The 264502-nt window shown below is 51.5% G+C and overlaps 8 protein-coding genes and 1 long non-coding RNA gene across 11 annotated transcripts in view; 3 read left to right on the forward strand and 6 right to left on the reverse strand.

Annotated features, from left to right (window-relative positions):
• Window positions 1–13622: 13622 nt before the first annotated feature.
• On the reverse strand, window positions 13623–44931 carry LOC119111572 (attractin-like protein 1). Its single transcript, XM_037235382.1, has 23 exons — window positions 44409–44931; window positions 39472–39672; window positions 38779–38907; window positions 37441–37640; window positions 36920–37093; window positions 26864–26943; window positions 26325–26574; window positions 26007–26190; window positions 25227–25653; window positions 24529–24687; window positions 23150–23291; window positions 22733–22744; window positions 21281–21410; window positions 19756–19850; window positions 18863–19036; window positions 18272–18412; window positions 17742–17891; window positions 17317–17481; window positions 16583–16790; window positions 15428–15506; window positions 14599–14718; window positions 14175–14289; window positions 13623–13741 (listed from the first exon to the last, which is right to left on the reverse strand). Exons 1-23 carry the CDS (start codon window positions 44642–44644, stop codon window positions 13623–13625), a joined length of 3690 nt encoding a protein of 1229 aa, XP_037091277.1. The 5' UTR covers window positions 44645–44931.
• A 13809-nt stretch (window positions 44932–58740) lies between these two features.
• On the forward strand, window positions 58741–84774 carry LOC119112776 (uncharacterized). 2 transcript variants are annotated; one of them, XR_005095778.1, is made up of 3 exons: window positions 58741–58768; window positions 59283–59411; window positions 84655–84774. It is a non-coding gene; the product is annotated as an uncharacterized LOC119112776 (long non-coding RNA). The 2 variants fall into 2 exon arrangements; XR_005095779.1 differs by having other exon boundaries at window positions 58762–58806.
• A 144-nt stretch (window positions 84775–84918) lies between these two features.
• Window positions 84919–91778, forward strand: LOC119111573 (leucine-rich repeat extensin-like protein 5). Its single transcript, XM_037235383.1, has 3 exons — window positions 84919–85541; window positions 90652–91529; window positions 91683–91778. The coding sequence occupies exons 1-3, from the start codon at window positions 85511–85513 to the stop codon at window positions 91776–91778; spliced, it is 1005 nt and encodes a 334-aa protein (XP_037091278.1). The 5' UTR covers window positions 84919–85510.
• Window positions 91779–93153: 1375 nt separating this feature from the next.
• Window positions 93154–102309, reverse strand: LOC119111574 (tetratricopeptide repeat protein 37). Its single transcript, XM_037235384.1, has 6 exons — window positions 102141–102309; window positions 100924–101922; window positions 98626–100674; window positions 98317–98481; window positions 97613–97732; window positions 93154–93276 (listed from the first exon to the last, which is right to left on the reverse strand). Exons 2-6 carry the CDS (start codon window positions 101884–101886, stop codon window positions 93154–93156), a joined length of 3420 nt encoding a protein of 1139 aa, XP_037091279.1. The 5' UTR covers window positions 101887–101922; window positions 102141–102309.
• An 8646-nt stretch (window positions 102310–110955) lies between these two features.
• LOC119112503 (chymotrypsin-like elastase family member 2A) lies at window positions 110956–137613 on the reverse strand. Of its 2 annotated transcripts, none has more exons than XM_037236702.1 (9): window positions 137372–137613; window positions 129230–129407; window positions 128834–128941; window positions 125098–125584; window positions 124168–124274; window positions 119512–119723; window positions 115633–115762; window positions 111971–112108; window positions 110956–111672 (listed from the first exon to the last, which is right to left on the reverse strand). In XM_037236702.1, the coding sequence occupies exons 3-9, from the start codon at window positions 128894–128896 to the stop codon at window positions 111493–111495; spliced, it is 1317 nt and encodes a 438-aa protein (XP_037092597.1). In that variant the 5' UTR covers window positions 128897–128941; window positions 129230–129407; window positions 137372–137613; the 3' UTR covers window positions 110956–111492. The 2 variants fall into 2 exon arrangements, with proteins under 2 accessions (XP_037092597.1, XP_037092598.1); XM_037236703.1 differs by having other exon boundaries at window positions 128834–128988.
• A 4890-nt stretch (window positions 137614–142503) lies between these two features.
• Window positions 142504–165030, reverse strand: LOC119111045 (protein Wnt-7b). Its single transcript, XM_037234870.1, has 6 exons — window positions 164956–165030; window positions 163595–163684; window positions 159868–160082; window positions 151264–151532; window positions 144579–144885; window positions 142504–143846 (listed from the first exon to the last, which is right to left on the reverse strand). The coding sequence occupies exons 1-6, from the start codon at window positions 165024–165026 to the stop codon at window positions 143704–143706; spliced, it is 1095 nt and encodes a 364-aa protein (XP_037090765.1). The 5' UTR covers window positions 165027–165030; the 3' UTR covers window positions 142504–143703.
• Window positions 165031–181632: 16602 nt separating this feature from the next.
• On the reverse strand, window positions 181633–186047 carry LOC119112622 (nanos homolog 1). The gene is made up of 3 exons (XM_037236841.1): window positions 185930–186047; window positions 182978–183183; window positions 181633–182690 (listed from the first exon to the last, which is right to left on the reverse strand). The coding sequence occupies exons 1-3, from the start codon at window positions 185973–185975 to the stop codon at window positions 182532–182534; spliced, it is 411 nt and encodes a 136-aa protein (XP_037092736.1). The 5' UTR covers window positions 185976–186047; the 3' UTR covers window positions 181633–182531.
• A 5972-nt stretch (window positions 186048–192019) lies between these two features.
• On the reverse strand, window positions 192020–196814 carry LOC119111128 (3-oxoacyl-[acyl-carrier-protein] synthase, mitochondrial). The gene is made up of 4 exons (XM_037234957.1): window positions 196746–196814; window positions 195936–196042; window positions 194758–194992; window positions 192020–194551 (listed from the first exon to the last, which is right to left on the reverse strand). Exons 1-4 carry the CDS (start codon window positions 196752–196754, stop codon window positions 193592–193594), a joined length of 1311 nt encoding a protein of 436 aa, XP_037090852.1. The 5' UTR covers window positions 196755–196814; the 3' UTR covers window positions 192020–193591.
• Window positions 196815–230573: 33759 nt separating this feature from the next.
• The window catches only part of LOC119111575 (growth hormone secretagogue receptor type 1), a 66251-nt gene continuing 32322 nt past the window's right edge, over window positions 230574–264502 (forward strand). Inside the window, exon 1 of the mRNA XM_037235385.1 lies at window positions 230574–230904. Within this exon, the coding sequence (XP_037091280.1) occupies window positions 230574–230904 (331 nt within the window). The remainder of the gene's footprint in view (window positions 230905–264502) is intronic.

Consider the following 264502-nt stretch of genomic DNA (forward strand, 5'->3'; position numbering starts at 1 on the left):
ACACAACAGGGCATCTGTGTAAGCAGTGCAACGAAAACAATAAATTCCAGGCCACGCAACGGGCTGCAACACAACGCATTTTAGTCGGTCACCGCATAATCTCATCGAAAACAAATGTTGCGGTATTACTTTCGGTGCGATAGAACGTATCCATTGGGCTTGGTCACCGGTGGACTTTCTCGAGGCTGGGAGTGGTTCTGCTCCGGCCTGACACCCCTCCCCCTCCCGCCCAGCCCCACACCCCCTGAACGTCCGGGCGGGCGTCATCGATGGGCGGCATTGTGCCGACGGCCGGCGGCGACGAGGCCGCGCCCAGCCCCGCTGGCGGCACGGCCGCCGTGTCCAGCGGCGCGCCTCTACGCCGGCCCGCCGCTGTGTAATGGTCACACGCTGCTGATGGCCGGCCACCCGGGATTGGCAAGCCGGTTCTCATCAGCACCCCCGCCGGCGGCGGAGCGGGTCCCGTCGCCAGCGACACCGTGGGTCCCCTGGCCGGGGTCAGGGGTCTGAATTCTGGTTGTGTGTCTGCGGAGTGTGAATGTTTTAAAATAGGACGAGGCGGCGCTGGTGGCGACGCTTTTGTGGATTTTTCATTCACATGCATGCATGTAAATTGTCGCCATAAGCCCAGATCGTGGACAGCTGCTGAATGAGGCGGGCTGGAAACTGAAGGGGCACACACGAATTGCCGATCCAGGATCGAACAATTCGATATCGCGCTAATTGCCCTACGCATGGCTGCGGTCGCATAGCCACCCGATGCCATTAATGTTACCAACATTGAGTATGCAATGATTATTGTGAGCTGGGAGGACGTCGTGTAGGGTATCAGTTTAACCGACTATCTTCTCATAAAACGGGTACTTAAATGTTTGCTAAACGTCATTGTCACGCTTAACGTCTAAACGTCCTAACGTTGCAAACTGTCAACATTAGATTACAAGGTATTTATAGCATATCAGAACTAGAACTTGTGATGGGTAAATACATACCGCATGTCGTGCCAGGATATGTGATCTATCAGAATTCCTGTTATGTCACGTGATGTGTCATGCTAGGTCAACTATTTGAAGACGACTGTTGCTTTGGCTAGTGCGGCTATTTAAAAAACTTAACACATTATTGTGTGGAGGACAAGGTTAGAAAGGACTTCACAAGTCGTCAGATAGATACTGTTAGGGTTTAAATGGCATGACCTGCAGATCGTCAAATATTGTAACAACTGTCAGAGTTTGACGTAGTTTGACATAGGATGGCACGGCCTTGCAAAAGTCACTAGAACGGTAGTTGTGTACTTCAGAGTGATATAAACAGAGTGGAGTCGAAAACTGTTTGGTGCGCGTTTCTTGCGACGATAAAGCGTAATTTGTTGCTTTGAGAAAATTGTGACCCATAAGACAGAAGAAATAGCCTTATTCCTCGGAGAAAAGCCTGGAAAATGGAGATATACATGCGTTGATATTTCAACAACATGCCTTTATCGAAACGAATAGCAGAAGCTCCTGCTATTCGTTTCGATAAAGGCATGTTGCCGAAGTATAAACGCATCTATATTTCCATTCTTGCGGTTTTCCGAGGAATAGGGACTTCACTACTGTCTTGTCTAAGCGCATAATATTCTTCGCAAATGCGCTTAACAACTTACGTAAAATGTAGCCAACATAACCTTCAGGAAGATATTGATCGTGATCTGTCGAGGTCAGAAACTCAAGATTTCCACATCATGTCTACAAATGTTGGAAAATTAGGCACCCAAAATTTTACTAGAATGTTTGAATCGTCCAGAAGTTATTCCGAAAAACTGCACGGGGCCTCGGAGACACTTCCGCGTGGTTCGTAGAGAGGGGGTTGTGAACCTCTGTAGCGTATCTGCACCTCTCGATGCATTCGACGAAACGGAGCAAACTGTGAGCTAAAGCTCGTCGGAAGTGAGCTCAGCAAAAAGGCCCACATGCATACGTGACATTAACTCCATGTAGCGGTAGGTGGACTGGTGAGTAGAACCTCAGTAGAACCAAAGGCCAGGTGGTTCACAATTACCGCCGTCATCGCAACCATGTCACCGCAATCATGTCATCGCTACATTATTCGCTGGTGGGACACTGGCGACCCTCACCATGCTTTTTGTCACGCTCATCAGCTCCCTATCGGCATTGGCAACAATCTTCTAATTATTATGCCCTAGTGTTTACCGAACGTAATGGTGCCTCCCACTTCATGGCATGTAACGGATTGCATGCTCTGCGTCCGCAGCATCGCACTAACGATACTTTATCACGCGATGTGTCTATGAACGTCGATAAACGCTATGCGCATGGCATTGTGATGGCAGGCGACCAAATGCGCATTTAGAATGCCTCCCGCTCCGTGCCGCTCCGTCCGCAGTCCCCGCAGGCGACACCTGGCGCCAGTGCGCCGGGTGTCGCCTCGCTTCTGCGCTCGCAGCTCGGCGACGAGGCTCTGTCTGCGCACGATCCGGCCGAGAGGTCAGGTCAGGCCGACGCCAGCTGGCAGGGTACGGGGTTAGTCTGTTGGAAGCTGCGGCTTTGCCCTTGGCGCGAAATGACAGGTGCTTGGTAACCGGCCGCGTGACGGGGGTTGCAGGGGATGAGTGCAAGTGGCCTTTTATTTGTCACATAAAGGGTAGAAAATTATGGTTAGCTAAACCAGATTTTCGACCTATGTAATATCAATTTATTTACTATCTATCGCAACGCTGCGGGCTAAAACATCGTCAGTCCTGAGAATATCACCGTCGCGCACTCGTTCACCATAGAGCCATTTGCAGAACACTACGTCAGCAGCGAGATCCAGAAAGATGAAGAGTTCCCAATGAAGCAGGATGATTTGAAACAACGTTGCTCGTATTGAACTCAGAGGCAACCTTTAAATGAGCCTACTGTCTTTAGATATGCTTATTATGCGAATGACATCAAGCTCTTCATTTGTCGGCGTGTCAATGAAAATTTCAAATTTCAGTCTACCTTCAAATGTCAATAAACGCCCATAAGTATAATTAGACAGACTGATGAACAGTAGACATGTACTGATGAACGATAGACATAACTTGGAAGGATCTACATGCATGCTAAAAGCTCGATTATCATCATTCTGTAGCTATAGATCTATGTGAGTGCATGGCGAAATCATCAGCATTGAAAGCGTCAGTCCCATGAGCCAGCCAAAAAGCAGACGTCCAGTGGGCGACACGGTTAGGTGATACAGCGGCAGAGCCGGGAGTGAGATAATACAGCGGCAGAACCGCCAGTTAGATAGTACAGCGGCAGAACCGGCAGTTAGATAATACAGCGGCAGGACCGGGAGTTGGGTAATACAGCGGCAGGACCGGGAGTTCGATAATACAGCGGCAGACCCGGCAGTTCGATAATACAGCGGCAGACCAGGGAGTTCGATAATACAGCGGCAGAAACGGGAGTTAGATAAAACAGAGGTATAACCGGGAGTTCGATGATACTGTGGCAGGACTGAAACTCTGTGTTCTCTCCGACCAAGGGAACTGCTGATGACTCTGTCCGCTAAGTATGGCAGCCTGTGCGGTCGGCATGACTCGACCACACGGAGTCTGGCCGGTCGGCATGACTCGACCACACGGAGTCTGGCCGGTCGGCATAACTCGACCATGCGGAGTCTGGCCGGTCGGCATGACTCAACCACACGGAGTCTGGCCGGTCGGCATGACTTGACCACACGGGGTCCGGCCGGTCGGCATGACTTGACCACACGGGGTCTGGCTGGTCGGCATGACTCGACCACGCGGAGTCAGGCCGGTCGGCATGACTCGACCACACTGAGTCTGTTCGGTCGGCAGGCCGCGTCGGACTTGGGTGACCTCGCCTGGTTTTTGGTGCGGTTACGAGGGAGCACCGTCGCGAGGTTAGATGCAAGATGATGGCAAGTGAAATTTTTGTTTTCCTTTCTGGTCAGTCAGGCCGTTCGCGGATTTGACAAATTCATTGATGAAACTGAAATGAATGGGAAAGGCTGCGAGAGCCACGGATTATAATTTGATCGGATTCAAGACCTGAAGGGCACGGATGGATTGAAAAGAAGGGAAAAACTATGCCAATTTAAAAGGCCGTAAACAAGCATACATTCTACATGTAACATTCAAATTACACCTTGATGAAGCAAGACACACTGAGCACAATCAAGGTAAGTCTGAAGCTCTTGCTTTTTGGCGTTATAGGCTTTTCTAATAATCAAATTGAATGCGCCAAGGAGCATTAGTTGCACGACGTCATGAAACGATCATTGGTATGTGTTATAGGAAAACTGGACGCTCAAAGCACCGGCCATGGAGTGCTAATGGAATTCATGAAATTCGAGAAGAACAGCAACATGAACTCGTGTTCATGGAGTTCATGAGCACTTCCTTCAACAACTGAGTTTTGCATGATGCATTCAGGTAACCGGTTGACTGCCTCGCTTAATCAGTGCCTGATATATCGAGGGTGGGTTATTTTCGGCATAACAACACATCATGACGATCGAATAATGCAGATTACGCTGGGAAACACAATTCCTATGGCTGATTACACTGGCTAGGATTTATAATTTCCAGCGAAGGCGGATTGGTCCGTGGAACGGATGTCGCGATGATAGATTGGATTGGACCGGATCTTGAAAATGTAACGCATGGGGAGCGCGATAGGCCAGCCTGTCCGTTGCGGACTCGGTTGTGATTTGCAGGCGTCGAGACTGAAGGCGCCATGTCGTGCTGGCGGCCGTCGGCTGCTGCCGTCTGGCGGGGCTCAGCTCACCTCCCCTGTTCGGCAGTGCCACGGTGGTGGGAGGGTGCCACTCGCTGGTGGCCAGTCGGCCGGATGACCTGAAGCGGTCCTTGCCGCAACAAGTCATCGGCTGGCGTGGACCAGACCGCCGCCGGTCTGCCAGAACACCACACAGCTAACCAGGCTGTAGCCAATCGGCCTCATCTGCCTCGGCTGCGGTGCATAGCAACGCAGCGGCGCAGCGTACTCGCGATCGTCCGGGTCTCTTTTGATCGTGATGAGCCCGTGCATCCACTACGGGTGGCGTGACTACCATGGCACAGGGTAGCCGTGATTTATCGGGTGAGCCGTAACGGTTCTGCGCGGCCGTGGCGCGGCGCAGGGCTGCATGGCACCGTTGGCCGCGGCGGCGTCCGCTGCAGAAGCCGTCCGGGCCCGCTCGGGCCGCGGCGGCGTCGGCTGCGGAGGCCCGTCCGGACCCACTCGGGCCGCGGCGGCGTCCGCTGCAGAAGCCCGTCCGAACCCACTCGGGCCGCGGCGGCGTCGGCTGCAGAAGCCAGTCCGGACCCACTCGGGCCGCGGCCGCGTCGGCTGCAGAAGCCCGTCCGGACCCACTCGGGCCGCGGCGGCGTCCGCTGCGGAGGCTTATTACTGCATGGCTTGCTGTGCGGGGTAGTTTATAATGCTTATTTCGAATTAATTGATAACAGGAACCACATTACACGTCTTTCATAGACTTCTTAAAAGTCAGAATAGGTTACTGATCTAAAATGACCCAGGTCATCATTTTGTGTTAAGAAAGTACAGTCTAGCGTAATCGTTGTCGCTTATTTGAATGCAAAACTCAAAGCAGTCTTGTATTATTTTGGTCACCGTGACCTTCCAAAGGTCAAACAAGGTCACTGACGTTAAATGAGCATTTGAACTTTTGCCTAAACAGGTGGCTAGGTTCTGGGACACTTTGCGCACCAACCTGTAGTTGACCTTGTTTAACATTATTTGATCCGAAGATAATGATCTAGGAACTCCAAACTGTGACCCAAGTGAGTTCACGTACAGCCTAAGATATCCTATGAATTTGGTACCTCTACTTAGCTCTCTAGTTTCTGAGATCTCAGATAGTCGAATTGACTCCCCAGCCGAGCGAAGGGTAGCCAACCGGCCATACGGACGCGTGTTAATAATGGTGCGACCAAAAAGAGCGTCAAATGACCATGCTCATGGGTCATATTCATATGTGTATGCTAAACTGGGTCCACATTACTTGCTTCGGCATTTCCAGGCAGGCGTCACCTTTCACTGGGCCGGCCGGTGGCAAAACAGTCGATGATCCTCCTCCCTTAGATAACCCCTGCCTAGGCACCCAGTGCGTCGCCTGCTAACCTCCCTCATTCTGCGCTCCTCGGCTCTCATTGGCGTTAGCTCATAATCACTCACTCATAGTGCTAGAACTATCGTGTTATGAGGGCTTTGGGGTTGATCCTCCTCCCCCCAAATTTCGCAAGACTTAATGCAAGACTTACGGCGGTACATGGGAGGGAGCGACACAAAGTGTATTTACCCCACTCCCCACCCACCAATCTTGCCTGTCAGTCTTTGAATAGAGCGAATGTAGCGGAGCTTCTGGCCAGCCTAAGCCAGGTGGACTGTCAAAATATCTGCCAAGAGGGACTCGCCTCGGACCTGAAGCAGCGCTTTCACAGAGTGCTGTGCCCTATCCTCAACTCCCATACACCAACTAAACGAATAGCAATCACAGTTCCAAGCCCTCCACATGCGTCAAGCGCTCCACATCATGTTCCGCACGACCTGATGTGTCGGTGGAGTGCGACCCTCGAAGCTGGTCGAGCCGGAGCTGGTCGACCCTCGGGGCTGGTCGAGCCGGAGCTGGTCGAACCTCGAAGCTGGTCGAGCCGGAGCTGGTCGACCCTCGAAGCTGGTCGAGCCGGAGCTGGTTGACCCTCGGAGCTGGTCAAGCCGGAGCTGGTCGACCCTCGGAGCTGGTCGAGCCGGTAATGTGCAACCCTCGGAGCTGGTCAAGCCGGCCGTGTGCGACCCTCGGAGCTGGTCGAGTCGTTGACATGCGACCCTCGGAGCTGGTGAAGTCAGCTGTGGGCGACCCTCGGAGCTACAAGCCAGCGGTGTGCGACCCTCGGAGCTGGTCGAGCCGGCCGTGTGCGACCCTCGGAGCTGGTCAAGCCAGCGGTGTGTGACCCCCGGACCTGGTCGAGTCGGCCGTGTGTCACCCTCAGAGCTGGTCAAGCCAGCGGTGTGTCATCGTCGGAGCTGGTCATGCCGGTGGCGCTGCCGACCCTGATGACGCGTGAGCCGTACCGTGGGATCCGCGGAGTATGTCGGGCGGCGCGTGGTTGAGCGCGGTTCCAGCTCTGTTTATCGGAATGTCCTCCAGGCTTTTGGCAGCAGCAGGGCAACACCAGCCAAACCTACTACCGATGACGATGAACTGAATGCACAGTTTGTCAGATTGGTACAGCGCGCTGGGCGCGAAACGCCCAAGCGGAGAAAAGTGCCCAATGATTAAAGCTGGTTGCCGGCTGCCCCGTATTGGCTCGTATGACCCTGCCAGTCCGGCCGTCTGCTACGCGACACTGATAAGTGCGCTCAGCGGCGCGGGGAACGCTTCAGCCTGCTGTGCTGATGCACTGCGAATATCTTCCTTCCGACTCAACTTTAAATCGTGTTTTAGTGCCACCAGCGTGCAGCTGCTGATCATCCCTAATGCCAGCCTTGGCAACACCAATTTTCAGACCCCTAGAGGCACTCGTCAACGTCAGACTCATCTCCGTAGTCCTCGGCATGGCAAAAATCCTAGAGCAGCTTGTTCGGTGTCAATTCTACGCATACCTCTACCAAGATTGGCCTACCTTCCCTGCTCAGCACGTTCTCAGGCCAATTTAATCGACTGATCACTGTATCTGACTATATTCTGTCCTCGATGCACGAAGGAGATCCCTTTCCCCTGTCTGATCGATTTAACCAAATATCTAAACGCATGTCATCACTCATAACTGCTGATCAAATTACATTTGCAGCGAGATGACGCTGGCTGGTTCCGCTGTCACCTCGCTGACCATACCCATTACCCATGTCTCAACGCAAGAGTTCCCATCGTGGATCCCTCCTCAGGGCGCCGGCACCCGTCTCGGCCGCTGCAGAACGGCATAAGTGTTGTTCAAGGCTCTGTCTTGGGGCCATCTCCGAACGGCGTGTTCACCAACGATTTGAGGCACTCTGCGTCAGAGGTCCATGCCATCCAATGCGCCGGTGACAGGAAGATTTTAGAGTTCAGCGCGGAAAAGATGACACGGAAGTCCTGACTGATAGCACGGAACATTCCTGTCCTCCCTGGACGTATGGCTTAGAGTTACCTATTTAGAAGTGAGTAGATAAAAGTAACCGCATCGAAAACTCAATCAATGCTGTTCGCCAGCCGGCAGAGCCCCCCGATTAACCCTCAAGGGATGTCAGTCGCCATGGAAAGACTTTCTACCCCAAAGCTACAGTGCCGAACCTGGGTGCAATTTTCAGTCCGTGCCTGTCGTGGGACGCTCATGTAACACCCATTGCGAAACATTGCGTCGGGCTTGTGACCGGACTCAGTCGCATTCAGCAATAGTTTCCTCAAGACGTGACCACCGGATGGTGCCCGGCTTGTTTAGATCATTCGTACAATGCAGCATTTCTGCATTTGGCAACTGATCGGGTAAACGCCACAAGCAGCTTCAAAAGGCAAACAGTTTATGCGCGCGAGTCGTGTATGAGACAAATATTCGATTACATCTTGGACATTGTGGGAGGACTAGGCTACCTTACCTCCGAGCAGCTATCCCTTTGTCGCTCCTTTGGACTTGCCCATAATTCCCGCACGTGGACTGAACCGCCGTCTTCGGTCTCCCTAACCGACCAAAATACCGACCTCTGCTCTAGGTGCACGGTTCACCCCACCTGCTCTTGGCGCAGGGGCAGGCAGAAATGCGATCGAATGCTATCGTTGGCGCCGAATCTGTGTTGCTGGTGAATCCACCGCTCCAGATTTACAGAGGGTCACTCTATGGGCAGTCAGAAGACGCACCTGCTCAGTGTTCTGGCACGTGTCCAGCGCGTGTCACTGGCTTCAGCCGTCTCCGCCATTGTTGAGCCATCAGTTCGGGTGTTCCTTGTGCATCGGAGAAGAACGGCCAGATGTGCAGTGAGCCTGGCTTTACAGCAGTTGGATGTACGATCTTCAGCTGCGATGGGACTGAATCCCTGGTTTTGGATCGTGCGCGATTGACAATTTTATCACGAAGCAAGCACGCACAGACAATGTTGGTGCAACACAACGTAAATAATGGTTCGATCAGGAGAAACGTGAGCTCAAGAGGGGTGTAATCTGGACAAACACGATCATAATTCGGCGCAGGCTCTGCTTCTCACTACAAAAAGGAAAACAGTAGCTGTCTGCTGGGACTTTATGCATACGCTCTGAGAACCATACTGGAGATGTTTAAACTTTTGATGCCTTCTTGAGCGTGGCGAGACTTGGCCGATACTTTTTACGCCTGGCTGCGTAAATAACCATTTGCTAACGGTTCACATCAGCACAAGACGGACTGTATCGTTTAGAATAGGAGTGTTGCATGGACATTGACATCGGTGACATAATCAGAGACTAAATGCCCTTGTATATCGTTGGTAGAGGTTTGAACAAAGGGACATTTACACAAAAGGTGCCGCGATGTTTCGGGGTGATTGCCACAACATGTATGTCTGTCGTTCTCTGCATTTCCTAAGAAGTGCAAAATGTGTTGGTCGTAAGAATTTTATTGATAACACGAAAGTGACAAAGGAGTCGCATAGGTTTCGTAACCGCCATAACTTTGAGATCATTGTCGTTGGCGCAGATGCCTCGCTACCACTTGGATTGTAAGCGTTCGTCAACCTTCAGATGGGTTTTCTTTGTTTCGAAAATGATGCTCTCATGCACTAACTGGAAACATTGTAGTGGTATACCACAAATTGACGTTAAATGACATGATTTAATAGTTGATGGAGGCATCGACTGTAATTTTACCTTGGCAAGGCTTTCCATTAAGTTATGCTGGTAAATAAAGAACATCGAAATGGCATATCCCTCTTCAGGTTTCGCAGGTGTCCGCAGGCTTCGTGTCTGAGTTAAATACGCCACCGATAAATCGAGGACCCTTGCTGTGCCAATTGTGTTTATCCGTAGTGCAAAATTTTCTAGATTAGGGAACCAGAGTGACTTGAATTTAGTCCAATGATGGCTTAGGAATGGCCGAAGGAATTTCATCCGCAAATAAACCTCATGTTTCCAAAATTCCATGCATCGTGAATCTCAGTTTATGCGCACCGCACGGAAATAATTAATAAATGTTCGGTAACTTAATTGCCTTTACCAACCGTGAGCAGACCTTATAGGCATGCAAGAGTCGTCGTAGCCACGACACTTTAAAGCCCATAATAAAAGTCTTTGCGTCAATTATTTTTAATCTACCGTTGATGTAGCTCTGAGTGAGACTTGAGGGTCTAATTCTGCTGCGCTTGTTATCCTATGCAGACTGAATTAGCAAATATCGAAGCTTTATGGTCAAACTATCTGATAAGATGGGATGGGAAGATTTGTGAATAGGTGGACCAGCACTGAAATGAAAAGGCACCAATTATTCTATGCAGCAGTGGCTATCGCTGATCTATTTTATAAGGCGGTCCTGGACCATTCCGTAGTGCTGATTCTGACTTTAATCTCAGTTTTTTTTTTGTGTATCAGGCTCAGTTTTTCATACGAAAACACACCATCTGTCTACAAAGCCCCATGAGGTACGCACCGCATAATGCACTTATACACTCCAGCTCGTGGTGCGGCAAACTCAATAACATCTAAAAGCTGCGATTTTAACTGGAGATGCTGTTCAAGTAAGATACGTTCGTTTCATGGTAGCAATCCCCTCTACAACAAAATCAGATGGAATCTCGGTGAGCCTCAGTGTCAGAGTACACTGCCAGACCCTGTATACCCGTGCAGTTGGCGGCAGGCGTATGTCGGGACGGTCGTAGCGATTCTGCGTGGTTGCCTAAGCGACCCTCACTTGTTTTGCTACACATGTAGTCGTTCTCCTCCAAAACGGCAGAGACGCAGCATAGCCGAACTTGTGAGACGTCATATTCACTATTTCAGCGTGTAAGTAGGCGACCAAGACGAGCGATGGCCGGCTCACATGTGTTATATGCTCGAATTGACTACCCAGTTTGTTTGCCGGGACGAGAGTAGGCGTGCTACTTGCATTTCCAATGGTGCGGACGGAGTCCGCGAGCCACGCTTTAAATGGCTTCTTTTGCATGACGAACGCGACGGTGTTCACGTCAAAAAGCAAGGGAAGCATAGTGTACCCAGATGTCCCGTCTACGGTCAGGCCCGTGGATCACTCCGAGCATCTGCCTGTTCCACCTCCACCAGCACGCAGATGTTCTTTCTGCCTTCAGATGATGACGAAAATGAACATGACACAGAAGAAACACAGAATACGAGTTCAGTCAGCTGAAGCTGAGGACCCACGCTTGGTGACCCAGAGGGATTTTAATCATCTCGCACGCGTCCTCGATCTGTCGCAAACACAATCCGAGTTGCTTGGTCCCCGGCTCCGTGAGTGGAATCTACTGCCCCCAGGTAGCAATGTGACGACGCCCAGAAGGCGGCAGAGACTCTGAAGCGTTTCCAATGTAGAGGATTCTATTTCCCACTGCAGGGACATTGAAGCGCCTCTTGGTGCGCAAGGAAAGGAGCATGACGCAGATAAGTCGACTCTTTATTGATGCCAGCAAATCAGCACTGAAGGCAGTTCTGCTCCGTAATGGAAATGACCTGCCAAGCTGATCTTCAGTTCTTGCCCCTGAATTATGTAAGTTTTTATGTGTATTTACGAGGAACATTTTTCACATAAACAAGCCAGTAGTAATGGCCTAATTCCTCGGAGAAAACGAGGAGAATGGGGATGAGATGCTTTGGTATTTCGGCAACGCGCCTTTATTGAAACGAATAGCAGAAGAGGTGGCCGGTGTTGTTACTTCGTCGTTGTCTTGCTCCTGTAATGAAAGAAACGTATAAATCCATGCAAAAGGCCATGAGCGAGACCCAATGCGACGAATTCCGGTGGAAGAGATGCTGCGATTTTAAGTTATTAGGCCTGTTTGTGGAGATATAACGTGGTTTCACTAACTACTGCTGTTTCGCCTGCCCGTGGGACAGCCGAGATGTGCGGCATCATTCCTTTCAGCGCGAGTAGCCAGCCCGTGACTGAGACTGGTGTAAAAAACGTTCACGATGTTCCACTAGGTAATCCAAGCATCGTTCTACCGCTGCCTCTGCGTAGCAAGGCAGGCCTCATGAAAAATTCGCTAAGATCATGAACAGGGATAAGCTTTCGGTTTTCAGCGAGGCCATGAACATGGCCATTCGATTAGCTTTCGGCTCGGGTTCTTTAGCATACACGTAACGTTGCCAATGTTTACGTCCGCTTCTATTCGGCGGCATCCTTCAGGCCGTTTGAGAACCCAATAAAAATCCGTGACCGGTGTTGTTATTTCGTCGTTGTCCCATGGGCTGGTAATCGTCTTCCAGCAATGATTGTTTTTTCAAGTTCAGAAAATATCTTAAGCTTTATTCTGACGCCATGACAAATGGCTCATGACACAACCATCAGGTCATCTGTATTAGCTTTACGAACTTCCGTGAGCCTAGTTTGCATATCAATTGAAGATTGTGTTTCGAATTCGGACTTGCTTTCGGTCCAGGCATCAGTTAACTGCTCTATTCTCTGAAATCTTGTTCTTCTGGAGTCACATCATCTTGCGCTATCTGAGTCATTGGTCGTCGTGCCAAAATCGTCAATAGTTCATAGAGCAAGGAATCTAAAAAAAAGGTCAGATAACAAAGTTGTCTAGAGTTACCACCAAAAAATTCGGCGTTAACAATCACCGCACAGTTCTTAACTATGTTAACTGCGGCAACAAAATTGTTATCACGAAACAGGGATGCATCAACATTTCCAGCATGACAGGATTTTGATCGTTAACAGTATCGAGCAATGAAGAGCGCATCTCCGCTTGTCCGCCTCGTACACACGCCGGCCGCCTGGCGCCGAGCTGGCCCAGTTTTCCACGTGCTCCAGCGCCGCCCTTCGTGTCAACCCTCGACTGTGTGCCCCGTCACGCGCCGTGCCCGCGGGGCCGACAACGGCAGACGAGCAGGGAGAGGTCGCGACCGTCCGGGGCAGAGCCGGACGAGGCCTGCTGACAGCGGCGCTTCAGTCGGTGCCGCCTGCCGCGACCTCGACCTCTGCCGTGCCGCCGGGGCTGCCCGGCCAGCCAACCCACACAGGCCAACACACACCACCGTGGATAGCTTTTATATTGAAAGATAGGCCTTTAATTCCATTACCATTAGTGAGCGGCCATGAATGAATCGCTAACAGGAATGGTAATAAATACGTGACGGTGTCCTGCCAGACGTGATGAGTGGATACAACAAAACAGCAGGCAAACACATTACAAAACGGCGCGCCTACACTAGACGGGAGCCCACCGTCGTCGCGGCCTCCTCGCGCGCGGTGGCTCGTGAGAAGACAGGTTATTGTCAGGCGTCTGGCCCTACCCGACAGTGATCAAAACAAACAAGGCCGCCGTTGTGACGACGGCAGAGAACCCACCTACCCACCCACCGACCGACTCTACAAAGTAGACAGGGTCTCTAATATATATAAAGCATTCATTATGTGTATTGACTACATTATCACAATCCGGGCGCCCGCCGTCAGCAGCCCGGGGAGCGCGAAGCACATGCACATCCAAGTCTCACATGGCGCCAGGCGGCACCGTCTTCTGGGTCTTCTTGCTGTCCGCCTTGGTGGAGCGGTCCACGCTATCTTTGCCGCTGGTTCCGTCCGCCACCAGCGCCGTGCCCACTATAATGCCTGCAACCAGAGCGGCCGGCGCTCAGCCACCGGTAGAGAGCACAGACAGTCGGTGCCGGCGAGGCGGCGGCGACCACGCGTCTCTAATAACTGACGATCCCACGGCAGCGGCGGGCAGCCGGCGCTCAGCCACCGGTAGAGAGCACAGTCGGTGCCGGCGAGGCGGCGGCGACCACGCGTCTCTAATAACTAACGATCCCACGGCAGCGGCGGGCAGCCGGCGCTCAGCCACCGGTAGACGGCACAGACAGTCGGTGCCGGCGAGGCGGCGGCGACCACGCGCCTCCAATGACTGACGACCCACAGCAGCGGCGGGCGGCCCAGGCCCGCTGCTGGCCATCGGACCAACCGGCCGCCGCGGCGGGCGCGGGCCGGCTGTGACGGCTGCGGCGCGCCGGCCGGCGGACCGGGGCCGGCTCCGGACTACACTCACCTGACACGCCGGCCGGCGAGTACTGCTGGCCGCCCGTGGGGCTCTCGATGACCACGGTGATGAGCGCCGCCCGGTTCCCGGAGCACTGCTCCAGCACGATCGGGCAGGGTACCGCCTGAGGTGACACGCGATCACGCGGGCCGTCAAACCGACAGCCGGCCGCAGCGAACAGTCGCCAGCCGCGCACAACGCTGGAACTGGACGGCACTGAACGGATCGTGCGGGCGTCTTAACATCGCTACGATGCACGTCAATGACTTCATGAGCTGCACGGGACTGCCGTTTTCTAGCATCTGTCCTGGAATGCACTGTGCGGGTATCATACATTTTTAGGTTCTGAATGAAACGACCTCCACACGGCGCCATATGACCCACCGAACGGTGCGTCCGCCGCCGGACGCCGGCGGGCGACACCGTTACGTACCCGGTGTCGTTTTCGGACGGCGACGGGCTGGGCGGGCGCGGCCGACCCGCGGCGCACCACCTCCAGCAGCGCCTGGGCGTATGGCCGGCTCGCCATCTGCTCCATCTCCACAAACAGCCGCTGCCGGGATGAAGGCGGTCAGATCAGCGGCTGTGTAATTCGCCCTGACTGATGGAGTTACCGGCGGCCATGGTACCGATGTTGCTTGTTCATCGGGGTTTTCGGCCGCGTCGACTGCAGCGGTCATTTGGTACCCACATGGGCACGGTGCCGACCAATGTTCCGTCGCCGGACGGGAACACACTTACAGCGTTTGCCAGCACACAGACTTAGGTCTGCGGTACACGCTATAATCCCCCTTTTATCCAACGTCGCAAACGACCGACATCCAGCCCGGGACCTAAGTGACTACTAAACTCGGGACACGCACTAAGCCCAAACTCTCGGTCGGCTTCATACACACAAAGGAGGCGACATACACACAACTGAGCGGGCGACAGCCAGTGCCCAGCACGCCTTCCGCGCAGTCGCGCCCAGTCCCACGGCATAGGTCAAAAGTCGCGCTGCGCTACCGTGGATCACCACATTGAGGCTCACACCCTACGGCGGCAGGACCTATTGCTGTGTGGGGTGATGGATCACTGGTAACACAGCACACTTGTGCGTCACCGCCCACCCACCACGGCAAGGGATCGCCGTCGCCACCGTGAGCCCGCGGCGCCCCGCGCGCCACCTGGAGACGGCCTGGCATCCGGCGCGCCCCGCCCCCCGAGGCTGCCGCTCCCCGTACAGCGGCTGGGGCCGGACGAAGGCCTTTGGAAATGCGTACCTGACGGCGGCGGTAGTTGTCGTACTTTTGCTTAATCTTCCACAGCAGTCCGGCGATGAGCAACAACAACAGGAAACAGCTGACGGCGCAACGCGTCAGGTCAGGTCAGGTCAGGGGACCAGCCACGGGCTGACACTGACCCGCCAGCCAGGAGGGTACCCACCGACGGGCACTCGCTGCGGGGCCGGCACCACCCACGGATCGGTGCGAAGGTAGGGCAGGCACCACCCACAAGCGGACACCCACATCTAGGTCCAGGGTGGTGACGAGTCGACACCCACTGACCGGTGACGGGGCACCGACGGGCAGACAGCTGCTTGAGAGGCCGGGGGCGTCCGGGGCCGCCCGACAGCATAGCGTGGAGGACGGACGGGGCCGACAGCTCAGAGGCGCTCACCGCTAACGGGAGGACGGACCGGTGCGCTGACGCGGCACGGCCAGACGCGTGACACACGTCACCCAGCCGTCCGCAAGGGCTCGCGCCAGACGCGGTGGCGCAGACAGCCAGACCGGCAGCAGTGATTCGGTTTGGGGTAGGGTCGGGAGGCTCACACCCGCGGTGATTCTGTTTGGGGTAAAATCGGACGGCTCACACCCGCGGTGATTCTGTTCAGGGGCAGAATCGGACGGCTCACACCCGCGGTGATTCTGTTCGGGGCAGAATCGGACGGCTCACATCCGCGGTGATTCTGTTCGGGGCAGAATCGGACGGCTCACACCCGCGGTGATTCCGTTCGGGGCAGAATTGGACGGCTCACACCCGCGGTGATTCTGTTTGGGGCAAAATCGGACGGCTCACGTCTCGCGGTGATGTTGTTTGGGGCAGGATCGGGCGGCTCACACTACAGCCAGTAGCCGGCCGGGCCGCTGTTGCAGTGTGTAACCCACCGGCACGCTGTCATTCGTCTCAAGGTGACAAGGATAAACATTCAATCATGCATGCAATTGCGCCAAAACATTGAGTCATTTCAAAAAGTTGGCCAAGATTTACTTGGTTCTAACCCAGAGTAACCTAGTCAATAGCGAAAAGCCCAAAAGTGTGAAACAAAGGCATACAAGGAGGCACGACCACTTGGCTGCCCGCGCGCCTTCCTCTGGCTCCGTCGAACCCACAACACAACCGGACAGCGGCATGGGGCATGCCGCGTCACTCACGTGGAGAAGGTGATGAAGAACTGGCGCAGGTTGAGTCGCGGGTGCTGCGAGAAGGCCACCTGCACGAACAGCGGCGGCCGCAGGTTGTACACGTACACGTAGAAGGTGGTGTTGTCGGGCGTACCGAAGTTGTACTCGGACTGGGTGAAGGTGCGCTCGTACTGAGTGCAGTTGTAGTCGGCCAGGATCACCCGCTCCGCCTCCAGCACTGCGGCACGGCCAGCAGCGATGTCGCGGTCACGGCAGCCGCGGCACGGGGCGACACAGCAGGGACGCATGGTAAGGGGTGGCGCGGTGAGGGACGGCGCAGTCAGGGACGGTACGGTGAGGAACGGCACGGACAGGGCCGACAAGGCTGGCTGCGGGGGGCAGACTGGCCAAGTCAGCAGGGGACTGGTCGCTGGAAACCAAACGTAAGTCGCTCTCCCTTGCGCTGCTCAAGGAGCAAGATGATATTTAGCTCGTTGAAAACGGACTGATGCTCCGCTTGGTTCTGTTTCAGAGTTCAGCGAAGAGGCGGTACATCCAGATGCTTGCAAGGCCGCGAGCAAGAACGGCATAACCGATGGACAAAAACGCACAGGACGCGGCCCACCGCTAGAACGAGGAGCGCTCCGACGCAGCTCATATCGACCAGCGACCCGAGAGCCGACACCCGTCATAACTAGCGCTGAGAAAACAGCCGAACCTCCCGGCAAGATACTGACAATTACTGCGCACGCGGCGGTGCTCACCCGTTTTCACCGTAATGTTCATCTTGGCGGCCTGCGAACACGTGATGTGGAAGTCCGTGTTGAGATCGCTCCGTATCGGGCGGTTCATGAAGTTGATGCGCTTGAAATGGAGATCCTCCGACTTTGTCATGTTGAACGTGAACTGGAAGTCCAGCGCCAAGTTGTCTGAAACATACCGACGCAAGGATGAATAGCCAATACCCTTCTCCCGCGCACGCACAGCAGTTGCTGTGATGCACAACGTATCACACCCTTGACATCGCTTTGAGCTGCGATGCATACACTTTAACCTGTACACCAGGCTGGTGCTGGTACACACGAAGCTGGTGCAAACCAGCACCCATGCCGCCGTCACTGGCGGCTGAACAAGACCGCCGGCCCGGTGCCGTCGTCCCGTCCCTCCACGACACAACAGGGTCACTCACAGAAGCAGTCGTCGCCGCTGGAAGGGTCGCCGAGGAACTTGTTCTGCGTGTCGCAGCGCTCGCAGTGGTCGCCGATGATGCCCTTGGTGTTGCAGTAGCACTTGCCCGTCTCGGAGTGGCAGTCGGTGCCGTGGTTGTTGCAGTCGCACGCTGCAACAGCGTGCGTGCCGGGATGACGACGAGTCGTTCGCGCCACATTCTGGCGTTCGGTGAAAGCGTCGCACGCACCCAGCCGTCAGGAGTCGGCACCACACGAGACACACGGCCGCCCTCCCGGCACGTCACCGCCCTCACCCCACCTGCCATCGGATCACACGCTCCGCACGCGCCCACCCCCCGCCACACGGATCACATCATAGCCAAGAGGCCAAGCCCCAAACCTGGAAACAGCGATCAAACCGAGCCCGATCCACTCACTCCGCCGCCCGCGGCCGCCGCTCGGCAGCCGTCTCACGGCCTGCGGCGCCGACCGGAGCGCCGGCGCCCGCCAGCGAGGCCCGCCGCCCCGTCCGTCCGCCGACACTACTTACGCTGACACTTGCCGCCGTTGACGGGATCGCCGAAGAAGCCCGGCTGACAGATGTGGCAGTGGTCGCCGTCGGTCAGGTCGCCGCACGGCTGACACGTGCTGTTGCCCGGGTAGCAGGTGCTGTGTCCGTTGCACTGGCAGGCTGCGGTGGGAGGGCACGTCGTGGTTGGCCGGGGGCGACGCGGTGGTGGCGATGGTGTGGGGGTCTGGCGGTGCGTGGCACCAGTCTGTGGCTGAGCACACGTCCAAACACCAGCGACCACGCGCCGAACGTCAGTCTGGTGTTCGAAATATCTGTGGCGGTTACTGTCCGCCCCATGTGAATGAGACCCACACCAGTCACACGTCGCCAGCTGTTAACGCTGGCGACCACCCCGCCGCCTGTGCAGCCACCCCGCTGTAGAGTTTCAACTGCCCTTCCTCTGCATCTGCCGCTCCCACTCTCAACCCTCAGCGTCTCACACACCGGCCACTCCCAAGATGCCACTCCGTACCAAGAGCGTCCCTCGCCAACCCCAACCCCGTCCACAGACTGCCGACCGTTCGTCCCTTCCCCCTCCCCCGCCGTCCGGCAGGGCAGCGCTGTACTCACGTGGGCAGCTGAGGAAGTTCCATAGCTTGTTGGGACACTGCTGGTCTAACGGGCCGCTGAAGCCGCCGGCCAGGCAGCTGCCGACCCCGGTGCCGGAGCCGTTGTCGCACCAGCCGCAGCCCGGGTCCTCCTGGCACCGCTCGCACGTCTGGTGCGCGTTACAGGACGAGCCGCCTGCCGGGACCGATGCCGGGTCAGCTGCTTGCTACGGCAGCACCCACACAACGGGCAGCAAGGCCGGGTGAGAGCCGCCTGCCGGGACCGGCGCCGGGTGAGCTGCTCGCTACGGCAGCACCCACACAACGGGCAGCAAGGCCGGGTGAGAGCCGCCTGCCGGGACCGGCGCCGGGTGAGCTGCTCGCCATAGCAGCACCCACACAACGGGCAGCAGGGCCGGGCGAGAGCCGCCTGCCGGGACCGGCGCCGGGTGAGCTGCTCGCTACGGCAGCACCCACACAACGGGCAGCAAGGCCGGGTGAGAGCCGCCTGCCGGGACCGGCGCCGGGTCAGCTGCTCGCCATAGCAGCACCCACACAACGGGCAGCAAGGCCGGGTGAGAGCCGCCTGCCGGGACCGGCGCTGGGTGAGCTGCTCGCTACGGCAGCACCCACACAACGGGCAGCAAGGCCGGGTGAGAGCCGCCTGCCGGGACCGGCGCCGGGTCAGCTGCTCGCCATAGCAGCACCCACACAACGGGCAGCAGGGCCGGGTGAGACACGCAGGAGCAGCGGTGGGCCGACGGCACGCTCGGAGTCCGCACCACCAGCGCCGCTCCGCCACCCCCAGTGTTCCTCTGTCACGGAGGAGGCCACCACTGGCACTGCCCCACCCGGCGGTCTCCGATGCATCAGAACAGTCGTCCGCGGAGGCGTCAGATGCATGACGTCACTCACCGGGCGGGATGACGTCACACTTGGCCTTCTGTGTGGTCCACTCCATGCACTGGCCGTACGGGAAGGACGCCACGTATGCGTTGTTCTCCACGCACCTGAGGCCGCAGATCCGTCGGTCATTGACCCCGTAAGCCGTCACGGACTTCGCACACCGTCGAAAGGCGGCGTCGGTGCCGAAGCCAACCATATGTGACAGTGTGAAGCACAGCCATACCGCGCCCGTGCCACAAAATGCAGGCGAAAATGCCGCCACGACTCCACCGTATACACGCACTGGCGGCAACAGGCATTATCATATAACAGATAGAAAACACATAACAACATAAACAACATAAACGCCACGTCTTTTCGATCAGGACTCCGAACATTAAGCTGACGCCTGGTCTCTCAGATGGGCCTCTACTCACCGACCGTGCACTGTTCCACCACGGGTCAACAAGGACTCGGAGGCCGGTGACAGCCGCTGTCATGTCCCCGCGGCTTGTACATTTGGGAGTTCCAGAACAACACTTAGGTGGAAAACTATGGGTGCTCAAGGCTTGTCTAGTTATCCGATTCGAGGTGAGTTCTGTAGTGTCATTATGACAATTCGTGTATGATTAAGAGGGCGTGCACAACAAAACTCATAGTTGGGTGGTTTTAAGCCATTTTCTCTCTGATGGGCCCAGCATGACGTTAGCAAAAAACATGAATAAACATCGACTTCAGTGCTTGAAACGAAGCCTTTCGCCCTCCGCGGTGTATTCATATCAACATTTGATACAGTCTGGATGCAACGTGAAGGTCTGTTTGGCACATATTATTTTACTTCACACAGCTTGGCACTTTTCTCTTCGTCGAGGCCAAAGAGCGAATGGAAAGGTCGAATAACAGGTCAGATTGGGTGAGAGGTCAAATGAGCTCGCATCGCATTTTTATACTTACCATTGAGCCACTTTCGTTCAAGCATTCGTTTGACATCAACTTTGACGTATTTGAATAAGCTTTCATTTTGAGCACTGCTAGCTCCTCCCACACACAAAATCACTCTCTCCTTCGATCAAGTGACCCACCTGCACAAGTCACAGCAAAACAATGTGGAATCGGCAAGGCGAGGAGAGAGGGCGAGGGCGAGGGCGAGGACGAGGACGAGGACGAGGGCGAGGGCGAGGGCGAGGGCGAGGGCGAGGACGAGGGCGAGGGCGAGGACGAGGACGAGGACGAGGACGAGGACGGGGACGGGGACGAGGACGGGGACGAGGACGGGGACGAGGGCGAGGACGAGGGCGAGGACGAGGGCGCGAGAAATAGAGAGGGAGAGGGAGAGGGATAAGGTTCTTTCAAGGTTCTCAAGGATAAGGTTCTCTTTGTTTCAAGCGTCCAAGTCGGTGTTAATTGTCGATTCTTATAACGGTCGGCCCCTGTACCGCTAGCCAGCAGTACAGGAGCCGGTTAAGCAGCGGGTGGCGTTGGGCTGGTGGTGTATGCGTGTATGCGTGCGTGTGTGTGTGTAGAGGCACGGCGAGGCACAGCCGGCCGGGCGTACCTCATCTTGTTGATGCACCACATGCAGCTGGCGGCCGTGCAGTTGTCGCAGGTGGTGCGCTCGCTGCAGGAAGGGCCGCACGGCGCCTGCTGGATCTTGCTCACCATCTCTCTCTCGGTCTTGTTGTTGGCTGCACGGACGGGGGCAGTCACGTCAGCTGCGCCTCGCGCGGGACCATCACTCCCACCGGGGTCAGCTGCGCCCGCGCAGGACCATCGCTCCCACCGGGGTCAGCTGCGCCCTGCGCGGGACCATCACCCCCACCGGGGTCAGCTGCGCCCCGCGCAGGACCATCACTCCCACCGGGGTCAGCTGCGCCCCGCGCGGGACCATCACCCCCACCGGGGTCAGCTGCGCCCCGCGCGGGACCATCACCCCCACCGGGGTCAGCTGCGCCTCGCGCGGGACCATCACCCCCACCGGGGTCAGCTGCGCCCCGCGCGGGACCATCACTCCCACCGGGGTCAGCTGCGCCCCGCGCGGGACCATCACCCCCACCGGGGTCAGCTGCGCCTCGCGCGGGACCATCACCCCCACCGGGGTCAGCTGCGCCCCGCGCGGGACCATCACTCCCACCGGGGTCAGCTGCGCCCCGCGCGGGACCATTGTTCCCACCGGGGTCAGCTGCGTCCGCGCAGGACCACCACCCCCATCGGGGCCAGCTGCGCCCGCGCGGGACCATTGTTCCCACCGGGGTCAGCTGCGCCCCGCGCGGGACCATTGTTCCCACCGGGGTCAGCTGCGTCCGCGCAGGACCACCACTCCCACCGGGGTCAGCTGCGCCCGCGCAGAACCATCGCTCCCACCGGGGTCAGCTGCGCCCCGCGCGGGACCATCACCCCCACCGGGGTCAGCTGCGCCCCGCGCGGGACCATCACCCCCACCGGGGTCAGCTGCGTCCGCGCAGGACCATCACTCCCACCGGGGTCAGCTGCGCCCGCGCAGGACCATCGCTCCCACCGGGGTCAGCTGCGCCCCGCGCAGGACCATCACTCCCACCGGGGACTTTGATGCCAGGGGTTCAGCGACAACACGCTTTCCCAGTGTAGATCCCCAATGCCCAGCCTATGCAGTAATCCGGACCTTGACACACAAGTATGAATGCACCACAGTAAGATAAAAATAACAAAGCCGAAAAAGACAGGAAGGTGATCATCTATGCTCACCTTACACCAATGCAACATCATTTAAACGCTGTATTTTTGACGAAGGAAGCAGCTTGTGCACTAAGATCAAGTTATGCAGAAATACGCAATGACGGCAAAAACAAGCTGAAGTGCGAAAGCAAAGAGTTCGCATTTCAAGCAACGTAAGACGGACGCAACAGGACAGATAACATTAACCCCGACTAAAATTTTTAAGCAGTTTTCGATCAGCTCTGGGTTTGGTTACCCGCTCAAAATCAACGCACAATCACACAAACATACGCGCCAGCGCGGTCTAGGTACTCACGAATGGGCGGTTCTGCCACAAGATCGCGGTAGTCCGAGAGCAGCGGGGGCAACCACGAGGTGGAAAATATAAGCCGTATGGATCATCACGAGGGACGGGCCGTGACGCCGCCCATCAAGACGTTATACCAAACGCGGCAGCGAACGTGACAGTAATGGACACAACTGTAAAAACACCCTTACCACATGTAAAACGCGAGAGACAGCTGAACAATCTGAGCGGCAGAAATGTCCCTGACCGTAAGCTACCCAGCATCAGAAAAGACGCGGCATCGCATCGCCCACTACGTTGCCAACAACATTCCCTTTGCCCGTGTGTAGCCCGTGCCAGCCCGGCCTGTCAGCGCTCCACCCCACTGCTGTGGAGCGGTCGGACTCAGGGAGGGGTGCGGTGCAGCCCGGGTCGTCCATGGCTGACCTTTGGTCTCGACGATGTAGGTGTAGCACTTGTGGTCGTGCTCCCACTTGCAGTACGGCTCGGTGTGGCACGCGTGACAGTTGTGCAGCAGGTTGCAGTTGGAGGCGTAGTTGGCCTGGCACTGGTCGGCCGACGTGATTGGCTGCGGGGAGACAGGCGGAGACTGCCGTCAGGCAGACACGCCCACACTCCGCACGTCGGCACCAACAGGGCAGCGGCCAATGACAGACGGCAGAGAAACGGGCACGAAGTGCGGGGATCGCTGGGCAGACAGCTGCAGCAACAGCACGAGCGCAAAAGGTGCATAAGTGGTGGTGAATAAATGTCTACTATTGCATTTCAGGGGCATTGGCGAGTTTGAATAAGAAGTCATCGCGAGATGTTTTCCGTGGAGCATTTTTAACTGTCTGAGCTTCATCGTGGCAGGGTATTCTGGGTGCATTCGGCCGGTAGATAATCTGAGAGAAGTATATGAAACGTTTGAAAATTTCCTGGATGGTTTTCGGCGCTGCCAACCCGGAAAATTGCCCCAGATAATTTTCCACGCAAAGGAAGAGCTTCGGAGAATTTTCCCAGAGTAGTCATGACGGAAAGCGTTTTTTTTTTGCCATGCCTATGCCCGATGACGCATGTGCGATGAAAATTCCCCAATCTGCCCAACGTAAATGAATAATATTTGTGGGCACTTACCGAAGAAAACAATATACGTCAAAGGACTTCTGACGGCCAGGCGCACCCTACATTAAACCAAAATACTTGAAATAGCGCACTGTAGTATGTGTTCTTTTAACTTGGACTTAACGCACCATGATTTTGAGCAACTTGGCAAAAACATGGAATCGTGTGACCGTCCTGAACATACGTCTGTGAATTGTGATCATTATGTTTCAGATTTTAATTTCATGACATTCAAGCATTTCGTTGATCCCACTGGAGTCCTGCCTAACGTCCCAGAGTGGCACTTCTGTTCTGTGGGTCTGTGTGAAAATTGACCGGCCTTGGAACGAGTGCAGTAAACTGTACTCTCAATAATGTTGAATAGTGTCTGCAGCGAGCAAGCCCCGCAAATTACGTCAGTAATGGTAGTCAATGGAATTCGAGACACTCCTGGCAAGTAACACGGTCACCCAACGAGCTCTGGTCTGACCCTGCTCGGTGTTCATCCATACACAGCCACCCGCCGCGCAGGCCGACACCAGGACTCTGCTCGGTGATCACCCACACACAGCCAGCCGCCGCGCAGGCTGACAACAGGACTCTGCTCGGTGTTCACCCACACAGCCAGCCGCCGCGGAGGCAGACACTACGACCCTGCCCGGTATTCACCCACACAAAGCCAGCCGCCGCACAGGCCGACACCAGAACTCCGCGGTTCTCACCTTGCTGATGCCTTTGCACTTTTGGTGGGCGCAGGTCTTGCCGCACCACACGCAGTCGTGCTTGGAGAAGATGCACGTGGGGCAGAAGGCGATGGCAGCGCACTCATCGGCCGCGCTCGGTCCGTCCCCCTCGTCGTCGGCATTACACAGCACGTGCGTCTGGCGGGCCGGCGGGCAGTGTCAGCCTCCCCATCGAGGCACGCGCAGGGGTTGCGTTCCCAGCTCCGCTCGGTACATCCCACTGGGACGGCACACGTGAGAGGAGCGGTACGTTTAGCACGAAGTCTGGCACTCGCTGGTTAATGGCGGGCCTGACAGGGCATGGTCATCTAACAAAAACGGGCCTGACAGGGCGTGGTCATCCAACAAAAACGTTGCAAGCCCTCCTCGCACGCTCCTCAATTCGATGGGAAGGCAGTCCTGGCTGAGCCATCCCGGCCGACGGCATCCAGCCCAGTCCGGAATCCATCCAGCACTTTGAACCGCGCGGAAAGCCGGCCTACCGTCCCCGCGTATGAGCACACCTGCTCCGTACAGCCATCACCGATCGATGCCACCACCCGCACAAACAGCCCGCGCGGCTGCACGCTCCCACCTATAGACACCCAGCACCCCACCGTTCCCCAACATCAAATCGCGCAGACCCCCGTCCGCGAGCGCAACTCTGAACACCTTCCTCCGCGTGGTGCGACACCCACCTTGGCGCCGGCGCTGGCGAACGGCTCGCAGGCGCGCGCCTTGACGTTCCAGGCGCACTTGGCGCCGATGGTGGCGCTGGCCAAGCAAGACTTGCTGCTGCCGTTGCCGTCGCAGCGGCCGGGCCGGAAGCGCAGCACGTCGTTGAACATGCGGCCGTTGTAGCCGCCCACCACGTACATGCTGCCCTCGAACACGACGGCGGCGTGGCCGTAGCGCGAGAGGTCGTGGTGGAAGTGGAGGGGCGACGTCAGCCGGTGCCAGCGGTCGCAGCTGGGGTCGTACGCCAGGAACGACTGGCTGTAGCAGCGCGCGCCCTGGCTGTACGATGTGTCGTTGTGCGTGTTGCCGCCAAACACCAGCATCAGGCCGTCCAGCATGACGGCCGAGTGCAGGAAGCGGGACGAGTCGACCGACGAGAGCCGCGTCCTGCAGAAAGCGGAGGCGGCACGCCGTCACGGCACGCGCAGGGGCACGGCCGGCACGCCGCTTGTACGTGTCCGCAACTGACGCAACGGTCATAGCTCATCTCACACTCGCCACCGTATCCCACTGCACGGGACGCGGCTCGAGCGTGAGGGTCGCCGCCGGGTTCAAGACACATCCGCTGTCGTATCAATAGAGAAAGCGAGCATTAAGGTGACCGATAACTGGATCCAGGCCATGTAGCCCGCCAGGAACTACTGCACAGTGTCGGGGCGGGACCTGCCCGCCCAGCATTCCACTGGACCCGGGTGGGCTCGGCTCACTCCGCGCAGCACCGGTCAGCGCTCCCCACTCACCACTCCATCGTGTCCGGGTTGAGGGCGTGCAGCAAGTTGGACATGAAGTAGGTGGCGATGTTGTCGGACAGGTGGCCGCCGTAGACGTATACGAGGCCGCTGTGTGCGTCCCACACGCTGCTGTGGCCGTAGCTGCCCTTCAGCAGAGCGCCCCGCGAGCCGTGAACGCTCCACTTGCCCGTCCCTGGAGCCAGCAGGTGCATCGCGGTCAGGCCCAGCCGGAGCAGTCAGCCCACGAACCATCCAGACACGCGGCGACCACAACCCACCCACCTCTCCCCGCCGGCGCCGCAGCAGCGGACGCGCGCCACCACTCACCGAAGTGGTACGCCTGTACGTAGTTGACGTATCCGTAGACGGGAGAGTGTCCGAATAGCACCAGCATGCGGTCGTCGCTGACAACGACGGCCGAGTGACCCACGACGGCCAGCGGGCCGCACACCTCGCGGTAGCACACGTCTGGCCGCACGTTCTTGGCCTCCCAACTCTGCGTGGTCGTGTCCAGTGCCCACAGCTCGCGCGTCGTCACGCCCTCGTTGGTCACGCCGCCGTACATGTAGATGTTATCCTGCGGGAGGGGAGCGTGGGACAGGGGCTCAGGCGGGTTCCGGTGGCGCCGGGCGCGCTGCCAACGAGAAGCCGACATCGCTGTGGGTAACTGGGGGAGGGGGGGGGGGGCTGAGGTGAGACACCGCGGCAGCACCGTGACGAGGTGACACCACACGGCCGTCAACTTCGCCCCGAAGTGGCATATCCGCGGCCCGGGGTCTACGCGCCATCTCGCTCATCCCATGAATGGCGCGGCACGGCGCTAGTGTCCGCCAGCGAGCGCAGACGACGGCATGCGTCCGACTTACCCCTCTGAGCACAGCCGAGTGTCCGTACCGAGGCTTCGGCACTTGGGGGCCGCGGGTATGGAACGGCTCCCACACGCCACCTGTTGACAGCCCGGCAAAGCGGTAGTTCAGTTTCAAAAGAATAAGACGGGCAGGTGCACACCGTAGCACATCGACGCCACCTGGGACAAATTGTGCAACTTCTCGAGTGTTCGAGTCGGCTTTAAGAATTTAAGTTGCATTCAAAGAATTTAGCATGCTCTATAATCATACTTAAATGTAACATCACGCTAAAGTCTGTTCACCGTAGTTCGGTGTCTGGAGCGTGCCTGCCTTGGCAGACTCATCTGCCGACTCATTTCCCGTGATTCTAATACGGCTCGAAATCCATGCCATGGCCGCCGCAGCGATAGCTCCCAGTTTTTCTCGGATGAGCGTGATAGTTGGCGTCTCCCGGGTGTGCCGTTGGAGCAGGTGGACTGAGCTCAGCAAATTGGCTAAGTGAAAGATGATAAATGAAGTTCGGAGATACAGTCAAAACACATGAAGATTGCCTGATGTTGAGCGGTCAACACGGAAGCATGACGAGACGGCGCTTCCACACGAGAACCACGCCACGAAACCATACGCGCAACTTTCGCCAGAAGTCTTCGAGCCGTCGGCGTAAAGATGACTCGAGTGTCTGTATTCAGTTGAGATTGGCTTGCCGGTCTCTCATCGTAATGTTTCCACATTAGTCCAACGCTTGGAGAAGTCGTCGGACAGAGTTCCCCGCCCGACCTTTCGGCTTGACGGCACTCCGCGGAACGAGGGTCCGCCCCTGACCCTCAGGGTCAAAATTTGAGTCACAGCCTCCGACAGGGCCGGCGATGTGCTGTTGAACCGGAATACACTGGTAGCCGATCGTGATTCTCTCGGGTAGTACCAGGGCAATACAACACCGGGTACTCCAAAGTTTTGACTAGTAGGTATCGATACATACTATAAGTATACCAGAATCGGAATTAACACCAGATTTAGGATGTTGTACCAAAAGTTGGCAGTGCTGTGCTACCGGCATCTTTGGCTTGTTTGTGGCGATTAAGTGTAATCACATTTCTCAGACGCAGGACACTTGAATTGTGGTGCGGCATTGGGGGTGGTGGTTGGAGGATCAGATTGTGTTCAAGTAATTTCAGATGCCTCTGGGCTAATCAGATGTATGTTGTTCTTTGCCAAGTCACATTATGTCTCAGTTTACATCTAATGACTCATTCAACATTCTGCAGCAAAACCGATAATGTAATGATTCATTACTGCACAACTTGTCAGTTATGAATGTCGTGGCTTAGGCTACCGGCTGTTGGATGCTTGTGGAATGCTGCATGCGAAGTGATTGGCCAAGGCTTGTCAGGTATATTTATGTTGGAGCTAAGGGTCTTGTTATTTTTTAATACATGATGATTGTGATTATTGTCTGGTTGACATTTGAATATTCCACATAAGCATTGACAGCCTTTGTCCAGTGGCATTACCACCCATGCAATGGGCCAACCAGTAATTATGTCAGTTTAGCACAGCTGTGTGATTGCATAAGATGTGTTTATTGAGACAGGAAAGGTACTACAATGTAACAGAAATGTTTGGTATGATGCAATGTGCACATACCTGATGACATGTCACCAAAGGAGTTATCTGCATGCACTGTTTAGAAAAGGGCAGCACGCTGTATTCATATAAAAATGTGTATAACTGGGGCATCGTTCAGGGTCTACTGATTTCAGTTCATCTATTTAATCTAAGGACCATTGATAGTTTGTATTGCCTTGAGCCAAAGCTGCACATGTTTCAGATACTGATGAACCTTCTAAATCTGTCTAAGCGGCCCATCTCACTTCAGCTGCTTCAGTATACCTTTCCTTCTCTGAGATCAGTGGATGAAAGTTAAAGTTATAAATTACAGAGCTTGATCAGGAATAGGAAAAAATAATGTCATATTGAAGTTCCAATTATTTATTTTGTGGGTTTTGTGTTGTGAGAGCAAGATTTTTCAGGTTCATTTATTCAGTGGAGCCAATGATAAAATGTTTCTATTCACCTTATGCCAAAAACCCTTCATGCAAATGGTTTGAGGGAGCATGGTTACTTCAGCCATAGGTCTTCCAGGTGCTTAAGCTCTTCAAGATCAATCAAAGAAGTTTTATCAACATTGTCATATCAGGGCCTTTGTGCAGTACAGCTTGCCATTATGGCACTTATCATTATAATGCTTACCATCCCACTTTTAAGCACAACTGCTTCCCAATCGGCGGTGCTTGCAATGTTACTATGCTATCGTTGCTGCGCTGGTCCTGAGGCGGCATTGCCGGCCCTTCACAGCAGTGGCCGCCAGCATCACAACTTAAGAACCTAGCACAGTGCCTGGTCCTATCTCTGGGCGCGTTGGACGGCCAGCTTTGGACCGCCACCGTCGCGATAGGTTCCATGCGTCAGGCACAATAACGCTATGCGCCCCAGCCATATGCTGTTGCACATAGCCCGATGGCTGCATAACGCCTGCCAGGTATATTTGATAGACACAAAAAGATCTTATGTGCATTCCTTGTAATAGCTCGCAGCACATTTCACAGCACAGCAGATACATCTTCAGGCTATACATAATATGCGTATATATGCATAGTACGTGTATATATATATATATATATATATATATATATATATGTTCATATAAAATCAGAATATTGCTGCACGCAATAGTTCTATCGCCAGTCAGTGGCCGTATTCACTCCGTGTTCCATCTCAACTTTGCTGGAAAGAGTTGGCGGCAGCGGGATTCGATCCCACGCCTAGACATCGTGGCGCGTGCATGGGTCTGCGCTTTGCCTGATAGCTCGAAAATGAGTGCCACGGCGCACACTTTTCATCCCGGAAATCGAAAGAGAATTGTTCAAGCTTCATTTCTATGCACTTTTCATGCATATATATATGTTCAAGATTTGGAAAGCCGTGGGCCTGAAGGTCATTTTAACATGGGAACCTTATGGCTAGTCGTGAAATGTGCGCCGTCGCTGCCATATTGTATACTAGACTTTGGACCCCGGGTAGTACAGCGCGATTAAATATCACGACCACGGCATCCGCGTCTGTGAGATGGCCGGTCTCCCGACAGCGGATGCGTCTCGCCGACACAACGCCATGCTTCACCAGCCCCTCCACGAGTTCCTCGTCTGTCATTCCCTTTAGGTTCCAGCGGGGGATGACCCCTCTGGTCGAGTTTTTGCTCGGGTGTGATTGCACTGTCACAGCCATGATCACTTATCCCTCTCCCCTTACCTTGTATGAAAGCTCCGTAGCGTTTAAAGGGAGTGTTCCATATTTGAAAATATTTAAGCATCAGATTTAATGTAACAAGCCAACTTATAAATATTGTGTTACCTTTTAAGCGGAAACGACTGCTCTAAACAGCACAATTACCTGATAAGTAAATATGCTCAGCACTGCGTCATGGTTTGATTACGTCATCGTATCTTTCAGAACATCGATTGGGAGCCAATCGACGACTGCTACATCTGGAAGTCGTGCTCACGAACCCCAGATATGAACGCCTCGACAATGATATTTTTTGGCCTTGATCGCCGCATAGCTTATGGAACGGCAGGATTTCAATAATGTTACTACGACGTGATGAATGCCACAGTGACTTTGAAACGCTTTCCCCGATATGCCTTTGCCCATTTGCGCGGGCGTTTGGCTCAGAAACTATAGAGGCGTTGGAAGGGCAGGATTGTGAACAGCACCGAAAAGGCTTCAAGATGGCTGTTTCAGTCCAAGACCCCATATCAATGTGGGCCAATCCTGTTAACAGCTTCCTAGCTTCCACGTACCTCGTAAGTTTGCCCTCGAGTCCGCCGCCGGCATACCGAAATACCTCTTTTGGAGTACCAAATACACAGAATGCCTGTTCGCGTTGAAAAGGGTTCATCTTCAGTCATGTAGATTATCCTTCCCCGTCAAGTTGGGCAGAACGAATAAGCAAGCATTGCAGCAGCGGCTCAGTATATGTCAGTGCAGTTGAAGTTTTGCTTGGTGGTCGTGTTTGCTTGCCATGATTTTGTTCTGTGGTTCGGTGCGCTGACTCCCCGTCCACCACGGAGCCCAGCAGGGGACGGGCCGCTTCAATGAGAGGCACCGCCAGGGATACCAGCGCGCTTTACACAGGCCGATGCACAGAGAGTTGCTGCGGGATCCGCCGGGTACGGGTTCGCCGGGTACGAGTTATCGGGGCTAGTGCCTCGACTCACAGAGGTAAACCAGGCACCCCGGCCGTGAGCCGGGACACGACCCAACCAAGGTGGAAGGGGCAAGCTCAGTGCTCGGCGGCTCACCCTTCAACGCCTGTCACACCACCTCCGTGACCCCTGGCCGGGGGTGGCGCATGGCTAAGCGATCTCTCCGCGCGGAGTCTCGCGGGGCACCCACAGCGACACAAATCCGGGCCAAAGGTATGTGTTGGTGACTGCCATGACTAAACCGCAAGGCAGCCCCCCCCCCCCCCCCCCCCCACTCCCCTTAACGCCCACGGTCCCTTCGTCGCTGTTCCAACGACAATGGGGTTGCTAATACCTACACCGACAAAAGTCGGTGCCCTTGCGGGAGCCGTTTTTAGTCTGGTTCCTCCCCTTTGGTCGGAAGGGGCGCTTTACCAACGTCCACAAACGACCGAAGGAAAATTGGGGCATTCAATCTTCCCTTCACGGAAGGGTGGCACCTCACGGGGGAGAGCGGCAAAAATCACCATTAGACATATACCCTTTGATACAGAGGGTTGACCTGTATCAGAGGGTATATGTCTCTGAAAGGGTTTATCTGCAACAGCGCGGAGAGTAGGGCTTATGCCGTACCTTGGCCTAGATCGGACCATGTGTGTGGTGCGGCGCGAGCAATTTGTCCAGCGGGTTGCCATTGGTGACAGCCGGGTTCACGATTACCCAACCTAACCTTGGTAGCAACTGGTCGTAACGGTGGTCGGGTAGCCGTGGCCGGGGCTGCGCCATTTGGAAGTCATCAGAACGGCGAGTAACCGCGAGAGCAGCGAAGATTGTCCGCTGCTATGCGCTAATCGATTACACAGTCGTCGGTCGCGAGGAGACGATAGAACGCACATCAAAATATAACGCTTAGGAGAACGTAACACACATTGGGTGACGGTTCCGGTGTGGATTTCCTACGCGACTGCATATCCAGCGTTGCATAGTTACAGCGTGCCGAATAGTGCACAACGAGCCGAGCATCGGCAGTCATCTCGCCAGCGTATGCGCACTTACATGGCGATAAAACAGCAAAACGGTTCGCCAACCAACTCCTGCACGATGGCAACGGCCTAATCCAGCGCCAAACCATCCAAAGCAAACGCCCCTCTGTTTGTCTGTCGAATCTGTGGGCCTCTTGGCCAAGGTCTTCCCCACCTGGACGAACGGTACTAACACACACCCTCACTCAGCAAGCAGATCATCCTGGCACTTAAAAACTTCCCTGCTGATTATGGACACCAAGCTTCTGGGAAAGCAGCGCGGAGAAAAAGGATCTGCAGATCAATGACCACCGTGCCGGATACAGAGGAGGCTATGATTAACCCATTGTAGCCTCAACAGACTGGAATCATTAGACCCGCCATCATACACGGCGTGGTGTTCAAGCAAGGCACGCTCGTCAGGGTCCTGCTAAACCCGGACCCCCAAGCCTTGCAATAGCGACCATTGTGATAGGCAAGGCCCAGGGAGCGAACGTCTTTAACCCAATCATTCGACTCAGCGTATCTGAGATGTCCTTCGCGTTATCGGGTCCAGTCTCCTCTCAAGCAGAACTATACCGCGACTATGAACAGGAGCCAAGGTCAGTCCATGAAGGCGATGGGCTTCAACCTGAGCCAGTGTTCTCCCACGTGGCTACTCCAGTGGGCTCAGGCATCCCAGGTCACGCAGGTGACCTGTTCATCCTGTAGCGGGAAGGCACGACCAAGAATGCGGTGTCCGGGGCAGCACTGGGCCCGTCTGATTCTTGCCACATGAATACAGCTGCGGCCAGACCACAAAGAACGACGCTTTCCGGCCTGTGCTTACCCATCGCAATGCTGCGTTGTGTATGGCATCGGCTATTCAGCGCCCGACCCGGCCGCTACAAGGGGAGCCCGGATAAGGTGGTCACAGTAAGATTTCTAAGGACGGGCGACGTATTTCAAAAAATTACCCTTACATCAGAAAATCTCGCGGATTAGTCCGAGACTGTTATGTATCTCGCACAGAGTGTACGCTATCGTTTGGCCTTGGCCTCTGAAGTTCAACGTCTGGTGGTGTGGTATTTCGTTTTTCAAGATTGTATTAACTGTATTGCTCCGGGGATTGATTTGCATCTGAAAATTTCGTTGGGCCCTTATTACGGACATTTTTATTTCAACCAAATACAGCCATTTCCAACCGTTACTTTTCAGTGCACCTTTCTTCATTACTGAAGCATCGCCGGGCATTCGAGCTAGCAGATACTATGAAGCCCCCTAATCATGGCATGCGAGGCGAAACCATTACACCTCACTACCACACGTGCCGTATCTATCCATCAGCGGAGGGATTGCGTAAGTCTAAGCAAACATGCAGCACTTCAGATCGCTTCGATCTCTCGGCTTGTCAAGCCATGTAGCCTTTTCCACTTGAACCTTGGCCGTGGACACGGACTAGCTACATATTTGTGTCGATGCTCGCTGGCCCTCTCCCCCAACCGCTACCTACCAAAGACCAGTAACAAACATTTTGACCACATTCCATTCAACGAGCACCCGGCAGAAGGCGAACCACCGGATCGCGCTGCCGCCAGCTCCAATGTTAGTCGCCGCGCGTCTATGCTATTCAGAGGGTTGTTTGTGCCATTGTGTCAGAGGGCCTTCAGGGCGTTCGCCGTGCTCAACGCAAACTGTCGCCTGTCCAACACTTTCAAGCGAGTAAACCTCCATTTACGTCCAAATGCTTGAGCAAGCGGCATTTACTCAGACAAGGGGGGCAGAGCCTTCCGCAACAGCCGGCTACACGAACGCCGGTCGCGTCCGCCTAACACCACACTTAAAATCCCGGGGCTTCAGCGCGCCCCCTCCGTGGTGCGATCACCACCCTAGCGGCGCTCAGAACCCAGGCAAATACATGGCCCGCCGCCCGAACAACGAGGAGGGCGGAGCTCTAGCTCCGGCTTCACCAACAGGCCTCGCCAAGGCAGTGGCTGTTTACGGCCACGGCGCGCCGGACGCCTTCGTCGGCCGCGGCTCAGTCTGGTGCGCAGAGAGCGGCGGTGACGGTGTGGACCGCCGGCCCAGCTCATCCGACATCGGTCACCGGTGGCCGCCAAGGCCGACCCCACACGGCTGGCACGGACACCACCTGGCCCCAGGAACCACGTAGGGGGGAGTCCAAGAACCCATCCGAAGCAGTCAGGACACAACTGGCAGTCACGAGGCCGTTCACGACCTCACGCAAACCAGTCTGGGCAGCAATTAACCCCTTCACACCAGCCGTCCGAACCGCTACAGGGCCCGGACACGGCCGATCCCGGAGGCCGGGGGACGGCCGCGATGAACGCGCTCATGCGTTTGGCAGCAGCCGGCCTGCTGACCTCAGCGGCGCTCTGCCTGCCGCAGCAGGCTAGGCTGCACCGCCAGCCGGCGGCTGGCCGGCCGCTAGCCCCGCTCGGCCCGGCCGTGCCGGCGCCGAGCCTGGCGCTGTGCGCCGCCCGCTGTGGCCGCCTGCCCACCTGCCAGGCGGTGACGCTCGAGGCCGACTGGTGCCGGGCGTTCACGGCGCCGGACAGGGCGCAGAGCGGTCAGCAGCCGGCCGCCGCCCAGCTGTACCGGCTCACCGCCCGCCGCGCCACCTACCGGCACGGCGGACAGCTGCGGCACGTGACAGCGCTGGCGGCGGTGACCGGCCGGCGCGCGGCCGCCGTCGCCGCCTGCGCCCAGCTGCCGGGCGGCGCGCGGCTGACGGTCGTGCACTCAGCTGACCATAACCGGCTGATCACCCAGCTGCTGCAGGCGGGCGCCGCCGACGGCTGGCTGGGCCTGCAGCTGGACGGCGCCGGCCGCTGGCGCTGGGACGACGGCTCGCCGCTCGACTTCGAGGCCTGGGACGACACCGTAAGCTACGACATGGAGCCGAACAACTACGCACTCGACGGCGCCCGACCGGTGACGGCCGCGGCGACCGACAGATGCGGCCTCTGGTACGACACGGCGCCCAGCTTCGAGTTGATGCCGCTCTGCGACCAGCCGCTGCACTGAGCGGCGCAGGCCGAGCATGGCGACCGGGGGAGAGGGAACGCCGGAGGGCGACCAGCGGGGCCCGTCAGAGGCCAACGCAATCACCGTACAGCTGTAGTCTCCGAAACCAACAGTACAGCCACACGCATTAGTTGTTCAAAGACGAACACAATCTGTCATCAACAGCAAGGGCTAGCTGGTCGACTGCACTTAGGACCGACCCCAGAGTGACCTTGGGATCAGCAAAAAATGATTTACAATGGAAAAACCAATGACCTTTTTTGACTTGCATACCATCCGCCCTTGTATTATCTTTCTCGCTTTATCCTGCATCTTCGCGACGTCCCACTTATCCGGGACAGGCTGCATGTTCCCCCCATGAGTGGACCTGAGTACCCAATGGTGGGGGCCTGGTCCGAGCGTCGAGCACACCGAAGAAAGGTCCCTGTGCGGGCTAAGTCTCGGTGGAGGGACCCCAGGCGCATGCGGTTCTGCCCGGCCGTTAGCAACTCTCCTCCATCCCATGGGCCTGAAATGGTCATGGCTGGCCGAGAGGGCTCTTATCCCAAATCCTTCACCAGTCACACGCATTGCTCAGCGGTAGCAGTAGTTGGAGCTTTCGGGCGCGAAGCACAGTGTACGGCTGATATCAGACAAGCAAGCACAGACGTGCTGTAGGTGAATACAGTATCCCATCCAGCCCCGAGACATCACCATAGGAGTGCCTCCCACTGGTGTAAACCACGTGCTGGTGTTCCGCAACTCCGTGACAAAATGGCCACGAAACGGAAAGTGTGAGCAGACGGACAGAACGTATCCGCTGATAGCGGCGGTACCGAGATGGTGTATCTCATGTGAATCTGTTCAGTAGCACCAGATCTGATGCTGTTCACTGTAAGAATGCATGACATTTTCGCTTCTGTGGAAAGTCTCCGCAGTCTCCGAGACCAACCGTACAGCCACCCACAGATTAAATGCTCAAAGATGAATACAACCTGTCATCAACAGCGAAGGTTAGCTGGTCGACTAAACTTGGGACCGACCCCAGAGTGACCTGAACATCATCAAAAAATGGCTTAAAATAGCAAAATCAATGGCCTTTTCCGATTTGCATACCATAAAGGTATGTGAGGGTGACCTGCCTTTTGCACATGAAGGATGAACAGGTCGCCTGTATGACTTCCGCTTTCTTCATGCCTCTACTAAGGCATGCTCCACCACCTGAGGTGAAGCTCGTCCGTCGATTGCCGGCTGGGTCAGTTGGCACCACCCGGTCACGCACCACCCGTGTTTGCGACACCATCCTCTCCTAATCGTCTGCATTCGGCGTTGCGTCTACTGGTTCGACGTTAGTTCAGGATAACGATGTAAAATCACGGCGAGTAATCACGTACCAGAGCATGGAACAGTGTCTACATGGCGATTGCGGTGTTAGTTTCTTTTTCCCCCTTTTGGGGGGGGGGGGGGGCATCATTAGCCATGACTTCAGACCTAAAGTATGGACACGCCATGCGTCTGAACGGCCAAATGTTATATACCTTATGGCCAGTATTTATTCGAATGTCGCACAAGAGATGCAGTGGTTAGCCAGTCGCATGAAGACGGCTCGGTTGTCCCCAGATATCGATCTGACGTGTAGTTGTTCTCAGATGAATACAGCCGGGAGGCAAGCGGCGTTTCCCATGTAACATACCTGTAAACTCCCAGCGATGTGCCCCAAAGACTCTAGAAACTGACGACTGTTTTGGAAGAAGGCTCAAGTGCACTACACAACAGATAAGTGGTTGACGAGAATCACTCACCGTTGACGTCATATTTGACGACGAAGTCGCTGGGCGCAAAGGACTCCCCTCCGAGCAGCCAGATGGAGTCGCCCTTGACGACGGAAGCGTGGGAGGCGCGGCCAGGTGGCACGTACTTGGAGGGTGGCAGCAACTCCCAGTAGCCCAGCTCCTCCCCCTGGCTACAGTCGGAGCCTGCAGGCCGCCGGCCGCACCCACGCGCCCGTCAGCAGGTCGGCACACGAGCGGTGGCGCAGGCTCAAGGCAACGGCGCACACTCGCCCAGTCAGCCAGATTACAGGCAACGATCGACGCAGCCAGCAGCGCGTGTTACAACAACTGAGCCCATGCCTCTCGCGTTCAAGATGGCTATACATCAAGGTAGATATACTAAATAATGAGTTACACAAAACCTATACATTTTAACAGAACAAAGAGGACTGCAGACAGACGCGGCGTTACCAAACGCTCCCTGCTGACTGCGGGTTAACCGCCGGCCGAGGCTGCGTGCTGGCCGGTCGGGAGGCGGCGGCCGCGCTCACCCGTGTAGCCGTCGTGGCAGCGGCAGCGGTGCTGCTGGGGGTCGCAGACGCCGCGGCCGCTGCAGTCGCGCGGGCAGTGCGGCTCGCTGCAGGCGCGCCCGCTCCAGCCGGCGTTGCACGTGCACTGGCCCGACTCCGGGTCGCAGGCGCCGTTGCCAGAGCAGTTCAGCCGACTGGAGACGCTCGGGCACGAGTGGTACCTGCCGGAGCCGCCGCCGCCGGTCACCGGCACCGAACGACAGTCTCGACACCATTGCTGTGCATCTGTAGCTGCCTCTGAGTGTTGCAGAAACGCGGCGCCCGGGCACGGACGGCACGTGCAACGTTCATCTGAGACTTAGTTCAAACTTGGTTTTGTGTGGTTCCTGTTCACTGCGAGATTGAGCCCCGATCTTTTCGCTCGTGTATGAAAAATATTTGAAATTGGATTATTTCTGACCTTTGATTGCAGAGATACGTCTGTGTTAGCGACAAGCCAATCGCCGGCTACGCATTATTTACGTCAAGGGCACGCTCAGGAGCCAAATTAGGCAAAACTGTGCTACTAAAAATAAAAATTAACACCAACCTTAGTCCGGGAATTTAAATAAATTAGAAAGCAAAAGTTCATATACATTTTCGCCCCACGCGCCTACTATGGCAGCATTGCAAAGGCCGAGACTAAGGTGCCGGCACTGTTTTGGGCCCTCTCGGTTTACATGCATTGCTTACATCACAACATGGAAACTCGGCAGACAACACGAACTCTGCAGTGTGAACAATAAAGCCTCCAAGTGGTACCCTGTCATTGGTAGCGCAACCATCAAAGGCTGCTCCGGAAGATGACAAAGAGGTGGACCCAAGCTGTTTGTCATTCCCATGATATTGATACGGAAGTAATAAGATATATAAGATAAGACATATAAATAGAATAAGAATAGACCGCCGATTTTGCGCTCCGAGTTATCAAGTAACGCTGTGTTTGCCAGCACAAGAAACACGACACGCCATACCTCAGAATGTCCTAGCGCCGATTCGTTCGGCCCACACTGTGACTGCCGTACAAGCACCTCGCGAACGTACACCGAGACAAGCGGAACACGTGACAATCCCGCCTAAATGACGAAGCTCTGCATGCGACTTGGGAGTAGATGTCGGCCTGTCAGCCGCTGTGATAGCTTGACGGGCACAGACGAACGCTAGCCCCGGCTACATGCGTCGGCGCGATATCCGACGGCACGCGCGTGCCGCAAACGGAGAGACACACACACTCAGCCTGACAGCACACATAGAGCACCTCCACCACGCCCCCGACCAGACCACCCCAGCAGTGGCTGACGTCGTCGGCTCAGTCGCTACCTGTAGGTGATCTTGAAGCCGGTCATGTTGTACGCCGCGTCCGAGTAGAAGTGGATGTAGGCGGCCCCCGACTTGGCCTCCAGCGACGTCAGGTTGTGGCTTGCGTACTTGTCCAACTGCACCATCCCGCTGCGGCCATGACCATGCGTCAGCACGGCCCGCTGTGGCACCGCTCTCGCTGCATGCACGGCATCGGCATGAAACTAGACAAGCGCGCTGGCAGAGTCGTGTGCAGATGATGCCCGAGACAGGGGTGTTTCGTGATTTTGATGGTGTCGGGCAGGGGCGACGGGGGTGACAGGGGTGTTCAGACAGGTGTGTCTGTTAGTTTTTTGTTCGGCCGGGGCTTCGGTCACCCACCTCACCTCTCGCCCAATCCCATCCCCTTTGAGAAGCAAGTGGCCAAGTCCGGGGAGAAGCCATTTGTTGGTTTATTTTGGGAACGGTTGAGTCATTTAACCACTGTTTGCCCTCTCCCTCCCCACCCTTCCAAACTGATTTTCCGAAACTACACCTATGGCCAGGGATGCACACTTCAGTGAGATAAAACACCGATATACATGGAATGTCTTCAATTAGATGCATGCGCCTGACATCCATTGAAATACCCCAGGCACATGTCTTCAGTGCAGCGACGCTGGCAATATACGACTGCCGTGGTACGCAGGCGACGCTGACATTCATGTCACTGACCTGTACACAGCTAGTAGATTGCTATAAACACTATCTCCGTCGAATATGTAGACATGATCCCAGCCACACTCTGTGGCAAAGCTGTCCATGTACAGCTGAATGGTTCGGTTATCCTTGGAGCCGTCGACCAGCCAGGTGCACTGCATGTCGATGGAATAGTTCCCTATGCCGTGCGTTATCACGCCCTCCGGCTCCGTCAACCTGCCGCAGGAGGGGTGAGGTGCAGTCTCAGCAGCACAGAGGATCGACCGCCCACCTCTGCGACCGCGCAGACTTTCGGGGTGTGGTGATGATGGTGTTTAGGCAGTGCTAAAGCAAGGTTATGCTCTGATTCGTAAGCAAGGTTATGTCAAGATTATGCTCCGTGCATTTCAAATTATGTATACCTCTGAATGTGCTTTTTTAAAACTTTTGTAAGATTTAGTCGGAGCCGTTTGCATCGCTGGATTTCTAGAATCGCAGCAAACAATAAGCAAAATTAGTTGTAAAGACCCGACCCCACCATCCGATCGTGAGATTTCAGGTCAACGCCAGACTTCGGCGGGGAACGTAAAACGTCACGCGTTGGTCGGCACGGCCCATCCTGCCCTCTGAAATCATAGGATTCTTAAAGCGGCCGCTGCCACCGGCCGCAGGCCATCCAAGTCCAGGGCATATAGCGAGCACCTAAGGCAACTCGAATCCACCCCACCACGGGTGGATGGATCAGACCACACGTGCTCTAACCAACTGAGCTGACGAGGCGGACAGAGATTACTTATTTGCATGTTATAGTGTACATCCATCTGAGCACAAGTGGTGTTTTTTACTATGCAGCAAAACGAAATCACGAAATCCCAGTGCTAATAAGAGCCCAGTTTAGCATGTCTTAGCACAGCCCATTTACAATGGAGAGTATACATGGGAGGCTGATTTGGTTGTCATTTATCAACACGGTACGATAAACATGCACCAGAAACATCACAGTAAAACTCACATTCATACAAAAAACCCACATTTATACCAAACACCACGATTGCCAGCTGGCACCGCATTCATAGTTTGGTAGGTAAAGGGAGTATTCCACATTTGCATGGGATTTTGAACTGAAATAGCCACCTTGAAGATCATTCAGTGCAGTTCACACCCCTCTCCGTCTTATGATTAAAACCCTCTTTTTTTGTAAACTATACTTCCATGAAGATGTGCACACTATTTCGTGCATACTATTTCAAGGTCAGCCAAGCATCCATAAAGCCATAATAACATGACGCAATGGGAAGCATATTTACTTAATGGAGAAATTACATTGTCTGATCAGTCTTCTCCAATTCAACATATTGTATAGTTTTAAGTTATATTGATAGTTGTGTTTAAACTTTTTAAGGCCAATAGCTTAAGGGACGCTTATTTTATCACATCTGATGTTTGCTTCAATATTTTCGAATGGAGCATTCCTTTAAAAAATCATAAATTAACAGCTTTCTCAAAGTCTAACAGCTATCAGAAAGGTTTCTAGATGTGTCTTTCTGTTCAGAATTCATTGTTTCCACAACAAACCGCGGTGGTAGTTGAATGCTTCTGAGGGATAAGCAGATAGCAGTATTTCGAATTTAGCCGCTGAATTTTGCACCTCCTCATATTACTGCGCCTATGCTGAAGTGTGCTCACCCTCATCCGTTGTATACCGCTATAAATGGTTGGAGTGAGCTACCGCTTGCCCGCATTTTTATTACTCCACATTCCTTGCCAAAATGCCTGCGTCACAGTTGCCACAGAAGTGGATGACGCGACGTACTTGCAGTAATCCCGCGCGCCACAAGGTGGCGTTGGTGGTCAATGCGTGGAAATTTTTCATGCAAGCGTGATGTGCGTGTCTTCACATTTTTCCGTGATGCTCTTGCATATTTTTCCGTCACGGCATGTTTTTAAGTTGTTTTTACCTTTTTGGTTACCACGACAGTTACAAGATGTTAAATTCTCAACCTCTTATTCAGAATAATTAGCGGTGGCCCAACTACTTGTTATTCATCACAAAATGGTGACTTTTATTATTGGGACACCTGTTACAGAATCACCGCAAACGCGAATACCTCAGTCACCATCTTATACTAGACCATGAGCGCAGTACAGCTAGCGAGGTGGCGATAATCGCCGGACGTTTCGATGACATTATGCAAGCTTGGAGGACTTTCAAATTGGCGGCGCGAAACAACCTGCAAAAGTTCGTGTGCATTAAGCTTAAAAACCAGATAAATTGAAGCCTGCAAAAGGACATATCTTGACAACCACGATTAGTGTTAAACACCCAACACAAAAGTGGAATCTCCCCTTAATATATCTGGAGCAAAAGGTCGGGGGAGGTAGCCGCAGGTGCTCAGTTTGTGGTTTTGTGCATTAACCCCAAGCAGAGATAGAACTGTGCCCTTGTTTGCAATTGGTGTAGATATTCAATGTGTATCATAATGGGAAAAATCTAGCTGTTTGTAGCCCTGATACAATGCATTTGGCACTGACAATGTGGTGGCATGTGGAAAGAACTCTTCATTTTATGACATCCCTGCCCCTATGCTGTACAAGAAAACAGCATTGGGAAAATATCCACAAACGGGCTTAGAAAACTTTTTAAAGGTTTCATCCAAACCCTTTGAATAGATGGACCCCTTGGATCAGAGCTCATGCTAAGCAGTGCTTGTTATGTGAGTTCTGGCCCTACCATCCAATTGTGCAATCCCATGTCAATGGTAGAATTTGGTAGCTTAAAATGCCGCAACCCCTGAATTGTTTGTCATGCCCACTGGTGTCATCTGACCTTTGGCACACCTGCTGACACCAGCTGCAGCCCATATCTGTCAAGGGCACACAGCAAGGGGCTTAAGCGACCCGGACCCATCCCACCACAGGTGTATGAATTGGAAGACAGACACTCCAACCAACTGAGCCATCAGTTGGTTGGAGTGTCATCACTACAAATAAATCTTGCTTGTGATAGTGAACATGAGTTGAATCATTGTTTTTTCAGTCAACTTTGTAGCACTGCACAATCTCCCAGAGATGCATGATGCATTGGTAGAATAATAATGGCCCATTAAAACTGGAGGACTGCAAAAGATGGCCTTTATTGTTGATTGATACACAAAGAGGCTAAATATGGCACTAAGATATAATAAATCATAATATAACAAATAATTTTTACTGGAATGTTTGCTGTGTGCTGTTTAACACTTTGTCATGTACCACACAAACCCAGGGTACAGATGCTGCAGGCACTGGGCAGAGTCTTCATTACAATAAGGCTTAATCTCAAGAAAACCAACATCATAGTATTCCAGTGTGAACACACCCCTGGCCGTGCACACGCCAGGGGTGTCTGCACATAAGGTTTAGACCCCTCCCCCCAAAAAACCCAACCCAGAAGGCACTCAAGCTACATGAGGTTAGATATTATTTCTTCACTGAGTTCTTCAAAGCACAGGTACTTTGGCCAAGTTCAAGTGCAGTCATTGCCCCACCTTACAAAATACTGCAAAATTGTTGTCAGTACATTTGTGGCACATTGCAAATGTCATTCTTTTGCAATTACTTCAACTATCTCTGGGTAGTGAGGATGGTTTAAGACCTGCAGCAATACTGTAAGCAAGTTTTCATGCAAATATGACATACGGGCATTCAATTTTGACTGTGGCAGTGTTTCAACATATAGCCCTCAGGTAACAGGGATGTCAACATGTTCACATGCCAGCAAACACCTAGCTAATGGTTTGCAGCCTGCTGCTCCTCCCCTCTAAAGATCGGTCAATAGCACCAAACCTTGCAATGGTTAACCATAGCATCTAGGTGCCTCCTGCTAGCAGATCAGACCAGCAGGTCACAGGTGTAGGTCTGTGGTCAAAGGGCAACATATAAGCAATCATATCTCTCTTCCCCAGGTATACATGGTATATATATATATATATATATATATATATATATATATATATATATATATATATGTGTGTGTGTGTGTGTGTGTGTGGTGTGTGTGTGTGTGTGTGTGTGTGTGTATGTGTGTGTATAGAATACAAGATATATTTGCAATACCCAATATTTGCAATGCACCAAAATCTGTGTGAGGTCACAGCAATGGCAAACATGATGCTCTTGGTGCTGAGAATGATAATGTGATGACAAATTTTGAGCACATCCCTCCCAGCAGAAATCACAAATAATATTGGGTTACTTAAATGATCTGGCCTGAGCTCTGGTCTATGTATGTTGTTGGTTAAACCTAGCAACACTTTGTTGGGATAAACCTATAGCTCAGTGCAGCCACCAACCCCCTTCTCCCATAGCATTTGCATTTTTGTATTTGTTATGTTGAGTTTCTTGAAAGTAACCCTGATGTATGGCTGTGGCCTCTAGCCCTCCCGAAAATCAGTGACCTGTGATTGATTGATTTGTGACTGAGAAGATTTGAATTACTCAAATTTAGACCAGACATGTCATGTCCATGCTCTTTATCATGGTTGAATTTTTCCTCAACTTATAAATGACATCCACATCTGATAACTTAACACCATGTTTCACTGCTTTGCCAACCAATTAAGTTAGCATCATGTTTTCCTTCTCCCTAACCTTAATGTGCCTGTACCTACAGGCCAATGCATAAACAATGTTGGTGTGGGCTGTAACTGTGATGCAATTTCTGGTCTAATAACATGCATGTCACATTTTGTATGTTCAAATAACAATTTTCCTGCTTCCTAAAGAGTATAGTCAAGAAGCCAAGCACCAGATGAGTGCTTATGATTTCACTGCTAAAATATGGGATTCAGTGAGATCAAACTGTTCCACATTTGTTTCTCTACCTAAACCCAAGCAGCCTATAATGTTGAAGAATATTTTGGCCAATGTATGAAACTGAGGCAGGCAACAAACATCATAGTGGCTTCATTCCCTATGTGTAACACAATGCATACCTGACTCTTCCTCCACACAGCTGGCAGCTTGGACCCTTCCATCCAGCATAGCAGGTGCAGTTTCCATCTATGCATTCTCCATTGATGCACAAGTTATCACCACACTTATTGTCCACATCTGAACTCTCAGTCTTGGTCTGCCCAGCCTGAATGTAAAACTGAATAATTACTACAAACAAGAGAGCCTTTTTCCGAAATTTTGATCCAAAGTACTGTAACTGCAACCCTGTCCTCATCTTGTCATTGGACGGCGAGGATGAACAGTGGATGAGTGGGTTCGGTCAGGTTGATTGATGGCTTCAGTGGGATATCTGGAGATGAGGCACGTCTTCCTCGATCTTAAGTCACATAATCTTTCACTTTCTAGAGTTCAATTCTTTGCAGTCCTCAAGCCCACCATCCTGACGACGTCCCCATTAACCGACGCTCCCAGTTGGGAGACTGGGCCTTGGTGGGGAGTACACTGACTCCACCAGTCTTTCTCTTCCGCGTTCAATGCCTCCAACGCGCTACGGTTTCGCTCCGTTGGCTGCGCTCGTTTATGCGCATCCCTTTCTTTTGCTGGCTATGGTCACTGCGCACTGTCCGCTCTGCGCCAGGTATGCCTAAATGATAGAGAAGGGAAGCATCAGGCGATCAAGTGTGGAATTTCTCTCTCTTGGCCGGCATATACAAGCAACAATGATCGTGTTATGTGAGAGGTTGCTTGCAAGGCTAGAAAACTGAATGGAAAAGTCCTTCGTGTTTGCCACATTGCTTGACACCCAAATGCATCCGAGGCTGGTGCCACTTTTCTTACAGGGAGTGTCCCACCTGTTTTGTACTTTTTACTTATTGCTAAATCAAACGTGTTCCATTTCATCATTAATGCCAGTTGTCTTGAAATCCCTCTGAATAACTCAACATTTTGCTTCGAAGTATCCGACTCCGCGAGAGAAATTTCATTTGACATCCTGTTCACCACTATGAAGGTAATGCTCTTCGTTTATCCTGTCCTTTTCCAGCGCATGTGTTTTGTAATGTTTACAACACACTAATGTGTCGAAAAGTTCGTGAAATAAATATTGCGAGAAGTTAAAACATGCTGTGAGCACAAAAATATATGCGTAGATGAAGCTTTTATTGCACAAATTCAGCGTACGCTTACTATGGGTTTGATTTCTCAGCTGAAGCGATGACCATAGTGGCTCTTTTCGAGGCGTATTTTGGCTTTGGGAATGGAAGTACCACAGTAGTACAGCAGTCAAAGGGGAGCACACAGAGCACTTGTCCCCCTCTCCTCCTTAGGTCACGAGGGGCTCGAAGGACCCCGGTGACCTACAATTAGGGGTGCGTTTTGAGGACAAAGACAAGGCCCAAAAGGCGAGGGCCGTCCGGAGGTTGTATTCCGGGCCACAGGGCCGAGCACTCCAATACAAGCCAGAGGGCCCCGCACGCTGATCAGTGGCCCCTGAGTTGGTAAGGATCTACATGTTTGTCAGAATCCACCAGTAATGCACAGTTGGCTGCGTGTCGGCATGGGCCTGAGAGCCCATTTCCCAAACACGGGAAAAGTCAGAGCCAGCAGATTATATTGATCAGGGCCGCATAGCGCCTAATGGGGCCCTGTGCTGGCAAGGGGCCCCAATTCCACCAGAGGCAATGTTCGAGGAGGCCCAAAGAGCCTGGAGGGCCCACCGGGTCCGACGATAATGTGCTCGATTGGAGGGTCTAAGGGCACAACGGGCTGGTCGGAGTCTTATTCATGGGCCTTGCCTGCAAGGACGGACCCTTAAATGCCAGCCAATAGGTTCTTTGCGCCGACCAGAGACACCCTAAGTCGAAGTGGTTCTTTATGTCGGTCAGGCACCACTGGTGTCGCACAGTCCGCTCTGTATCGTCATGGGCCTGAGGGCCTGCTTCACAATCAGATACGAAGCCGGAGCCAGTGATTTACACTAGTCGGGGCCCCTGTATCTGTCAGGGGCCACAACGCCCAACAGAGGATCCTACGCTCTCAAGGGGCCCCGAGCCGACCAAGTGTACTGTTTGATGAGGCCCAAAGAGGGGCCCGGACAGCCCAACGATCTGGCTGGACGACAATTACTCGGACCTGACTATCAAAGTCCCGGTTGGCGTGCACAAGAGCTGGAAGGATTGGCTGTAAGCCACATAAAGAATCCCGACTCGTAGGATTGTGACCTGAAATGTCAGTATAGGTCTTCTTGCGCTGTTTTAGGACCTCCTGAGACAATGCAAATGTATAAGTCGGCCAGAGACCTCCAGCACTTAACAGATAGCGTCCTGTCAGTCTGAATCCTGGAGGCCCATTCTCCAAGTGTGAGCAAGACCAGGGACCACGATCTGCATTGGTCTGTGTCCCAGAAACAGTGGTTAGGGCCCCTGTGTCGGTTGGGAGCCCACAGTGTATAATAGGGGGTCATGTCTCGGTTAGTGGCCCCTAGTCGGTCACGGACTTTGTTTAAGGATGTCTGGAGGGAGGCTGGAGGGCCGCTCGGTTCTAAAGATCAAGGACCCGATTGGACTCTGGCCCGGCCTCCGAACCGTGTTGTCGTGACATGAAATTCCACTTGGAGGGATTCTATAAGGGCCTTGTTATTAGGGCTCTCTATCCCTATTATATAGGGCCAAGACATGAGGCCAAGCAGTCGGCTCTATGCCCGTCTCAGTCCTTTATGTATATTTTCTACGCAGGAGCGAGGCCAGGGCCCGCGATTTGCAATGTTCGGGGTCCCTAACATAATGAGGGACTCCTTCGTCGGCCAGGGGCCACAGCGTCCATTAGGGGTCATGTGACAGAAAGCGGCCCGAGTCGGCCAGGGGCGGTGTTTGAGGGGGGGGGGGGGGCGAGGGCCTCTTGAGACCAAAGATTAAGGGCCCGGTTAGAGGACTGACCGGCCCGAAGGGCTGACTGCAGGTCACATTAAGACCCCGCCCGTTGGGCCGTGGGCTCAAATATCAGCTAGAAGGCCTCTTACGCCGATTGGAGACCCCTGAGACAGAGCATTCCTCCGCTTCGGTCGGAAGTCACCAGCATCGAACAGTCGGCTGTGTTTCGGCCTGAGCTTTGGGAGCCCATTTCCCCAAGCAGCAACACGGCCGTGTCCGTGATTCACATTGGTCGGGCCCCTTAATAAACAATGCGGGGCTTCTGTATCGTTCAAGGCTCGACAGTGCCTAACAGGGTATTATGTGTCCACAAGGGGCCAGTCGAGTCAGTCGTGGGAAGATTTGCTCAACAGGGACGGAGACGGGACCCCAAATGCTAGCGGGCGTCTTTCGTTGTCAAAACCCTCTGGCAATGAAAAGAAACCTGAAAGCTTATTTTGATTGTCCACATTGAGGCGACGGAAGGGTTTTGTGCCAGCCAGGGCCCCCAGTACTGAACGGTGGGCCCTATACCCTTACCCCAGCATGGGCCCGTCAAGCCGAACTGGAGCTTATGTGCCAATTATTGGACCACTTGCGGCGATCAGTGATGTTGTTGCGTCATTGAGGGTTCTTGCGTCGATCCGGGGTCAACTACTGTATGCGCAGTTTAGAAATTCTCCCTTGTCAGGATGGGGACGAATGTGATATAACGCATCACTCTAAGGGCTTTCGGATCGGCCAGGGGATCCCGCCGTGTCGTCAAAATGGCAGCCGAAAGACACCCAACGGTGGGATGGAATGGCCCTTCAGGCCTTGACCGGAAACAACAATGTGCCCGTAGTGTTATCCGGAGCGGGGTTCCTGTCCTGGAAAAGATAAGGGGTCTCATTAGTGTTGAAGAGAGTGCGTCGAAATGGGTTCGAAAAGAATGAAGCCATCCCATGCTTGCCTGAGCACATTTATCGTTTTGCAGAAACGACCAGGGAAATAAATTATCAAAGGATTTGAACCCGAGCGCCTGCAATCTCGAAAACGAGGACAATGATGGCCTGGGTTGAGTTTCAATAAAACCGAATGACTTTGGCTACTGCAGGTAAAGTCGGGCGGCGGGCGCCGTGCGCGCGAGAACAACCGCCGTGAAATAGTGCTTCCGCATGTCCTAAAAGATTAATTCACACCGTTCGAAGAATAGGCGTAGCGTATCTTTTTTACAGCTTTTAAGTTCTACACTGGACGGATTAACAGCTACAACAACACGAAAAATAGAGATTCAGCATTTACTCCTCCAGTTCTACCACCCTATCCCAGCACCACTTCGCGGTGCTACAAAGGCCAATCCGTTCAATTCATCAATCTAAAAGTTACACGGGTGAAATATACGCCAGACTCCCTTCTAAAAGTATTATTTCGTGTCCTAAAGTTTTCCAAGATACTTCTTTCAAATCCACTACAATTTTCGTCCACCTGTTGGCGACGACTTAAGGCTAGCAGCAGGGTCGTCGCTACGCGGCACACGGAGACTGCAACGCCCGGCATCGGGGATTATGTTGCTAAGATTTGCGAGCGCGGATGCTCAAAGCTACGTTACATAATCTGTATCGCTTATCGATTTTGACTGGATACTGAACATTTGTAAACAAACATGGCTTGGCCAGGTTATCACAAATTGCTGATCCATTTCGATCTGTATTCGCGGGGTAGTTGATATCTCTGTGCAGCCAAGATAAAGATTCTGACAACGCCTCGGAGTTTTATCGGCTTGGAAAGGGTCCACTGAACCATTGTTTAGTACAAAGTATTGGTAATTTATTCAAGGTAGTCGCTTAAGGCATGATTTCTTCAGTTGTTTGACTAAAAGACTCAAGCAGAATGGAGCTCGCGGTAGCTTTGGTTTGTCCTCCATTTATATCGGGCAAAAATGAAAAATAGCAGAGAAAAGCATGCCCTTCTTAAGAGCAGGGCCATACTCGGCGATTGTTTGGTGGGTGCGAAGCTTGTACACTCAGGTGCCGTTTGTCAACCCTGTTCCCTTCCCTTGCTAAGGCTCTGGCTGCGGCCTGCGCCCGGGCACTCTCAATCGATCAAGACCCCTCCGCGAATCCTTCATATACGCCCGAAAACCTCTATGCGCTTTGTCGGGGCCCCACATGCCGGAGCACACTCGGTTGCTCAGGGGTCTCTTATACTGGTATCGGGCTCGTTCCATTTGCTCGGATGTCCTTGTGTTGTTGCTGGAGCCCACAAAAGGCAACGCCAAGGTGTTACCTCATATGCTTGTGCTCAAGGGCCCCCCACATTAATGTAGGGCACTTTGTGCCTGAGCTCAGTTGCAGGGGACCTTTCATTCTTGTCAGGGCCTTCTTGAATGTCTACGATATTTGTTACTCCTTCATAAAGTCAAAGCAAAATTTGTGCATTACTCATCAACCGTCAGCTGATCGGATCGACTATCCAACTAGCCGTAAATAAGCTAGGAATCAAGTTTGTGCTTGATTTTGATGGTATTCAGAAACCATCTTAACTAAATTTTGTCATATTTTTCCAAAACATTTAGCCTCAAAATTACCAGATCCACCGTGATCCTGAGAAAAAACAAGTTTCATGTATTTGCATACGTAGTACGCCTAGTCCCGTACGAAAATAACATATATCGGAATCTTAATTTAATGCCAGGAATACGAGGATTCTGGAGGGAGAGGCCCCAAGCTCTAAAGGACCCATCACGCTGCGTGCTCCCACCCCTCACACACTTTGACGAAGTTCGGAATCTCCCCTGGGCATGTTTACTTCTCTTATAATTGTACTTTCTTCCGAGATCTTCGCATATTTTCTGATTTTCCTGACTGCTGCATGCTTTTGATTACACCATTATTTTATCTTGTTGATCCTGGTCAAGTTTGAGCCATTGTGTAAGTGTTTCAGACATTAGTTAGCGATGTTTCAAGTTCTACAGAGTGCAGCAAGATGCGTGATTTTTCTACGATGTCTAACCGGAAATGAAAACAACTCGGTCGGATATGAGCATCAAAAACGTTACCAAGTTATTAGCCGTTTAGGCTCGGAAGATCCACTGATGTGTGCCTCTGTCAGCCTTTACTTTGACATGATGCTTGATGGAACAGTGATGAAAACGTGGCGATCGAAACCAATCGACTAAGCGACAGCGGCAATCCTCTGACAATGGCCGCCAAAGTAATACTAACCGTGTCAAACATGCCTGATGGGAGTGCAATGTTCCTTCATGCACTGCGCCTTCCGACTACCCAACTGGGCAGGGACGCAGCCAGAGCCTTGGCAAGTGGGGGGCAGCATTGTAAAATGATCCCTGATGGTGCCAGGCCCCAAAAACGATGTGCATAATCCCCTTGTTGATGAGGGCCACGGCCGCCTTCGTTTCATTATCATTTTTAACTTCAATAAGTGGAACAGAAGCCAGAGGCTATCGCGATATCATTTGTGTATGGATTTTGAAGACCGATAAATTAGGCGGTAAACGCCTGCATGGAATAAATCGCCAGTGCTCTCTATTTCATAACGGTCCATTGGAGCCCTTCTAATCCGATATAATTCAGGAGCTTCACCCAAATTTTGATCTGGATTCTACGGAGGTATTGAGGATCCCGTGGGCAAAGATTGTAGATGAAATGGGAAAGCTTACCTTAACATGGCCTAACAAGGTTTGTCTAGAAATGTTTAACATTCGGTCAGAATGAATTGGTGAGAAAAATGATCTAACTTGGCTTGAACATGCACGATCCCCAATCTTATCAAACAAAACCTCTACGTCCGGCATTGCAAGCTCCATAGGCTCCACCTTGTCGGTCCCGCAGCTAGCACCAAGCGGTGGTAAACGGGTGGGCAGAAAATTGGAACGGGAAAAATTAAGGTAGAATGCCTATTTTCCGTGTAACATTAACTAACAATCCATCCAGAGGACGACTTGAAAAAGTTGTTAAAAAGAAGATATACCAGAACCTAATCTTTAAATGGTACGGATCTATTTTGAAAGACTTAAGAAAGCATTATTCTAAAACGGCCGATCTCGCATGCACTGCGCCCGTCGCCTTGTGTTTCTGCAGCAGCCAACACAACCCGATTTTACTGAAATGGCAATCGTGGCCAACGTTGTTCCTGCTGCTGAGATTGTCAGCCCATCGGGTCACAGCACTCACTTCGACCCACTCTTTTCAACACTAAAGAGACATCCTTCCTTTTCCGGCAAGGGGCCCCTTGAGTAAAACGCCAGGGGGCACATTTTCGTTCCCGGTCAAGTGCTGAAGGATCATTCAGTCCCAGCGTGGAGCGCCTTGCAGCTGCCATTCTGGCGGCACGGGATGGGATACTCTGGTTGATCCGGAGGCCCTTAGAGGGATACTTTATATTACAGCGCTCCCCTCCCTGACGCAAGAGGCTTTCTGACCCGCGTATTGGCCCCTGGCCGACGCAAAAACCCTCATCGCCGCAAAAAGACCCCTGATTGCCGCAGATGGTCCAATGATTGGCACATCGGCTCTAGTTCGGCTTAACTGGCTCCATCACTGAAATCGGGTTGGAGGGTCCACCGTTCTGCAGAGAGGCTCTGACTGACAAAGGACCCCGCCATTGCCTCAATGTGGGCTCTCGTCATATGTCATTAGGTTCCTGTTCATTTGTTAACTTGTTTATTATCTTTTATCGCCAACAGAGCAACGCTCCCTTGACAAGCAAATACGTTTAAATAAAATACAGTAAATACACAGCACATGATGGTATGAGCAAAACTGATGAATTACAGGTATCAAAGCTAAGTGAAAATGCTAGAGTCAAAATATACTTGATCGAACTCTGAAAATGCCACAGCTGCCCTGAAAGATTCCGCGTTAGTGCTGCCAGCTGAAAGAAGGTGTTCGCAATGCCTAGCAACCTGCAAAACAGACCGCTCCGTACTGTCCACATACTAGAGTGAGGTACAGCGAACAGAGTTCGGGCGCGGGTCGATCGAGGCTGCACAAACAGGGGGAAATAGCCTAGCCAGACTTTACACAGCCACATAGTTTACATTGGAAAATATTTGCCAGAAAGAATCAAGCGTGCTACACTCTTCGAGCTGCTGGGGATGATTTTTTTAAATGGAGCAGTCGGATGTTATAGCAGGTACAAGAGCAGGTATTTTCCCGGAGAGTGTGCCAGAAAGTAGCCAAATAAGAAACTTGTGCTGCACTCGGTCGACCCGCACATTGCGGGCATTGGTCGCCCCCATCCAGATCACGCTTCAGTATTACATAACCGATCGCATGTTCATTGCCAGAGGACCCCAATCAGCCCAAGAGGCCGTCTGATATTCGGGATCCCGTCCCCTTTCTGTCCAGCAAATGTTACCCTGTCGACTCGAGGCCCCGTACTGACACAAAGCACTTTGTTAGGAACGGCGGGCGCTCGGGCGATGCGGTCGCCCCGCACTGTATTAGGGTCGCCGACCGATGCAAATCGCTGGTCCGACCTTGTCCCTACTTAAGGAATGGGCCCTCGAAGCTCAGACCGACACGGAGCCAACTGCTCAGTGTTGGTGGCCTCAGGATTCGTCATGATCTGGTGAATATATATGAGCAGGGTGATATTACATAGAGAGAGAGAGAGAGAGAGAGAGAGAGGGGGAGAGAGAGAGAGAGAGAGAGAGAGAGAGAGAGAGAGAGATATATATATATATATATATATATATATATATATATATATATATATAAAAATATGTGTGTGGGTGTGGGTGGGTGGGTGGGTGTGGGTGGGTGGGTGGGTGTGGGTGTGGGTGGGTGAAATATCACCCTGGAAAGCATTTGCCACTGTACATATATGCTACTGTTACATCGTGAAATCCATTGGTCTAAATGATTATGTGCACTGAGCTGATGATAAGGTACGAACTTGCGGTAAGATTTGTCTGCCGGCATGTGACAACGAACGTCCTTCCACGTTGGGAGGTGAAAGGACATGAACTGAATTAAAATAAGCTATCGCAGAACAAGTCACCAAAATTGATCTTTTTGAGTTCCTACTCTAGTACAGTAGTGGAAAAAGACGGTGTGATGTCACTATCGTGTGAGGCACTGATCTACAGCATTTTCGAGGTGCGCAATGAACAGAAAAGATGCACAAAATTGCAGGGCCGTATCTAGTTGCGCCGAAGATCTGTTACAACAGCACGACGGTTGAAGCGATTACCCTTCATGTTTAATGATGACAGCGTACTAAAATAGCAGCCGTACCTAACAGATTAAGGATATCGCGTTGCAGCAGGTGTGGTACAGTTCGATGTCAGCTTTTATATTTCCCATACAAATATATAATGTCCATAGGCTGCAGGCACGTAATGCTCCAATGGCCTGCTAACCCAGCTTTAAACTCAATGCAGGGAAGACGCTGAATGTGTTCGGCCGGTGCAGAGAATTATTGCTAACCTTTTGCAATCCTTGGAGTATTCCACTTGCATTTGTACCGATGAAATTTTACCGATGTGACGTAAAGACGATTTTTCCTTGCGACCACCGGGTGGCCCAGACGACCAGCGTGTTGCAGTCTGGGCTGCACATCGCGGCCGTACGGCGTGATCATGCGGGCCCGGGGGACCAGCGCGACGCAGTCTGGACTGCTCATCGCGGCCGTACGGCGTGATCACGCCGGGCCGGGGGATTAGCGTGACGCAGTCTGGACTGCTCATCACGGCCGTACGGCGTGGTCACGCCTGCCCGGGGGACCAGCGTGACGCAGTCTGGGCTGCTCGTCGCGGCCGTGGTCACATCGGCCCGGGGGACCAGCGTGACGCGGGCTGGGCTGCTCATCTCGGCCGTACGGCGTGATCATGCGGGCCCGGAGGACCAGCGCGACGCAGTCTGGACTGCTCATCGTGGCCGTACGGCGTGATCATGCGGGCCCGGGGGACCAGCGTGACGCAGTCTGGGCTGCGCGTCGCGGCCGTGGTCACATCGGCCCGGAGGACCAGCGCGACGCAGTCTGGACTGCTCATCGTGGCCGTACGGCGTGATCATGCGGGCCCGGGGGACCAGCGTGACGCAGTCTGGACTGCTCATCACGGCCGTACGGCGTGGTCACGCATGCCCGGCGGACCAGCGTGACGCAGTCTGGGCTGCGCGTCGCGGCCGTGGTCACACCGGCCCGGGGAACCAGCGTGACGCGGGCTGGGCTGCTCATCTCGGCTGTGTGGCGTGGTCACGCCCTCCCGAGGGACCAGCGTGACGTGGGCCAGGCGGTAAACATCAATAATCACCGACGCGCGGTCAGCCGGAGCCGACCGCCATAAATCACCCACGGTCAAAATAGCTTCTCCTCCCCTTGTTCCGCTCCTCACCCAACCGTGCTATATCTGCATCCACCCACATTGACCAGAGGCCAGGTCGAACCAACTAAATGGGCGCCTCAGCCGACTCGGCACAGCTGACCCAGGATAACCCGGTGGACCCAGGATGATTCGGTGGACACTTGAATGAAACACAAAGAGATGCACCAGTTGTACAGTTACCGTCGTTCCGGCGAAAAAGAAAGGCATCCCAGATATAAATCATTCTCTGCACCCCGTTTGGCTATACACAGTGCTACGCGCATGCCACTTTAACGTTAAACATAGTAACGCCCACAAACTTCTCAAGAACGCAACATATGTGGCTCGACACTCACAGTGACTTAGCAGGCAGGTAGGGACCAAACACTGTCGGGCCCCGCGCGCAGGTACGAACCGAGCACGGCCGGCCCCGCAGACAGGTAAAGACTGAGCACGGTGGAATGTAGGTAGGTACGTACTGAGCACGGCCGGCCCCGCAGACATGTGAAGACTGAGCACGGTGGAATGTGGATAGGTACGGACCGAGCACGGCACATCTGGCGGGCATCGACGCACGAGGCGCAGCCAGAGCTTCAGAAACAGGGGTACAGAGTTGACAAATGGCCCCTGAATGTGAAAGAGTTCCCTTAAAAAAGCGCGGGACATGGCCTTTTTATTAATGAGGGCATGTTTTAAAGGTATTTTTACATATATATTGAGCATGCACGTGCATGCTCAATGCATAAATCTATCAATGTATATGCCTTTTTTGTTGCTAAGATATGCGAGCGTGCACGCCCGCATATCCTAGCAAAAAAAAAACAAAAAAAACTCGACACCAGGCGTCCCCTTACTCCGCGTAGCGTCGGCCCTGCGGCTAAGACAAAGCCGTGGCAAACAGCTGAACGAAAACGATAACACATTTGAGAGAAGTACCTCTGAACACTTTTGGACACCAAATCACACATGTAGAGATATTCCGGTTGTATAATTCACCTGTGCGGTTTTGAATTTGATGGCAATAATGTACTGTTCTTCATGCCACCGCGAAGTGGTGCTGGCATCTGATGCTGAAACTGGAAGAGTATAGGTAAAAACTTAATGTTCCGCGTTGCTGTTATTGTTAACCTGGCCACAGGACAGCCTCACAGTTGTGAAAAAGATCCACCCAGTGCAATCCTTGAAATGTACAAATTAATTTTGAACACGTGCAGAAACATTATTTTACGATGGTCCTTGTTGCGTACACGCCCCCCCCCCCCCCCCTCACCCCAGGCGTTACTTCCAGTGGCCACCGCCGTTCGGTTTTACGAAAACTGTAGCCCAGGCCATCGCTATCCTTGTTCCCCGAGACTACGAGCATGTCATTGTGGCTTTATGACGCACTCAGCTGCTGGGGCTACATGGCGTTGCCAGCCTCTCACCCCGATGGGAGCGCCGAGCACCGTCGGGAAGCGAGCTCCATACCGGTGGCTTTTCAGACGCAGAGTGGCTAACACAGGCGCATTAACCACTGCACTATCGGCATTCGGTGCGCAGGCTCAAACATTTTGATGTGATTTGCTTCACTAGTTGATTCTGCAAAATAATGAGCGCTCTCAGGGAAACATGACATGGCCTTGTGGATTTAGACTCATTTTGACCCACTCCATTTAACACTAGACTCCTTATTTCCTACCGGCGAAGGCGCATTTTTGAGTAAAACACTACTGGGCACATTGTTGGAGGTCATTAGAGGGGTACATCGTATCACATTGGTCCGCCTCCTGACGCGGGAGGCCTTCTGGACCGGATAGTTGACCCCAGATCGACGCATGTACCGTCATTAACACAACAACATCCCTGCTCGCCGCAGGTTGTCAAATAATTGACTCACAGACTCCATTTGGACTTATGTTTCCCTCAGCTGTCGGAGAGCCCCGACCAACGCGAGAGATCCTCTGTTATTCGGGTTCCCGTCCCCGTCCCTGTTAAGCAAATTTTCCCCTGACCGATTCTAGGCCCCTTGTTGACCCAGAATGGCCTGTTAGGCACTGCAAGCTCCTGAACGGTACAGACCCCCGACCAACGTAAATCACGGACCCGGCGTTGTCCCTGCTCTGGAAATGGGCCCCCAGAGCTCAGACCAACACGGAGCCGACTGTTCGTTGTTCATGACCTCTGGCCGAAATAGAGGAACGCTCTGTACCCGGGGTCCCTATCGGTGCAGGATATCATCTTACAGACATTTGAGATCACAGCCCTTTGGGCTGTGACCTGGGCTGTGTGTCCTTAATGTGACCTACAGTCAGCCCTTCGGGCCCTTCAGCTATCCCATTGAACCCCCTTGATATTTGGTCTCGAGAAACTATCCGGCCTCTCTTCCATCCCCTCAACCACCGCTCCGACCCGGGGCCATTTGCCGCCGCAGGACCCCTGTTAGGGACTGTAGCCTCTGACCGATATAGGAGCCCCTCATTGTGCCAGGAACCCCGAACATTGTAACTCTAGGACCCCAGCCTTGTTTCTGCTTTGGAAATAGGCCACGAGGGCTCAGACGGACATGATGCTGGCTGTTCGGTGTTCGTGATCTCTGACCTGCTTAGACACCTGCATTGCCTCAAGGATGCCTGAAATGGTGCAAAAGGACGTCTGACTGATATTTCATGTCCCTATCCCAACTGACCACGATTCTTTATGTGACCTATATCCAGTCCTTCGGGCCTTTATGTCCTCCAACCAGGCATTTCGTCGTCTGCTTCGGTGTGCCGGCCGGGCCCCTCTTCGAGCCTCTTCGAATACTTCCCTTGGTCGGTTCGGGGCCCGAGCGAGCACAGGGCCCTCTGTTAGGTGCCGTGGGCCCCTGAAAAATGCAAGGCCCCCGACCAGTGTAAATAACCGGCCCCGGCTTTATAGCTGACTGGGAAGTGGGCCTTCGGGCCCATACCCACTTCTAGCCGACTGTGCAATACTGGTGGTATCTGACCGACATATAGGCCTATATTGACCCAGGGGGTCCTTGATCGGCGCCCTCTGACCTTTATTTGAGGGTCCGTCTTCGCATACCGGGGCCGCTGAATAAAACTCCGACCAGCCCTTCATGCCCGTAGACCCTCCAAGCGCAACCTTGATCGTCTGACCCGATGGGCCCTCTGGGCCTTTCGGGTCTCTTCGAACACTGCCTGTGGCCGACTCGGGGCCCCTTGAGAACACAGGGCCCAAGCAATGTAAATCGCCGACTCCTGCTTTGTCCCTGCTGGAAAAATGGACTCTCAGATCCCTTTTGCCACGAAGCCGACTGTGCGTTACTGGTGGTGTCTGACCGAAATATAAGCCCACATGACTCAGTGGGTCCCTGGCTATCACACAGTGCCCTCTAACTGGTATTGGAGTGCCCAGCCCTACGGGCCGGGGCCCCCGAATGAAACCTCTGGCCGGTTTTTCGGGCCCTTCGAACGCCCAAACCGGTCCCTTAATCGTAGGTTCCGAGAGATCCGAAGGGCCCCTCGGAACATAAGAGGGGGGGGGGGGGGGGCACGTGCCTCCTCTGCCCCCTGCATGCGTTACTACTGGCGCATCTAGAGCAAAATAATCAACAGCAGCAGATAGCAGACTCGCCACGCTCGGCGCTCACTCGCACCACTGGTGGCGGCATTACCACGTGGTACAAGGCCGGCTGAGATCGAAATGCATTGTAATAGCTTGCCGCTTAAGGTTGCCACGTAAAAACACCCTCATGCTTGTCACTAATCTTTACGCATCCTCCTCGCTGGTCATATGAATCTGCTACTTGCAGATTGTTCCCGAATGAGGACATCCTGAAAATCCTGCCGCCCGATTGTCAATAAATATCGTGTTCATGCGTTCACTTTTTAGCCTATTTAGTCCATTTCATTTTAATGGCTTTTCGCAGAGGCTTGCAAAGCAAATCATCACCATGTTCGTCGTAAAATTTTACGCAATCGGCATACTGGTCGTATCATCTTCCGCTTACGATCTTTCTTTATCTGTACGAAAATTTAAGTGTTCCGGCTGTCCTCGGCATTGCGTCCGGCGCCAAGCGGCCCTCTGCGCGTTTACGTTTTGGCACCAGTGACGTACTAACGTAAAGCGAAAATGAAGCGACAGCCACAGGAGGACTCCTCCCTGTTTCGCCTCCCTTGAACGGCCTTGGTGGGGAGGCCCCAGGGGGCGCGAGATGGTACCGCAGACATGTGACAGTATTTAGGTGGACTTACGGTATAAACAACATGTTTTTCCGAAGTAGTAGCTTCGAATTTACGTATCGTCCAGTTTTCAAGAGAGGCGCGCGATTGAAACCCACTCTTTTGACTACTGAAAAGGAAGTGACCGTCTCCTTCGGGAGCATACCGTTATGATATAGATAGAGATATGATTTTACATATACCGTGATGGGGAGGGGCTAGTGCCCTTTAGATGAATAGAAAATCACACCCCTGCCCACAATCTCAGAAGCATGGTTACACCCATGCATGCAAGTTGACCAGTGGAGACAGGATCATTCATATAACATATGTTCTATTGAAAGGCTTATTTTGTAACAAAATATTCACAATTTTGCTCCAGCAAAATTTGCCTCAGGCCTTTCCTGACCCTTGAGCCTTTTTGCTTTGGTGTATTGCGTTTTCCTAGTGTTACATGCCCTGGGCAAGTCATAAACCATCTGAAAGTTATTGTTTGGTCATCTTTTGCAGGAAGCATGGACCTGCAGAATCCAGACCACCACAGTTGGTGTCTGGTGTGGAGATGCAGAAACTGCCAAGCAAATGTGGAGCTGAATAAACACTGGGCAGCATGATCAAGATTTCCACTCATCACCCAAGGTATGCTTATGCCCTATATGCTACAGCTTAAAGATTAATGCTACAGGGTGAAGGGTTTAAGGAACTTGAGCTGACAGTGCAGTGATGAACTTATTTTGTTTTGCTCCTTGGTGACTGGGAGGTATCTTTGAAATCACTGCTTGCAGGAAGACTAGGTTGTTGCAAATCATGTAAGTCAACTTAAGAAAACAATGGAATGCTTTGTAAGGCATAATCATAACACGCTGATCACCATGCTGTTGTTTTTATCATGGTGACTGTTTGTACATGCCTTGGTGTAAACAGAGGACAATAGAGAATGGGGCTGTAATTTGCATGCTGTGTTTTTAAAAGGAGACTGAAATATCTGAAGGCAAAAATTGAATATGGAAAGCACAGGCTTCTTGCACAGACTTTAATAGCTTAAAGGATCAGTGGGAAACAAATTAATTTCCTCTTCATGTCCTTAGAGGTTTGTGTACATTTTCATAGTGGTTGATTGGTTGGGTATATTCTTTACAGTGTGGAAACCAAAGGACTTGTTAATGTGTCATATTTTCTGGAGAAATGAGCACCAGAAAGCTGTTGACCAAATACATCCTATGTTTTGCATCATTGAGTGGGGATGATAAAACTTGCAGAGGTGATTCACTAACATGGATTTGTTGCCTTGGCCATCCCTCAGACAATGGTCAGAGACCATGTACCTAATGCTGTGGAGAGCCATTTGTCAGTACAGAGCAGCAACATTCTGTGCAGCCTGCCTAGCCTAGCCTATCTTCACAGTCTGATTTGTATCCATGCTACTCAGTGCATGATGCTGCTTCTAAATCTCAGTTCTATGTTGAGAAACAGTTGATAGAACAAAAATGAAACAAATATCACTGGCTCCCAAAATGGGCATCATTTTGCGATGAAGGAAGAATGGTGGGGGGGGGGGGAGGAGGGAGGGGCATGTTCCCCACCAGGTGCATGTGGACATTCCTCGTGAATGCGTCCGACGCCCGACGACGACATAAGGGAGTGGTGAGAGTGGCTGCAGTCACGACTCACAGCATTGCAAGTGCTTGAGTCTGGTCTGGTCGACGTCCTGCATCCATGCCAATGCAGCATTTTAAACTAAAGTAGATACTCTGCTGGATAATTGTCCACGTCCTTGTGGTGAAAGCCTGATCATCTTGGCGCTTCTGACCTGTTCGAGTCCTTATCGTCTGTGGTGTTTCAGTCTGGCGACGGAGCCGGAGCCCTTACTGTTTGTCTAGTGTTCCGGTCAGCCGAGATTTCCGGCGCCGACTGGCTTTCCCTGCTTTGTCGGGAACAGGGACAAATGTCAACTGGCAACAACAGGAACAGGGTTAGCCAGCATAACACTATGCTCAGGTGTGGTTGCAAATCATGCCAAGATGGTTTTGTGTGTTTTCAGACCTTAAAGCTATACACCATAGGCTTCTTTGTGATGAGCAACATATCGGTCTTTGTTACGCACCGCTAGCTCAACTGGGGCCAAACAGATGTTGCCAGATTGAGAGGCTACGCTCGAAGGGAATGTTCCACATTTAAAGGTATCGAAGCAGGCATCATATGTGTTGAAACAAGCCCACTTATAACTTTTGGTGTACTTTTAAGTGGAAAGTATCGCGCTACACGTTATTACTTGGTTACGTAATCGTACCTTGTACAACACCGATTAATCACCAATTGACGGCTGTTAGATCTGGAGACCGTGTTCACGAATGCCAGTTGTAAACGACGTAATAACATTTTTCTTGCCCCTGATCGCCGCATGGCCAATGAAATGACAGGATTTGAATGCCGTTGCTATGACGTCATGGAGGCCTGGGTGACCTTGAAATAGTTTCCCGAAATAGTCTGCACCAAGACCATAGGCCATATACACCAGGTGGAGCCGTGCCGACAACGCATTTCTCAGCGAAGATCCCTACGTGACTTAGGCGGGGGGGGGGGGGGGGGGTATACCTTTCACGCCGGGACAGCCGCACGCGTAGAAACGGATATGATAGATCGCATGTATTAGGACAAAACGCGTTTGGTGGTTGGAATGGTTTGTAAGACCAAATTGAATATCAATGAATGAAAAACTTACTACGTGTGCCTAATTTTGAAGGTAATGCAAGAACCGAGGAGATAATATAGGACCCCGTGAGCGAGCTATGCGAGGACGATTCGGCGCGTCTTAGCCAAAAGAAGCGCTTGATGTGGGTATTTATTGATAGCTTCGGCAGCACCAGATGGATTCAGAACTGCACCCCCGGGTTACCCCTTTATTTTGTGCATCATAACCTCCGCCCTCCGAGGCACCTAACCCAAGCGAATCCATGGAACATCTGGGCCCCAGTTGGCATTTGGATTGGGCCCAGGTGGGCAGATCATCCGGCGGCACAAAATGATCGCATTGCTGTAACTTAGAACGGTGTACCGGAGCTAGTGCGGACGTTTCTCCCACCTCCCTGGCTGAGATATATTTGAGGAGCTGTCTGGTATAGCAGCGCAAGAAGCGTGTAAGGCGCCCCAAGCTCCCTTCCGACCCGGACCTGGCCAGGCACATTCGCGCGGTTCCATCCAACGAGAACAGTCAAGTCGATGCACATTGGGGCCTGGTCATTCATCAGAGCTAGGCCCTGACGGCTGGTAGTTTCGTGATGCAAAGGGTGTCGCTGGTTTGCTCCACTTTTGCCCAGCAAATATTGAATGAGACTTGCCCGATCCTAAAACCAGATGTAGTCTAAGAGCGCGTCACAATCCATGTTCATAAGGTTTTGGCGATTCCTATTCAATGCAGCGGATAAATCAACAACAGTGCTCTTCGTTTGACAACCGGCGTTAGTTACACGACTGCCGACCATGCAGTGTCATCTTGTTAACACAGAAGCGGGATAAGATGCACTTCAGCGGGTCCATGGTCTCCCCGGCCGGCTTCAGCACCCGGAGTGCCGCATGGATGATGCTAGAACGAGCTGGGACTTGAAAGCCGCGCATTCACCTTGATAACGTGCTGTTTGAAGGCGGGGACGGTCATGACATGCTGGACGAATGCATAGGTTTTCCGGCTGATGGAGCATGGTGCGACATCATTGGCGACACTCAATTCCTCATCGACTCTTGATCAGTCGATGGCGGCTGAGTTGTTTATTTGAGTGACTGCTTTGCTGCTGGCTGAAGATGCCCTCGGTCTGAACATGCTGCAAGTCCCGAGTACTCTGCAGGAGCTGGTACACCTGACGCAGTGGGCGAGTGATAGCTGAGGCCAGCTCAAATAATATCGATGCTGGGCATGCGACTTCATCTGCTGGAAGCCAGACGGGCTGGCTCGCGTCCCAGTGATAATTTTAGGCCTGATGATGACAATGTCCCGCAGTGAAAAACTCACAGCGCGGATGCCTGGCTGTTAGAGACCCGAACAGTGGGTACCTTTTTCCATCCGCCATATTCATTAGTTGTTAAATACCCAGTACATGCTCCAGAGGAGTAGCCAAGCCCTCTGCCTTTCAATGCGGACTCATCTGGGCGCGCTATTTTTATTAGAACTGAACTGGCACAGATTGAGTGCTCGAACGGTAGTATGAACAATTTTAAATTGAGCTAGCAGAGTACTCCAATTCGTGGGGTGTCGCAATGAAGTTTGCGCTGTGCTGACACGTAACTCCCAGTAAAATTTAAAGAGCATCCAGGCCTACTGAGCTGAAAAATAAGGCTAAATGGAAGCTGAACATGTATTGTGTTGCTGCCTCAACCAACACAAAAGGCTGTCCGATATTTGGGTCGCGTCACTGTCCCCGTTCGGCAAATATTCCCCTCACCGACTCGGGTTCCCTTATCGACGCAGGAACCGCGGTTTGGAACTGCGGGCCCCCGGCAAACATCCTCACAATTTCAGGGACCCCAGTCAGTGCAAATCGTGAACTCGTCGACCCTTTCAACCTTCCAATCGGGTCCTTGGTCTTTGGCCCCAAGGGGCCCTTCGGCCCTCCTTCGGGCCTCTTCAAACAAAGTCCGTGACGGACTCGGGGCCACTTGCCGACACAGCTCCCTGTTAGGCACCGTGGACCTATGACCGACCCGTGAGCCCGATCATTGTTTCAGGGACCCGAGCCAATGTAAAGCGCGGGCTCCGCCTTGCCCTTGCGTGGGAAATGGTCCCGCAGGTTTCGGACTGACACGGAGCCAGTTGTTCCGTGTTGGTGGTCTCTGGCCATCATAGACGCCTGTAATGTCTGGGGAGTCTTCACTCGGCATAAGAGGCCCTCCGTCTGAAATTTCAGGTTACAGCCCAAAGGACCGTGATCCTTTGTGTGACCTACAGCCAGTCCTTCGTGCCCTTATATCCTCTAATCGGCTTCTTGATCGTCGGTTTCTGGGAGCCCCGGGTCCGTCTTCGGGCCTCATTGAACACTGCTCTTGGTCGACTCGGGACCCCCTGCCAATAAGGGACCCTCTGGTAGGCGGTGTGGGCTCCTGATATATGCCCGGGCCCCAACCATTGTAAATTGCTACCCCCAGCTTGGTTTCTGCTCTGAAAGTGAGTCATTAGCCCATGCCGAGATAGAGCCGGCTGTACGGTGCTGGTTGTGCCAGATCGTCATATAGGTCTCTATCGGCTCAGGGTTCCCCCGAACAGCGCAAATGACCCTCTGACTCTCACCCGAGGGCCCGTCCCCGCAGGCGGCGCCCATGACAAAGACTCTGTCCAGTCCTTTATGCCCTTGGGCCGTCTAATCGCGTCCCTGATTGTCATCCCGGAGAGCCCTGCGGGACCTTCGGGACTTAAAGAGGTTGGAAGGGGAGAGGGGACCGTGTACTGTGCTTTCCTCTCTTCTGCGTGCACTACGGGTGCTACAATTGGTTCAATTTAGATATGGCGTGATATTGAGGGCATATAAATGATGAAAATGCGATTTTTTCAAACGTTTACGTTCCTGTCTTCCCTAAATACAAACCGCCAACCGGGAGCCCGGACATCAGCGGTTCTTGCGGGCAGCGGATTAGAAGGGCAGCCTCCCCGCCCCCCCCCCCCCCCCGCTCCAATTTCGGGCAACATTAAACATTACCTTTATGGCTGTGCATGGAGAGGAACGAGGTACAAATCGTGGTACAAATCACAGGTACAAATCGAGTCAACCACTTCCATAAATGTTCCACCTCTGCTGCTTCTTTCCGAGACAAAGGTCGCACTTTACCTACAACTCACTGCATAATACATACCAGCCTTCGCCACGATGAAATTATTTACGATTGGGAACAGCATTCCCTGCGGTATTTTCAAATTTGTACTCCCTTTTCAGTTCTAAACCGTCCTCTGCCTGCCGTATAGCGCCACGCCGTTGTCATGACAACGGATAGCACTGTTGGCAAAAACTGCCTAAAAGTGCTGCAATTCGTCGCAGCGGTTGGCTTATTCGCTGCAAGATATGAATGGAGAAGTGTAGGTCTGACAGTGATAAAAAAGCACTGAATTTGGCAGAACTAGAATGAACATGCACAAACACCACAGAAAGCTTCACTTTTATCGAAACGGATATTTCAAAAGACCATGAAAGTGTACCCCCGGTGGTGTCAATCGGCTGAACCGTGCAAACACGTGTAGGGGCATTGGGGTGAGAACAGCCTGGTCTGCACGTCATCGCGGGCGTTTTGTTCAGAAACAAGAGGGGCTCAGGTCTTACGGGGAGTTTTGCACTTTTGTATGTGCTTCGAACTGGAATAACCGTCTTGAAGATCATTTGGTCCAGTGCACAGCCCTACCCTTATGAAGACGTAAGCCACTGTAGTTTTTTGGCTACGCTCCCTCGAAAATGTGCGGCCTATTTCGGGAAGGCTATTCCATTACTCATGCATCTATGACACTATGATAGCGCCATTAAAATCCTGTCATTCCACTAGCCATGCGGTGATTAAGGCCAAAACAAATGTCGTCGTCGAGTTGTTCATATTTGGCTCTCGTGAGCACGATTTCCAGATATGACGGCTGCCAATTGGCTTTTAATGTTGAGCAGGTTCACCATGACGTAATCAAAGAATTAGCATTGAGGAGCATATTTACTAAACTTTGACCATTCCAATGACCAAAGGCAGCTCCCAAGCGGGCTCACATCAACGGAGAAACTGATGCCGGAGTCCAGCCGAAATGTACGGTACGATGTGATGAAATAGGACAGTTGACATGTAACAGATAGTTTGTGCTGTTATGTTCAGGATTTAATGACAACGCTCCAAGACGTCATCTCATATGCGGAAATTTCGCGCCAGTCCTTTTTTTCCCAGGCGTAAGCGAGTGCCGCGTTAAGGGTGGTAATCGACATCCCCGAGCCGTTTCAGTATGTGAGTGTTGGGGACTTATTTGATGCTCGTGTTACGAAATAACTGTTTTGATACGTGATACGAACTCCGTGTTGCGTGTTGCGTATCACGAAATATTCGTTTTTAGGGCTTGGTCTATCCGGTTTTTCAGCGAAGTTTTCAGCATGCTGGCCTGGATGGGGCGGATCGGATCGGCATTGGAGCTTGCCATGGTTGGCCATGGATTGCCATGGTTGGCTTTCAGCTGGCAGGAAGTTTCTAACACTCAAGTCATTGCCAAGTGTTGGGATTTTATGTCCTCAGGTTCTTGTGTACGTCAGGTTGAAACGATGCATCTGACATGCTATTGCTATTCAGATTGCAGCCATCAGTCTCAAGTCACGATAACTTAATCCGTTGATGCTCTGCCATCGTTGCTATCAGATTTGATTCTGTATGTTTATGCAGATATGACATTTTCTGTGTCGCTCAGTCCTATGTTTTAAGAACCACAACAACTGCACGTGGGGTCTCAGGATTTTGTATCATGTATAGTTTTTAGGTTAAAAACAGAATAAAGCACCTAAGATGCACGAATGGTGGTCACAGTAAGGGGCCTCAATTCCATCCATATATGTCGCGGCATTTGGCAGGGTACAGGATAGGGTGAAGTTTAGGCCTCGACTCTTCTTGGGATCCTCTCAAATATAAGGTCAGATTGTAGGCATTAAATGCATCCTTTAATGCAAACATCCTCCATATCATGCACCAAAAACTGAAGCCATATGATTCCTGAATGTCAGCTGATGCTGATGGTACAAAACGATGTGTCTTTTTCACTGCTTGTTTGGAGACAGACAGGATGTAGAGAAACGGAATTGAAGGATGCAAAAAACGAAAGGGCGGCACTTTCGACCTTACAGCGCTGTAACATTGGTCTCGGTGTGCTATCCCGATTGCTAAAAGGAACATATGAGTAGACTGGGTCGCTGCATGTTATAAGATTGTCGACCGTTTCGTAATACCAGTCATGCCATGTAATACATGGAAATATTTACTTATACGTCGTAGCCAATCAGTGAGCTAATGCGATGCTGGGCCGGCATGTGCATGAAGTCAGGTTGTCATTGCCTGAAAAGTGAAATTCTTGCGGCACCGTTCAGAGATCGAGTGCATAAATACACCAGGAAAACTCCAACAAAAGAGCCCGCAGGCATGTGGAGATTCATGTGAAACTGAGTTTCAGAAGGCCAGCGGTCAGTGAAATGATCAGTGAATGATGTGTCCCAGGAACAGATGTGTAAAAAGCAAGCCGTCGGAGACATGCCGCAAAGCTCGACCCACGATGAATGTGGCGCCCCATGCGCAGGTCATTGCCAGTTGACAGAAGCACGCGAGCTTATACAAACTAATCATGGCACACCGTGCGTTACTGCTACGCGGATCAATTTTTGGCGTCTGCGGGCCGTTGTCTAGCTTCGTTGGGCTTCACGGGCGCAATCGGCGCGGGGTGTCAGCGCAGCGAGCAAGCAAGCGCGAACCTCAGCTGAATGACGCTTGTTCGAAGTCCCGAGCGCGTGGAACAACATTGCACGGGCAGTGCGCCTGGGTAAGTCACAAGTGTTAGGAGGCTTACAGCTTGTGTCTGCGTCGCGCCTCACATTGTTGAGGGACGAGTCAACGTGAGGTCACTGGTGGCGGCGCCGCTGACGCCAACGGCGTTGACCGCTGGACGCAGCGAAGCACGCGGGAACCACCTCTGAGGCAGGAATGGAGCTTCCTATTCATTGGGCGGGAGTCAGGTCCGTTCCGTCCCCGTCCCCACCCAACTGTGAAAAAGTGGCAGAAGTCCGGGAGGAAACCAGTTTGTAGTCTTTTTAGGGGTAGGCTGCGTCATGTTTTACTCTTCAGCCTCCAGCTGATTTACAAAACTACGCTCCTGTGCTGGGAGCTAGATTTGGTTTATATGTGAAAGCACAGCTTTGCGCACTTATATTGAAAATGACCCTATTCGGCTTCATGAACGTGCAGGAATTAAGTGCTAGATGTGATGTCTTCGTCCAGCGGTTCAGCTCAGCTCGGTCAGAGCGAGACGTGTAGCGACGCGACGATCTGTATTGGACCGAGTCCAGTGGCGTCCTGCCCCTGCTGTCCCAGGCAGGCACGACATAACATTTAGTTCGGGTGAACTGCCACTCGTAAGTCAGCTTACATACACGCACTTATCACGCGTCCCGTACAGTCCGCCACGCGACACGGCAGGGACGGCATGTTGTGCCGCTGGGCCGGCTAGGCGTGCTCACAACACTAGAAATATAGACACCATATAGCCTCAGCAGCTGGGTGCGTTGTAAAGCTCTGATGACAGTGGCGAGCTCAACTGTGCAATCTAACGGCATGCCCCGTGGAATGTTTATACCCTAAAAGACAGGTACTTTCTGTGTAAAGGATTTGAGGGTCTGTTACATGCAAAAAATGTACGTTGAGTGCGTTCGTTGCGCATTGTCCATGGTGTATGTACATTGTACATTTGACATGGTGTGTGTACATCGTGTTTGCACATTGCACACGAGTCACTTTTTGCTACGGTGTGGCATTGGCTGTGCCATTATGTGAAGGGGCCTCATGCCGAATTTCGTTGCGTTGGTTTATTGTCTCGTAGTCGCGTCGAACCAGTACATTGCAACAACTATCGCAGCTGAGCGCCGACACCCGGGTAAGGTGACTGGCGGTGGCGCGGTGCCGGAGTGGGGCAGGAATCTGGCCGGCCAGTTGCCAGCGGTCGCGGGGTACAGCCGGTCTCGTGCTACCGTCCCTCGCGCCGCCCAGACGTCCTTGAGACAGGGACAGTCGGTGTCATGCTTGACTTTGGATACTTGACGCCGCTGGGCTGTAACCGACGTTGCCGTCCCGACCGCTATCACTAACGCTAAAAGCGGTTTTAAGCGTCGTCACGTGACCAAGGAGCTTGAACTGAAGAACAAGCCTCTGTCTTGGCGCTTGATTCCAAGTGTCATGCCAGTAACAATTTGATACCTAAAAGGTTACCAAAGGAACGGTATTTCGCGATATTCACGTTTTGCATCGTCAGAGAAAAATAACGTTACGAAAAAAGAGGTTTTGATCTTCTGTTTTGTGCCTTCTTCTGACGTGTTTGTGTGTCATGGACCCCAAACACAGTTTTGTAAAAAGGAATCGTATTTGAGTCATTTGGTCGACTTATTTAGTGCACTGGCGCCCCCCGGCGACACCACCAAATTGCGCCTATGGTCAATTTAGCACATTAGCCCTGAAACCTGACAGTCCGTAATTTGTAATGTTAGAACTTCCAAGTCCCTGCTAGCTATCTATGATGGTTTAGTACACAGGGAACCAATTTGGCACGTAGTCAGCACTGCACGGAAATGGGGTAGACAGAAGCCGAACCTATTGTTTGTCGTCAATTCTATAAAACGCCATGAAGCCTCGAACCGGTTTGGTTTTTGTTTCGTCATGCACCTGTCCGTCATTTCGCGTTTCCAGTACTTTGACATTTGGCCCATGTGATGAAATTGGCACAAGCGGACCTAACAAGTGGAGACCAAATGATGAAATAGACGGTTCCGAAATGCAGAAAAAAGTGTCTATTTTGATAGGCCTGAGAATAAATCATCGCTGACAGCTGCAGCCAGTGGGAGCTCATGGGGTTTAAGCAGTGATTTTATCTGATTGCATCGCGTGGTCAAGTATCTGACGGCAAAGATAGGATTGACGATTGATCTCAAGGCCTTGTGGCCTGACCTGGAGCGACTTTATAGTAAGGTCTTTGACGCAAGCTATCATCGCCGTTAAGTTGAATGTTTTGAAAGCTTGGAGGGCCTTCTTCCTTGTCTTAGCAGTGGCTACAGAAGACAGATGTCTTCCTCCCGCCATCAGTGATTCGCAGCTTCAAGAAACAATTTACGATGACCTGTAGTTTGCGTCCGCGCGCATGCCCTGTGCTACCGACCCACTAGGAGCGTGGAAACGCTCTAAAACCTTGCGTGGCACAACCATTTTGAGAGTTCAATTTGTGCCGTGCCGCACCGTATGTTTGGCATTAATGCTTCGTATTTGTCTCGCTACTTGTTTTTCAACCTAAAAAGTATGTTGATAATACCCGCGGTGACTCCGCGCATGAATTCTGCAGCCAATGTCTGAAGGTCCGCCACTCCTCAGTAATGGAATCAGTATGCCTATACGGACCATACAGTTCACAGGTTTGTACGCAGTTTTTCATTGGCGGATGGGCACAATTTCATAATTGTTCATTACCCAGCCACGTTGTTTTTTAACCTCGCTTTAGTCTAGCCGAATTCTTGCGTGGGGCTGGGATCAAAGCACAAGCAACAGATATGGTAACGATGAAAGCCCCAACATTCGCTCGGCACCTACCCACCTTCCGGCCTTCCCCGACTTGGACGACTTGAATAAGGCAATAGAGGCCTGGAAATGAGCCTGTATTTGGCGGTTTTGGAGTCTTAAGTTGTCTTCAGGGCTTAGTAATTTTAACGCTAACAAAATGATGCTTCCGTTGCTGTCAGATTGACGGAAATATCGAGTTCCGCCCAAAAATGGGGAGCAAGATGACGTCAAAAAGGTTCACTCAAACCCATCTTAGGTTTTGCCCATTTGTAAACCATGGCTTGTGTTTGGCGTCACTGCTGTCGGAAGGTGTGGTATGTTGTCCTCATATGCCAGGCACTTTTGTCATTTTTCACGGTCGTGAAATGGCTCAAAAATGATATTATGGCCACGTTCCTTTCTTTTTCGTGCATGTCTTGCGAGAGTACCCGCAAAGTAAACCCACCTTCTCCAACTGGCACCGATACCACTTGTAATTTTGGAGTGTCTAGACTTTTAGTTATCGCCTAGGAATTAGATTTAAGGTTGCGAAATGCCTTCACAACATTTGTCATCCAAAATATTAGGTTGCTGTTCAAGGAGCAAGGATGATTGGCCCTCCTGTGGAACACTCCTTCGATTTCGGCATCCGTGTTTTGGCATCCGAATCTGCCGACGTCCAGCAGCTTCTGCGTCACAAATTTAAACTGTTACCAGCAGTGACTGTGATTGGTCCTGAAGGCAGTGTGGGGGCGGCTCAGTACTTATACATGTGTTTGAGCTCTGGTAATCCCGACCCATTGTCTGTTATTTGACGGGAAGCGCGTGAAGGTGACGCTTTGTGGGTGCCCAATGGACGTTTGCGTGGCTGTGCCCCTTGTCGCAACCGACATCTGTATGGCTGCAAAATTGAGAGGCCAAGCTGGAAGCCGGAAAGGTTTGTAATGTCATGGCTGAATGCTTTCGTATGTAGTAGTGAGGTTTTCGCTGCAGGGGGGGGGGGGGCTGAAGCTTCCCCCTCAACATGGACTTCAGTCCCCTAACTTTGGGAAGGAAGCAAGCGAAAGCTAGGGAGCAACCTGGTTATGGGCATATTTTGGGGTGGCTTGGATCATTCTTAATTATTCAGCCCCCTCAACTCGCTTTGTGAACTACGCCCTGGCCTTATGTACATGTTGATGCCAAACTAAGGATAGTCTTTCAGTAGATGTTGGATATCCGCTGCGACGATGGGTGATGCTTTTAAATGGTTTTGTGTGGTGTTAGGCATGGGCGTAACCACGTCTATACGACGATGAAGGGGGCTGGGGAAGAATCAGGTTTGGTGAGGTCAGCTGGAGTCTGAGCAGTACTGCCTGACAGAAAGAAGTAATTCCAGTGGGAAACTAAGAGATACCTTCATTCCCCTGGCTAGCAAAATGCATTTTCGTGAACTTGCGGACATATTTCCTTCAGTGGTCACACTTATGGTCCTGGATGAGTTTATCAACATGTATCTTTGCTTTCCTTGTAACGGGGTTTCGAAGAAATATGGGACGAGCGCAATTTATGTTAGTATACCTCATAATAATTAAATGCACCTAGGTCAACTAAAACATCAGATACCACCATCAATTTAAAGATTTGCTTGCAATCACGAGCCCTCTGATTGTTTCCTTCAGTTTGATATAATTACCAAACCATTCTGCCTGTTCATTGTAAAGGCTTTATGTTGAAATACCAATTTTTTTTTTTGGGGGGGGGGGGTGAACTAAGCCTCATTGTAGTATACAGAGCAGCACCGTTGATGCACTACCCCCCCCCCCCCCCCCTCCTCCCCTGGAAGTCACACCCAAGATCACCACGCGGCGTTCATCATACAGCTGTCCGAAGAATTCATGTCTGTGCTTGTTGTAATTGCTCGGCCTATCGCGTAGCATATTTAGTGAACTTTTTCATTTAATACGTTGACCCTCGCTCTTATAGGGGGAGGGGAAGCATGTGCCCTTCTCTCCTAATGTTTTTTGGAAGTACCTCTCCGGTATGCTGTGGAGTTCTTGTTCTGACGTTTTCTTTAGCCTCGTGGGCACCTATTGCACTTGTTTTGGCACCAAAAGCGTGTCCCTAGCGTCTCCGGTCTCTGAGCAGCGATGGTCTCTCAGGAACACTGCACGCAATCCCTGCCAGGGCTGGCGGCGGCCGGCACCCGGCGATTCCGCGGACTTGCGCGGCCTGCCGACGCTATCACATCGACGGAGCCCTGCATCATAAACATGGGCTTAAAGCACGTAAAAGTGTGCACCACTGTGCTCAGGATCAGACAGTGAATGCGCCTGTAGAAGTTCTGTGTCGCCGCATTGCATTGTCCTATACATATGAGGATGTAAAGCTGAAAACTTATCATTGATGGACAATTTTGGATTTGGCCTGGCCTGATGGCTCCAATTTTCAACCTAGCAACACAGGACTTCTACCAATCGCAAGATCTCGTGTAGAACAACTCACGGTAATTTTTCCGCGATGCTCCATCTCTTCGGTCTGTAAACGCCAGGGCGAGAGTTATTTGGTTTTCAGTTCCGTCCAGGTGTCGCCATCCGCCAATCAAGTACGGAGAGAACTTAGCGCAGAACGGTAGCGCAGTCCCACGAGCGCTCTGGGCCACACCAGATATTGGAATAGACCGCTGGCCTCTGACAAAAACCTGATGCTGATTGCTCGCGCAGTGCTTCGAAATGACTGCTTAATCTTTGATAGGGGTGAGCTTCCCAAAAATAATTAGTAGTATAATTACACGGGAGATTGTGGCACGTTTCCGATTAATTTGGCAGCCCCTTTTTTGCTTAGTTTTCCAAGAAGCATTAATCTGGCAGCTTTGATCTTAGCGTGGGGTCAGTGAGGAATGAGTATTGCATTGCGGTATATCTTTTGTGATTCATATCTAGCGTTCGTGAGCATGTTTCCAGTTATAACGGCTGCGAATTGGCTCTCGAGCAATGTTGTGTGAGGTGCGGTGACATGATAGAAAATGACGTATTGACGATGACTATGTGGTGACGACGACGACGACGACGACGACGACCGTATGTGCTAAACGGAGAAATGGTGTTGCCTATGGTGGCCTTTTCCACGTAAAAGTGTACCAATAGTTATAAGTGAGCGTATTTAAAAACATATCTGGCACTTGCTTCAGTGTCTTTAAATGTGGAACATTCCCTTACACTAACATAAGTAGTTGATAGGAGCTCACGTGTTCCCGGTGTCCCTCTGTCCTTGAGTATGTATACACGGTCGCACTGGTGGCCTGCGGTCGAGCGCCGTCCAGTGGCCGGGCCATAACGGCTAAGTGTGGTGGCCGTCGGCGGCGCTGGCTGCGGCCAACCGGCGGCGGCACGTGGCGGCAGTGCTGCCCCGCCGCCGCGCGCAGTCGGCCGGACGGGCCGTGGCGGCGCCACTGGAGCCGCCAGCCCGGCTCTCGTGAGGCGACGTCCCGGTCCGGTCTGCGCTGACGTCCCAGTCTGGCCTGACCTGACGTCCCGGTCCGGTCTGCGCTGACGTCCCGGTCTGGCCTGTGCTGACCTGACCATCGTAGCCACCGGCCTGCACGACGCCCACCGGCAGCCGTAAGCTGATGCTCATCGCGGATTTTATTTTATTTAGTGCGAGCATGGGCTGATCAGTTTACTGTCCTGAGGCGCTTAGGTCACGACGGTGTTTGCTATTGCGTTAAGCGAATGACCTCGTCACGTTTCGTTAGAAACTGTCGTTTGAGCTGTGATATATCAGTCTCGTAAAACGTGACCGTAACGGGTAGGTTTTGGTTTTGTAGTCGGGAGATCTCAGAAATATTTCATCCCTTCGTCAGCGTGTTTTGACTTATTTTTGTAGAAGTTTCAAGAGTGTGCTTAATTCATGTCTTGAAGTCGTTGTGACGAACAAAAGCTAGGTTCACAGGGAAAATGGAAAGTTCCTTACGCAACAAAAAGCAGCTCTCTTAAAGCTCCCGACAATAAATAATGCTGGACTTTCTGGAAAACGATCCACTGGATGGCCTTGTCAGCCCGGGTTCGCTGAATAGCAGTATGCACGGTATGGACTTACACTGAGAACAAGATGAATAGCTTCGGTTCAAGGCCTTATATCAGGCCTTAGGGTGCCGTTAGGTAGTGTAGTGGTTAGCGCGTCTGCGTTGGTTGCCGCGTGTCTGGGAAACCAGAGGTACGGGGTTCAATTCCCCGCGGTGCCCGCCCTTCCTGCCAGGTTGAGAGGCAGGCAACGCCATATAGCCTCAGTAGCTGGGTGCGTTGTAAAACCCCAATCACACACACACAGGGCCTTATATCACAGCATAAGCCATGTGCTGGAGAACACAGTGCGATGCGCTGAAGCTCTCATCACAAGATTTTGGCATTGCCTTATTAATTGGATCTTTATTTGGGTGTCACGGTATTAGGTTTGTCTGCTTGGTTGTTGCGGTTGTGGGTATCTTGTTATGTAATTATGTGTTGACTTACCGCTAGTATTTGTTAAAAGTCCTGCTGCCGTATAAGTCGATGCATGCAATGCAAAGCCTCGTTATCTGCTATGTAAGGGTGCTGGAACAGGGGAGTGAAACAGGGGGTGGGAGTTGGAGGTCCCCAACTTTGTGCAAAACACAGCATTACTCTTAAAGGCAATGGGCCTTTAGGCAATCTTCATTTGAAGACATTGGTGTAAGTAAGTCTCAGATATGATGAGATGTGCTTACTTTTAACTATTGTTATACTTTTATTGGCGGAAAAACTACTCTAGACAACGCAATTTCTCTTTTTAGTAAATATCCTGCTCAATGCATCAGTGTTTGATTGCATCATGGGCCGTTTGTATGCCGTTGAGGTGCTGCCAGACTAGCCGTGGAATTGTCAACCTAGCACTCACTTGTAACAATTAATTGCCCGAGAGGTGGCCATGACGGTGCTGGACTTGTGACGGAAGCGGTTCTGAACCGAATATGTTTATGGACTCGTGTTTTGGCCTCTTCTCGTAGCGTTCTTGTATATTTTTCCGAGGGTTTAACTGGTTTGTTTGTGTTCAGATGCTCGGTCATGGCACTATTCTTAAGTTATTCGACTGCAAGTCCTATTTCCGCAATACTTAGTGGGAATATCCAATTTCTTGTATTACGTAGCACAAAACGTGATTCGTGATTGAAATTTGCATAGTTCGCACAACATTGATTGAGAGGCAATTGACGACGGTTATGCCTGACAATCGTGCTCACGAATGTTGGATATGAGCGGTTCGACAATCATAACATTGTTGGCCTTGAACGATGTACGGCCAATGGTGTGGCAGGATTTGAATGACGTTTTTGAGCTGCCATACGTGCCTGAATGTGATTGAAATAATGTGCACGAAATAGTTTGCGCGTCTCCGCGGTTGTGTAGCCCAGAAACTAGAGGGTTTTAGGTCTTATGAACGGCAGAGCTGTAAACTTCACCGAATTGTCTTAAGAAAAGGCTATTTCGGCTCAGAACTCCGTGCATGTGTAGAACACTCCCTTTTTAGCTGAGGGGAGAACTAGCATCATCCGTATGGTGCTGCATGATGGCATTAAAACCCGTTCCGTCTTCCCCTCAAATTTCTCTCACACCATTTTCTTCTCTCCCATCATCAGCCAACATTGCCGATATCCCTGACATTTTGACGCTATCAAGAACTGCTTTCGATCCGAGTGCTCGAATCCAGAGCCTGATTCGCGCTTTTGAGAAAAAGTCAGTTGCAATCGCAAGAGAGTGTTTCCTTTACAAGCGCCTGACGTCCTCACGCGCGAGCGGAGGCGCCGATAGCAGTGCGGGTCTTGTGACGATCCACAAAATCCAGAACGGCAGGGATTAGCCATATCGATGCGTGGAATGCAGTTCACTGCAAGGTAAATTTCACTTATGTCACGTCCCTTCTACGTCGCGTGTTCGGTTTCGCTGGCGGTTGTGCTGCGATTCGAATATCAAGACATGACAGAGAAATGGCGATGACTGATAATGATTTTGTCTCGAGGGTGCGCCAACTGACCTGGTCGTACGGTCCGTCCGTCCGTCGGTATGGTCCGTCTGTCGGAACATATCCGAGCCATGCCAAGATTCTGTTTTGCCTTTACGCCAATCGCAAGCTGCTTGCATGCCATGCTCATCTGTTGTTGGAAAAATAAAAGATACACTTATACGTATGTGCGTTACACTTGGTGCCTGAGATCACCAGACACCTTCATTGTGCAGCAGCCGTTCACGCCGTTTACTTTCCTCATGGAAGGTGGGTTGCTTGCTGGGCGTAGCCGCCATGTCCTCACTGCGGCTACGCCCAGTCGTGTGGTCCTGAGTCAACGCGTTGGTTTAAGGGACCAGGGACCACCTTTTCGGCACGACATTATCACCTGTGACACAAAAGCTACCCGCCACAAACGACCAGTGCTAAAAGTCATCGTGAGCGACACTGAAAAGTGGGCCGCAGTCATCCCATAAGAAAATTGCATTACTTGAGGTATGTTTTAAGCCCGTCGAAGCTGTGGAAAGCACTACCCCTTCTAACCATCGTTACCACGAACAGTGGGCTGACCAGAAGCGAACTTATCAGCCAAAAGTATTTCGTAAAAATGACCAAAACCGGTAGGTAATTTATCTGGCGGCTAGGATTGCTATATAATATATTTTGACCAAATTTTGCTGGGGTAGCTTGGGGTCATGGTCCTTGCCAAACGCAGCTTGTTTACAGCCAACTCCGTCATGCCAGTAGAGGACTTGCAATTTGCTGGACACTTAAGCAGATTTAAACGTGCCGCGCATTGCTGGGCGCGGCCGCCCCCTGTCTGCCTGACCCATGGCCTTTGCATGGAGGGAACGGCTCGTTAAATTAAACAAGTTATAGTGGCGGATAGTTTGTCATCATCCGCATTGATGAACTGAAAGAGAATGCTCCACATCTGGATAAGGTTGAATCAAACATCAGATCAGATGTACAAAATAAGCTCACTTATAGTTATTGGTGCACCTTGAAGTGGAAAAGGCTGCTCAAAACAGTGCAGTTTCCCTCTTTTAAAGATGTGCTCCTCGATGCGTCATTGTTTGATTACGGCATTGTGCCTTGCACAACATTGATTAAGAGCCAATTGGCAGCCATCCTACCTGCAAATCGTGTTCGCGAACGCCAGATACGAACGACTCGATAATTCTGTTCTTGGCCTTGGTCGTTGCATGGCCAATAGAATGGCAGGGTTGGAATGGCGTTATTGTTTCGTCATGGACGCCTGGTTGACCTTGAAATAGTCTTCGAAACAGTCCTGCATATCTTCGCAGGTGTGTAGGGTCGTGAACTGTACTGAATCATTTTCAAGATGCATGTTTCAGTTCAAAGCGTCATACAAATGTGGAGCACTCCCTTAAAGGAGCAGTGCTTTCCATCCAGCAATCGATTCCACGCCTTCCAGTGAGACTAAAGCGCAAGTGTTATACGGGGCCTCAGGAGATGAGCATGGCATTGTCAGCGCCTGGCAAGCTTTACCATTATATCCTGTATAATTCTGCATGTCCGCCCTCCACCGCGTCTACTTGTGGAGATCCGGATGCTCCGCATCAAATTTCTGCCGTCATCAATGCAACATGCGCGCGGAGAACACGCCTGTTGATGCTTGGCGTGCAGTTCATTAGTTCTTGGAGCGTGTGTCGCTTACGCCGTATGGCGACGGATGGTCGATGCTAGCATTACCATCAGCCTGCAGCCAACCTACAATGGAATGACCGCACCGAAGTGGTCTCGACCCCCGCGTTTTGATTCCTGATTGCCACGGTCGCCAGGAACACAAAACACGCAACCTCGTTTTTGATGAAGCAGTGCTGATGTGTCACTGTGCACCCGCGGCAAATGAGTGGGTAAAGAACTCTGTTTCAACAAAGACAACGTGCCAGTGATTGCACAAGCAATTTCTTGCTGTGCACAAGCAATTTCTTGCTTCCCTCTTCACTGGGCCATGCTCACTCGGCTTCAACTCGCCTTTGCCATCCGGGTGGTTGCGGAGGTGTGAGTTTCTGGCAAATACGTCAGTTTGTCAAAAGTGCGACAGGCGCGTGCCATCAGGCCACTCAGTTGTTGACGACCTCACACTTTCTTGTCTGGTTCATGACATGTCACTTGTCAGCATAAGCAAAAATTCAGGTGCGGAATGATTTGTATGGCTAACACAACTAGCCTGTTCGTGATAACACCCCGGTGTAATATATTCCTAACCTAACCCCAAAGTGTTAAGAGTGCGGTATCAGATGAACCCGAATGTGATCAAAAGCGAAGATTGAAAATTGGAAATGAATTTGGATCTGATCACGATGTCGTGAAAATTTCTGAATGTGATAATGGATTGAAGTCAGGATTGTGCTGCTGAATGCCCAGCAAGCAATACATAAATACTCAAGACAATGTGTATTATGTGCATCTATCTATCTGTCAGTCTGTCTGTCTGTCCGTCTGTCTGTCTGTCTGTCTGTCTGTCTGTCTGTCTGTCTGTCTGTCTGTCTGTCTTTCTGTCTTTTTGTCTGTCTATGTCTGTCTGTCTGTCTCTATGTCTGCCTGTCTGTCTGTCTCTATGTCTGCCTGTCTGTCTGTCTCTATGTCTGCCTGTCTGTCTGTCTCTATGTCTGCCTGTCTGTCTGTCTCTATGTCTGTCTGTCTGTCTGTCTGTCTGTCTGTCTGTCTGTCTGTCTGTCTGTCTGTCTGTCTATCTATCTATCTATCCATCTAAAGCGTGTCGGTGAGGTTCAGTGTACTTCAACAGGTATCGGAGGGTTTCAACGGCTTGTAATGGATGAAACAATGCTAAGCCATCGCCATGCAGCTACATATAAGATTAAACGGGAACATGATGGCTTTCGCTTACTAATTTAAAATGTGTGTCCATATGTATCGGTCACGGAATATTTTACATAGTTTTAAGATATCGACCAGTCTGTCGTGATTTAGCAACCTTTCCTGCCTTCCAAGCTATTAAGTTGTAGGATCCGGACAACTCCAGCCTACCAGCCCAACTTCCCTGTATCCCCACCAAGTGAGAAGTGTGCCACAGATTTCGTGATACATTTAATGCTAAGGCATGTTGGCTGAGCAGCTTAGTAGTGGTAAACCAACCATGTTAACAACCCAGAGATTATGATTGAATCCATTCTGTGAGTCAGTGATTCTCAAAATGGAATCGATGTCATCCTAATGTTGTCATAAACCATGTGAACCTTTCAAAGTCCGATTCAGCTGAGCAGCCGATGGAACCGAATTCGAATCCGATTCAGGCCAATGCGTAGTGGGTCCAGAAATCGGATTCAATTCATCTGGGTTCAAGCACATGTCGGGAGACGACGCGTTGCGCTTTGTGCAGGCAGAAACACGGAGTGCGGTGAAGAAGAGCCACTGACGTTATGGCAGAGCATCTTCTGTCGCATGCTATTCTATCCGAATGATTCTGGTACGCTCACGCCAAGAGCGGAACAGAAAAACGGAAGTGTTCTTGACGTCATCTTGGAATCTGGTCAGTGACGTAGGACGATGTTAACTTGATCAGCTGCGAAGTTGCAACATAAAAATATAAATTATAGAAAAGGGTTCAGGTTGTCGTTGGCTTCAACGATGCCACGTGGGCTAAAGTTGACACGCCTTACCGAAAACTCGCTGTCAGTCGTTAACGGGCTACCGCGCTTGTTATCGTGGCGCAGTGAAGTGCTCCCTCGCTCCACAGTGAACAGACTTGCGCCACCCAGTTCTGCTGCATATCACTCTTGCTGCAGCCAGTACCGTCGTCTCTAATCCAGAAGCAGACCAATGCCGAGCGAAGTCCGACAATGGAGCGGGTGGGGGTGGGGTGGGGTGTGTCCCCCTGACCCACCTCGAATGGGATTATGGAACCTCCACTCTTTCAGATGACGAGTGACGGAGGCGTAACAGAGGCGTGACGTAACGGTGTCAGCTGGTGGGCTGAATGCCCCCATGGTTCGGACAGCGACTGATGGGTGCCGGACAAACCTGTATGTTTTGGTGGCGAAACTCTTTTGATGGTAATTTGTCCTTTGGGGTGTGTTTTGACGTATTTTGTGTGGCCAAAGACGTGCAGGTACCGTGTTGAGACTGGAGGAATCCCAGCGCGCATAAGCCGCGCTTTGCGGCAGGTCGTGTGTGTGGTCTCCAAGTCGTGTGCGTCTCCACGCAGCCTGTGCACGGTGGATAATCGACCATATGCCCAATTTGGAGAAACCCTGTGCCCTACTTGAAACTTGATTGCAGCAGCTGGCAAGTCACTGAGACAGTAAGTACTTGATGGACAGTGATCGTGCACTTGCCTCGCCCATGGAACGCTAGGTGCCGCTCGTCCCATTTGGAAAACGCGCTTGCCCAAGTAAAAAGGTCTCTGGTGAATGTTCGTAACTTGTTCCGGCGCGTGCCAGTTTTAACCGTCGCCGGGGCCTCGCTACTATGCAACCAACCCGTCCGTTGTCTACTGTCTGCTAACCTACTGTTTACCAGCAACGTTTTCCACCTGATGGCTTTGACCTTTACCAATTCTTTGTACTGTTCGATCCCGGCACTGGCGTGAATTACGGTATACCTGCATACGGCGGTACATGGTACATTCTTTGGCTTACTACAGTGTCGAGAGAGTTGAGCTCTAATCAGTCGTAGCGAGGACGCCATACGCCGCTGTTGTGTTCTGTATGGGACTGTTGGGACACATCGCCATAGCGCTTCCTTCCTAACGAGTGCCGCAGTGCTAAAAACTTCTATCCAAAGGGAACATGACCAACAAGTAATATGATGCTTAGGTAGCTTCAGCTTCGTAGTAACATGTTTCATACCTTGCCTTTCATACTCCATTGATATAGAGGGGCGCAGTGCCTCACCAAGATCTGCGCCCATTTCCAGTAACAAGGCACAAGTGTGATGATGCCACTGAACTTTGTGCACTTTACGTGATTATGACTGGGCGTACTCCCGATCGAGCCATGCTTTACACTTTGTCGCAGCGTGTCGCTCACAGCCGAGGGTGACCGATCTGATAAGATTATCTCATGGCGCGACCCTGGAGCAGAGCTAGTGCCGCATTAGAGATCGCCACGCACGGAGTTAGGTTAGAGGAGTTAAAGAACGATGAGACTTTTGGAACCAGTTGTTCTACTTTGGACGTATATTTTTATGGACTTTCATCCGTGGGGATCAGGTATCAGCGGTATCGGAATGTGTCGTGGGTCGCCCGACGGCTGGTCGCCCAACGGGCTAAAAAGCAACACAAAGGGTGCCGGTAGTGTAGTGGTTACGCGTTCGCGTCGGCCTCTGCGCGTCTGGGAAACCAGAGACACGCAGGTCGATTCCCCGCGTTGCCCGCCATTCCTGCCAGGGTGAGAGGCAGGCGACGCCACGTAGCCTCAGCAAATGGTTGCGCCGTAAAGCCCTAATGACGACGAGTAGTAAAACAATTATTTAATTAAATATAAAAGCTCCTTGGAGTTACTTTACAGTGCCGTCCGTTTTACGATGTATACGTGTTTGAAGCGATGTTTCATTTGAAAACCGGGATCATTCAGATTAACCAAGACTTGCTCTATTTGCACCGGCCCGAATGTCACACTGGTTTGTGCTGGAACTTCCGCGAATATAGGACTGGTGGCCGGGAACTTTTGCATTAAAGTTACCAACGAGCCATACATCGCCCAGGTCAGTGAGCGTACGGGGCGTGCTGATCGACCGACGCCAGAGCACGGGGCGTGTGGATCGACCGACGCCAGAGTACGGGGCGTGTGGATCGACCGACGCCAGAGTACGAGGCGTGGGGACTGACCGAAGCCAGATTACGGGGCGTGTGGATCGACCGACGCCGGAGTACGGGGCGTGTGGATCGACCGACGCCAGAGTACGGGGCGTGTGGATCGACCGACGCCAGAGTACGGGGCGTGTGGATCGACCGACGCCGGAGTACGGGGCGTGTGGATCGACCGACGCCAGAGTACGAGGCGTGTGGATCGACCGACGCCAGATTACGGGGCGTGTGGATCGACCGACGCCGGAGTACGGGGCGTGTGGATCGACCGACGCCGGAGTACGGGGCGTGTGGATCGACCGACGCCAGAGTACGGGGCGTGTGGATCGACCGACGCCAGAGTACGAGGCGTGGGGACTGACCGAAGCCAGATTACGGGGCGTGTGGATCGACCGACGCCAGAGTACGGGGCGTGTGGATCGACCGACGCCAGAGTACGGGGCGTGTGGATCGACCGACGCCGGAGTACGGGGCGTGTGGATCGACCGACGCCAGAGTACGAGGCGTGTGGATCGATGGACGCCAGAGTACGGGGCGTGTGGACTAACCAAAGCCAGAGCACGGGGCGTGTGGATCGACCGACGCCAGAGTACGAGGCGTGTGGACAGACCGAAGTCAGAGTACGGGGCGTGTGGATCGATCGACGCCAGACCTGGGATAGCACATCCACTGGCGCTCGGCATCCTTAAGCAGTCGTGGTGCCATGGCTCAGATTGTGACGTTATCTGGATCCGCACTCGCTGAAATACTCGCTCGTCCAGCAGCATGCCTTCTCCACATCCGCCAGCGCCTGTCCGTTTGGGGCGGGCGGCAGATTGCCACCTGAGCATAGTGGAGACGGTTACCTACAAAGCGACCCTGCTGGTGACAGGCGGCTGTCGAACTGCACAACAATCGTGCTGAACACATCAGGATGGTGCGGCTGGACCGCCATGGTACGGCAGCACGGCGGTTTAAGCGCTTGCGAAACGCTGCACGTCGACACCGCGCGCCGCGCCTCTCAGAGGACGCCGCGCGACATTCCAGCGCGGCAGCCGAGCTGCGGTACCGGTGCCGTGCTCCAGCGCCGCACCCGCCGCGCGGTCGAGCCGCGCGCCCCCGGTGTGTCCTCGGGCGTGATCTCTGCCACCATTATGCATAATTGGCTCCGTGACCGTACCAGGATGCGTGCCATGATGTGACGTGACGTGTTCCTTGTGTTGCTTGCGCAGACTGGATACCGAGTAGCCAGGTAATACAGGTATATATATATATATATATATATATATATATATATATATATATATATATATATATATATATATATATGGTTTTGAGTAACGATCACTTTATTTTCTTATGTTTGTCACGAGGTAATGCGTCATTAGAGACAGTCGCTTGTTGAACATAATGGACTGTGGCCAACTCGCGGGTTGAACTACGCCTGCATACGCTGCGTCCTTCGGTAACATGCCAAAGCCCTTGATTCTTGTATGCTGTGAGACCTGTACTGATCCCCGGTGGTGAATGTTGCCTGCTTATGGCAAACATGTGGACCCGACTCGTTTGTTTGTCGTTTGTTTTGCATGACCGGGCTGACTAATCTCCTGTGCAATGCCTATCTTCGCGCCACGTTTGGCTCGATGCCCTTCGCTATCGAGCGACAGCGAACTGGACAGGTTTGTCGTACGTAAGTGGTACGTATGAATAGCGGTGTGATGGCTATGTTTTGGTAGTTGTAACGAGCATGGAGTTTTAAGCAAAGTGTTGTGCTTGTAGAAGAAGTAACATGAGAATTTGTTGTGAAAATTGACAAGTTAACGGATGTTGGTGATCCTGATTACAGTTCTCGCAAGCAGAATTCATTGTTTTACTTGGCAACGGAAAGCGTGTTACTTCTCATACAGCTGTATTTTCTGTATGGGCGGGAGGTTTTCAACACCTAGTGAACAGTGAACCCCACCACCTATTCTGGTAATTTCACGTGTGAAATAAACGATAGAAAGAGAGAGCCTCGCGAAAAATTATTATCTACAATTAGCCGTGTAGAAACCGCACGTGTGGTGCCCTTAAAAATTATCACTGAGTACGAAGCTAGCTGCTACACTTTGCTGGACTGTCATTTCCCCGACTGTTATTTCCTGCCGACTGTTATTTCCTCAATTGTACGCAACTTCCTCGCCCTCTGCGTGCGCCACATTCACCGTTCTTGGCGTGCACTTTCCGTTGGTTTGATACCGTAAGTATCTGTGGCCCAATAAGCTATGTAAAGCAATACAACCATAGCATTACAATATTTTATTTTAACCTCAGTACAGGCAGCGAAGGTTCCAAACGATCAAAGGAAACGTGGATATTGGCCGAATAAACACGGTCTGTGGCGGATACGTTCTGATTGTAGAACACACGTTGGATTAGGACCTGTACGCGACGCCCTCGTCTTCGCTAGAAATTGCTCCGTTGGGATCCGTGCGTACTACTAGGGCACGAGTGTGGTGACAAGTGCCGACACTACTATGGCACGAGTGTGGGGACGTGATGACGCGGTGGACGCCAAAGTACGTTTTTGTCCTTTCCATTCAGTTCGTGTATCTCAGCTACCTACATTGCACTTCCTGTCATCGTAAGATGTTTTCGTCGCGTCCGTTGCAAAGCGTGCTTCCCAGTACGGAGTCGGCTTCCTCGGCGTGCTATCGTCGTACTCTTGGTCCCGTCGACCTGTGTTGCACGCGTTGCGTGGGCTGATCGGCAGAGCACGATCGACTTCCCGGATTACAGGCTGTTCTGAGGCCGGCCGTGACAAACCGTGACCTGACGAACCTTTTCTGTTTGCAGGCGATAATGGACGACACCCACAGCTTTCACATTCCGGAGCGTGTGCTGAAGGCGACGGCAGCGCCGAACAATGGCCGGGTGGTATACGACCTCCTGTGGAGCGCGCTGAACATGGGCCTACCGGGCGGCGGCCACCTGCCAGTGGCGGGCGGCCTGAGCCTGCCGTACCAGCCGGGCCAGCCGGCGCCACACCAGCCGCCGGGGCCGCCGCCGCACTACGCGGCCGGCATGTACGGGCCGCCGGGCCAGCCGCCGCCGGCCGGCGCCCCCGCCGCGCCCAGCTCGCTGCCGCCCTGTCACCAACAGATGTCGCCCCCGGTCGACTCCACCCACGCACCGCTCATTGGCCACTGCGCGATCGTCGCGCCGCCTGACGAGCCGCCGAAGAAGCAGCGCGGCCGCAAGAAGGGCCAGACGAAAAGCTCCGGCGCTTGGGTGGCGCGCAAGGTACTAGGTCGACCGGTTGGCACCACCCGCGCCAACGGGTACAATGTCGGCTTGCGCGGCGGCCGCAAGAAGGGCACCACCCGCGCCAATGGTTACAAGGTTAGCGGTGGCCGGCCCAAAGGCACGACGGCTGCCAACGGGTACAAGGTCAGCTCAGGCCGTCCCAAGGGCACCACCGCGGCTAATGGCTACAAGGTGGGCTTAGGCCGACCCAAGGGCACCACGGCGGCCAACGGGTACAGGGTGGGCCGCGGCGGGAGCCGACCCAGGGCTGAGCAGCACCACCAGCAGCAGCAGCAGCAGCAGGAGTCTTCCCCGGGCGGCCCCGGAGGATGTCGGGCAGCAGTACCCGACATCCGACGCGGCCGGCACGCAGCCGTTTCCGGAACATGAGTGCCCGGACGTGAAGATGGTGGATTTTCGGTACCCATTGCGCAGAGGTATGTATTGCTGCCTCATTGGCATGAGCTTAGTCGAGTTCGAGGCGTCGGCTTGGGTGGCGTGCAAGGTACCAGATCGGCCGAGCGGCATCACCCATAGCTGCATGACCATTCGCCGTCGACGTGTCCCAAAGGCCTTCCTCGGTGCATGTAGCACATTCTGTCCGCCGCGCCGCCGAGCCAGTCTCGACATCGGCGGCAGATTTTCCGTGTACACTGTATAGCAAAACTCGGCTTACTGTGTCTTTTTGCCTGGCGTTCAGTCACAAGACCCCCCACCACCACCACCGCCACGCTACCCAACCAGGATGTCGCTAGGTCCATCGGGGCAGAAAAGGTCAGGAATTTCCCTTCCTTACCCCTCCCCCCTCGCCCGATCATTTGGCTCGGGTGCCCGCTAATGGAGCGGCTCAGGTGAGTCGGCGACACCCTCCACCAGCCGTGGGCGAGTGTCGGCAGCCGCTTCCGCCTCCCCTGCCGCCTGCCCCGTGCCGAGCGAGCGCGTGCTGCCCGTCACGTGGGCACGTTTGATCGATCCGTCGGCGGTCTCGTGGCACCCCCGCTCCAGCGCGCCGGCGCTCGCGACCCCGCTACATTGTGCTTCGAATGCCGGAGAAAAACAAACACCGCCGGCGGCACGTGTGCCGTGTGCCGTTCTCGTGCTGGCGCGGCACGAGGCGAGGTCTTCAAAGGAGTCGCGCCGCAGAGCGTTGTTGGAGTGCATCCTTGCGAGCTCGTTAGTTTGCCTCGGGCTCGGGTTCGAGCGCAGCGTTATGTAAGTAACTAAGAGCTGTTTTAACATTCAGGCACACGGCAGGAATATGTTCAGCCGTTTAACCTGGCCGCCTTGCACGACAGAATTCCATCATTAATGTCCTGCAGCCCGTGAACTTTGGAGAACTCCATACCATACTTTCTCTCTCTCTCTCTCTCTCTCTCTCTCTCTCTCTCTCTCTCTCTCTCTCTCTCTCTCTCTCTCTCTCTCTCTCTGCCTCTCTCTCTCTCTCTCACTCTCTCTCTTCTCCTCTCTCTCTCTCTCTCTCTCCTCTCTCTCTCTCTCTCGCTCTCGCTCCTCGCTCTCGCTCTCGATCCGCTCTCGCTCTCGCTCTCGCTCTCGCTCTCGCTCTCGCTCTCGCTCTCGCTCTCCGCTCTCGCTCTCGCTCTCTCGACTCTCGCTCTCGCTCTCGCTCTCGCTCTCTCCTCGCTCTCTCTCTCTCGCTCTCGCCTCCTCTCGCTCTCGCTCTCTCTCTCGCTCCTCTCGCTCTCGCTCTCTCTCTCGTCCTCTCGCTTTCCTCTCTCTCCTCTCTCTCTCTTCTTCCTCTCCCTCTCTCGTCTCCTCCTCTCCCCTCTCCCTCTTCGCCCTTTCTCTCGTCCTGCTCTCTCTCTCTCTCTCTCTCATCTGTCTCTGTCTCTGTCTCTCTGTCTCTGTCTCTGTCTCTGTCTCGTCTCTGCTCTCTGTCTCTGTCTCGTCTCTGTCTCTGTCCTCTGTCTCTGTCTCTGTCTCTGTCTGTCTGTCCTCTGTTCTGTCTCGTCTCTGTCTCTGTCTCTGGCTTTCTGTCTCTGTCTCTGTCTCTGTCCTGTCTCTGTCTCTGTCTCTGTCCTGTCTCTGTCTCTTCTCTGTCTCTGTCTCTGTCTCTGTCCTTGTCTCTTTCTGTCTCTGTCTCTGTCTCTGTCTCTGTCTCGGTCTCGTCTCTGTCTCTGTCTCTGGCTCTGTCTCTCCTCTGTCTCTGGTCTCTGTCTCTGTCTCTGTCTCTGTCTCTGTCTCTGCTCTGCTCTGGCTCTGGCTCTGGCTCTGGCTCTGGCTCTGGCTCTGGCTCTGGCTCTGGCTCTGTCTCTGGCTCTGGCTCTGCCTCTGGCTCTGGCTCTGCTGCTCTGGCTCTGGCCTCTGGCTTGGCTCTGCCTGGCTCTGCTCTCGCTCTCGCTCCTCCCCTTGTCGTGGAAGTACCTCACGTTTCAGTGAACGCCAAACCAAGGGTGTAGTTTTGAATTCAGTCAGGGACCCCATCCACCACTGATCTGTGATGGAAGGTGTGTCACGTTTCGGGGCAAACGTCTCATTTCATACATCATGGAGCGGGTTTGGCTGTTTTCCCCTGAGTTACCAACTTATTTTGCAATACAATGACAGAATGTCATACGTTTTTTCAGTAGAACAATTTTCGCGTAGGACTATTATCGTGGATCAGACGGTCGCAATATTTCCAGCAGCAATAATGTTCCAAAGCCTGGACTGGAAAGGTGCGGTCTGATTTTGCCCAGCCCAGTGCTCCCATATGTTCGTTCCCTCCAGGATTTTAGTGAAGCTAAGCTATAGTTTGGAGTACTGGCGTTAAGGGTGTGTATAGTATGGCCCGTGTCATATCGCCAAAAATCGCGTACGTTGGCCGAAGAAGTTAAATCGCTGACACGTAAGACTATTTTACAGCAGAAAAATGACGGGCATAGGCTTTTTCAAGGTAAGTTCGGTATCACTTTAAGTTGTATTCTGTGGCACCAACGCCACATATAGTTCCTTGCAGTAGAAACAATGTCGCGAATAAGCTAAGTTTTTAAAAGTTACAACACACGTAATGCGGTGCTTATGTTGTGTCGTAGCACTCCTGTCTGTGGGCGTTTTTGCCGCAGCACTAATTTCGTGTCGTTCGGTCTGGGTGCCGGGACCAGCCGCGTGTGCGCGTGTGTTTGCGAGAGAGAGTGGCATGGCGACAATCGATCCCGGAGTCAGGGTCTGCACACGCTCCGCGCACCTCCGCGTTGGCGGCGACGGCCGCGTTCTACAGGCGACAGATCCGAACGAGCTCGGATATGCCGTTTCCGCGGAGTCGCAGTGTCACGGCACGGCTGGGCTCCAATCGGAGGTGTCACATCACGGCTGGACTCCGATCGGAGGTGTCACATCACGGCTGGACTCCAATCGGAGGTGTCACGCCATGGCTTGACTCTGATCGGAGCCTTTATTGGAGGAAAGTGTCGTGGCTATTGCAGTGCGTGCGCGCAGACTGTAGTGGCCCTGTCCCTTTCAACTAGTTGCTAGTTTTTTTACACTGCCCTGCACAAGTTTCTTACCGAACCGGCTGACAGTGAGGGCTTATGCGACTTTTGCAGTTTTTAGACGCAAGTCAGCTGGTGCTTTGGTGCAGTGCCTGTTGAGAAATGGCGAAAAGAGGGGGGGGGGGGGGGGGGGGGGCATGCGTGATACTTACCTCATTTTTCCATATACCGCTACAGGATTTATGGTAAATTTGGCCAAAATTGGGGGCAACTGTCCCCCTGTCTCGTGGTCAGTTTGGTCCCTGTTTTGCCCGAGATGTTTTGCAATGGATCCTCAAACCAGGGGGTCGTTTTATTACGGCAGCACAGCGCTAGGTCGGACGTTCACATCACTATAAAAGGAATCCAGTAGAGCGGGTGGCGCATAGATGGTCGTTATATCCACTTCCGTCAACGTGCAAAAACATACTCAAAATCAAAGTTCAAGGTCACGAAAATGGAATACCCTGGCATTTCCTTGTTTCTGAAGCGTTTGTTACGATATGGGCATGTCGTCGGCAGTCGTGATATCTACTTTCGTCACATTTGAAAGAAAATAACTGCAGGTTAACGGTGAAGGTCCCGCAAATAGGGCACCCTGTCCTTTTTTTAAGCGATTGCAACAAAATGGGTTTCATGTTGGTGCTCATGATATGCGCTTCCGTCGCACCTCAACTGCATATCTCGCGAGGTGCAATGTCAGGGTCACGAAAGCTGAGTGCCATGACCTTTCTCTGTTTATGAACAATTGAGACAAAATGGGTATGGTGTTAACGCTCGTGATGTTCGCTTTCATCATAACTGTAAACAGAATAACCCGTCACCAGCAATGTCAAGGGTCAAAGTCGCGTTAAACAAGGTACCTTATTATTTCTTCGTATTTTAAGCGATTACGCCAAATGGATAGATATTGATGCTCGTGACATCCCTTGCCCTCAAACGTAAAAAAAGCAACGAAAGGCAACTGTCAAGGTCACGAAACACGTCGTATGAATCAATTGTAACCAAATGGGGAATATTTTGGTGTCATGTCCACTTTCGACACACCTGAAAAAAATGAACTCATTGTCACAAACCATAGTCACGGAAACTGAGGTGCCCTGGCATTCATTCTCTCCTTCCTTCCATGCATTTCAACAATGTATGGATATTCCCGGAATGAATTGAGAGCCAGTGGCAGGTGGATAATTGGTAAAAGAGTGTTACCTTGTTATTTCTCTGTGAGTGATATTGCATGCGGGAACAGTGCGTGAGTGAACAGACGAGTTGGGGAGAGTTTGCCCGGGCTAGCACGGAATGATCTGCTGGCTGCTGGCCGAAGAAGTTTGGCGTGGTGCCGGACAGACATGTAGCGTTGTACGCCGCGGAGATCTCTAGCTGCCCTAGCCGGCCGCCAAAACCGGCGAACCGGACGGATGCGACTTGGTTAGTTCGAGACTCAAGTTTAAGGTCTTCTGCAGAAGTACGTTAACTCTAAAGGGATATGCACAACATATTTAGATTAATGCCTAGGCGCACTAAGACAAGGGCAAATGTCTGCCTATCACGCCACCGGCTTGATAACCAGCCCAGGCAGTTAAGTGGAAACCGAAACTGCAGTGCAAAAAGCATTTCATTGGATGTAAGATGAAACCTGGTTCTTGTACTGTGAGCTCGTGAACATAAACTAACGCTGTCCAACTCATGGGCCGTGGTGGGTCTTACGGTATGCGGTCTTGTATAGGTATACGCATGCGGTCTATAAGTATACGGTCTTGGACGTATTGAAACGAACCTCAATTTAACATCATTAAGTCGATCGGCTGTGTCTTGGATGTTTGATCAGATACATATTGATGCGATGTGATATTTTAGAGTATGAACATGTGTTATATTTAGTACATTTTATTCATCAAAAATCCACGCTCAGGTGCACTGCTCAACTTTCAAGCGTTCTCAAATAGCCCGTTTCTCACACCCATTCTCTAAACGTTCAGAAGGTCTTCACGTCCAATAATGACGGAGCTGGCTAGTCGATCCTGTGTGACGCGTGTGATTTGACTCGTTGACTTTCCGGCACGTGACTATTGTTTGGTTGCAGTGGTGCCGAACATGGTCCGAATGGAGGTGACTCCGGAGATAATCGAAGACTCTCCCGCCTCGGCGCACCACCAGAGCTCTCCGCCGTCCTCCCCGTGCCAGGCCGTCTCGTACTACAAGCCGCCGCCGCTGGTGGGGCTCGGCGAGTCGGCACCGTCGCCTTCCGTACTCGCTCCTGCCGCCTACCTGCCGCCCGCCGCCGCCGTCGCCTCGGGCTACGCGTCACCGCCGGTGGCGCCCCCGCGGAGCGTCACGCCGGTGTCAGGGGCATCCCCTGGCGGACACCTGCCGGGCGCAGCGCCGGCGGCGGAGCTCTGTCCGTACCCGGCCCCCAGTCCGGCGGCGTACGAGCCGGCGCCGGCCGACAGGACCCCGACATACGGCTTCCCCCCAGCCCACCCCACCGGCTCGCCCGCCGGCATCAAAAGTGAGTTCCCCGACACTGATCCTGGCTATGCTCTATACAGCCCGACACAGCCGCCGGTCATGATGTCAGCCCACGGAGCTGGGCATGGCGTCACGTCAGCCGACTGCGAACCGCCGTCTGCGCTCTCGACGTCCGCCTGCCAGTCACCGCCCGCCGACGGGTCCGCGGGGTACGCGGGTGTTTCGAAGCATGAGCGCCCCGAGTTCGCGCCCTCTGCGACTGACCTGGCACCCAGGCACCTGGGGCTGTTTGCCATGCCCTGCCCCGCCTACCCTCCCTGCCCCCCGGCTAAGCTGCTCGGCTACTCGCCGTGCCCTGGCGCCGTGCCCCCGGGCTATCCGCCGTCGCCGGCTGTCCCGCCGGCCGAGCATCAGCCCGTCCCCGACGGCAAGTCCGTCTGGTACTCGCCGCTACCTGTTCACGCGGCTCAGACCCTGCTGCCGGCGCCGTTCGCCGGCACCGCCGGCCTGGCGCCGCCGCCGCCGGCGGTGCCGCCTGGCCGAGCGGCGGCCGGGTCCCTGTACACTCACCTGTCCTCCTCCGGCGGCGGCGCGGTGTACGTGGCCGGCACCCCGGCCGCTGCGCTGCGGCGCCTGCCGACACAGACGGCCACCTGTCACTGGGGAGCGCCGCTGGCCAGCCCGCCCGTGTCGCAGGCCGGCGCGTGCGATGTCGCCTTCTGCAGCCCGGCCAGCCGCTAGCCGGCGGCCCCGGCGCCGCCGCTTGGGCTGGCGGGGAGCCCAGCAGGTCGGGTTTCGGCGCGGCCGCACCACACGTGTCGGCCCCCGGGCGACGGGCACGGCGTGACCGGCGTCAGTCGGTGTTCGAAGAGCGCGCATGTTACCGACAGGCGTTTCCGAACCACCGACTGGGCTGGGCGCACCCATGCAGCCGTGCTGTGCAGGGCGGGGCGGCCATAGCCGGAGGGAGGGGGGTGGGGGCAGGTTTGGTGGACGCTCCTACCATCACTAGCGACTGGCACACGATCCTCCTGGTGCATGTTACACGGGACCTAGACTACTGACACCGAATACACGGTGTGAGAAGTGATCGTTGCAGCGATCGTGTGTCGGCCACAGCGGTGCAGAAACGACCATCGGGGATTTTGTCTGCACGACACAATCAAAATGTATTTTGCCCCCCATGGGTTTCCTCGGCCCGCGGTCGTGCTCAACGCGCGCTTGCATCTATGTTAAATGTGCTCTATATTTGCGATGTAATGAGCATGTACTGTAATGCGTTCAGTTTTCCAGCTCATTAAGTGTGCTCAGTGGAGAACGCTGGCGCATGCGGGGCGCGCTCGCGTCAGCTGTATCGTCCCACGAGCTCATCCGTGTTCAATGTCTTGATCGGAATAGTTGGGTACTGATCATTAAATATGTGTATTTGGTAGTGTTTCGTATTCGACGCGCACTCATCACCCACAGCGCAGCAGCAATGCATTCTTGAGTACGTGTAAATGCCACGTGGCTTCGGGGAAATCGAATATTCCACGGGACGTGTGCAATCGTCATCCGTGTATCTTTGTGGCGCGTATAGATCTACGTGTACCTGCTCCTGTACCTCCTGCGCTTGCACTGTTACATAATACGGAAGGCCAGAAAAGGTAAAGTTGACGGAGTTAAGCAGGTAAGGTCCATCAAGCGAGATGTGCACGGGCCAATGTAAGCATATTTGAGATATTGTTACGTTATAAAGCGACAGTACAAGTAGCCGGAGCAGCGTGTAGCTCGGCCTGGCCGGCGTCATTTTACCATTGTTTTAAAACGTGCCTCAAAAATCGTAACGTCTGCTGCTCAAGCTATGCCAGGCAGGACATTGGAGGGTGGTGTGACAAAAAAGTTGCCGAAATAGCTTATTGTGAGGATTAAAAAAGCGCGTTTCTCAAGCGTTAAGTTGCGTTCGGCGACCTCGGTGCACCACCTGTATATGAGATGATTGTAGAAGCTGAATCCCCGTGACCCGTTCTGCGTTGGCTGAACCGGGGAAAGCTGTAACGTCACACACTTCAGGAAGCTCAGAATCGCTGCCGAGCCCCCAGAAGAGTACAGCTACCCGGGGTAATAGGCCCAGCGCTCAAGCCCATGTGATACGCTGGAATCTGGGCACGTACGGCGATGTGACGCGATCGCGCGCTGTTGTTGGGCTGTTAAGCTGGTTGCGGTGGTTGCGCCGTAGCGCGTCGCTGCTGACGGAGCACTGCCACGAGCGCCGCGTGTCGTGACCGTGTGCGGCCCGCTGAGCTGGGCCGGTCGCCCCTCGGGCTGCAGATGCCGCACCCTTACGCTGGTTGTCCTCGGGTACCTGTCTGGCGTGGTATTGCTGTGCATGGTTGTTCGCGTCAGTTAGGTTAATATTTGTGGGAAGAACTGTGTGTCGGCGCGCTGGCCTGGTGGTGTGCCGGCTGCTGTAGCCCTACGCGTAATTGTGCTGTGATGTTACGGTATGTCTACGGAATAGCTGTTTAACTTTGGATGTGACAAAAGGCATCTGTGGCAAGTGCAATCGTTGGTGTTTTTTGGATCGTTGGCAATGCTGCTCACTGTAAATCAAAGAATATGGATGCGATAAGATCGATAATTGGCCGGATGCTGGGATTTCCGTGATGGCTGTGGCATTGTACGTGTCATGCTGTAAGGATTCACTGAGTCAGTCTTGCGGGTCTGCAGAGGACGTTATGGGCGGGTGTATCCCATAATGTAATGCTTAGCTTGCTCGAATAAACTGGTGGATTGTTCCCGTGATGCTGTTCCCGTTTTTGGATGACGTCATCGTTTCAGAACCGTTCGTTCACAAATGTAGCTTGTTTTCATGGCGTTATGACAGGCCACAAAGGTGAGGCAATTTGTAATGCAACGTGAGATTAAGATACGGCAGTGTGATGAAGCATTTTCGTAGATATTTGGAAAGGTGGGAGGAGGTGGGCTGGTGGTCACGCCCTCCCCCCCCCCCCCCCCCAGGTAGCGAGCCTATTCATGAGTGATGAGGGCGCAGTTCTACGTAGTGACCGAGGCGGGGTATTAATGTAACGAATCTCACCTGTATGCAGGGGCGGCGCCACGATTTTTGAGTGGGGGGGGGGGGGGCAGGATCCTTCATGCGGCCTGGAGTATAAGTATACTTATTGTTATAAGTGAGCTTGTTTCAACATATCGGATGCTTGCTTCAAGATCTCCAAATGTGAAGCATCACCTTTAAGGCCGATGTACACGTCGGTTTTGCACGGTTCAGCCCGTTCATAAAAAGTCACTGAACCGCTTTGCTACCAGATTGCCTACTCCTTTTGATGTTACAAACCACCTTATCGTTATTTGACAACTGTTGTGCTGTTAGAGACGCAACTTTAGCCGGTGCCCACAGCTACGGTGTCTGAAACGGAGCTCTATAGTTTCCCATACGCCCGCTAAGTTGGCGACACATTTGCATTCGAATTCAGCGTCGAGTGTAGACCTGTCCTGGCCGTGGGCCCTCTCCTGCCGCATGGAGCGGACCTCCATTTGTAGCTCCCTGATGGTGGCAGTCAGGCTAGCTACAGTGGCCAACAGCTCAGTCACTGGGGCTGGTGCGGGTGGTGTGAGCAGTGCTGGCTGCTGGATGGCAGACAGGCTGGCTGGCTGGTACACCGGCCTTAATGCTTCCATGAAGCGGTCTGCCGCACGGGCTAGGTCCCCCAGTGGCATCGTTTCGTCCAGCGTGGAGGGGGCGGCAGCGGCTGCGTGAGGCAGGCGCTGGAGGAAAAGTGTCCTCAGCAGGCCCTGGTCCGCTGGGGCATCGCCGGCTGCTGACAGCTCGCCATGCATCCGTCTCAGGAGCTGGGACGGGCGCTGGTTTCCCAGCTGCTGATTCCGCAGTAGCGCCTCCAGGCGGGACGTCCTGGAGTGCGCCAAGCGTTGGCGCAGTGCAGATGTCAGTAGCGCGTATGTGGGTGCTGGGCTGGTGATTACACCTCGCACTTGGGCCGCCACGTCCGTAGGCAGCGACGACGCCAGCACCTGGTAGCGGGCTAGGTCGTCGCCACCCCCGCGACGCCGAGGGCACACTCCACTTGGACCAACCAGAGCTCCGCGTCTTCGGCGGAGAATGGCGGCAGGCGGAGCGCGGCCGCCTGCCGGGCTGCGGGGGTCTGGGGCCCGCCGGCGGCGTTGAGGCCGGCTGAAGTTGGTGTCGGTTCAAATGTTTCGGTGCCACGCACCATGCGTCACATGCACACGCGCTAGCAAGATGGATTTGAAGTTTACGTCCATCAAGTGTGGCACTACATCTCGGCACTTAAGGCACGACGCGATTCGGTTGTGGCATGCGTCAATAGTAAATTGGACGGGCGATTAGGTGGCATCAAGTTTTGGGTTCCACGGACCACGTGTCGCGGTCACACGAGCGGGTAGTGTGGGTTTTCTGTCTTCAACGACGCCCATATTTCCTGCCACGTTTTCGGGATCCGTGGCTTAGCGCGACGCGGGAATCGCATGCTTTGATAAGGAATGTAACGGACGATATGACAATCATCGGTCGCAGGTGTCACAGCGCACATTGATTTTGCAATTTTCAACAGATTTGCACGTATTTGCGATACGTGCTCGCTTTGTCCTTTCGATTCCCATCTATGCACCCAGGGCACGAAGCGACTCGGCGGTAGCATGCTTGGATAGACAATCTAACGTGCAATCACGTGGTGTGAAACGTGATATCGCACGTGCCATGCTTCACGCGCACACCAACTGTGAAGATGCACTTTGCTGATTCCGTCAGTGTTTACGTTCCACGCCACGATTCCGTGTTCAGGGCAAGGAGCGACACCGGACTGTCCAGCTGCGGTAAGGAATTTTGCAGCCAGTTGTGTTTTCATGAGCGTGCATACGCGCGGGTTACGTGTCGCACCCACACTCTTCAGACATACTGAATTTGCTGTTTTTGACAGGTTTACCATTTTTGCGCCACATCTCGGTACCCAGGGCACTTACCAACTAAAGGGTAGTATGCATAGATGGGAACCGAAAGGACAATCGCGTGGTATACTTTGACATGTCACACGTGCTGCGTGTCACGCGTGCACGGGCCAGCTCGATAAATTCGGCCATTTCCGATCGTGTTTCAAGTTTTCCACTATTAGTTGGCAGCCAGGGCACTTAGAATCGTGTATGAAACTGCAGAAAACAGATCATTCAAAATACCTTCCCATCTTAGGGCAGTGAGGCGAGTGTGCAAACGCATGTACTTCTATAATGAAATACGTTGGACATCGTTATCTCGCTCCGATGGAGTCGTAGAAAAATGTTCTGCTTGTCTGGCAAAGATTCCAAGTGACGCCACATAGCATCGGGTTGCGGCGAATACTGACCGGCGCAGAATCTTTGGGGTACGACGTCAAGAGTGACGTCGGCGGCATAGGGTGTATTCGCGGCGACCCGGACGACGAAAAATATATGCCGTCGGCGTCATGCCTCAGATTCTGCGCCTTTTGGTGTTCACAGCGACCCGGACGAAACAGATTCATTCTACTTTAAGTAGCGTATAATCTCTCGCGGACGCGCGGAATCTTTTCCCGCTACTTGATCGAAGTGACAGTAATGGCGGAACAAGTTCGATTACAATCAATTTAATTTGCGCGCCCAGGACCTACCGCGGATCATGAAGAGCTGTGTTATATGTTGCAAACGGTATGCAGTTTCCATTGTTGGAAACAGGCTCGGTACATGCGAGCGTAAATGCTATTATTTCGCATGCGCCGTTATTGACACGTTGCGAAGATGTGAGCAGAAAACACGCAGGGTGGCTGATACGTCCGACAACGAGTCTACGTGAAGTTCCATCAAATAGAACATTCTCTGTGCGCTGCGAATACACCTACATTTTTTCGTCCGGGTCGCGACAAATACCCCCCTCCCCCTCACTTTGCAAGGTCAATCGACGGTTGCATTCTTGGTCGGATTTATTTCGCGTAAGCGGGGTTAACAGCATACGGCAAGCGCCAACACACCGTTTATACATATCAGCGCAGAAAACACTCGGCATGCCTCGACACTAAGGCACCGCTCAAACAGACGCCGGATGGCACCGAATGGCCTGCTGACGTGCTACGCGCTCCAATCCCAATCGTGATCACATCAGGAAAGTGCTCCGAAATGTACCTTACGTCCTGATTCAAGCCTTCGCGGAACTTTGACAGAACAAGCCACAAAAGACGGGATGACAGTCGTCACAACAGCCAGCAGCAGTGAAAGCAAAAACTGAAAACGCCGTCGCGCTGGACGTCTCTAGCACGCCCCCACGTCCGGATCGTCTCACCGCTCTGCACACGGCTTAGCCCAGGTAAAGAGCACAGCCCGCCGGCGCCAGCGGCGCGCGTCACTGCGCCGGGCCGTCGCTAGGCCTGGCCGATGAGTAGCTCCACGCGCCGGTCGGTCGTGCTGAGCCAGGCAGCCAGCGGCCGCGCCAGCCGCGCGCCGCGCCGCAGCCGAGCGACGGCGGCGCGCAGCCAGCCGAGCGCGGCCCGGCGCCGGTCCGGCTCGGCGTCCAGCCGGCCCAGCCGCGCCGCCACCAGGTCGCACCAGGCGGCGGCGCTGTCTGGCCGGCGCAGCACGGCGCGCTGGGCGGCGCGCAGGGCCGCCGCGCCCTCGCCGGCGCGCAGCTGGCTCTGGCACACCAGGTCCGTTACCTGCCGACACACACGGCCAGTCAGCCGTCAGCGCACGCGCTTAAATCGCAGCAGTCCCTGAAGGGAATAATGGGGTGGGCGTCCAGGTGTCAGTGTACCTCGGCCTGGCAGATCGGGTCCGCCGGGTGTGCAGCAGTCAGGCGGCAGCTTGAATCATCGGCTACGACGGGCAGCACAGACGAGAGTGAAGAAGGCAGGAGATCGGGTGGGTATCACAGACTTTATCCTGGTCTTCCGCGTACCGATGAACACACCCGAAGGGCCGTCACCGACCAATAGGATCACTGGTGACAAGCATCGCCTACAACCATACACCGTTTCATCTTTCCAATCTTTCTGGCTTTTCGGGTATTCCCACAAAGCCTGGCCGTCTAAGCTGTCCACGACAGGCGCAGATGGACATGTACGTACACAGCGGGAGACGGGCTTGGGACAGACAGGAGGGACATCGCATTAAGGCACACACGGAGTGCCGTCACCCCCAGCGGCACGGGACGGGCGCGACTTGACCAGCGCTGGGTCAGCGGCGCGCCACGATCTCCGGCCGGGCCGGACCACGCGTTCGGTGGAGAGATGATGCTCACCTCGTCGGCGTCCTGGTCAGCGGACGCGTCCAGGCGCTGTGCGGCGGCGGCGGTGGTGACGGCAGCCGCTGTCAGCTCAGGCCGCAACTGTAGCAGTCCGGCACACAGCAGTCGCCAGAGACGGGACTGTTGCGGGTGCCGGTGCACGGCCGCCTGCAGCGCGCGCACCGCGCCAGCGCCGTCACCGCGCGCCAGCCGCAGGCACGCCTCCAGCAGAGCCCGGTCGGCAGCCAGGCCCGCCTGTAGCCGCCGCTGCGCCAGCTCGCCCTCGCAGGCCAGCGCCAGCGACGCGTCGTCGCGTCGCAGCGCCAGCGCCGTCAGCGCCAGCAGGCCCCGCTCCGACGCCGGCTCCAGCTGAAAGCTCTTCAGCAGCTGTGTGCGCGCGTTCTCAGCGTCGCCGAACTGGTACAGCATGGTGGCCACGGCCACGAGCGTGTGCGACCGATTAGCATCATCAGGCGTAAGCCAGTGGAGCGCCCCCTCGTACGCCTCGTACGCCTGCTCGTAGCGCTCGGCGCGGTGCAGCGCCAGCGCCAGGCCGCACTGCGAGTGGAAGCTGGCCTCCGACAGCCGGCCGTACTCGGCGATCGCCTCCGGGCAGCGACCGGTCGCCGTCAGCAGGCGGGCGCAGTTGACGCGCACTGCGTCCACCGCCGCCGGCTCGACGTCCGTCGCGCCCTCCAGCAGCGCCAGCGCGCGCTGGCAGGCGTCCAGCGCACCGCGCCGGCGGCCCTGCCGTTCAGCCAGCAGCCCGGCCAGGTTCCAACCGGCCGCGTCATCGGGCGCGGCGTCCGTGTAGCAGGCCAGGGCGTCGCTCGCCACCGTCACCGCCTGCATGCGCTCGATGTTGAAGCGGTACCGAGCGGTGTTCCAGGCGGCCGGGTCGCGCAACTCACGGCTGACCCAGCGGCCGTAGCCGAGCGCCGCCAGCGGGTGCGGCGCCAGCGAGACGGCGTGCCGGAACAGATCCATGGCCTGATCGGGGTCCAGGCGCTCGGCTATCAGCGCCTGGCCCGTCCAGGCGCCGCAGTAGGCCGGCTCGACGCTCTGCGCCTTGGTGAGCGCCTCGTGCGCCAGCATCAGCTGGTCGCTCAGCATGTAAAGGCAGGCCAGGTTGGTCCACACCATGGCCGTCTCCATCAGGCGCAGCGACTTAATGAACGCGTGCTGCGCCAGCCGGCGGTCGTGCACGTGACGCCCACAGGCGATCACGCCCAGGGTGTTCCACACGGACGGGTCGGTCGGCAGGAGCCGCGTCGCCTGATGGGCGCACTGCAGCGCGCGCTGAGCCGCCCGCTCGGCCGCCTCTGCCTCGCTAGCGTCGCACATGGCCGCACGCAGCCGGTACGTCTGCGCCAGGTCGTGCCACAGACTGCCCCGGTCTTCGATGGCCACCGCCTGCGAGTAGCAGCGGATGGCCACGTCTGCCAGTTGGGCGGCCGCAAGCGTGCCCGTCTCGGCGGTCCGCTCGTCGGCGGCAGGCAGCAGTTGGTGCGGCACATCCAGCCGGCGGTAGCGGGGTGGCAGCGTAGCAGTCAGATACAGCACGTCGGCCAGCTCCTTCCAGAGGCAGCTCATGCCGGCCTGGTCAAGCACGGCCGCCGCCAGCGCGTCGGCCGCCAGCTGGCAGCTATCGTGCGCGCTGCCGGGCAGCTGGCGGCGCAACAGCTCGTGCGCGCGCCGCAGGTGCGTCTCGCCGAGACCCTTCAGCGCCGGCACGTAGCCGGGCCGAGCGCGCAGTGTGTCTAGATAGCCATCCTCGGCTTCCTGCAGTAGGCCGAGCCGCTGGCGAATTTCGGCCACCTGGAGGCGCGCGTACACCGCCGACTGGTCCAGCGCGGCGGCGCGACCGAACGCCTGCACGGCCGACGTGTACGCGCCGCGCAGCCGGTACGCATCACCCAGGCATTCCCAGGCGACGGCGTCCGCCGGCTCGGCGCGCACCACTGTCTGCAGGCAGCTGACGGCGCGCTGCGGCTCGCTCGCCTGCAGGTGGTGCAGTCCCAGCCGGAACCAGGCCCAGCGACTGGCCACCGCGTCTGGCCGGCTCTCCGTCACGGCCGTCAGCAGCGCCACGTTCAGCTCGTGCTCGCCGCGCTGCCGGTAGAGGTCGCTGAGCGCGGCGCTGGCGCGCGGCTCGCCCGGGCACAGCCGGCACGCCTTCTGGTAGCAGCGCAGGGCGCGGCTAGCGTCGCCGCCCACCTGTTCGTAGTACTGGCCCAGGTAGAAGAACGGCTCCGGATGGTGCGGGTCCTGCTTGGCCGCCTCCAGGAATCGGGCGGCTGCCTGCTCGCGGCTGCCAACGCTCCAGAGCGTCAGGCCGAGCGCGCGCAGCCTCTCGGCCGTGCCGGCTGGCTCGGCCTGCAGCACGCGCAGCGCCTCCTCCGACCGGCCGGCGGCGCGCAGCCATTCGGCGCGCACTTCGAGCGGCGCGGCGGCCGCCTCCGCCTCGCTGAGCCGGCCCAGCCGAAGCCGCGCCTCAGCCAGCAGCCAGCCGCGGCGCGCCGACTCGGGCAGCGTGGCCAGCAGCGCCTCGGCCTCGGCGGCGCGCGCGGCACCCTGGCGCACCAGCGCCTCGGCAAGCAGCAGCGACGCGTCGCCGCCGGCCGCGCGGCTCAGCGCGGCCTGCAGGCTGCGCTCGGCGCCAGCATAGCCATGCACTGCCAGCTGCGCACGGCCGCGCATCAAGTGCACGGCGGCGATGTCGCCGGCAGTGCCCAGCGCTCCAGGCTCCAGCTGTTGAAGCGTGCCGGCCCAGTCTGCCTTCAGGAAGAGTAGTTTGCCACGGCTTATTTGAGACCATATGTTGTCTGGCTCATTGGTGTCCATGAAAGCCAGGACTGTATCCAGCTGTGTAACGGTTTCAGCTGATTCCACATACACACGCAGGATCCATTCAGCTGCAACCACACTGTCCGGAAATGTTCTCCACATGAGCTGAGCTACAGCAAGCAACTGTGGCCACCTTGAGAGCTGTTGTAGTAGAATAGCTTGATGGGACAAAAACTCTTTATTTCTTGCAGTGTTCTCCTCTGAAATGACTTTGTTTAAAATGTTGAGAATTTCTTCAGCCTGTTCATCTGAGACCTTCTTGTCTTTCAAGACTGTAGTTATTTTAGAAGGGTCAAAGCTCTCTTTGCTACATATGCTCCACCTACACAATGTCTGGATGCATTCACCAAGCCTGTTTGCATGCACTAGCAGCCAGGATAACTTGGAACAAAGCTCAGCAGCTTTACCCTCATCATTGGAGAGGATACTCAGCAGCTTGGAGTAGACTTTTATCAAGCTGTCTTGATGCTTGGAAGATCCTGCTTTTTCATAGAATGAGCCCAGTCCTTGCCAAGCCAATGGCAACTCTGATGAAATTTCAATAGCCCTTTCAAACATCTCAACTGTCTTTTCTGCATCACCTAACTCTTGATAGCATGCTCCACTAAACACAAGGGCTGTGTAGTTTTTCTTGTCTGTTGATAGCACTTCCTTACATAATTCCAGAGCTGCTGCATGATCCTTTCCCTTAATGGCTTCTTTTGCAGACTTTAACAGGGACTTTGAGTGTTTGTCCATATTGTAACCTTCTAGTCTGACTCCTGTTGTTCTCCCCTGGAATCATTGGCAGTTCTCAATTACTTTTAAGGCTCTGCAAAAATCATTACAACCATACAATCTTCTTGAAAATGGGACCATGCAACATTTATGGGTTTAGTCAGCATTCAGATTAGTGCCTCACATTGTTCAAATTGTTCATAAACAGATCCTTTAAAGACGTCAAACACTATACACAATCATAAAACAGGAACATCCTACGGACATCAACTTACCTTTCAAAATAACAGTCGCTACGATAACGACGGCAAGTCAGTCATCTATCCGTCACACTGATGGCACCCAGTAACCGCGGATGGCACGACACTCGTATACAATGCCTTATAACAGCTCTTATATACAGCTGTAGGCCGTAGCCCCGTACACGACATGGGCCGTAAAAGACAGGGCTATCCGGAAGGATCCATCAGCTGTTGCACTTTTTCAAGGTGGAGTTTGTTCGTTCTGTCGATTGGTCAAGATGTGGGCTAAATATGACGTCAAAGCCTGGTACAAATTTGGCTGAAGCTTGCTTGGTTTTCAGGTGCATTTTAAGTCTACTTTAACATACACATCGACACCCGCTATACTGACATCTATTTGTATTCCTGTGGGTGGGCTGTTGGCCCCGAATTTTCAATTTGCCCCCACTCCAAAGTTGAGTTTGGTCCCCTGGTCTTCTGGAGCCAGAGTACACACAGGGCACTAAAAAATGGAAGATCAAAATTATTTAAATCATAAAGGAGGCCTTTAGCTTATTGTTTCACATGAACAAGGAACAAAAGAAATTAAAAAACCGATCTCATGTTTAGTTCAGTGTAGCTGACTGAGCTAATCACACCGTAAAAGCACCACGTGCTTACTTTATTTTCTGTGCTATTTTCTTGTATAATGCATGCTTTAACTGATACGATTAACATGTTTTACTGACTATGATGTAGTTTTGTGCTATTGTCTTCGTGTTTTGGCATCATTCAGGGATGGTTAAAGATCCACAGACTGCAATAAGTTGCGTTATTTTGCCACGATGCCATACGATGTTTTATCGGAAATTGAAAACAAGGCTGTCAAATGTTGGGGCCCAAAAAGGTGAAAAATTTTCGCCAGCAACGCTTTTACACCAGCCCACTTAACTGTTGACAGCAATTATCCGACAATGGCGATCGTGGCCGTCAAAACAGCACTAGCCGTGTCGAACATGCCTGACGCGAGTGCTGCGTTGCAACCTGTATCCAGCCTTACGGCTACCAGCTGGGGGTTTCCCTGGCAGTCACGCACATCTACTTAATGAAGTGATGTAGACTTTTTACTCTCTTCACTCTCAAAGCTATACACGTCCAACAACGTCTGAAGCCACACAACATCGACCCTGCGTCGATTGCTGAAACCTAGTTTTGGAGATCAACGCCAAACGAAATGGTCATGGTGCCCAACGACAACATCGTCTGCCGAGTTATAGCGAGGAAGCGCATTCGAGCAGTGCTGTAGTTTCCCACTTAACTTGATGGAAATCAAGCTCCATTGCGCTGAGAGGAAAGTGAGTTAAATCCGGGAAGAAACCTTTTGATTGGCGCATTTAAGGCTAGGGTTTCCCATCCAATCATCTAGCCTGTTTTGCGAAACAACACCACTGTGGTGGAGGCTTAACGACCGTGACACGTGGCGGGTTTGCCACCAGATCACTTCATCGTCAGGTGTGGGACTCAGGGCCCATTTCTCAAGCAGGGGCAAGGCCGGGGTCCTCGATTTACATTGTTCGGGCCCACTGAGACACTGAAGCGGCCCCTGTAACGCCGATCTGAGGACCACAGTGCATAACAAGGGTCTTGTATGGCAAGGAGCGAAGAATCGGCCCGGGAAAATGCTCGTGGGGGCCCAGGGGCCCGAAGGCCCCTCGGGACCGACGATCAAGTGCTTGATTGAAAAAGGAACATTGGACAAATGAAATAAAGCTTGTGCCTGAGTTGCTGGTGCAGTAGGTCCTTGATGCGTCGCTATCTGTATTACCATCCTCACATGTCATCATTTTCACTGTCAAATTGAATTCAGAATGAAGCCGTTCATTCCTCAATATCAAAAAAATTTTGGAAACCACCGAAAATTTGTCTTGTGTCAATTCTGATATCAGGGTCGCAAATCAGAGTTGCCAACAGCCGGAAGAAATCAGGATTCGAGGGCAGGCTAGGTCAACTATATTGGCCCATCCCAACCACCCACCCCCTACCCAACCTATTTTAAAAGCGACACCACTGCATCCATCCTTGCTCTGGAGCAACATGTGAAACAAATTGCACAAAAAAGCTTTGAGCATGCGTGCTGGCAATCCAAAAAGGAAGAACACCGATGGCCGACGTTGTAGTTTCCAAACCGAGCAGTGTTGGCGGGCCAGCACCGGGCGGCTGGCGCTTGACGCGCGAGAACAGCCGTCGTGAAATAGTGCCTCCGAAAGTCTTTGAAAATGAATTCGCACCGTTCATAAAAAGACTGGGGCATAAATTTCACCTGTAAAATTGGAGGATGTCCTCTGAACAGGTAAAAACGCCAGCGACAAGAAAAGAGAGGCCCTACGTTTACTTGTCTAGTTCCGCATCAGGCATCCGGCATTCGGCATAAATCCGGCATCCGGCATAAATTCGGCGTCGGTTCGCAGTGTTGTTAATGCTAATCCATTCCTTCAATGATTATCCATGTTTCGCAGGTGAAACATGTTCCCGGACCACCTTTTAAACGTACCAAGTGATATTCTAAAGCCTTCATAGGTACTTCTCTCAGAAACGTTGCCGTTTTCGTACGCTCACCGGTCACTGCGTCTCCTATCAGCAAGGGGCGACGCCGCGCGGCCCAGGAAGACTGCAACGTCGGGCATTGGGGTTTTTTATCTAGGGCTTGAGAGCTCGCATGGTTAAAGCTATGCTATGTAATTTTTCTCCTACTCGGTTCTGAACAAAGGCTTAGCCTCCCCAGACGAACTGAGACCACTGAGGAGCTAACTCAACTAGCAATGCTATTACAATTGACCTGCGTTGCGGGTGACATTGACATGATGGTCGTTTCATTTGCCGTAGATTCGAACGAAAGCGGACTAGGGTCGCTTTCCCCTTGGCGGCACAACAGCTTGGAGCAGTGTGTTCCAGAAATGCAGCTGGTTCGCAATGCGTAGTCGATGAAGTGAGCAGGGAAAGGTATTTCCAAGAGAAGGGTGCGTGCCCAAGCGTTTTCAGGGAAAGGTCGAGAACCATTTTCTGAAATGATGCGTGTAGATTTTGCTCTGTCTTACATTAACTGAAACGCACATGCTTTATCGGTGAAAATTTTGGTATGCCGAGAAGCTTCATGTGAATGGTATGTCAAGGCCACTATCTTACGTATCTATCACTAACGTGGGAAGAGAAGAGGGCAAAGGTGGTACGTGTCCCCCGTTAGGTCCCGAGAGGCCTTTTGAGCCTCTCGTGACCCACGATTAACGGCGTCATTTAAGAGCCCGAAGGATCCGAAAAGCCAGCCGGAGGTCGTATTCAGGGGCCCCGGCACTCAAACACCAGCCAGAGGGCCCTGTGCGTTGATTAGGGCCCCCTGAGTCGATAAGGGCCTATATGTCAGTCTATATGTAAGCCGGAGCCAGCGATTTACACTGGTCGGGGACTGCGTATATGTCAGGGGTCCACAGCGCCTAACAGAAGATCCTGTGTTCGCAAGGGGCCCGAAGCTGACCAAGGGCACTGTTCGATGAGGCCCGAAGAAGGGCCAGCGCGGTCCCACGGGAACCGATGATAAGGGCCCGGCTGAAGGGCATAAGAGCCTGAAAGGACTGGCTGTGGGTCACATAAAGAATCGCAACCTGTAGTGCCGTTATCTGCAATGTCAGTCAGAGGGCCTCTATCCTGCCCCTCTTATAAGCGTTCTCTCTCCTTATCACATAGGGCCTCGAGATGGGGCCAACCAGTCGACTCCAAGTCCGACTGAGCGTTTTGGCCCTATTTCCAAAGGAAGAGCGAGGCCGGCGCCCGCGATTTGCAATGTTTGGGGTCCCTGACGCAATGAGCGGCTCCTGTGTCGGTTAGAGGCCAAAGTGCCTAACAGGGGTCTTGTGGCGGCAAGTGGCTCCGAATCGGTCCGGGCCATTTTTACATTGGTCAGGGCCCCTGCAACAATGTGGTGCTCCTGTATCGATCAGGGGTCCAAAGAACATAGCAGGGCGTTCTGCGCCAATAAGCGGCTTCGAGTTGGTCAGGGAGACATTTGCTCAATGGTGACGAGGACGGGAATTCGGAAAGCAAAGGGCCGCTTGCTTTGGTCGGGCCTTCTAACAGTGCAATAAAACTTGAGCACTTATGGTTAGTGTTCATATTGAGATAATGGCAGGCTCCTGCGTCAGTCGGGACCCCCAGTACCGAACAGCGGGCCCTCAAACCTAATTCAAGCACTGGAGTTTAAGTGACAATTATTGAGCCTCCTGCGGCGATCAGGAATGTTGTTGCGTCAATAAGGGCTCCTGCATCGATCCAGGGCCAACTGCGCCGGTCGGGAGGCCTCCCGCGTCAGAGAGAGGAACAATGTCATGTGTATATTCCCTTTAAGGGCCTCCGGATCGACCTGGAGATCCCACCCCGTGCCAACAGAATGATAGCAGGGAGACACTTCATGGTGGAACGGAATGCCCATTCAGCCCTTTCCTGGGAACAGCAATATGCCTCTAGTGTTCTATTCAAGCGGGCCCCTTTCCCGGAGAGACCTAAGGGGTCTCATAAGTGTTGAATAAAGTGGGTCGAATGAATTAAAAATAATCAAGGCCGTCCTGTGCTTGCCTCAGAATGTTCACTCTTGTGCAGAATCGACTAGTGAAGCAAATTACATTAATGGTTTGAGCTTACGCACCTGCAATGCCGGGAGCACGTGCAGCGATGGCCTGAATGGCAGCTTCCGTAAACTCGGACGGCGATAGCCAGTGCAGTGGCACCGTGTGGCGCCGTGCGCGAACGATCGTCCTGAAATGATGGTTACGAATGTCTTCCTAACAGAAGATTAGGCTTAGCGTGCATATCTTGTTTTTACCATTTTGGGGCTGTCCTCTAACAGATTAACATATACAGCAACATGGAGAATAGCGTTTCTATCTTTACTCTTTCAGATTCACCGCCAGATTTCAGCACCGCTTCGCGGTGCTGTGAGTGCCAATCCGTTCCTATCATTAATTTAAGAATCACACAGGTGAAATATTCGCTCGGACCACATTCTAAATGTAATATTTTGTGTCTTAAGGCGTTCAAGGGTACTTTTTCAGAAGCGTCAAGGTTTTCGTTTTCCCATTGACCACGGCTCAATATTAGCCACGGGGCCAACGCTGCACGGGATAAGGACGCCGCGACGCCTGGCATCGAGGTTTTGTTGCCAAGATTTGCGAGCGCGCCTGCCCAACACTACGCTGAATAATTTGTATCACTAATCGATGCTGAGTGAATGTTGAGCATTTCCAGACAAACCCGGCTTGGCCATGTTACTGCAACTTGTTGACCGATTGCAATCTACAATCTATATTCGCGAGGTCCTTAAGATGTCTGTAGAGCCCAGATAAAATCCTGACAACGCTTCTGAGTCCGATCGGATTAGAGGTAGTTCACTGGACCATTGTAAAATAAAGAGCGCCGGTGATTTATTTCATGCAGTTGCTTAAAGCAGTTTATTAGTGTTTAAGCAGTTGTTCAGCATTTTGGCCATAAAATTCGGGCGGAATTGATGTCGCGGTAGCTTCTGCCTTGTACTCCCGTTATAGATGCCATACACCAGCGTGTGCTAGCGGCCCTCGAGCCAGGCCAGCCTGGCGGTCAATCTGTCCGATATCTCCGATCTGGACGTCCCGGCTGAGCTTGGCCGGGCCGCTTGTGATACACTTGTTGTGAACCGCAGTGGATGGCACGATATTTCCAAAGCAGACCTCAGGTGCAAGCCGACTCCCGCTTTAGCCTCAGCAGCCTCCATACAGAGCCCGGACTGCGCTTCCGAACTCGGCGCCTGTGGCCTCAGCACGCTCAATACACAGTTGGCTCGTGCGTTCCAAGGTGGCCACTGAGGCCTAGGCAAGCTCCATACAGTCTGGGCTGGACGTCCCGCTGTGACCTGAGCAGGCTTCACAAAGATCCCATGCCACGCCTTCAAAGGCGGCCGCTGTGACCCCAGCATACTCCTTACACAGTGCACCTAAAGTGTTTCAAAGCGGCAAAGAACTATAGCCCAAGCACACAGCCCGGTCAGCGTGTCTCAGAAAGGACGATGCCACCCCAGCGGTTTTACATACGTGGGTCATTTTCTGCTTCATAAAACGGCTGGAGGCCCGCCCCTCTGTTTTCTGTCTAGAGCTGTGTGAATGGAAGTCTCTACGTCTCGTTCCTCTTCAGTCCCAACACGATGTCATTCTCAAACAGCTCCATACCGACGTCGGGACACCCCAATGGACCAGCTAGACAGTGACCACTAGCCAGTCTCCAAGTCAGATATACCCAAGGGGGCGACACCGGAGCAGGTCCAGCACAGCCACAAACCACATGCGAGACAACCCACGTTTCCCTGCGAGCGACCGACGCCTTGCCACTCCTGTCACAAGAGAAATGTGCACAAACTCTCCAAAGTATCAGACACATCGTATCGCTTTGAAACGCTTAGGCACTGTACCAAATGGGATACTTTCACCGCGATGGGGCGATGGAGCCAGCGCCGCGGCGGCGGCGGAGCCGAAAGGCTATAGTGACGTCATCGCCCTGTACTAAGCCGCTTGGATCTCACCAATGGGAAATCCCATAATGACAATCCGTGGGCAATTCCATCAGTTGCCATGGGCTACTGAATCATTCTAAGCGAGACGCAAGGTCGAATGAGAGCTGAATAGTGAGCATAAATTGCATTTATTTTGAAGAATAGCTTACGCACAGTTTTCCAGCATCGTTCACATTCTTAATTTTTTCTACCTTAACTCTTAGGCCCCCATACTGGTCACCATCATGTTACGTGCGGCAAGCTGAAGTGAAAGCTATTGGCAAATACTATCAAGAAGCTGCTTCCCAGCAAGTCCCGACGACAACGTCAAGCTCACAATTCACCTACAAAAGTCCCGGAATATCAAACCTAATTATGAAAAACGACCTGTCAACAAATTACTCACAACACTGAAAATCACGGGTGTCGGACGTGCATTCTTTTGTTAGAGCCCTGCCCCCGCCCCCCAATGTTGAGTTCCCCCCCCCAATGTTGGCTTGGCCCCCCAATTTTTTTGGCTGGAATGCTACAAAAATGTGGGTGAAAGATGATCACAGCACAAAGACTATCTTCTTTGATCTTTCTGCGTAGTGGTGTCTCGTACCACTCTCAACAAAAAGTCATGGTTGCTTTCACCACAAGATACAAATAGAAACAGCTGAGCCGATAAGCGATGCTATAAACTTCACATACCCAGCGCCACAAGACATGCAATGGCTTGTGAGGCTGAAGTGTAAAGCTCTGGTATATGGGGATGACCGAAGTCTTTCATGGCTAGCCCCGTCCACGTCCCCCACAACCAAAATGGGTGACCGTCGTAGAAAAGCGCCATCGGCGCCCAAAGGTGGTTTCTAAAGAGGTGCCTTCACGTGCCGATCAGAAAAGACGCGTGCGTCCAGCGCCTGCCCCCTGGATCCAACCCTGCATGAGTTCTATGCTGCTTAAAGTAAGGATTTTTATGAATCATTTTAAGATTAAAAACATATAGTGCGTTTAATCAAAATAAAATGGGCTAAATCCGGTGAGAAAAAGTGTGTGTGTGTGGAGGGGGGGGATACATTGTAATAGGGGGTACATTGGGGGTACATTGTCGGGCCTTCGGTTCGGTCCCCTAATAATTTACAAAAATTGATTTCGTTGCTGAAAATAACTAACGTTGTTCACCAGTTCAAATGCCCCATCGGCGACTGCGCGCGTCGACCAAACTCGCACACCGATTATACTACGACCACACTATCAAGACGGATGACGATGCACCTTCAGGTCGGTGCGCCAAAGCAGCATGTGACATTAGTTCATGGAAGGACACTATCCCGATGCGAATAAGCAGAAAATGTCACCATACCGGCTAAGACCTCACAAAAGTGAGATTGAAAGTGCTGGAAGCTGTCAATATCACGGAAAAGATCTAGGAATCAACCGGCAGGTGAATATGTGGGCCCCACTGTGATTGTGGGATGACGGCCACTGGCACCTAGAAACAAGTTGTAAATTGGAGGGGGGGGGGGGGGGGCATGAAACTGGGTAAAGACTTACCGGTGTTCGTCATGGTACGAGGTGCCCATTAGTTCTGTGCATCATCGCGGTTCTTTCTTGAAACCAATCGACCTATTTTGAGCAAGAGACATGAGAAACGCAATTTTGAGCTGACGCAACCACGAACGTGCCGCATATTGCTGTTAAGTGTAATTGTGCCCCTGTTGTCTGATGATGTTCACGAGACCAATAAAACGTTACAAAGTATGACAAGTACCTTTTTTCAGATAGTGGGAAACGCTATCTGAAAAGCTTTGCGCTCATATGGCATGTAAAAAAACACACAACAGTTTTTCAGATAGTGGGAAACGCTCAGCTCGAAAAATTGAATTATTATCTTAAAAGAAGGCTAATGTCAGATAAGATTTCAATATCAACGCAACATCCCCGAAGAAAAGTTGCCTCCAAATTGTACTGTCATATATATATATATATATATATATATATATATATATATATATATATATATATATATGCGTGCATGCGTGCCTGTGTGTGAACACATAATCTCTCACTAAGCCATATCTCATGATGTGAGGGCAATGGTGGCATTTTGTGAAACGCCCCTTTTTGTATTTTGCACCCCTGACTTATAAACAGTATATGAAATTGGCAAGATAAGCATTCACCGATACAGTTATCCTTTAATGCGACAAATACCTGACCTTTAGCAAAAGGTATCGCATATTCATTGAAGAAGTACGCCACGTCTTGCCAGGTATTGTAACGAGAGCACTGCATATCACATGTATTACATGCAATGCAACATCTAAGAAATCCCGAACACGCAAATGGCTGTATGTTTGACGATATGACAGTTGCCTCATGGCGTTTTATTACAATGTGGACACTTAAGTGACTACTCCCTGTGATTTGGTTTTGAAAACACCCTGGAAATAGGCACAAGGAATTACAACGACTGTACCCTATGCAGTTCCTTGAGCCTAATCACACATTTTAGCAACACATATTCGAGGACCAAACTCGAAGCTTTGCGCTCATATGGCATGTAAAAAAAAACAACATTGGTACATATTTGCACAGTCTGCGTCTGGCCACCACTACCTGAGCACTGCAATAGCACTCAGAGTGACTAATGATTCTATGCATGTCCATATCGCAGGCCATACAAGCCAGGCCAGAGCAGACTCAATCGTCGGAGCACATAGCTCAACCGACGCGACTTAAGCCTGCAAGCCAGCCACAGCTGCGCCACCTGCCGCGACGACGTACGCGCCGCAGCACCACCTAACGTCTCGTTTGCTACGTCACTGCCAGCCCTCAGAGAGGACGCTAGCGCCGGCGTCACAGCATGGGCAGTGGGATTTTGGTGTGCTCCTGGATCCAGCTGAGGTAGGGGCCGACTCGGGTGTAGCCGGCCGGCGCCTCCGGGTTGCAGGCCTGGTTAGCGGCCGTGAAGCTGCTGATGCCGATCTGGGTCCAGCGGCCGCCGGTCAGCACCATCAGAGGGCCGCCGCTGTCGCCCTGGCGGCCGGCACACGCGCTGCTCAGTACGTGATGGCGGGACGGCAACATGTCCGGAGTTCAATTAGCCAGATTGAACTTCCACGCGTTTTGCTCCTGCTTTCCTCAGTGTTCATGCATTTCTGACTTAATACCAAAGTAGATTCTTGTCTTATAACGCTAGCGAGCAGAGGATTATTATGTCCAACATATTCAACCGCTGCCACGCGCGCAGCAGTCCAATATGTTTCAAACCTGCTCAGCAGCAATTTTCTGGCCCCTGGCAAATCACGCACACACTCAGACGGGGCGCACTTACGTAGCAGTGCGTCTGTTTACCCGATCCCGGCTTGCTGCAGATCTTAAGCGGTGTCACGTGGTATGGCCAGCTGGCGTAGCACTCGCAGTTGCTCAGGACCCGGACCTTGCCAGACTGCAGTATGAAGCTGCCACCATGCTGTAACAACGTGATCACGCCATCAACGCGCCCGGATCGCCGGTTGAATGCGACACAATGGAGGTCAGGGAGTTCGACCTGACCCCGTCCCCCGAGGTATAAAAAGACGGAGGTCGGGACGCCAAATGCACAGGGCAGGTGAAGGTACTAAGTGAGCTCCTTCGTGTTTAATATTGATGCTCCAAGGTCGTGACCTTCGGATCAAGAAAGACAAATAAAACAAGGTCAAGCTTCAGATGCCGTATGAAGACATCGACAGACATCGTCATGCAGAGGCTTAACCTAGATAATTTTCTAAGCCAAAGGGAAATCATGAGAAGGTCAACATGATCAAAATCGTTGGTACTTATTTTGAGATTTAAATATACTAGCGTTCAGCGCTGCCCTAGTCGGCATATTCCTCAAAGCAAACGGTTGATTGCGGTCATTTCAGGCCAGTGACGTTCCTTGGCGTTCACGAAGTCAACCTAAGGAATCTATTGACATGCTTGTGGTCGGGTAATTCTGAATGAACGTCATGTGTACCCCATAATGCAATTTTTTCAGCAAAGAGCAATTGGATTTAAAGGTTGGTCTAATCTATATGCCTGACCCAAGGTCAAAAGAATAAGTTGCATACAATTCCAATTGTCTCCTTGTGAAAGGCACGGTCTGAAAGTTATAGAGTATTGTCTTACACTCCCCTGTCACATCAGTTTGAACGATTCCCTGGGATTGCCTCCGCTGACACCCATGGTCTCACTTTGGCTTGCTACGAGTGTGCATAGATATGACGAATATCTATGGCTACATCAAGTTAGCTATTCAAATGATTACATCTCAACAAAGTTTGAGATGTCTACACCACACCATCCGGAAGTTACTTGAAAAACAATTCTTAAGGGCAGAATTGATCAGCACCGAAGCACGTGTTAATTTTTAAAAAATGGAATACTCAGTGTTTCAGCGCACATCAGCTATAAGATCCGAAGTAATTGGGTGTTCAATGCTAGTAGCATTTACAAGGGCAGGCACTTTGCTCTTTTCTCATAACATTTCTTAGAAGTTCTTATGCGCATGCTTGAAACGTAATGGCCGGGTGGCTAGCTCTTTCGGCTTACACATGGAGGGTAGGGGTTCGTATCATGGGGTTTGTGACAGTCACTAAGCGCTAATATGGTCGCTAAAGTCGCTGACGTATCAAAAAAGATAATCTATGACATGCGTTGTGAGCCATAAAAAGCACAAACCTCTCGATGGAAGTGTAAATGAGTCAAGTATATATTACGGTTATAAAAGTTATTAAGGGATATCGATAAGATTGTCACGGGTAACTGCTCAGACGTAACAAGTGAGCGAGCTAAGTAAGCAAGCGAACGCCTCATACAGGTGAGAGTGACTCCGATTCCGGTTTGCTTTCTCATGATTGCCAAAATGTATGGTATCAAGCACTGGCTCCACAGAATAGATGAGGTTGTGTCGCGCTCAGACATCTCTACAGCCCACGAAACTGATCAGTTAAGTTTATCCTCACAAAAACCACACATAAGACTAAGTCAAATGCTTAGGATGTTACGTCATCCAGCAAACGTACGGGAAAGACTGAAAAGCCGACGGCACTTGCTTACAACCTGTTAAGAGTCTGCGAGACTGGTCGATATGAGACCTTCCCCATTCGATAGGGGATGGTCGAAAGGATGGCCGATAACCCATCCTTTCCAGAAAATGGTGATCTTTAGGTCGGGCCAAAGATGGGTGAAAGGTAAAAAATAAAGAAAGGAAATTGCAGACAATGCCATGCTTCGAGCCAATGAGACACATTACCACAACACTTCCACCAGTCGATGCGCCATAGGCGATAGTCTATCCTTTCCCGAACATCGCGACCTTCGGGTGGGTCAAATGTCACCAAAAAGCCCGAATCTACCCAAGTGGCAACAGGCAACCACATGGTTCGAGCTATGGTACCGATAGAAAGGAAACCTTCACCACTCCATGCACTGCGGTTGACAACCCATCCTCTCCACGGCATGGCGGCCTTACATCAGGCCGAAAGTCACAAAAACCACCGAAAACCATCTGAAGTGTGTTTGTAGGCAACCCTATGCTCAGGATTAATGGGACTGATTGACACGAAATCTTCGTCATGTGCTGGATCATGGTCAATAACCTATTTTCTACAAAGCATGGTAGCCTAGGGTGAGAGGAAAAGTTACCAAAAAAGGCAAAAACCGGATAAATAAACTTGCAGATAACCCCATTCTCCGAACCATTCTAAATCCATTCATTCGAAAGGTTCGGATAAAATCTTTAAAAAAACGATAACTCCAATCGAAACAAAACCTTCACCAACCGATGCGCCATGGTCGATGAGACGTCTGGTAAGCGTTCGACACAGTTACAAAATACGTGAGCTGTTCCAGATTTAAACACTTGATGTGACGACTAAATTGCCAGGACTTGGCAATTCCAACATTAAGCATACCATGAGTGGGACCAACGCTAACTAGTACTCAGGGAACATCACCTGTAAATTCCTTGGGTTAAGCACCAGCGCACCTCCGCATATAAACTCCCAATAGTACTGTATTTCAACTAGCAGACTGCACAGGTTTGGCAAGCCCTTGTGTACCTATACTGGATGGGTAACGAAATGGATTGGGTATATACTTTGGAGAAATTACAGGGTACAAAGACGGAATTTTACAGATTTTATCCGAACCTTTTGAATGCGTGGATTTCTGGGAACAGAGCTCACGCCAAGCCGTGCTTGTTGTGTAAGCCCTGACCCCCCACCATCTGATCGTGCAATTCCATGGCAATGGCAACATTTCGTGGCAAAAGCTTGATGTACTGCAATGCTTGACCCGGTCCCTTCAGCCGTCTTATGTCAACTGCCATTTATCGCGACCGCTGCCAGCGGCCGCAGGCCATTCCTGTCACGGACAAATAGAGAGCTCCTAAAGCGATTCGAACCCAACCCTCCATGGAAGGCTGGATTGAAAGGCAGACTCTTACCAACTGGGCCACCGGGACGGATACACGGACGGTATTGGCAGGATGTCTACAAAATGGTGCATCAACACTTCAACAAATAACACACAACATTACTGCTCCTCTTTGAGTCATGATTAGCTCCGCTTACGTTGTTTTCGCAGTTCCCAACTGAAATAAAAATTAAATGAAAACGTTCACATTCCTCCGAAATTTAGAGTCATAGCGTTGAAAGAATGCAAACGGGTGGGCATGGATGGCTAGGGCTGATTTGCGGGTGTGAGTGGTCATCGGAAGCCGGTAGATTAGGCAAAAAATTGGCCCGTCAGGTGAAATCTCCGATCTCAATGCCCTGATACCGTCTATCTGTACAACCCCCAAAAGACATGCTCTGTTCGTTTACGTTTGGGCATTATTTGTGTGGTGGCAACAATCACGTTTGCTAGTTATCACTTGGCTCGTCTCACGCGAACCGGCCTCGTCTTGGCCCGTCAGTTCATCGTCAAGACCGCTTGCTGGTACAAGCGCTAAACGCTCCAGATCATAATTACCTGGTTTTTGTACGTTTTGCCCCATCCGGCTATGTAGGCCTCCTGGTTGTCGTACTGTTCCTCCAGTTCCAGGACAGACGGCAGACAGATGGGCTGAATGTAAGGGGTGTACTTGACCGGCTTCGACAACCTGCACAATGAGCAAACAACTCACAGTCGACAATACGAACATGAAGTTGGGTGACAACGTCGTCGGAGAAGTATTCAACACGAGGTAAATGCAATCGAAACAATGCACCGGATGGCCAGCGGCCGGTTATCTTCCTTGGGTCTGTGTGGACGCACGGTGTTTGTACATTCAAATGCTAGCAGCACCAGTGACTTTCATAAAGAAGCACTGTTGCCGGTTCTCAGTGCGCTGTCAACCCGGGCAGGGCGATGCCCGATCTCTGTTGTTGTTTTAATAAATTCAGAACGAGTTATGAGATGGTTTTTTGTACGATATGGATCGTATAGGTCCACTGCCACGAAACAGCTGATTTTTGCGAACATCTTTGCCATACGGGTTGACCATTGCTTGGGAGGGAAAAGGGATTGCTTTTGCTAGAACTACATCACCGTATGACTGATGACATAAAAGCAATAAATGAGCACATTTATTGCAGAGAAACTTGCTTCTCATTCACCATACGCCCCAGCTTATTAGTTTACCAACATGTTTAACTCAGCATTCAGACACAGGGAGAATGCGTTCTTAACTAATCCACACAGACTTCATGCGCTCGGCGCTGCACCATATTCTCTCCAAGCATACACATCCACTGGCGCCCATTTCAACCCACTCATTTTTGGCTCGCACACGGGCAGGACCCCCCCCCCCCCCTTCCCCTGTTCAGCGCCTTGACATTATAATTGTCACGTCTGCACGATTCCTCTTTTAGCCAGTTTAAATTGCATTTAATGTTTTTCAATCAGGCAGTGAGGCCATATATATGTCCTATTCAAAACGTATCAGGTCAATTCGTTATCAGCCTGGCACCGACGCAGCTACTGGGCCGGCGTCAGGTGTAACATAGCTGGACGACGACTCGTTCCCTGGCCCGGGTCTCCAGGGTGACGACTCCCTTTTTGGAAGGCCTTCCTGGGCGCCCCGCCCACGTTGGCAGGGCCCACCCCTCCTCTGGCCACCCCCGCCCCTCGCAGCTTGCTGAGGTGAGATTTGCGAGGCATTGCCCCACAGCGCGCCCTCGGAGGCCTGGGGCAGACTGCGCTTACGCCTCACGGTCTCAACGGCCGGTACACTCTGGAGACTCGGCCGGACCGGCCTGTCTGACGACTTAGTCCCTTGTCGCCCTCTGCATGAGCGTTGATAGTAGGATCTCCATTCGTTCCGAACATTCCGCCATCAAGCACCTGGTGTGCACCACGTCGGAAGACAGCGGGCTCTGTCCTGACCTCTCCCGAATCGCCATACACCAATGGATAGGCCCAGTCACTGCGGTGCATAACCCTGCATCCTGGACGTTCCGAACTGATCCTTGGTCATATCATAACCCTGCATCCTGGACGTTCCGAACTGACCCTTGGTCATATCATAACCCTGCATCCTAGACGTTCCGAACTGATCCTTGGTCATATCATAACCCTGCATCCTGGACGTTCCGAACTGATCCTTGGTCATATCATAACCCTGCATCCTGGACGTTCCGAACTGATCCTTGGTCATATCATAACCCTGCATCCTGGACGTTCCGAACTGATCCTTGGTCATATCATAACCCTGCATCCCGGACGTTCCGAACTGACCCTTGGTCATATCATAACCCTGCATCCTGGACGTTCCGAACTGACCCTTGGTCATATCATAACCCTGCATCCTGGACGTTCCGAACTGACCCTTGGTCATATCATAACCCTGCATCCTGGACGTTCCGAACTGATCCTTGGTCATATCATAACCCTCGCCTCGTCATGGCGTCACGCCTGAGGTCAAGTGAGCGACAAACAAACAAATCGACCGTCTCCTGGTGCAACAAAGTACGATATCGTGCCCTCGAGTCGCACCACCCAACAAACATTCATCTGTATAAGAGCAGGATTGCAGCCGTCTGGGTCCTTCTGTCCCGCGACGATAGCTGGGCCGTATTGCTCGGGTGTGTTCCGCACATACCACTGTTAATGGCTGTTATAGTCCCTACATGACTTAGCCCTCGTAAAAAGGAAATGTGACGCAAACCCACTTAGGCCTGCCCGTTCGGTTGAGGGTTTGCGCCCTGTGTTAAGCAAAAAATGAAATAAAGTGAGAAGATCCCTGATCGTAAGAAAATATGCACCCGCGCGCTGGACGGGGTTCCGTTGAGAGTTCAGACAAACCGACTAGCTGACAAGCAGAGCAACGCTTTAGCCCGAAAAAGTTTCCTGAATATGCGAACGCGTCTCGCACGCCGCGCCCGGCCGCGACACAGCAACGGTGAGAGCCATAATGAAACGACTTTAGAGTGCCTTGTCGCCTCCCAGTCATCCATCAATCACCTCTAGCTTCGCTTTAACGCTAAATGATTAAAACGCAGCCCATCACCTGTATCTGCAGTCATTTACACATAATCACATGTCAGCCTACTTGTCGGGCTTTCATTTGCCGTCCTGACTCGTCTACAGCCGCACACGGCTCCAGCGCCGAAACCGCGTGACCTGTCGCTCCCCATCCTTAATTACGGAATCGCAGGTGGTGCCAGGTGTGCGTTAGAAGTTATCGCATTAGAGGCCATGTCGCGTAGACGTAGCGTGTGGGAAGTTCCGTCGTTGCCAGCGCTTGAACCAGAGGGACGGTCGGTTCACACCTCCACACCGTGTCGTCGGCTGCGGACCGGTCCGAGCCGCCTCGCCGCGCTGGTGGCGGCCCGCCCGCGGCGCACGGTGCCACCGGGACCAGTGCGCTCTGTCGCCGGCCACCACCCCGGCCACCACGCGTCACCGAGCTCAGATTCGGACCACATGAACAGGGGCCGACCGCAACGGTCACTGACTGTCGCGGCCTGTTGGCGGCGTTAACAACAGTGTGTGTGCTGCTTCAGACAGCGTCTGGTGCGTGAAACACTGTCACTTGTTCGGGCGATTCCAGGGAGCCGTGCGCGAGAGCATGTGCCTTCAGGATGTGCCCTGGCTATTTTCCTTCGCACGTTGTTAGCTGCGAAATGATTCAACCATCTTCTCATCCGCCGCACAGAACATTCAACTCGTGCCGCGCTTCAAGCCAGACCTAATTCACCATCTGCTCTGAAATGATCAGCGGAACGAATTGCCAGTTACGGTTCTGGTTTGTTAATTGTGAATTGCTTAAATTGTTCGAATTGTGAGTTCGTTTTCCCACCTGAACTGTATACTGGACTGGACTGACTGAACTGGACTGGAAGTATACGATTTTGCGACCACAATCAAATGGGCTGAATTGTCAACGTCTTTCTTCTTTGTTTAAGTACAGCTGAGTTGTGCGCGGCGTCTGGGTCGGCTGGCATTGTTAGGTTATGGACGCTTAATCAGCAAATGTGCATGTAAGTGTTCCGAACTGATTTCTTCCTGGTTCTACGAAACTTGTCACTTCTGAATCTTGCAGCTTTTCCCCAGCTTGGCCCAAAAGCGCATCCTCACACGCATTCTTAAATACAGCTTTCACTGCTCATACTAATGCGACTCTCTACTTCTCCCCATTCCTCTCCAGTCTGACCTCAAACCTCCAGACGCCGTCACATCCTCACGTCGCGCCTTTCACCATAGCACGTATCCTATCCATCACGGTGGAGTCACAGCCGTCCCAGCCCCGCTCCGTCGTCGCAGCGTCCCGTCCCGTCCCGCTTCATCGTCCTAGCATCCCAGCTCTGCTCCATGGTGGCACCGTCCCGACCCGGCCCATCGTCCCAGCGTCCCGCCCTCTGTACTCACTCGATCAGACCGATGTCGTGCTCGCGGTTGAACTTCTGGATGCTCCACTGTGAGTGCTGCCGGAACCGGGTGGCGTTGGTGACGACCGACGAGCCCTCGGCCGCGGTGACGTCATGGGCACCCAGCGTCACGTGCGTCCAGACTGCGCCGTCCAGGCAATGCGCCGCCGTCAGGATGAACCGCTGGTCCAGCAGCGTGCCGGCGCAGTACACCTGGAACGCGGACCCGTGCGGCATCACGGTCCGCCGGTCCAGCGGACGGCCTGTGACAGCGACGGAATCTCGCAAAGACCGCGAACGGAATGGTGAGAAGGCGACAGCTGGTGCCTGGGTCGACATCCCAGCTGCGGGTGAATCAGGAGGGATGCGTGAGTGGGTCAGCAATGTATCCGACGCAGTGTCTTATGGAGTGACGACCCACTGCTGGTTTAGCAGAGATCGCAGAGAATGGTGAGCTGCCGGTGGACTCGTCTGAGAGGAGGGCTGGACCACGAGCTCGGCCAGACCGCTGGCCTCTCATTTGCTGACCTGTCCTGACACGCGTGCCGACCATCACTGTCGCAGACCGGCGGCGTGACGGCTAAGCGCGCACGCACGGACGGGCGCTGACGCAGGCAGCCGTCCGGGCTGAGACCGATTTGGCTGCCAGACGACATGTACATCACCACATGTGCGCGCGCATCATGCGACTCGTAGGCAAATGCGGTGTCTGGCAATATCCCTTTTCGCCACTTGTTCAAAACAAATCGTTTTGTGTCCCGTGAACAGCATTCTTCCACAGAGACTCCACCCCCAACGCGGTGGTGACCACAGCTCGGACAAATGGGCCGATCTCTGCGCGCCAGTGCAGAATGAGGCCGAAGCCGGCGGAGGCGCCTCCAATTATCGGCGTCGCCGGGAATGACTCAGCAGGCGTCGACGCCGCCGCGCTGTCCTGCTTCCAGTGATGAATGCGCGCTCCTGTCAAAAGACGGTAGGTGGCGGCCGTTACCGCCGCCGGGAAGCGCTCATCACGCGCTGGTGCTGAGCTGCTGACCGGCTGGACCAGTGAATGCCGGGGACGAGCGGCGAGCGGCGCCGGGGTGCCTCGGGGCACCTCGGGCTAGAGGCTTCCGCGCGAGTTCAACTTAACGTTCTGGTGTTCTTCGTGGGCTGCGATGCTCACGATCCACTGACAACGTGAACCGGTGTGTCAGCGCTGCTAGTGCTGTACTGGTTTTGCACTGCTGGCTAGGTGCCTGCAAAATTATCTCGCATATTTATGAACATGTGCGGGTGTTTGGTGTCTGGCGAAAGTCATGCCGTGGGAGCTCAGACCTGTTCAAATGCTGTCCAAAGACATGACCATTAATCATTATGAGCGTGGGTGGGAGCTGAGCTGGTCTCACCCGAACCATGAACAAAGTTCCACTTGAGCGGCCATGCCTGGCCGTCGCGCATTCTAAAAGCTAATACATCCCCACTGATCGTTCATAGCAGCTCGAAACGCTTTTCCGGTCGGTGCTAACGATGAAGGCGATTACGGCCCGCCGGCCGCTCGGGCCATTTCGAGACGGAACACCTTTATTAGGTACCACGTTGGATGCGGTAGTAGTGTGACAGGGTCCGAACCCAGGACTGACAGATCCGGAGCCGAGCGCTCTAACCACCCCGCCACTACCACCACCCATGTTTAGGTTAGAAAGAAGAGCAGCTAGTTATTAGTTATGCGGTTTAAATATGCAGTCATCTGCTTGCAAGCTATTCCATCGGGCGTGAAGAACAAAGTACAACCTTTCCGTTCGGCCAAGTCGGAAAACAAAATTTTTCAACACGGAAAAAACTGAAAAACACGGGTTGAAACGAAGTTTGGATTTTGAAGCCCAGCATTGCAACCACAAGAGACCAAATATTTAGGACGGAGTAGAGTGCGGACACTCGTATTGACAAATGTATGTCTTAAAATGTGCATGCGTTCATACGTCTCAGTGCGCAAACCATGGACCCTCCCATTCTGGGGTCAATTTTAATGATTGGTGCCAGATCTCGGCAACGAGAGCAAATAAAAGACGTGAAGCACTGTGCGGTGCAGCAGAATGCAACGTCCGCGATTCACCAGACGAGCTCAACGCTCTCCGTCCCTCTGGTGTGTCAAGAATCGACCGGAAGGCCACCAACGCCGCATTTTCTGAGAACAACTATTCGCATGCTGCACGCTGCAGCCTAACTGAGGAATATCGGAGGATGGCAGTCGCGCACGAAAATAGCCTCAAGATATTGTGATGCTCACCATGCCCAAAACAGACGTTTTTTTTAAAGTCTTGTTACTTGTTAACTCCCTCGCAAATGCCGACATCGGTGCACTTTTTCCTATAAAACCCATGGAGGATTTTCTTTCAATCGGAGGATTTTCTTTCAATTGCTTGCTTACCCAACGATGATGTGCTTTATTCTGCTTTAAAATGTGATTTATACTGTATTGTCTTTGTCCAAATGACGTCAGCAATGACGTCTGTAATTACCTCGCCCGTCCGACGACGTACAAGGTCGCACTGGCTGGTATGGTTCACCAGAAACATTTCCACGTTAGATTTGGTATTTCATCTCAAATACATGAAGCCTAGGAGTAGCAAGAAAGAAACCTACAGGATGTTTCCAAGTCTATCAAAATAGCTAGCAACATTTCTTTGGACATCTTTCCGTTTCGTCAACGTGTGTTTGCTCGTCATTCATGTTTGCGGTGCTTTGAAATTCGGCCCTCTGGGACCAAGTTCGGAAACGTGAAAAACGAATATCAACAAGATGAAAATACTAAATGGCTTCGTAGCAAAACGTGTTGGCTTCTTTAACAGACCTGCTGGCCAACGAAGGTTTTTTCTGTTCATCCTAGTCTTCGTGCATTTCAGATCTAAAGCAATTTTGATCCCTAGGTAATAGCACTAACGCGAAAAGACATTGTATATATATATATATATATATCCTAACCTGACTGTCAAAGGCATCCAAGCCCGGGTTGTTACTGTTGCATGGTGGCTTTGCTTACCAGTAATGATGTTTCTTACTAACAAGTGGCGGTGCTCAGTGTACCAAGTTTTGCACCATTTTGCTATACCATTTGTTGTGCCACTTGTTCGCAGCATATTGCAGCAAGTACTTGTAATAATCGAATGGTTCGCAAGACCAATCCTGACGTCATTTGGTTTTACCTGGTGCAGTAAGAGGCTGAGAGAAACCGAGGACCGGGCACCCTGATACTTATGCAGAGCATGCATGAATGCTAGGTGATCTGAATCCCAACGATGGTGACCATGATCCATGGCATGGTCTTCACAACGGAGAATTGCCACTCACTAGGTCACTGCCGACTTTCTCTGATTGAATATTCGTATCATTCGCGCGTGAATTTTGCTAAATAATGCCTGGGGAAACCGAAAACCTGCCGCAGGTCCCAAGTGTTGAGCATATAAGGCCGCTGGTCTTTAGCTGAGGGATAAATCCAGAGAACAAAGCTGACGGCTGTAATGTTTTAACAGATTGGAACTATCGACAAAATATTAGTGAGCTCAAGTTTAAGAGTGCATTGGATCAGAAATGAGAACACGAGATATAACTGGATCAGATCAGAAGATTGGCGGACTCAAACGGATGAAGCGAATGCAAATCGCCAATATCAGTCCAAGAACAAGCACAAGGTGTCCAAATAACAGCCTCGTTCTTTCTCAATGACTTGCTGTCCGGTGACTATTCATGAGCCAGTGAGTCGCCTCGCGCGGTGTGGGACGAGCAAGGCGATAGCAGCTGTCAGAGTTGTCATCCTCGGTTGTAGATGACGCCAAACAGAAAGTTTATTAGACCGGACACATTCGTCAACCGATGCCGAAGGCCTTGACCGATACGTTGAACAGTCTACCTCTCATGGGAATTTATCAGGGACTTTCGCTGGTTAACTTGTTCCGATAACTTATCTATAATTCTTATAACTTATTCTGTTAACCTATTCTGCGCGGTTTCTGCGTGACTTTCTGCATTTATCTTGATAGTTTGATAGACATCGGAATGCGGCGATTTTGACCCATAGGTAAACATTCTCGCCGACGACCAGATTCTGGTGACAAGACGTGCATGGGTAATATCGCCACAAGCCCGGGTCAAATCGGTTCGTCGTTCTTTTTTTCAGCCGAACGGTGTTGGTGGCGCGTTGCCGCGGCGTCCGGCCTCAAGATCCATGCCCCTTGCTTCGACCAGTGCCCAGGGCCGTGACCCGTCCTTCACAAAAACTTCACAGCTTGCACAATTGTTCGTTTCTCATGTTACACGATGTTAGCTTCTTTGCACGTGACACGTGCGTCACACCTGCATGCGCAGGCACGACAATTCGAGCACGAGTGATCGATGTACCGCCCCGGAACTTGTCACTGGTGTCAAATGATGACGCTACAGCAGCCGCTAGAAACGTTATACCGATGGCGACTCCGGAGAGGCGTGTCCCTGTAATTTGTGATGTAAGTTTGAGCTGACATATGATGGGTGGATACCGCTTATTAGAGCATTCGTAGCGGCAGTTGTGCGATCGTTGTTCATGGGAGAATGGAGGACACCCGGGGATTAGCGTTTCGGCGGTCCTCCGTTGGCTTCGATTTGTCACACCCGCTCCTTCCCCGACAAGCATGCTCCTCACCTTTCTGTCGTCGGAGGTGTGTGTGACCGTGTACACCAGAAACGGGTACTGTCCTGGCTTAGCATCCTTGCCGTCAATTATCCTCTTCACCCGCGGCCGACCGCAGTCTGCGAACGAATGACTGTCAGGCGAACGTACCGCACCGTCGGAGGATGCGTCGAGCGCGCGGCCACCACCGGTCTGCACACGGACAGCACTGCACGACCATGGCATGCACGCATCGGTCCGAGTTGTCCGGCGCGCGCAGGACAAAGCGGAACAGACCAGCGTTGATTATTTTGTCACACTCTTCTACTGCACATGGGGAGCGCGACCATAAATATTTCATGGGTGCTGTTGCAGCTGCTGGCATGCTACGATACTGCCCGCCCAGAAGTACCCTGTTAGTGAACGTCATGCAAATCACACGACCGTCATATCTAAAAGCATTAAGCACGGGCCAACATCTAGCACATACTGAAAGCAAATGTAGATAATAAAAAGTGCTGATTTGCCAAGCTGGAGCCGACCAAATACTGGCCTTGGGTTAGATATCGTAGGCATATCCTATCATTCCGCATGATATGATAGCATGTACGAATCCTCTTAGATGAAACAGTTAAGTAATAATATTGTAATGTGAACGTTATCCCGAAACCAGAATCACATTTATCAAGCATAAATACCAATCAGGAACCTACTGGTGAGCCGTGCTTAGAATTGTTTTAGCAGCTGTCAAGTGCTGGCGAATTTGACTGTTGTGCTACCTATGCATGCACGTTGCCCTGCACGCCGTGATAGCACGACCGAATCCAGGGATGCTGTAGAAAGCAGTGGAGAGAAATGATCGTCACATTCCGACGGAATCGCCGACGCCACCACGTCGCTTGCCGTGAGGTCTGAGCGTCCTCGCCGGGCCTCCACTGTCAGGTCCGAGTGACCCCGACTGACCTCTGTTCTCCTTGTGCCGGAGGGCACCCAGCTGGCGGCTGAGCAGGCTGTCCTCCTCTATGGCTCGCACCACGCAGTTGTACCCCCTCCTCTGCAGCAGGTAGTTGGCCGAGAACTCGAGCGGCAGTTCGTGGCCAGGCGCGCCGTCCACCCGCAGCGGCGCCGTCTCGCACTGTGTCCACTCGCGACCGTAGACCGTACCCCGGCCCGGGAAGGCCAGGAAGTCGCCCCACACGCGCCAGTTCAGCCACGGCACCACCAGCGAGTCGAGGTCGACGTCCGTGCAGACGGCCGAGAGCGAGGTGTTGGCGCGCGCCGGCCGGAACACGTGCCGCTGGCAGGCGCCGCGTGGGTACGTCAGCGGGTAGTTCTCCGAGCTGAGGTAGACGGCCTGACCGGGCTGTACCTCGGTCACCCGCGGCTGACACAAGCCCAGGCCGGTCAGCGGGAAGATAAACTGCGACGGGCGCGGCAGGTACCCCAGCAGCTGCCAACAGACACAGGCGGGCTAGGCGCAGCGAGCATGGAGGCAGCCGACCACAGGCAGCCAGCTTCAGCTGGGGCGCGGTTCTGGCTCTCTTCAGCTATGACAGCGGCTTGAGAGTATCGACTTAGTATTGACTGAAGTAAATATGTTGCATGCGCCGATGAGCAGGCGAACTGCTATAAACACAGCTAGGGCCCTGCTATACAAATAGCTCTCAAGCTCTCAAGTCGCTTCAATAATTTGATGCGCATGAAACCTCATCACAGTATCATCTTCATGCCAACTTCTTTAAAGCTCCCCTTCCCTGAAACCGAATCTGCGTTACAAAATGTTTCACGCAGAGAGCAAGTCATTCTGTGTTGTATCGGAAGCTGACCTAACCTTATCGTCTAGATCTCGAAACTAAAAGCACATTGCGTTACAGTCGTATTTTGCGTCAACAGTCAGTATCAAGTCAGTACAGTCGTATCAAGTCAAAATTATGACCGTGCAATAGTCTGCATGGTCGAGCTAAACCTCCAGGTATATGCTAAGGGAAAGACAGGCTAGGGAAGCCTGTCATCGACGTAGGCAGCAGCGTCGCCCAAAAACCACTTGAGATGGGAGTGAAAGCGGTGCTGGCAAGGTGGCCGATGGCGTGCGACAGAAGGCGCGGGAGGAGCGCAGGCAACACAATGGGGGCAGAGCCGAGCGAAACAATAGGCGACGCTCGGACAGATGCCACCTGTCCCAGACTCCTGGACAGCGGCGCGACGGTAGTCGCTGTAGGCACGGATGGGCGTGCGGACACTTTGGCCGACAGAACAATCCCCAGAACTTGAGTTCCCCGGCATCGAGCAGAATCCCCAGAACTTGAGTTCGCCACATCGACCACAATTCCCAGAACTCGGGTTTAGCAAACCCCAGGTTCCATTTGAAATTGTCAAAAATCAATTAAAAATAGCTGGAGTTGAGTCTGTGATATTCTAATTCAGTCTGAAGTCTTTCAACCTTAATTTGGGAAGACTTTAAGCTGATATAAGAATGAGAATAGGATGGTTTGTCATGCTCATCTATTTTCTCCGTATAATGCACACATATTTCAAGAACATACAGACAAAGGGCATTCGACACCTGCACGCCGAAAATATCCAAGCGAAGCATCCTTTAAACAAGATTATTCATCATGCTTTATGCACAATAAACCAAACAACTTCGCCTGCGACGAACCAGATGGCTGCGGTGCTATCAAGGCATTACGCGAGCATCCCATGTTAACCCAAGTACGTGAAAAAGAGGTGGCTGACAAGGAGTGGGTGTCATGCTGGGGTCCAAGCATGTATAAATATAAGTTTCAGTTAAGCAAATATTAATTACAATTGAAAAAATTTGAAGATTAATCATTTCTTTGTAATCATGTATCCTATATTTCTGAATGCGCCTTAAGCTACTTGTCTTCCAAAACAATGCGAAGTTCTTAAGTTACAGCATATTTATCTCGAGTTTTTGTTTCGCCACTGAGGAGGTTCATTGAGCATGGCTTGAGTCATTGAATGCGGCTGAAATTAACCAATCAACGATCTATCAGCCACGAGCTGTATTGATGTGACCATCTTAAGCTTCATGCTAGCCTTCATCACACTGAACACCTCTCTATAGAGTTGAAAAGTGCGCTGTTATGCCAAGTCGAAAAAGCTCCACTCCAGTAAACACGGGTTCGGTAAGACTTGTTTCAGGCCGAAGTTAACTGGGGATATTGTCACAAATAATGACTACTTGAACTTTCAGAATGATCCTCGGCACCTCCGTCAGTTCACGGGACTCGTTTGTGATATGCCAGCGATGATTTACACGTTCTTCCCCTTCGCTCTCAGCTCCTCCCGCTGCATCAGTAACGCATTCAAGACGAGGGGCCTCGAGGTCACGTTTCCAACCCCAAACCGAGAGGTTTACGTTAGATACTGGTCGATCCCGCGGGGCTCTGGCCTGAAGTTGCGGGACTTAGGAGAAATTTGATATTTGCCCCTCCCCCTTCCCAGGAGGAAAATGTTGGCACCGTGCCTGAGCTACTTTGAATGTCCGTCTTTTAACGACTGAATGAAGAGCGCGTAAACAGATTGCAGTCGGACTCATCGATGCAAACTGATTTTCCGGATCCACATGCCTTGGCTTTTAAATGTAATTTGTACCTTATGTTTCTTGCCTCGTGACCATGGCCCCAGCCTGAAACGTCGGGTCTTGTCAATATAGGATGGAATACCTTAATAGTGCTGTTTGTCAGTGCCTGCTGAAATATTTAATGCAATTAATTGTCAAAATAAGGTCTCTCAACCTTCAAGGGTTGTCCAGGACTATAAAACAGGCGGGATGCTCTTCGACTCGTCACAAGGATACTTTCAGTTTGTGCCGAGGGCGGTGGCGTTCTTTGCAGGTATGTTGACAGAATATGTGTGCATAATGCATGCACAACAGATGACCACAACAAACCACACTATATTCACTGAAGCTTTTCTGAAGAATAAGATAGAGCATTTTGCATGGATGAATTTCTGGGCACTAAGGTAAGCTGCCTGAGCCCTGACCCGCACCATTCTATCGTTAAATTTCAGGCCAACGGCATACTTTGGAGGCAAAACTGCGACGTGCCGCTATGATCGGTAAGGTCCGTTCTGCCCTCTGACGTCACCTGACCTTGAGTGCAGCCGCTGCCACCGGCCGCAAACCATCCCAGTCAGGGGCAAAGAATGAACGCCTACAGCGACTCGAACTCACCCCGCCACGGGTGGGTTGATCGGAAGGCAGGTGCTCTAGCCAAATGAGCTATCACAACGGACAAATTGAGCTTCTATCTATGGTCTAAAGTATGCGAATTGAGGCTTAGGTCAGGCCATAAAGGTCTAAAGTATGCGAATTGTGGCTCAAATATTTCAAATTGATCTAACATACGCTTCATCGACTTTCAGCTATTTTCAAATTGAAGTTAGCGCGTTTCTAAACGCGAGTTGACAAATTTCTAGCTAGGAGATTAAGTTTCTAATTTTTAACACTTGAAATTAAAACTCAAAGATTTTAATTAAGCTTCAGGTTTTACAAAACTGAACTTACATTGCCTTTTATTTGAAACCGCAGTTGTAAAAGGCGTGGTTGTAAAGCTGGGTCATTGATCATCACCCGGCCTCAAACGGAATGCACATCCATTTCTGGGGGAGAACCAGCATCTGTGCCCCGCAGGTCCAGGTGGTGAACCGCTGGCGATGTGGCGTCACTCACCAGACAGAGGGTGACCAGCTGAGAGCGCCGCTCCATTGGTCCCGCGCCGCTGGTAACGCCCATCCAGCGTCCAGCTGTCGTGCAGAGCTGGAAAGTCGGCCGCCTCTTCTGCCTGAGCAGGAGATCAGTTGGCCACCTGCCTCGGCGCAGCCGGTCTGCCGGCGCGGTAAATGGTAGAGGTGGGTTGTCGCGGGCTTTGTTTGTGTGATTAAGTATCCTTTTTGAATCTTCCGTGTTAAAGATTAAGGCCAGTTTTCACAATGAGGCTTAAGCTTCGCACCGCTCGCTTTATCCGCCTTCAAGTCATGAGAGTTCCTTTCTGACCCGTTGGCAATCACCAGCGTTGGCGGCTGTGCTACTGAGGTAGCCAGGGGCTCTGGCACCCGCGCTCTTCACCACGGATCGTCCTCGTTGCGCTTCGTCCCCTGGCGGCGTGAAGTGTCTCCAGCGACAAGTGTCTTTAGGGGCCAGTGTCTTCAGGGGCCAACGCAGTGAAATATAGGTCACTTCATCCCGCCAGAATTGTCCGCAGGTGCCACTTGTAACGGCTCAGAACTGACCCGCTCCACGGGCGCTGTAACAAGACGTAAAACTGGGTCGGCAACGACAGGTCAGTCAGCTGGTTCGAAAACGGTGGCTGGCCAGCCGGAACAACAACGGCAGTCGGATCAGCAACGGCAATCGAGCCAGTGGTGACAGCCGAGTGTGTCAACAACAGCAGCGAAGTTGGCTAGATCGATCACGCATGAGACAAAACCTCACAGCAGCCAACGACAACGACACGCGCAGCTGGGCCTCTCAGCGTGGCAGCTGAGTCAGCAGAGCCGAGCAGCAGGGGCATCTGGGGCTGCCTGTGTGTCTATATATGGAACTCTGCAGATATGAACCACAGCGTGATCTACTCTGCCGCGCTTACGATTCGCCTGGCGCGAACTGCGTCAGCGCATTCACTTCACGGCGACCTGCGCCGGTGGTGATAGCAATGGCAAGTGCTTCCAGACCTGCTTCGCCAAGCGACCTGGCGTCTTTGGACGACGTGTATTTGCATTGTTTCGGGACGTATTCAACACCACCCATGGTATTCCTTGGCCGACCCGAACTCTGGCTTCCGGGATGCGTGACGGGAACCTGGTGTGATGTGCTGACCACCAGGGATGTAGGTGGATGATGGGAAACACACTTAATCCGTGTGCCAGTTCTTCGTGCAGCAGCATCGGTTGAAATCTTTGCAGCCTTGACGGAGATCGGTGGGCAATAAATAGCCCATCGAACAGCCCTCAGGGGATGGCATTCACTCGAAGCTGCGATAAACGTTGTCATAGCGCTTGCCTGTTTTGCGCTGCCTAGTCATGCTACAAAGGTGATGAGACACAACAAAGCATTAACAATGAATGCTCCTTTAACATCATTTGAGGCATTCTTCTGCAATGAGTTCACGCCATACTTATCAACACAAAATCAGCGATTATCCTGCTTTCAAATCTTGCTCTCCTAATTTCCATTACTGTTCGAGCGTTGTTGTGCATTCCAACAGTTCAACAAAACCCCACTTGCTACCACCACAAATGACATATCTCACTGAGCTCGCCACCGTCAGTTCAACAAAACCACACTTGCTACCACCACAAATGACATATCTCACTGAGCTCGCCACCGTCACCTGTCAGTGCTGCTGCAATCTTTCTGTGTCGTCAGACTCTTCAGTGACTCCAAAACACGCCTCACGAGGCTCCGATTGCAGTACTGTTTTGCCGTAGGAGTGAGCTTCGCTGAGAAATTACTGCATTTCTGTGGGTCTGTTATCACACCCGTTACAAATTATGATTCACTCGATGTGAGTTTTCTCTGGCATTCCTCAAAGCAAGGAGTTCCGTTAATGCATTTGATCGCCACAATGCCTCACCTTTCTCACTGCATGGAATGAATGGGTGATCGAATGAATGACGTCTGCCAGACGACGGCAATATACGGGGGCGTACGTTCGATCGTGTTATTCAAAACACAGGCCGCCGGCGACTGGGCGGTCACCCGGCGGCGTTCTGGTGACCCGAAAATCTGGAGTTGCCGCCGTTTAAGTAAAGCTGATCTTTGGACGGAATGGTGCACAGAGTAACGAGTAAATGGGCGGTAAATAGAGGCAATGAATTGGTGCATGCGGCGTTATATTTGTCGCCGCGACTTTCGCTACAGTTTCAATGGTAACATATTGTACTCGGAATTGTTTTTCAAAACACCGACATGCCCGGCTTGTCCGACGAGTGCTGGCGCAACCGTGCGTCGCATAAACACGTGCTGTTCACTTGAATTGACGTCAGTACGTCGGTCGACACTTTAAATTGGATTCGTGCCTCCGCGTTCCCTAGCTGCCGAGATCCAGTATCCAACATGAAAACCGTAAAAAGCAGACAAGTCCATCTTGGCCGCTTCTGTGCACGTGACATGTGGTGCATGCGACCACACGTTTGGTCTCACGTGCTCCCCGTTCAATCATCTACCTATGCGTGTCTAAGTCTTGTCGCTTCGACCCCCGGTTCCCAAGATGTGGCCATAGTTTCGAACGACTACCTGTCGGCTTCGTCGTTCGTCAAGTTTTCGGACCGGCTACGAAGAACCAATGAGCCTAACTATAGCGACCCTTGCGCTACGTTCCGCGCCCGAACCCCGGATCGCCATGGCTCACGATCTCATGATCACCCGTGGAAAACCGTCTCACATGAGTGTAGCCCACCCCCATTGCTGGGCGGTGGGGGTGGGCTACATAGTTGAGATTGCTTTGATGTGTGCCAGCTGTTTTTTCGACACTTTCCAATCAGCATGTTCATTGTTACCAGCCAGCTGGTAGCAGTGTTGATTTAAGTAAATGTTATTGCCATCTGAGCCAGGTAGCACGACGAAGGAAACCCACCCTCGCATGTCAGTTTTTACTTGACTTAACCAAGTACTGATGTGAAGAGATACCATGACAACCCCCAAAATCGTTTTCCCTTTCGAGAAAAGCCTTTTCGTGCTGTGACGGATAACTCGTCCACCTTCAATGCCCGGCCGCCTGCGATTTGTTTCACAGCATCAGGAAGTTGAGTACCACATATTCGCTCAGCTCAGCCGATAAACCATCGAAAGCCACCCGTCCCCATGTCTGAGAAAGTTGCCGCTTTGACTGACATGAAGTTGCGATGCTGACCGCTCATCTCAACCGCTCATACCCTTGTAATTGGGACGAGTTAACACACTGACTAGGCAGATCATGCTAATAATCTTAAAAAGGCCAACGTAAACAGACGGATATAGCGCTAACTCAAACCGGAAATAAACGCTCGCATAATGTTAACAGGTGCCTTGCCATACCGTCACGCAAACAAGCCGATGAGCAACCAATCCGCAGCGGTACAGACGGACCGCATTGTTACCCGATGTGCAAGTCAATTCTACCGCGTGGCACGACGGAGAAGGTCCGTTACGGTTTCGACGAAAAGTCGGTAGTACCTGCTGGCATCCCTTCCCGGACCTTTGACATACGCATCAGCCGTAGACAGGTTATAACACACACTTAAGGAAGCCATGCTATGGTTTATTTTTTACACCATGAGCTGATAAGAACATTATTCAATAAAATCGTATCAACCACCCACATAGCGTGCATAAGTTGGGAGCACGCACATATTCTTGCGGCTGAGCCGATGCAACGCCAAAATTGCGCCGCGCACTTACGGGTAGTAAAGCGTTGAAAGTACCAAAACGTCGAAAAATGGTGTGAGGGAACAAACAGTGGTCGCTGACCACGCTTCCGCGTCGTTCATATCCGTGTCATTGAAGCAGGTCATTACACTGGGTACGGAGGCCTTGCCAATAGTTTTACAAAGTAACAGCTTGAAGTGGGGCTAACTGTAATTGAAACCTAGGTCAAAAGCTGGTGTGAAGTGCGCAGGTGCCTTAACCCATAATTTTGAGGCCAACTGATGAGACACCTATCCCAGCGGCACACACAGCCGTGACGCGTTGTCAAAGGTAAGGAATAGAGGTCAACAAATGGTCAGCTTCCAATTGCTGCTCTCCAAATGCCTGTTGCGCTTGGGCCTTGTTACGTATCCCAGACGCTTCAACAAAACCTTCTGACCGCTGATGACAGCTGCATTTCAGCTCCGACTTATTAACGCTGTTGCGTCCTGTTTCACTTTCGTGCTCAGCAGATATTCTTAAAGACAAGCCATAAATACACTGCTTATGTTAATTTCCCGTGGCAGCGTACTTCCCCAATAGCCAAGCCCAATCATTATCATGGCCGCAACCTTTGCGAGTTACTCGCATAACTTTTTCTTTGTAGATGCTTTTAAATATAAATATGTAAATAGAACGTGACATTGTCTTATAATGTCACGTGTCGTTACCTGTGAAATGACCTGCAAAAGGCTGCAAAGGTACATGCCGATGTTACCGTGGCTCACTTCTTCCACCCGCTTCCAATGGATGATCTGCAGATAAATGAAATGCCGATAATTGTCGGCAAACACAGCACATGCGCTTTCCCACGTTTACTCGAATTTCTCAGCGGCGGCGACGGTGCGATCGATCGGTGGCAATTTGACGTCGCAAACAAGAGGATCCGTAAACCTTGGGTAAATTTGATATTTGAACGGAAGAGTGCACAGAATGATTAAAAATGGGTGATTGATACAGCTATGAATCCGCGCATACGGCAATGCAAATTTTAGCAAGATACTGGTGAAGGTTCCGACGAAAGCATCCAAATCCCAACATTTTCCAAGTCCCAACATTTCCGGCTTGCGCGATGATTACTACCGCATCGGTGCGTCGCACAGTCTCTGGTTAGACGCATGCCGGCTCTGTTGCCGAGATGTGGCGAAAGAGGCGGTAAGACAAAACATGAAAAACGGTAAAAAAACCGGAAAAATCCGCTTTCACCGCTGCTTTGCACGTGCCACATGCCACGTGCAGCGTCCCATGTAACATCATGCTATGCGTCGTTCAATTCTCTATTCTTAAGGCAAAAATATACGATAAACCACAACCTACGACACTAAAAAGGCAACGATTGCTACCGCAACGGTGCGTCGCACAGTCTCGTGTTAGACGCATACCGGCTCTATTGCCGAGATGTGGTGACAGAGCGGCATAACAAAGCATGAAAAACTGTAAAAAGCGGAAAACAATCTGCTTTCACCGCTGCTTTGCACGTGCCACATGGCATGTACAGCGTCACATGTGACATCACGCTATGCGTCGTTCATTCTCTATTCCAAAAGCAAAAATTTGCGATTTACCACAACCTACGACACTAAAAAGATAAACGGCAAATTTAAAAACTGCAACAATTTACGCAAATCATCTTGCATGAGTTCCTTAAAGTAAAAGACAAAGCTTGTCTTATAACAGCTCACACGACAAAGCTTATCTTTGATAAAACGTCAGTGAATTTGGGAATGCAATCAACGTAGCGATGTGTTGTAGATAATGGTACTGACCTTAGGATTGTTATTTATTGAAAGATAAACTGCTAAAGTGGCAACCTAAGCGGTATGCCACAGCTACAAAAGACATAAAAGATATCCTCGTCACTCAGCTCGTCTACTTCCGAAAGAAACACGATATCGACCGGACTTTCGTTGTCACCACAAATGTGTCGTCGTGGATGAGGTCTAGAGCCTGTTCGACAGTTGCAGTCGACTGCCCACGGAGGTGAGATATCATCGCAATGTGGCAATGAGACACGGCGAACCACACAGAACCACCCAGCACAGCCAAGCGGGCACTGAAGAGAGTTGTCATGCCACGTGGGCACCGCTCCCCAGCGTCTCATCCCCTCCCGCCCTCCGCCATCACTTGATGTCACGTAAATTTGGCAGTTATTCTAGAAGTATTATTACGCGCTGCTGAAGTCTGAACTGCTCCGTGTCTTACTTAGAGCATTATCCTAAGAGCATATGTCATTCCACGATTCAAAACCGCTTACCGATTCGACTCCTATAATATTTATGAATTTTAAAGTGGATAAAAACGGTATGCATGCGTTCAGAGGAGAACTTTCCGATCTTCGGGGATCAACACATTCCTAACGTTTTGAGTTCCAAGTAAAGCAAGCGTTTCTGGCCATTATTGTTATCACAAGCCGTCCCAAAAGCGACGAACTTCAACCAGTGCTGGGGGACGTGTGCCATGTAAGAGATTCTTTCGGAGTAATCTAAGACTGGTGCGGAATTTCTGCAAATTGATTGTTCTCGAGTGCACTCGGTTTCTTTCAAGTTGAACACCCAGTGGTGTGACATTTTTATATTTGCATTCTATAAAATGATTTGTGGCTAGCAATTTCGTTGGAACGTGTCCACTATTCAATACAGGAATGAATACCAATACTCACAACACAAGTGAGATTAATTTCGATCATAATTCAAAGTACACCATTCTCAAGTCGTAGCTTCGCAGTGCAGTATACCTTTTTTCATCACACGGACATCAACGGGTGTCCCAGTTAGCCAATCGAATAAAAATGGAGTATTTGCGAAAATTGGGATTCCACGTCACCACACATTCATAACTTCTATTGTTACCATCGACTATTGTTCTAGGTCCCATTCACATGGGCATACACATGGGGCCTCTGAATGAATACCTCTTCGACAATTTCGCGTCGTATCCACTCATCTCGAACGCCGAGGCATGTTACTAGCGAATCTGACACAGGTACCACCGGAGTAATTTCCGGTGAATTAAAAACTCTGTTGAACGGCTTTCTCATCGGCGCATAGAAACCAACCACCACTTGATCGTCATGAAGGAGGTATGATGATCCTTGTGGTTAAAAAATGGCACCGACAATGTCTTAATTCGCAAAAAGCGTGGTCTACTTCGTAGCGGTATTGCTTATATTGCTATAAGCAGTGCATATTCAAAGGGTGTGTGTAAAAAGTTGCAAGCGTTGTCCAGCTGGGCATCCAGCTACATCGTTGTTCTTGCATAATCTGCATCAACCAACTGATGACCGCTATACATTTCATGGTGAGTTGGTTAAGAGAAATAAAGAACACCGTGTCACGAATACAGCAACACTAAGTACGTGGCAATATGAGGTTGAGAGCGCTTCGGAAAACGGAGGTATAACCGCGTGACTGCATGGGCTGTTACTGGTGTCTTAAGGTACGCGGAGTGCAGCTGTCATTCAGCGCCCATCTATGACCGCACGCATTCAAAATGACTGTCGGCGGAACAGAATGTTAGCGAATTTATAGCGATTTTGGCGTGTGATTACGCGACCGTAATGGCACCGGTGTACTCAAATGATCCATTGTATTCATTCATTTGTTAACAAAGCTTGCGAGTATGTCGAGGATGCACTGCTCCTGTTAGAGACGTACCGATGTGTGATTGTGCATTGGTGTGAACGGCATGCTAACGTCGCTTAGGCGTGTAACTCATGCGCACCTCCGATTTCGGATATGCGTATCTACAGCCCGCATCGGCTCCAGAAAGCACGCTATTGGCTATACATTGCGCCAAAATAAAGCCGAGTTATAGGTTAGGTATAGGTTAGTTATAGGCTAGGTTAGGTTCGGTTAGGTTAGGTGAGATAAGCAAACGGTGTGAATTGAGAACCTCCTCCCGGAATATAACCCTGTCTATATGACGACTGTATTAGACTTCTTCAGACCACCATATACCAACCAAAGTCGGAAAACAGCGGCAGTGTATCATCTTACCACTGAACGCACCATCTTATCATCATTAGCATGATAGCGATCTCATACTGGCGATGGCATCCGTAGTAGGCAACACCGTCAAAAGATGGCGCTGATCGATGATTGGTAGACCAGTGAGTTAAGCGGCCGACGAGTCAGCCGAGCATAGGACGAAGTCCCCGTTGCGGTAGCAAGAAAAATGCTAGGTTATGTTAGGTTAGGTTTGTTCGGGTCACCTGAGGCTACGTTGGACGTTGGGTTAAGTTTGGTTAGTGTAGGTAAAACCCGGGAAAATATCGGCGTTATTTGGTTAGACACATCATTTATCAGTGAGTTGCTTAGAAAAAACTCCTACGCTATCACTGTGCATTGTGCATGGCTTAGCTGGGACGGCGCCCTGTTAGTAATGTTAGTTAGTATGGAGCACTCCTAATACCGCCCTGCCGTAAGGATTATGTAGTTATTGCGGGAAGTGAGGCATCGTATGCTGAAGCAAGAGTGTACAAACGGTAAAAGAATATCGTAATATATTATCCTTCCAAAGTTTGCACGTAGGTATTTACTGCAATCACGAGCAAGCGATCTAAAAGCATCGATCTACAGGAGAATGTTGAACATGTCACCATGATGCTGGCACCAGGCAGCCTGCCGTTGCATACAATCCAACTGTTTTAACAATAAACCCACATTATTCTGCCAACCTTGCGCCGAGCGTGAGCTCCACACCTGGCAGCCAATACAAAACTTCTCCACAAACAACGGCAGTACACCCACAACGGTGGCGTACCGTGGAGCACTGGGCGCACCACGCACCCCTGCTTCTGTGGACTACATGCCGACGCGGACCTACCTTCCACGCTGTCCTATCCCCGCTGCTCCAGGGCTGTGTCGACGACCGAGGCACCCAGTAGCGTATCGTAGCCCCTGTCCTGAGGCACAGAGGCGGTCGGCGTCACACGGCGGTGGCCAGTGTCACACGGCGGTGGCTGGTGTCACACGGAGGTGGCTGGTGTCACACGGAGGTGGCTGGTGTCAGACAGCAGTGCGCCGTCGCCTCCGTGCCGAGCCTTGGTCGGGCCGGAACGCCGGAGCGGGTCTGGAGCCGGCCGCCGCTCACCCACTGAGCCGGCTTTAGAGCCCGGCCGTAGAAGAGAGCGCCCGAGCCGGCACTTGCCACCCTGCTGCCATCTGTGGGTGGGTCAGGGAGTTACACAGCCCGCGGGCTCGTGAGGTAGACCATGTCAAGGCCAGATCCAACTTCTACTGACCAAGTGTAAAATACAGACAATACGGGGTAATATTGCAGGCATGTTTAGCATAAAAGACATCAAAATTCACGCAGACGTTCTCGTTACTCAATAGCTTATCATCAAGTTTCTTCGACTGGATCAGTGGCCGGTTAAATAGGACGTGCTCGGGTGTTGGATAGATTTAACTACCCGAATATATCAACAAGTCACAGAGATAGAGACACAAATTTTAGGGATAGGTAGAACTCATTTGTGGGCATGTTAACTCATTTGAGCGGGATTTTACATCTCTACGTCGTGATCATGTTTGTTGTTGTATATTGGTGTTTTGGGTGCGCAGACTGCAGTGGTCATTTGGCGCCCAGTTGTGATCATGCACGCGAAAAAGATAAAGAGGCAGGCTCGAAATCAGCATTGAAAGTGCCTTCAGACGTTCTCACGCAATCAGCCCTCTGCACTCTTTCTAGGTTTACAGATATAGCGAGGCATAGCGGGCATGGCAAAATATTGGCATTTTCAGCTCAGCGACCATTATTGTGATTTGGAAAGCTGAAGTGACCAAAAAAGTCTTTGAAAATCGTTTGGGTATTTGCATTTTAAGCCAGCTTTAAGAACTAAAACATGCGGTAAGCTCCTCAAAACGAAATGTCAATGAAAGTCATTGTAGGTTGTTTACCTGATCACTTCCCTTGGTCCACACAAGTGAACATAAGACATCTGTTCACATGCTTGGGATAAAGTAGTTTCCAGTAAACGTAAAAAACTATGCCCTCAAAGCAAGCTTTCAACTCAACAGCTGCTTGGTGTTGATCATGATCTGACTTTTTTAATCATCCAAGAGCGATGGACCTAGTTGTAATCCAATTGGATTCTCTAACCGATCAAAAACCAAATGTTCCTTGTCGCTTTTGCTTTAAATTCACTTTAAGACTTGTTTCCGCTGCAACCATGTCCTGACTGTCACCCGTTCCACGCAGGGGCACCGGCTTTGGCGGTGTATGGGAGCAGCGCCCCTCTAGTCCCAGCTCCTGTAACAGGTGGACAGCGCAAGCTGTTCATTTCAGGGCCTAGTGACCCTGCCGGTTCGTGAACTCCTGCTCCTGCTACGCCACTCCCGCATCCTGCCCGCTCACCACTCCTCATCCTCGTTTTACTGGGGTCGACCCGCCCCCTGCCCGCATCCCCGGTTTGATCGGATCCTGATGGCTGGGGGGCGCGTCGCGCGGGTCAGGCTGGCACGTCTCAAACTCCACTTTGGCCAAGATATCTGTGAGCGTGGGGGACCATAAGTCCACACACTAGTCCAGCAGCTTGTCACCTGCCTTGCATGCCGGGTGCCTATCGCGGTTCTCCGCTTGGATGCCCGACTGCGCCCGGTGGACAAGCCAGCGGAAGTTGGCCGAGCCAGCAGCCACGCGGGAGCGGAGAGAGGAGTACTGCGGAACATGATCATACTGCGGAACATTACCATACTGCCCAACCATCGCTCGTAATCATAACGTATGCAGCTGTCCGGGGGTCTGTCTCAAAGACTAGGCTCGGCAGGACGCAGCGGCGCTGAACCGCGGTCAGGACGGGAAGAGTTCTCCCCGATTACACCTGGCCGTGTGGGAGACGTCGTTCGCCTGGTGTAGCACATCGATAATTCCGGCAGCAGCATCCCTGTTTGGGTGATTGGGCCGTCCCCCAGTCAAGCTTTGAGATGGGTGGAGAGCTGCGGTACCAAATGTTTCATACAAATCTCATGACAACATCAAGCCAAAAAGACTCCCGTCCCCTTTGCGGTAGGAGGAACAGCACAGTCCCGAGCGAAAGTGGCGCGGTGCCCAGCCTCCGGATCTTGATATTTCGCGGTGACCCCTGTCCTTCCTCTCGCCGTTGGTAGGAGGAACAGCATAGTCCCGAGAGAAAGTGGCGCGGTGCCTAGCCTCCGGGTCTTGATATTTCGCGGTGACCCCTGTCCTCCCTCTCGCCGTTGGTAAGAGGAACAACATAGTCCCGAGCGAAAATGGCGCGGCGCCCAGCCTCCGGATCTTGATATTTCGCGGTGACCCCTGTCCTCCCTCTCGCCGTTTCAGCGACGATACAGTTGCGACAAATTTGGTGATATTCTGAGGTGCGACGAACGTAGAGACGGTGCTATTGAGGTTGAGTTCAGAAGTGGTGGAGAAGCGAGGCGAGCAATAATTTTTGGCAGACTCGTGTGCAGTATTTGGACGTTGAAGGTAAGTGCCACACATCACTGGCTATTACCGTGGAATTTCACAAAGCCAAGACCTCATCCAAAGAAAACACTAACTGCTGTGACCTCAGGGACGTTAGTGGAGAGGAGATAGTTAACGGTCTCTCGAAGTCTGGTGTGACTGACGCACGTCACATTAAGTCGCGAAGGAGCAGTGTGCTGATCCCGACAAACAACATCATTCTAATCTTTAATAGAACTGACTTATCTTAAGTACGTGGAAGTACGCGTAAGGTATGCGAGGGCAAAGGGGCGCCTCTTCATTCCAAAACCCACGTGATGTTTTAGGTGTCAGAGGTTCGGACACACGAGGGACACATGTCGAAAGCATGGAGTGTGTGGGAAGTGCGCCTCCCCGGAGTACGCCTCTGAAAACTGCCCTGCAAAAAAGCCGTGATGCGCAAACTGTGGACACCACCAAACGCCCCACTCCATGTGCTATCGATCGCGTCTAGCCTTTGCCAAGGAAAGAACAATTGTGCCGCTGAAACCACCCAAAAAATATTTGTGTGAGGTGCGTGAATCACACAAAAATAGTCGCTCATAAGTTTCTATGCACCCAAAGCTTCTGTCACCGCCTCCCATCACATTCCAGAGCACTAAATGACGATAGCTCAGCTCGTTGATCTTCTGAAGACCTTCCGTCTCACAGTAGTGCCGTCGGCTCGAGCACCTGCCGCCCAGCCAGTGTCAGTGCTTCCCCGAACCCCATCTACACCGTTGCCCCGACAGAATGCACATGCTAGCGGGCAAGTATTGCTGAAAATTATTGGATATTTAGATAAGTGTCTTTCACACAATCAGTGTGGTCTGGGAGCTAGAGGTGCGGCCTCCGTCCACACGCTCGACGGCTGAAGACGCCATTTGCAAGACATCAGATGTGTGGCATTATAAAATTGCGAGAAGTCTGTTTGTGTTCAGAGGATCGCTGTGCTTCGCTAGACCGATGAGCAATGATTATCGCGAAAATGCCCAGACGTTGACATGCTTGTAAGGTAAAGACAGATGGCAGGAACTATTACACAACTTTACCACAGCTATATCTTAGTTGACATTTGAAGTGAGGCACCACGTACAGACATTGCAAGACATGCAGGACAATGACTGATCGGGTATTGCATGTGGCATCAATTATTTCAAATAACTTAACTATTTGGTGTTAACATCAAGTCCGTAAATCAGATTATCATCAGTACCATTTGTGTCCTCTACTTGTGTAATAGATTGTATATTCCAGGAAGGGCAAGGCTCACGCCTGCGCTACCGATCATTTCCATGGCTATCAGTGCGCTTCACCAATGACCGGGATTTTATAGCAAAACTCACAGTTCTATGCAAATGAGGTCAAAGTTCCTAGAAATGGGCCAATTTCATGGTCATTGGTCACATCACATCATAAGATCAATGGGTCATTTCAACATTGCAAAGAGCCCTGATATACACTTTTGGTAGGGTAGGCATGGAAAGCCACGGTCAAATGCGGCATAAGTTCGTGTAAATGTATATATTTTAGCAGACCAATATCAATGAGCAGGCGTGGGTCGAACGAGTAGAATCCTCCCCCGAACCCCCACCCCGTCCCTCGTAAACCAAAGTAATCCAAAGCTCGATGCCAACGATAAACAAACGCATCGTTTGCATAATAGCCGAAGACATATACTGCCAGCGCTGGCGAACTCCTTGATGAAAAGACTGTTGACTAACACCAGCGATACTTGCGCCATTTGAACAGCGCCCTTAGTTGTAAAACTTTTAGGGTTTTCTGAAAAAACATGATCTGTCGGAAATTTTTGGGGCATATGAAATATTAGGTCAACGAAACGGAACTGCAGAAACTGCTGATTCCATTCAAGGTAAATGTACATTTACTACAATCCTGCGCAGGTAGTTAGAATTACTAACTTGATTAGAAACAGAGTCTTTAACAAGTACTCTGGCTGACAGATCAGAAGTAAGTACAAGAGTTTCGTGAGTTTTGAAATAATTTTGTGACTTGTGACGTCATCAGTCAAGTGACATGTGTTAGCTAAACGGTTTCTTGGTAAAACTGACCATAGTTATCAATTCTCGCTTGATTTGTGGTCATTTGACTATTCAATTCTGATATACTCGGAGTCCACCCTTTTATGGGTCCACTGGTACAGACCTCAGGTGATCGAGGGGGCAAAACAAGCCGGGCGATGCCGGATCGCTCGACACCACAAACAGCTGTCATTAGCGATCGATCCAAGAGATAATGATTTATCAGTTATTTCCCCTGGTTATAACTTTCTCGGCAGCTTAACATAACGAATGAGGGCGAATCGCTTGAAACAGCGTAGTCAGGGACAGTTGTTGCGTATTAATGGGTTTCAGCTGTCACAAACAAGTAGACATGTCAAAACATATATCCTTTCTGGAGCTTGGTGAATGTGGCTCGGTGCTTCCGTAAAACGACCATCCACGCAATTGGTCTGGAACGAATCATAAAAACGCGCAGGGCTCGGGCGTCAGCTGAGCTGCTGGATGTATGTATGTATTTCACCTAGACTCCTTACATAACATGGCTCTTACAGATTTGTGACCACATGATTGCAAAACACTAGAGAAAAGTGTATTGCCCAATGCCTGTACACTACAAAACAAAGCCAGATACGCAATTACTTTAAATACACCGAGACACACGATTCGCGCGACGAAATGACACCAAAGCGACAGAAATAAAAAAACACGAAAAAAAACAAAAAAGACGTAAGAACATGAATATGCATCAAGAACAATTTCACTGCACCTCAAGTATCCGCCCAGCTATCCGTGTCACCCACGGCACGCTTCAAGGCAGGCAGTGAGCGGCCCCCAGCCACACCGACCGGCGGCCGGCTGCACAAGAGGGACGCTCGGTGGCGGAAACCCCTCAGCGAACACGCCACTCGGCACCCTGCCAGCTCTAGCCGGCCTGCTTCGGTGGAGTGAGTGGCACGGTGGTATACCGAGGACCTGGGAGTAAACATCTGTGCGGCGCAAGGAGCCTAATCCGATGGTTTAAAGCCTGGTAGACTTTGGTAATGTCCCGCACTTCGGCTATCCGTTTTACGGTGCCATCCAGAGCCTGGAGTGCTGGACCAATCCTGCCATGGCATCATTAATGTAATGCGTGAAGATCTCGGTCCGAACGCTCATAGGACGCACTACTGAACCGTGCTGAGTGTACATCTGAACCCATGTCATGAAAACCGAAAATAAAAAGCTACACTAAGACAGACCATTCAGACGGTGTAAAGCATCTCGGCAAATTATGATACTTCCTACGATATGGTCCAACATCACTAACAGCACTAGCTACACAGCGGGACAATGTGCTAAATCTTAATATCATCATAATACCGTACATTCCTCACTGCAGGATGGATATTGTATATCACGGATTAATAGCCTATTACATGGAACATACAAATTGGTGAGTCGAACCTCACCTCGCGTCGACATCATCGCAGTGACTCGAACATGGTCGTTGAAAGCATCAATGTTCACAACATCAAGACACAGTGCCAGCGCAGTCATTTCTGTCTCATCGCGGTCAGCGCCACCTATGATCAACCTGAGCGAAGCAAAGGATGTCGCAAAGCTCCGCCCCTGAGCGAGTTTTACAGGAATCAGAGGAAGCCCACACGCCAAAGCATGATCTGAATCACGCCGTGGATGTCGGAGCGTTTAGTTGCACGTCCTGACGCGGGTCTGGTGTCGACAGCGACTGGGCTTGGCCGAGTTCGTGTGGAAGTTGCAGCAGAAGACCTGGGGTACCACCCGCGAGCTGTGGCCTCGGTCACAACACAGGTCAGCGCAGCTGCCCGCCACTGCAACCAGATAGAGCACACAGCATCAGGCCGCCTGTCTGCAAAGTCACATAAACTGTCACGTGAACTACAGCTATGGCTGTAGAAAGACAGACTCGGAGTCGTATCTTGGGACATCTTTCGTCATTAGTGGTTCTTTCGTCATTCTCGGTTTATCCTGCATCCTTGCGACGCCCCGTTTGTCCGGGGTAAACTACATGCATTAGCCTGAAGTGCGTTTAAGTGCCCCCTGGTGGGAGCCCCGTCCGCACGCCGAGCACATACCCCGTATAGGGCTCCCTGCGCGGGCTAAGTCTCGACGGATGGACCCCAACGCGCATGTAGTTTTACTCCACCGTTATTCACTTTACATCATCCCATAGCTCTGAAATGCCCTGAAATGGTCATCACTGGCTGAAATTGCTCACATCCGAACAAAAAGCGAATTTTGGGATGGGCAGGATGAAAGCTTCAAGGAGCATGCTAATAAGCCAAAAGTCAAGCTTAAAAATTGAAGTGTTCTGTTTTCCCCACCGTGGTGGGCCATGCAACAGTGTACGCCGGGTAAAATCAAAATTCCGTGAATTCGCCGTTGTTAGATTTGGTGAGCTGTCAGTGCGAGCTTATGAAAACAATTCCGATAGAGCCCCGAGCTATCTGCTCGATGTTCTCAACACACACCTCTGAAACATTCCCCGCCAACAGAGGCCTCTCGCTCCGTGGGCGCCTCCTTCCCCGCCCCAGCCGACTGACCTGAGCTGTTTTTGCGGCAGGGCCGACCAGCCGTGCCCTGAAAGCCAGTGTCCGGGTCCGACTCGCAGTAGCTCGGGGACAGCTCCAGGTGCACCAGCCTGTTGGAGCTGGGCGGCGCCCCGGTGGCCGCCTTCAGGAGCGAGCCGGCCGGACTCAGCACCACCATCACCGACCTTTCGCGCTCGGCCGCCAGGGGCACGCCGATCGCCGAGAACGACCGGGGAGCCTCCTGCCAGCTGGTACTGAGCGCGCAACTGCCGGAGACGCCATGGCACAGCGACCTTCGCCGCGTCCGCCGCGTAACCATCTGAAACGGGTGACGGTTAACACGGAGTAAAGGGGGGGGGGGGGAGGGGAGGGTGACAGCGGGCGGGCAGACGGCCGCTGCGATTGTCTCATCGGGTATCCGGATTGCTCGCCACATAAACTTGCGGCCAAGCGGATGAGACCGTAAAATGCAGCGACACATCAGTACGGTACGAGAACATCAAAGGCTTACGAATGCAGATATCATGCTTCAGCTTTCAAAGGCTTTTCTCAAAATATCAATATGTTCATTGTGAATTGGCTTTTGTTGTGCGGTTCATACACTTCAAAGATTCGCTATATTTTAGCTGCTACTTATCAACGGTGCTGAAATGCCTCTGATGCCTTCTGTAGCAGTTCTAAAACACATCACACGAAGATACTGTAAGTGGTGAACCGACTTCTTCTCGTGGCTGTACTGCTCGATTGCAAACAACCTCAGTTTCTGGACCCATTTTCATAAGCCTTTGCAGCTTATTGCTCACCCAATTTGATGGATTTGCATTTCCTAATGGGCAATCATGTTTTCAAATTATTGAAAAATGACACTACATTAAATTAACACTATGAACGACGTATTTATATATTTTGACAGTTACTGTAGCTCCTTCTTCCACTCACAACGAATGCCTGACCGGAAGCTGAATAAAATGCCGGTGACTGTTACCGATTACAGCGCGTGTGCTTGCAGACGTTTTACTGAAAATACTCAGCAGTGGCGACTGGGTGATCGAACGGTGGCATCTAGACATCGCAAAACAGATCATTTTTAAACCTTCATAGTCGAGCTGTTATTCTTGTACTTACTTCATCAGACCTTGCAATGTCGATTACCGCAATCTTTTTCACGGAAATATGTTTTATGTAGCTAGAAAATTCAACTTAGCTTAGTTGTTACTGCTACAAATTTGAGCATTTCTCAGAACCCAAGATAGCGGCCGCCACCATCATCGTCTTGAATTTTTGTCCAGTTTCAAAGTTATCTTGAATTTTAGTCCAGTTTTTAAGTTAATTTTTCGAAGAATTGGAGGGTCGTCTGACACCGTCTTTGATAAGCTAGCTATGATGAGCTTTCTTCAGGGAGTCCATTTGTGCAAGTCATTTTTGTTATCATGGGCTCAAATTCAGGGTCAACATTGAGGGTCAAGGGCCGAAGGTGATCATAAACAAAGAAAATCATCTCTATTGATCGAAATATGCCGTTTGTTGTCTTCTTGCACTGATTATAATGCATAGTGTCACAATACGTTACACAAGGTTATATGAGGTCATCCAAGGTCAATGACCTGTGTTGCCAATAGCGGTGAGGCTAGATACACAAATGGTGTAACTACCTGTTTTCCGTGTGTGTGGAACTAACGACGTCTAATTTCTCATAACAACTTACCCGTTTTCAGTTTGTTACAAATGAATTGTCGAGCGTCGAAGGAACTATGTATAATGTAGACAACAATTATACGACCTTCAGTACCTGTGGATGTCAAATGCACTATTTCTGACCACAACAAGCATGATACTGGTCACAGAGACGCGGTTAGAATTTAATTTTCCATTCGGATGGGTTATGAATTTTACCTAACTTGACCTAAAAAGACCTCGTGGCTACACCGAAATGGTAATTTTGTGTTTGAAATACTTTTTCCTACAGCTTCACCCAATAAAATAAACCTAGTCGGAAGCACAATGTGAAGAAAATAATTATTGTTGTAGGCTTCTGGTAGATCAATTTTGAACGGGACCTGATATGACCTGACCCGTGTGGGGAACAGGAATATCCGAAATGGGCTCCCCACAGTCTTGACGTTTATTTCCGTGCCCTCAATATGCGTCTTGATGCATTTACACACGTTTTAGCTGCATTCATGAAAACGACCGTTTTTGACACTCCGTGGCCTCTGGTGACCTCACATTTGACCTAAGGCCAATAATTTGGGATGCATTCTTCATGATGTGACGAGACGTTCAAAACGGTACCTTTGAATTTTTTCGCACGACGTCTGACAACTGGAGATCCCAGGGGGAAGTCATCTTCTCACCCCGGCCGGGGGCGGTCGTGTCAGACCCCCGGCCGGGCGCGGGTTATTTGAAGCGAGACTGTCGGCTGTCTAGGGAACAGTGTAAGCTGAAAGGCAGCTAGGCTCACGCAGCTGGGTACAAGTCAAACCGCGTAAGACCGTGAATAAGCACAGTGAAATCACGTTCAAGCAACATTTTAAAAATCCCAAGGCCCAGGGCGATTGCGCTCATGCTCAGTGGGGTGAGGAATCTGCATCTCTCGCTCATGCTCAGTGGGGTGAGGAATCTGCATCTCTCGCTCATGCTCAGTGGGGTGAGGAATCTGCATCTCTCGCTCATGCTCAGTGGGGTGAGGAATCTGCATCTCTCGCTCATGCTCAGTGGGGTGAGGAATCTGCATCTCTCTGGCGATTAATAACATATTCCTTGTTACAATTGCCCAAGAACTGAGGGACCACCTGGAGCCTGCACTCATCACCCCGGTCGAGTACTCTCGGGCTGGCGCCCGGTGGTCCCTCAGCTCTTGGCATGACTTGTTAGCATTTGGAAAAAGACATGCAGCGCCAATGGGATAACGAGGCTGTCTGCCATTAAGGCCTTGTTCCTGCCCTGCTTGTGATGCCGCGACCAAACTCTGCGTTCATGGTTACGATCACAACAGATAACCCTCAGGAGTGTTCCTGCACAGCCCAGGACACGCATGGGAGTGTGCATCATGCCCGTGTGAAGTATGCCGTGCATCATGAGTGTGCATCATGCCCGCGCGAGTCAAGTATGAGGTTGATCCGGGACTTGGGTTCGTTGGATTAGACCAGGCAGGCAGTCTGATACAAGCGGAGACTGGCTGTGAGATGGGTGTGCAGCATCCTGAAAGCATTTAGAGTAATTTCGAAACACACAAGCCCATTTATGTTTTGAACAAGGTGTCTTTTAGAAAAGGGTGTCCGGCTGTTAGACGCCAAGCCAACCATCGGCCCGAACACCATCAGCGTCTTAACTTCAGGGCAGAGCCCGCCACCAGTCGGTCTTGCTGAGCATTGCAACCCGTCCACTCGGGCGGCTTTTCAGTCTCGTAGACTTCCGACAGTCATACCGCGTTTCACGGCTGACTGAACCCGACGGCGGTGGACTGAATCCGTGGCTCTTCAGCGGACGGAGCCCTGTCGGGAGCTGAGGGGCGTTCAGATTGGAGGGCCCCTTGTAACGTTGCAGCTGCAGCTCCGGGTGGGTGAGCAGCAGACGGAACATCTCGCGATCGCCCTTCTACCGCAGAGGCTGCACCAGACAGACCCCAAGACATACCAGGATCTGAGAGACCACCTGGAGACTGCCAAAGAGCGCGTGACCAAAAGCTGTGATTGAAACACCCCTTCAGGCCTACACTGTTGACGCTCACATTTGCGCCGAGGGAGGAACGGCAATTTCCTCCCTTAGGACTGTCTCAAGGCAATGTTGCCTCATTTCTTCCTGGAAGTCAATCAGACCCACTAACTGAGCCGAATGTGAGACAGACGAAGCACCTTTCCCAGCACGCCAGGGAGGAGCTAATGGCGGGCGCGCACGCCTGTTGACACTCGGACAAAGAGACCGTGGTGCCAGCAGATCAGATGTTGGTTGACCTCGGTTGGCCGCTGCACCGCGTCTGGCCAGTTTCTGGGACCGTGGAAGACAAGACTGAAAATTTGGAGACTCGGTTGCCCCCCCCCCCTCCCGCCCCCAAAGAAGGAAGCCAGAGATACTGCCAACTTCGGTTGGAGCGACGAAGTCTCCACCATCATACCGGCAGACTCAATAGCAGCAGTAACTCCAGAAGCGCTCCTAGATGTAGTGACCTGCAGCTGCACCGCTGAAAACAAAGCGTGGCACGTTGCACACTGCAGCTGCAACAGCCACAGAGCAGGCTTTTGGCGTACAGGCTATTGCAAGTGTTAGGGAGAAATTGCGTGCTATAGCTGTTACAGCGGCTATCGCACGCGCGACGTCGAAGAAAACGAAGAGAGGTCAAGTGTATAAAAAGATCATGATTATAAAAGGGAGTAGATAAATGTGACCGGTGCTGGCTGGCATAACTACGCTCAAGGTCTCTTTAGATGTCATGACACTGTACGTCAAAGGACTTCCCTGAGTTTTGATATTGTGCCTCCGATTTGGCGTCGAATGAGGCGTCGCGGCCCAAAAAGGACCAGAAATGGCTTTAGCACCCATGATAACCTTCATAAAAGGATATTACAAGCTCATCCATGTCATTCAGATAAAACTAAGACAATCGGATAGCATTCACGATGGTGACGGCCGTCACCTTAAATTTCTTAATAAATTACATTTCTGAATTATTTAAATTAATTAAATTTCTTAATTCTGGGAAATATTCATGATTACACAAAAAGCAATGAAGCTATGTTATATTTCCTTGTTATAAAATATATACTTATATGCATCTATATATATATATATATATATATATATATATATATATATCCGTGAAAAGGTTGGCCGTAGTTGACATTGCAGTGTCAACCTGTTGGCTACTTGACTATTAGGGAAAGTTAACACGCGCCCGGGTGGCCGGTTGGATCCCCTTCGCTCGGGTGGGGGCGGGTACATTTGACCCCCTGATATCTCAGGAGCGTGTTGATTTGCACGTGAGCGCACTTAGGTCAAAGTTTGAGGCTCCTAGGTCATGACTTTCGGGTCAAATAAAGTCAAGCAAGCTCAAATTCCAGGTTGGTCTCCATGGGGCCACTAGAATCTAGACAACTGCTCTAAGCAAAACATCACATGTTTGTTTAAGGTCAGTGACCTTGTTTGATCTTTTGAAGGTCATGGTGACCAAAATTATACAAGACTGCTTTAAGCTTCGCATTTGAAAAGCAACAAAGACTACGCTAGGCAGTATGCTCCTAAAAATAAAATGTTGACCAGGGTCAATTTAGGGCAGTGACATGTTCTGATCTTAAGAAACCCATGGAAGAAGCACAATGCGGTTCCTGATATCGATAAATTCGAAATGGGCGCGAGAAACTGCTCCATAGAGCAGGCCCTAGAGTAGTAAAACAGGTTGGTTTTTACCTTGGTCTGACCTTCATGCCTGACCCTAAGTCAATGTAAGTTGTTCGTTCGATGGTTGTGTTGCCCAAGAAAGGATCTCAGGGATGTATGGCTTTGGCTATCACCCCATCGTTGGATCAGATTGGACCACTCCCTACAAATTCCATGCGCTGAGACCATGGCCTAACTTTGACCTGCCAGCGTCAGCGACCTTAGAAGATAAATCTAAATTTTTGATGTCAGATGATTTTCTATTCATTGTCTACAGCCATGCAGGATTTAGTGCGGCTGAGCCGCGCCGTTCGGAAACCATTCCATAAAAACCTTCGGGAGGAGGGGTCAATTTGACCCCCACCCGAGAACATGTTAATGTTTAAACGAAAATTGCACAGAATGACTTTAAAATGGGAGGTAAACACAGCCAATGAATCCTCGCATGCGGTCAGATAGCTTTCTGCGTAACCTTGTCGATGGTTCCGACGATAGCGTGTTCCATTTGGCACCATTTTTCCGAATCCCGACATTCCCGGCTTGCACGATGTTTACTGGTGCAACAGTGGTTCGCACAGTCTTGCGCGGGACACATTACATGTAGACGCTAAATTTGTCGACACTTTGAAGCTGGATTTACACCTCCACCGGGTCTAGTCACCGAGATGTTGCATAAAGTGTGAAAAACGGTCAAAAACAGGAAAATCTGTATTGACAGCCGCTGTGTACGTGACACGTGATGGGTAAAACCAGTGGGCTAACAAAGTTCATGTGCCACGCGCCACGCGTTGGCCGCATCGGCACGACGTCCGTGTCCTGCACACGTGCACCGTACCAAATTTGCACTTTAAAGAAATCCGTCGACAAGCTGATTGACTGACTGGACCTGGACAGACCGTGTTCAAATAGCTAGCTTTACAGGCGTGTGCAAGATTGCACCGCTACGCTTTCTGTGAAATGTAGACGTTCGGCCGATGTTTTGCCGTTCAATGCCTGCCTTTAGCTGCTCTGGGTGCCGAGATATGGCACAAAACATGACAACAAGTCGAAAACAGCATCATCCGTCTTGCTAGGTCATGCGCGAGTGACACGATGCATCTGCAGTCGTACTGTTGACATCAGGCCATCGCTTGTTCAATTCTTTATCAATGCATGACACTCCAGAGTCGTTGTGTGCCTTGGGTGCCAAAATGTGGCACAAAACGTAAAAACGTCGAAAACGGCAAAATCCATCTAGTCAGATGGTTAGTTAGATACCGTAAGTAAGGTACGGAGGGCTGAACAGTTGCGGCATATCCACCAAACCGGGTCTCGTCAAACTTACCCTGATCCCTACTTTGTTGTTATGCACGTTCATCCTGCTCCTGGCGTCAAGCTCCACCTCCCTGGCGTTGACGAACTTCCTGGCCTTCCTGGCGCTGAAGCTGAGGCCGCTCAGGCAGCCGGTCCACTTCCACTGCTCTAGCGTGCGCCGGCGCTGGCTGGCCGCGCCGCACGAGCACGTGGCCAGCGTGCCCCGCTGGCAGGCCCTGTGCAGCGCGTGCGTGATGGCTGCACTGTGCAGGGCGTACTGCACGGCCGCCTCGCGCGTCCCTGCAACACAGCGACGGAGCGTGTCTGACCCGAGCGCCGGGAACGCGGCGGCTCGGCGAGAAACGGCGCAGCACCCACCGATCCGAACGGTAACACGCGCTGCGCGAAGTCTGGTCCAAATGTGGCCAAAACCCAATTCTTGAAACATAGGACCTGTCCGCTTTTGTTGTTTTCTACCGCCGAATTGGTCAGACCATGTGAAATCGCGTTCACAAGCCACTCGGGCACCTTGGTGCTGGATTTGCACGAGCATGAAGCTGGAAGCTTTCGTTATCACTTGATACATCTTGTCTGCCATAAATTGACAGGATGTTTGTCGTGTATTCATAGACGATAGATATTCCACGGCCAAACGTGTTGGCATGAAAAGGATCGCCAGAGTGTACGTTTTCCATTGCTGATATTGAATGTGGTCTAAATCTCGTTTAAAGTCATAAAAATATATGTTTTTTGAACGTTTGCGTGGTGGTTGAGATATCAATAGTACATAATAGTTGCGGAGAACAACGGGAAATGTTGCGCCAGTGCCTACTGCTGCAATGCTCACTGCTGATCCAAAACCACACCACAGACACGGACGAGTGAACAACAGTGCCTATTTACTCTCGGACGACTCAGACGTGACTGGCAGACTCGTGGCGAAGCCGCCCGGCCGTCTACAAAGGGTCAAGCTATTTGCTCCTGCGTGTCAATATGTGCGCTCCCTTCGCCGATGTGCCCGCAGCACGGGGCATGGCCGTATGAGCGTCACGTGCCTTCTCCCCGTGCGTGTTTCCCAACCAAATTACTGCCAATTTACGGCTGACTAGTGCTCGCTGTTCACACAAATGCCTTACACTGGCCACCTCGAACGAGCCGAGGACATGAAACAGCGGTGAGTGGAATCGGCTCGAATGAAATTCACAGGCGTCGCACGAGAAGGATGAGCAACAAACAATGCTGAAGCACACATGAAGCCAGCAAACGTACACTTAAGCTAACTATTTAAGACTGGGCCGAACGGGGGTTGGGCGAGGCAGTGCAAGCCTCCTCTGCTGTGGCGGAGGGCCGGAGGACACGGCGTTTGGAGAGGGGATGTCGTCTGACTGTCGGTCAGCTCATCCACAAGCGCAACCCTGTGTGGCGGGCAGGAAGGGATGGTTTAAGGTGTCAACGCAGCACGACGCGGCGGCTATGTGGCCGGCGTGGCGCACGCAGGCACCAGCTGGCGGAAGGAGTGTAGGGAGCGGCGGTTACACCAATAGGTGTGGCCTCTGGGAGCGTTACAAAACCGTCACGCGAGCGGCCTACACCCACGGTGGCGCCTCGCCTGACCCACAACCCAGTCGTCGGATCCTGAAGCGACACAAGAACCCCTGTAGCGGCTTGGACGCTCGATCATGGCGATCACGTGCGGCCTCGCGCTGCGAGTCGACGCGGGCATCACGGTCATCCGCGGTCCTCCGCCATTCATGTGCAAAAGCACGGTGATGGATGGAACTACCGGGCGTAGAGAGGACCATGCAGAGCTTCAGTGGGTGACCGGGGGTCCGCCCTCGGCGTGTCCCGTATCTCCAGCATTCCACGGACGAACGCATCGTCGTCGTTTGGGCCTAACGACGCACTCCGCTGCTGAGGCCACCCGGCGTCGCCTGCCTCTCAACCTGGCAGGGAGAGCGCATACCGCGGGAAATTGAACCCCGCGTCTCTGGTTTTCCCAGGTGCGCAGATACATCTTGTCTGCCATAAATTGACAGGATGTTTGTCGTGTATTCATAGACGATAGATATTCCACGGCCAAACGTGTTGGCATGAAAAGGATCGCCAGAGTGTACGTTTTCCATTGCTGATAACGCGTTGCATTGCGTAATTGCATTAACGAAAACGCGTTAACCACTGCACTATCAGCAATCTCGGACGAACGCAGCAGAGTCCAGTTCACACGACACAGTCACCTTTTGCACCAGCCTCTTGACCAGTTTCACGACTGCCTCGGTGTGGGCGTTTGACTGGGGCAGTGCGAGGTGGACGTGCGGTGCGTCACACCCCAACGTCGCAGGAAGTCACTGGTACGACAGACGGTGTACTGCGGGCCAACATCCCTCCGGAGCACGCAGGGAGCACCTGTCGCCGCGAAGATTTCCTGCCGGTGGCGGACCAGAGTCCGGGCCGTATCGTCACTTTTGCAGTGCACTACAGCGGGCCACCCGAACAGGCGGTCGACGTATACCAACTAGGACTGGCCTACATGGCCGAAGAAGTCCATGGAGACGAAAAAGTCCAACGAAAGCTCGGATCGGCTTGAGGTTGGACATGAGCGGCTCACGCTGCTGACTAGACTCACGACATGACAGGCAGGAGCCGACGTGGTCGGTGGCGTGGCGGTCGGTCCCAGGTCGGTACGCGGACTAGCAAGCACTACCCTGAGCATGCTCAATGCCTTGGTGCAAGTCGTGCAGACGTTGCAGCGTTTCTTTCCGGAGACTGTGAGAGATGATCGAACGGGGGCTGCATACCAGGATGCAAGAGGGATGCGATCACGCACACCCCCGCGCGGCTGCAGCGCGGAGGGCAGGTCAGACTGGCCACCGGGGAAACCGAGCAGCATGGCCTCAAACAGGGCCGTGTATTCGGCGTCGGCACGTGCGGCCTCGCGGACGCGAGTCAGAGTGGCGTCTTTGATGGGAGACACCTGTGCGACAGCTGGGTCACAGTGCTAACGGCGAGACTATGGAGCTGATGAGCAGAGTCCTCTTCAACGATTTTGTCGTCCGGAGGGGGGTCGTCTACGGGGAATCTAGAAAGAGCGTCTGGGATGCAGTAGTGTCTGCCAAGCAGTGGTGCAGTAGTGCCTGGGATGCAGTAGTGTCTTCCGGGCAGCTGGCGAAACTGCGCGCGAGCAGCATCATGCAGAGGAGGCGCCGCAGTCGTCGAGTCAATACCCGACAGGCAAATCTTGTTCAGGAATAGGCACTATTGGACGGTTGCCTGCGAGAACGTCGGAGGACGGGGGACCAGCGGAAAACGTCTAACACTTTTGGACGGCCCAAGCCGCGGCGAGCAGCTCCCGCACGGTAGAGGCGTAGCGGAATTCCGTGGCCGACATGAATCGGGAATTGCGCTGCTGCAACCACCATCACCCACCGTGACGTTTTAGGAAGGCGCCCTAGACGTACAGCCGAGAGGCGTCCGTCTGCAGGACGGTGGACTGTCGGCGGTCGAAGAACGCGAACACTGGTGGTGAGATGGGCGCCTCGTCCATGGCTCCGAAGGCCTGAGTGTCAGTCTCGGCCCATCTCCACGTTTTCTGAGGTCGAAGCAGGCCACGTAGGGGCTCAGCTGCCAGCGCAGTGCCTGGCGGGAAAGCACCCAGCCGATCCACCAGTCCGCTGAGGCTGCGCCAATCGGGGATTTTGGAACGCGTGGAAAACTCAGCGATAGCATTGGCCTTCCTCTGGTCGACTGCATAGACCGCCGTCGTTCACGAGGTAGCCACAGAAGCTGACGGACGGCTCGACGAAGACGACTTGCCGAGCTGCGGCGTGATGACTGCTGCGCCACACAGCGGCGCCCGGGCCTGCCGTGCAGGGGCAGCGGCGGCGGAGCCGGTCACGATGCTCACGATCTGGGCAGGAAACTCCGGCGACAGAATACGGACGGCGACGGAGTCATCATGCCACGAAAGCAGAGCGTTGTCATGGCGCTGCACGACAGACACGGTCACGGCAGCCGTGATTACGCTCAAGGTCAGATCGCATGTGATCGTTCCGTAACGCGTAAGCTCGTGTCCACCAGCTGCGTACAGACCGCTGCCGCGTGCAGCTTGCTTACGGCAGTGACACACTGTCGATGTCGATGTGCAAGGCTTTGGTCTGAGCAACGCTCATATACGATGTCTCCGCGCCGGCATTAGGTGTCCGGGGAACTGAGCCGATTCCGCCGACATGCCACAAACCCGGACATCGGCCCAGTGCGTGCGGGCCTGGTTCAAGCCTCGGTCGCGGTGTTGTGACCGGCGATGCTCGTGCGCCACAGCCCCATGCTGGCGACACATGCCCTGAAAGTGGCCGCGACGATTGCACTGTTGGCAGGTGGCCGACCGAGCGGGACAGGCCTGCCGTCGACGTGGGGGCTTCCACCGCAGGCGGCACACCTGTGCGGCGTCTGGGACGGGCCGCGCCCACGAGAACCCGCGCGACCGCGGTCGGATCGACGGGCACTGGCGGTCCCGTCCCGGCGATGGCTGGACACAGAGTGGACGCGGCCGCTGGACATGATGCTGAGGGCTGCTGGACTGCGGACAGCGCCGGGGGCGTGCGAGTGGCCAGGGCCGGACTCGGTCATGCAAGGTGATTTGGTCTGGCTGGCTGCTTCGCCCGGCGCCAACAGCCGCTCCTCGTATAACGCTGAGGCCTTGGCTTGGTCTTGCGGCAAGTCCCTCAGGCGGCAGAAGGCCCTAAGCGAGGATACCCGGGTCCATGGCGATGGATCTTGCAGGCTACGCCATGTTGCAGTGTTCACTGTTGGTTCGGACACCGCAGCTATTCACGCCGATGTGTCACTAGAGGGTTAAGGTACGTAAGATAATGATGGTGAAGGGGTAAAGGAGGAATAAAGAAAAAAGGGCCTAAAGCAATAAAGGGTAAAGGCATGTCAATGAAGGGCACACCCTCGCTGGTGTACCCCGGCATAACGCTTAGTCAGACGAGCGCCACGAACCGCCCTCCTTTGACAGCATTCAGAATACTTCCTAATGTATCAGGAACAAGTTCCATAAATCGTTATGGCGATACGACAGGTCCGAAAAAATACAAAGGTTTTAGTAAGCCGGCGCCCCGCCAGCCGTCCAGCAGGCACCGGGTGGCCCCGCGGCCAACCAGCAGGGCACCGGGCGGCGCTGCGGCTGGCCGACAGCGCGACTCTGTCAAGTCATCACTGCTCTGATAGACACCAAGTGCAGTGCGTCTTGCACTGCTGGCACGCGTTTATGTTTAAGCTGACGTACGCGTGCGCTTCTTTTGTTTTACTTTTGCATGATTTGTATTTGAAGTCGAACTTTTGATTACGATTGAAATTGAACAGATCCCGCTCACTTCATCTGGTATGTGGGACAATTATGCAGTGACTGAATTAAATGTGCCACGTAAATGAGACCCAGATAAACGCATCTGATATCAGTATGTGACACTGAGCCTTACACATTTAGACGTATGTTGTCATGCACGTGCCGCCAAGTCTGGATTACTACGGTTATGAATATCTGTTCGGGCTGGTTTCTGTAATGCAATAGCTTTTGTAATTTACAGAGAACATGCCTCGCTGTCATAACGAAGTGGCAAAAACACCGGGAGCGATGTATGTCAAGCTCACATTCTTGCAAACTTCTCGTTTTTTACAGAAACTTCTGTATGTATCTCCATCGGTCCTTCTGCCTGGAGCATGGGCATTATGATATTTTATACATAGGATAAGAGACAGGCGTATATGCCATTCATAAGAAGGAGTCGAAGATGCTCCTACTCTTGCATCGTCTTGTTGTGTCATTGCAGAAGGTTAGGTCGCTATGATGTAAAGGCAAAGGTATGATGCATTTGCTGTGATTCGTTCCAATCGGTAATCCGAGCAGTGACATCCACAGCCACAGCGTGACATTTCGTGACAAGTGACAAATGAACATACGGTACTCACCTTGTCAGGAATCAAGTAAATGTCCTGGCCTTCATCTGAACCATAAATGATATTTCAATGTTGATCGGTTGCCGAGCTAGACGCTTCGGCTACTGGCGTCGCCGGCATGGTTAAAGGGAGCGTTTCACACTTGTAAATATTTCGAAATGAAGCAGGCAGCGCGTGCGCGCCAGCGTGCAAACATGAAATAAATCATTCATTGCTGTTCACAGCGTTGTTCTTCTAACACCTAAATCCCTCCAGCTTTTGAACTACACGCCCGTGAAGATGGCAGACTATTTCGCGCAAAATACTTTAAGGTCACTCAGGCATCCATGACCCCATAATGCCATCATTCAGATCCTGCGATTTCAGTGATCATGCGGTGATCACGGCCAAGCAAAATATATTGATCGAGTCGTTCACATCTGGCATTCACGAGAACAATTTCCAGATATAACGGCCATCATCATCAGTTGGCTATCAATCAAGGTCGTGCAAGGTACAGTGCTGTAAACAAATAATGACGCATTGTGGAGCATACTTCACCAAATAGAAAAACGGTATCGTCTAGAGGAGGCTTTTGCACTTGGGAGCATACAAATAGATGAAAGTGAGCTTACTTCATCACTTTATCACAGCTTATGCTGGCTTCAATATCTTCAAATATGGAACATCCACTTTAAATGTTGTATGTATATAATATATATATATATATATATATATATATATATATGTATACGCGTGTGCGTGTGTGTACGTGCATGCATGCGTGTGTACATGCGTGCATGCAGTGTGCGTGCGCGCGAGCGCGCGTGCGTCCGTGCATCCGTGCGTGCAGGCGTGCGTGCGTGCGTGCGTGCGTCCGTGCGTGCGTCCGTGCGTGCGTGCGTGCGTGCGTGCGTGCATGCGTGCATGTATGCGTTCAAAACGAAGAAAATCACACCCGGAATTAACGTAGACGAGCCTGATGGCATGGAGGTGGCCTTTCGTCCACAAGGGCCCTTTCTCATTACCGGTGCCTCTCCCATAACAAAACTCTGATTACGCCCTGCAAGTGGCGGCTGAATCATATGATTGCTCCTGCCCTGAGCGATGTGAGTCATCACTAAGTGTCTGGCGTCAGCAGAATTAACGCTAATGGTGCAGTTGATGAAGGAAGTATCTCTGGAAATCCCCATCGCGTGGCACTTCTTCGTCGTGGCAGTTCAGCAGTGAGTAGAATAAACGATGCATCTGCTGTATTCAAAGAGACATTTATCGGATCACACGTTTTTAGGGATTCAGTTCCCTATCCTATCCGACTACATGCCATCTTTTTCTGCGGTCATACCACCCATCATCTATCCCGAGTCAATTACACCCAGCTGTTAACCATCTTTTTCTGCGGTCCTACCACCCATCATCCATCCCGAGTCAACTACACCCAGCTGTTAACCATCTTTTTCTGCGGTCATACCACCCATCATCTATCCCGAGTCAATTACACCCAGCTGTTAACCATCTTTTTCTGCGGTCCTACCACCCATCATCCATCCCGAGTCAATTACACCCAGCTGTTAACCATCTTTTTCTGCGGTCATACCACCCATCATCTATCCCGAGTCAATTACACCCAGCTGTTAACCATCTTTTCGTGTTGTCTGAGGTTTTGGTGCCTGACGCTAAAGAAATAAGCAAAAGTCACTGTGAATAAATAAAAGAGAAGTCAGTCACTGTGGCTAACGTCATGGGGAAAAATCAAAGCCATAGTATATCGTTTCGTTGAATTCTTGTGATAATGAGCTTATGTTATTGCATCACTTTCCAGAAATGAAGGGTTCGATGCTTTCACAGCATTAAGAGCACAAATATTTTAACGACTTAGTGTGATGCAAAGACTACAGAAGACACAGGATGGAAAAAAACAAATCAAACCCCGTTGGAGCGGCCACTTCAAGCCGAAATCCTGAGCTATTTAGAACCATTCAAGAAAACTGGTAGGTGACATGGCCCCGTTAACAGTGCCTTGTATTGGGCGTTAGTAATTGGGAGCTCGAATGATTGATTATTTTGATCATCGTTCTCGCCAGTCTGCTGAGATTCCGGATTTCACGTCCCTTATCTTTCCTATCGTTAATTTTTGCTTGATCCTGTTCACTCGTGACAAGCACAGCTTCGAAGCGTCCAGCTACCTTAATACCATCCACACTTTCTTGAAAGCGGCGTTTCACAAGTACCTCCTACCGTATTCCAAATATATTATTTGAATACAAGAGCGTCCTACGCATTATGGTGCATATCCGCCATTTGAACCCAAAACAGGCCCTGGCTCTAGCTCTGGTTGAACCGCGGGGGCTGCTCTCAGAGGAAATCCGCGGTGGCATCTGGTGCTCGAGGCAATCCGTGGCAGTTCCCACTAACCAGCATGTTCGACCATAGGCCATGGGTCAGACCAAGTAAGACCATGCTGGACCATGCTTCATCAGCTGCACGCTCATACAGGCCATCACATATGCAAGTCCAGCCAGTTAATTTTGGCACCGCATTGACCTCGACGTCACCAGTGTTGCACAAGTCGTGACGTCACCTGCACCCCACGAGCCGTGGCGTCCCAGCTCCCCAAGGGCCGTGGCGTCACCAGCACCTCACGAGCCGTGGCGTGACCAGCAGCCCATGAGCCGTGACGTCACCAGCGAGTCCGACTGACCTTTGACCTGAACATGGCCGAACTCGAGGTGCTGCCCAAGTGCCTGGCAGTTCCAGCGGCTGTGTCGGAAGCGGCGGCGACACTCGCGCGCACCTCGCCTTGCGCCTTCCACCAGCGCCGGCACCAGGTCCCGGTGGCGCCGGCAGAAAGCCCGCTGCCGGGGTGTCAGGCCACGGATCTGACGCCAGCTGACCGGACCCGACGCGGACGACCGCCTGCGGCACAGCCGCGTCGCCAGGTCAGGTCACGGCGGCGGCGCAGCAGGTCACGGCTGGGGCAGAGCCGGCTGAGCGGGCAGGGGGTTAACCTACGCTCGTGCCAGGGTGTCTGTGTTGGCTGCCGGTCTGTCACGAGGCGGGAACGGGATGAAGAGCAGATTGACTGGACAGGATTTGATTAGTGCCCGCGACGGGGCTGTGATGCACGGGCATCACCACTCGTAAATATTTCAGTTTGCATCGTGGCCAATTTGTCGGAAGCGTCATGTCCTGCTGCCTGGCTGTGCCGGCTGATGGCTTCAGCTGAACGCTTCACTGGCCCATGTAACAAATGTGATGGTTTGCATGCGTTTTACAAATCAGTCACCGGCACCCGGTTAACTTTTATGAAAACGTTATTGTAAAAGATAATTAGTGCAATGTTTTTGAAAAGACAAAGACCTTTGCTGCAGCGTTTATTGCTAAATCTGTTGTAACTAGAAATCTCCGAGAAGACTATAAGCACCGGTATGCTTGCAGAATCATCGCAATAATCAAATTAACATCAACAGCCCAAGCGGTAAATCCATACTATTGTCTCACGACATCCATATTTCCAGTTAAAACAAACTTTCGATTTTTAACAAGACTCGCAGCGTCCACAACATCTGGACATGTTCAGTGTGATCGGTACGTCATTGAAATATTAGGTAACCTGCACGACGTTAAGTGACGTGTTGAAGATAACTGGGAGAAGGAGACCCTCCTCAAGTGATCCTCTGAGTTATGAACAGCGCGTTATTGCTCCGGAAGACGTTCATCAGAAGGCTGCGTTCCGCCTCGCAGCAGCCGCACGCTAAAGCACCCCTCCGGGTGCCGGCGGGTACCTCCTCCCCGCCAGGCGCCGGCGTTACTCAGCCACGCAGTCGTCCGTGAACGCGCCATGCCGGCCCCTGCACCCCGGCTATTGCGTGGCTGAGTAATGTCGGCGCCGGGCGTGTGAACAGGGCGCCCGGCGCGCTGTAACGGCCCGAGCGCGAGCCCACGCGCGGCGCTGCGTGCGACGCTGGCCGCCACCCCAGCGTGCTGCACGGCCGCTGCTGGCGGACCGGGACACCGCCGTGTGAAGACCACCGAAGGCGCCGAGCAGGCGACCGGCCACAGCCACCTGCGGGCGCTGAACGTGCGATGGTTCACCATCTCTCGATGGTCTTTCGGGACGATACTTTAAAGTTAATGTTGCTGTTGCAAAAGGATCGTGCGGATCCTACACCAAAACATTTCAAATGGCTTCAGCTTACTTGCCTCCGCGATGTTTCTTTACCTCATAATGAATTCCATTTGTTTCCATCAAACAGCAGACAAAGGAGTTTTTTTATTATCCAACGGCCAAAGTTAATCCTTATTCGTGTTTTACTAGCCGTCATTTCACACACCAAAGTAACCCCAGCATGTTCCGTTTTAGGAAGCAGCCTTAAGGTCTCCTATGTAATTAGCATGAGAAGCATGACAAAGAAGACTAGTTCTGAATGATGGCTAGCGGCGCCAACCACTCGTTTATAGTGCAGACCGCAGTGCCCATTTGCCATGAGTCCCCCCCTCCCCGCTCCCCCTTCACATCACGGCCTCGGATGCTGGCCGCGCCGGGCCGGGCCGGACGTCTGGTCGCCAGCTGAACAGGCTGCTAACAAATTTGACTTTCAGCCGGCGAAGGGCGTCTGGAGGACCCAGCACACATGACTGGGTGCTAAGGTCAGTTGTCCCACAACCCACGATGCGAGACCTGATGACATATGGCGCCCAATCTGCGAGCGCTTGTATTTGAACGTAACCCACAAAAGTTAACAACACTTGAGAAGGTTTGAGTGGCGGCCATTTAAACATTGGCCAACTCCTTTGCGTAACGCGCCTTCTGTTGATATATGTCATATCGCATACGCAGCGTGTCGTATGCCGCTTCATGAGGGTGCAACGCCATGGTGCACTACAACAGTGACTAATGCCTCCTGGTGCAGTGCTCCGGTCAGCGCGACTTGGCAGCACACAAAGCCCGCGTCGGCCTGAGTCAGAGCTGGCATGTACGCAATGGGGCGAGGGCTTGACAAGGGGACAGTGGTGAATAATCGTGCTTCCCCGGCACGGAACACCTGTGTCGCACCATATGTGCATGCAACGGTCGCAGCGACCACCGCCAGCCACCTTACGCGAGTGCAGCAGACGAGACTCGATGCGCCTTCTTCGTGCACAGAGAGATGTACACCAGTAACGACTGAATCGTTTCCTCTACATTCAGACCAACACAGTGTTGTGCGACATATTTTGCCGTGCTCGGAAGATTGCGTGTTGTTTTCGTTGCGAGGTAGAACTCATTTCAGGCGTCCATTTCAGTGGCTGCGGCGTGTGACTGTGGTCGCGGCGTTGGTGTATGATCGGAACATAGCAGCCGCGTCTGATATCAGGGATGAGTCCTCCAAAAACATAGCAGTAACGGTTAATACCAGGGATAGGTCCCTCAAAAATCAGGGGCGGTGCTACCACGCCAGTAAGGTGGGCCAATAAGCGTTTTTACATGTTCGTAAAGTTCAGGAGGCCTGTCGACTGTCCTGATAGACTCAGGGTACTCGCTCAGCAGCATCGCGCCGTCAGGACCAATCTCGTGTTGTCGGAATGATCAAGGAGAGCGCTGTCACAATAGGATCGGGTACAATCGGGATTGATTGGCGTGCTGCAAGAGTCCCTGTCACGAATGAGAGCAGATTTCAAATACATGGAGAGGTCCCGCTGCTGCATGTCTGGGTTCTCCGTAAACATCACAATCACACACACGCGATTGTAACACGCACCACTACCAGTAAAGTGAACACCTATGATAATTGCCACTGAATTGAAGCCCAGCTGATGCAGCTCTGGAAGGAGCACACGATTGCTTAAACGCGCCGAAATATAACGCCATGATTGTCCGGATGGTAATATGTATAGTGGTGTAGAGCAATGACACGGCAGGAGGGTCGTGTCCACAGGAGGCCACAGGGCAGTACAGTAGACGGCCTAAGCGTGTCGATGAGTCGGACAGCATCATGCCGCTGAATGATAGCAGACCCCTATACGTATCAAGAGAAGGTCTTATTATAACGATATCATGAAAGTACAGTTAATTTTATCACTGCTCTACTTCATGGCATAAAGAGGGCCGCAGCCTAGCCCAGTGAGCCGCTGATTCATAAGTTAGATGGGCTCAAGGTGCTGCAAACAGCGGACCGCTCTCTCCATGAAGCCTTGGTCGATAACCCAGAGAGTTAAATCGAGAGGGACTCACTGTTTCCTAAAGAAGATGCCCCATGATGCTAAATTGACATACACGGCGTGTTTACACTTCCGGAAAGCGCGACCGCATGAGACATGAAAACACTGCTCTGTGATATGCAACAGTATTCAGAGCTCACAGCCGTACATAGCACCACACGTTTGCTTATGTGATATGAGGTTATCAAAGCTGTAAGAAATGAGGCCATCACCTAGCGTACACTCACAGTTTTGCTGCACCGCCGTCGCCATGGTAACCGTTGCAGGGAACCAGGCGGTCACGGCAGACCTGGTCACACCACTTGAGACGATCCACACTGTTGACAAAGGGTCAAACATCACGTAGAATATCAGCAGGAATTAGCGATCCGCTACTCGGTTAGCAGGGGGTGAGAACCTGGTGACCCGATCAACATGAGGTCAGAGATCTGCTACCCGATCGCTTTAGGATCAGAAGCCTGCTACCCAGTCAGAACGGCGTCAGAGGTCCATCACTCGGCAGCACGAGGTCGGCGTGTGTTAAGTCAGCACGCCACAGGTCAGAGGTCAGAGGTCAGCGTCAGAGGTCCATCACTCGGCAGCACGAGGTCGGCGTGTGTTAAGTCAGCACGCCACAGGTCAGAGGTCAGAGGTCAGCGTCAGAGGTCCATCACTCGGCAGCACGAGGTCGGCGTGTGTTAAGTCAGCACGCCAGAGGTCAGAGGTCTGCTGTCTGGCCAGCATAGGATCAAAGGCCTGTCGCCCACTCAGTCAAGGGTCAGGAATTCGTTACCAGTGCAGAGATCAGCACGGAGTAAGAGGCCTGCCACCTGGTCGGATAGTTTGCGACCTCGTTACGCGTTCAGCAAGAGTTTAAAGGTTTGCTTCGGTCAACATGGGCCTGGTGCCTGCTACCCCGCGCTCAGCACCGGGCTAGGGGCATATTCCCCGCTCAGCGCGTGGGCCGGAGGTCTGCTATTGAGCCAGCACGGTGTCAGATGTCTGTTACTCGGTCGGCATCGTATCAGACGTCAGAGGTCAAGGGACATGGTAAGCACGAAATGGGAGGTATGTTACCAGCTCGGCAGGGGCTGGAGGTTCTGGTAGCCGGTACGACGGGGTCAGAGGCCTGCTACCCGGCAAGTATAGAAGTCGAAGGTGTGATTCGAACTCAGGATGGGATGACACGTTTTTTTCTAGGTCAGCGCGGGTCAGAGGCTTTGCTACCCAGACAGCACGGTCAAGGTTCTGTTGCCAACTCAGCACGAGGTTAGTTGTCCGCTGTACAGTCAGCACAAGGTTAACGGTCTGTTGTACAGTCAGTAGGGAGCTGGGGCCTTTCAACCAGCCAGCACGGTGTCCGACATCCGTCATCCGCTCAGCACTAGGTCAGAAGTCGGTCTTGTCAGCATGACATTATGAATCTGGTCCTCTGCCTATAAACAGCGTAATGATACATTAGCCATTCTGTAATCAAGGGCATGGAGGTGTCGCAGCATGCGGCAACAAGGGCGGCCCGAGGACAGATAACAGATGCTTACTTCAGCCTCGTGTGCTCTCGCAGACGGCGCCAGACATTTCGGACAGCGCCGTCACAACATACACTCACTGCGCGATCGCCGGGACGCCACGAGCGGCTGCCATGAGGACGAACAGGAGCGCGGCGGCGACAGCGCGCATCGTCGGCAGGCGGGCAGGCGCGGACCGTGGGCGCCGCCGGCAGGCTGCAGAGTGTTAGGTGGCGGCAAGCGGCGCGGACGCTAGCGGACTGCGCCGCGCGAGGCGTTCCGCTCGGCCAGGCGCGGGCAGAGGTGATGTGTTCGTGGCACGCGTGTGCGCGCCGCGGCTCCGGGAGCCTCTGCGGGACCGGACGGCAGCGAACAGGCCGGTGGTCGAAACTAGCTGATTACGGTGGTCAGATTAATGTTGCCGGCAGGCGAGACCTCCCTGGCGATGACGTTGGCTGTGCTGGGTGGCCGGCCTGGCCAATTATAACAGCGGCGGTCCCCGCCGGTCTGGCTGGCACTCTGACAAGGGTCACGGGCCCAGCGGCGCCACCTACTGGCAGACCGGCCTGCAGACGGCTATATGCCGTGCGGGGGTGGCGAGCAGTCCACGGGGCGAGCAGTAGCCGGTGAGACGGACCTCCACGGGATGCGCTGCTCAGAGCTTGGAGACTGGTCCTCTTACGTGTCACCGAGGTGGACCACGTTTGTTCCACCGCCCTGGCATTCTCGTTGTCACGGCTCTGGGACTTGACGTTGTATCGTCAGCTGTATAGAAAATTACATATGCAAGCTACTGGAAAATATCGCGCAGCACTAGCACGCACGGATCTTACAGCAGCTCACTTCCCACTGCCGCCAGTCGAGTTTCGCTCCGACATTTCGCGACCGTTCTGACCGGCCGCGCGCTCGACACGTGCGTGGCGATCCACTGCGCAGCTTCGGTCACCGCCAGCGCTGCACCACGACACTCCACGTGACCACGTGACCGGGAACACCGCGCAGCACCGCGACAGTCACGGCGCAACAGAAACCCGCGCGGTCGCCGGCCGCCGACTCCGGCGAAAGGTCGCACGTCCGCACGGCCACGGGTCCACGGGTGGCGGCGCCACCGTCGGCTCAGGTCCCGCGCGCTGAGTGCCAGCTCGGCGTCGCGGCTTCATAACTGATGTTTACGGCCTGGGGAGGGGGAGGTAGAACATGGGCATCATCAGGCGTCGTGTGCACGTCGCGCGACGGCTACATCTAACTCCGGGCTGGAACACGCTGTACGCACCCATATCGGGTTGGTTTGATGTATGTTGGTGACCCTGTGCAATGATGGCCTTGGGTTGCATGTGCCGCGCTCGCCAATAAGAGGATGTTTCCTGACTGCGGTAGACACGCTGCGCTTGTTTTTGCCGTGTTCGGCACAGTGTTGTTGTGTGGTCCGCAATGCAACGGCCATGGCACGCAATGCACCGGCCATGGCCCGCCTTCAGCCTGTCGGCCACGATTTAACCTAGTCACGCCACGCTTGGCCGCCCCTACCGGATGCGGACGGGGTTACCGAGCACCGTGCATTCTGGACCGGTGACGTTTTGCTATCCGGCGATAAATTACCCTCGTGGCGTTTGTTGAATGGCGCCGAATGGCATCCGGTTGTTGCCGTTATGCTGGTGACGGTGGGGCCGTCGTCCGCTTCAGACCAGCATCATGGGGCGGGGACGTCACCCACAGGTGCGTGATGTCAGGTCAGGTCTGCACGCACGAGGCCAGCGGCAAAACGCCAGTGATGTTTGCGCCGGCCCTTTGACCAGATGTATGCCGAGGGATGATGCCGCCATGGTAGAATTTCGTCGTCTGGATTGGCGGAAGGACTTTTGTGTTTGCCGGTCGTTTGCCCTTGAGATAATGCAAGAAAATGTTCTGTTAGGCCTGTGGTGGTGCAAAGCATGAATCTAATCCAGAACACCCCCGTGCTGATGCTCCGCTTTACCCGCCGGGAAAGGTGCTCGGACCTTTCGTTCGATAGTGATGCATACGCTGCTGTACAGCACGTCGCAATAAGACATACTTGGCGGCTGGGACTTTCGGAACGCACATGTTGCAGGGGTGATCATGCTCTGTGGAATGCTGTGGCATATTCCTACTTAATGCACCTACTCATGCAGTGCACGATATCTTTGCACGTCTTCCCAACATGGGAGCTGATTCGAACGTGTGCACACTAGTACACGGGTAACTAGCCCAAAACAGTCACAAAGTTTCTGTGTTCACTTGAAGATGTCACACTTTCGCCCAGGGAAGCCTATGCAAGACCAGAGTATGTAGAGGATGTGACAGAAAACGAGGCGACCCGTAGAGTGGCTTTAGGCACAAACATGGTCAACCAGCAAGGCTTCAAAAATTCAGCAAGGTCTATTTCACATAATGGTCAAATGAGCCTATTTCAATTTTGTATGTTTTAGTTTGGAACGAGCGCTTCCTTGTTCTGACGTCCTTGAAGCATGACAACTAACTATAAAGCACAGCTCCGCGGCTGCTACGACAGCGTTTTGCATGTTGAACTTCTTTCGCAGCCGACTGGCAGGTTGCTGGCAAGTCTGCGGGGCGGAGTTCTGCAAAATCACCTGTATGCGGGGAAGGCTGAACCAACTGGAACTACTGAAACAAACCCCAATTTCGCGTGAAATCCAATTGAACTATAGGCTTAACGCAAATAACTTTCGGAATGTCTCTGCATGCGGAGGGGGTGGCAGCGTATTCGGGGGCGGCAGACTTTCCAACTAAATATTAAATTACGCCTTGCGAGTGTAAGCTAACGGCATCTACAACGGCAGGCTTGGCATTCTTGCTTTAAAAATCTTTTTTTTAGATTTTTGTTTTTTCAAAAAAAAAATCTAAAAAAAGCCGTTTCAAAATTGAAGATATCAAGGTCAGCATCAGATATGATGGAATAAGCTTACTTGTAACAGATGATACGTTGAAGTGAGAAGAGCATTGAGCCTTGAATAACGAATTTTCACTATTTGGTCCCGGGGTCCCAATATGTCATCATTTGATTATAACATCAAACGTTTGATGACGCCAGAGCCGCTGCCAGATTGACCGTGTCAGAACCACTGCCATAACGAACGGCGCGACTCACATGGGTTACTTCTATGTGCCGCAAGGTTATGTTAATGGTCTAAGCTTGTCAATTGATGTTTCGGACGTGATGTGCATATTTTGCCTTTCCTCGATTGCATATGTTCCCGTGGTGGCGTATTGTTTACTTGCATCTGCATTTTTGTTTACGTTATTACTTTTAAGTTATTCGATGATTAGCCTCATGCCTGTAATAGCTAATAGTTGTCAAAAAACGTGTAATTTGTGAGAAAACACCGATCGTGATCAAGGCATGCAATCGGCAGCTTTATCTGCCCGTTAGCCGATTGCATTCCAGCGTCTCGCTGTTGAATCGCCGCAAACGCGAATACTTCCATGGCCACTTGTCTTTTCACCATGGGCACAATTCTGTCATACGGCATGGGTATTCGCGTGACCTTCTGTGACGTCATAGATGCCTGGGTGACTCAAATAGGTGGCGCAAAATAGGTGGCGTAAGTTTGCGTGCTTCAAACCCAGAAACAAAAAGTTTGGAGCTTTAAAAAGGCCATGGCTGTGAGCAGCCGGGACATTTTGGAAAATGGCTATCTTGGCTCAAATCTCAGTGCAGATGTGGAACATCCCTTTAAAGGGAATGTTCCACATTTGAAGATGTTAAAGCAAGCATCAGATGTAATCGAACAAGCCCACATATAGATCTTGGCACACTTTTAAGCTGAAAAGACTGGTCCAGAGAAGATAATTTTTCGGTTTAGTGGATGCTCCTCAATACACCGTTGTTTGATTACGTCATCGTACCCTGCACAACCTTGATTTAGAGCCAATGATGGCCGTTATATCTAGAAATCGTGCTTACAAACAGCAGATATGAGCGACTCGACAATTATATGTCGCTTGACCTTGACCGCCGCATGGTCAATGGAATGGCAGAATTTCAATATGTTGTTATGACATTATGGATGCCTGTGTGGCTTTGAAATAGTGTGCACGAAATAGCCTGCACATCTTCGCGGGTATGTTGCTCAGAAACTAGAGGGCTGTCAACTGCGCCGAATGACCTTTAAGACAGCTACCTCAGTTCAAACACCCATGCAACTGTTGGACACTCCCTTTTAGAAAATATGAGCACACTGCAAAATGTCTGAACACTATACGTAACCGTTTAGGATGGAAGCTGACTCGAAACCTTAGCATTGTCTTTTGCCACCTGTATAGGTTTTGTAAATCATCGCGCGAGATAAATGGGAATGCGTGCCTTCCGATAATTATCTTCAATTACACTTTTCGGGTTTCCGTGACTTAGCGTGCGCGTTGAGAGAAGCTCAAAATTTGGGATGCGAATTCCTTGTCACTGGAAGTTTTACGAACGTACACAGGCATTAGTATGAAAGCTTGTTTGCTGCAGCTCGTCTTGAGCTGGGTTCCCAAGGCTTAAAGGCTATACCATGATGTTGATTGGTGGTCATACAAGTGGTACAAATTTGTGTTTGTCCACAGACACAAACTGTGACCCCGTGTAAATGTAAAGGCTATCTTCCGCAGATAATCCTGAGTGGGACCTCAGCAGCCGCAAGGTCATGCCATGAATTTGAGGGGAGAGTAAAATCTGGAACAATTTTCGGACCCTGAAAATATCCTGGAGCTGTCTGACCAACCGTTGAACTGCGTGACTATGAAACCGCGTCTATCGCAAATCATTTTGAACAGAGTTATCGTGGTCTCGCGATCATAGATCGGAGCCTTGAATCCGAAGGTCAAAGCCCCACATACCGAGTTTTGGCCTTTAAATGTGCTCCCCGACTATTATACCTAGAGTGGACAAAAAGCCTGTCTGCTGGATGCCGTCATGAACCGGACTCCCAAGCCACCTGGTTATAACTTGACCACACAGAAGACGAAAACCAGGTGAACATATCTTCTCCCTCTGAATATGCTTGGGATCCCTCACAACGGGGCGGCATCAGAGCCTGCCCCGCGTAAATCATTTGGATCGGGCTTATGTGGTCCCAATAATATACCTTCACCTCGAGCATAAGATAGAAAGTGAGACAAAAACCTGGATACCGATTTATGGCTTCGGAAATGTTTTATGACCTGTGTGGGGCGTTTATTTTCTACAGGCCTTTATATCCTCGTGTTGAGGGTTAGATATTATGGCCTCGAAAATGGATGCCAGGCGATATGCGGCAGACAGGCAGACTTCTCTTCACTCAGAGCAGCAATCCCCATAACCTTGTCTAGGCCACAGTTGGTACCTAGCAAGTTGACGTCTCAGAGTAACGCATTGCGTATGGTGTTGAGATCTTGGGCATTCTGTGCAAGATGATCTCGGGCAGACCAGCGACAGGCTTTATCCGGTATGACAATTTTCAAACATATTCAAGGGCTAAAATTGACAAGATTTTAAGACCATACTCAATGTCATAGGAGAGATGCAACCGTTTTGCCCGTTTTACTGACAGCAGATTACATGAATTTTAATAGCTTGCTTCAAGGCAAAACGAATCCTACGCAAGGGCATTGAGTACCTCTCGTTGTTAACTTTTGCTCGTGCCTTTTCTAGTCATAATGACGGATTGGAGTTTTAGCGCGCGGCGACTTCAAATGGTCATGCAGCGCCCTTAACTATCGTATTCTGAGACAGATTTGCAATTCAAACGTGTTTTATATAAAACCGCCAATGGGTGGGGGACAGCGGGTACCATCATCAGCAGATTACAGGTGGCTGTGCGTGGCATGTGTCCCATGCCCAGACGATCAAGAGCGACTTCCCCTCTCCTGTCTTTGTGGAAAGATCACTGCCACAGCCCGATCCGAGGTTTAATGGCTTTCAGCTTGCTACTGAGCGAATCCAATTGGTGCTATCATCGTCCCTGAGAAATTGGCAAGCAGGATGGGTATATGTCCTCAGCAGGTAATGATGTAACGGGGATTCGCGTTCCTTGCATAACACGCTGGGCTGCAACGTCGGCGTGGTCATTCCGAGAGATCTCCACGTGACTCCTGATCCAGCGCAGGGGCACCACTTTTCCTGCTCCATCCAGCGAGGCAACACGCAAAAGAATATCTTGAGCAAGGAGGTTTGTCAAACACGAGCTTCAGAGAGTAAGAAGGCTGCCCATTGAGTCAGAAAGCACTAAATGTAGATAATTGTCTTCTCTCCTATAAAACAGAGAATTTTTATAAGTTGTAAGCTCGGATGCGTAGGCGGGGACATGGCAAGGCAGCATTAATGAGTGTATTACGAACCCACGCACAAAAGAACAGCCTACACCTGCATGTGTTTTGGACCCATATGTCTAAGTTGTCATATATCCGTCAAAGGAAGGTATGTCATCGAGCGTCTTTCCTTTGAATTCAGTTGCAATTGCCCTTCACTTTCGCATGCTTGTCAGTAACATTTCAGCTGTCGGCAAAGAAAACTCCCATGCGCTGTCTCCGTATCTTTCAAACACTTTTAAAGTGCCTACAGAAAAAGTAACATCTTACCCAGAACCGATGACTTAAACAACTTGCCCATCAGCCCACTTGCATGATATAAAAGGGAACAAAACCTGCGCAATATCTTAGTACGTAACAAAACTAAAAGTCTGGTCGGAAGTACAGGAAAAAGCGAACAAGTATGCGAAAAAAGATGAGAACTGTACACCCGAACACGTCATCTGTATAGTGTCAGAGTAAAACTAACCAAATGCCGTAAAGCTCACCGTTTCAAGCGGGAGGGATACATTGATATTGTTTTTACGGTGGAAGGCACAGAGAAAGTATGAAAAAGTTTGATTATTTATAGGGAACCAAGAGAATAGTAATTGATCGACCAATGCACTACAGAAAAGGTGCACGTAACGCGTAGCGCTTAACAAGAAAATATACTAAATTGCAAAAACAAGTTTCATCTCTGGTTACCTTGATACACACACACACACACACACACACACACACACACACACATATATATATATATATATATATATATATATATATATATATATATATATATATATATACATATATTCCTATATACCAGAGCAAAGGTACATTCCAGTCGTGTGTTTGCGCATTTGCTCGAATGTTCGAATTAGATCTTTCATGTTTTCAGTAAATCATGAATCAGTTCGCCCACAGTCATTTAAATTAGTCTAGGGCAGCTAACATTTCAAGTACGTTCGTTCTCCATTCTGAAGCAATGTAAGCCAGTCCGACGGAGAGTATTCTGGTTTGCATACATACATTCTGGTTTACATGCATACATTTTCGTACATTTTGATTTTCAGATGTATACAAAATATCGTGCTAGCTTTTATTTTTACTACAACTTCGACCTGCGACTTAATGTGGCTATGGATGTGTCTAAAGCTGCTTTATTTCGATGGTAAAGGTAACACAAGCCATGCCTTTGTAGAGCAGGAGAGAGAGACAGAGAGATGAGCGAGAGGGACAGTGGGAGCGGGAGCGAAAGCGAGAGCGAGAGCGAGAGCGAGAGAGAGAGCGAGAGCGAGAGCGAGAGAGAGAGAGAGAGAGAGAGAGAGAAGAGAGAGAGAGAGAGAGAGAGAGAGAGAGAGAGAGAGAGAGAGAGAGAGAGAGAGATAGAGAGAGAGAGAGAGAGAGAGAGAGAGGAGAGAGAGAGAGAGAGAGAGAGAGAGAGAGAGAGAGAGAGAGAGAGAGAGAGAGAGAGAGAGAGAGAGAGAGAGAGAGAGAGAGAGAGAGAGAAAGAGAGAGCGAGAGAGAGATAGAAGACACTTATAAATACAGTGCTGTCAAGTAGTTTTTATAGCTTTATTTGTGATGCGTGTGATGAAACATGTGCCCGTTGTATACATGGGTGGTGCTGATAAGATGGAACCAAAACTCAGCACGGATAAGACCGGTAAGACATAATGAATTCTCATATCACTGTTCAACGTTTCGTAAATGCGCCTGACGCCTTCAGGGAACGCAGGAGCATTCTGTAGACCGCACGCTGTGACGCACCGAGTAGTAACAGTATTTATAGCAGTAACGGTAACAACTTTAAACAGTAGTTCATCGGAAAAATGGTTCTATCAAGAAATATCGCCGGATAAAAAGGTATTCGGTCGCATCGAAAGCAGTCGGCAGGGCCAGATCTTAAATGCAGCAACACATGTTTTGGTGCAGAGCGAAAAGCAAAATACGCCAGATAGCTGTATTTTATGAAGAAAAATCCTCTTTAACGCACTAGCTGCGAGTTTCTAGGTGATCTCGAGCCAAGGAAGCTCCGTGGAAAAGTGGCAGAGTTCCTCCGCACTTACCTGTGCATGGATGACTGGATCCTTAACGCCGGTGTGCAATGCCTCGATAATGTGAAACCGCGCGAATGTCATGGCAGTCATCACGCTTGGCATTGCCGACAATTTGCTGCCTTGTCGGGATCGTGCTGTGGTAGGTGATAGTATGTGTATTGCCTGCCACTCCCCCCCCCCCCCCCTTCCACACACATCCTGCAAGCTTAATGACATGCATTCGTTTAATGATGTTCTTGTCATTGGAATGTAAAGAACATCAGTGCGCAGTGCACTTTTTCAGGATTGCAGTCTTACTGGTTTCCAGGGTTGCGTTTGTAGGTATTGATATATGACATTATATTACTGAAATGGCGATCTTTCTCAGGATAGGTTTTATCAGGAGGATCTTTTATCAGGAGGGAGCAGACGGCCCGGTTGCAATTAAAAATGGCAACTCCATTCACGTCATAACGATGAACTGGCTAAGAGCGACTCCTTAATAAATGTTGTGACCACTTTCTCAATAGTCCTGCAGGCTGGCAGCGGGATGCTTTTATCCGAAAAGTCTGTGCGCTGCACGCTGAGCTGGTGGGAGGGGGAGCGGAGGGAGCGTGATATGTCTGGTCATGGCATTCCTCATGGTGTCCGTCTGAGGCTTCTACGGGGTAGCTATTGTGGACAAGTCGTTCTTCACCCTTCTGGTCTCACTTTGAATCCGATCCGCGTGGAGCAAAGTCTAATTTCCATGTTCGCATGGGTCTATATTACTGCATTCTTACATCTCTCAGGGCGCTGTCTACTGCCATTCGCATCTTTTCCCATGCATTTGGGCTTACGGTAAAACGTCAGTAACAAATGATCCGCTGCTGCCATAATTGGGAATATCTAGGGAACTGATCACCTACTTCCTTTTTTAGAAGCAAAGTGAAGGCCGAAGACCCGTGCTAGTCTTGTCTTGACACGCGCTACGGTGGGGAGGGTCAAATTGACCCACCGAAGGTTTTTCCAGAATGGTTTCTGAACGACGCGGCGCACCCGCGCCAAATTTTTCCTAGCTGTAGATAATTGAATAGCAAATCGTTTGGCATCAAAAATTTAGATGTGCTTTGTAAGGTCGCTGACCTATGGCAGGCCAAAGTCAGGCTATGGTTTCAGCGAAGGCAATTTCTAGGGAATGCTTCAATCTGATCTAACAACGGAGTGTTAAACGAAGCCATACATACCCGAGATGCTTTCTTAGGCAACACAATAGTTGAATGAGCAAGTTACATTGACCTTAGGTCAGGTATGAAGGTCACACCAAGGTCAAAACCAACCTGTTTTATTACTCTAGGGTTTGCTGTATGGGATAGTTTCTGGTGCTCATTTTGTGTTTATTGATAGCAGAAACCGCATTATACATCTTCCATGGACTTCTTAGAGGTCAGAATAGGTCATTCACCTAAAATGACCTGGGTCAACATATTGCTTTAGAAACATACTGCCTAGCGTAATTTTTGTCGCTTAGTCAAATGCAAAACTTAAAGCAATCTTGTATGATTTTGGTCACCTTGACCTCATAAAGGCTAAAAAGGTCACTGACCTTAAACGAGAGTGGGACATTTGGCTTAGAAACGGTTATCTACGTTACGGGGGCACTTTGGAGACCAACCTGGAACTTGACCTTGTTTGACCTTGTTTTACCCGAAGGTCATGACCTAGGAATCTGAAATGCTAAGTGAGTTCACGTACAGGTCAACACACCCTATAAATTTGGTGTATCTAGATTTATTAGCTTCCGAGATCTCGGGGAAGGGTCAAATTCCCCCCCCCCCCACACCCGAGCGAAGGTTATCTAGCTCGCCACTCGGGCGCTTGTTAAGCTCTGACAAGAGTGAATAGCCTTCCACGTCCACCAGTATTAGGGTGGGCCCTTTTTGCAACTTATTTTTTATCAATGGCTACTGGTCAAATTATGATGTGTCGATACATGACGATCACGAATCAAGCCATGAAAACACATTCTGAGAAGTTTTCGTGATGGCGAAGCTGAAAAGTTTGCGGAGCGAAACATCGATTTTTTTGCCAAATTGGTTAAATCCATTAGAAATTGGAAATGAAAACACTCCAAAAATATGTGACGATCAAATCATTCATTGCCTACAAAATGGCACCGCTGAAACCAGTCTGTGTCTGTTTATTTTCGCTGTGCACGACCAAACGTTTCAAAGCTCGATGCTTAATGCCTTGGACCGATCGTAGATGGCGCTAGTGCCGGCGGCCCTCTCGCCGCTGACTAGGCGGAGTTCTGTCCCGCAGGGGCCTTCCGGAGTTTAGGGCAGAGCGTATCCACTCACTGCATCTCCCTCCGACCCACCACTCGCCGCCCCCCCCCCCCCCCCGCCTCTCTCAAGGCCCCATTCTGGCCTAAGCTGCCTAGGCGCCAATCTTAGGCAGCTACTGTTTCTGCATGCGCCTTGCCGTCCTGCCTGTCTGCCCCCACCACCGTCGCCACCGCCTCGGTCGTCAGTTTGACTGCTCTCTCGATTGACTGTGTGTGGCAGGGGACGCCTGTGCTAAGGGGCAGCGAGTGGTGGGTCTGAGGGAGATGCAGTGAGTGGCTACGCTCTGTCCTAAACTCCAGAAGGCCCCTGGGACAGAGCTCCACCTAGCGGGTGGCGAGAGGGCGGCCGGCACTAGCGCCATCTATGATCGGTCCGAGGCGCCAAGCACCGAGCATTGAAACGTTTGTTCGTGCACAGCGAAAATAAACATACACAGACTGGTTTCAGCGGTGCCATTTTGTAGACAATAAATAATTTAATCGGCACACATTTTTGTATTTTTTTTCATTTCCAATTTCTAATGGATTTAACCAATTTGGCAAAAAATCGGTGTTTCGCTCCGCAAACTTTTCGGCTTCGCCATCACGAAAAATTCTCAAAATGTGTTTTCATCGCTTGATTTATGATCGTCATGTGTCGACACATCAAAATTTGACATAAAGCTGTTGATAAAAAAGTTGCAAAAAGGGCCCACCCTAACCAGTACGTCATCTACGCGCTTTCAGTTCCATAACTGGGTATCTAGGTCCCCGTGTTCACAGCATTGTCCGATAGGCTAGAGGTTCGCCGTGTCCATAGCACTGTATCCTTCCAAAAGGTTAGAGGTTCTGTGCGTTCATAGGGCTATCCCCGATAGGTTAGAGGTTCCCCGTGTTCATAGGTCTGTCCCCCTCCCCATAGGTCGTGAAATAGTGCGAAAAGCACGTTTAGAACGGAGCCCATAACAATATTCCACATCGAATATGATAGATTGGCATATCGACAGCGAAATGGGACCTTGGTGGTAAAGAGGTATAACATGGCGCCCGTAACCTGATCACGGATGACTGGTGATGTTGAGGAGTGTTTTTCTGTCACTTAACAACTCTGTACGCATTGGTCAAACAGCGACACGTTGAGATGTAATATGACTATTCCTTACATCTTCCGTATGCTAAGTTTTGGCCCTATGCAGTCATAGCGTACAACGTGCAAGCGCCTCATCAGAAGCGTTGAAAGCACATCGAGAACACCCATGAGCACAACCAAGAAAACCGAATGCGTGTCTAGAAAGCCGATTATGAACAATGCCGCGATAACATTCAGCCGCAATTGTACTTCGAACATTCTGCTTCCAAACTGCATACACACCAAACAAAGGCCAAAATACCCACTACTGAAATTCGTTTTCAGGGCCACGTGAGCTAAGTAGGCGAGTTTTACGTGTCTCGGTACGTAAAACAGCGCGTGGAGTTTTGCCCGGTGACGACTCTCTCTACCGCTGATTGGTCCATGTCCGAGCTGACGAGGACGCCCGCCAGGCTCCCGGTTCAGTAACATGCTCCCTCAGCGGTCCTTTGCCGTGGTCTGGGCTGGCTTCTTCCCTTGACCCATCTCTGGCCGTCCTCTATCTCCATGCGGTGTTGGACGCTGCTGTGCTTGATGCTCCGCTGATAAGTCTTTTCTGGGACTCTCATCACATTAAATGATCTTGTTTTTGGGCAGTCGCCTGACACCGCGTTACCGCGAGGTGTTGTTCCAAGGGGCCATGTGCTGCTCTTCTGGCAGGTCCTGTGCGCGCAGACGGTTTGCCAGGCGTGCTGCACCGTTGCTGGCTATTCTGGCTTTCAGGCCGCGTTCTTATTGCAATCCACAGCGGGGATGTTAATAAAGGGTGTGGTGGCGAAGGTTAAACGGACACAAGCAAAAAGGTAATAAAAGTAAACAACTTAAGTGATACCTTACAGGATGATCCCGGCAGTGGTGCAGGCAGGGCAGGGCACAAGAGCCATCTGCCCCTCCCACTCCACTCACCAACACTTAGTTCACGGGGGGATCCTAGGGTCTCTCAAGACCGACGATCAGGGGCTCGATTTCCCTGGCCGGTCGCATTACGGGGCCGGCTCGCCCTCAAATGCCACTCAGGGGGTGCTTTGCGCCGATGGAAGGTCTCTTGAGTCGATGATGGTTTCTATGCTGGTCAGGCACTTCAGTACCGAATGATCGGCTACGTGTTGGTGTGAATCTAATGGCTTATTTCCCAAGACGGGGATAAGGCAGGGACTCAAGATTGGCATTAGCCAGGGCCCTTGAGTCCTTGAGAGTCTCCCTGTGACGACCTGGGGTCCCACAGTGCCTCACGGGTCCCACAGTGCCTCACAGGGGCTCTGTACTAGCAAAAGGTCTCGAGTTGGCCAGGGGCAGTGTTTGAGGGGGACTGAAGGAACTGAAGTACGCCTTGGTCTCTAAAGTGCCCCCAGAACCTAGATAACTGTTTCTTAGTTAAGGTCACGTGTTCAGTTGAGGTCCGTGACCTTGTCTGACCTTTTGAAAGTCATGGTGACCAAAATTATACAAGACTGCTCCGAGTTTTGCATTTGAATAAGCGACAAAAATTACGCTAGGCAGTGTGTTTCTGAAAACAAATGTCGACCAAAGTCATTTTAGGTCAACAACCTATTCTGACCTTTAGGAAATCCATGAAGGATGTTTAATGCGGTTCCTGCTTTCAACAGATTCGAAATGAACACCAGAAACTATCCCATACAGCAACTCCGAGAGTAATAAAACAGATCGGGTTTGACCCTGATCTTACCTTTATACCTGACCTCAGGTCAACGTAATTCTCTCATTTCATATTTGTGTTACCTAAGAAAGCATCTCAGATATGTATGGCTTCGTCCAACACCCCATCATGCATCAGATTGAACAATTCCCTGCAAGTTGACTTCGCTGATACCGTGGCCTGACTTTGAACTGCGATAGGTCAGCAGCCTTAAATCTACGCAGTACGTCTAAATTTTTGATGCCAAACAATCCGCCATTCAATTGTCTACAGCTACACAAAGCATGGCGCGGCTGCGCCGCGCCGTTCGGAAACCATTCTGGAAAAAAAACCTCTGGGGGACGAGTCAATTTGGCCCTCACCCGAGCGCATGTAAAGGCCAATACACTGCAGAAATCAGGCGTTTAACGACCGCATGGAACAAATCACCAGTGACCTTAAGTAATAATGGCTTAATCAACTCTTTCTAAACAGATAGAATTCAGAAGCTTTTTCATAATGTTTTATCTGCGACCTAAAGACATTGAGGACATGGCGAAGGCAGATTACAGATCGTTATGTTTGATTGACATTTGAGGGTGAAAATTTTTACTGTAGATCGAGTGGTCAACAATATGTATTAACATCGCCAAGTCACGCCTGTCTGGAAATGGTAAACATTCAGTCAGAATCGACTTGTGATGCAATTTGTATAACGCGGTTTTTAACATGCGCGCTCGCAAATCGTAGCAACAAAAACCTCGACACCAGGCGTTGCAGTCAGTGGTTAACTTTTCGTCATGGCCCACCTGTGGACAAAAATGATCACGGTTGTGAAATAGCTACCTTTGAATACTTGAATCGGCTGGTAATAAAAATAAAGTGACATGATTTTGAGCATGCGTACTCGCAAATCTTAGTTTAAAAAAACCTCGGCGTCCATGCGTTGCAGTCTCCGTGGGCCGCGCAGCGGCGGCTCAATAGCTAATACTGAGCCGCGGCCAACGGATGGACAAAAATGATGACGCTTCCGAACGAAGCACCTTTGAACGCTTCAGCACATCAAAGCTTACATCTACCAGGCAGTCTGAGCGCATATTTCGCGTATGCAATTTTTAGACTGATGATAAGAACGGTTTGGCTCTTGAAGCACTGCGAAGTGGTGCTGGAATCTGGTAGTGGAACTGGAAGAGTAAGGGTAGATTCTCTGTTTCCGTATTTCTGTAACTATTAATCTGTCCAGAAGACAGATTAGCACGACGCTCGCCATCTGGTTGCACTTGCAATAACCGACGCCTTTTGGTTTTACGGAAGCTGCAACCCAGACCATCGCTGTCCTTGCTCTCGAGGTTGCGGGCGGGCGTGTTCAAACCTTTCGATGCACTTTTTCACTAATCCATTCTGAAAAATGGATGTTCTTAGGCAAACATTGGATGGCCTTGCTTGTTTAAAAAAACTATTTCGACCTACTCTATTCAACAATAATGATACCTCCCCTCTACTCAACAATAATGAGGCCCCTCATTTCATTCCGGGCAAGGGTAGAACACCACCGGTACATTGCCACTTCCGGTCAAGAGCTGATAGGCCACTCCGTCCCATCGCGAAGCGTCTTCTCGCTGTCATTCTGGCGACATGACGCGGGATCTCCTGGTCGATCCGGGAGCCATTGGAAGAATATATGAAGGAAGGAAGGAAGGAAGAATTATATCATATCGCGTTGTTTTCTTCCTGACACGGGAGGCCTTCTGACCCGGATCAGCACAGGAACCCTCATTGACGCAACAACATCCCTGATCGCCAAAGGTGGTCCAATAATTGGCACACAGGCTCCAGTTCCGTGCTTTTCTGTTTCCTTCAGAGGCATTGAGGAATCCTTGAACGTAGGTTGCAGATGAAATGGGGTCCTAAGCTTGCATTAAGATTGCTAATCCATGTTCGTCTTAAACTGTGCAAGATTCAGTCAGAAATGATTACCGATAAAAAACTCTGTAATGTGTTTTTGAACATACGCGTCCGCAATTCGTAGCAACAGCAGCCTGAACGCCCGGCGTTGCAGTCTCCGTAGGCCGTGTGGCGTCGGTCTGCGGCTGCGACATTAAGCTATGGACCAATAAGCAAACGAAAAAGATGACGCTTCTTCAGGAAGATGGCTGATGAACTAGGTAAATCGGCATGCATATTCAAATATGGCGCAAAAGTGAGCTAAACACAACCTTAATCTGAAGAGTGGGGGGAGGGGGGGGGGGCAGTTAACAATGCTGGCCCCCGCATCTTGAAAAGTGGGCGGCCATGGCCCCCATGTTCTTACGCCCATGCTCTTAAGAACACTACATTTCCCCTTACTTAGCCTCTTTATTATTGTATCCCATGTGATGTTTTCAGCACTCAAAACATTGCCTTAACCTTAAACTTGAATTTATTGAAGGAGGCATCAGGTGCGATTAAACAAGCCCACTTATAACTGCTGTTAGACTTGAGTGGAAAAGACTCCTCCAGACAACACGATCTCTCTGTTTAGTAAATATGCTCCCCAATAAGTCCTTGTATGATTAAGTGCCATGCTACGCACAGCATTGAGAGCCATTTGACGGCCGGCATATCTGGAAATTGTGCTCACAAACGCCAGATATGAACGACTCCACAATTATATGATTATTGGCCTTGATCGCCACATGGCTAATGGAATCGCAAAAATTGGATGATGTTATTATGGCGCCATAAAATTCTCTGTGATCTTGAATTGTTCTTCCCGAAGGTCACTGCATCTGGGCGGGTGTGTACCTCAGAAACAAGGTGTTTAGGTCTTAAAAAGGGCAGGGATGTGAGCTGTATCAAATGATCCTCAAAATGACCATTTTGGCTAAAAAAACTCATAGAAATATGGAACAATACTTTTTTATTGTCGCCCTCGAATGACATTTAGCTTGCTGTGCAGCAGCGCTCAAGCCGGTGACGGCCTGCGGACATGGGGCTGGAGCACCAAAAAGATCCCAGGATTCCATTGAAATGGAACCCTACAGAGTCCTGGATCCACGCTTGGAACCCAGACACATGTCTGACATCGGCCTGTACGCCATGAGAGGTGGCGTGCGGGTCGCACGTGACATGTGCAGCAATGACGCCGACACCTTAACCCACAAGGCATCATCGACCGAGCTGCAGGGGCGGTATCTTTGCCAACGAGCATCTCGGTCAGGTAACACAGATGTCGCCAGCGTCGTCCATCCGCTTCCGCCGCCCGTCCGCAGCAAGAGGGCGCCAAACGGTGCACCGAACACACGTCTAAACGGTACACGTCTCCCCTCTTCCTGCGGTCGCAGCCCTGCAGGTTGTGACGGGGCCCGGCGGTCGACAGCGCGTCGAAATGACACCTCGACCCTTACCTCGGGCCGGGACGGACAAGCGCGGCTTGCCACAGCCCGCAATCAGCCTGGCCCTAAGGCAGCCTGCTGCTCCGAATGTTCTCCCTAGATTTCCTGAAACCCGGATGTCAAAATGTGCAGCATAGTCAGACTCATCGAGAAAATATTTTTAAAACACGAATTCGCCCCTTCACAGCCAGTGCATGGAAAAAAGGCCATATCAACCATCTGGCCAAGCGGACAAGCCTTCACGAGCTTGCTATAGGTTTGAATCACTCCGCCGGACTGTCCTGGCCTTAATGGCAGCACGACTCGGGCAAGCGCAATCTGTGGCTGGCACGTGACAAGCGAAACAATGGGCACCAGATATTGACGAACCGCATAAACAGTACATTTAGAGACCTATGCGCTATTGGATAAGGCTTCAGACCGCAGTTGGCGGACACATTGAGCAGTAGACCGGCGCGCGAGAATCTGGCCCTCCTGTGAATAATCGCTGCATCACGTTTATCCAAGTCGTCTTTACATCCTACTGCAAAACCCAACTGAAGCAATAATTTATTTCGTGAATTTCGTAACGCCGACAGATGAGCAAACACTTGTATAAGTGAGACGTGGTCCATAAAACGAGAAGCATTTGCTACGATCATGACGCGAGTAAATCTGCAGCTCAAACCGTCCCGTAAAACCAATCTCGCCCACAACCGATTGCGCATCATAAAACGAACAAAAAACATGGTACAAACTGTAGCGCACACCTGGTGCGTAAGACATCACAAATAAACGTAAAACGAATACGGCCTGGTAGGTCGACGCCAGGTTTCCGCGCAGTTAGCGGCAGGCTGCGATCCCCAGCTGAGCTCCCACTAAACTACAGTTGCAAATTTCTCCAGTACGCGGCGCAGCTGGCTGCCTTCAGTAGTGAACCGTTTTGCGGATCATGCGCGGCATGGTCGGCTTGCAGACAGGTCTCAGCGGGCAGTACTTGATGGTGTGCGCGTTGTCGCCGCGAGCTCCGCACGTGGGGCAGGTGTAGGCGCGGAGAACTGGGCAGCGTACTGTGCCATGCTGGTCCTGAGGGCAGCGCAGGGGTACTGAGTGCAACCAACAGCCATTCGAGGCTTCTGCCAGTACACGCAGAGGCCCCGAGACTATATCTCTCGAGGGCTAGCCGGGGTCGCAACGCCCGGACGCGCAAGCGGGCAATCATCATGCATCGCACATGAGGATCAGTATCCGATGAGGCCCGCCTTGTTCACAAGCCACGTGGCAAATTCACGAGAGACGGTTGCGAAACAATTGGACGAGGACCTGCATCACATCCGGCGTTCCCCACGACTGAACACCACCCAGCTACCCACCTTGAGGATGTGATTCGAATAGAACTGGGCCGTCTCGCCGTTGTTTTTGCAGAAGACGCACAGCTCTGGGAGGGCCTTCTTGGCCTTACGGCGCGCCTCCAGCAGCGGCCGACTCAGCAGACGCACGCTGCTGATCTCCAGCTCCGGGCAGAACTCACTCTCCCGGCCGTTCTCCCGAAAATCGGCCAGGATCGCCTCCACGTCGTCTGGAACGGTCACAAGGTGATGTAAACCGTTCACCCTTACGTGAATCGTTCACTTTGAAAACCCAATATCATTTTTTAAGGGCGCTTTTTTATTTGTTCGTTTGATACCATTTCAGGAGGCACGGGGGCGGGGGGGGGGGGGGCAACCGCAGCAAGCCTTATCCGTCAAAATGTGGTGTTAGTTGACGTCGTTTCCTGGCCAAGATAACCTCTAGGCCTTGAACTGGAAAGAAAACTCGCATGGGCATTGCAACAATCGGTAACAGCATGCAGTGAAACTGAAAAACGGGATGCTTCAACCTGTTCTTTAATACTAGCTACAGATGCGACTGGAAAACCCCACGTATACGAAAGATCGAAAGATCTCAGCATTCGGCACGGTTGCCGGAGCATCACTGCTGAAGTGCGAATTTTGGAACAATGGGATGGTAGTGGCACCGTTGCTGGCGGCATGTCCCTCTCACTCTATCCCCTACTCACTCACTCACTGAGCAATGTTAATGATCCTGAAGGTCACCATGGCACCAGCTGAGGAAAGAAGCGGAAGGAGATGGGCCGTATCGAGAGGGACACGAAATGACGAACATCCCTCAGCTATTAGTTTCGAAGAGGCGACTCCAAATGACTCAGAGCGTAGATGCACACATCGGTAGAAAGTTTTGTGCCCGACGCGGTACACTCGGCCCCATAATGCGATCTACGAGTAACTTCACGCATGGTCTTTGCAAGATCCCATCTGGCGTATTGTTTAAACTGAATATGTCCAGCATTTGCTTTTTCTAAGCGTCGCGATCTTGACAGCACACCTCAGATTAGGGTCAGGAAGGCAAAAATTGCAATAATAAATTTCACGCAAGCGAATATGGATCAAATTCAGCCTCAAACGGGAAATGGAGCGTGCTCGAGCAATACACTTGCTTAACTGACACTCTTGGCGGTCTTCAGTCCGTTCTAAATTATTTGGGTACGACAGTTTCTATTTGTTAATATTCTCTAGTTTATAACTTAATGGAGCGCATATTTCTTAATGGTGAAGACCTATCTGCGAATCCGTGCGTAGGCAAATGTGCTCAAATTCCACTGTCATTTTGCCCCTTTTATACCTGCAACTTCTAATCCCTGCATGTCATGCCGCTATATTGAATGCATTTAATGTTTCAAGAGTAATTACGAAATAATCGGGGCTCGCGATATATAATCTTCCAAGCGATTTAGGCTCCGGCCCTTTACCTCGGCCATTCGCACCGGATTCCCAAGCGCCTATCCAGAGGCTCTGTCCGCCTCAAATTTCTGCCTGCCTCAAATTGAGAGCTTTCCAGCTTCAGGTTCATACGATGCGTATGTTTTAAAGGTTAAGGGCGCAAAGACGCCTCTTCGCTTGCTTTTGGGTCACCCCGTGCTCTCGTTAGGATCTCCCTCCTTGGGAGACGTGTCTATTCCGTATTTTCTTACACGTCCTTGCGCCCCCTCACTCTCCCCATTCCACTGCTGTTTGGGGCGTCCCACCACTTGGCTTGGGATGTCCCCGCGAAACTGAGAACGCCCTTCTGTGGTTACGTGCATTCGTATGGAGGCTGTCCTCTACCTTACTGGCGCCCGAGTGATCTTACCATGCAGCCCGGTGTGAACTAGTGCGGTAGCCTAATTGATTCTAAGCCTAGAAGTGGAGCGTTTCAGGACTTTGTATGGCTATCCCTGGCAATACTGGTGAGTTCTACAACTCGTACCTCAGTTCAACAGGTTAACACAAACACGAAGCATTCAACACTGGAATCAATTCTTTTAAAGCTAGTACCAGTTTTACTTAACCTCCCTAAATGTAATCAAATGCAACTGAACGTTAAACATGTCAAACGTGTATCGTCCACGGTTGTGCGCACGGCTTACGTTTCGCCAAACAAAAAGAAAGCCGACGATGAAATCACAATTTTCACAGTGCTTTTTTCACACGCCCTTGACCAGCCATTTAATCCCGCTGTCCCTTCTTGAAACGGCGCCGGCCGCCTCCACGTCAGCAAATCCTCGCCTCGCCCAGGGCGGTTTGAACTTTGACCGGGACCAGGCTTCGTCGTCACCCGACCACCTAGCGACAGGGCGGCGGCCCTGCGCGGCCGAAGCCGGCAACACTTTGAAGCAATGACCCCTGTAGCTTTAGCTGCGTCGTCCCACGGTTCGAGCGACGTGACACGGCGGTGACTAAGTTTCCCGAGGGAAATGGGGAGGGAAGCGCTCTCCCCCACGGTCGTGAACTAGGAAAAACATCCACGACAAAGTATGCGCAGAACATACCCAAGACCAGCGAACGCCACGCTTGGGACTCTTCGCGCTTATTGCTGCCGGTTATAGGCGCAGCACGAGTCCGGTCCTAAGGCGCGACAGACGGGATAGATCAGAACTGCTAAGACAGAGCGGGGGCGTATCACGGTATATGCGTGAATAGAATCCCAGCTTCAGCGGTGCTAAGTGACCGAACAACATACAAACGGGGACAGGTGGGAGCGCTTCATAACTACTTATCGTTTATGTGAGAGTAAACTAGAAACGCGTTATTCCAACTCTTACAAGCACCCATTCGGTGCCACTGTGCATGACTGTCGACATCTTTCCCGCCTCGACCACCACCTCCCAGTGAGCCGACCGGCAACCGGTCTCTAGTTATTTACGGAGGTCGCAGAAACGATCCGGCAACCCACCCCTCCGCTGCATTAAATCCATTCATTGGCGTACACAGGAGTCAGCGGCTTACCTTCAAAAGAGACGGCTGGGAAGTAGGAATACAGATCTGACCACATCTTCCCTGTACCAGAATATCACGCCCGTGGAGCTACCTGTCTGCAACTTAAACAGCCCCTCGGCTTTCTCCCGCCAACTCTGTCCCGTGCCCGCAGGCAATGCAGCCCTCTGAGCAAACGACGTCACATGGTAGGACAGCCAATCAGTGCTCGGAACTGTCACGTGCGTTTATCTCTTATTGGTTGGCCTCCCGCTGCCATGCCACTTCCGCCCGAGCGTGTATTGTTGGGTTTGCTATCGGCTATCCTCGGATTTGGGGATTCCATTCATTCCATATCCATTCACATCTAATGCTCGACACAGCTGGCAGTAGAAGTTGGTGTTTCAATTAGTAATTTTCCCAGCAGTCCCGGGAGGCGTTCATTACAGGCTACTGCGTATCAACCCCAACGATCCTGGGTTAAATTGTTGCTGTCACCACACGTTATGCGAGACAATTCGCAAGCCACCTGCAAACAGGAACACATTTGCGTGACAGTGCCATTACATGCTGTTGTCTCAGCCGAATGATTTTGGTGCCGTGTTCGTTCGACCTCGGCTGCGGACCGCCCAGTGACGCGCCTGTGTGGTGATACCCGCCGAGCGGACCTTCGACACAAATACACTGCTATGGAGCTGATTTGTAACAAAGCCTCAGTCGGCGGCAGCCCGGCTAACTAGCGCGACTTCTTCCACGGACGGATTCCGCGAATTTTCGGCGGGTCACGTTTAAGGCTATCGTCATCGAAATTAAGGCTATCGTAAAGTGCTGCGAAATGCGCAGATGCTTGAGGCGTTTATTGATTACCTTGAGTTGGTATTTTGTGCTTGTGTCATTTAACACCTCCATCTCACCCAGTTCAGGCGACAGCGTGTTGTATTTGTAATCGATTTCGAAAAGCCGTTTCCCAACCGATTTGTGACATCGTTATGGCATGGATGGTGCTGGGCTGCGCAGGTGATTTGTAGATGGTATATGCACCTGTATCACACACTTGGTTTCATCGCACTACTGACTGGCGAGATCTCACATGAATCCTAAAAAAAACGCCCCCAAAGCGCCGGGTCCATGGATTTCGCGCGAGCGTGCGTGCGCCGCCGCACGTATTTACCAGCGCTGTCGTCGGCGCGATTGCCCGTTCTCTGTCGGGTTAAAATTGTGCTGATTTCGTTTCGCTGCGACCCTTCGATGCCGAGATGTAAGCCTGGCTCCTGTCCGTCATTTGTAGATTTTTAGTGACTTGTAAATTTTGCGCCTCCCATGTTAACCCCATGGGGCAGGTTTGCGCGTGCCACGTGTGACATGTTACGCCGTCAGCGTCACATCACGCAATCTTCGAAAGTTACGAGGTCAATTATCCTTTAAATATGTAAAAGCGAAGACATTTGCATTATAAGCTTCATAGACCGTCACATCGTCGGTATACTTTTATTAATTTACGGTATGCTAGATCTTTTGGCAATACGGACAGCGCAGCTGGCCAAGAGTATGAGCACATTATGTATGAGCACATTAGTTTGGATAGGAAAAAGTGAGATAAACGTCCCTAAAGTGGTACTTGTGGGGCTTTATCAGAATCGAAATTGTTATGGGCTTTTCTTTCCTCATCAAAACGTCTCTTAACAGATACTAGTTATCGAACAATAGTACATGTACGTCAAGTTACGTTGTTTTAATCTCCAAATAGCTTGTGTAACAAACAGCAAAACAGGAGCCAATCAGGACTATGGCAGGGAAAAGCCCGCCTAGCTTTGGTTAAGCAACCCCTTCCGTTCCCTGATGGCAGCGACGTCACCGATCAGAAGACTGTAATGTCGTTTGGCACGGTAAGCAAACATGGCCTTTAAGAAACTAGACAGCCCATTCATAGTCAGCGTTAGTCCAGCAAACGAGCTTCTCGTTGATGCAAAACGGCGTATTGCACCGACGAAATTCGGAAATTGCCGAGTGATGACATTTCAGGCTGGTGTAATCAAAACATTACACAATACGCAACTGTTTTGGGTGGATATTGGTCACCATACATGGAGTTTTACACCTGTTGTGCTCACATCCCCACCTCACTCGAGACAACAGTGTGCTGCATTCGTGATAAGCTTCGAACAACGCAATATCGTTAGCCTACCGATCGAACGTTGGCGTCGCTATCCGAGGATTGCGCAGTGCTGCATGCATGGACAATTCACAGACGGCACACGCGCCTACATTATGCAGTTGGCTTCATTGAGTTATCTGTCTGGACTGCCGAGGTCGATATCAATCCTTGAAAATATCCAAAAAACACCGGATCTGTAAGTTTTGCACGAGCGCACGCGCACTAGGGCGTGTCATCAGTAGCAAAACCAAGTGAGACAAAGGAATTCTTTGGCGCAAGAGCCCACAAGTACACGGCATAGCAAAAGTTCTTCCCAAAAACTTAAATTCGTGAGGCGCGGGTCGATCGAAGCATCGCCGCAAACCCGTGCCCGGCGTTGCAGTCACCCGATGCTGGGCAGCGTCCGCCGCCGCAGGTAACACCAAGCCGTGGGCGACGAGCGACACAAAATACCTTTGCGTATAGAAACGACGCTACCGAGCGCTCCTTAAGCCGTCGTACGAGAATGTCCCGGTCTAAGGTCTAATATGTGGATCAGACATTGCCCGATTGATTGCCATTTGGCGGAAACTTTATGTGCTGTTGAGTATGAACTCGTACGAGTATGTGGGTAAGGATTGCTTTAGACTTTCACTTCTCTAAGACAACTCGCGTGATGCAAACAAAACTATGCATAGCATGTGACTCAAAATGTATTGTCTGATGTACAACTTAATACATACAGCAAGTTCCGCAGCCTGTACCACGAACGTAGAGCGGGGGGGGGGGGGGGCGGTAGGGTGACCCCATGCACATCTTGCTCTTTGCCGAGCCTGTGTATTCGATGCACCGGCCCAAACAGCAACTGCTCACAGACAGGAAACCCAAAACGCGTGTTGGCAGAGATCGCACGGTAGCAAAAGTACCGTCGCAGCTGGGCTCCACATATTGCCGAAGCTCCAGCTCCAGCCGCAGACGTCCTCGGCAGTGCGGCGCTGCGTCGCACTCCTAGTGTGAACCAGATAGGGCAAGATGGTCAGCGGTGCCTGCACTTTGTCCCGCAGCTCGCAGTCGCTGAGGTCTCGCAGTAGAGGCTGTGTGACTGGTCCGTGCCAGGGAATCAGTTCGGTGTACCTCACGGCCTCGAAGTTTACCACTGAGATGGCGAAGACCCTGGCCTGAAGAAGACCCTCGGTTTGTTGCTCACGAGCGGCGCGACGATCGGAACCGCCTGTTCGCGGACCATGCGGTTCTCATGCCACACCATGCCCAGCAGCAGCTATTCCGGACGGACCCAGTACCCGCTATGCTGGAGGACTATGTGTGCCGCAGCAGGTCGCGGAGCACCGCGATGCTCCGGAACAAGCTGCGTAAGCCAAAGGCGCAGCCGCTGCTTTGCCGGATGGCAGACCATACCGGCACATATTGGCCGACCACGCACTGGACGAGGTCCTTGAGAGCGCTGCTGGAGGTCTCGGCAGAGATGTTAACTAGGAGCAGGCGAGCGGCCAGTGTCAACCATCTGAAAACAAAAGCGAATTTATTAGAACAATTTGCTACGAATTGAGCATTAAATCAGGCAAAATTAATGTGCCCCTTTAGTGTATGTAATTATTCCAGAGTCCTTAAATGTGACAGAATGCATATAAAACATGCTAGTAAGCATGAAACAACCAGCAAATGACGCGACATAACATGGCACGAGGTGTGATAATAAGTAAATACTCAACAGTGAGCATAAGAAATATCAAATGATACTTGATGAACTTTAAACACTGATTGCTATAACTTTAAGGATAATGCGTTTTTATATTCACCTGACATGGTTCGATTGTCCGGTTGGCCGCTGGGCTGCCACATTTCAGACAGAGCCCTTTTGAACACCGGAGACCAAAAGGTACCGCAGCTGCTGGTTGGTGCTCAGCTGCTGAATCAGGTCGACCGGTAGGTTTGGCACGGGCCCCGACCTGGCCTTGAATGTCACAACGTCCTTCTCTCAGACCTCTCCAGCACAGGCCTTACCGATGGGTCTAGAAAAAATTTCGATCCCGTGGTCGTGTCATCCAGGCTCAGCAGCAGATGGAAGAGGTTTAGCTCGTTGCCGTGCAGAGAGCAGCGGCCATTACCGCTGTGCAGCTGAACAAGTGCAGGGCGCGGCCGAACTCGGACGTAAAATGAATCACGTGGCGACTGCCTGGCTCAGCAATGACGACCACGTGTTTTTCGCCGGCATTCGTCCGACTCCGTGTGGTTCATGTAGTTCCTGCCTTCACGGCCGTAGGAGTAGAGGATGGTCAAACCTTACTCATGGATTGCTTCAAAATTTTAACGAGCCGTCTCTCTTCCCGCTCTGTCTCTTGCGCAGCAGACCTTCTTAGGATCTACGATATTTGATTTCAGGTAGCCAGTCCGTCTCTGCTGTCTTGTTGAAAGGCGTTGATGAAAGCAGCAGCGGCCCGGTTCGAGCCACCGTAGCTGTCAACCGCCAGAGTGGTGTAAGTCACCATGTACGGAACCGTGTCAGAATCTCGGCTGACTCACCAGCGCTAAGACCACTTAGTCCCGGAGCAGGCTCGGGGTAAGCACTAGCAGCAAGCGCTGACTCAGCAGGCGGCGTCGGCTCAGCAGCCGGCGGGGAAGGCGACTCAGGTTCAGCAGCAGACACCGCCTCACTGGCGGCCGAGCCACGACACCCCTGAAGTTGCCTGGCCATCCTCCGCACCTCGCGGACCTCCCTAGTCACAATCGTATCCCGGTCATATGACCCCAGGGTAAGCTTCCGGTGCCTGCACTGGTCCCTCATGGCAACCTCCTGATACGCTGTGCAGGCAACTGGGCATGGATAGCTGCACTGAAGCTTGCACTTGCATTCCGCGACATCAAGAAGCTTGTTGAACTTCGCGGTGGCGGCGTTGCTGTGACACTCTTTCTTTGATTTCTTGCTGATAGCTCTGTTGGGATGATATCAATCCCTCTCGATCAACTTTGTGACGCATTTTAGATCATGAACAGGGATGGCTTCGTTGGTCCACAGTTCCCTGGTTTCTACCGTCGCGGTCTCGAAGATGGTATTAGTGATATTCCTTTTCGCTTCGCTCAGCCACCTCATGTAGCTCCAGGCTTTCCCGTAGTCGGCAGTTGGTGGTGGGACAGTGGAGCCGGGTGGCCTGTCACAAAATGTTCTCTGCGCGACCGTTTACCCTTCGGCATGCTTATGCAAGTAATTGGTCGAAAGGAACATTTCAGTACCGGCAAAGCTAAACTAATATACCCATGTATCCCACGCAAAAAGCACATAAATTGCAAATAAACATCACAATGATGCGCTAGCAATAACAAACTTGAACCTAACCCGGTCTGCTACAGCATTCTCATAACTGCGCAGGTTTGGGTTTTACCAAAAATAAGTTGTTTCTTACTAAAGTCAGGTTAAGAGCTGTTCGGCAATGATTTGCTGGTGCTCTTCATGATATCTACTTCATGCTTAATCCATCAAGCACCAGTAGTGTGGAAAGTGGCAGCTTTGAGGCGTATTGGGTGATGACCCCGGTGCGTAAAACAGGTGGCGCTAGTATCGAATACGGTTTTCTTGGCCTATGAAAGAAAAACTACTCGCGACCCACGAATTTCAACATTGGTGAGGTGTGACAGACCTGAATGTTTATCATTAATCCGTGTGCCAAGGAAAAACTTTGTCTCAGCTGATTCCAAGAGATCCACTCCCTCGATGACACACCCTAACGCGCACCATCAAAAGCATTGACCCAGCCTTTCGCCAGTGCGATTACACCTTCTTTGCCGAGTCTAAATGTGCATCTTTCATTTCTCTGTGACCACAGATTGCCAAGATAAGGGGCGGTTTTAGCTCGCACTTTGGTCATCTTTTTTAAACAATTTGCGAACTTTCGTTTTCAAGTTAAGCCAACAGAGCACGTTTGCATGCGTCACGCGCGACATGTCACGATGGGCAGCGCCATATTTTACCGGAATATATTGTACCATCAGACCTACGAAGCCAATGACACATACAAAACAAAAACAAAACAAAATGCACGATCTTTACTATTCGTTGAAAAACCGCTACACCATCGTTGGATTATTGGTAATTTATGCTACAGATTGCTGCATCGCAAAGTCCATTTTTTCGAGCATGCCACATGTCGATGGCGGGTTACGATCGTACAGGTCAGATGGACGCACACTCAATCAGAAAACTTGAAGATAAGAGAACATAGCTAAGAGAACAGCGATAATAAACGGGTTTTTACGTCCACGCGTCAGGCGTGATCGTGGTTCCAGTCCAGCTCATTCAAGCGTGAGCCATGCGGTGATCATCGGTCGGATGATCAAATCACACTTTGAAGAGGTGCGTTTACGGAGATCCGACTTTAAAACTTTAGTGAAGTTTACTCCGTGATATTCTGGGTCATTGGCCCTTTCAAAAGCCGATCATGTTACAACATTACTAAGGGCTTGTTTTCGTCGCTCCTCTTACCTCCTCAAAGCTCCACAAAACTTATCTGATCATTTCCGTGACCCCTCCGACCTTCTCCAAGCTCCTCAAAGCTCACCGCACCCTCTTGCATCCCGCTCCGAAATGAAAGGTGTTTTTTCGGAGTTTACAGGAGGCTGTGGTAGACATGAGTGGCACAGTTCACTCTTCTTTTTTTTTGCTCTACTTGTTGTCACGTAACGGAAACAAAGGACTGGTGCGTAAATTGGCGCAGGTAGGCTATACCCTACGTCATTTGGTGTGATGCCATTTTGATGTAATTATTACTATTGTACAAATTTGCGATTTAGGGTACATTTTTCTGTCGACGCAACGCCCGAAGTTAGTCGCCGTCGGTGAGCCAAAACTGTTTGGCTAAGTTACGCGCAGACAGTTGATACCTCCTGCGAACTCGTTCCGGTGGTAGCAGATCTCAGCGCTCCTCCGTTCCCCTCCAAACTTATCTCATCTTTTTGCGGAGCGATGGGAACAGACACTAGAGGCAGCTGCCAGCCTGATCGTAACGCCATCTATGGACTCAAGCTCATGTCGAGCTCGTGCTATGGCCCATGCAAGCTCATGTCACCCACCATTGCGTGTTACTTCTGCGTGGGAGGCCGATCTAGGGATGGTCCAAGAACTGTCTATTCCTATCCAAGGAAAATATATTTACTGGGAATTCACTATTTATGATGATAAAGGCATAGCATGTAGCGGTATTTTCACCACGTACAAAACCGTACGGAAAACGAGCAAAAATAATCAATGGCCCGGACGACGCCAACTTGCCATCAGGAGCAAATATAGTCAAAAATTTTGTAGCTTAAAGAAGGAACATTTGTGAGAGCCCAACAGCGCTTAACACAAGCCCATGACAGTCAGGTAAATCGTAACATCTTTCAATTGTCCCATTGTGGCAAAACTTCTGAAGGGTTATTCACTGCATGACAGAGCACTAAAAACGCACCGAGGCCCGAGGATGGATCTGCGTCACATACACGTCACATAACACTCTTTTGCAGCTATCATGACTAGACCAGGAACATATCACGACGCCTGCGAAAGTTCATCACTCGACAAACTCCGCGAAGCAGAGGCTGGTGTTTGTCCCACCGAAGCCGAATGAGTTCTTGAGCGCCACCCTGCGGCGGCCGGAGCTTTTCCACTCGGCCGCGCGCGGCGCCACCAGTCGCACGCCGTCCACCGGTTCGGGATGCGTCAGGTTGGCGGTGGGCGGTACGAGGCCGTGGCGGCACGACATCACCGTCATGGCCGCCTCCACACTGCCTGCACCAGCCAGCAGGTGACCCAGCGCGCCCTTGTTGGAGGTGACCAGCGGCCGGGATGTGGTCAGCAGCGCCGCCACGGCACGCAGCTCGGCCCGGTCGCCCAGCGGCGTGCCCGTCGCGTGCGCGTTGACGTGCGTCACCTGCTCGGGCTGCACGTCGGCGTCGCGCAGCGCCGCAGCCATGGCGCGGCGCGCGCCGTCGCCATCTTCGCTCGGCGCCGACACGTGACAGGCGTCTCCCGAGAGACCGCAGCCCAGCAGCTCGGCCAGCGGCGCGGCACCGCGCCGGCGTGCGTGCGCAAGCGTCTCGAGCAGCAACACGCCAGCGCCCTCAGCTAGCACGAAGCCGTCGCGCGCCGCGTCGAACGGCCGCGACGCGTGCGCCGGCTCTGCGTTCCAGCGCACGCTGAGCGCGCGCATCTGCGCGAAGCCGGCGACGGCGAGCGGCGAGACGCCGGCATCGGAGGCGCCGCAGAAGGCGGCGTCGGCGGCGCCGGCGCGCAGCAGCCGGAGCGCGTCACCGATGGCATGCGAACCGGTGGCGCATGCCGTGCTGGCCGTGTGGGTGGGGCCGCGGCAACGCAGTCGGATGCCGACCACGCCAGCCCCCATGTTGTGCAGGACGCGCGCGGCGAAGTGGGGCGACACGCCGCGCGGGCCGCGCTGCTGCAGGCGACGCGCCGTCTCGGCGATGTCCTCCAGCTCCGGCGAGGCCATGCCGATGCAGACGGCCGTGCGCACCTGCGGTACAACGCCGTGCGGGCTACTGGTGGAGGCACTGTGTTGGTACTAAAACCACCGTCACCAACTGCTGAATTCTGGACTCAGTCTGTGTGAGGTCACGCCTTGAGCCTTCACTCCATTCACTGAGCAGCAGACGGCACAGCGCCAAAAAGTATGACAGGTACATATGGCCATCAAGCGCCACTGGTCGGAAAGCGACCCACCTGCTCTAGTTCAGTGGTTGGCCGCCAGCCAGCGCTGCGGGCGGCCTCCTCGGCAGCGACCACGGCCAGGCAGGTGGCGCGGCTGAGCGAGCGGCGCTCGGCGGCCGCGAAGTGGGCGGCCATGTTCAGCTGGCCGGGCCCGCTGCCCTCAGGCACCAGGCCGGCCACGCGACTCGGCAGGCCGGCGTAGCGCGGGTCCGACAGAGCTGATGTGGCCACATCACCCCGCAACAGCCTGGTGACACCGATTTGGGATGCGTAAGATGGTAATCTATACTGGTTGTTCAGGAAATGGGATGGCGACTTCAGGAGTTCAGAGAATGGAATGATCAGAGGAGTCATGGGGAATTCAGGCGTTTTACAAGAGGACAGTCCAGAGGTGTGACCATGAAGGCCAGCTGGGAACCAGTCAATCACAGTAAGAACTGGTAAACCACCATCCTTACAAGGCATATAGCGCCCTGTCTTAAACACACCAGGTGGGGAAAAATGCAAGTGTGCAAACATTATTAGCATGAGGCTAGCAGGTGTTGCATGCCTGAAAGTGTTCATAAGAATTGTCATGCAGTGGGCACATGACATAAATGGCATGAGGAAGGACCAAAAATAAGAAAATTGTGTGTTCAACAGAAGTTGCTTTCAATTACAGCACTCAAGCAAAAGAGAATCTACATTTCTTCAAGATTTCATCTGAGCCTTTGGAGCGAGTGGATTTATGGGATCAGATCTCATGCTAAGCAGTGCTTGTTGTGTGAGTCCCGAACCCTACCACACAATCACAGGACTCAAGGTCAACAACAAAATTTAGTGGCAAAAGTATAATGTGCTGCAATGGTCAGCATGATGACTCCAGCCCTCTGCCAACTCTGCACATTTGGTGCAGCAGCTGCTACCAATCATGTAGCAACTTGGAAACTGGGAAACTAGAGGTACAGAATTTGATTTCTCACTGTGCTTGCCCTTCCTGCCAGGGTGGGAGTTAGATGACCTCAGCAGCTGAGTACATCATAAAGCTCAAATGACACACACACACATGCACATGCCATGAAGCAACCACTCCTGAGCTTGGGAAGCCATCTCTTGGACACATGCACCATCTGAAAAAAGCATGCACACATCAGGATGGACATGAAAAAACAAGGGTTGCTGTCATTTGTGGTAGTTTAATGCATGCTTACCTTTCCCAAACATGCTGTGTACCACAGCCTAAAGGTGTCACAACACCCATCCCTGTAACAACCACTCTCTGTGCCGAGGATAACCATCTCTTGGACACATGCCCCATCTGAAAGCACAGTACCAGAAGGTCAATATTAAATTGATCATGTATAAATAAAGTAGCAATATATGGGTGACAATATGAATATGGCCACACTGTATGAGGCATGTAATCTAAGACAAACTTTATACATGCAGATCATAATAAGTTGGTCATTGTAAGTGCTAGGCAAACATTCAATACATTACACTTGCATCATAAGTCCAAAGAAAACTCTGAGCAAATGTGTTGTGATACAATTTTTGGAGGGGTGTAGTTCAGTAAATATGTGGCATATAAGGGGCCTAGTAAACACCAGCATTTATGAATAACTAGCACATGATGGCTGACAAGAACACAAGGCAAAAAATCAAGAAAAGTGCAACTGAACATCAGTCACAAGGTTTGAATTGTGTTTCTGTGCTCCAAGGATGCAGATGGCAATTAACTATGAACCAATCTGTCAGGTGATTAATACATGCATGGCAGCAGACAACTGACAAAAATACTAAGAAATTAAGATCAATTTATGTCTTGTCCATTTGATTCGTGGCATGGTTTACAAAAAACATCCGTTGCATCAGAAGTTGAACAAACGTGTGCCAATCTCGCGGCATGTACGCTCCAAATTCACGCCAGGTTAAATAGCACTGATTTCGAATGACTTGTGCTGGAAAAAATGATTTAGGGGAAAACTTAATTGAAATTAACTGGGCCATGTAGAAATTACTTGAAACATTGTTCTCTATGCGGTGAAATTGACAGCAGCCATGATCCGTGCGTGAAACTACTTTCTCAGATTCACAACTAAGTTGTTGCCGGGATGTCGCTGTCGCGTTGTATTTGTCACGAAATATTGCAGCACAAGATTTTGTGTATGCTGCCATTTTTAGTACAATCAAATGGAATCGTGAATCGCGTTTCAGAAAGTTCCGGACTACAACCGCAGCTTGAGCTAGGGCTTAAGTGAAAGAAGTAGCATTCCGTAGTTGGTGTGATAGGCGGAGTATGACCTTCTTTAGTACCGCAAGCTGTTGCAACAAATGATTGACCCGTTGCATCACGTCACTGAAAGTTTGTATTCGAGGCGGCGCTGCGGATTTTTAGTTGAGGGGGCGCAGAATTTTAAAGGGGGCCTTCTGGAAAAATAGGGCCTCCTCACGCGAGACTTTATGAGCAGTGTCGCATTCAAGAGGAGGAAAACTGTGTGCATGTGTTCGATGCATCAATGCGAATATGTAAATAAATGTCAACTGTTAACACGCGCACGGGTGGCCGGCTAGATACCCTTAGCTCGGGTGGGGGGTGGGGGTGGGGGGTCAATTTGAACCCCCTGAGATCTTGGGAACTAAGAAAGCTAGAGACACCAAATGTACAGTGTGTTGACCCGTACGTGGACTCACTTAGGTCAAGGTTTCAGGTTCCTAGGCTATGACCTTCGGGTCAAGAAAGGTCAAACAAGGTCAAGCTCCATATTAGTCTCTTAAGTGCCCCAAAACCTATATAACCGTTTCTAAGCAAGAGGTCACATTTTCACTCAAGGTCAGTGACCTTTTTTGACTTTTGAAGGTCAAGGTGAACAAAATTATACAAGATTGCTTTGAGTTTTGCATTTGACTAAGCGACAAAGATTACCCTAGGCAGTATGTTCCTAGAACAAAATGTTGATGCGGGCCATTTTAGCTTAATGACCTATTCTGACCTTTAAGAAGTCCATGGAAGATGTGTAATGCGGTTCCTGTTTTAATAAACTAGAAATGAGCACTAGAAACTATCACATACAGCAAGTCCTAGAGTAACAAAAGAGGTTGGTTTTGATCTTGGTGTGACCTTCAGACCTCACCTTAGGTCAATTTAATTTGCTCATTCAACTGTTGTGTTGCCGAAGAAAGCATCTCAGAGATGTATGGCTTCGTCTAACGCTCCGTTGTTGTATCAGATTGAAGGATTCCCTAGAAATTGTCTTCGCTGAAAACATGGCGTGACTTTGACCTGCCATAGGTCAGCGACCTTACAGATTACATCAAGTTTTTACGTCAAACGATCCGCTATGCAATTGCCTACAGCTATGCAAAATATAGCGCGGCCACGCCGTGCCGTTCGGAAACCATTCTGGAAAAACCTTCGGGGGGGGGGGGGGGCAGTCAACTTGGCCCCCACCCGGGTGCGTGTTAAAATTCAGAATGGGGGTCTAATTATGCAGCAAAGGGCCTCGGTTACCTTAAAAAGGATCTTCTGACGCGTAGAGGGACTTTATCTTGCAGATCAGGGTGCTTCTGATTCACAAAGAGCCTCCAAATCTAGTCAATGAGGCTCGTTTTCGCAAAACAAGATATTCTAACACCGAACCATGACTATCTGATCAATGAAAGGGGTCTCGTGTTGCAGGTATTGAGCCTCCTGTGAAGGTGAAAGACATCGAGGATGTCTTCTAACCCAGAATGGAGCCCCTGGTTCATATCGGGCCTCCCGAGTCACCAGAGGAGCGTTCTTAAAGGTAGTGTCCCACCTTTGCTGCACGATTCAAAAGTACACTTGTGAAACCTCAGGACTAGTTAAGTCTAATAACAGCACTGGTAGGTACCTCTGCAGCACCGTTAAAGCATGATAAGAACATCGATTTTTACCATTTTTGGGTCTAAAATTACGAAGCGTGTGTGATTAGTCCAGCGAGCAAGGGCCTCTTACGGAAAATAGAATTAGTTAAGGCTTAAAAAGTGTGGCACGTGGATTATGCGATGCTCCCACTCGTAAAGCCAAAGAGTGTCTCGAAAAGAGACGCTATGGTGAACGCCATAACGGAGAAATCGAAGCCATAGTGCAACGTTTCGTTGAGTCCACGGGATAATGTGTTTGTGGTTATATAATGATTTGATTGATGATGTGATATCTTAATGTATGAGATGTTATGTGATATGACGTGATATGATGTGATGTATTGTTATGTAATGTGATCCGGCGTTTAAATCTTTCGTAGCATTATTAAACAAACATTTTGACACCCTGTAAGTGTGTTGCAAACATGACAGAACACACACGGAAAAAGAAAGGGCAAATGAAATGCATGACTTTCATGGTGGTGAGCAACGCGTCAAATGTGACTTTTTCATTTGGGCTCAGCTACTTCACATCGAAATTCTGAGCTATTCAGAAGGATCTCGAGAGAGCTGGCATTATTGCTCAAATCGTACGTGTCTGATGTAAGGATACATGAAAAATAAGAAAGGTGGGATATTCCCTTCAAAATGGCATTGAACCTTCTGCTCTAGTGCATCGGCTACCTTATTCATAAATGTGGCCTGATGTTCCAGAAAGACGGCCTCTTGGCCTCGAAAAGTGTCTTTGAGCCCATTTCGTTGCTCTGTGGCTCAATTATGAGACCTCCTTAATCTAAATTGTCGTGCTAAACGGATGGTTACGATGCCTTTAATTTGAGACAAATAAATCTTTCCCCAGAAATGTAGGGAGAAAACATATTCTTATCCTTCTGCTGGCAAAAAGGGGGACCATTACCCCCTCGGCCCCGACCCCCTCCTGCGCCGCCCCTGATTTTCAAGTATTATTCCATTTGTGAGTGAAGAAACACCCTGTTTTTACGGTTTTTGAAATCGACTTTAATTATGTTGAAATAGACTTCCAGGTGCCGGGTATATCCACCGTCAGCAACAGGTAGCTGTCTCACTAACGTAACTAACAGCATAATTTGTCAATTGCGAAATGCTCGGATAAAAGGCGTAAAGGCCAAACGCAGACAGCAGGGCCGTGTTGTACACTCACCCGAAGCGTCAACAGTGAAAATAAATTGTTGTGGAGGTCGGTAACGTCGACTCAGGGAGGGGTATTTAACCATGTGAAATTCATACTCAAAGCAAGATTGTCCGCTTCCCTATTCGATTGGATCCCGCTTATTTTTCCAAATTTCCCTTTTACTCCTTGCCCTGGTAGGGGAGATTGGTGGGGAGGGGGGGGGGGGGTGGAGCATAAGATCTCTCACAGCAATTTAATATACAATCTCTACATGCAACAGATGATAAGTATTGCACACAAAAACATTTTGTTGGTAAATTAGCATTCGAATAATTAACATTGTGGTTAGTAAGCATTAGACTAAATAGCAATTCAAAACTAAGTTTTCGACTGAAGCACATTGAGTCAACCAGCATTGGACAAGGGGCCATCTTGGAACATTAATGTTCCACAAGAGAACACTTTGGCAAAAATCATTTGACAGGAGAACACGTCGACAAATAAGCTTTCGAATAGCGGGCATTTCGTTATGACTGACATTTTGGGAAATTGGCTAAGTAAATATGGATTTATGCCCATTCACACTTCGGCAATTTGCCACGTCAGCAAGGGGCATGTCCGTCACCAACTGTGCGGCTTTTAGCATTTAACCGTTCTGACATTGTGAACAAAAGACACGTCGACAAAAAAACATTCAACATTCCGCTAAATGCGTGCGGTCGAAGGACATCCGGATAAACGCGTGTCTGCCATTTGTCTAGACATCTACTGTGTTCTGCTCTGGTTCGAACTTTTGGCTCGTTCCATCAGCTGGGGTTTTCGCGTGGATCTCCCGCTAGGCACCGCTAGTGGGCCATCAGAGTGTGACGAAGTGCATTTACAGCACAAAACCGACTCATTGAGACGATCCTGGAGGCGCTTTAATGTTGTTGAAGGCATGTGGGGGCGGCGTGAAAATCCGTCACTGTGAGAAGAAATTACATGCGTGTTAAATTTGATTAAACTTCGCTTCTTTGTGTTTCGTACGGTAGGTAAAAACCATACAAAGTGAAATGTATCATATTCTAAAACTGCAAAGCAGCCGGACGTTTGACGTTCATCACTATGCCCTATTCCTTAAAATCTGGGCGCTATACCGCTTCGGCCAAGGCCTAATAAAGTAGCAAATTTTCATTAAATCGTACTGATTCACTCACAGAGCATGGTATCTTATCTCATTACGTGTGAAAACGCCATTCTTTTGGGCGTGTAGTGTGGTTGTAATACAAGCCTCTGGAATAAAGTGTTCCGGATGTACACCCGAGGTGAGTACAGCTAAATGAGCGGACCATATTATCGTGGCTTGACGACGCTTTTCCTTGCTAGATGACAATTGCGTTTGTGTTTTGTACTCGGAGATCACATCTCGGCGGACCACCCCACACACAACGGCGAACTGCCGCACGCAACGCCGACAGGGAGACTCTCTCTACCCGCCCCGAGTAGCACCTCTTATACTCCTTTTGAGCCCACCCGCAACACGATCGGCGTACGACTCGCCGGCACCACCGCGTCCCACCCCATCGCGCCCACGGGCTAACGCATGGCCCCTGAGCCGTGACCGTTCTCCTACGTTTACACTGTCCTGGGGCATGATTTGTTGCCACACATGCTCCACCGCTACACACTGTCCTGGGGCATGATCTTTTGCCACACATGGTCCACCGCTGCATGTGCAGCAGCACAAGTCAGATGCAGAGAGCACGTCATTCATCTTTTTACCTGCCGCTTCGCTTCTTAAGCTGAACTTATGACCAGCTCAGCCTGTTACGGGTTAGAAGCAACTGTCGCCTTAACACAACTCACTGACGGGAGCCTCATGATGACATATGGTTTGACGAAAGGCCGCAGAACATAAACCCTTGCTTACATACATCCGACGCGCTCTCTTCTTGGGCATCTTGATGTTATGTGACGGTGAAATGCACAAAACACCAACTTAGCTGTCTATTGTGTGTTATCATGTCATAACTTTCCCAGATGCGCTGGAGCACCGCGTTTTACAACAGGCTTCAGGGCTTTACTCTGTGGGTTTCCAAACAATGCCGTTTAGTTCATCTAAAGCAATTCCTGAGGTGTCGACGGGGGGGGGGGGGGCTTAGCTGCCACTGTCCCACTTCTATTCCCCTGCCCCTTGTTTGCACACTGAGCAGAACGTGCTGGAGACTAAGGCTGGACTTTTGCAGACGTACCACTATACTGCTGCATAAACCACAAAAGACGTAGAATTGCATTCACCACACGATTTTACACCCCCTGAGTGTAAGATTATCTGTTAGCACGGTTCGCCGTGCTATCCGGACATATGGCTCATCAGGTTCACCGGACACCAGGCTCATCAGCTCAACGGGTGGCTCCGCTAAGGCAATCACAATCACACATGGTTGGGATGTATCTGCGAGACTGTAACGAATGCGAGGCCTATAGAGCGCCAGGAACTCATACTGCTCGCTGCGATGGTCCTGGGTCTTTCCTAGGCGCTGATGCGTCTCGTCTAACGCTCACGTCATTGGTCGTTTCATGCAAACCACTTCGCTGTCCAGCCGCAGCACGCCACACACTCACACGCACACACGCACACACACACACACACACACACACACACACACACACACACACACACACACACACACACACACACACACACACACACACACACACACACACACACACACACACACACACACACACACACACACACACACACACACAAACTGAACAGACGTCACTGGAAGTAACACTGTTCCCAAGCGTGACCAGTACGTGGAACGCAGCAATATGCTGAACAACGCGAGTTCAGAATCGCGCTAGCAGCGGCTCCTGAAGTGCATGACAATTACACAAAGCAGACGCAGGTACAGCTTGTCAGTGGCAGCGGATGATAAAGCTCCTACATTGGCAGGTGATACCACAAGCATGGTTACACTCCACGGTGTGCAACATCGCTGGTAGCACCATGTGATACTGCCATAGCGCCATATCATACTGCAAGGACTGAAGTTCTGTCAGTCAGGATTAAGTGATTTGGACCTGACCTGACATGTCATGAAATGGGTTTACACTGACCGCCTATCTAGCGTGAGTACAAAATACAGACGAGGACACACCAAAGAGTGAAAAATAGCTTCTATGGGATGAGACAGTGGCTGGTCTACTCATTACAAATTGTGTTGCAATGCCGTAATGCGAGCCACCTGGCAATATGCCCTTTCTCACCAGCACCAAAATGTATGCTACTCTAGTAATGTGAAACACCTAGGGTCGAAATCTAACCCCCTACCTTTGTAAACCATGGAAGCCACACTGCAAAGATAACGCATACATTTTGCCAGGCAATGATGCAAACGTAAGTGTCTGGGTAAAAAACTTCAATACACAGCTAAACTGACCATACCCACTTTTATCTTTTACCAGAAGCTTCCATGGCGAGCACCGTAACCCAGCACGTGTGCCAAGGACGTGAAAGCTAAACGTGGAATTGTCGCAGATTAAATTGACCAGCCAAATTTACGTTTATATCAATTAAAGGGAGCGTGTCCAGTCTTTTCAATTAAAAGGAGTGTGTGCCTAGTCTTTCAGTCTTTCAGAAAGACACCCCTGCAGATATTTTGACCAAGCCATTGGTATTGGCAGTAATGGAAGGTCCATTTGAGGCTTCTAGCATTGATAATTAAAATTGTTTTTCTCGCGCATGGCATCGATGGCTGTATGCGCTGCAGGGATGCGAAACACGAACTTTTAAGGGAATAATGGAAACCAATCAATGATACAGGAGCGACAAGTACGTGGGACAACAAACAGCGCATCCGAGACAAACTAAAACTGCATGAAAAATCATGCTTTCATACCCTGCTAACTTTTGGCTGTTTCATTGGTGTCAAGTTTTTCCACTTCAACCGGCGACAAATAGCATCACATAACGTCACAGTGACGGAAAAATAACGGCATGTGCTCCCTTATAACTTATGTGACTGCGTAAAATTTGCCCTTCTGGGCGTATGCCAGGCCTTGAACGTCGCAGTTGAAAACACGAAGCACGCTGAAAGTCAATCAGAAAATAAATCTTGAACGGCTATGGTTCGAACTTACCGTGATTCGATCAAGATCTAAGGTGCATTATCTTATTTGCTTGGACTTGAACAATTTGATGTCATTTGTGAGACCTTATGCAATGTCAGTGGTGTGAACAGCAGTTGCAATTTTGCCATTGTGGGATAAGCCTTCGTGAGAACAAAATGCGTACCAGTAAAAGGCTGATGATATGACAATAATGGAGGGACACAATGTTTTATAATTGGACGTGTTGGAACCAATAAAATGATAATGCCCACTAAATGCCTGCTTTTTATATCTGTCTGCAGGTGAAGAACTCAGGGTTTGCAGCCGGAACAATCAAATGCTATAAAAGCTACAAGTGACAAATCCTACTTTTTAAGTGGAAGAAGTGCTCTGAACAGCACAATTTTCTGTTTAGTTAATATGCTCCTTGGTGCGTCATGGTATGATTGCGCGATCGTACCCAGCACAGCATTGATTGAGAGCCAACTGACGGCCGTTATGTCTGGAAATCGCGTTCACGAAAGCCAGATATGAACGCCTTGACAGTTATATATTTTGCCCTTGATCACCGCATGGTTTATAAAATGGCAGGATTTGAATGCCGTTATAATGACTTTGTGAATGCCAAGGTGACTTTGAATTACTCTCCCAATATACCTTTTCCCATTTTCGCCTGCGTATAACTCAGAAACTAGACGGGCTTAGGTCTTAATAATTGCAGGATTGTAAACAGCACCAAAATGCCTTCAAGATGGCTATTTCAGTTCAAAACCCGCTAAAAAGTGGAGAACTCCCTCTAAAGTTGACTACATAAAATGCAGTTTTAGGAAAAGTTCTGAACGTATGGCGCCCAGGTTATGAACCTTTTCAAAATCAAATATTAGCTACCATTGACAGTGATCAATGAGCAAAGAACTTGCAGCACGTTTCCAATATGCAAAGCGTTTCCTACAAATTGCTTACTTATTCTCATATGTAACATGTTTATTTTTCAACCTAATGTTTTTTATTTCAGTTTCATTTGAAAAACCTCTATCGCCCTAATTTGATATATAATAAAAATGATGTTATGTATATATATATATATATATATATATATATATAATTTGATATATAATACAAATGAATTTCGCACATGGCTGTCACTAGTCTCTAGAATGGTGCCATGATTTGGAATGGCCGCAGACGGGTATTCAAAATTTGCCGTGAATGCTGACGAGCTCCCTTGTTGGAAGACCATTCGCTGATGATATCGATACGTTTGCGATATGAGCGGTGCCTTGTGGATAAAAATTATTTGGGATCACCCGATAACTTTGTGCTGGTAGGAAAAGTTTGGGCTCTTGAAATTTCTGGTCGATGAAATGGAGTTTGTAAAAAAAGGTAAATCGATGTAAATCCAAATTATCAATCGATGTAAATCCAAATTACCATACAATCCAACGTGCGCAATGCAAAATTCCAATGTGTCTAGAAACACTCCGATAAATGTGGTCGGTCTATTGGCTGTGAATAATTGCTCACAACGTACACAGGGCTGAACATGTTGGATAAGTACAACAGTTACATTTCAAACTTGTTTTTTAGTTACCGTGATTTAAGCACATGGTGCCAGGTTGCCACCTCCCATGCGCGATAGCGCACACCCAAGCACTGTGATGAAGGACATAGCATAACTTAACTGGTCGTCAGAATGGAGATGAGGCTGGGGCAGGCAGGGCTTTTGAAGTATTGGAAACACGATATGGCTTAACAAACTGCACCAAAGACCCACACTAAAACCACAGAGCCAGAGACAGTTATGAGCTGTCAGTAAAGACTGCTCTATCTGAGGACTTTATATATATATATATATATATATATATATATATATATATATATATATATATATATATATGTGGATATGCATCAACATGCATTCAGCATTGCCATTCCGTAATTCAAAAACCTCCTCAGTGTTCTTTGGTCCCCACCTGGATCACGATTACGATCATTATTAGAAGCTTGAACACAGGCTCCAAAAAGTATGCATCACACTGAGCATGTCACGGCATCAGCGCACCCAAAGCATTATGCTGACATCCCCGAATTTGGGGCAGTCAATGTCAATGTCAGTACACATAGAGCAAATATTGTAGGCAGCCCTTACAACTTTATCAAGCAGACAGGAAGCAAATTTAAACCAACTTGACGTGACCAGAGTTAAGTGAATGCATGCTTTAGGCTTGCTGCTTTAAGGTCATGTAAGCTTCTGGGCAGTGGATGGATTTTCTTCAGACTGAGTTTGCGCTGCTTATCGCTTCGTACTTATCGTACTCATTGCACACTGTCAGCATCCCCACACTTATGTGGTTCATCTGTCCATCAGTCTATTGTGGCAATGTGAGTAAGGGCGGTCGGTTCTTTTCCCCTTGGTCACGAGTGAAACTTCAACCAGCAAGTTATGACTTATCACCATTTCTACGCCTGCATCTGCCAGTCACTATCAAGTATGATACCGAATCAGCCGCTCGGGCTGCGTCAGCATACACCAAGCAAGGAAACACCAGAGAAGATTACCGGCAGCTGCCTTTAAATTATCATACAGCTTTAAAAAGACTTCCAACGGTCAGCCTGTTTCTCGTTATGCACATGAACAGCAATATCTCAAAAACGCGCTGGGCGCTGCACATTTCCGTCGTTCAAGGCGACGCCAGGGAAGATGAATGTTGTCATAATTCAAACAAAGATAAAGGGCTGCACACCCCTTGTCTGCATCCATTTGCCGATTAATAAATATGACGTTTCTTGTGTTGTCCATATGACCTGACCCGTCACGGATTGTGCTCAGCTGTCGCGGTCAGCTGGTTTGCGACGGCCATGCGCCGATGCCCCGACACCGCCGAGGGTTGCGGGACGGCGTAACACAGCTGGTGGATCAGCTGCCGATGGCAGCGCGCCGATGCCCCGACACCGCCGAGGGTTGCGGGACGGCGTAGCACAGCTGGTGGATCCGCCGCCAATAATGCTGCAGCGAGTCGCGGGCTCAAACCTGGCTACCGTCCTAGCTCCAATCGTCCTCGTTTCTTCCTCCTCGACGCACGCTGCAATCGGCGTTGAGGGCATGGGAGTATTAAGTAACGAAAGGGGTTGCATACGTCCTTGTCTATCCCTCCACCAAACCCACACGTGCAGTGCATATGCTGTAAGACTCAGGATCGCGCACTAGGTGTGGTTGTTATGCGCTTTAGGTTTTTAGGTTGCTGGGGCCACGCCATCTATAGCCCTTACTGTGCCCATACCAAGGTCTAAATTTCACTGGTCCATGCTCTGAACACCCTGGGGCGGTTTTGATTTAACATGGGACCGTGTACCTTCTGCCGGTTTTCGGACGTCCCCTGCTCCGGGAGGGAGCCGCTTGGGGCGGTCTCGGGACGAGGCCAACAGTAATCGTAAGCTGGCGGCGACACGACCCAACGCTTCAGTGCTGTAGGCTGCTTGCGTGCGTGTCGTATGGCGTGCGGCGGCACGACGCTACCGGCTTAGTGGAGTTGCTCACGCAGCATTGGCAGGCCGTCTGATATCTGCTACACTCGTGACAAGCTCGGCTATTCACAGCTCGTGAGATCCGATCAGGAGCGGACCGAACCCAGCGACAACGAGGCATGACGTTTCTCAGACTGGCCAACTAAACAGCATGCCTCACTCCCCTGTCTCTCATACTCAGATGGCAGGTTTGCCACCACGCTGGGTTGGCACCGAAACCAAGCCGGCCCTCCACGCTCGCTTCCAGCAAATCAGTGTCCACCAACGACAGTGTGCCCCCGTCGCAGACAGCGAGCATCTGCCCAAGACAGCGAGCACCCTCCCTAAACGGCGGCGACCACCGCAGGCAGCGTGCGTCCGCCCTAGACAGCGTGGCAGCATGTGTCCGTCCGAGATAGCGTGCGTGGGTCAGCCTCGGGGGAGCGACACCGTGGTTCCACGCGCACCTTAGGAGCATGCTACAACGCGAAGCCGACAGGCTGCAGGTTCAAAACTAACACGCGCTGATTGGCCGGTTGAATGCGGTGCCCTCCCGATGGAGAGGTCAATTCGACCGCCTGAGATCTCAACAACTAAGTACGCTAGAACCGCGAAATTCATAGGATAGACAGACCTGTGTATAAACTCATTTGAGTCAAATGTTGAGGTCCGTTGATGACGACTGTTGGGTGAAAAAGGTCAAAACAGGTGATATTCCAGACCGGTGTGCAAAGTTGCTCAGAACTCTGCATTTCATTTACCTGGATACCTCTACTAGCAAAATGCCACTGATGTCTAGTTCAGGTCAGCAACTTCATTTGGCCTTCAAAAGGGCACAGTGACTAAAAAGGTGCGAGATTGTTTTGATTTTTCAGTTTCAGTAAGCGTCAATGATAACCCTAGGCCTATGTTCCTAAAACACAAGTTTGTTTGCGGTTGTTCTAGCTTGGTGATTTTTTTTGCCTTTATGAAGTTCACATAACACGTTCTAAATCTTGCCGTGATCGGCTAGAATGACGGTATATCTTTTTTTGATACCACAAGGTCAGCAATTGAATTGACAACAGCTATGCAAAGTTTGGCGTGACTACGCCGTGCCGTTCGCAAGTTGTTTCGGGAAAACCTCCGAAGGTGGGTCCATCTGACTCCCACGCGAGCGCATGATATCACAAATGCGTTTCGTTCTTCCCCACAATCAGCGCGAAAGATTTTAAGGCTTTTGAGGCGGCCACAACAGGATGTGAGCCATGAAAACCTACGCCAGGAGTGTCCTAAGCCAAGTCACATCACCGACCGATCCTTGAGTGCTGCAGTTAAATTGCCGGCCGTCTGCAGCCTGATATGTGGAACTTCGGCGTGCCATTCTTTCGTGCTAGGAACGCAGAGCGCGGCAGCACTATGACGTCAGCACTCCCACGAAAATGCGCTGCACTCTTGAACATACCGACAGCTGAGTAATGAAAAGAGCGCCCAATAATCTTCCGTTCGATTCCTCATGTTACCAGGGCAACATTGGTCCATGACATCGATCAGCCACCACTGTGCCGCCGCCTCCCACGCTTCCAGCCGCCCTTCGACAGTCAACCGGCGGTAGAGGTATATAATGCCCCCAATCATTTTGTGGCGCTGCCAACATATCCACGGCGGAATGTAGTCGCGAATATCCCATCATCTGTTCATAACACCATTGCCAGGGACCTTCTGTATTCCTCATGTCAAGTGGGGATTGCTGACGTGAAAAGAGTGGAGCTTTCGATGCACCCTGCGATTCAAATACTCCTCATTAGGTGCGAAATAGTTTATATCTGTAGTAAGACAACACTCTCGTGATAAAAGGGAGTGTGACTGGTCCTTTCGGTTTTTCAAAACGGCACCCCTGCAGGTATTTCAACCAAGGCATTGGTATTGGTAGCAATTAAAAGCCGATTTAAGGCTTCTAACAATGATAACTCAACAAAATTATTTTGCTCACTCATGGTAGCGATGGCTATATGCACTATGCGCGCGCGAACACAGCTCTTTTAGGGGAGGAATTCCACCAATCAGCGGAGGTGACCAGTAAGTGTCATCATTAAAGAGGCATCTGTGCCAGACTGAAGTTAGATGAAAAATCTTACTTCCATGGCCTGCTAACCACAGGCCATAGCTTTGGAGACAAGTTTTTTATTTAAACGGCGACAAATGACATCACATGACACCACAGTGACGGAAAAATAACGACACGCATTCTCTTTCTCATAGAAAAGACACGAATGGGTAAAATGTGCCCTCGTTATGAGCAAGAGGGACCTCAAGCTCTGCGGTCGAAGGCACGAAGCCCGCTGGGAGTCAATCAGCACGGGAATATTGAAAGAGTGCTGCCCGACATTACTGTGATTTGAGCAAGCGCTAAGGCGCATTGTCCTTTTTGTCTTGGCTTGGACAGTTAGATACCAATTGTGAGATCTGATTTGGCGTTAGTGATGTGAACTACAGCAGCGATTGGGCCATTGTGGGATGAGCCTCCGTGAGTACCAGGTATGTACCAGCGAGACGCTGATGACATGGAAATCATCAAATGACACAATGCTTGTTTAAGTTTTTAAGTGCTTTTGAGGTTTCCAATTTGGTACGTGGTAGGGGACACATTTCACCACGCTTCTAGGGTGAATCATTTTTACGGGAGTTGCAAGGCGTACTAAGACGAGAACAACTACTTTTTCAAAAAACTTTCATCGGACTTAATTGCAAAGGACTGCTTGCGCAGACACTGAGTGGTGTGATTGGGTGGTGTGATTCAGGGACGCAACTTTTCAACCCGCAAACGACCACATCTGATCCGCAAGAACCCGCGGGACTTTGGCCGGACTGTGGGCCAGACATTGCGGCTTTTGTGCGTGAAAAAGTTTAACAGCCAAAATAATGCCTTTCTTGCCATTTCTGAAGTTTTAAAAACATCGAGATATCAGAGCGTGCTACCAAACAATGTATCTATGAAAATTATATTTCTTTATTTTTGCAGCAGGAAATCCGGCGACAGAAAACCCATGCCAGGCATGACATCATTAACTAACCGGTACAAATGGAAAACCTTTTTACAGATGTCTAATAAAAAATGTAGTCGCGAATGTAGTGAGACAAAACAAAAGAAACTCAAGAGTAGCAAATAAAATCAGGCCGAACAAAAATTCAGGCCGTGACATTCGATCACACTCCAATCATGTGCCTTTACTCCTCCACAGTTATAAATTTGGATACGTCGTTGGCGAATATCCACACAAGCCATGTAGGAACCAAAATTTATTTGAAAAGCATATTGAAACATAGTTAAGTATCTGGGCTATACAATGTCTATTGCACCAAATTAGATCTTGAACACTGTAAAAACGGTTTTCAATTACAAATGAAAAGGAACTGGGGGAACTTAAAAGGAATGTTTCACTTTGAAGTTATTCAAGCAAACACCAAATATGATGGAAAAGCTCACATCTAACTTTTCGTATATTTTTAATTGGAAAAGACTGCTCCAGATGGCACAATTTCTTTTTAGTAAATATGCTCCTCAATACGTCAAGGCTTGATTACGTTATCGTACCCTGCATAAAATTGAGAGCCAGTTGACCGTCGTTATATCTGAAAGTTGCTATCACAAACCGCAGATATGAACGCCTCCACAATTGTCTGTTTCTTGGCCTTGATCACCGCATGGCTTATGGAACGGCACGATTTGAATGATCTTATTATGACTTCATGAATGTTAACGTCACTTTGAATACTCCCCGATGCGCCTCTTCCATTTTCGCAAGCGTGTAACTCAGAACTAGAGAGGCAAAGGGCAGGAAAGAACAGCACCAAAAGGTCTTCAAGATGATTGTTTCAGTTCAAAACCCTGTGTAGATATAGAACACTCCCTTTAATGGTAGCAAACACCATATAAGGGCCTGCGTTTGGGTCTTGAATGCGTGCTATGACATTGCGACTATTGTGACGCATCTGAATGTTTTCTTTTTTGTACTCGTGGACAATGTGATATACTGAGATGGCTTCCCATGGTTAAAAATATCCAGCATGTCTTTGCTCTGTCAGTGGTAAGCCATCAATCGATACATACAACTTCAGAAGACCTTGTCTGTGGTCTACCGAATGAAGTACTGGAGCAAAATATCCGGCATATTTTGGTGAAACGTCATTTCAAATTTTACCCTGTCTTTTATTTGTGGTCGGAAACTGGATCATAGGGCTTCAATGTACTTTGGTGCAGTAGGAATTCCATAGTCTACCTACTTAAATCACTGCTGGATTTGGTGTTAGTCAAACGATGTAATGCATTAAATGAAACTGACATCGTATTTTGCTCATCTTTTATGTGGAGGTATGAAATGAAGAAGACAGAACAAAATGCGTCTTGCAATTAACTTACTGCTCGCGGTTTAACACCGGCTCAGTATCGTGGGATACCACACTTTTGCGGGTGGGATCCCGGTTGGCCGGGCGGGCCGGGCCGCGGACTGGCATTTTGGTAAGAGTTGCACCTCTAGTCCGACCCATATCCCAGCAGAACCTCGCATGATTCCGCTTCGCACATTGAACCCTCAGATAAGATAACGTAATCTCACCGAGCAATCCTCAACGGGTTTGATCTCCTCTAGATTTATCGTTTGGTATCACTATTAAGTTCATTTCAAATATTATGGAGGGCTAAATTACGGCACGCCTGCTTCGTGGCAGCTGACGACCCAGGCCCGCCGTTCGTTTATCGCACCATGAAACGTGCCGAAAACTCAGCTCAAAACCATATCCCACTGGCCGCGGGAACGCAACGCTCAAACCCTGAAAATGTACTCGGTAAAGAGTTCCCTGAGGCCTGGGAATCTCTTAACTGTCACCTGTTCTGTATGAGATCGCTATCCATGTTCTGCACTGAGACAAGATCAGATCAAGGAGTACTGAGACGGGGTATCAAGTATTGGTACCCCAGATGAAAAATTGTTTGTATTATCGTCCTCGTCTGTTATGTTGGGATATACTTAACCATTAAGTTAGTCTATTCTGCGGTCGTCGTTAGGTTTTACTATGGCCTGGGAAGGAGTGAATGGAGTTTGATTTCTAGCCATGCAGGCTTCACAGCCTGAATGATCACCTTGTAATTGCTCGGTTTTGATCCCGATTGTCTATTACGAGCCAAGTGCTGGATAAATTGGGCTGCCGAGAATGCCCTCCTGGTAAACTCAGTTGGAGCAGGCTGAAGTCGTGATCGGAAGACCCCGGTTCGAATCCCAGCAGAGACTGGGAGAATTCGTTTGCCGCGCCTTCATAGATGAAATACAAACACCATCCATTGCTTTGCAGCACTCTTTAACACCTGACGACAACCAGAGAATTCACCGGCCGGAACTATGAAAAAGTGCACTTCGTAAAAGTCAAGGCTTACACCAGACGGGAACAGTGGTTTGTACTACCATGCCATCTGTAATACAAGATCAAGACGTGCATCGCCGCTGTGGTGTGTGGTGCGTTACCAGTGCATACGTTACCCTGGCGGCGGGATCGGATACATAATAGCCGTATTTCACGTGTCGTGATATTGCATTCTTGGTAAAATATGATTCGCTTACTGTGTAGTTTCTAGAATATTTTCGACGCTAGGGGTTCACAAGGTGCTTTCCATCGTCCCTGTGGCTTACCTTTATCGCAGCAAGGAATGAATGAGCTTAAGATGAATGACGGTTGCTGGATACCGGCAGCATACGGCATATGCGGGTGTCGTCGCACTCAAAATACCGCGGCGACTGGACGATCAACCGGTGGCATTTTGGTGACGACAAAAATATGGATTTGCTACACTTTAAGTAACGTTGATGTTTGGGCAGGACAGTGAATAAAACGACATATAATGAGTGGTGCCTACAGGCAATGAGTCTGTGCATGGGTTATGTAAAGCTCGACACGATCCTGGTCATGCTTTCGACGACAGCGTGTTGTGTTTGGCGCCGCTATTTGAAACGGCTTCATCCTGGGCTCGCACGACGATACGTAGCACAACCGTGCTTCGCACAAACGTACTGTCACCTGAAGGGAGTATCCCACTTTGGTACCGTCACCTGAAGGGAGTATCCCACCTTTGGTACCGTCACCTGAAGGGAGTATCCCACCTTTGGTACCGTCACCTGAAGGGAGTATCCCACCTTTGGTACCGTCACCTGAAGGGAGTATCCCACCTTTGGTACCGTCACCTGAAGGGAGTATCCCACCTTTGGTACCGTCACCTGAAGGGAGTATCCCACCTTTTTGTACTTTCGGCTTATTGATGTCTCAGATGTCGCCGATTCGTTTAGCAACACCAGTTTTCCCTAAATCCTTCTGAACAGCTCGAAATTGGGATTTGAAGTAACCGAACCTAAGGGTGAAATCTCATTTGACTCCATGCTCACCATTCTGAAAGTAATACATTTCATTTGGTTTGCTTTTCCAGCGTGTTCGTTCTCTTATGTTTGCAACACCCTTTATGCGTCAAAATGTTAGTGTAATAAGCGGTAAGAAAGCTTGAAACACTCCGTCTAAACAACAAAACATGCAAGCATGAAGCTTTTATCCCGTGCATTCAACAAAACGTTGTTATTTTCTTTCTTTCTTTCTTTTATTTCCTGATTTCTTTTGGTTTAATTTGCTTTGATTTCTCCCAAATGGCGTTTACCACAGAGGCTCTTTCCGAGGCGCACTTAGGCTTTGAGAATGGGAGTACCACATAATTCACGAGACGTTTGGCTCAAACTTCAACCCGTGCGCTTTTCGGTAACAGACCTTTGCCCGCTGGGCCAATCACAAGCGTTCTTTTATTCGCACCAATAGAGATGCGCACGGTGGTTGTCATTACGACGGTGATTATGAATGCAGTGAAGAAGCGTAGTGCTGCTACAAAGCGTTGACGGTGAAATTTGGGCTCGACAATAATTGAAATTGATACACTTATCTTGTCTTGACGGTGCTGCAGTAGCACTAACCAGTGTTATTATTAGACGAACCAGTCCTGTTTCACTAAAGCATGTTTTTGAAATGTGCCCAACAAATGGGACGCTCCTTTTAAGACCTAAACCATCTGTCTTCTGAGCTACACACCCGGGAAAATACGCAGGCTATTTCGTGCGGGATATTTCAAGGTAACCCATGCATCCATGCCGCCAAAATATCGTCATAAAAATCCCGCCATTTCAGTGGTCATGCGGCGTTAAAAGTAAAAATAGATTATTGTCGGGTTGTTCACATCTGGCGTTCGTGACTACGATTTCCAGATATAACGGTCGTTAATCGGCTCTCAACCAATTGTTATGCAAGTTATGTAAGATTCTAATGTGAATTACATTTTGTGCTACATAATACAAGACACTACGCATTTCCCTAGTCATAACGGAAAGAAGACTTGTAATGAAATAAATAACGCTACATAAAAAACGCGGTGTAATTGCGCTATAACTGAGGGTGCGGAAACGAGTTAGCATATTAAACCCACGGATAGATGTCCGAGAAGACCACAAGAAAGGGCGAAAACATGAGCACCTAAATGAATTTGGTTCAGTACACAGCCGGCACCACCACGGTCACCTCTCGGAAGATCAAGGAAGCACAAATGGGTGTTGCCGTATAAACGTTACATGACGCTATCAAACAATCTCGTAAAGCCAAGTGGTTGCGTACTCTGCGCTCGGAAGGGCCTTCACCAGGAGCACTCCGGTGCACTCGTGGTTGGCACACACAGCCTGCCCCGGACACGCGGGATGTCGCGAAGCTGGAGGGTAAAGCGAAAAAGTGAATTTAGAACGCAAGCCGCCTTTTCTAGGAAAAGTGCAGGCATTTGGGCAATGCTACCAGTTGTAACGGAAACAAGATTTGGAATAAAAAAACTTAAGGAAAGCGCCGCAACCGAGAATGGGAATGCAAGGCAACACGTCCCGCCACAGATAAAAATGCAAAAAACACAAACAGGAACACGAGCACGGGAGCAAATTAACACACGCATACATAACGATGAAAGGCTGAGTTCACGCGCACAAATCAACAAGCCACCTAGCGGTAAGTTCAAGTACTACAAGTGAGCCAGCACGTCCACTTCGGTGACAATTCTGACAAGGCCGGTCTGGCAGTGACTGCCGTCATAAAAACGTTTCATGACGTTTGAAACGATAACATATCGAGGAACACAGATATCAAATCGTGCAATTTTGTTGTTAAAAGCAGTCTTTTGCATTTACGAACATACCAAGAGATTTAAGTTAGCTCTTTCCTTCACGCCCGATGCTCGCATCAATATCTCCAATCTGGAACATTCACTTTAAGTACACGGGGGTAAGTAAGCAATGGTTTTCAGTCGCACATGATTTCCAAAGTATAACAACCATCTAGTGAGGCGCATAGTAACGCCCGGCCCGAGGGCACGGGCGTACGATATGCGCGGGTGACCGGGGAGGGCTAGATTATGTGATTGGTTAACACATTGCGCTTATCGTGATGTCAGCGGCACGAGGTGGACTGGTAACCAAGCGTGACCTGAGGTCAGGTCGGCTAAAGTGAGCGAAAAAAGTACAAAAGTTACTTGTTACAATTCAGAGTAGTTTTCAATGCATCAACTGCAAGCATAACGCCGAGGAGCGTACCAATCTGACACTTTTTAAATGGTTGTCATCATACAAAATTTGACCGAATTGTTACTAATTTTGTATTGTGTATTGGGTATTGAGCGTTGGGTGATCTAGTGTGATGTAGAGCACACGGAATGTGCGAGGAATACCCAACGGAAAGCACCACGAGAATAAGAAATATCCGAGGTCTCGTGCCATACCCAGCCCCACGAGCATTTGTAGGTCATTGTTATCGCCGGAAATGCACGTTTCTTGCGAACGGCTTGATCTGACATGCTATGCAGAGCTTATCGCGTAGTGGCGTGAGACGAGACCTCCATCCATTGATGCAGCTAAGGGGTGTGGCATCCAGGGGCGCACGGAGAGGTGCACCGGCCTTCGTCTCCATGCGTGGCCAGCTATTTCCAGGTGCCCGAACGGGAACCGACCGGATGGCGGTCCCGGAATAATCCACAATGCCCCGTAAGTTGAGAACGTCTAGAGCAGTTAGCATCAAGCTTGTACGCCATATGAAGTATGGATGATAAACGCTATCAAAGGAAAGAGCTGAGTTAAATTGTATATGCAATGTAAACCGCGAGGGCAGAGCAGATTTTGTCGGATCAGGTGACCTGAATTTGATCTGGCACGACCTGACTGATCTGATCTTGAAGCGATCTGACGGACCCGATCTTGACACGATCTGGCTGAACTGATCTTGACATGATCTGAATTTTTTCGACCTTTGTTGACATGATGGGCGTATTCCTAAGCGCAATAAGACACCACTTCGAGCCGTAGTGGTTGCACAATTTTACGAGAAATAATACGGGCGCGAGCGGGTCCTAGAAAAAACCCGCAACTTTGACATCTGCGGCACTGAGTAACAGCAGAACACCGGCCCGGGCCTAGCTCCGACCCACGTCTGGCTCGGCAAGGAACATCGCCTCAAACCTGTGCCAGCACAACGGTACATTGATGGATGGTATACGGAAATATATGTAGCTGTGAACATGGCGGAAACATTTTAGCATTAAATATTTTTACACGGAGGCATTTTCCAATGATAAGAGTAAGGGAGGCTCATGTTGTCAAAAACATGAAGACCTAAAACGGTAATGTTACATTTCATGTTTCTCTTCTTTACAGCAGAGAGGAACAAAAATGCATGCCGGAGGCGCTTCAGAGACAACAAAATACGAGGGGTTGTAGTGCACGGAGACCACTAGCCACAAAAAGCGAACCACCAGGTACAGACCGAGATATTCCATCACGCTCCATCTACATGTCTTTACTCCTCTGATTTTATGAAATTGGACGCGCTGTTGACGCATGTTCAAGCGTCATGTAGGAACCATAATTCATATAAAGTGCATACCAGTGCATATTTAAGTATCTGGGCTGTGCAATTTCTGTTACACCAAAGTAGATCTTGAGCACTGTGATGAAGAAATGAGAAGAAAGTGGGGAAATTTAAATTCTCTATGATAGGAATGTATTCAAAATTCACCCTTTTACGTTATCTCAGTTGACCACGGGCCATGTCTTCTAAAACTGCACGCATCAAATGATGGGTTTGTAATCGCGGAGTAAAATTTGCTGGATGTTTGGAGTCACGGGATGTCTCTTTATTTCATTACACAGTATATAAGCACAGACACCATTCGAATGCGTCAGAATCACGACGATGTCTTAGCCGGTATTTAATAACCAGAGGCAGCCTCTTACACGTCATTTGCTGTCATTAAGTGGAAACATCATGCAACAACACCAACCAAATAGCATATCGCGAAATGACCCACATGTTTCACCACTACTAGGCCATTGTCACTGCCCATGTTTCATCCTGTCACCATCAACCGTGCCGTTTGTGATGCTGCGTGCAAGCAATGATAGTAATCACATTTTGCCCTTGTTTTCAGGTAGTATCACATAAACGTCTCGGCAATGGTTGTCGGATGGTAAATAGGTAGTGGTAACAGGAAAATGTGACTCTGGACTGTCACTACATGATGACGCCACATGATGGGGTATGATATAAATGTAACCATAGACGATAAATGTGACTCAGACTATATAAAGTCTTTTATAGGTTTATTTATATCTCCTGGTTTACCAATACAGGCTTAAGATTCGCGGTACGTGTAGCAGCTCCTCACCTTTAAAAGCATACACGATTGCGAGGACAACAACAGTTCAAGTTGACAGGCAAAATTAACTGGCTCCACAGAACCTAACAGAATTCAAGGGCCAACACTCATAGCTGCAGCTAGCCAGTTTCCAACTGTGTAAGGAATTGTCTAGGTGAAGCACAGCAACAACATTATTTGGTAACATTTTGGAGCCACAGACACTTCTGTCTGTAGCACCGAGACATGCTGTTATTTTATGCTAGAAATGCAAATGGAATTGTGATCAAATGCATATAGTTGTTATTATGATTATTTGAATAGGCAATGAAGGACCACTGGATGCCTGACACTCTACCTGGAGGGCAAGTGAGACCCTGAGATGTCAAATCCCCTGGGACCAAACATGACCAATGCGTTACGAAGGCATCAAACCTGAAGGACATAGTGTTTGCCTTACACTATCTAGAGAAAGCAACATTTGAGACATCAAAGAAGGGCTTGAAAGGGTAGCATGCTGTTCAGCCCTCCCGCCCCCCCCCCCCCCGTTCATGTGGAAATATTTGCCATGCCACTGGTAATGATCAATGGTGTGGCTCAAATGACATACCCTGTGTCATCTCCCTGTAATTTTAAGGTGTTAAAAACATAACAACATTTTCATGGATTTCTTTTTTTTGGGGGGGGGGGCACGTGACATCACAAACTATAGAATACATACCCAGCGTCAACTGACAGGGGTACAGCCACCTATTCCGTTAAGGAGGGGGGCGGCATCCAGTTCCCCAGACTGAAGCTTTAGTCCCAGAATTTGGGTAGAAAATGAGCCAAACTGGGAGAAAAGCTGTTTGTTAGTGCCTTTGGGGTTGAATCGCATTGTTTTTACAGCTCAGATCCCGGGGGCTGAGTTGAGGGAGTTGAAATGAGTCTGAATAGGGTCCCAACTCATTTGACGCCCAGACCGCCAAACACTGACGCAGCACTCACAAAATTGCATTAATATTATTGACATTGTAATAAAAACGCTATGATAAAAACAAATATGATTGGCTGTGTGCCAATTAGTATATTTAAAACATTAAAACATGGTAGGTGGCAACCTGTCGACAACCAGTACATGGCTTGATGCTGAAAGCCTATTGCATATTTTGGCTTCTTTAGATATCACTATTGGCACATACTTGATGATGCGTCCCTATTGCAATGTTTACAAACATGCCAGAGACCCTCTGCAGACTAAAACTACCATTGTTAAATGAATTGCAAAGGCTATGTCAGAGTTGAGAGGGAGAGGAGGGCGCATCAAATCAGATCTCATTTCGAAACACACCAAACTTAACTAAATGGACCTTTCATTAGAAATTTGAATGTTATCATGGTGCAGAGTCTATAAGTATAGTTTTGGCTAGTTTGTTGGCTACTTTTGGACGCAATTAAGGGAACGTGATTACATAAACGGCTAAACAACTGATTCAAAATGGTCATGCCGCCAGCAGAGCTAGTGCAGTTTCGCTATGTCGCCGGAGTACTCGAACTGCATCATTATCACATAAAGTCTAATTTTTAACTCCTGAGGATGCTTATCTGTATTTTTCATTTTAGGCAATGACAGTAAAACAGTGATCGTGCCTAAACAAAATGTCTTTTAGGTCATCTTATTGTTTTCATCACTGATGGAAACTTACGTATAACATCGCTATGTCGGTACCAATTCGATATCTAATAGGTCGGGGTATAATCTTGCCGCCCAATCTGTTGTTGTTGGGCTTTGGTACGGATCGGGGTGCGATCTGATATTTTGGAGAAAATTGCGTCTCTAGTTTGAACTGTAGTGCGTCACGTGATAGATGGTGCAGATGATGCAGATGATGATGACGATGCAGTGCGGACCGCGTGATACACCTCTTTCCTAAAGCCAAAGTTCCCCTCGAAAAGAGTCAGCTGTACTAAACGCCGCTAATGCCTAATGCAAGTGCCCCAACGCATAGCTGACAGGAGAGAAATCAAAACCATGGTATAACGTTTCGTTGACTTGTTGAATTCTCGTGACCATGACATCACGTTTGCATATGTGTTTCTCTACAAAGACTACTCCAAGCTTGTGTAACATTTCTTGCACATATATTTTGATGAAATAGTGCATCGAAAACAGTACAGAACACACACGTTGGAAAATGGAAGCCAAATGAAAGGTGTCAATGTCAACTTGATGAGGAAGGAGTCAATGAGTTTCTCTCCTGCCGGAGCAGCTACTCCAAACTCTGTGCTATTCAGGAGGAATTCGAGAACGTCAGACTGAATCAGTTGGGCAAGAGTAATCTATTAGGTGGCAAACATCCTTTAAGTTTTCTCCAACCAAATTATGCCTTTGACCTGAAATTTCACGATTGGATGGTGGGGTTCATGGTTCACGCAAAGATTGCCTACCTTTGGCTATGATTCCAGAAATCCTTTCATTTAAGAAGTGCTGACATCTGTAACTATAACAGCAAGACGGTATAACTAACTTGCGTTTCAACTGACGAAGTAGTTTGCGGACAATAAACACTGGAGGGGGATACGCGATGAGGTAACCTAAATGTTGACTTACAATTTACAACGCGCACATTTACGAATATAAGGCCGTGTAACGGACTTTGGCATGATTAACCCCGTTCTTGAAGGATTAACAGAACACCGAAGTATCGCTGAGAGGCTTATTAAAAAGTGGAAGAAAAACACATCGGGTGACTAATGATAGTCGAAAGTCTTGGGCGTCTCGTTCCCTTATCCTGATCCCGTCATCTGGTACATCATGTTTACAATTGTTCAGAGCAGAAACTTGTAAAAAGCCGCGCTCCTCTGTAGCATGGTCACAGTGGCACTGCCACGGGGGGGGGGGGAGGCATAGGAGGCACGCGCCCCCTCCCCCCGCTTCCCTTCTTAGATTCCGAGAGGCCCTTCGGATCCCCTGGGACCTACGAGTAAGAGCCCAAAAGGCCGGCCGAAGGTCGTATTCGGGGACCCGGCTCGCAGGGCCGCGCACTCCAATGCTAGCCAGGAGGCCCTGCGCGCTGAACCAGGGCCCCTGAGTTCATAAGGGCCTATATGTATACCAGACACCACCAGCAATGCATTGTCCGCTCCGTCTCGGCATGGGCCTGAGCGTCCATCTCCCAAGCAGGCACAGCGTCGGAGCCAGCGATTTACATGGGTCGAGACCCCAGCGTCCTTCTGGGCCTCACAGTGCTTAACGGGAGGGGGGGGGAGCTATGTTGGCAAGGGACTCCGAGTCCGCCAGAGGCAGTGTTCGAGGAGGCCCGAAGAGCCTGGAGGGCCCGCCAGGACCAACTATGGAGGGTTCGATTGGAGGGTGTAAGGATACGAAGGGCCAGTCGGAGTCTCATTCAGGGATCTGGCCTGCGGGGACGTGCCCTTAAATAAAATTCGGAGTGTGCTTTGCACCGATCGGGGACCCCCTGAGTCAAACAGCTACAAAGCCGGGGACAGCGAGTCGGGGCCCTTGTATCTGTAAGAGGATCCACAGTGCCCGACAGGCGGTCCTGTGTTCGCAAGGAGCCACAAGTCGGCCAGAGGCAGTGTTCAGTATGGCCCGAAGAGGTGTCCGGGTGGCACACGGGAACCGACCATCAAAAGCCCGGTTGGAGGGCATAAGTGCCCGCCTGATCGTGACCTGAAATATCATTCAGAGGTCCCTTTGCGCCACCTGAGGACGCCTGAAACAATGCAAATGTCTAACTTGGCCGGAAACCATCAACACCGAAAAGTTGTCTCCCTAACAGTGAGCCCTGGGGGCCCATTTCCCAAGCAGGAGCAGGGCCGTGGGCCATGACTTACACGGTCCGGGCCCCTGAAGTAATGGTCGGGGCCCCCGTGTTTGTCAGGGGCCTACAGTGCCTAACAGGGATCATGTGTGAGCTAGTCGCCCCGAGTCGGTCTCAGGCTTTGTTTCAGGAGGTCCGAAGAGCGGCCGGAGGGCCCCTCAGTGCCAAAGGTCACGGGTTCAATTGAACTCGGGTCTGACCCCTCACCTGTAGTGCCGCGACCTGAAATGTCAGCCGGAGGGCTTCTTTTAGGGCTCTCATATAAGAGTGCTTTATTCCTATGACATAGGGCCTCGACACGGAGCCAGACAGTCGAATTCGTGTCCGTGTGATCCCGTGGGACCCATTTCCCAAGCAGGAACGAGGCCGGGGTCGACGATTTGTAATGTTTGGGGTCCCTGACATAGTTAGAGGATCCTGCGTTGGTCAGGGTTACAGTGGATAGCATGGGTCCTGTGGCACGCAAGTGACTCCGAGTCGGCTACGAGCTATGTTTGAGGGGCTCGAAAAAGGGCCGAAGGGTCTCGAAGCCAAAGATTAATAGACCGATTGGAAGGCTGAGGGGCACCCAGCGCTATTAATCGCATCAAGGAACCCAGCCCGTAGGGCCGTGACCGCAATTGTCAGTTAGAGAGCCTCTTGTACCGATTGGGGACCCCTGAGCCAGTGCGTTCCTCTATCACCGAACAGCCGAGTCCGTGTCGGTCTGAGTTCTGAGTGCCCATTTCCCAAGCAGAGACAGGGCCGGACTAGCGATTTGTATCGCTCGGGCAACAATGCGGGGTTGTAACAATGCGGGACTCCTGCATCAGTCAGGGACCAACAGTGCCTAACAAAGAGTCCTGTGTAAACAAGGGGCTCCGAGTTGGCCAGGAGAATATTTGCTGAATAGGGACGGGGACGTGACCGCGAATTCCAGGGGGCCTCTTTCGCCAGTAGGGGCCATGGGGCCTCGGACCATGAAAGAAAATATGAAAACATGTGATCAGTGTTCACATTGAGACCATGTAGGGCTTCCGTACCATCCAGGACCCCTAATACCGAACGGTAGGCCCTCGAACCCAATTATAGTATGGGCCCGTTAAGCCGGTCTGGAACCTATGTGCCGATTATTGGACCACCTGCGGCGATCAGGGGTCTTGTTGCGCCAAGGAGGGTTCCTGTGTCGATTCGGGGCCGACTGCGCTTGTCAGAGGACTTCCCGCGTCAGGGGTCAGTGCGATATGATGCGTCCCTCTTAAGGGCCTCCCGATCGACAATGGGATATCGCCCTGTGTCTCTAGAATGGCAACCGGAAGACACTTCGCGGTGGGGCTGAATGATCCTCCTGCCCATCACCGGAAACAATAATGTGCCCGTATTGTTCTACTGAAGGGGGCCCTTGCCCCAGAAATGGTGAATATCATTAGTGTTGCATAGGGTGGGTCGAAATGAGGTAAAGAATGAACAACGTCATCTCACGTTTGCCTGAAAACATTCATTTTTTTAGTGAATCGACTACTGAAAAACTGCATCAAAAGGTTTGAACCTGAGCGCTCGCAATCCTACGGCCAAAGACAGCGACGGCCGCGGTTGTAGTGGTAGCATCAGGTGGCGGGTGCCAGGCCCGCGAGAACGGCCGTCGTGAAATAATATTTTCGAATGCCTTTTAAACTTAATTCACATCGTTCAAAGATTGGACTGAGCATAGTTTTTTTTTACAACTTTAAGGTTCTCCTATGGGCATATTAATAGTTACAGCGACACGAAAGTAGAGCTATACCTTTACTCTTGCGGTTGAACCACCAGATTCCAGCAGCACTGCGCGGTGCTGTATGGGCCAATCCGCTTTCATCATACACATCAAATCGCAGAGGTTAAATGTATGCCCGAGCTACCTTTTAAGTTTGCGATTTGATGGTCTAGGGCTTTCAACGGCACTACTTTAAAGCGTCAGATGTGCCATCATTTTCGTTCACCCGTTGTCTACCGCTGAAAGGGAATGCTTCACACTTGAAGATGTTGAAGTAAGGATGAGATATGATAAAACAAGCTCATTTCGAACGCTTGGTGCACCTTTTAAGTCGAAAAGACTGCTCTAGAGAGCACAATAATCTTTTCGTAAATATGCCGCTCAAAATGTCATGGCGTGACCATGTCACCACCACGATGACGTCATCGTATGCTGCGCTACATTGATTGAGAGCCTTTTGACGGCCGTTATATCTGGAATTCGCGCTCACGAATGTCAGATGTGAAGTGCATATAAATATGACAGAAACAGATGGACAGACAAAAGAAGATTACGTCAGTTGTTCAATGCATTAGCGAGGAGCATCATTCACGTAGATAAAACAGTAGTATTAGCATTATTCCTCGGAAAACCGGAAAAATGGAGACGTGGTTAGGTTGATATTTCGGTCATATGCCTTCATCGAAACAAAAGCAGAAGTTCTCTTGTTTCGATAAAGGCATGTTTCCGAAATATCACCCTAACCATATCTCCATTCTCCTGGTTTTCCGAGGAATGAGGCTAATACTCCTGTCTTATGTAGACAAAAGAAGATGTTAACACGGTATTCATCAGAAACGCATGCCGGAAATGGTTCAATTTTTTAAATCAAAATCAAGTCGATCATTTTTCGACACAATGGCCACATCTGCATCGCCGTCGGTTTGGACAAAATTTAGAAATTGGTCTCATACATCACTGGTGTCGATCACTTAGCCCTTTTATATGAGCTACAATGGTACGGCATGAGCCCAATCGGTTTAAAAGCCCCCTTGCTGACCGGATGCAGGTGATGAAAGGTGGATTCCTCTTCCTTTGCCTATCCCATGACGTTCCCCAGGGACCTCTCGTCGGCCCTGTTTTTTTCAGCACCTTCTTAAACGGTTTTCCTGCTTATCTCCCACGTGGTCGCTTAGTATCTTATGCTGGCGGCTCCCGAAGTCTTGACGCCGAACATGCTGGCCAGTTTACTAAAATCCTTGAAGGGAGAGGCCCTGCTCGCTGTCAAGGCTTATTCTTTAAACGCGAATTCCCACAAAATGAGCGCAATTAGAACAAGCCCACTTTTATCGGCAAACGCAACTCCATCAAAATGACCTTATCATTTCGCTCGGGCTTCGCTGGTCACACCTTATCCATTTCATCGTCTGTGAGGATGCTGGGCGCAAAATTGACACCAGCTCTCCTGGGAGGATTAGATTACAAAAGTATCCAAAAAATGTTACTACAAACTCAACTTTCTAAAACTCGACTCTTCTGGGTTCAAACCAAATTCGGCACCACTTCACTCCAGAACCCCGCAAACTACTCGTTTAAGGTCATGTCTTCAGAATACCCTGTGCTGTCTCAGCCAGGACTACCGCGTGCCACCTCGATATCGGCTGCAGAAAGTGATTGACTTTGGGGCTAGGGTTGCCTCGGGGGACCGCCGACACGACAGGCCAGGGTGGCCTCGGGCGCTCGCCGACAAGACGCCATCTCCTCGACCTTAGAGGAGCTTGGGTAGCACTGAATATAAGACCTGATCACTTTTCTTGACGGCATCAGCGTCTTCAGGCCTCAACCGTTTACCCGACGCACTGCCGTTTCTCAGCGTGCCACCCGTACGTTGGTGGCGGGCGCGCTACAGGCTCTGACTTCCCACCGCTGTGCCGGCTGTTCTACCCGCGCGGCCTTTTCTGGAATCGCCCGATTCCGGCCGACGCAGTCTTTGATATCCGGCGCAAATTAATATCCAGACGAGACGTGACTTTCAGATGGCCAACGAACCGCAGGTGTATGTACCATATGTACCAACAGTCTTAACTCTCTCGCGTATGTCTGTAGTGCTTTGCTTTGTATTTCGCTTCGTACCATGTACTCGACTGAAATTAGCAGTAACCCCCAGTGTGGAATGAATCCTTATAAGCTGAACTGTTCTCACGTAGCCTCCTTGCTCACCACCGGGATAGGCAACTTGCCTCAAACTCTGCCATTTTGCTTTTGTAATGTTATACCTGTATAGAATATACCTGATAAAATGTGCTTTTTAAGAAAATGTAGATCTTACAAAATCCATATTCTTAACAAACTGCTCGCATTGGGCTGACCGGCCCAGTGATTACCGAGATCTTACCGGTCGAGCCGAATCCGCCCGTGTTTTAGAAGGTTTTGACAACAAATTTTGCTTGTCATTTTGTTATCTCAATTTTAAATCACTATCAAGAGGTATGGCGACAAATTCTTCAAACCAAAAAGCTGAGCAATGCCATTCTAGGTCGATAAATTTATTTTTCCCTCATGACGTCACCACAATAAGTTAACAAATTTTTGTGATAAAGGAATTCAAAATAAATGTCAAGACTACTCTAAATGAACTGTTTTCCAATGCGACACCTTTTGGGCTTTGTCCTAAGCTTACCGCCATAACTGAACCAAAACGCTATTCCTTGTAAAAACATTTTCTTGTTCCGCGTCGACAAACTAGTGTGTGCATATATTTTTGTGATGCACGCAGTCGGATGGTAATCTTGATCGCTTATCTGAGGCGCTACTATAACAGACTGGATCCCAGTAACTTAATACGCGAGGCTACTCCCTCATTTGTAACATGGAATGCTGATGCAAGCTCTGTGAAATACCAGCGTCCTTTAACGACTGAGAGTTGCGGAACGACTTGGCTCAATCACTTAACATCTCTGTGAGTTTATTCACGGATGACTGCAGGGCAGATGAACGGTCATAAATCTGGCGCCACCCTGATTAAGCCGACCCGATGCATACAGCTGTGCGACGCCAATGGAGCCAAAACTTGGCAGTTTACGTCAAGGAAAGAGAATGCTTAACTGCGTGCAAGTATCTTAAATGCAGTCGGCCGGCTGACCTGTGAGCGGTGCCTCGTCGCTGCCGCGAGCCGGGTGGCTGACCTGTGAGCGGTGACCCGTCGCCGCCGTGAGCCGGGCGGCTGACCTGTGGGCGGTGACTCGTCGCCGCCGTGAGCCGGGCGGCTGACCTGTGAGCGGTGACTCGTCGCCGCCGTGAGCCAGACGGCTGACCTGTGAGCGGTGACTCGTCGCCGCCGTGAGCCGGACGGCTGACCTGTGACAAGTGACTCGCGCCGCCGTGAGCCGGGACTGGCTGACCTGTGAGCGGGACCTCGTCGCCGCCGTGAGCCGGGCGGCTGACCTGTGAGCGGTGACTCGTCGCCGCCGTGAGCCGGACGGCTGACCTGTGAGCGGTGACTCGTCGCCGCCGTGAGCCAGACGGCTGACCTGTGAGCGGTGACCCGTCGCCGCCGTGAGCCGGGCGGCTGACCTGTGAGCGGTGACTCGTCGCCGCCGTGAGCCGGACGGCTGACCTGTGAGCGGTGACCCGTCGCCGCCGTGAGCCGGGCGGCTGACCTGTGAGCGGTGACCCGTCGCCGCCGTGAGCCGGACGGCTGACCTGTGAGCGGTGACTCGTCGCCGCCGTGAGCCGGACGGCTGACCTGTGAGCGGTGACTCGTCGCCGCCGTGAGCCGGACGGCTGACCTGTGAGCGGTGACTCGTCGCCGCCGTGAGCCGGACGGCTGACCTGGCGCCGCCCCAGTGGCTGTGGTCGTGACGTCACAGTGGTCTCATCAGGCCGCCGAGCTCGGCCACAGCCGTGCAACGGCCGACGGCCGGCCGTTTGTCCCGCGAGAGCTGACCAAGTGGCGCTGTCACTGGCGCCCAAACCGAAATAGCCCCCGATTGGGCCCGTGCCGGCGATACTGGGACTGGAGGGGACCAGGCGTGACCGCAGCTGCCAACGAGGGCTCTACTGCAGCGATTTATGCAGGGCTTTTGGACGGGAACAGCCAGGTGGTAGCTTGTTCCGCAAACCCTCGACTGATGAGCATTTTGATCATACCTTCACCGTCTGAGGGTCAAGGGGCAGCCGGCACAGACTAGCCCGGCTATTTAGAGAACTTAACAACATCGGCAAAGCGACGGTCATGTCGCACAGAAACCCGGAAGGTGTGTTTGAGCCTTTTCCATGAAACTGAGCTACAGGCTGTAGCAAGTAGGTACAACAAAACAAAGCAAGCCCAAGAGTGACACACAGCTTGCTTAGGATGGTTTTATGTGCTCACAAGGATGTCGCAAAAATTGAATCATTGGCAAAGTGCAGCCAGCTGTGGTAGCCATTTCATCTGTTTTACTTGCTCTTTGATCGTGAAACCATCTTTCATAACGAAACTAACATAAAGCAAAATGATTGGCAATAGCCTAGTTAGAAGACCTGTTTTGTAACACAATGACACAAAATCGACAAACTTTCTCTACTGATATTTCATGCAACAGTCAATTAAATGAACGCTGCAATAACTTCATAACTGGACCGAATAGGTGCAACTGAACACCATGACAGGTGCCTGTGGTATAGCTCAGCGTGATTAGGGTCGACTTGATCCGTTTAGGCATCTTTGTGCTAGGAACCATCTGCGGGCCGTACCACTGGGCACAACTGGTACATCTGGGGGCTATACCACTGTGCACAACCGGTACATCTGCAGGCCATACCACTGGGCACAACTGGTACTGGTAAAACGCACACCGCAGTACGCCAACTGGTACTAGTAACACGCACACCGCAGCACGCACAGATAAGATGGTCCGTCGCCAGATGTGGTCTGTCAGATGAGGCCATACGGAGCGACCGTAGCGGGCACAGATAAGATGGCCGTCACCAGATGTGGTTTGTCAGATGAGGCCAGACGGAGCGACCGTAGCGGGCACAGATAAGATGGCCGTCGTCAGATGTGGTCTGTCGGATGAGGCCATACGGAGCGACCGTAGCGGGCACAGATGAGATGGCCGTCGCCAGATGTGGTCTGTCAGATGAGGCCATACGGAGCGACCGTAGCGGGCACAGATAAGATGGCCGTCGCTAGATGTGGTCTGTCAGATGAGGCCATACGGAGCGACCGTAGCGGGCACAGATAAGATGGCCGTCGCTAGATGTGGTCTGTCAGATGAGGCCATACGGAGCGACCGTAGCGGGCACAGGCCCCACCTCCCTTGTGCCCCATGCAGACCATATCCGCTTAACCGAGACGAAGGGCGTTAGTTATTTATCTCTTCTCGTCCCTCCTTGCACCATAGCTGTTAGTCAGAGTTGCATTGAAACTGCAGCAGGTAGGGAAAATTGGAGCTGTTATATTAGGTTCCAGGGTCAAAAACCTTTACTGCAAGTTTCTTCATGTGGCACGTATGATTTTGTTGATGCGTATGGATGGCCTCACCTTGGTTTTGTGTAGATTAGCTTTGCCTTTTAGTCGAACAACACTGAGCATTTGAATGTGTGGCAGAGATTTTCAATATGCCTTTGGAAACAAACGAATGGTGTTTGGTGCCTGAATGCAGAACATAACTGAGTCAGAGCTCCTGACCTACGAAACATTCCCCGATCGGCGTCACAAAATTGCCTTACCACTGTGGCTAAATCGAATTCGGCTTACCTTGAGTGCGCTACCTCATCGGAGCTTGAGCGCTGACAAAATCGTATCGTCTTCACCAAATGGACGCCCTGAGCACGCACGCGTTCTGACGATCCCTGCTGGGCAAGTGGCGACGTACATCAGCTGGCATGGTCATCTATCACGATCACTATACATCGGCACTGGAACTTGTCATTGGATGTGACAGAGATGGTCAACTTTCGTTGGTGCCGAAAAGACATTTCATCGATAATTTACCGTCAGGCACCTTCAACTGTTGTCGATCAGATTTATGAGCAGTCTGTTTGGTTTGCTATAGTGGACTGACTCTAAATGGGCGCCAACTTGACGTTTATGGAACAAAAATTTTCAGATCGGATCAATATCGATGCCTAAAGAGTTTTACTCACTATGTTTGTCGCCGTCGTCGTTGGGGCTGTAGGACGACGCACTCAGTTGATGGGGCTATATGGCGTCGCCCGCCTCTCACCCTGGCAGGAAGAACGGGCACCGCGGGAAATCAAATCTTGTTCATCTGGCATATCAGGCGCGCACTGGTTAACGCAGACGCAATAACCACAACACTATCGGCCCCCCACTTATCTCATTCCTTTTGTCCTTCACCGTATCCCACAGTGCCTGGCCTTTTCCCCTGCATGCCACTTCTGTTCCTAGAATCGGTAAATGCGTAACGCTGTCCTGTCATTTCAAGCGTGGCGAGCCACAGAGTCCCCAATGTGCAATGCCCCTCCAATGTACACACGACCAGAAACGGAGCTGCTTGCCACCTCGCCGCGTATGCACACGGCATGCCTTACTAGGGACTGGTCTGAAAACACCCAGACAGGTCAACAGTGCTTCACGCGGAACGCAAACGATGCCGATCTCGCCAGGCAGAGGTCAGGGATGATCGGACAAGCCCCCCCCCCCCCCCACACACTACGGCTGGGACCGGGCGATTCATTCCACACTCCCGAGATGCTCGTCGTTAAAACCCCTGCCTCTGTGGTTGGACACCTGAGGTCGCCCATTAGACAGCCGGCGTCGTTAGCATCTGTGCGCGGTGACCAGGGGCGGGGTCGGGGGACAGCGGGCGCGCGTGCGCTCGGTCGGCGCGCGGCCGCGCCGGCGGCGGCCGGCTCTCGGTCCGGGACGAGCCCCGCTCCGCCGTCCCGCTCAGTGCGGACCAGCGGCGGCCGCTCACCGGTCGGGCGCGCGCCACCCGGCCGCCGGCCATGGCCGAGTGCGTGACCATGCTGCCCGACCTGGCCGCCCAGTACAACGCCAGCGTGTGCAGCGCCGCCGAGGCCGGCGAACAGCCGCGCTTCCCCACCTATGTGCGCGTGCTGGTGACGCTGGCCTGCTCGCTGATCCTGACCGTGGGCGTGGTCGGCAACGTGCTCGTGCCGCTGGTCATCTGGCGGAACCGCGAGCTGCGCAACTCCACCAACTTCTTCCTGCTAAACCTGAGCCTGGCCGACCTGTTCGTGCTGCTGCTCTGCATGCCCAAGGTGCTGGTGGAGGTGCACACGCGGCCCGAAGTCTGGATCCTCGGCAGGACCATCTGTGAGTACCACCGGCACGCCGCGCTCGCGACGGCTCTGCGCCGGGCTCTTTGACGGCGCCCGTTTGTTTTGACTGGTGTAGGTGAGGCCGGCAGCGCCCGTGACGCCTGCCTCGAGAGCACGAGGGCGTCTGACGTGCGGCGGTGGATCGTTTGGGGGGGGGGAGGGGTAGCCCACGAGTCAGACTAATCTTACGCGCCAGTGACGCCAAGTTTAGGATGCGGGAAGTCAGCTCTGGTAAACACATTTTGCCGCCATAGTTCCCCACCGAAAGACAAATGGACGGACAGCCAGTGACGGAACTATTGCACACCTGACCTGTTACTGCACTGTCCACGATATCTGTTTCCGCCGTCTGCTATATCTGTGCAGCTGACGGCTGATCATTCGCCCATCCATACCGCAATTGATGCGGTGACGGGCTCTCGAGCCGGAGATAGACCTCGCTACAGAGACTGCCGCCGGTCACCGGCCGGGGCCCATCACATTACGAGCTCAAATGACGCCGTTCGGGCCCGGGCCTCATCCCAGTCAGCCCAGCTGACCTGCCGGCCAGCCTCCTGGGGCCGTCGGTGACCTTCCCTCCCTCACCCAGCGGCTCTGACGCGCACTGCCACCCGTTCTGCGCGGCGCTCTGTTCCCGCCGAATTCCGACGTTCGTCAAGCGCGCGTGTTACGGCCGGCCGGCGCGTGGCTCGCCGCATCCTCCGCGTTCCCGGCCGCGCCGCCGCAGCTGGGGCCCGCGGCATGCGCCGCGCGCCGCGTGCCTTATCCACAGGAAACGACGTGGCGCCGCCGACAGCCGGCTTAATGGCTTCCTACTGGCTTAAAAGTAATGGCTTCGGCCCTAACAGGAGTTCAGTTGGAGCACCTCCTAAGAGGATCCCGAATGCGGTAGATTGAGTCGGAGCATGTGGCATGATGACGGTGCGATGACTCGGTCCCAACTCTGAAGTTAAGTACCGTGTCAAGATCACGGGTGAGTATTGCTGCCTGGCAGACGTGACAGCGGTCGCGCCAACTGTCATCCCAAACACCACGGTCTTCATGTTCTGCTACCTCGCTGTAAGATAGGCCAGCAGCTTTCCCGCACCAGTTTTTCTCAGTGTGACACGCTCAGGCCATGGGTGGGAGCGTATATGTGGCACTAAGCTGCAGAGGTTGACTTGCAGATATGACGCGTGATCTCGAATGTGCTGTACGCCATTGCGAGCGTTCCGGATAACTTTACCGGGGAATGAATTAGTTAAGCACCCGCACGCTTCAAGCCAGTGTGAAGATTGCTATAACTGTGTGGTTCCAGCTGAACTTAACTGTAACTTTATTGCTGTAAATGTGCCGCTTGTGCGGCTGCATTCCAGAACGTCAAAAGGCTGCGTTCAGAAACCTAGGCTTATTTCCAAAACGTCAAGTTGCAACCCGCTAAAATTTGAGCTCTACATCATCCAGACCCCATCCAATTTTTTATTATTTTTGGGGGTATGGCACGATGACTCACGAGCCGATCAAGACTCAGGAGTTGTCCGCAGTTGTTTGACCATGTTCGGCGGATACCAGATGGAGCTAAGTCGTTACACGGCCTGCTGAATCAAGGCAGGCCTTTGTATAAACCGCCAGGAAATGAGAATGTCCATATCTTTTTTATGAAAATTCCGGCTGAAACTTATTTTTTGCACTAGTATGTGCAAAAGTGATGTGAATGGAGCTCCTTATAACTAAATACATACGTGCTGGTTTCACCAGTATTTTGATGGGATTACGAACTTTCCAATTATATTTTTACGGACTATACTGCACGCTATACGCATCAACGAGAATTACAGTGCAGCACGACGTGACGTCACGACTCACATCGGTGACACACCGCAGGGTGGAAATTAGAATGACGACTGTGCGCCGCCATTCACACTGTGCTGGGCATCTTTCAATGAAAACAAGTTATCAAAGAAGGCTTTTTGAAAGGTCATGGATGTAAGGGAAGTTTACGGAGGAAGCATGGGCAGGAAGTTATGATAATTGTTCGTTATGTATGAAAAATATCACGCGCATCATTACATTAATGCGTTCAATTTGATTGGATCTGAGTAACGATTGCACAGGTAAAATTCGTTTTCTCGACTAGCTTTCCTGATGGCCCTTACAATTGTGTAGCCTATTTATCGTGACCTAGGTAGCATGGAAAACTGAAAATGACGTGGATGCAATATAGGTTACAAATATAACCAGGTGCCAAATTTGATCGAGTTTGGAGAGGTCCTGGTGAACACGCCTCGGTAAATTGGTCGCAAATAGCCATAGGTAAACGCTTGTCTCACGATTTGCCGGTTGCCTACTCCGCTGTACTCCTATTAAAGCCTGTTGCTCTCAATGCAGCTCGCTCCGTAGAACGGCATGGCCTCCATCGTCTGAAGAATAGGCACCTAGGTAGAGCTTAAGAGATTAGTGTTTATAATCCATCTACGTTTACGATGTATGCGACATATACCCAATTTTCTACTCCATTTATTGATCTAGGCGTCTGGCGCATTAGCGGCGCCCTGTGATGTGCCACGGCAGTTTGTAACATTTCAAACAGAGCTCATTATTATTCTTTGTGATTGTGCGTGGCGGCCCGCTATCGTGTGTGGCGAGATGGCATGATACGGGACCTGATCGCGACTCCAGCGCTCCAGCCGGCGGGGAGCGTCGGGCCACCGTGGCACGTGCGCGGAACTCGTCGGCGGGAGCGTCGGGCGCCGCGGCACGTGCACAGCGCTTGGCGGGGAGCGTCGGGCCGCCGTGGCACGTGTGCGGGACTCGCCGGCAGGGAGCGTCGGGCGCCGCGTCATGTCCGTGGGGCTGGCCGGCGGTGAGCGTCGGGCGCCGCGGCCCGTGCGTGGGGCTGGCCGGCGGTAGCCGTCGGAGGCCGCTTCCTGTCCGGCGGTGAGCGTCGGGCGCCGCGGCCCGTGCGAGGAACTCGTCGGCGGGGAGCGTCGGGCCACCGCGGCACGTACGCGGGGGTCGCCGGCGGGGAGCGTCGGGCGCCGCGGCACGTGCGTGGGACTCGCCGGCAGGGAGTGTCGGGTGCCGCGGCACGTGCGTGGGGCTGGCCGGCGGTAACCGTCGGACGCCGCGTCATGTCCGTGGGGCCGGCCGGCGGTGAGCGTCGGACGCCGCTTCATGTCCGTGGGGCTGGCCGGTGGTGAGCGTCGGGCGCCGCTTCATGTCCGTGGGGCTGGCCGGCGGTAACCGTCGGACGCCGCGTCATGTCCGTGAGGCCGGCCGGCGGTGAGCGTCGGACGCCGCTTCATGTCCGTGGGGCTGGCCGGCGGTGAGCGTCGGACGCCGCTTCATGTCCGTGGGGCTGGCCGGTGGTGAGCGTCGGACGCCGCTTCATGTCCGTGAGGCCGGCCGGCGGTGAGCGTCGGACGCCGCTTCATGTCCGTGGGGCTGGCCGGTGGTGAGCGTCGGACGCCGCTTCATGTCCGTGGGGCTGGCCGGTGGTGAGCGTCGGACGCCGCTTCATGTCCGTGGGGCTGGCCGGTGGTGAGCGTCGGACGCCGCTTCATGTCCGTGGGGCTGGCTGGTGGTGAGCGTCGGACGCCGCTTCATGTCAGTGCGGCCGGCCGGCGGTACGGATTGCCACCATCCGTTTCCCAGCCGAACCCCCATGCATCACTGTTACCTCTCAGGCCACCAACGACGCCGGCCGACCTTTGCACCAGCGATGACCGGCACGGAACGTGAATTATTGACACGTGGAACGGCCGACGATCAGCTCTATCTGTCCGTGCATAACGATGACCTGGTGATGACTGGCCGCGCCTCGATACATGATGCATGCGGGCGGCCTGGCCACGGCCAGCAGTGACGACAGAGCGCGCGGCGCCCCAGGCGACAGCGCGGACTGATTGGTCCCTGATGGGATTGTGCCTTAGTGGTGTGCACTCCGTCGAACCATCTGTAGTACAAGAACATGTTGAACGTATTGCACTTCGCGCAATATGTTCATTGTAGGTGATCTACGTCGATTGCAGTCAATCGGGTATATAGAATGAGTAATGCTTCTTTGTACGGACGGTGCACGTTGGTGATACCAAATCGGTGGACGTGCTAGCAACAGTCCTTCCTTAGCTGATGTACTTCAACACCGAAGATGCATTGCTAATATCGAGATCAGAAATCCCGCTTAAACGTTGACTGTCAAGATCGGGTTATACATGGGACATATGATGCGCCAAATATTGACCGATTCCATGCCAGCTTCCACAGCTTCTAAATGCATTCCCTTCAGCAGGTCGCAACGCTCATCAGGCTTCCTTTCACGAAGCAAAAATTTGTGACGAGCCTGGAATATCGGAGAAAAAACTGGAAAGATCTTGTAGCACATATATCAGGCAAGATGAATGCTGTATGACCGGTGTTTATATTCATTTTGTTACGATACAGCTGGCTATGCGTGATGAAATGCGCTGTGTCCTTGTCATCGCAACACAGAAATATTTTAGGTCACTTTGTGCTCATGCTATAATCCGTTAATGCAGAAATGGGGCTCATCATTCACCTGGGATCATACTCGGTACCTGCTCATTCACCTCCTTGTGAATGGAGTCAGATTTGTTTGAAAACGCAAAATGGACCCGAGGAAAAGCTATTCTTGAGCCGAACATGAGTCACTTATTTTGGAATTGAAATCATCCTACGAATTAGGCTGATTTCCGCAGTGATTGGTGGCCAAATTGGAATGGCGAATGGCAAAACAAAAAAAAAAATTGGTGGCCGAAAGCGGCCAAATATTTTAATTTGTTTTCTAAGGATGACAAATTGAAAGGAACGCAAGAATCATGGAACATGCTTGGTTATGAACCGCTACAAACCAAAAAGTATTCAAGCTCACCTTCATTTTTACTTTTTATGTTGTCGGTATCTAGCTATGTTTTGTTATTTTCGAGCTAGGCACGCCAGGAGCCTGAAATCTCATGTACATAGCATCACATGCTCAAGACACGTTGCGTCGAAAAGTTGGAGTGCGTGCCATCCAGGATGAAACACGAATGGAATAGATACACGCATCCTTGGAACCGTTGGCTGGTTGTAAGTCTTTGAAAAAGCCACCATGGCCTCACAGCATATTTCAAAGGTGGTCACCCTGGGTCACATAGCGATGACCTCATAATGGGCTCGTGTAAAATGTTGCATACCAAACTTCCTGTACGTTTTTGCAGTGTTGGTTGCAGGGTACAGTGAATTCAATTTTGCTGATGAACCACAGTTTGTGTTACGAGATTACAGCGGGCCAACATGGGCACAAGTTACGAGATTACAGCGGGCCAACATGGGCACAAGTTCATTCGAGGTCACGACGAACTGAGGTCACAAAGTTAAGCTCTGAAAACATTTCATGTTCATACTCGTCCAACAGTACTCGGGACTACAGCTTGTCAATGACCAGCGCTGTGTGTCATATGCTTATTAGAAGCTATCTTAAGCAACAGTTCATTTTTAATCACGCCGATTGAGTGCGCAGTTTGGTGACTCCACGCGGCAACCATCCCACAGTGAAGATGACTTATGAATTTCCCTCATACATACGCCTTTCAAACACGCATCGCGTTCGGCACTGATACCAAAGCTGGACTTTATCTGTTAACCTACCATGTCAGGACACATGCGAAACATGTTTGAGGGTGGTTTACGTATATGGTGAGCACTGCACATCAATGTATCTACCATACTGTATATAATGGTCAAGTGAAAACGGCGTGTGTAACATCTGTAGGAACAAAACCCTCCAAATATTTCGATATGACTTTAGCGGAAGCGGTGAAGGAATGCTTGTAAACGCATATAAATGAAGACCTATCAACAAATGCAAATGTATTCCAGGGGTGCGGTCAGTTCCCTGACTTACACATCCAAGCATTAGGTGGTCGTGGCATTGCAACGAATCTCAATAAGTACTGGATTTATAATAATACATTACATATCGTGGCATTTCACCAAACCTGTAAGGTCATTCATGGCCTTCAAGTCAACGAGGTAGGGCTATATTCCACGGTGTGAATCAGTCCGATCTTGGTTCTGGATATATTCAGTGGCGGGGGTGGGGGCACGCCTCTTCGTACTGAATGGAATGTGAAGGAATATGCCGCCAACCGCCGGGCTAAATGAGCAATTATTCACATGACCTACATGCTCGAGTGACGCCATGGGATCAGCGGGCTGGCTAAGGATAGCTTTTCCATGGGTGCTGACATCGAATCACATGTGTGGTTCGAGCTAGAAAAAGGTTTCCCAGCCATTGGCCAAATAGTTGGCGATTCTTTGCGCGTACTGCATGAATGTCACACCACTGCCACACGTGTCATGGACAAGTACGACGCATTGAGATTTCCTACTATGTGACGCCTGGGTAACAGTCAAACTGACGTGGTGATGGAGATGTCATGGAGATGTCATTGTGGAAGTGTAATGGAGATGTCATTTAATGTTTGTCCTTTTATTGGCCATGCGGTGGTCAAGGCCAATAAGTGTAGAATTGTCGATTCGTTTTATCTGGCGCTCATGAGCACGACTTCCAGATAAAACGCCCGCAAATTAACTCTCAATCAATGTTGTGCAAGGTACGATGACGTAATCAAACAATGACATATTGGGGCATATTTACCACGCAGAGACATTGCGGTATCTGGAACAGTCTTTTCCACTAAAAGAATACCAATAGTTATAAATGAGCTTATTTCATCATATTTGATGTTTGCTTCAATACCTTGAAATGTGATACATTCACATCAACATCGCGTGGTTCGGGTTCCTTGGACAGATAAAAAGACGGTTCGGCAGCCCGAGCATGGGTCAGATTCATAAAGCGGAAACAAATGATAAGGTGTACGTACCAATAAATTTTCTGCCAGGGCCAAGGGGGGGGAATGTGTGTTCTGAGCGAGAAAAATTACGTGATTTTAACTTACATGCACACTTTTAAAAACAACTCACTAATGCATAATGTTCGGAATGGATTCGAGCGAGTCATAAAATAAAATCGATCTGACTTATACGCACACTTTTAAAAACGACTTGCTAACACATAATGTTTGGAAGTGATTCGAGCTAGTCATAAAATAAAAAAAAACATTGATCAGAATCGGTCTGTTGACGAGTGCGGTACGGCGTGAAGCTTGGGCGCATATGCTGATCACATGTAAAGACATCAGAGCGCAGAGCTGACAATGATGACGAGGTATTCAGATCACGCACGGCTCGCCCCAATCCACTGTTCATATACTTTTTCATCGCCGAACACAGGCTCCGACGCGTTTAATGAGATCCAACCGTTGCTCATGAGACAGTGACAGTACAGATGTGATCATATTTGGTGATATTACTGCTAACTGCTTAACGCTATTTTATGGCGGCCACAGCTGGCCTGAAAGACTGAGCCAATGGCGCAGTAAATAGGACTGCGGATAACTAGTGCTTTGCGAATTCATATTTTTGACAGGAATAAATGGTGAAGGGATGGTCTTCTCACTTCTTTGGAATGCAATCACATCGCATTCTGAAATGTTTGTCAGCAGCCAGCCCCAGCCAATTCCTGCGTTCCATTTGAACCGAGTACCCGAGACGTCGACGTCACGTCACGTGCCGGGTTGCACGACTGGAATCGGCTGGCCGGCGCCCGTGGGTTCCACCGCTGCTGTGGACCAGGGTCGGTCCAGCCGACTGGAGCCGACGACGCGTCACTCCAGACGGCGGGCGGGCGGTGCAAGCGTCCCACTGACGGGATAGCACGGCCCGGGGTCATCGTCGGAGTGCGGCGGGCTCCCGACTCGACGCGCCAGACCGGAAAGGACGCCCCGTGGCCGGAGACAGGGACCGACAGCGACGCGTCAGCTTGTCCATCTGAGCCGGGCACGGCCGCTCGGAGCTGTAATGACAGGTGCACGGCTGGAGGCTCGCCTGCGGTGCGGCTGGGGACCGTGCGCGCGCTGTTGGCTCTCCCCACGCCTTGTTTGGCCAGTACACAGCCGCTCTTGGCCGCAGGGACGGTCCAGCACGCCAATGCCCGGCTAATGATGCCGGGTGACCGGAGCCACCCCGGAGGCTGTGTATGCCGACGTCTGAGTGGCTCCGGGACATGGTGACGTCACGGCGCCCGGGGGGGTATCTTGACGTCATGACCCCGCGGCAGATAGATACTGAAGCGCCATGGCACTGGACCGAGTGGACACTGCATGCCGCCGGGATAGGCAGACAATAGGACGTTACGACGCCGCAGGACGAGTGGACGTTGGGCCAAGTGGACATCGTTCCCCTATTACGATGGGATCTGTGAGCGTTGACGTCATCACAGTGAGACCACCAGACCCTGTGCCGTCGTTATGCTGGCATAATTCGACGTTGCGACATTATGATGCCGAGTTGAGTGGGCGTTTGGGTGTTTTGGTGTTACACTGGGAAGGAGGACTCGGTGACGTCATGGTGCTGTTCAAAATGAACACAGTGCTGTCACGACGCCGTTGAATAGATGTGGCTCCATAATGATGGGCCAGTGTCCGGCGGGGACGGTGCGGGGACGCTACACGCTGGGGTATAAGACGCTGCTGTTTGCCATGAAAGCACCGGCACCCGTGGCGTTGCGACACGGGGGTGAATGCATGCTACGGCGTTACCACGCTGACGTGAGTGGACGGCGTGATGCTGCTATGCTGTGGAGGTTGGTCACTGTGACGGTATCTTACCAAAACCAGCGGGCGCTGTGGCGTCACCTCTCTGGGATGCTAGTACGTTTAATTTCCTTATGTTTGCTATTTTCCAATGTTTATTCCTTTGCAGCGAGTGTACGCTGTGACGTTATTACGCGGTGGCGGTGGACGCTGTTACGTTATTACGCCGGTGGCGGTGGACGCTGTGGCGTTATTACGCCGGTGGTAGTGTGCGCGGTGACGTTATTACGCCGGTGGCAGTGTGCGCTCTCGTTATCACGTCGGTGGCAGCGTGCGCTGTGAAATAATTGCGACAGAACCAGTGGACATTGTCGTTATGGCGCGGTGATGAGTGGAAACTGCGACGTTATTACACTGATGTAAATGGACAATAATGTTAATACGCTGAGGCTGATAGCTGCTGGGGAGCTTGTTACGCCTCCTGAGTGGACGCTGTCGCGTCACTACGCTGATGAAGCAAACACTAACCTTGTCACGCAGATGCATGTGGCGCAGTGAAACTATTACGCAAAGATGGGTGAGCGCTGTCACAGCGTGAGCGAACGTCGCGACATCATTACTACACGGCGAGTGGAGACGTTGTTGTGCCGGGGTGAGTGCATGCTGAGTCGTGATTACACAGGAGCGAAAGGAATGCTGTGACGTCATTGCTTCGGGGCGAGTGGATACTGCACCGCTTGCACCCTGGGTTGCGTGGATGTCGTGAGGTAAGTACGTTGGGAAGTGGATACTGTGCCCTTACAACACGGGCTTGAGTAGATTTTGTAACGCAATTGCGCTGGGGTAAGTAGCTACTGTGGCGTAACTATGCTAGGGTAAGCTGACACTATGACGTCATTGTGCTTCGGCGAGTGGACACTGTAATGCTAATACGCTGGGTACAAGCCGACAACGGGACCTTACAACGTAGAGACACGTTAACTGAGATACATTGCGTTGAGGGTGGTGGCGGGCACTGTGAAACAATGGCGATGGGTTGAGCGGAAATTTCGACGCCACGACGGAGGAGGACTCTTCACCAGGGCGCATTGAATATCATACCGTCAACGCGCTGGGACATCATGACGTGAGGATGGAGCAGTTGGACACCATTACGCTATGCTACCGGGAAACATCACGCCATCGTGACGCCAGGACGGAGAGGCGGACGGGTGGTTTGGTGACGAGTCTGTGTGACAGCACAGGTCCTCCGGCATCGCCACCTGCTGCCGCGCCAAGTCAAGTGCTGCTAGTCTCCGCACGTCCCCGCGATGGCATGGCCCGCCCACGGAAAGGCCCGGTCGTCCTCCGTGGGCTGTGAACTGCTTCTAAGCGATCATAAGATCGCGGCCCGCGCCCTCTCCGAAAATGACTGTCGTCTGAGCTTGGGCTCGGCGAGAACAACCTTTAAACCTCGTTTACCTCCGAAACGGCGTTCGTAACGGGATGGGACGGCCACGTGCAGGATTTGCACCGGACAGGGCAGCGGAAGGCGCTCGGCCTGCAGCCTTGGGTGCCATTTATAGGCCCATGTGGGCCGGGGCGAAGCGAAACTAATGACTGCCTTGAAAAACGCCGTACCAACCTCAGTCTGGCATGCAACGGCGTGAAAATGGCAACAAACATGGCGATCCGGGCACCCATGCTAATGACATAATTTCGGTCGGAAGACACCGTACACGTTTATTGCATGGGACAATCAAGCATGTATATCGTCCCGAAGTCAGCATGACATGCACTTCCGGGTATTATGTCCGGCTGCGTTTTAAGCCCCGCCTGCGTGTTAGCTGCAGCTGCACCTGCACACTGGGCCGGGCCATTAGTGGGCTTGAGCTACACGAATAAGCTGTGCAGCGAAGCTTTGGATGTTCCTTTTCCTAGTGTCAGGGGTGCACGTTCAATCCCTTAAAGGGAGTGTTCCACAATAAAGCCGGGACTTCTGCTTTGCCTTGGTCGAGGCCGCTGGGTCAATGAGCCAGTGTCGGCCAAGCGTCCGCAATGCCTGACAGGGGTCCCGTGTTGGCTTGGAGCCGTAAATCGGTCAGGGGCAGTGTTTGAGTAGGCTTGAAGAGAACGCCGAAGCGCCCCTCGGGATTGGTGATCAAGGGCCCGATTAGAGGGTAAAAGGGTCCGGAGGTCTGGCTGCAGGTCACATGTAGACCACGGCCCGTAGGGCCAGGAGGCCGGGAACTCAACTGTCAGAACTCAGAGGTCCTCGTGCACCGATTGGGGACCGCTGGAACAATGCGGGTCTGTATTTCGGCCATAGACCGCCAATACCGAGCAATTGGCTCTGGTCTGACATCAGGGGATGCATTCCCAAACAGGGACGTGACCGGGGTTTGCGATGGGCATTGGCGGGGACAACCGGAGCAATGAGGGGCCCTTGTGTCGTCCAGAGGCTCACAGTGCCTGACAGGGGGGGGGGGGGGGTCCTGTGTCGGCAAGAAGCCCCGATTCGGACAGGGAAACGTTTGCTGAACAGGGACAGTGGCAGGACCCCGAGTATCAGAAGACCTCTTGCTTCGGTCGGGCCGTGTGACATTGGAGAAAGATATCAGAACTCGTGATGAGAGTCCCCAATGAGACAGTGGAAGGTCACTGTGTCGGTCAGGGGGCCTCAGTGCTGAACGGGATGCCCTACACGCCATTTCAGCCAGGTGTCCGTTGAGCCGGACTGGAGTCAGTTCAACAAATCAACGGAATCAACAAAGGAATTAACAAGTCACTCGAGTCAAATGCGCCAATTACTGGACGCCCTGCGGCGATGAGGCACATTTTTGCTTCAACGAAAGTCCTGCATCGATCCGGGGTCAACTTCCCGAACCAGAGGGCCTCCTGCGTCAGTGAGGGAACCAACGTATGATATATCACTCGAAGGGCCTCCAGATCGACCACGCGGGACCATATCGCCGTGTCACCAGAATAACAATCGTTAGGCACTTCGCGCTGGGGCGGAATAGCCCTCCAGCCCCTGACCGGGAACGGTAATGTGTCCCTTAGAGTTCTACCCACGAGGCCCCTTGCCCGGAAATTTCAAGTGTTTCATTTCTGCACAGGTGAGTAAATCCAAATGAGGTCTAGATGGAGAAAAGGTCAACACATGTTTGCTTAAGTATGCCCATCCCTTTGTGTCATTTGGACTTAACGACGCACTCAGCTGCTGAGGCTATATAGCGCCGTCCGCCTCTCACCCTTACGGGAAAGGCGGTCGCTGCGGGGAATGGAACCTCGTACCTCTGGTTTCCCAGACATACAGTGGTTAACGCAGACTCGTTAACCATTACATTATCGGCACCCCGTCCATCGTTTTTGCGGAATCGGATGATGAGAATATGGTTCAAAAAGCTTTGAGCCCGCGCGTTTGCAACCTTAGCAGCAAGAACATTGATGTCCGGTGTCAACGTTTCGAAAAATTCGAACGGCGTTGGCCGCTGCAGCCAGCAGGCGGCGGGCGCATGCAACGGCATGCATTGACACCTCAGTCAGCTATATCGGGCGACTAGTTTGCGATATTCAGTATCACCACGATGTTTTTGTTAGCGATTTGACGGCAATCTGGTGGCCGTCAAATCCCAATTGACGTCACAGCGACAGCGTGGTCGTGTCCGTCAAATTGCCGCTGTCACACCTTTTTGGACCGGCGACCTCCCCCATTTCGAATCATCACAGAGAGCTCCAAACAGAAACCAGACGGGTGGCGCCGGTTTACACCTTTACGGAGACAGTTTCCAAGAACACGTCTGGATGTACCTTGAAAGGTTACAACGATTGGAAAAGGTTGCAACAACACTAATGATTGACGGATTTGTTCGTCCTCGCGACCTTCTTAAATTCTCGGGGCCTGCTGAAAGAGTCTCTCATTGTAGAATTAACATACAACCTTAAATTCATCACTGTTTCAAACCAGGCTGCGTTTGGTTTTCAACCGTAGCACTACGTGTGTACCATTATTATGCTGGCATCGTATCAACTGGTACTCGCCTCTGATCTTGACCAAACTAATGCCAAATGTCTGCACAAGTACTTCAACGAAGAGGAAGACTCACACCAAAAAAGAGTGCGTTGGGAAACTTTTCATATCACAATCTCACCAAGTGTATTTATTATTAAGGCCCAATCGCTTTAATGCGTTGAAGGCCTCAGTACTACCCTTGAGTGCCACGTCCGGAATTAGGGCAAAAGTAAAGTCCTTGTCAGTGATATGATGATGATCATGCTCGCAGATCCACAATTAAAAACATGACCTTTTTTGGTCGGATGTCCGGTGGGTACTTACCACCGCAATGATTGTCGCGAAACATTGGTGGTTGGTTGTTCCCATCCCAACTTCAGTTTAGTCAAAGTACTTTCAAAAGATCCCTGGCCGTTTGGCTCTCGAACTCCCTCAGACGAGATGTGCTCTGACAGCACATCTGGCCCCGATGAGGCAGACCACGGCGTGCGGCCGTGGGCAGCGAGCTCCCGCTGCGTGTGACGTCACTGACCGCCCCATGACACGTTTCCCCGACGGCCACTGCTCCCCGGGCGGCCGGCCGGCCAGTGATAACGACATACGCCAGGCGGTGACGTCACACGGCCGATCACCGTGGGCGGTGCTGCGGCTGCGATCCCGGCGCCTTGAGCTGTACACAGGACAGTAATATGCCGCCGCACTGCCATGGGCCGGCGGTGACGTCGCGGAGTGGGCACGCGCTGGACGACGGGACTCGCTGGGCTGTCGTCAGCTGACTGTGCATAAGTGGGGCACGTCGTGATTAAAGGGAATGTTTCACATTTGGAGATGTCGAGGCAGGCATCAGATGGGATGAAACAAGCTCACTTTTAATTAACGGAGTACTGCTTGAGCGGAAAAGACTGCACTAAACCGCACAATTCTGTGTTTAGTAAACATGCTTCTCAATGCGTCATGGTTTGATTGTGCCATCGAACCCTGCACAACGTTGATTGAGAGCCACTCGACGGCCGTTGTATCTGGAAATCGCGCTCACGAGCGCCAGATATGAACGCCTCGTTAATTTTTTTGCCTTGATCTCTGCATGGCTTATGGAATGGTAGGATTTAAATGACGTTGTGATGACGTGAATGCCGAGATGACTGAAATACTTTCCCCCATATACCTGTCCCCATTTTCGTGGGCATGTGGCTCAGAACCTAGAGGGATTTAGGTCTTGAGGAGTACATGGTTATTAACAGCACCGAAAGGTCTTCAAGATGGGCATTTCAGTTCAAAACCCCATATAAATGTGGAACACTACCTGAAAGCGAACATGCTTTGTTGGTGGTAGATAAATGGCCTTAAAGAAAATGTTCCGCACTTGAAAATATTGAGGCCTCAAGACAACGCAGGTGCACTTTTAGTAAAGATGCTGATCAATACGGCACCGTTTTTTACACCATGAAGCATTTCTATGACGTCAGATTCGCTGTCGGACTGGCCGTGTCAGATTGCCACTGTAGCGGGCGAGCTTACTCACTTTTGGTACTTGAACTTGCCGAGGGGTGGTTTTTATCTGGTGCTTGCGTGCTGAACCAGAATATCGGTATGTGCGCGTGTTCAGGCACCTTCTCGTAGCGTTCTTATATATGTATCCGTGATTCTATAATTTGTACCTGCATTTACAAACTCGATTGCAGCGCAATGTCGTTCATTTACTCATTTCCCACTCTCATTTCCGCCATAAGTAGTACCACTGCGCAAATTCTTGTATTATTTAGAGCAAAACGTGACTCGTGCTTGAAACTTGCACTCAAAGCTTTAAACTGGTTAGAGGTCAATAAGTTAATGTTGATGCCACAAATTATACTGACATATGCCAGACACGAATAGATCAATGCTAATTGTCTTGTCCTTGAACACTACATGGCCACTGAGAAGGCAGTATTTTCGTGACGCTTTCGTGACGTCATGTATGTCTGGATGACATTCAAATAGTCTGCGCGAAATAGTTGCACCAGGTTGCGCCCATCGAGCCCAGAAACATGAGGGTTTGAAGCCATGAAAAGACCATGATTGTGAGTTGGACTGATTGATCTTTAAAATTGCCATTTTCGTTCAAAACCCCACACAAACGTGGAACATTTCCCTCAAGTTTAAGATCTGACTTGCAGGCTGCAGTACGTGAGAGGAGACCAGCGGGAGGGATGAGGCACGCGTTTTCGGCATTCGCCATCATCAGGTGCGTTAGAAAAAAGTGTGCTCTACATCGATGTGGGGATTCGAGAGCTTTAGATTATGATCGCTATAGGTTATTACAAGTTATTAATGAGCATTCATGTTAACATTATGTAGGCATACATCCAAACAATTTTCAATCAGCGTACATCTCCTTGTGCTATTTACTGATGCAAGTGACTGTCATGGCGTACAAATAGCAATCTGACATAGAATACTACTAGGAGAGAAGGGGAGATAGAGAAAAGAAAACACACCGGTGGTCGGTATACAAACCATCATCTCTAAGGCACTGGAGACATTTTATGTGCATATACCGCTGAGCCGTGAAACATCTTTGATGCTACATTGCAAAGCTCCAGGCAGAGAGCCGAGCTTGCAACTGATCCCATAGCCCACCTGCGAAACCTGCTGCTCCGCTAGATCATGAGGCCAAAGCAAGGGAAAGGGTGTTTTCCCATACACAATCCTCAGAAAAATATATGTATGCAACCGTGTGACCTGAACTGATTTGTGAAATCATTTTGGAGCATTAGTCAGAACCTTTTGAATGGACGGATTTCTGGGATCAAAGCTCATACTGAGCAGTGCTTGTTTCGTGAGTTCTGACCTTACTATTCGAACGCAACATCACAAGCCAATGGCAAAATTTGGTGGCGACAGTTTACCGCGCTACAATTGTCGGCACGGTGACGTCTGTCCTGTTGTCACCCGACCTTCAGCGCAGCCGCTGCAACCGGCCGCGAGCCACGCCTGTCCAGGACAAATAGCAAGCGCCTGAAACGACTCGAATTCACCACGCCACGGGTGGATAAATCGCAAGTCAGGCGCTCTGGCCGACTGAGCGATTGGAACGGAAATCTGCTTGCCTATCCTTTATTCCCTACCCACATCAACTTACGGGAGCCATAACAATATTATTGGATAGTCAGGGGCCGGTTTTGGACATGTGCATTCTGTCAATTCAGACCATCTGTACTTGAACTAGGCCTCCTGGGACAATCATTGAAGGCCTCTCCTCTTCAAGAGTTGAGGAAAGTTGAGAGGGCGACAGAGGCGGAGACGGAGACAAGAGCATGGCATTCAGTTTGCAGGCATTTTTGATGCTCTAGTGCTCAGTCTGGCCATTGGCCCGCCGCAGGCCGCCTCTTGGTCAGTTGCTGAGCTACCCTCACAGTCGAGCCTGGTCTAGAAAATACAGCCGGGGGCCGGCATCCGCATGTTTTCATTATGTTAAGAACTGCTTGGAAAGTCTCTTTGATACGCGTACTCCTGGCGTAATAGGTTTTCTGTCTTTGCCTGGGGTGTCTTTCTGAACGCAGCGGGACGCCTCAAACGCAGCTTTCACTGTTCAACTGTGAGACCAGATAAAAGGCACTACTTTCCATCACTTTGATTGCTTTGGTTGTGCCACTCCGTTATCTTGTCTAATGCGCCGCGCGTAGATCCACACAGTCTAAGAGCGTTTCAGGTGCGCCATACTGAACAGGAACGGCTTGAAGGGTTCTGGGCACGGCGTGAAGCGTTCTGGGCGCGGCGTGAAGGGTTCTGGGCGCGGCGTGAAGGCGGCGTGAAGGTTCCCGCGGTCGGCGTGGCGCTGGTGCACTCGGCAGCCGCCGGCGCCCGAGGTAAGCACGAGGAAATTGCAGTCGGGTACTGCCGCTGAGCTGACGACTGCAAGGGTTTGTTGGCAATCATAATGGTCGTTGCCAGATACTGTTCTGGACGAGATGGCTGTGGTGAAACGAAATGTTATGTGGAGAAACATGTCACCCATCATCCTCACCCGAGCATTACAAGGTAGTAAGTAGTTCCAAACTTCTCCACGCATAAAAGACTAAGTGTACTAAAACTATACCTGTGGATAAGACAATGTGAAGCAAATGTGTTATAGCACTCGGACGTAGACGGGTGCACCTCTCGAAGTTACCGGGCGCGACCCTTCTAATTTAAAAGGTATCATTGACCTTATGGCTCACTGCAGGCCTTCAGGTTGAGTTAGCTTCTTGTGAGAAGGTGAACGCCTGTTTGCAAGCTAAAATTAGTACCTACCGCTTGGGCTCAAGCTGCATTTCTCCTCGGTCAGCCAATTCTTTACTTGATAGTGCCGTAATGCACGCTTCTAGGATCAGTCTGGGTCCACGTGGATTGGCTGTAGGTGGAGAGTGCAGTATAGCAGACGAACAGTGCTCGGGCCGATACTCACAAAACTAGTACAGTTGCATAATTTTTGCAAGATATTTGCCCCGGCAGCTATGTCGCACCATTTTCAGCATTTCTCCAACTGATAAGGGCTATACGAGCTTCATTATTTTACTTCGTGTATTCAGAGACGAATCCTTTTTGATAGCATTGGGGTGGGAATGAGAACACAACATTATTTTAGGCCAGTTCTACCTACGCAACACCCATATGTCCAATTGCAATACGGAAATGTGGGAGGAAGGAGGAGGGGCATATGCGCCTTCATATGTGAGGAAAGCCCTATTCTTGTGTGCAGTACGCGCAGCAGCTCAGCACCAGGTCCTGACTGATGTTGCATGCGTGGATAAACATGTGCACGTGTAGCCAATAGTTCTCATGGCTGACGCATTTAACAGTTATCATGCATTCCCTAATAAACGTCGGAAACTCGACTGCATCACACACGGATATTGAGTCAAGAATTGGAAAATTCGGATAAGATGAGAACAAGACTAGGTTTATCATCCCATCCGAAATATTGCGCTGGACTTGTCAAGGGGATGCAGCGCTGGACACCAGAACATATCACCATCGACCGCACACGGACGGGAACAACCGTCTCAAATGATCCTGGCTCGAAAATAAACTCATATGACCTTGAACCAGCTCGTACTATTACGAGTGCCAACATTTGTTTGCAACTCATCCATTCGCCCAATTGGTTTTTATTTGCTGGTGCTACCGTTAAACAAAAACAGAAACTTCACGGCAAACTTACGCTCACGCGTGCACCCAGGGAACACTTTTCAAGTATCATGGTACCCTGAAAGGGTGGCAAATTCATATTTCAAGAACACTTCAAATCCTTTATGTCTGGAAGATCTGAAATATTGTATCGTTTTCTTTATCTAAACCGTAACGCCGTGGATTAATGCGGGTCACAAAAGAAGTACCAGCTTTCTCTACCCATTGGGTCCATGTCAAGGTCTAAACCTTGCATAATCCTAACATCTGTTCAGGAAAAATTGTTAACAGAGGGAAGACAGCAAGCAAGACAGGGAAGTGTACGATAGCGCTCAATTACTTCAATTCAAAAATCTTTTGGCGGAAGAAGTCCCATTTAGCACGCGGTGTGGCAATAATACTTAAACTATGTGACTGAAGGCATGTGATGCCTCATTTAGACGCCGGGCAGCAAAAGGCTATTCGGTAATGCCGGCGGGAAGAGCGTCCAGGCGTTGGCCGCACGATGCCTGGGGCGTCACCCTCATACCTCGGCTCTGATTCCGGGCAAGCCGTGCGCTGGAAGGCCGCTCTCTCCGCCGGTTGCCCCTGCTCGCGTACAGTAGCGGAGCGGCGCCGCACGCGCCGTTCCTCGGCCGCCTACGGTGGTCCACGCTCTCTCATAAATAGTCCATCGCTGTAGGTCAGTTCCCGCCTTCCGCAGGGGGCGGCGGATCGACCCTGACTGGCGCTGACGTCAAGTGCCTCCCCCCCCCCCCGCCCCCTCCTCCTTACACTCACCGCCGTCCTCCCGCGGTGTCGACTACATGTCGGCCGTGCGAATCGGAGCCGTCGACTGGGGGGGGGGGGGGGGGGAGCGTCGGTCCTGGTCTCCCTGTTTGGGTTGGCGGCGGTAAGCCGACGCGCCGCGGCCGTCCGGCCCGCCCCCCGGTCGGCGAGGAATCGGCGACTCGGTTTTGGCAAATCGGCTGTCGGCCGCGACGTCGCTCCCGCCGTCGTTTGTCATGGCCTCGTCGCTCCCGACGGGCACGGCGACCGCCGCCGCACGGCGCTCCGCCACGGTCACGGTTCTGGTGCGCCCCGACTGCCGCATGTCGGCGTCTGTGCGCCAGATGAGCTGGTGGCTGTCGGCGTCTGCCCGTCAGACGAGCCGGGGCTGTCGGCATCTGAACGCCAGACGAGCAGACGAGCCGGGGGCTGTCGGCCGCATTTCGGGTGATTGATCGGCAGAGATGGATATGGAATATTTGAGAGCTTGCAGACGCTGTTTTTTTAGTTGCATACCCATTTCGAACTTAAACCCTCTTCCTGATAAGGGGTCGATGCAACCCCGTAAGGGTTTTCGAGGGCATGTTGTGCAATCGCGTCCAATTTTGTATTAGCTTGTGAGGTAGTTCTACTTAATAAATCCTATTCGATTCGATCCAGGAGATTTAAATCAAACACAAGTCTGATACCTGCATTCGATCTCCGATCGTCTGGGAGCCCTTGCAGTGCCCATACATGCGTATACAATTTCGCAGACAATGGCATCAGTGCATCGCATTCCATTCTGTTGACAACTGTGTGAAATCGCCTACTTTGGCCTGACATGGCCCGTCCGTCGTCACCCGGCGGCTCTGTGTCCCGGCAGCGTCGCCGAACGGGTCTGGGCACCGGTCCGCCCGCGTGCACCCTGCATGACTTCATCAGGGCTATATAGGCGCCGGTCGGTCCGGTCGGTAACAGCCCCCCCCCCCCCCCCCCAGCGGCTAACAAACGTCGAACCAGCCCGCGCCACCCCGCAACGTTAGGAACTGTCTTATGTCCGGCCGGCCTGCCCGGCTTCGATGGTCCGCCAGCTGGGCCGGCGCGACACACCATCACCAGCGCCGCCATCACCAGCGCCGCCATCACCAGCGCCGCCATCACCAGCGCCGCCATCACCAGCGCCGCCATCACCAGCGCCGCCATCACCAGCGCCGCCATCACCAGCGCCGCCATCACCAGCGCCGCCATCACCAGCGCCACCATCACCAGCGCCACCATCACCAGCGCCGCCATCACCAGCGCCACCATCACCAGCGCCGCCGGCCGGTACCGCCGGCTAGGTCTGCTGCACTCTGCGCTGATGTAGATAGACACTTTATGTGCTCGTATGGGACCCCTGCTCTGCTCTGCTCATCTGCACTGAACGGGATAGGTATGTGATGTATGTATATTCTCTTTTATGCATGGGTGTATGACGTATGCAGACGCTTGTTTAAATATGCACGGATGTTCCCGAGCGGGATGCAGTACAACCATTTTAACGATGGATTTCAAGGGTCATGGTCGTCTGAACTATTTCACTCTTTTACATGGTATCCAAGCAGAACCCATGAATGCGCGTCAAATGGACAGCCCGAAATATGCAAATGGTGAGCTTTTAGTTAAGACTGTGAAGTGGTTTCAGGCATCTTTTGGCTCTTGATTTTGGTTCAGTCACACAACATTACGGAAGGTGGGTTTTGAATTACACTTTTTGAAAAGAAGGTGATTATAAGCTATGATACCGTGCATCGTATAACACCAATAACAATAGATTATGGTATCAGCAAACTTGCTTCCTTACACAGTACCTCCCATAAAGCATCTGTTTTCATGAATGTCCCACTTCCGTGCCAGCTCGCCCAGTCCAAGATCCATTCGCGCTGCTGTGCCTAATGCACTTACCATATGTGTTCTGACCTTGAGATGTGCGTGAAATGCCAGCCTGCCGTGTCTGGCCGCCACCCGAGTTTCTGTTGGCTCCGAGGTGCTGCTGCCCCGGTACGGATCGCCATGTGTCGTGGTCTCTCCAACCAATGTATTTTTGCCCTGGAATTTCAGACCGCGCCAGGGAAGTCACCCCATAAATTTTGACTACTTCCGCATTGGGCTCAGGGAGAGGTTCCAACAATTTAAGCCGATCCGACTAGATCATCTCGGACTCATTTCCGAAACGCATGAAAACAAAACATTAAGCCCGGCTCCACAGCTGCTTACCACATTTCGCCGCTGCCCGCCAGCACGACAGAAGAAGCCATTCCGCGTCCAAATAGGTTGTCAAAATAACATTCAGATAGCTGAGATCCCAGCAGAAAATCCTCAAAAATCCAAGTCCGAGCAGCAAGGAAGCGCCACCATTTCGTTATTTTTTCTAACGTAAGTAAGGATGCATACGTTCCACTAAAACATGCCCTTACAAACAGATGCCGGACGTCGCAACCAAACTTTTTGTTACAACGCATTTGTGCTAATCATGATTTGCCTGGCCGTTGAAATAACGCGTCTTTCTGGCATCCGTTACCGCAGGAGCTACAGAGGCGATCTCTGTCCATACTTGGTCTTTACTGGGTGGTGTATAGCCACATGCTTCTCATGTTGATGCCCGTTGCCAAGGTTTTCGACATTTTCAATCATTTTGCAATCAGAATGTGCAGTCAATAACGTTAATTTTGCGTTTGGTCAGGGACCAGCTATGGGCTCATCGGCTTGTGACGTGATGGATTCATTAACTTTTTCTTATTATTCCACACTGTGATGCTCGAAATACACCTTCAGTTGTTCATCCCGCGTTTCAACTCAAGTCCCTTCTGTAGCCTGCCTTTGAAACCTCATTGCTCATTTCGGAACATGACGTTGTAAAAGGGTCCTAATGTCCTCCGCACGCCTCCGCGAAGCGACGGACGCGAGCGCACTCAATGGACAAACAAACGCCGGTCGAGTCGGGCGAGCCGAGACGTTGTCACGACTTACGCTGCGATATCATCTCCGTCGCATTGTTTGCAAATTCCGGGCTGAATGGCCGTCGCCACTCCGCGCCTGTCGTGGCAGGTCCCACCATTCACTGACAGCCGGCCGACAGCGCTGGCCACTGCTGCTGCGCCATGGGGCGAGCGGGGGGACGGGAGGGGGAGGCGGACGTTGGTGAGGGGTGGGAGCACCATGCGAAGGGAAGTGACGAACTGAGTGACGGCTTTGCGAGGTGCGCGGGTGGTGGTGTTGGTGAGGAGCAGAGTTGGCATTAAGATAGAGTGGTACTGTCTTTGGCGAGGAGTGGGGGACGACGTTGATGAGTAACGGGATCAGGAGGTGGGGAGAGGACTGGAACATCGGTGTGATGGGTAGGTCTGGATGTCACATCACTGGGAAGTAGGAATAACTTCGAGGTAGTGAGCAGTGCCACTGCTGAGGGAAATCAATGGTATTGTCGGGAATTGGGAATGCAATCAATCGGTGTGGAGCGGTTCCAGGACATGCCGTCGGCGACGAGCAGTGTGACATTGGTGATGTCACTGGCAAGCGAGCTAGATTTGTGTTGATGATGGGCGCGGCATCACGTTGGTAAGAAGTCTGGTGACATGTTTTAGAGCTGGAGGATGACTTCGATGAAGGCTGGATGACATAAGCGAGCCCCAGAGCAACAAGAATGCCAGTTATGAGGAGATCGAGCCCAGAAAAATGGCAGCCCAAATTTACAGCTAGGGTGGTGTCATTCCAGTACGTTTGTGTCTTTACAGACCTTCCGCAGTTCATATGGTCATGCATCGCAAGATGTCAACCAGCCTTGCAGAGCATGCAGCGATGCAGTCTGAGAAATACGGGTAGATGATGACTAGAGAGGGAGAGTTGAGCGCACAGACCAGTGCTTAAGAAACAGAGCTAGAGAAAAGGAGAGAGGGGAGAGAGAGGGGAAGGGGAATGGGGAGGGTGCAAGCCGGTCGACTCGAGCCGTAAAACGGGCATGGTATTTCACAAAGTACAAGCCATTTGGTTGTGAACCATTTGATTGCCTCAGCCCCGGCCGTCATATGCAGTAAGATGGAACGTGTTGGCAACATGTTTATGTCCACTTAGGTATCTAAACCACTCGAAATTTATGCTTCATGCAATACGTTGGCACCAAGTAAGCTGATAATTTATGATCATAAATGCCAAAGACCCAAGGCAAAGTGCTGTCATGACGATGATATTAATCGCACTCAAGGTCAGGTAACCCTCGTCCATCGGTTTGTCTGCACGGCACATATCGGTGTTCACCATCACTGTGACTGGCCGATCCGGAGGAGGACTGTGTACTAATGTGCAGACGTGCGCTGGTTGGCACGCGTCTGGCCTGGGCGCGTGTGCCGGATGGTGTCGGCCTGCCGTCTGCTGCGCGCTGGTATGTGTGGCACGCACACCCCACTAGATGAGTTATTGAGGTCCTCGTGATGAAATCAATCCAAGCGGAGGAGGTCCGTAAATTGTGATAATTGCATTTCGCCAATAGTTTTCGTGATTCTGGCAGTCAATGTTCCCAATCGCCTGCATCACGATGAGATTAATGGAAGGAGAAACGGCTTAATTGCTATTTCTCTCCTGATTCTACATATTTTATCCTAACTTTGCATCGCATATGCCGTCTGATTCAGACTTAACTCCATAGCTATTCCGCGCACGTGAATTCCGTGAATTACATGACTGTAAAAAACGTCACGTTTCACCAGGCCCAGTCGGGAAATCTAGCGCCTGTCAGTTTTTGCGCCCGCTCGTTTCCAGCTCCTCGACTCCCAGCGCACAATCGCGGCGTTACCTCCCGTGCGTAAAATGCGTCACGCCCGAGTTTGCGCTACCATCGTCCGGGCAGCCGCTCCTTGTGTCTTGGATCTCAGTCCACGGTCGCGAATGCGGCTGGAAGCGCGCTTGGACTCTTATTTACAACAGCTGTGGGCATGTTTGAATGACAGCGGGGTATGTGGACGGTGTGCCTTCAATAAGTTCAGATACCGTGGCAGATAGGCATAGTTCGGCAGTGGCGATAGGAAGTTAAAGCGTTTGGGCCTACTAAAATTTTATTTTTCAGTTGAATGGATTATGAATGTTGGCAATGATAGAACGTTTTATGTCGCCGCTGTGCTGGTTGGAAACAGTGCAGGTGGATGCTAACGTTGCGTCATTGTTTAAACACCGCAACATCAAAACAAGAACATCATCAACAACATGACCCTAACATCGGCAACGTAACTTAATTGAATTTCAAGATGGGTGCCAGAAAACAAGAGGCAGCCAACGATCAATGTGGACATCTTGTGGCCACCACGGTGTACCAAGCTGCCCCGGGCTGCAGCGAGGATCTAACGGCAATCTTGTTCGGATGTTGACTTCGGCTGGAATTCGGCCCTTGGCTTTATCGTTTGTGACTGGGGTGAGGCGCTTAGGCGCTGGGTACATTTTATTTGGGTTGAAATTCGCATCAATAGAGGTGCCGTTGGCAGATTCATTTATTACACTGGCTGTAAAAGGACTTAAATGTTAGGCAGCTCATTTGTACTTCCATATTTCAATTATGTTTACATGCCGTGGGATGTAATTCTTTCATAAGCTGCAATGGCTTAAGATTCATCAAAATGGGGATTCATATTGATAGAAATGATAGTTTGATAGATTGATAGTTCCCCGTAGTCAGGTTGAATGCTATGTTCTGAAAGTACAAAATCGTAAAAGTCTGGTGTTACCAAATGGTCTAATTGCAGTCTAATATGGTAATGCAGAAGAAATGATAATACCGTATTTCACTACTGTATTGCTTTCAACATTATTTCGGTCGCTTAACGAAACAATACGCATACTCACAAGTTGCTAGCTTGGAAAAAACATCCTCAACACTGTCAAATGGCAGGTAGCTAAACTTAACCAACATACTTGCTAGATTAATTTCGATCTGGATCTCCCATATTTCCCAGCAAAGCACCATGCGCTATTTGCCAACTGCGAGTAAATGATTAACAATCTCAGTCATGATAACTTGATGTGTAGTTACTAACGCTTCTGTAATTTCCACACCATCAACAAACTGCCTGTACTAGAGAAGCAACGTTTTCCAAAATATCAGCCCGCACTCCGGCTCGCACCAGTCAGCGAAGGACCCGGCCAGCAAAACCCCACTGAGCTACAATGTTGGTCAGTTCTATTAACTTTTAACCCACCAGTGCTATGTTAAACGACACTTGTATAGAGTTTTGAACTAAAGTAGCCATTTTGAGGGCCATTTGGTGAAGTTCACAGCCCTACCCTTCTTAATACCCAAACCCCTCTAGTTTCTGAGCTGTACGCCCGCGAATATGTGCAGACTTCTTGTGCAGACTATTTCAAGGACACACGGGCATCCATGATGGCATAGCAGCGTCATTCAAAACCTGCCATTTCATTGGCCACGCGGCAGTCAAGCCAATACAAATTCGGCTGTCGATTCGTTTATACTTGGCGCCCCTGGGCCCGACTTCCAAATATGGTAGAAGTCAATTGGCTCGCAATCACTGTTGTACAAGGTATGATGATGCAAGCAAACAATAGCGTATGCAGATGTATGTTTACTAAACAGAGAAATGAAGATGTCTTGAGCAGTCTTTTCCCCTTAAAAATATACCAACAGTTATAAGTGAACGTGTTTCATGATGACTGATGTTTGCTTCAATATTTTCAGCTGTGGAAGGAAATTATATATATATGCTTGCTTCAATATATTCAGGTTTGAAGGAAATTCCCTTGAATGCCAATGTCACCAATGCCTTGTTCAGTCGCTAGTAGAACATGCGCCGCGCCCACCTCCCACTACTCCGACGCACAAGGTTGAATAAAATGCAATACTGGATTTGCGGCAAACGGCCTCATTACCATTTCCAAAACTGCCTTCATCAGGCTACGATGACCTGCCTGGAAGAGACTTATCGACTTTCTAACAATATTTGAAAGTAATTTACAGACATCGTGGAGTAGCTGACAAGGTATGAAGAGTAGCTGAAAAATTACCCGTCAGATTACCGTATGGCAAGGAGGAAACCGTTCCAACCGACCATTTGAATGCGGTTAGGTAAAAGTTTGACCACCAGAAAAGGGTAAGCATATTTTGTGCGCCTAGATGTTTTAAAAGATGTATTAGATGTTTTCTATGCAGTTTTTGTGATCAATGCCACCGACTTAAACATTCGACGCTCCTCCCAAAACGACAGCGGACGGGATTCGACACCTACATCAATTTTCGTTAGACTACGCGTGTGTTGGCGAGCGTAGAAAACATCGGCGGGTGTTTGGATGTCATATTAACAAAGTCGTAAGATGCGCCTGTTTGGCTGGAGCAGGTAAACAAACTGTTTTGCCGCGTTGCTAACAGCTGATGTTGAGCTAAAGATCGCAACGCTAATTTTCTTGGTCAGCACAAGAAGCTTCCTGAAATGCACGTCTTTCACGGACTTCAAAACAACGCAATGTTTGCAGTTCGTAATGGTTCGATTCGGGGTCAAAGCTTTTAGCAAACGCAGTGGGTAATTCAGCTGGGTCTTTTTGTTGCACAAGTTTCAGGGCAAGATCGTGAAAATTTAAACACCACGAGACTCAGTATCACAGAAACCCGCAACTGCGACGTCCTTGTCCGTCTGCCGCCGCTGACGGGCTTCCAGACTGTGTGAGCCGTTGTTTCTGTACACACCGTTTGCCGTGGCGCATCGCGAAGAGCGGACGTCACTAAACACCAAAGAACGCCTTGGGCCGCCCCATGCGACCCTGGCACGACCGCCGCGCCCCGCAAAAATAGACCGTCTCCCAAAATTGTCATCGCATATGTCCCGACACCGCAAAAACTCAGCGGTACGTGGCAGCCCGCATCGCTTATATACTTCTCTCACGTGCCACAAGGCAAGCTATTGAGTGACAACAAATGCGTCTAATTCGCGACGCAAGAACAGTTTGGCAGCGCCAGCGGCCGGTCGGCCGGCGACACGTTTTTCCTCCGGGCCTTGGAAGGTGGGCAACAAAACCGCAGGTCGTCTCGTGCGCCGGTCGGCTGCAGCTCGGGGTCATCTGCGCGGCCGGTCCATTTGTCCGGGAGGCCGCAGCCCTGCCCGCGGCCATTAGCCGTCGCGCCATCTGCCCGGAAGCGGGTGAGGTCATGACCCGTGTTGCCGACCGGAGCGGGCCCCCCGCGCGCGCCGCGCCTAATGCAGTGCCGCGGGCGCAGTTCCGTGCCGACCCCGAGTGGGGTCACTGGTCGCCGCTTCCTCGGCGCGGCGGGGTCCGTCCCGTCAGCGGGGTCCCATCACAGCGGCCGTCTTGGACCGGGCTCGGCGTCGGCGCCACCGCCGTGCGTCAACATTACCGTGTTGGGACGGTGTCGGCACCACAGCCGGGGGTGTGCGTCGCTTGGGTTGGAGCGGTGTCGGCTCCGCTGACGGGTATGTGCGTCGCTTGTGTTGGAGCGTTTTCGGCGCCACAGCCGGGTATGTGCGTCGCTCGTGTTGGGGCAGTGTCGGTGCTACCGTCGAGAACATGCGTCTCTTGTGTTCGAGCGGCGTTGGCGCCACAGCCGGGTATGTGCGTTGCTTGTGTTGGAGCGGTGTCGGTGCCACCGTCGAGTACGTGCGCCGCTTGTGTTGGAGCGGCGTCGACGGCGCCGCGGCCGCCCGCCGGCCAGTCGGGTATTTGCGGCCGTTCGCGCGGCGGCGGCGGCCGGCCGGGTGACAAGACCCGCGCGCGGCCCGCCCGATCGCCGTGACGCCCGCTGCCAAGCCGGCCGGCCGGCCGTCGAGCGCGTCGCACGTCATCACCCGCCGCCTCCGGCAAACGCCAGGGTGAGCCGGCGGCCCGAGACAGGAGCGAAGCCACCTGGGGCGCAGCTCCGAAGCCGCATCCGGTAGCGAGTTCGGGTCGTGTCGTAGACATGTCGATCGAACGTTTAACGCCAGCCGTTATTTGATGCATTTGCTGACTGCATTTGGGATGGCTTGCGCTCTGTGGGTGAAGTCGGGAGGCAGTCGCATGCGACTGTGGCGACGTGACATGTCAAATAATGCGGTGTCGCTAGCTTGTAAGCTGGACGTAGCCGGATGAGAATGATGACAAAATTTTGAAGCTAAATACGCACAATACACAATGCTTTTGCTGCTGACCCTATTTTCGGCTTGGTTTCGGTTTCGCAGAGGGGGAGGGACGAGAAGCATACAATACCAGTGTTTCATGCGTGATTACACGAAAGATTGATTGATCGGCGTGATTAGTTTGTTGGTAGGTTGTTTATCTAAGGCTTTTAGTTACCTCAAATCAGTGAAACTGCGCTGGCGCTCGGTCTTCCAGCGCACGCATTATTAACTGTCTGCACAATTGGAGACGTGCAGCTGAAGTGGGACGTACAGTGTTAGAACATGGTTGTCCCATTTTTTACCACGAATGTGTTTTCTCATGCCGGAACAAGCCAAGCCAATGGTAATCATTCTCGACGAAGTTGAATCGGAGATGAGGTCTACGCACGCAAGACCATGGACCAGAGACACACGGCCTTTTCGGCGGCTCACGTGTCCCAGCTCAGTGTCCCAGGGTGTGCGTGCCAGGCGCCCTCCCACAGCCGGTGACTCGACCTTCTCACCGTCATAATCAGCAGCGATGGTTTGTACGATGGCTGAACGCACAGACTGACTGCTGACTGCTCTCTCCCACCGCCGGATGCAGAAAATTCCGAGGGAGCTGTCTGCGATCTGTCACCTGCTCGGCCTCCTCCTGCTGCTCACCGGCCGACCCGAGCTCACAATCTGCTTGGCTCCCTCCTGCTGCTCACCAGCCGACCCGAGCTCACAATCTGCCTGGCTTCCTCCTGCTGCTCACCGGCCGACCCGAGCTCACAATCCGCTTGGCTCCCTCCTGCTGCTCACCGGCCGACCCGAGCTCACAATCTGCTTGGCTCCCTCCTGCTGCTCACCGGCCGACCCGAGCTCACAATCTGCTTGGCTCCCTCCTGCTGCTCACCGGCCGACCCGAGCTCACAATCTGCTTGGCTCCCTCCTGCTGCTCACCGGCCGACCCGAGCTCACAATCTACTTGGCTCCCTCCTGCTGCTCACCGGCCGACCCGAGCTCACAATCTGCTTGGCTCCCTCCTGCTGCCCACCGGCCGACCCGACCTCACAATCTGCTTGGCTCCCTCCTGCTGCTCACCGGCCGACCCGAGCTCACAATCTGCTTGGCTCCCTCCTGCTGCTCACCGGCCGACCCGAGCTCACAATCTGCTTGGCTCCCTCCTGCTGCTCACCGGCCGACCCGCGCTCACAATCTACTTGGCTCCCTCCTGCTGCTCACCGGCCGACCCGAGCTCACAATCTGCTTGGCTCCCTCCTGCTGCCCACCGGCCGACCCGACCTCACAATCTGCTTGGCTCCCTCCTGCTGCTCACCGGCCGATACGAGCTCACAGCGGCAGCGTTCGGACCTGAGCTCACCTTTGTAGCAGGCTGCTCGTGCCGCTGACCGGTCTGAGGTGCGGTGCGGCTGGAGCACGGAACCGGCCACTCTTTGGCCTTTGTGCAGGCCCGTAGTATACCCTGTCCACCCACGATGACCGGCCGGAGGGTAACGATGTTTGCCATGAGCTTTTTTCCCTGCACAATTAGGCCGGCCGTCAACAAAGGTGTGCGCTCCTCTATCGGAAAGCTGAGTTAAAAAGGGCAAACAATATGTTGGCCAAATCTCGGCGTAATTGAGACGCAGCTTTTTGCGCGCGTTTTTGTCCACCGCCATTTCCGCGGTTTATCCGTTTACAGTACAGCTTGGCTGGTTTTTGTGGCGCCCTCGTCGGCCGCTGGAGAGTGTACGCTCTGACCGCATGCCGCCACGCGCCAGCTGAGCTCGGAAGAGAGCACCGGACCTCAGACAACCCTACCGCGTACCTTTGTGGGGTGCAGTATGGCAGCGGCTCACGCCGTCGAGAGAGCTACGGCGGATGACGCTCGCCGACCGCGACACGGCGCGTCGCAGCACACTCGCCGGGGTCGGGGCGCATCGCGCCGGGGTCGGGCCACACCGTGCCAGGCTATCGATGACGATCGATCGCAGTTGGCGTCTGGACTCGGTCGGCCGGCGTGGGCGTGCTCCGTTGATCGGCGGAGGCGCTGACACGCTCAGCGGGGCGCCGCTCGTCCGGCGCCGCTGCCGCTGCCCCTGCCGCGGCGAGCGCGCTGAAAACAGAGTCACAACTTACCGCCCGTCGGCGCGGGCAGCCTCCCGGGCGCCGGAAGGTCGGCCGAAAAAGACGGATATGCGGTCAGCCCGCAGACCATATCACCGGAGAGAGATAGCTGGTGGCGGGCCGTCCCTGGGGCGCGAGGGAGTGGTAAAAACTCAACTATGCCACAACCAGCAGCGGTATTTATGATTGGGCTGAACAAACCCCGTTCCGAGCGCCGACGCTGTCTTGCATTCTCAGAGAGGCCGTTTGTTGTTATCATGTAACTGGGGAAGAACGTGTGATTGTGTGACTGTGAGAACACGTGCGATCATGTGACTGGGGGAAGCCGTGCGATCGTTAAAGTCGGCTGTGGCGGGTGAACTTGGCTTCAGAGTGCGTCTTATGTTAAGTGTTCGAGCCTAGAGGCAGCGGTTCCGACGGATTCCTGAAGTCTCCGCCAATGAGCTCGTAAAATCCCGCCGCCTTAAAGTTTATGAGATTCTAGCGTCCACATTTGACCCAAATCAGTATTAGATCTTCGCTATAAAACCTCCATTGTGTCGGTTCACAGCTGCTTCCGATATTTCTTTGAAATTGACGCATGCTCTTCCCATGAAAATGGTGCCACAGCACGGGTATTCCGACACCAGAAACGCCACTCCCTGCTACAACTCGGTCGGCGACTGGACCTCATGAACGGTTGACTGTATATTGAGGTCACGTAGGCCGCAGTTGCTGTCACTGTCAGGAATACTTCTCGAGGACCGTTGGCCGCCTTTTCGTGGTTCGTGACTTATCGCCATGGCGGTCGTGATCTCGGTGCATGTCGCGACGGCGCTGGCGGGCCGGGAGCCGGCGTGTCCGAGGGAGTCGCTCCTGAATGTACGGCCCTCATGAATACGGGCTCGGCTGGTGCGGCACGGATCTGGCCCTCTCGACCTTCACATCCTGCTTCGGCACGTGGCGGCGCGGTGACAGACCCAAGCGCGACCTTCACATCCTGCCTCGGCACGTGGCGGCGCGGGGACATGCACAAGTGCGGCCACCGCTGCTGAGCAGGTGGTCACGTCACGCTTCAGTACTTGCCACGTGCTAGACGGACACAAGCGTCACGGACGGAACGAGCAGGTGGTCACGGCACGCTTCAGTACTTGCCACGTGCTAGACGGACACAGGCGTCACGGACGGGACGAGAGGTGGTCACTTCACACTTAAATGCATGTCGTCATAGGTCAAACGGACACAGGTATCACGGACATGCAGAGCAGATGTCACGGACATGCAGAGCAGATGTCACGGACATGATGGGCAGGTGCCTTGGGCAAGATGAGCAGGCGGTCCTGTCAGTAAATGCTTTCAAATGGGGACGCGTGCGCACTTGATTAGATGTTTATATACATATTTTGCATGCAAATGGTTGCATTTGTTTTGCTAGTATGCATGCCAATAAATGCTGAAGCGTAACAAATAAAGACAATGAAAACAACATTAACAATGGACATGTTTTCTCAACCAGGGGAGACATTTCGCGCGTCTTAAAGCTTTGTTAACATTTTGAGCTGTGTTCCCCTCCCCTCCTTATGAAATCCTGTCAACGCCACTGTTCACCACGGGTCCAGCAAAGGGTTGTGTCGCGGCCGCATTGAAAAGATGCTCACACTCCTCTTCAACACGGGCCGTCACATATCAGGCGGACGGGATTCCGCTCACGGCAGCCTGCAGTGATCGCGCTGAGCTTCAGCACGTGTCAGCACCGGGTGGCGGTCGGTGTCGAATACACATGCCTGATCACGGCGGCTGAAAAGGCGGACGTGGTGCCTGAGAAGGCGGACACATCGTGGATCAGATAGCGATGCCCAGAAGGCGTTTGACGTTCTCCGCACCACCTGCTCGCTGTCAAGGCGTGCGACGACACGTGCCAGGTGAAGGGAGCCTATCAAGCTATCGATGGGGTGTTAACGCAGGTGTTATGAACAGGTCGTAACTCTTAGTTTGAAGTGTCTTAAACATTCCTTGAAGGCGCCGATCTGAATGTTGTTCTTTGGCCTGTGAAAGCGGCTCTTTTGGGCGATCGGCAGTAGGGTGTCAGGTGATTCGTTACGTGTGTTATTGAGTGGGTCGCTCCGTCTCAGCATCGGTCTGTGTCAGCGCCATGTTTAGAGTAAACATTTCACAAGCGGCCTAGCGTCAGGGTGCAACAGGGCAGATGATACATTGTGTATGACAAGCCGAAGCCTTGCTTTTCCGCTTCCAGGTTCCTCGCACTTAACACATCTGGCCGTCCTTTATATATGTGCACTGTTCCATCGATTAGCATAAGTAACGTTACGACTGGGTATTGCGATAATGGGCCTGATAAATCGCCACAAAGCGGCCCATTGAGGCTACCCCGGCGCGAGGCCAATGCCATTGGTGTGCGTATTGCTCAATCCTGACACAAAGTGGAGACTCACCTCAATATTCTGTAATGCTTGGCGGATACGGAGGCGTCGCCAACATGCACCTTGGAGGAAAAAAACCCAGCTCACAGGGGGGGGGAGGGAGACTTTTTACCCAAAGGAGCCCTCTCCGTCACAAATGGCACCCTGATTTTGAATGCAGAGAACACTTTAGGGCTCGGGGTTCTATTTTGATGCCCCAGTTGCCCGTTTTTATGTTCTTTAAGTCCCAAGGGCGTTTTAGAGTTCCTCAAAATACTGGGCACTGGTCCCAGCGGGCTTCCACCACCTCCAGGAAGGAGGTGGGGCATGACCCAAAACCCTCCTCCTCTCAGCTGCGCCACGGGCCAAATCTTGTCATATAAGCCAATAGTAGACATGACGCTACTTTCTCGCAAAATTTCATAGCAGCGTGTGCCTGTCCGGATCAATTTCGCTTCAATTCACCTGAATACGTACTTCGACAGAAAATGCCGGATGACAAAATCAGTTTATTGCATATTACTTTCCCTGCCGCGTGGCTACCATTAGGTCCGGAGGCTGCTATGGCCACACTTAGGGCATTTTTAGATGCCATTATAGACCCGTAAAAAATTGGAGGCTACGTATGAATGACCAGAAAAAGATGGGGTTATAAATTTAAAGTCGACCAACTTAAAAAAACTTGAAGTACTGGGACACTTGATCTGTTTGGACTCGATAGTGCCCCAATGTTCTGACGCTCGCCTGCCAGCCAGTTGCCAGTCTCGGCGCGCACCCCACCGGCGACGGTGCAGCCGGAATCTGGCGCTCGCGCCCTCGCACGCTAAACGGATGCTGCTCCTCCGGCGCTGACTGCGGGCCCCTGGCGGCGGCAGCGTGAACTGCGCTGACGGATCGCTCGAGGCGCTTCGCGCCGGAACCGCCCAGGGGTAAACAGGCGTCAAGCGACGCAGGCGATAGCGGCGCGCCGCAAATGAGAACGATCGCTGCCAATTCTGCGCCGGCTTGTTCTGAGCGGCGAGCTGCTGACGAACAGCGACTGTCATCGGCCGGCGGTGGCTGTAGCGCCCCTCAGCGCGGCCGTAGCGCCCTTCGACGGCACGGTGACGTGGGGCGACTTGGCCGCGTGAGAAGTGGGGCAGCCGGAATAGCTTTCGTTCCTGAGAGTTGGTTCTAATTATATATACACAGAGCACCATAAACTCATGGATAAATACACTTTGTTATCGAGCCCGTTTTGGTGTATCACTGCAATGAGATGAATTGGATGTAAAAAAATTTCCAACAAGTTTTTTCCCTCCAAATTTTAGCTCTCGCATTGTAGTGATGTTTTTTTATCTTGATGCGATGCTTATGAAAACCTTTTTGCCCCTTTTAACGATTACATCATTATAAAACCATGCAAGCCTAGCATGCTTTTATA

Source organism: Pollicipes pollicipes, unplaced genomic scaffold (assembly GCF_011947565.3).
Source record: "Pollicipes pollicipes isolate AB1234 unplaced genomic scaffold, Ppol_2.1 Scaffold_7261;HRSCAF=8764_pilon_pilon_pilon, whole genome shotgun sequence".
In the NCBI taxonomy this organism is placed as follows: domain Eukaryota; kingdom Metazoa; phylum Arthropoda; class Thecostraca; order Pollicipedomorpha; family Pollicipedidae; genus Pollicipes; species Pollicipes pollicipes.

What these genes read in the sequence shown, in the direction of transcription:
- LOC119112503 (XM_037236702.1), bottom strand. Translation starts at nt 128,896, where the DNA reads ATGGGCGTTACCAGCGGCGCGGGACCAATGGAGCGGCGCTCTCAGCTG. An exon ending in AGCTGGTCACCCTCTGTCTG is followed by an intron (nt 125,585 to 128,833) that starts GTGAGTGACGCC and finishes GTCTGTTGGCAG; the next exon opens with CTGCTGGGGTACCTGCCGCG. An exon ending in CCGGCACAAGGAGAACAGAG is followed by an intron (nt 124,275 to 125,097) that starts GTCAGTCGGGGT and finishes ATTCGTTCGCAG; the next exon opens with ACTGCGGTCGGCCGCGGGTG.
- LOC119111045 (XM_037234870.1), bottom strand. Translation starts at nt 165,026, where the DNA reads ATGCGCGCTGTCGCCGCCGCGCTCCTGTTCGTCCTCATGGCAGCCGCT. An exon ending in GACGGCGGTGCAGCAAAACT is followed by an intron (nt 160,083 to 163,594) that starts GTGAGTGTACGC and finishes GCTGTGCCGCAG; the next exon opens with GCGGTCGTCCGCGTCGGGTC. An exon ending in CTGCCGCAAAAACAGCTCAG is followed by an intron (nt 143,847 to 144,578) that starts GTCAGTCGGCTG and finishes ATCTGGTTGCAG; the next exon opens with TGGCGGGCAGCTGCGCTGAC.
- LOC119112622 (XM_037236841.1), bottom strand. Translation starts at nt 185,975, where the DNA reads ATGTGGTCAGATCTGTATTCCTACTTCCCAGCCGTCTCTTTTGAAG. An exon ending in CCCAGCCGTCTCTTTTGAAG is followed by an intron (nt 183,184 to 185,929) that starts GTAAGCCGCTGA and finishes TGACCGTTCCAG; the next exon opens with ACGACGTGGAGGCGATCCTG. An exon ending in ATTCGAATCACATCCTCAAG is followed by an intron (nt 182,691 to 182,977) that starts GTGGGTAGCTGG and finishes CGCTGCCCTCAG; the next exon opens with GACCAGCATGGCACAGTACG.
- LOC119111574 (XM_037235384.1), bottom strand. Translation starts at nt 101,886, where the DNA reads ATGGACAAACACTCAAAGTCCCTGTTAAAGTCTGCAAAAGAAGCCATT. An exon ending in AGGCCGCGCTGAGCCGCGCG is followed by an intron (nt 100,675 to 100,923) that starts GCCGGCGGCGAC and finishes GTGCTGCAGGCC; the next exon opens with GAGCCAGCCGGCACGGCCGA. An exon ending in CTGACCAGGACGCCGACGAG is followed by an intron (nt 97,733 to 98,316) that starts GTGAGCATCATC and finishes GTGTGTCGGCAG; the next exon opens with GTAACGGACCTGGTGTGCCA.
- LOC119111128 (XM_037234957.1), bottom strand. An exon ending in ACACAGCATGTTTGGGAAAG is followed by an intron (nt 194,993 to 195,935) that starts GTAAGCATGCAT and finishes CGGTGTCACCAG; the next exon opens with GCTGTTGCGGGGTGATGTGG. An exon ending in CAACCACTGAACTAGAGCAG is followed by an intron (nt 194,552 to 194,757) that starts GTGGGTCGCTTT and finishes GTTGTACCGCAG; the next exon opens with GTGCGCACGGCCGTCTGCAT.
- LOC119111573 (XM_037235383.1), top strand. Translation starts at nt 85,511, where the DNA reads ATGGTGGATTTTCGGTACCCATTGCGCAGAG. An exon ending in TCGGTACCCATTGCGCAGAG is followed by an intron (nt 85,542 to 90,651) that starts GTATGTATTGCT and finishes GTTTGGTTGCAG; the next exon opens with TGGTGCCGAACATGGTCCGA. An exon ending in CCCTGCTGCCGGCGCCGTTC is followed by an intron (nt 91,530 to 91,682) that starts GCCGGCACCGCC and finishes CTGCCGACACAG; the next exon opens with ACGGCCACCTGTCACTGGGG.
- LOC119111572 (XM_037235382.1), bottom strand. Translation starts at nt 44,644, where the DNA reads ATGAGGACAGGGTTGCAGTTACAGTACTTTGGATCAAAATTTCGGAAA. An exon ending in CGTACAGGCGTACCACTTCG is followed by an intron (nt 26,191 to 26,324) that starts GTGAGTGGTGGC and finishes TGCTGGCTCCAG; the next exon opens with GGACGGGCAAGTGGAGCGTT. An exon ending in CCGTCCGAAAACGACACCGG is followed by an intron (nt 14,290 to 14,598) that starts GTACGTAACGGT and finishes GTGTCACCTCAG; the next exon opens with GCGGTACCCTGCCCGATCGT.